Source organism: Colossoma macropomum, unplaced genomic scaffold (assembly GCF_904425465.1).
Source record: "Colossoma macropomum unplaced genomic scaffold, Colossoma_macropomum, whole genome shotgun sequence".
Taxonomy (NCBI): domain Eukaryota; kingdom Metazoa; phylum Chordata; class Actinopteri; order Characiformes; family Serrasalmidae; genus Colossoma; species Colossoma macropomum.
The window spans coordinates 30,505,654-30,794,011 of record NW_023494784.1 but is presented as its reverse complement, the minus strand read 5'-3'; the positions used below and the strand labels follow the sequence as shown (position 1 = coordinate 30,794,011).

Here is a 288,358-nt window from a genome sequence, read left to right as displayed (position 1 = left end):
ACCTGTAAACTAAACATAATGAGAGAAACAAGACTGGAGGAAGATGACCGAGGATTCAACATTGGTGGACGAAGTATTAATAACCTTCAATATGTGCATGAAATGACACTCATAAAATCAGGAAGATCTGAGGGCTCTTATAAGAAAAGTTAAAGACCAGAGTGAAAAGATGAGACTTCTGCTCAGTACAAAGAAAACAAAGGTTATGACAGTGGGAAAGACTGCTCACTTCACCAATTGATGTTGAGGTTGTAGAAGTGGTGGACAGCTTTTGCCTACTTGGATTAATTATTAACAACAAAGGATCCAGCAGTGAAGAAACATGACATAGATTGGCGAGCTTGAGAAGATTTTTAAATGTAATGATGTGTCTCTACAAACAAAGATCAGAAATGTCCAGGCTATGGTCTTTTCAAGGGTCTTATTCAATGGTTCTTTATGGATAAAAGGCCCAGATAATAAAACTGAAGCTGAGCTAGAACCAATACATTGTAAAAGACAATTACGCTTAGAATAGTTGAAGGTAAAAGAGGAAGAGGACAGCCAGCCAGATAGATGAAAACAATCAGAGGAATCATGAAAAATCCATTTAGAAGCCTGAAGGCCAAGACAGAAGACAGGATATTCAAGGCAGACTAATAATAATAAAGAGTCTTGTTAATTGTACAAATTTTATAGCGCTTCTTGATCTATCTATCTATCTATCTATCTATCTATCTATCTATCTATCTATCTATCTATCTGTCTGTCTGTCTGTCTGTCTGTCTGTCTGTCTGTTTGTCTGTCTGTCTGTCTATCTATCTATCTATATAGTAATATGAGTCAATAATGTTAACAGTCAAAATGAACCCAATAACAATAGACAATATCAAGAACAACAGCCAATATCAAGCTTATGATAAAAGTTAAAAAAACCTAATTACAGATCATACCAACCTTCTGATAACAGTTCACATCAAGTTATAAGAGTCCAATCAAGCTAATAACTGTCAGTATCAACCAATTATGATAACAGTTCAAATCAAGCTATAACATTCCGTATGAAGCTAATAACAGTCAAAATCAATATCAGTGAACCTCATCAGCCATGCATGTTGAGTATCACCTTCAGAACAACATTGGTCTGTATTTGGTTGTGTTTTCAGAGCTCTGGATAATGGTTGTTAAAGAATAGGAGGTCGGAGTCACAATGCCACCGTTTACAACATCAGGCCAATGTATGCCCACTGTCTAACATTGATTGCCAGCCAACATAGGCCCACTGGCCAAAATGTCGCTGACCCAATGTGATTTACCAACGTAAGCAGTGCTGGTGAGCCAATTTATACCTGCTGTCTGGGATTGCAGTCAATATCACAGTCCAAATTAAGCTTATAACAGTCCAAATCAAGACAATAACGGTCAATATCAACCACATGAGAACATTCTGAATCACACTAATAACAGACCAGATCAAACAACATCCTAAATCAAGCTTGTCCATATCAAGCTAATAATTTCAAGCTAATAACAGTCCATGCCAACCTAATAACAGTCAATATCATCTTTATGATGGCAATCTGAATCAAGCTAATAACAGTCATTTACAAGCTAATAACAGCCTAACAACATCCTTATGATAACAATATCACACTAATCACAGTTAATATCAACCTTATAACAGGACCCCTCTGCAGATTATTCACACTACCTTATTGACACCTCACTGTAAACCACATCTGTCAAACACTCTCTCTCTCTCTCACACACACACACACATCCCCACACACACCTGCTGCAGCTGGGTACACATTGGTGCTCTGCTTTGATGTATGGGGGCTCCGAATCGGCACACCAAAAATAAATGCATGAACAGTTGGTTGCAACTCCAGGGACATGTGCACTCATAAGCCTTGCTGTCAATCCAAAAACTCTCCTCAGAGAGAGAACTCAATATAGAGAAGATGAGACAGCCTGGGGAATCGGAGAACAACTCAGAGGAGGAGGGGATGGATCAGTGCAAACAAGATTGGTTTAGCAGGGCTGGTTGGCGGGCACATATGTCTATTCATTGACTGTGATATCCTCAGTTATTCCCAACTAAAATTCCTACAGAAGCCAGGGCTAATCCCAATTTCTAAAGTCTAATATCCAGAGAACATGGTCTTAAAGTTTGAGTTTGAAAGCCCTAGTGTGACGTAGTTTTGGGAAAATGACTCATAATCACACAGTCACTCTCTCCGTCCTGACCACTTGGCACACTCACCATAAATAGCAGCAGCAATACTGGTTCTTTTAGTACAGGGCTAAACAGAGCCTTAATAACAACATCAGTGATATCAGCAGTGACACTGCAGCATGGTTTTCATTAAGGGTTTATATCTAAGGCTTTCTGAGGACATGCAGCCGTTGCACCCTTTACGTTCAAAAACACCTCAGATGGCATTGGAAACGCACTGAGTCGCAGAATATGTTGTTTCTTGTCCCAAAACATGCAAGACTTCATTAAAAAAAATGATATTCCAATAATACCAAGTGCACCCTGTTAAAAAGGCCAAGCTCGAAAGGCTGCAATGCAAGCTAAGGATAATATTGTTGGAGGAATACTTGGCCAAAAACCTCACTAGCTAAATAAAATTGAACGAAAAAAAGAAGGTGTATCTCATTAGTCAAGCCTCTTTGACCTTCGCTGAAATTCAGACTAGATCTAGTTCTAATTTCCACTAATTATATTTTTTATTCATTAGCAATTTCTAAAGGAGCGGAAATCCTTTGACCTGCTGTTCCATTTATGTATCTTCTCAAGGGCTGGCTGCTCTGCTGTTCTCTTGTCATGGCTCCAAATCTGTGGATGACATTGAGGATGTGATGGACTGAGTTCACTGAGGCTGTCTTTCATATGCCCTTAGCTTGCTACTGCCACATTACAGTGAGCTGTCAGCATGGTACACTACTGAGACTACTGTTAGATGTTAAATGAGCACATGTGTGCAGCTGTACATACTGTTAGATGTGCTGTAGCTAAATGGCAACAGCTTGTTTCATGTGCCAGACCACATCATCTGCTATAGATAATGAAGCATAGTTAGAGAAAGAGAGAGAGAGAGAGAGAGAGAGAGAGAGAGAGCAGACAGGCAGGGAAGGAATTACATACATAAGAAAGGTAGAAAGACGGAGTAGAAGAAAAGCAGGCATGTGGAGAATTAGAGAGAATGCTGTATAACACACATGGATTCACTGGAACCATGCGCTGCATGTCTGCTGGAGAGAGGTGAGAGTAGCCTAATTATGATAATAAAGAGAGGACAGCAGGGAGATGCAGGACACTAATGAGAGCTCATTATCACAGCCCAGTGTGTGCATGTGCGTGTGTGTGTGTGTGTGTGTGTGTAGCCTGCAAATGCAGCCATCTCTTTCTCCCGCTCACAGTTCTGTTCAAGACACAAATGGGTGACAAAGGAAAAACTAACACAGGGTGGCACCACACCTCCAAAAGTGGTGGGGCAAAACATACAGTTTCTATTAAAAAAGAAACTGAGGCTGAGCCACTGACAAAAGACATCTATGCCACTGCCTGTCTAACTAAACATTCCTCATTGGCATATATACACTGTGCGATTTAATGCAACCACTCCCCCTACACGAGTGAACACACGCATGAACACTGTTAACGACAGATTTGTGTAAGAAATCACAGAACCCCAAGCCAAAGAGGACTCCGCCTACTTCAACAGGGTACTGGCAGTTCTGGGTTCAGCTTTGCAACCATAATGATCAACTTCAATCCACCTTTGCATAGATTCTACAGCCACTGGAGGGATGGAACACCTTACCTCTAAAAGATATTCCCTCAACTGGTGGTTGATGGTAAAATAAGTGTTCAGTTGTGTTGAGATCTGGTGACTGCGAGGGCCACAGTATATGATATCTTTTTGATACTCATTCAGTGACCCCTCATGCCCTGTAGATGGGGGCATTGTCATCCTGGAAACGACAGCTCCCATCAAGAAAGGGGCATTTCATCGTAGGACAAAGGTGATCAGTCAGAAACTTTGAATTGATTTGCAGTGACCTTTTCCTCTAAGGGGACAAGTGGACCCAAACGTCCCCCTACAGCATAACAGGGACATCAAAGCCCCAGGTGACTAAAAAAATCCAGAAAACATCTTATTTGAAACATGATTCATAATCATTGGCACCCCTAGGCATTCTAGGTATTCTTATGAACTAAATATAATCAATTCATATTCTCATTCATGTTTAGCATACCTGAGTGTTTAGCCAGGTCATCGATCGATATCAATAATTCTGAATAGCACTGTGTCTAACAGTTCCAGCCTTTTGTTATTCTTTCTTTATCCTTCCTTGCTTTTCTCTCGTATCCGCCAGTCTTTTAGCAGCTTTTCTTCTGCTGCAGAAACACAGGGGACACCAATATCACATTCGGAACCCTGTGATACAGCAGAGGGAATAAATAGCTTTTGAGGATGAATTCACACTTTAAAAAATAAACACAATGCGCTTTAATGTAAATGCGGCAATATTAAACCACTAAGAAAGAGAAATGCATTGATATATGCCTCTTTGTTTTTTCTTTTTCACTTGAAAAATACTGCAGTCACAAGATCATAAGCAAAAAGGGAAGATGCAATTTATTCTACCTGCCTTTGTGCGGAAAGTGAAAATGAAACAATCTGTGAAACATAACTAGGAGCTGTCCCTGAGGAATACGTTCTCTATCTCTCTCACAGGCACACACAAACACACACAAATGCACACACACATTTTCATCAGCAAAATATGCAGATAGAATGTAAGCCTCTTTGCGTATTAACAGAAAAACACAGAAATCACAAAGTGTGCACACACAGAACACATACTGAGAGCAGAAAACTGAGAAGTCATTTCATGTGGCATAAATACAGATGCTGTACACATCAGGTTTGTTGGGCACAGCCACATTACATAGTAAATGAAGTACACTGTTAGATGTAAAGCACCTCATAGAACTAACTTGTAACTCACTTAGAAACTCACTCACATTTAGCAGGCTTACTGTAAAAAATGATTAAATATTTTAATTTAAAAAGCAAGTAACTCAATTGCCTTAGTATATCATGACACTTTATTGATTCTACAAGAGAAATCTGTCATTTTACTGCCTAACCGGAAGCAGCACAGTGATGCCAAAGCTAATAGCTACACTATCTGTTAAAAAGTTTGTAGATACCTGCTTACTTTGTTTCTCCTGAAATTAAGGATATTAACATTCATAAGGATATTAAGTGTTTGTCCCCACTTTGCTTCAGTAATATCCTCTACTCACTTTGGAAGGCTTTACACTAGAAATTGAAACATTGCTTTGATTTGATTGGATTTTGATAGAAGAGGCATCTTGATACTTTTGAGCTTACAGTGTATCACCAGAGCTGACTGCACAAGATACTTTGTTAAATGTTAAATGATGTTAAATATTTTATTGTTGTCTGTTAATGCCAATTATAAGTCACAATTTATTAAAACTGAAGTAAAAGACAGCTAACATTACTGTTTGCTTATCGTAGCCTCATAGCAGAGTGGCCCACTAGTAAGATAAGTTAGCTACCTAGCATGCAAACTTCTAGGGTGACACTCTTGTTACATATGTATGACAAAAGTACCAAGTTCAGTAATGTGGAAAGTAAGTTATTGAGCAAAAGAAATGGGTTTAGGGGCCTGACTAGTCAACAGCAGCTCACAGCATCAAATAATAGACATACTGACTAGTGAATTGCCCTTACCTATAGCACAATTACACTGCAGGATGTGTGTATGTGTGAATGTGTTTTTGATGGTTCTAAGGTTCTGGAGAGCATCTAGGTTCAATGCGGTTCTGCCGGTACCGGGCCGTTTCACCGTCTTGGAATGTGTGAGTCCCGTGAGGGAGGTACAGGGATATTTAGTCCGAGCTGAAATCAGAGCCATGGCTTCGCTCTGGATGGAACCCACCCAAATGTGCGCAATCATCTAACCTCCCTCACACTCCCACAGTCTGTCTCAGCTCCTACTTTTTACTAATTAGCAGCAGCACTGTTTTCCATCAGTCCTGCCTCCGCTCACTCCAGCTCCGGGCTTTTTCCACACTGAGGTTTGGCTTGGACTCTGGAGCTTGTTGGCTATCTCATCTAGGTCCAACGGTCGCAGACAGCAATCTGTACTACTGCCGCTCACCCTCAGCAGGGTCAAAGCAAAGTTTTATACAATAATTACCACATGGGCAGAATGCAGCCACAGGGGATTTCCTAACTTAATGGAATTCTAGACAAAATGATTATAAGTAACTAAGGATGTTTGCTTGATGTTAGCTTGAGGATGTGTCCGGAATTGTTGGAGAACATCAAACACAACAATGTAGGAGTCCAAGCTGAATAAAGGATGTACATTCTTTGTGGAAGAATTCCTTCACAGCTGTTGGAGTAGGACAACGTCTACAGAGTGGTAAAACAATGCATATGTGAAAGTAACTATAACCAAAAATTAGATTAGCCATGTTAGCTGGAGATGTTGAAACAGCTTGCTAATTGTAAACTAGTTGGTCAAAAGGTAAACATGCACACATACTAGCAGGGGGGATGTGCTGCACCATCATGGTCCATAGTGCTGTAGAAATGTACTCTCTGCCAAATACTTGCTTACTTAAAAGTCAACAGTTTTTAGGGGGGGTTGATGAAAACTGTTGCACTGAAAATGGCTATGAACAGCACCAACTTTAAAGCGTATATTGCCTTCAGGGTAACCAGCAGCGGTGAAATACTCTGTAGGACACAGTTTATTCCTTCGTGCCTCTATAGTTGTGGATGGGCTGTTTTGCATTGACACTGGCTGTGTTTACATGCAAAGATTTTTGCCAATCTGATTAAATACATTCCAAGTATAGATTAAGACTGAAGTGTTTATATGCTCACTCTACTCAACAATCTGAAGGAAAATCATGCACACTACAAGTAATTCGATCCAAAATTACATGCATTTGTAGAGTACCACTTAGTGTGGAAGTTACCTTGACAATGAGTATCAGTGAGTCCAGTCAGCATGAGATGAGCGGCAGCATGTTTGCCTGAGTTTTCAATTGGCACTCTTGTGTTTTTAATTACTTTAAAATTATGTCTGGAAAACATACTTCACATGTACTTATTAAAGAAAGGGCTAGAGGAAGATGTCATGTTCAGAGACATGTAAGCTGGACGCCAGTCCCACCACCATCTTTTTAATGTTCAAAACGTAAACTTTCTCTCCTCTGCAGACCAGTTTCTGCTCCCACCATCTTGCACTTTATAAACTTTTACTATGACGCGTACGCACATGCACAGAATGTACTTTGCGCTTGGGAACGTAATCAGATACAGGTGTTTACACGGTAATCATTTATCTATTTAATGTATGATTTACAGGATTACCCACCTTGTTCATTTGGACAGAAACTGTATTCCGAATGGCTTCAGTCGGACTAGTCTAGTCTGTTTAAGGCGTATTCTATTCTGATTGAGCTATTACTTGGATTATTAATGGATTATCAGGCTGCAGGTAAACGTGGCCATTATCAGTCACTTGAAGAACAGTTGTTCTTCTGTTTTTCCTTACCTATTGCTCTAATGCACAAGCATCACAGTCACTGAATGTGTGCTTTCAACCACAACTCAATTACTGATGTCTTTTCAACGGGTCTAAATGCAGATGTCACTTCAGCCACTGTTTCTTTTGAAACATTAGCCCAAGAGTGTCCAGTCTTATCAAAGGGCCAGTGTGTCTGCAGGTGTTTATTCCAAATAAGCAGGGGCACACCTGATTCCACTTGTTTAATCAGTTGATCTCAGTCTACAACAAACAGTCATGTTCTCCTGCTTTGCTGGAATGAAAACCCGTACCCACATCGATCCTTTGAGGTCAAGATTGGACACCCCTGCACTAGCAACCTGAGCAGTCTTTTGTGACTATAGCTCCTGCCATCTGTACCCAAATAAGGAACCCTCTCTCAAAGTCTTGAGAAATTAGATGGTTTAATCTTGCCAAATTGATTCAAAATCAAAGTCAGCTGGGCCTGATCAGAATCTTTACTGCAGAGACATTATAGGATGTTAATACTAGTTTCATGCAGTACAGCTGTCTGACAGCATCTGTTATGTTCATCTACTCTTTTATTCAGGTTTTTCTACCAATTTGTGACCTATCTGTAGTTCTGTATACATACAGCAAATTGTGTGTCTTATCACTACATTAGCATCACATCATTCAGGTGGAGAAACAGTCCTTGTCATGCCTTTCTACCAATGATACTGGTCCAAATTGTATTCCAGGCCCAGTCACAGGCATCAAATTGCACAGCTGGGGCTTAAAGCTGGCTGCAAGGCACATTTTTACCATACTAAGGAAGCGTTCCAATACAATCCACTCAAACAAATGAAACGCCAAAACATCCAGTTATTAAAATGTCCACAAAACACTCCAAAAGAGATGAGGATGAATTTCAATGTGAATGTACCTTCAGAACACTTTTCAGTTTGATGTTTTTTTATTAGAATTTCCTTAGACTACAAATTAGAGCATGTCTCTCTCCCACCCTCTCTGTCTCTCTCTGTCTCCTGCTGGGCTGAGTAAAGAGTAGAAGATCAGCGTAGGGTAGAAATGGTGTGAAAAAGCCACATGCAGAACTCCTCTGTTCTGTATGTGTAGACAGGAACAGAGAATTAGACGCCAGCGAGTGCTGTTTCATCTCCCACACACTGATCTGAGAATGCTCGATGGGTTGTTTAAGTTGGATTCTCTCATGTTTGACTCAAATAGCCGTCAGTGCATGCAAAGGCACACACACTCACACACACACACACACGTACGCACATGCCACACAATCCCACAACTCATAGTTCCTGTAATTTCATTCTTCATGTTACCCACTCTGTTTATTGCTCATTTTCTGTGCCATTCTTGCTCTGTTTGTGTGAACAAGCTGCAATCCCACATCTTCAAACGACATAGCATTTTTAGAAAATTGCTCATTTTGCTTTGAGCACAGATAAGATCTTGCCAGTCAACATCCCGCCGCTCTCATTGTTTACTTCCCCCGGTGGTTAGATGGAAAATGTCCAGCAGCGTGACTTTTGGGTCTGAGGAAGGCCAAACTGTCCCGTTCTCCATTTGCGCTTTGAATAGGCCGCGCCTGCTTGGGTGGCCTAATGACTAAATTGCCGAGTCCGGTCAGCTGTGGGAGGGAACGCAAGGGTGGCTTCCTTCACAAACACCCGCTGGCCCAGGGGAAGAACACGGCTGAGCCCACAGAGCCAGCTGGGGGCCGCCATTAAATTGGCCCTCTATAACCAGGAGGGTATTACAGCTTTTAGTGGACACAAACAATTCACAAGAGTTTCAAATGCGTGAAGCCTTTAACAGTTCAAATTAGTCATTTATCCCCTTTCTAAATCATAACACAGAGGCGCCCTACAGTACCCTTATACCACATCAACGTCTCGGATGCCACATGCAGAAAAGTAACATGGCTCATGGTTTCTCTACTCAACCACAACTCTATAAGCTCCAAAGTCTTGATGAGTTTAATGTTGAATGCTTCATGAAATGGTTGTGAAAACTTCAGGTATCATTTGCATTCAGTCCTGTTATGTATGATATACAGCATTGTTGGGCTCTGAATAAGTAACATTTATCAAACAGCTTCTAAAACCTAATTGTTTATTCTATGATTAAAGGAAGCAAAACATCAAATGTACACAATTTTCCTTTTACTCTACATGTAGTCAAACAGCCAAGACATGTTTGCTGTCCAAATTTTGCTTATTTAGTTTAGCACCTCAGCTACAATGCTAACACTGCTAACCAACACTAGAAGTCAGTAGTCACCCGGATTGTTTTTCCAAATACATCCAAAAAGCTTCTCTCATCCTGCCACATCCAGGTCTTCATTAAGGCCATGCAGACTTGCCGATGTGGTATAAAAATAAACAAATTGGCACAGAATGCAATGAGCAACAATTTTAGGTGTACTAGGTGTTCTTACTGTCCCACAGAATTCAATGCCCATTTGCATCTCACAGGCATATGGAGTCTAGACTACGTTCACAATTTTTGTTGTTTCTATTTATTACATATATACTTCATTAGAACATTCAAAAGTAACACTTATTATAGAATAATAATAGAAGTTGCAAATGTAGCCTGTAATGTCCATATGAGCATGTGAGGTGCATCTCCACAAAAGTAGAATTCATAGTCTTCCTACAGTGTTTGGCTACATGGTGAAACTAAACCACATTAACAAGCCTGCATGACCTTAATGGAAAGCTAAATATGGTTTAAGTGGGTTGAATGAAGTTTTGAGGATGTATGTACAGAAAAGATTTGGGTGACTATTGACTCTGAGGTTTGTTAGTAACGTTAGCCTCATAAGTCCATCTATAAAAAAGAAGCAAAAGTTGGACACCGAAAATTGATCGTTTATTCCTTTATTGTCCTTGTTTATTTTTACTTACAAAAAGAAGCACTCACACTTTTCCCCCAGAACACACACACACACACACACGCACACACACACACACACACATACACACTTTATATAAACACAACCTATAAACACAACAAGCAATAACTAACTGATACACATTATTGATCATTATTAGACCTTCAAGCATGTCAAAGCAGAAACAAGTACTTACATTTTTCAGAAACCAGCTTAATGAAAAATGCATTTAAACCATACACGTCAAAGGCCTGTATGAAGTCATTTGCCAACAGGGAAGCTGGGAAGTTTTGTGTGTGTCTCTGTGTGTATGTGTCTTCTCCACTAACAGGATTATTAGCCAAATTGGTTCCAGTTAAAAGAGATTAGGAATGCATTCATTTAAAAGCTGGAGAGAGGAGGTAAATGAGACTTCTCTCTGTACCCTCCCCCTCCTGCTCCCTTATCATCACCTCAGTCTAAGAGCTGTCAGTGTTTGTAAATCTCATTTGCTGCTGCTTCATTAATCTTTCAGTAAAATTAATGAGTTTGACTTTTTTTTAATACTGGAGCAAATCCAATCAAAGCCTACAGTAAATAGATTTGCACTTTAATTACAAGACTGCTTGATTTTGATGAGTCTGTGCTGACACTGAAGTCACAAACATGTGCTGATCACCTTAAGAAAGTGATCATTTCAGCATTAAAAACTCACAATGAAGTCATTCCCTTAATTGAAAAAATGCCTGTCAGAGTATCAAAAAGACAGCAGGATGTAAACACTGATTAGTGCAGTAAAGCCTCAACCTTTCAGCCACTCAATCAGAGATGAGCTCAGCAGAGACACAAATTTAATCGCATAACAAGCCTCCTCATCTCAGTAAAGTTATATGAAGGGATATATACACTGATACACTGATGTTCTGCTCAAAACAATATTAAATGATTTGTGAGTAGCTAAGAAGGGCTCACATATTCACACATATTTCAGACCACTTCTACCATACCATGAACTCTATAACAGCCCTCTCTGACACCTTATCTCCTTTAAACAAATTTAGCACATAAAAGAGAGCACACTGTAGAAATGCAAATACACCATGAGAGAGAGACAGAGATAGAGAGAGAGAGAGAGAGAGAGAGAGAGAGAGAGAGAGAGAGAGAGAGAAACAGAAAAGGACAGAGACAGAAAGAGAGATATAGAGAGAAAGGAGAGAGAAAGAAAGACGGAGGGAGGGAGGGAGGGAGGGAGGGAGGGAGAGTGAGAAAGAGAGAGAGAGGAAAAAAGGAAAAGACAAAGGAGAGGGGGAATAAGAGAAAGGGGGCAGGGGAGGAGATAAAGAGGATGAGAGAGAGAAATGGGTTGGAGATAGTGAACGAGAGAGAGGGATATATATAATATATATATTTGGCTGTGCCAAACCTCAACCCCTAAATTTACACAAATAATACTTACATTTTTATGTATTTGTCTGTTTTTTCAATTTTTTGAAAAATGTGAAGTTGAAACATTAAAATTCATGATGATTTTAAAAACTGTCTCAGGTTTTCATGTTACTACTGAAACACAAAGAGTTTTAGTCTGTGGGCGGAGCCTTATTGTAGCCACACCCCTGCATTTTAGAGCAGTCAGTGAGACTGCATCCCTGTCCCTCATGGCCACATGGTGAGCAGTCAGATCCAATTGGGCATCATTTATTAATATCTAAAGTTTTTTTCTTAAAAAAGTCTACATCAGATTCATGAACTACTGAAACATATTTTCTGCACATTTTTTGTGTTTCAATGAAAAATGTTGTGAATTTGTGTGTGTACAACTGTTGTTAGTCAGGTAGTGGTAAGCAACAAAATGAAAAATGTTCAATTGTTTGTCTTTTCTATATAAACCTAATAATAATAATTAAGGTTCAGGGTCACCCAAACTAAAAGGATTTTAGTCTAAAGTCCAAGTCAGTGAAACTCTGAAATGTGTTTTAAACTCAGACTTTAAACCAATTTGGTATCTGTATAATCACACAGAAATATACAGATACTATAAAATGGAGATACAAGGTTTTGTTCCGACAGCAGCGATATACCTATGTAAATATATATATATATATATATATGTGTATATATATATATACATATATATATATATATATATATATATATATATATATATATATATATATATATATATTTACATAGGTATATCGCTGCTGTCGGAACAAAACCTTGTATCTCCATTTTTGTGATTTTTGAGTTTTTGACATAATTTGAAAATACCTGGACCAAAATAATAAACCAAAAGAAACAGCCCAAAATTACTCGGATGAAATGTCTGGTTCTATTGATCAACATTAAAAGTAAAGAATGTTTTTTTCCTTCTCCTGCAAAGTTATCATTTTGGAGATATATTTATAAACACCAAGAGAGAGAAAGAGAGAGAGAGAAAGCTCTGTTGTGGCTCAGTGAGGTATAATAAGCCACTCTCTGTGGCTGAAGAGGGAACAGGGACTAACTAAACCCTTTACACACACACACACACACACACACAGAGCTCGTCAAAGCGCTGCCAGCTACTAATCAGACTACAGCATCCCTCACATAATCACACACAGCAGGTGCAGCCCATCACACTGGGGACTCTTTCTAGCACTAAATGCATTACATTACACCATAGAGGATTCTTTCAGACAGCTCCACTGAATAGGGATAATCTCATTGTACAGCTCCAGGTAGGCCAGACTGTGTTATTCACACTGAAAGCTGTAGCAAAACCGCAGCCAACAGTGCTGATCACTACTGATGTTCCATGCAAACAAATTCAAAATAACATCAAATTTCACACCATCAGCCACTTATTTTATAAACTCTTTCTCAACCACACAGTAAAAAAGGTGTTTTGAATTTGCATGATTCAAATCAGCTGCACAAGAAAAAAACGTTGCATTGAAACTCCTGCCAAGAAGTAAACTGGAAGACAGCAACTGTGCTGAATGAATGTTTTAATCCCGTACAACTGTTGTACGCATTTGAATCACGTGAAGTCACAGCATCATATTTATAAAACCTTCACAGAATGTACATCCATAACATCACCACTGTGCATTCAAGCTATTTATCCACACTCAAAAGACTTTTCTATTCCTCTCCCATCAATCCACACACTGAAAAGTGTGAACACACTGAAAACAGTGATGCACTGAATTTGCTTGCTTGAGAAACACTATTTTGATAATATAAACGTGAACCCTGACTTTAAGGCAATCCTGACTGTTTAGACTTGTATGCCTTAAAATAGTACAATACTATTAAAATATAATGAAAAAAAAAACAAATAGAAATACTTTGTTTATCATAAAAACATGACAAATAGGCAAAAATCCCTCTACTAGAAGGTCACCCTTGGACCTTTGGAAAATAAGACAATCAAAAAAATGTTTTTCTTGGGTGTGGTCACACTCCAGCCAAAGTTGAAATGGGTGAATGATCTACCGTGATGATAATGAGAGAGAGCAACCATTGATTCTGCAACAAAAATGGCAACCTACTAGCAGGCCTATTTTATCTGTTTTTTAAATATTAAATGAATTATTTTGCTTGGCTGATATGCCATATTTTGATCGTATTGGACGTGTACACCATATTGAGGCTTACATGTCTTAACAGTCAGTGTTCCCTTTAACTTCAAGAATGAAATAAAATGCATCAGTGCAATTTTGTCTTTCAGTTTATTTACTGTTGGTAATGATTATATTGATGTCGAAGTTGCATATATGTGTGAATCCCTCTGCGTCGTTCTTTCAGTGCACATGCCCTCGCACACACACACACACACACACACACACCATGTCAGGGCCTCTGTTGAGTCTCACTTCTGTGAAATTGAGGGGAAAGGGGGTTTAACTGTGGACTCAGGAGGCCCACCTCTGTTTCCCAGCATGCTTTGCTGCTCTGAGGGTCAGTGGTGTAAAGCCTGCAGCGCTGCACACAGGAAGAACAGCAGGAAGGAGGAGAATAGAGAGAAACTAATAACCCATAAACCCTCGCCAAGAGGATGAGCTCAGCTTACTGACACGCACTACAATGAGGAATGGAATATTAAGATATGAGACAGGAGAGAAAAACGAGAGAGAGAGAAGAAAATATGTTGTCCAAAAGCAGAGCATTTAATCATTTAGTCATGATGCTTGAAAATCAAGCTATCACTGAAAAGACAATGCTACTTTGAATTACTTGACTCAAATGTTCAAATCATTCACAGTGAATCAAATGAATGAAACGTATTATATCAACACAATTATTTCCAAAAGTAAATAAACTGAAAGACAAAATTTCCTTAATGATGTTCATGTGGAGTTGATGTACACATTTAAATCAAGAAGATTCAACGCATCATTTTTTTTAGAATCTACAGATTCAAAACCAGTATAGCTTTAAGTGGTCTAGCAACCCCTGGTTAGCTGAGCTTCTCCACCCTAACTCCCCTGCCTGTAACAGCGGCATTTTAGCTGCCCAAAACTTCACACTGTTGGCTGTTATGGCCATTTAAAAAAGTCTAAAAAAAAATCTACTGTCCATGTTTCTGTGTTATTTATCTCATGTATTTATTTTATATTGTGTTTCTGTACAATGACCTAGAGTATGTTAAAGATGCTATAAACATTAAAGGAATGGTTCAGTAAATAATCAAATTTACACACTTTTCCTCTTATCATAGATGTAGTCCAATCGTCTGAGACAAGTCTGAAGTCCACATTTTGCTTCTTTAGTTTAGAACGGGAGTGGTGAGACTAACATTGCTGCACAAACACAAGAATTCAATAGTCACCCATAATAGCCCAAATTGTGAAAATTGTTTATGTAAAAATCTCCAAAACTTATTTCAACTCACTCAAATTGCATCCACATCTTTATGAAGGTCACACAAACTTTTCAGTGTGGTTTACAGCACAGTTTTGACTTACTGCAATTTTTAAAAATGGACAAAACTGTAGGTAGCCACTTTAGACAACAGAATCTATATTCACAAACCACCTCAGGGTTAAGAGTGCTGACCTAAAATCAGTATTTGTGACAATACCTGTCTTAAACATGGAGGAATCTGATCCAAGATAAGTCCTGCTTTGTAAATAGTCCTGTTGTTTGCAATGGCTGCACGTAGTGCTAAAGTTCATTTTTATAGTTATATAGTCTGAACAACATAAGCAAGTCTGTGCGGTCTTAATGAAGACCTTAATGCAGTTTGAGTGGACTGAAAGAAGTTTTGAAGATTGTATTTTTTACAGAAAGCTATTTGGGTGACTATTGAGTCCTAGTGTTTGTTAGCAATGTTGGCCTCATAGCTCAAGTTCTAAACTAAAGAAGCAAAATGTGAACTCCAAACATGTCTTGGCTGATCAACTACATCTGGAGTAAGTGGACAACTGGGTAAATTTGATTTTTCACTGAGCTATTCCTTTAAACAAACTTTACTTTTCCAGGACGACTTTGCACTAGGATTGGAACACTGCTGTGAGGATTTGATTGCATTCAGCCACAGGAGAATTAGTGAGGTCAGGCCACTAATTAGAATAGGTGTCTGGATACTTTTGGATATTATAGTGTATCAGTGTTTTCTAAAATACTATGCTTTTGCAGTTTTGTGGCAATTTCCTCGCTTTGATTCAACTAATAACAGGCTTAGCTGATGAATTAAAGTACAGAAAGCACAGGATCCTCTCGTTGCGAACACTCTGAACGTTTCATTACTATTCTGTGTGTTCAGCGGAACACTCCCCACCCACTGTAAAACTTCTCTGCAGGATTCACACTCTACTTTTGTAAAGGTTTTCAGGTGACATGAAAAAACAAACCGAAACTGTAGGGAAGAGATGATTTCTTTGTTTCTGATGTTCAGACCTGATATTTCCCCTCAGCCTGTGGTGCAGATGGAGAGGGAGTGAGGCGAGGCGTGAGGTGTAGAGAACGCTCCTTCACTGACATTTCTTTGAACTGGGTGTCGTGACTCAGCGTGGCACTGTCACTAACACCTCACTGAATCCCAGACAAGCCACCGCAATCACTAATTAACTTCCAGAAAATGAGAGCACTTACTCTCTCTCTCTCCCTCTCTCTCTCTCTCTCTCTCTCGCTCTCTCTCATTTCTTTTTTTTCTTTCTCAATCTCTCTCTTTCTCATTTTCATTCCCCCCCTCTCTCTCATTTTCTTTTCTTTCACACTCCATTCTCTCTTTCTCATTTTCATTCCCCCTCTCTCTCTCATTTTCTTTTCTTTCACACTCCATTCTCTCTTTCTCATTTTCATTTCGCCCCTCTATCTCTCTCTCTCATTTCTTTTTCTCTTTCTCACTCTCTTCCTTATTTTTATTTCCCCCCTCTCTCATTTCTTTTTCTCTTTCTCACTCCATTCTTTCTCATTTTCATTTCTCTCTCTCTCTGTCTCTCTGATTTCTTTTTCTCTTTCTCACTCTTTCTCATTTTTATTTCCCTCTTTCTCTCTCTCTTTCTCTCTCTCTCTCTCTCTCTTCTTCTTCTTCTTTCTAATTTCCCCTCTCTCATTTTTCCCCTCTCTTTCTCTCACTCTTATTTATCCTTCTCACTCTTTCATATCCTTCACTGTTCCCCTCTTTCTTTATTTTTCTTTCGCTCTGTTTCTCTAGTTCTCTTATTTATTTATTGATACAGACTAGCATTTACGTTTGTATTGGTAAAGCAAAAAGGATAGAATAAGAATAGAATAACAGAAAATAATATATACAGATATATAACTAATCAACTTTCCCTTTAAATTTGTATGTTGTGTGCGTGTGTGTTTTGTAATGTGGTCTCACACACACACACACACACACACACACACACATGCACACACACACACACACACAGATCCTGTTACTGAACAAGGTTCACGTGTCTCCCCCAAAATGAATAATGCAGCAGTAATGTGGTTTGAGTCTTGGCTCTCTGATGCAGACTCACTTCTGTTCAAGATTTAATAGAATCTATCAACAAAACTATTAAAGGCAAGTATACAATTAATTCTTCCACATAAAAACCTCAGAATGCTCTCATTGGTCACATTGTGGTCCTCCTGGCTGCACAGGGCTGAGGATTAAGTCTGTAATATGAAGTGATGGTGCTCTCAGGACTGTGCGGCAGACATTAAGAGCCACAGAGCATTGAGCTGAGTTAGCCGCTGAAACATGGCCGGGCTGGACTTGGACAGGCCTGGTGAGGTGTGTGAGGTTAATGGAAGTGCTGTTTGTTATGTGAGTGTTTAGGGTTTTAGTGAAGTGACTGTATGAAGGGTATCTAGATATGACAGCTCTGGCTCTTCATACCATCCTTGTGAGAAGTTTGGCTATTCTTTCTTGCTTAGAGGTGACCAGTGATGAAGCACAGAACAGAACATGCCTTCATCATCTTGCCCCCACCGTTTCTCCACTGGGGGAATCCCCAGTGCCATCTTACCAGCCATTACATTACTGTATTAGCTGAAGTAAAGTTAGTTAGATGACACTTATGGAGATCATTGCAATGTGATGCAATTCTCTTCTGAATTACAAAAATGGTTAGTTTTAAGCTGTTTATAAGCCACAGAAATACACTTTACAATATGTAATATTTCAAAACTATACTACTATACTACTACAATTTGTTACATTGAAACTTTATTTATTAACTACACCAGCTGTTATAGATGACTGCTGATGTAATTTTATAACTGTACTTTGCTAGCATGTGAGTTAGCAAGCTAAGGGCTGCATAGTTAGCAACAATAAAAATAACAGGAGGGCAGTGCACTGCAGTTCTCATTCAAACCCTAAAGCTAAAGCCAGACAAATTAATTATTTACAAAGTTTATGTATATTATGCTCTTGAAAATCATTTTACATTAGTTTGCTTAGCTAAGTTATATTCAGTGAGGTTAGCTTAGCCAAGGACAAGCGCCTGTCCTGAGTTACTGAAACGGAGGGCTCAGACTCAAAAGGGCTCATCCTCCTCTAGTCTGCACTACACTAGATGAATAAAGAGGAAAAATGAGTGAGATAAATCAATAACTAATGGTAAAAGTCTTTGGTATTAAAGATCTGTTGGATTTCAATGTATCAGGAATGTATTGGGAATACATTTTCAGAATACAAGAATTAAGTATCTGTATTCAGTCCAAGTTACATTTTGTAAAGTCGGTATTCAGAACACAGTTACTTTAGAATACTTTCCACTAAATTTAAAAAACACCATCTTTATAAGAAACACATCGATGCTTGTTTATTAACTACTTTAAAATTAGCACATAGTGTGTGAAGTTCCTACTAAAGCCTGAGTAGACTGATAAACCAATGTGATGATCAGTTATTAATCTCAGCAATACTAAACTTTTTTGAAAGATGTTAGAACTTCGTGAGTAATAAGGTTTGCATTAGTGTTGTACTGCAAATGTTTAGTGGCAAGTTACATACACTATTAACCGTAAATCACATAGCTACCCACTTTATTGTGACGTTTATTTAGTTCATAGAGATGACAGTGGGATTACAGGGTCAGCAGTGAACCAAAGTAGACAATGAAAGCCAAAGTAATGTTGAGAACTTTAAATAAGTGAATTTTTCATTAAACAAATATATTAACAGAAAAGTTACATGAAGAAAACTGGAACCAGTAACAGCAAGAAACAGTGTGTATCAAATAGAAATTACACACAGCAGAGTTTCCCCATCTGCCTTAGTGATATGCATTGTAAATGTATCCTGAATGCGTTGCTTTTTTATGCGTCGTAATGGAATACATTACTGAATGTATTTAGGACAGTGTATTCAGTATTCAGCCATCACTGCTTTATTCTGCCCTGATTCTTCTGTTACTGACTGCAAAGAACTTACAGAATGTGTGAACATGGTACAGAGAGAGAAGTTCCACAAACAGGAATGAAATTAAATTATATTAAATGATAATTTAATGTAGATGTGTGTGTGTGAATGTAACCTCTATCTAAGTAAAGAGACAATGCTTTTATTTTTTAATAGGTTGTAATAATAATAATAATAATAATAATAATAATAATAATAATAATTATTATTATTATTATTATTATTATTATTATTATTATTATTACTATAACTCTTATTTCCCCGATCTGATCGAGGGATTCAAGGTCAAGTTGCTATGTTCTCCTGAACTTTGAGTTTGGGCTTCAGAACAGATTAAAGGGCATTAACAGTGATTATACAGTGTAATTAGCTGATTCCCTTTCCAATTATTATTAACTTTTACAATTTTACAGCTCCTTTGTTTACAAACTCAAATGCTGTACTGTTTTTATCTCTTTTGCATTACCTCTGCATGTGAGGTGGGTCTACACAGGTGCAGCATTTGGTCAGTGAGTAAAGCCGTTGTAGCCAGGCTGTGAAACGGCTGTGGCTGTGTGAGCAGCGCTGCTCTTTATGTGCTGCCAAATCGGTCACCAAGAGTGCGACAGAACCTATCAGAGCAACACATACGACAGACTGCTGTTGGGGGGGATGTGGGGGGAGTACACAGGGTACTGCTAGGGGATAAAAGTGCTACACCAGTTGGTCACATGACACCTGTGCTTGATGGCTCTCTCTCCAGGGGGTTCTGTCTATTCCTGAACTGGCCTCCTCTCTCTCTCTCTCTCTCTCTCTCTCTCTCACACACACACACACACACACACACACAGTCCTCTGAAACCTATCATGAAGCTATTTACATTCATGTTAGCATAGAGATGGAAATACCAGTCTGGCCTTATGACAAAAAAATATAAATATATTTATATTTACTCATCAGCCTTTTGTCAGAGAGAGAGAGAGAGAGAGAGAGAGAGAGAGAGAGAGAGAGAGAGAGAGAGAGAGAGAGAGACAGAGAGACACAGATGGGAGAGAGAAGAGAGAGATAGATAGAGTAACAGAAACAGAAAGAGAAAGAAAAGGGAGTGAGAGAGAAGAGAGAAAAGTAGAGAGAGATAGAGAGAGACAGGAAGAGAGAGAGAAAAAAAAAGACAGATGAGAGGGCAAGAGAGAAATAAGAGAGAGAGCGAGAGAGAAAGAGAGAGAGAAAGACAGAGAGAGACCGAGAGAGGGAGAGAGAGAAAGAGAGAGAGAGAGAGAGGGAGAGAGAGAGGGAGAGGGAGAGGGAGAAGTATGCAGGGAGAGATAGTTGGCTCTTTTCTAAGTATAATTATTCAGCTCAGCACTCAAATGCAGATTGCTGTGGGAGTCTGGCTTGACAGGCAGCCTCACATCAAATGCTGCCAGATAATGTTGTTTAAAGAGGGAATCAGCCACACACACACACACACACACACACGCACATACATACACACACAGCAGCCATAGCAGAACGAACCACCTCATTCAGTTTAGCAGCACGTACATGTGTCCTCACAGAGTGGAGGAAACAGTGTCTTCTGAAAACACTGATCACATTCTGCGATTAAAAACGAAAAGAAGGAGAGATTGGGTAGACTTCACTGCTTAATAGGGGATGAGTACTGACCCAGTAGACTGATACTCTGAAGGCATCAGGAAACAAATGATATAAACCATACTGATAATATAAAATAGTGCTGGACAGTGTTAATTCAATTCAACATCATAGCATCTTCTGAATATATCACAGTTTCACTGAATCAGATGATAAGTTAGCAATAATATAGTTAGTTAGTTAGTTATTAAGTTACAAAGTTAATTTATCCAGTCTTCCTGACTGCTGGTGCTCTGTGCTAGAAGAATGTCTTACAAACCTGACACAGCTTTTGTTGTTCTATTTTCTTCTCTTCAAATTACACCAAAGGGGACCTTACACAGTATTCTATATGTTGACCAGACAGAACCCACAGAAAGGGAACCTATTCATTAATATGGAAACATTCACTGCAGTTAACTGTCAGGTCCTGGATACAGTGAACAATATACAATCTAAAAAACTAAAAATAAACTACTTTACAGCAAGGATAGCACTATTATATTCCTATTTAATTATAGATATAATGTTCAGAGTTTATCATATATACTGCTAAGACTGAAAAGTAATCACAGAATATGTCACACACTGCCCAGCACTATTACAAAATACTCTATATTGAATTTGTGCATATATAGTATAATATTTATCAAATATCAATGCCTTATACTGTATTCAATACAGACACAATATGAAATACAAATTGTGCTGAGATCCTGAGGGCTGAAAAAGGTGCTTTGAATTTACCTGATTTAAATATGTTCCACATGAATAAGTTGTGTTATGTCAACATAATTATTGTAGATAATTGCTATGCAAAGTATACAAAATAAGTAAAATGGAAAACAAAACTGTGTTGATGTGATGACTTTCATTAATGTGGAATCGATGCACACATTTAAGTCAAGTTCGTTCAAAGTGAGTAAACAGGATGGTAAATTTGCTTCACGGGTTTGTGGGTTTTTCACTTAAACACATGCTAAACGAATCCCACATATTTACCTCCAATTAAAGCAATTAGTTTCTCTTGTGTATTGTGTCAGTAATGGGTGTGTGGCAACAGCCAGTTCTTCCTGCTTTCATCCAGTTAAAGGAATAGACAAACACATCTCAGCCTGGTGTCGGCACCATGTGTCACCTTTCCCTGCAATACACCGTCTCTCCCCCCACCGCCAATGTGACACATTTAGCAAACCCATCTTCATCCTCGCCTCTTACGCTGCCATTTGCAGGACAACTCTGGTGGCAAGACACACACCTCACCTGCTCTAGATCTCATTCACATTCAAGGTGTTAGTTAAGAGTCAGGGAAAAGGCTATGAAAAAGGGATGATGTTCAATCTCCAGCCTGCAGGGGGCTCACTACATCACATCACATCTCAAACATGCTTCTGTATAGTGTTCAAATCAAGTGTTAGGGAGCTAGTGCTAGTAACTTGCTAATAAAGACTAAAAAAGATCTTTATGATCATTTTTTTTTCTCTTTTTCAGTGAAATCTGTCCATAATCACAATCACTTTGAAACACAATTCAAACGTTCCTATCAACTCAATAACTGAAGTGTAAGAAGTTACTGCTAACAGTTAATTTTAAAAAATACTTCATATAGAGCTTAGGCACGTCATTGTTGGCAGTCTCCTTCTCCTAATTGTCCTTCTTAGTAATCAGTGAAGTCTAGCCATAATCATTCATTTAGAACTTTAAACAGCCTCCTTACAGTGGCTGTGTCAAATCAGCACACATTCCTGAGCCCTGTGAAGAGATATGGCTGTTTACAGAGTCAGCATCTGCACTGTGTTGCCTGCAGAGCCCAAATCTAATCAGCGGAGTGATTATCAGCTCACCCGCTCTCAGAGTCTCCCTATGGGAGATGCGTATTCCTGCTCTTTGATGAAAGGGCATATGTTAAACTTCTAACAAAGGGCCAGAGCGGCCTTCTCAATGCTATTAATGCTGTGGTGGAGGTGCTAATAGCATTTGGGGTTAAAAGAGGGATTGGAATTTCACACAGAAAGACAAGTAAGGCAAGTATCCTACAGCTGATTAGAGTCTTGATGGTACATTACATAGGAGAAGATAACTACATTAGCATACAGATTTCTAGCACTGAGTGACAGCACCCTTAGGGCTATACACTGATAAAGGCATATGGATTTATAATATATGTGCAAGATGTGTCACTGAGCCACTGAGGTGGAGTTCATTGCTGACAGGATGTGTTCATACTATGCGCTAACTATGCTCACATTTGCCTTCTTTCCAAAATGTTCCTGTAGTTGTTGGTGCCTCTAATCACTTTTTGAAGTGAGCTACCATGTTAGCTGCAAAATGAAAGTCTTTTGGAACCTAGGCTTATTATGCAGTTATTAAATGGGTACTCCAGCCAAAATTAACCATTTAACCATCACTACATCTGTTGTAAACATGCCTACTCGGCCCCTACAGTGGTCCCACAATAGTCCTGTGAGTGAGATTTTTCTGTGTTAACAACTAGGAAAACACCCTTTGATGATGTATCTTGAAGGTGGGAGGAACTTTTGAAAAACTACAAGTGCTGTGGGGTTGACACATGAGGGAGGGCCGTTTGAAATTTTTTTTCCCCGTTAGCCAGATGAAGGAATGCAGAAGGAAGCCAGGTAGTTAAGGTTATTGCAAGGAAGCCGAATATTACATCTGTGTTCATTAGCATCTACATCAATGCATTTCTTTATTGCTTTGAGGGGTTTCAATGCAATGGATGCTGGGTATTGTAGTAAGAGAAAATAGAGAGATTAAAAAAGGCACAAAAACATGAATTCTGACAAAACAATGAAGACGACAATGCTGGGAAATGGATTACTATGTATTATGACAAACACATAACACTGATTTGGACTGATTTTTCAAAATTTCTACATAATTTAGTTGATGAAATATAACAAATTACTTCAGAGTGTTTTGATGTGAAATGGTTAATTTTTACCAGCTCATTTTTTATACAATGGTAAAGCCAAAATGTTTACAGTGCCATTTTTGGGGATTTTCCCGTATGACACCACTTGTGAACTCCTCTGCCATGAATAGGTTTTAAAAATACATTTTAAGTCAAAAATTTATGTCAAAACTATTGTAAAACAGTGTCTCAGGCATCAGACAACATATTTTAACCATTTTATCTAATACATTTCTGTGAGGGAGCTTTTAAAGGCATTAAACCTGGAACATGTCTGGTTCCCATCACTACCATTGTGAACGATTCGGACGGAGCATTTACCATCAAACCAGTGACTTTGTTTTCATCTTAACCATTTAATTATGCAGACATTTTGAAGAATAAGTGGAATTCCCCTTTAAACTCTAGTTTTAGGTCTTTAATCTTGAAGCCAACAGAAATAACAATGCCCTTTCCTTCCATGGTGTGATGTATTTCTAAGTGAAACATGATTTTAGGGAGGGTCTCTGAGCAAGCTTGGTGTTTCTCTCCATGAAAGGTGGGGGTGGTGGAAAGGGGAGCGTTGATAACATTAGAAGATGTTTTACAGGTGTGTTGAATCATTACATTTAAATGGAATATCACAGAAAAACAAAGGCTTTTGTCTTATAAAATTCTTATGACAGAAAAAGTGCTGTCTTATAAATAGATAGATATGACATGATGATTCATGCTTAATATAACCAGGAACATTATATACATAGTCAATTTTTTTCCAAGTTGACTTTCCACTTAGGAACTACCAACTAACTACTACAAAGCTATGATATGTAAGGTTGTTAGATAACATTCATTGGCTTAGATCTTATATTTGCTGTTGGAACAAAACCTCATATCTACAAGGTAAAAACTTTCAATTCAATGTAATTTAATGTAGCAAGACTTTATTCCAAATAACATTGGATTGCAAGCGGCAGCTTTTCATATGGCGTCAAAAATAAAAGAAAGGTTTCAGGGTTTTGATCCGACAGCGATGTTGTGAATTAATGGATGTTTTGCACGCATCCTGTGTCAAAGCCCTTCATTCTCAAAGAATGCCACAGTAGGCTAATCTCTGCGGTTGGTAGAAGAGCAGCCATGCAGAGTTCCCTCCAGACTGCCTAAGACTGATTACTGATTACTGCTGAGTGAACCTGACCTGGTGAAGTGCGGCCTGGTCAGAGTTAGTGGACGGTGAAGCAGAAGGAGAAGCCGTGCTGACCATATGGCCCGAGCCTGCTTTCTGCTCTCCCTCACTGCAGGACCCAGCTCCGCTCAGCACGGCCACACTGACCCTCGCTCCAGAGGCCTATTCCTCTCCTCTACAGTTATTAACTCACACAGACAAATGGCCTTACCCCCCTTCCCCCTCTCTCTCTCTGACACACACTCACATTTCTTTCTTCCTTTCTTCTTCTCCCCCTCTATCTCTGCCTTTCTTCTTTTTTTTTCTCTCAATGATACAGTCTATTTCACTCAAATGCAGCACATTGTGTGCCATCAGAAGAGGTATGTGCTCAAATTCACATTTACATTCAAGAAAGCGGATCTGCTTTGTGGAAAAAGAGCAGATAATAATGTGTGATGAAACTTAAGAAGGTGAAACTTTCAGCTGTTTTTTTCTTACATGATCCACAACAGCCTTAAGGGACGTTCTATCAGAGATACAGCGTGCAAGTGAAAGTTTGATGGCAACGTGAGCATCAGAGAAGAAGAAAAAAGAGTTTTCATTTCATCTAGCCGAGCAGAAATAAATCACCTTCGTTTCAATTCCATTGTAAACATTATCTTGGTGGAAACATGACTGAAGAGGTGTCTCATTGTGATGCATTCCTTCAATTACTTTTTTTCAGCAATTAGCATGTCAACTACAAGCCCTCTTTCTGATGGAGATGGCAGAGCCTTGTGAACTAAAGAGGGTAAAACCCCCTTTTGTTGTGAGAATGGCTGCCGGAATGGATTGGAGGAGGGGGGGGGCGACCACAGAAAGCAGCCGTTTCCATCTAAAAGGGAGAAAAAAAGTCTCTGACTCAGAGCAGCAAGTAAGACCCAAACACAATGGCACAGTTCCTCCAAGGCTTCCAGATTTTCTGATAGGAACTCAAGCAAGAAGGCAAGGAGGGGGAAGAAAAAAAACGGGGAGTAAAGGTAAAAAGAGGAAACAGGTTTCATTCCTGCAGTGGTTGGTGCTATGTTTGTCTTTCACACTGGGCCCTGGGCCGGAGCAGATGGGTTCCTCAGTGGGGGGAGTGCAGTCAAAGAGAGGGAAGGATTCTCCAGCACCAGACACCACACCCCTCACACACACACATTAGCATAAGCATTCTTGCTGGTGGAGGTGGTGGGAGACAGGCCTGAGGCCTAACACCTCCTCTCAACCCTCCAAAAAAAAAAAAACACCAAACCGTAGGGGAACGGAGCCACTACAGCGACAGATGTCAACCACATCTGTTTGTGAGACTGTAAATAAACATAACTAGATAAACAACGACGAGGAGAAATAACAGTGGAGAAAGGAAGAGACCACACAAGGAAACTCCTCACCGGTGTCTCCCAAAAAGTGCATGCAGAAGTGTTAGAAGTCTGTATGCAAGTCTTCGGATATTGAGACAGACATATACTTGCTGTCAAAAATTTGGAGACGCCTTGAAATGTTCCAGTGTTTCCAGTGTTTTAAGGGTTTGACTTTCTGTGTTCCTTTTGAATTAAATAAGAAAAAATACCTGCAAAGGTTTTGTTAAAATAAAATAGCTATTTACTAACACTTATGTCACACAGTACTAGCTTCATATTCATTAGTCTCTCAAGCCAGACTTCTACCATCACCAGAGGGTCTGGTGTGTTTCACAGCTTAAAAAGAGACAACATTTCATAAATGAAATCATTTTATAAATGCATTTCAGGCCAAAAATGTATCTCAAAACTATCATGAAAATAGTGTCTCAACTCTCAGGCAGCATATTCATATGTACAGTAGCTTTTAGAGGCACTACTGTTTTACTATCCGGCGTCAACCAGAGGAGGATGGGTTCCCCTTCTGAGTCTTGGTTCCTCTCAAGGTTTCTTCCTCCTGCTCTTAGGGAGTTTTTCCTTGCCACTGTCGCCACTGGCTTGCTCATGGGGGCTCGGACCCGGTTTTCTTTCTTTAATGCTGCTTTGTGATGACACCTGTTGTAAAAAGCGCTATATAAATAAATAAACTAACTAAACTTTACAAGCTTTTGATGTCTGGTTCCTATCACCACCACAGTCAACAACTCTGACTCAGAAAGTGTCTCTTTCACAGCATATTTAACATCAAACTACTCTGAATCATTAAGATGTCATCAATTATCAGTGGAATTCCACTCAACATGACCAAGGACCACTTAATTTGACAGGAAAGGGCTAACTGACTCACATACACAGTAACCAGTCACAGATTGTTGTTGTGGTGTGATATGTAGGCACAGATGATTCACAAAACAGGGCTACAACAAAAACACACCTGCAGGAAACAAATTTGTATGTGTATAAAATTAAAAATCCAGGCTTGTTACATATTAAGGCTAATTATTCAGTAACAACAGGGACTTCAATGCGAACCGGCTGCACTATTCTTAGGTTGTAGAAGTGCGTGAGAAAACTTTGGGGCTGCCAGTGGGCCCTGGCCATTTAAGGGGTTAGGACATACTGGATGTAGTGAAATTTGCACACTTCTTTCCAATCCAGTGGCTATATCCTGTTCCAAATGACTTGTTAAGATGAGTAGAGAGGGTGTTTTGCATCAAATAGATTTCAACTAGTGCACAGAAGTGCATATGCACAAATGAATAGCCATTCAGAAAGGACCTACAAATCATGATAGTTCAGCTGTGTTCATTAGACACTTTGGTGCACATGAACATGTTAATGTTCCGCCTGCACAAAAATGGAGCATCTGAGACTATAGACTGAGACTACAGGTTCATTAAAGTGTCTTCCTTATAGGAAGGTTTTGTCTAAATAATTATTTTATTTTTCAAACTATTGTTAAAAGCACATCTAGAAAGATTTTCACCCTAAAAGTGGTTTAAACACCTCAGCTGTTTCTTCAAGTTTTCCATTTTTTTTGGGAAGAAATGTTCTCAGTTGCAAAGCAACAAAGATAACACCCTCATTTATTGAAACATTTTTGGAAATCCCCAAAACTTCTGGCAGTGTAAAATAAGGTGCAGAGAACTTTTGCACTTCTGAACTCGATGGAAGATCACTTGCCAGTTCTTTGATATGCAGCTCATTTCAGAAGCATGAGCCAACATTAACTAGATTTGCTGTTGTTTGGAAAGATTAATGAACATAACCGGAGGAGTGTGAGGAGAGTGCTGATACGCCCAGCGCAGATGGGCATGCGGTTTTTAATCATTCATGTCCAAATACCACTAGATTAGGATTTGGAGACATGGATGAATTTCAATTAGTCTGTTCTGATTCATGTATCTTTCAGCAACTCATCCGTCGTGACAGTCCTGGGAGAAAAGCTCTCAAATGGCTTTTGAACCCTTCCTGACACAGCCACAGTCAACACTTTACTGTTCTGTACGTGCCATGCAGCTCCATCTCTCGGGGGAAAGGCGTCTCGCAACTGTAACCTCACACAAAGACAAGCAGTTATTTTTTGACGCAGAGGTGAGAAACTGAAAGAATCAGAACTGTTAGCGCAGGTTTTCACAAAGTGCTTCCAACACATCTACACACAGCAGGAGTGTGGCTACAGCTTGATCAACTGCGCTCCTGATTAAAACAGATGGGCAGCAGTAAATGGACACAGGTAGCAGACAGGTCTGTGAAAAGTCTTTACTTTACTGATGACTCACTCGTGAATGATAGTGGTTGGGACTCAAACCGGAGCCTCTGCACTAAATCACTCAGACACGCCGCTAAAAGTTCAGACCTTTTATAGCTGCAAAAAGGCCGAGTGTAAATAACAAAGCTGGAGTGTGTTCATATGTGTGTGTGTGTGTGTGTTGGAGGGTCAGTGACTTCACATGGGACTACATTGTCCACTCACACAGGTCATTACAGAGACCGCGGGTAAGTATTTACAGCCAGGGCTATAAAGCACTTTGTCACATTTCAGCAGGAGGCTTTCAGAGCTGAAGGAAACACTCATTAGCAGAGGGAGAGAGAGAGAGAGAGAGAGAGAGAGAGAGAGAGAGAATGAGAGTGAAAGACTAAAAGAGACACAGAGCAAGAGAAAAAAGTGAACAACTGAGAGAGAACAAGAGGCAGATAGATCGTCACTATCAGAACAAAACCATATATATCCATTTGTTTTACAGAATTTGAAAATGTCAGCTGTCCTTTACAATGTTTAAAATGTCAAGATGAGTGGAGCAACTGAAATGTTCCAAAATGACTAAAAATCTTGTTCCATTAACTTCCATTCAAAATTAAGGTTTTTTTTTCCTTTTTCTATAAAGTAACCAATTTTAAGATACACTTTATGTGGTAAGAAGTAAATTAACTACTTTTATTCAACTTAAATAAATACTTTGAATGAATGATTCTTTTAACAAATGCAATTTTTTGAGAATAAATTTTTTTAGGTTGATCTGATGAGCCATTTTCTACATTGTAAATTGAAACAAAGCATGCTGCTTACTAGCGCTAAATAACTAATGGGTCAGAGCTGAATTGTGTGTGTGTGTGTGTGTGTGTGTGTGTGTGTGGATGAGCTGGGTGAGACAGCTCACAGCTGATTAAACACAGCCCTAATGAGAAAGCTACGTACTGTATGTACATGACCAATAACATTCTGCTACAAGTCCAGATGAGACGAGATGTTACAAATCACAGTGAGGGAAAGTGGGAAGGTGGGGTCACTCCAAGCTGACAGACTATAGGAGAAGAATCTGGAATGTGGCCAAACACACAATACTAAACAATACTAAACACAACAAAGTTCTCCTTATTGGTGTTTTACTCTGACCATGATTAGTAACTGATACACACCTGATCAGCAGTGCAATATGAGCACCTACAGAGCAGCACCAGAGGCTAGTATAGCACTTACATGTCACAGTTAGTGCCAAGAAAGAAAGCATGTCATTTGACAATAACTAATTCTCACTATTAACCTGAATAAATTTTCTCAGAAGTGTAGATTCTGAAATTTTAATTGACCCCACTAAAATTTTATGCATAGAATTTGGCAGTTTTTTGTTGCTACAAGAAAGATAATTATTTGATTTTTTTTACATTTTTGTCATTTCTTGATATCAAAACAAAAGGAAAAAAAGCCAGAAGCCCATATTCAAACCTGTTGATGCAGAATGTAAATAAAAAATCCAATTCAGCATGTAACTAACTTTGTTATTAAAAGTGTATAAAAAAGTAATTACATGTGAATAGTAGAGCTAAATAAAAGTAAAATTAATCCTCTAAAGGATGAGCATGCACTTTATTACACACATTACACACACTGTAATGTACATAACCACTATATATCCCATAATATGCCATAATCCTTCTGGATGAGAACGTTTTTCACTTTTTTTAGTCAGTCCACATGTACACTTTAATTTATTGTAACATACATATTTTATTAATACTTACATTATTTATCTCACATACTGTTCATATGTACTTCAGTACTTGTTTGTAACTACTCTTATTGCACATCCTTTATATTACTCACTGACTGTGTACTGTCTATGTATGTATTTAGCATTTGTTTCTATACATTTTTTGGATTTGATTGTATGTTGACACCTGCACCAAAATAAATTCCTTGTACATCTGACACTTGGCGAATAAAGATTCTGATTCTGATTCTGATAAATGAACAGTTTACACTGAAGACTAGTTTAACCCTGTAGGTGACTGTGAGGTGACTGACTGAATCTGCTGGATCATCAGAAACTATTGTGGCATCATCTGGTCAAATTCACCTGTACTGTCAAGAGTCACATCAAATTTACTTACAGAGAACATGTGAAAAAGAGAGAAAAAAGAGTGAAGAAATGTAAAAAATAGAGCAGAACTGCCCACACAGTGATATACAATTTGGTATTAACCTTCATAACAAACACTGGTTCCCCAAACATTAGACAACATTAAGCATATGATAGATATCTATTTGGGTCACTCTTTGAACTGTCTTTTAACACCTTGGTGTATGTCTTGGCATTTCCAACCCATAATCCTCTTCCTTTTACTGTGAGGACCAGGTGTTTGATGAAGGCTGCTTTATCACTCTGAGGCTACGTTAGCTAGCACACATGACCTCTGAGTCTGCACTGCGAGCCTCTGATTGCACTTAAGTAACGAGGTCAGCCGCCGCTTTCATCTGTGCTATTGGAACCGCGGTATGATTGGTAATCTGATTAGACAGAAGGAGCTGCTAACGCGGATGGTTTTGTGAGAATTATTTGCTGGACGGATTAACTGACTTTCAGGGTAATGAAAACTTTATATTGTTCTTTTATAGTTATGCACAAAGGCATGTGTGTGCTGTGAAAATCTCTTTAATTACTTCAATGCCATTGTGCTAGGAGCTCTACCAAGTCCCTTTCTTTATGCCACTGAGAATGACTCTAATAATCTGGAAAGAACGCAAAGCTCGGTTAAAGCAATACACTATCTATCCTTTTGGGTTAGTTTGCATAAATGGGCAAAACGAAAAAGAAAAAACTAAGATTTCTTTTGACACACTGTATCTTAATATCTGCTTTATGATGGTCAGTCCAGGAACTTTCCATGAATGCTTCATAAAGTTTTATAAGCTTCCCTTAAGACAAAAGAAAATCTATCAAAGTGAATGTTTGAGCATGTACCAGTGGTCAAAAAATGTCAGGGGGGGATGGTGGGTTCATCCAACACCCTGAGGGTTGTCTTACTTGTTTGTTTGTGAGTCCACAGATCTTGTTTTTTAGCGTAGGGGCAGGGTTGCCAGGTCCAGCAAACATCTCCAGCCCAAAGCTTGCTTAAAAGCACTTCATCAGAAACTGAAACTTTATAATTTTTTACCACAACTGCATTTTCAAACTATCCATATTTGGCAAGAGAACCGTGGACCTGGAATCCCTGATGCTGGGCACACACGCTTTACTAAACACTCCACAGCATAAGCAATGAAAAGAATAAGCATGCGATATACACAGCACCTCTTCTGTAGGTGTGTGTATTCTATCCTGATTGTAACTTGTATGTTTTACATGAACAACTCCCAAAGTTTGGAAATCTCACATATGGACAGAAAGAGATCCAAAGGGGTTGGAGAGCGGGTTGTCACTTTACAAGAGGGATGGTTTTTGTTATTTTTTTTGACTGGGGGGATGGAATCCCCTTGCGCCCCCCTCAAATTGAGCCCCGATGTTTACTATGTGTCTGCTTACTAAGTAACATTATGTATTATGACAACTAAATATCAGTCACAAAGACTGGTAACACTTCACTGTAGGGCAGTTTTCATGAGTCTACACGACACCCACATAAGGCTTGTATGACAACTGACAAAGACCTGCACAAACTTATTCCAGTAGATGTCATTTGACATGAAAGTTGCATTTGCTAATCTATGTCAGGTGACAGTGATTTTTTTCTGACATTAGGCTGTGTTGTGACACTTTCTGGGGTAAAATGACAGACTAGTAGCTCAGTACACGCCGTGGTGACATAATGCCGATCATATGACATAGCTTGCCAAGTTAGGCTTGTTGAACAAAAGTGAACATTGTCATGGGCCCTTAGGTAAAGTGAGTTTCATTTTACCATTTTTAAGACTTTAGCTATGTCACATCTTTTATGACTATGCCATTGTGATCTACACTAAAATACAAAGTCAGATGTCAAATATATATATATGTGTATGTGTGTGTGTGTGTGTGTGTGTGTGTGTGTGTGTGTGTGTGTGTGTGTGTGTGTGTGTGTATGCTTCTTTAACTTGACATTAAAAATGAAAAAAGTAGCCTTTACAAAAGATGACGCCTATTGGAATAAACATCTATAAATGTTTATGTAGGTTTATCCCCTTAAAATCCCAGGCTTATTACATGCTAAGGCTTATTATTCAGTACCTACAGGGACTTTGATGCAAACTGGCTGAGCTATTCTTAGGCTATAGAAGAGTGTAATAAAACTTTGGGCCTGCCAGCAGGCCCTGGCCATTTAAGGTGATAAGTCAGTTGTAATGACAGGCTTATGTAGGTGTCATGTAGACTTATGAACACTGACCTACAGTGCTGTTACCAATACAGCCTATCAAAACAGACCATAAATTTAAATTAAGCAGTATCTGTGGGCTAAATGCATTAATTGTGTATGCTGTCCAGCAGGGTCAGGTTGCTAGGAGCATATACTGAGATAAGGCTGTAGTGAGGGATTACTACAGCATCAAGCCACTGCCCCAGTGGCTACGAAGTGGCATTCCTACCTTCTCATACACAATGCTCAGGCTTTGCGCAAACCTCCTAGGAATGTCTTTTAAGTGCTGTGTTCTGGGTCTGAGCTCACAGCTCTACAGAAGCCCTATAGCAGCCCCATTCCCAACCTCATATGGACCTATGAGCTCTCAGCCATAGCACCGACTCAAAGATACTATCTGTCAGAGTGTGGAGCCAGTCTTCCTACGTCTCCCAGAGCCTTTGGAAGAAGCATGCAGAGATCGTAATGCTGCAGGGCTGGATCATTAGCTTAATGCTGCTGTTGAGAGACAACCTCCTGTCTCTGAGATTTCGACTTTTCATGAGAGAAGAAGTCAAATTCAGAGTTCTCCAGAGGTTCTGCCCTAATTATCATGAAACTTCAATTTAAGAGTTGATTTCATAGCTCCCAGTGCTGTTAGATGTTGCAGGGGCATAGAGGGGGAGGGTCAGGCTTCAGTTTACAAAAAAAAGAAGAAAATGGTCAAAGATGGAGCTAAGAGGTTATCTTGCAACATCAGTGGTATGTATTAGTTATGGGGAGTCTCACTCTCTTAGCGGGAAATAATCAAAGGGGAAGAGCTAGCAGATATCAAAACCATCAGAAGAGCAACATTTAGATTCAAGTGAATTTATTCGCATATGCACACAGCAACATTAAAAAACTCAAGACTACAAGTCTTCTTCAAGTGATGTATCATTATTTGAAAGATCTGATCTGAGAGTTATCAGGATGTTAGAAAATGTACATGTAGTTCAGACTGAATTTTGTCTCAAAACATTTTCCTTCTTTTCTGGCAGAGGGTTGAGCTTCTACTGCAACACTCACTCTGATTTAAGCTTCGGTAAGAATATCGTATAGGTATTTCTGGTCTTTTACATACATCACATTACAAACCTCAATTTCAAAAGCATTGTGACTGTATCTGAAATGCTATTAAAAACAGAAAGTAGTGATTAGTAAATTCTGTTTGATGTATTCATTTGAAAACAGTAAAAAAACACAATGTTTCATGTTTTACTTTAGAACTAATTTTTTTTTTTATTTGTAAGTATATGCTCATTCCAAATTTTCAAACTTGATGCTTACAATACATTCTAAAAAAGTTGGGACAGGAGCATGTTTGCTAATGTATTACATCACATTTCTTTTTAACAGCAATTAATAATCACTTGGGGGCTGAAGACACAAACTGATCCAGTTTTGAAAGCCAAATTTTTTACAATCTTTCCGTTATACAAGTCTTTAGCTGGGCACCCATACAAAGCCTTCGTTGTCATATTTCGTGCTTTGTAATGAGCTACATGTTTTCAGTGGGAGACGGTCTGGACTGCAGGTAGGCCAGTCTAACACCTGCACTCTCTAATTATACAGCCTTCCTATTAGAACATGTGGCTTGGCATTGTCATGTCAAAATAATCATGGATATTCCTGAAAAAGACGTCATCTAGAAGACAGCATGTTCTGCCAAAAGAAGAACACAACATCCACTGTATCCATAAACAATCTGAAAGGTTGACTCGTCAGGGCACCGTATGTATTTACACTGTGCAACAGTCCATTTCTCGAGTCCAGGGAAATTGGCGGCATTTCTGGACATTGTTTATATATGGCTTCTGCTGTGCATAGTACAGCCTTAACTTGCATTTGTGGATGCATCGATGAACAGTGTTTAGTGACAATGGTTTGTGAAAGTATTTCAGAGCCCATGTGATTATGTTTATCACAGAAGCATGTTGGTTTTTAATGGGGTGCCGACTGAGGGACTGAACCACATTGAGTTGTAGTTTTTGGCACAGAGATTTTTTCTGGATTCCCTGAATCTTTTGATTATATTATGCACAGTAGAGGGTGAAATAACTAAAATCCTTGCAATTGCTCATTGAGGAATGTTGTTCTTAAACTGTTGGATAATTTGCTGATACAGTTTGTGGCAAAGTGCCTTGACCCATCTTTGCTCATAAAGTACTAGGCTTTCCCGAATGCTCCTTTTATATCCAAGCATGATTATATCACCTGTTTAAGAGGTTTTTTGAACATTTCTTAAGGTTCCTAGTCTTAAATTGCCCCTGTCTTGGGGGCTTTTCATGTTGCATTCATTAATTTCACAGTGTGTACATTTACAAAAACAATCATGTTGATAATGTAAAATATTAGATATCCTGTCTTTGTACTGTTTTCATTTAAATACAGGTCGAAGTGGATTCACAAATTACTGCTTTCTGTTTTATTTGCATTTCACATGCTATCCCAACTTTTTTGGAATTGAGGTTTGTCCATTAAAAGCATTGATTTGTGATCAGGAATTTGTGGAAGAAAAATCCTGAAAACTTATTAACCAAAAGCAATAACAAATCCAGTCTAGACATCAGGTGAGTCTCATAATTCTAAAAGTAAGATCAAGAACTCCAGTACTTTATGATTTTGTGAGTATGCTGATGAAGTAATTGAAGACAAAATAGATTCATATTACATATTTCTGCCTGTCTGAGAGGAGATGCTTGTTTTTGGATTGAAATACTAAAAATAAACAGGTATGTTGTAAGAATAAAATGGGAAAGAGGTGTAGTGTATTTGTAACTGGAGTCGTGATTGCACATGTACAGATAAAAATGTGTTTTTCACCATGCTAGACACATCTTACTCTGGTTTATTCCCAGACCCAGTTTCAAAGAAGGACATGTTTCAAGGGTAGACTCCTCACAAACAAGATACGACACAATCTCTGAGTCCCTGCTCTCTCCCTCTCTCACCCAACTCGCTCTCATGTCAGAATCTAATCAGGGAGGGGAAAATAAATTAATAAATATAGGGAAGCGAAGCAAGGGCCTTCAGAGCTCCATGTGATCTTTAATTAAAGGTTCAGAGGAAAAAGTAGTGGAAGCGAGCGGGCGGAAGACTGAGAGAGTGTCAGACAGGACGACTAGCGCTGGGCTGAAGAAAGCATAGAGGAATGTGGAATAAATGAGTGTGTTCATAGTTCTTGTAAGGGCTGATAATGTGTTCACATGTGAACATCTACAGCTGATTTCTCTATGGCATGTATGCGCTGCTCAAACACTCCTGACTCATTACTTAGTTACCAGATTAAGTAAGTTAGTTAAGGGTAATCACCAAACTCTGCTGAACTCTGGCCCTCAAGAACCCAAGTTGCGTAGCCGTACTCCATGGTGCTAGAACATGTGTAGTGATTCACTCTGTCTGCTAAGAACAACTCACAGGCTGTTTCGCAATGCAGATAACAGTTAGTATTGGAATCAATGCTTTGTTCCATTTTTCAGGCTATGAATTGCAAAAGACTGGTGATTTGATTAGCCAAGATGTTTGGTGTTTAGATTTTGCTTCTTTTGTTTAGTGCTGGAATATTGTTTACAAACATCAGAATTAAAAGTCACACAAATCTTTTCCATAATTACATCCCCAAAAATTCTCTCCACCCGCTCAAAGCAGGTCTTCATTAAGGCTGCACAGACTTGTGTTTTAGGATACAGTATGACTAAACTGTGAACAATAAAAATGAATAAAACTTCATTGCAGACGTCCATTTTAGACAACAGACACTGTGCCAAGTTCTGCCTCCCCCACAGAGTCTAACTCCCCATCATGTTCACACACAGGCATATGGGCACTACATTATATTCACATTTTCTACTGTTTCTATTTTTAAACATTTTCATTTAGAAAAGTCAAGACAAACAGACACGTAAAAAAAGAATCAACAGAAGTCATGAATGTAATTTGTGGCATTTATATGTCTTTGTGATGCCCACGCACACAAATGGGAGTTGGATTTCAGCACCTCTAAAGTGGTAGAAGTCCTCTGTAGTGTTCAGCTACACAGTGATGTTTTGTAATTTTTTTTTGTTCACAATAAGTTGTCCTAAACCACATTGTCAAGTCAACCTTAATGAAGACCTGGATGTGTTTAGAGTAGGTTGAGAGACAATGTATTTGTCAAAAAGATTTGGGTGACAATTGACTTCTAGTGTTAGCTTTGTAGCTCCAGTGCTAAACTAAAAAAGAAAAAATTGGAGACTAAACATGTCTTGCCTGATTTCTGGGCTTAGTGCTGTCAGAGCAGTTACTGAATAATAAGACTTAGAATATAATAAACATAGAAATTTAAGGGATTAAGCTTCAAATCTATACACTATGTGACTCATGATTTGTGGCATCATATCTCCTCTCTATATCGTTCATATTTTAGACAATGTAAGTGACAAATATCAGAATATAATAACATGTATTTTATGTTGTTTTTTGTTACTGTCAGAGGAACAAAGTTTCCACTGTTCTAGCAGTTTATACATCAGTTTGTGTTTAACAACTATAGGTGTGCACAAACAGTTGGTTAGTGCTTAGTCTAGTGCACGGGAGAAACTATTCAGGGTGACAAAATTTTCCAGGCTGAACTAGTGGTTATGAACCCAGCATTGAACTCCAACTCAAATCCAGCTAATTAAGAAGTCTGATTACAGGGGTCAGACTTCGTCACTTTGGCTTGAAATGAAGCTCTCCAGGACATCAGGCTTAATCATTAAAAATGGCATTAGAAATGTTAAAATCTGGCCAGCATCATATTAATCTCCAGCTCCCAGTACTGCAGAATGTGTATGTGTGGCATATGTCTTGGGTAACTGAAGTGCAGCTGTTGAGAGCAGGCAGTGGTCAGGACACATTTAGGGCTTACTCTCTTGAAGTGTATGGAGCATGAGGGCCTAATCGAGCTTGGTGAGGGGGTTGAGAGAGTAAAAGAAGCTGGAAGTGGGGGCAGGATGCAGCAGAGGGAGTAAGGGGCTCTTTGAGATGCAGAGGGGGTTAATTCAAGGCACAATGGGGTGAGCTGACAGGGCTGGGGACCTGCTCCAAAGAGCAGAGCCCGATGCCCAGTGAGGCAAGGCCGGGCCAGCAGAGGCCAGCAGGGTCGTGTTCAGCCTGGCGTGCCATTGAATCCCTGGCTGGAGGGGGTTACAGGGGGAGGCCCCGCTGTGAGGCCCTGGGGGGCATTTTAATCCCCTCTTACTTGGACAAGAGATTAAGAGGTTCCTGCTTTATTTCTCCACATTTCCCGCTGCTTCTTGTTTTGCCTCGACGGCCGTAGTTTGGGGGTTTTATTTTTAGCACGAAACACATGGAACAGAACAGGAGCCTGTCACAGCTTTGATATGGGGTATTTAGCCGAAAATCAGCGTCATTGTATGGGGATGTTTTTGAGGATTTTCCACAAAAGCTCAGCCAAAGTCAAAAGCTCCGGGAGCGAGGTGTCGATTTGATGAGCTGCTAAAACGTGGAGGAAAGGGCCAAATGGTGCGGAGTGACAGTGAATACATACGTGAGTGTGAGAAAGACCAAGAGGGAGGGAAAGTCGCAGAGAAAGAGAGAAAGAAAGAGAGTTAGTGCTACAAGAGGAAAGTGGTGAGAGAGAACAAAAAGAAAACAGAAATTCTGACAGGAAATTGGCTACGATGACTGAACTTTGCTCGGTCCCTACACGAGAAAAAAAAATCACTCAGCAACAAATAAACATTCCCGTCATGGCTGCCATGTCTCCTGGAGTTCAGCACACATTTCCCGAACGCCTCAGCGCCATTTCAAGCCCTTCTTTCAAAAAGCGGGCCGTCAGATAGTATCTCTCTGACAGCTAAAGCTCCAGTGTGTAGCCCTGGATTCAGCCAGGCAGGAGCCAGCTCGGGGTCAAGAGCTCTGAGCCAGGGGCCTTGTTTCTCTGTTGATCCAAAGGGCTGCTTTAGGAGGCCTCTAGAGCAACGCAAACACTCTTGTGTTTCTTCTCTCATAGATACCAGTGTTTTTTCTCTTAAAAAAACTGACTGCATTGTTGCAGTTCTCTGCCATCCCCCTGCTGACCTGTCAGACAGGTAAGCACACTGACCTGCTAAAAGCAAACACTGCAGGCTATACTGAGAACCGAGGGGGACACATGAGTGAGAGCAGCAGGCAAAGTAGTGTTACTCTCAACATACACTGCATAATCAGATTAGCTGGATCAGATAAACTGAGATCAGAATTTTCACTCCTGCCTGCTGAGGTGGGGTATCTCTTTACAAGCGATGAGAAGAAATGACCGTTTCACACTGATTTAATATGATGGTTTGGCTAAAAATTTAAGCAATTTTGCCTTTGCTCTAAATGTTGCCAGTGAGCAAATGTTTGCTGTTCAAAACTTAATTCTTTAGCTTTGGAGGTAATAATGAAGGCTAAATGTAACTAACAAGTAAAAGGAGTTTAGCATTATGGAAACTGCATGTCTAAATACTCCCACATTTGTCTACAAGCCATGTCATGCTGTAATCTCAAATAGACTTGCTTATGTGATTTCTGGCATTACAGGACATGCCATTGTCCGGTGGCGTACAAAGACTATTTGAGGTAGGCCTTTACTTCAAACCTTGGCTGAAAAACATGGAAAACACCTCTACAATAATGCTAATTTCTGCTAGCACACTTATGGGATTCTAGTAGCTTGTTAGTGCTTAGCTAATGGCGATTCACAACTTTTTTTTTACAGATCAAACATGGACATTTGAGGCTTGTAAAAAACATTATCTGCTTTATTTGAAACTTGTAACAGACATAGTAACGTATCGCTGCTGTCAGAACAAAACCTTGCATCTCCAAAATGAGAACTTTACAGGAGAAGGAAATAACACACTGTGCTTTTAATGTAAGTCAATGGAACCAAACTTTTTCCCAAGTAATTCTGGGTCATTTCTTTTGGTCCATTCATCATGAAATTTACAGACAATGCAAAGGACAATGGGTACTTTCAAATTATGTCAAAACTGAAAAACGACAAAAAATTGAGATATGAGGTTTTCTTCCAACAGCAGCGATATATTTTATCTTGTAGTTGTTTCAGTAAAGAGCCCTGGCACAGAGCTGCTGCCACTGTTTTCATTTCTGCTGCCACTGTTTTCATTTCATTTGCTTTCATCTCACTGAAATGCATCAGGCTGCCACTCGTATTTGCATTCAGTCTCTAAAAGTCCCAGAAGGCCTTGTATGAAACCCATTGAAAATCAACATGCGATTGGTTGATTCCGCTGTCAGTCCCTGTTTATGTTATGTTTATTTCAGCTCCTCAAGTTCTAATCAATGGGAGAGCTTGCTTGCTTCCAAGATACCATAGAGAAAAAAATCTGATTGGTCGTTTCAAGATTTTAATCCTTTTGTTGCCAACCAAAACTGAATTCTTGCAATAAGAAATATAATAAACACGTAAAAACACATAAAAATGGACTGAAAATTACAGACATGTATTTTTTTGTTTCATACAAATCATTAGGCTTTGTCTGAAGGCCTAGAAAAGGGTTCCCCACTGCCATTGTGCACAAAATGTGCAAAAGTAGGAACAAAATTCATGCTAAAAGTGCCAGCTACTCCTGTTTTTAGCTATGCACCATACTTTTTTCCATACAGTGTCAGAAACCACATATGCAAGTCACAAGGCCTGTGATCAATCTCTTCAGGTAGGAGAGAATAACTGAGCTGCTGGAGCATGAGGAGGTCGCTGCTACACTGTATGAGTGTAAAGGGGGTTCTCCTGGTGTGTTTGGCTCACATGTTGTGGTCAGACTGCTCTGCATTCCTGCAATAACACTCATTCCAACCTCACCATGTGCTGCAATAAGGCCCTGACAGCCCCCTCCCATCACACAAACCTGCACCCATGCAGAAGTCGATTAAAATAGCCCCTCAGTGAGCAGAACCTCATCCCATCAGTCTGCGGAGAGAAAAGCGCCTCAGGCCATGAAACAACATATCCATCACAGAAGAGACAGCTCAGAAGTATGTAAACATATACAATAGAACTGTGTCACTCAAATGTGAGGCGTTTTCTCAAAAATGCATAAGTAAGAACAGATTAAATTACAATTTGGAAAGTCGCAAGGGGAATGCATATTGTGAATTCCTTTTACAGTGAATGCATTCTTTGTCATAAGTTAGGGTTTTATTTCATGCTAAACCAGCAGTGACCACTCAGTGTTGACAATTAATATTGTTGCTGTTGTAACAAAATCTTGCAGGTTTGAAATGAATATAGGAAAAAATGGGGAAAAACCTTCCTAACTTTAATGTACAGTAATGTAATGGGATTTTATTCCAAGTAATTCTAGACCATTTCTACTGATTTATAAGTCCTGCAATATTCACACAATGTAAAGGGCAGCTGATGCTATCAAACATCATAAAAATGTAAAAAAGTCAAACAAAAGCTGTGGGATTTTGATGTGACGGAGACAATATTCCTTTGCACAGCTGAAAATCCTGCTGTAAAACTATGAATGACCTGAAGAGGCCTACCGGATCTAGCTTCCATCCGAGGTGGCCGAGCATGGAGTTTTACTATTCTCAGTCCGGATCTGGAGAGAGCGGAAGGAAAGACAAAGAAAAAGTGATTAAGAAACACAGTGAACTGAGAAGTGGTAGAGAAGGAGGTGGAGGAGGGGAAAAGGAAGGAAGAGACGGACCTTACAGTGACCCCCAGCCGAGCAGAGAGGCTGCTCAGGATTTAGTGTTGTTTATGCAGCTGTCGGAGGCACCCGAGAGATCACGGCACTGGAAAAGACACACACACACCCAAATTCCACGCCTTTTGAAGTGACATGTGGGATCTAAAGTTCTCTCGTGATAAGGCTACACCGAGAAAAGGTGTTTTTTTTTTCTCTTCGTCTCTCCGTAGGCCTGACTGAGGAAAGTGATATTCTCTTGTGATGATGGTCTCAGCTCAAGCTTTTCACACAGGATGTTCTCACGAAGCAACTTTATACACTATGTTAATTTCCAAAGGTCTCTCAAGCAAATTCACAAATCTGAGGCTGGAATTAAATGCCTCTAATCAAAAGCTGCTCGTACTAACAGACACCTTCTGTATGTAAGTCCGTAAAGCAGCAGCTCTGAGGTGCTGGAGAAGGGCCACAGGAACAGACCCTGCAAAAACAAACACCATTTGTCTGTGTGTAATAAATCTGAGAGAAACATGTCCCACATACTGAGCAGCCCACCATCAACCCCCAAAAACAACAAAGACAACACACAATCAATAACCAAGGCACATGGCAGAGACGTGCACAGCGTTCACCTTATTTGTTACATTATTCACAGATTCACAAACATGGATTCTGTGTCAAGAATAGCTGTCTGTTAACCTATGACTAATGACTCTACTGTATATGATATTCAACACAATATAAAAATACTTATCACTGCTGTCAGAACCAAACCTCGCCCCTCCAAAATGACAACTTTTCCAAGTCATATTGGGCTGTTTCTGTTTATCCATTCATCATGAAATTTACACACAGTGTAAAGGACAGCAAATATTTTTAAATTACCTCAAAAACTGAAAAACGCTTTGTTCCAACAGCAGTGATATATACATACATACAATCTGTAGTTATATTTATACGCTGTAGGGGTGGGCGATACCACTGATTCCCTTTTCCTTTTCAATCTGATATTCAGTACTACCAAAGATTAAGGCACCAATACCAGTACTGATACTTATAATTTCTACAGTGAAAATTGGTAATCTAAACATGTTTTACTACTATTATGCATTTCAGGACATCCTATCCCACATAATTATTTCTATTATATAGAGAATAAATATTCACACTGTCTGAACAAAACCTTGTAGCTCCATTTTTGTTATTTTTTTAAACGTAATTTGAAAACACCAAACTTTAATGCTGAACACAAACAGCCCAAACAAACATATCAGCACAGTTTCAGTCATTTGCCCCAAAAATATGCATTCCATTCAATAGAAAATAACTATTTCAATTATTTAAACTATTTAAATACTGCTACAAAACTCAATTCCAAAAAAGTTGGGACAGTATAAAAAATGCCATTAAAAACAGAAAGCAGTGCTACACAATATGTGTGTTTGATGCTTTACCTTATACACTCTATTTTTGTAAATACATGCTCATTCCAAATATGATGCATTGTAACACTGTTTTACATCACATTTCCTGGGACTGAAGGCACCAACCGATCCAGTTTTGAAAGTGGAATTTTTTGCAATTCTTCAGTTACACAAGTTGTCAGCTGCTCAGCTGTATGGGGCCTTCGTTGTTGTTTTTTGCACTTCAAAATACACCATACGTTTTCAATAGGAGACAGATAGGCCGGTCTAGTAAATGCACTTTCTGATTACGCAGCCATGCTTTTGTAACACATGCACAATGTTTTTAGTGTCATCATGCTAAAACAAGCATGGACATTTCTGAAAAAGACAGCACCAAGGCAATGTCTGTTGCTCCGAAACGTGCTTATATCGTTCAGTGTTAATTGTGCTTTCACAGTCAAAGTTAACTCCTAATATACCTTCATATCATGATAGACCCTGGCTTTTGAACCTTACTCTGGTAACAATATAGATCCTTTTCTTCCATAGCCCAGAGAACATGACCTTCATTATTTCCATCAACAATTTGAAAGGTTGACTTGTCAGATCACACACATACATCCCCTGTGTACCAGTCCCTTTCAGACGAGCTGGAGCCAATAGACGTTGTCAGCATTTTTGGATGTTGATGATATATGGGTTCCTCTGTGTATCACAGTCTGCATTTGTGGATGCAGCAACAAACAGTGTTTATTGACATCTGTTTGATTTTTAAAGCAGTGCCATCTGAGGGATTAAAGGTCATGGTTTTTGGTTCTGCATCTTTTAATAATATTTCCATCATACCTAGAATCCTTGCAAAATCAGCTTTGCTGATGCACTTTTGGCAAATTAATGAGCCTCGACCCATCTTTACTCATAAAGGACTAGGCCTTTGCTTAATGTTTTTGTTGTTATATCCAAGCATGACTACATCACCTCTTTTAAAATGTTTGCTAAATATTTAACAACATTCCTAGTCTTAAATTTCTCCTGTGCCAACATGTTGCAGGCAAGAGTTTCAGAATGAGCTCATATTAACAAAAACAATGAAGTTGATAAGATAAAACAATAAATATCTTGTCTTTGCACTACTCTCATTTAAATACAGTTCAAAGTGGAACTACAAATCACTGCATTCTGGTTTTATTTGCATTTCACATACTGTTCCAACTTTTTAGAGTTGGGTTTGTAAAAGAAAATCACTACTGATATTTTCATGTAAAGAAAAGTTCTCTGAAGAAAATGTTTGGATAGGATGTATTGGTGACACTTTATTTTGAGTGGTCCTTTTAGATGAATCAAACATCCAACAGACTCTCAGGAACACGTCAAAAACATATGAGGGTTAGGATTAGGTTTTGGGTTGAGGTTAAGGAAAGGGTTAGGATTAGGACCAGGGTGAGGGTTAGGTTTGGGGTAATGTTGGGTAAAGTTAGGTTTTGTGTAATGGAAGTAACATAATAACAATGCATCTATGTAGTGTAAGTAATGTATCAACAGTATATGTACAGGATATTTGTTCTGATTCTGCACTACTTCACTGATATGTTGTTAATGTGTTACTAATAATCTGTTAAGCATTTATTAATCATCTATAAAGAACCACTCCAAATGAAGTGTTATTTATGTATCAATACTAATCTGCAAGTTGACCTTCAGGGATTGTTTGGGCAGTGTGTACACTATGCTGACAGGAGGAGTGGCTAGATTGTGCCCACCGATACATCCAATACCCAAAGGCTCATGAGGTCTGATGTTAATGTTTCCACAAACTGCAGTAAGTTCTCTCCCCACTCACACAGACAGGCTTCAAACCTTACACACACACACACACACACACACACACACACAAAAGCTTGTTAAATCAGTCTGGGCACAAATATAGATTTCATACGATGCCTATTTACTCCAAACTCCCTCATAAAGTATGAAGCTGACAGTTTGACTGGGTCCTGATTTATTTTCGGGTAAATATGGTCATCTTTCCCGCAGTCTGCTGGGGGGGGTGTGATTTAGACGAGGATACGGAGACAAGGCGGCCCCATTGGCTCGGCCCTATTTTCGGGATCAGGCCGTCATGTGGCTGAGGGGTAAGAGTGCCTCCATACACTTAGCCTTTTGAGGGGTATAGGAATGCTGTATGAGGGAGAGCATGAGGGAGAGAGGGAGGAGGGAGAGGGGGAGAGTCAAAGGAAAGAGGAGTATGGGGTAGAAAAGAATGTGTAGGAGGGAAATTAAAAAGAAAAAAGGCAAAAAAGGGAAAAACAAGGGACAAAAAAGAGATTTTAAAGCACAGTTAGGTCTGACATTGGTGTTTTTCTTGTTAACTCCTTAAACTCCTTAAACCACAGGCTTGTTATTCATTCATTCAGTAATCTTAAGGCTCATTATCCCATAACTACTATGAATTATCCAGCAACTACTGTGAAATTAGTATTGTCACTGCTAAATAGGCTGGTGTGGCAGGGCAAAGCAAAACACAAAGAAACAGAAAAATTATTAAGTGTGTCTTAACATAAATGTTTTTGCATTTTGACATATGTAGTGTTGTAGAAACAGACACATCTGAGCATTACAAAGGAATGAAGTTAAAATAAAATAAAAGTTTTATTTAGTAATACTTTGGATGGAACTTCAATGTCTGTATATGTAGACAAAAAAATAAAACCTTTGTTGTTTTGTTTTTCATGCACCTTGTTAATAAAGAATGTTACATTCATATTTTAAAGCTTAAAAGACATTCATGAGCAGATTATACACTGCATCAAACGCTGTGGACTGAAATGGCACTCTTTTTATTGAATGACTGTTTCAACCATCTAAAAATGACAGCTGTTCTTTACATTGTGTGAACATTTCATGACAAATGGATCAATATTAATGGTCAAAAATGACCTGGAATAAAATCTAGTTACCATAACAAAGTTTTTTTTTGGTGGGGCCATAATGGGGCCACAGTTCCAGTTCAGGAGCCAAATAAATTTCTTCAAATTCTAAGCATAAGTATCTCACAATATCTATATTGCCTTTGTATATATTATTTACTTTGTACATTTTATGAGGCTAATAATTTCAGAACTACCAAATACAGACATGCAAACTCACAATCAGTGAAAAATGGGACAAGTTTAGAAACCAACCTTGTACAAGATCTGGATACTTGGAAAATTTAGCTTAGAAAATTTTAGTGATTTTAAATTAAACTGATACATTGTAATGCACTCATACAGAGAAGTAATAATTTCTGTAAAAGAGAGGATATCAGTCCTGGTCCTGGAGATCCACTACCCTGGACAGGTCAAATCTACCACACCTGTGTCTAATTTTCAGATGCCTCTGAAGGCATCTATCAATGAATGGATTATATGTGTTATATAAGGGCTAGACCTAAACTCTGCAGGGTGGTAGATCTCCAGGACCAGGATTAGGTGCCCTGGCTGTAGAATGAATCAGGTCATTAAGTTCAATAACTATGGCAATTCAAGTCATGTCAAGAAAAATGGTACTGTCATTTGAATTATCTGTTTAAAACAATCTATTGTTTACCATACCAAGGTCAGTGTGTATGACATTTAGCAAACATCTCCTTTTAAGATCCCTCCTTAACAATTACTATAAATAGAGGTCATTCTAAAAATAACTGTTATTTGTGTTTTATCTGCTGAAAAGCCTATACTGGCTCCATAAGTCCCTGGTGCTTGGACCCCTGAGATCACCACTTTCAATGTAATTTGCAGACGATCGCTCAGCTCTTATAGGGAGCGCAGTCCACAGAAATCATGTTCGACATCAATTTCAGACAAAAATAAAGTGGTACCAAATTGTCTTTGTGGCAAACAATAATAATTTACTCATAGTAGCCTTTTTTGCATCCACCACTCTAAAGCTAAGGTATTTATGTGAAAACGGAACCAACGGCTGAAGAAACTTATGTTGTACAGAAGAAGCTTCATTTAGCAATACAATTAAAGCACTGATTTCCAGTAACTTAAGCTAAGTTAATATTTTCCAGCAGCACTGAAACTCTTAATCTATACAATTTACGCGAGTGGCATTCAACATTCAAATCTGAATTTCACTGAAACGCGATGGGTTTGTCAATGATGTGACTGGAGGTGGCGAGTGTCTGAAGGGGGGAACTTAAGGGGCCAATCTTATTTCTTCTGGGGCCAGTGCCCCTGTGGCCCTGCCCCACTAGATCCGCCTCTTCTACAAAGATCATATGCAGTTTGTATGTAGTTGTAAGAGTGAGCAACGGAGGTCTGGACCTGCTGGTGTTTAAGGGGTTAAATGGAATTGGGCTGTAAATCACTCTCTATTAGTTGTGGCAGGACTGAAGATGGCAGAAGATGAAGAGATAAAAAATTGCAGAGAAAATTTTGGTGCAGAGAGAATTTGAGGAATGGTGCAGGATTTTTGTCAGTCACTCCAAACTCCACCGAGAGGCCTTCAAACCTCTCTCTCACTCACTCTCTCTCTCTCTCTCTCTGTCTTTCGCTCTGTCCATCAGTCCCTTGGCCATAGCCTTCACTGTCTCTTTCACTCTTTGCCTCTGTTCCCTCTTTCAAAGAACTAAAGCTCTCCCCCCTTAGCTTTTGGGATTTACACACAAACATGCACACACACCACACATACGTACACATACACACACACACGGCCTAATTCATTCGACTTCAAAGCAGCACCACATCGACCTCTCTCTCCCCACAAATCACTTCTCTTTCTCTCGCTTCTCCCGACCCCCTTTTATTCTTTTTCTCTTTCTCTTTCGCTCTCGCCCGGTCCCACATCCCGGCAGCTGGAGCAAAAGAGTGAGCGGGCAAGGAGGGAGGCAGAGAAAAGAAAGGGAGTGAAGTGCTGAAAGAAAAGACTCGCTTCCTTCAGTAAACCCATCTCCATACTGTCTGCCTATTTTTCTTGTCCTCTGTGCCAAATTCTTTCACTCTCACCACCTAGCTCATCTTCCTATAGGCTGAATCCACAGCTGCCCTTCTCTGTGTGCGCACACACACAACCCATGCGCATATACACACATACATTCCCCACAGATAGCTCAAGAAGGGCTAACATCTCATACTGTCTTCAGTGCTCTACTCACACTACACTTTCAGTGTAGGGTGGTTAGTGTGGGAATAGGTGAAATAAACCAAAGGAATCAAGCTTTTTCATTATGTCATTTTATATCATTAACCTTATATCTCCATTTTAGTTCATTTTTACTTTTTTTGCATAATTTGAAACCTGTTACTCTTTGTACTGTGTAAAGATTTTCTAAAGAATGGACCAACAGAAATAATCCAAAATAACTTGGCAATAAATCTTCCAAGTTAGGAATATTTTTGCTTCTTTTCCTTATTTTTTCCTTCTCCTTTTACGTTACCAATTTGAAGATAATGAGGTTTTGTTCTGACTGACAATATGTTATTTAAAATATACACAACTAACACCCTCTAGTTTTTTTTCTGTCTCTCATTTTTCTCAATCACTCAATAAAAAGCTGCATAACAGTTCAAAGCAATCAAACAACAATAACTCACTTAACAAACCTGAAGTTTCCACTTAATAAAATAAATAAATAAATAAATGTATTAATTACAGAAATATTGACTTAGCAACACTACATTTCAGTAGCATTTTGTAGGGAACTCCATTATAAGTTAACCTAGAAAGCTGCTGAGCAAAACCAGGCATTTAGGAGTGAGGGGGTTACCAACCTTACACTAGTAAGCGATGGTAACCCCCCCACTCCTAAACCAACGGAGTTTTGGCTGGACACATTGAAAGCTCTACACTTCAAAGATGAAGGAGAAGCATCAGGATCTGTGAGAGATTCCCATCACTCACAGAAGATGATGTCATCAAGCTAGGCCCTGTCAATAATAATACCTGGTTTTGCTCAGCAGCTTTCTAGGTTAACTAAAGGAGTTCCCTACAAAATGCTACTGAAATGTTGTGTTGCTAAGTCAGTATTTCTGTCACTATAGTTTGCATCATTAGACTAATATTTTTCAAAAAGTTGATAAGGTTCAACTTGGACAGATTACAATTTAGGCCACTACCACTTACCATTTAACATCAGTCATTTACATTTTTTGACATCCAATTGAACGGTTTCCTGCTCGTATTGGGTGCATGGCGCGATGCACATGATTAAAATATGTTTTGCTCTTGTCGAGGATTGTTTTGTCGCCTTTATTATTAAAGTATTATTGCACTTTATTAGGAACACTATACTAATACTGGGTAGGGCCTCCATTTGCTCTCAAAACAGCCTCAATTCCTCAAGGCATGGAGGCAACGATATTGTAAACATTCACGTTGTAAATATTCCTTTGAGATTCAGGTCCATATTGACATGATTGCACTATGCAGTTCTGCAGATTCTTCAGGTACGTTTGTGCTGTGAATCTCCTGTTCTACCACATCCCAAAGGAGTTCTATTGGATTCAGATTTGATGACTCAAAAGGCCACTGAAAAACACTGAAGTCATTGTAATGTTCATGAAACCAGTTTAAGATTACTTTTGTGTTATGGTGCATCATCATACTGGAAGTAGTCAATATAAGATGGGTAAATTGTGGCCATTAAGTGTTGCACATGGTCAGCAACAATACTCAAATAGGTTGTGGCATTCAAACAATGATTGATTGGTATTAACAGGCTCAAAGCATGGAGAGAAAACATTCCCCACACAACTACACCACCTCCACCAGCCTGGACTGCTGACACAAGGCAAGTTAAGTCAATGCGTTCATGCTGTTGGCACCAAATTCTGACTCTACCGTCTGTGTGCCTCAGCAGAAATTGAGATTCATCAGACCAGGCTATGTTTTTACATTTTTCAGCTATCCAGTTTTGATGAGCTTGTGCCCACTGCAGCTTCAGCTTTCTGTTCCTGGCTGACAGAAGCTGGACCTGATGTGGTCTTACAGCCCACCCGCATTGAGATTCATCGTGCTGTGCATTCTGAGGTGCTTTCTGCTCACCACAGTTGTACTGATTGGTTATATGAGTTAGCATAGCCTTTCTGTTACCTCAAACCAGTCTGGCCATTCTCCATTGACGATTCTCCTTAACACAGCGTTTCAGTCTGCAGAACTGTTTTTTCATGTTTTTTCTTTATTGCACTACTACTCTGAGTAAACTCTAGAGACTGTTGTGTGTGAAAATTTCAAGAGATCAGCAGTTATAGAAATACTCAAACCATCCTGTCTGGCACCAACAATCAAGCCATGGGCAAAATCACAAAGATCATATTTATTCTCCATTCTGATGGTTGATGTGAACATTGCCTGAAGCTGCTACCCAGTATCTACATGACTTTATGCCCAGCACTGCTGCCACACGATTAGCTGATTAGATAATTGCGTGAATGAGTAGGTGTACAGGTGTTCCTAATAAAGTGCTCAGTAAATGTGCTCATATTATGGGAAGAAAGACTTTAAGGCTTTGTGCTAAGAGACAGGTATGTGTAATCGTTTCATATTTATCTGACTTATCCCTCAAGTTTAGAAAGCACATCTAAGCAGTTCTACTCAATTCTTCTCAATTTATATACCAACACAATTTCAGCACATCACATGGTGCTAGCATGGATAAACTGCCAACACTTGTTCAGGAAAAGAAGACAAACCAGTCTAAATAAAGCACTTGAACTCTGCTGGATAGTGTAACCTAAGGGGATTTCTCATAGTGTATGTGCAGACTCTAAGTGGTGTGGGGGGCAAGGGGGGTCTTTCATCACTTGCACATCTGAACCGTTTCCTAAAGCTAGACACAGCCAATAAACCTGTAGTCTCATGCATGACTGCATTCAGACTTGGTCATTTAATCCCGGGGAGTGTGTGCGTGTCCAGGCCGGCCACAGCAGAACATGAAGCAGCACATTGTGTGATGGGACCATATTGCTGTGTCTCAGACAGGCGGTCACCACAGCAGGGTGGTCCACAGATAACGTCTTGTGTGGGGAAAGAGCTATCTATCTACTGCCACAGGGGTCATATTAACAATCTAAAGGCCAGAGAGAGCTACGAAGAGCCTGAGGGAAATGGCATGAGTTTATCTGTGAAGGCGAAACGTTTCTGAATTTGACCATCTAAAGATAACATGAAAGTTTTTCATGAGGCATGAAAATTTTTGCATTAGATTTAAGTTTAGAACTTTAAGATCTACTGTTCCCTTATAATAACATGATTTCTAAACACTGTTTTTGCATTTTTTAAATTCTGACATTTTTATTTGTTTGTGTTACAAACTACCATTTTGAGCAAGCAAACACATGAATAGGAATACATTTCACCCTTCAGTGATTGTTTATTAAAGAATTCATTAAAGAATTCAATGGTAAACCCAAAGCAATCCAAACTGCATTCTGAATGTACATTCACACAAAATGTCACAGTGCATCTGATAATGAAGACAGCATCGCTGATACATTTCACTATGCTCAATGTGGATGTACCACTCCCTTATCAGACAAATTCTCTGTGCAAATGTCACAGCATATTTTACATTTATATTATATATTTTGTCAATATACTAAATTCAGTAAATACCTAGAAATTGTGCACTAAAATTGGCAAAAAAATACCATATTCAAATGTGTTCCCCATAGAAAATGTATTGTTTTATTTTCACTTAAAAATTAACAAAACTTTCCTTTACTTGTTCAGAAACACAATATTATTACAATAAGTAGAAACAATATTAATACAATAAGTAGTGATTTTACGTATGTCAATGTTTTTATTTAACTATTTCCAAAACTACTTATGGCAGCCCAGTATTGGCAGTTATCACTAAATACCTGGTTTGGCTATTCAATACTTCATTATGTTAGATTAGGTGTGCTATTGATCAAATTTAACAAATCTATGCTGTGACTGGGGGTGTCCAGGAGATATCTGGAACCAAACTTTGCTCTTCAAACCAAACTACTTTACAAGATATCAACTACTTTTTTGAAAACAACAAATACTTTATGCTGTATTTGTGTTTATTTGCATTTGGTGCATGGTGTTTCAAAAGCACACTTGTTGGCAAGACAAATGGTTTTACATAGTGCGCCTAGGTGCCTATGACTATTGCCCCTAGTATAAGGCTTTGAACCATCCGTAGTAGTGCAGACTGAAGCCCAGCTGCTCACATGAGTATGTTGCTATGATAAAATCCACAACTGTAGCCTTCTCATTCAAATACAGCTTTTAAATCTCTATGAAATTACCCAGAATTAATGAAAATTATAAATACATTTCAATGAAGCTTTGTTCACTCATATAGCTACAACAAAATACACTTTGTAAATGAAAAAAAAAAACTTTTTTTCTTTTTTATGAAGCATGTGCAGCATACAGAGCATAATGTTCTAGATTTCTCTTAAGGACTAAATGCTTTCCAAATTGATTTCAATAAGAGAGGGGAAGAAAGAGAGAGAGAGAAACAGAAAGAGAGAAACAGAGAAACAGGAAAGAAGGGAGATTTTTTCTTCAAAGAAACATGGAACAATTGAGTTAAGATCCTTGCTCCGTGACCTCTGACCTTGCAGTCTCTCAGGGTCAGGACACTGAGCGAAGCCCGATGACAGAATCTGTATGGCCTGTTCCGAGAGAGAGAGAGGGGGAAAAACGGGGAGGGGGATGTTCAGGGGAGGGAGGGTCTGCCAGTTACCAATTTAGTAGCAGTCGCTGAGTTTTAATGGAAAAGGGGTGTTGACTGATTAATATGTATGAATTTGGGAACAGTTGTGGTTTTGTGCTGGACTGTGCTTTTCTCACGCAAGGTGGGACGGCCAAGGGATGAATGCATTAGCGCTCTGAAGGCTGGGGAAGAAAGAGGAAGACAGAGCAGTGAAAGAGAGGTGCCGGACAAAGGAGAGGAGGGGGTTGTGGTGGTGGTGGTGGTGAGTGGGGGGTTCCTCTGCTTTTCCGTCAAACAAAATAAAGAAGGGAGGCGAAAGAAAGGGGGCTGGTCCCTAAGTGGGAGTGATATCAGTTTTCTTCAGCTTTTGAGCATTTCTCAAGCTGACGAGAGTTCTGAACATGATCCAAACTCTCCAGCCTCGGTGACAATAGAAATCAGAGCCAAGCATTGAATAGTATAGGCCATTAGTCACTTCTTAGCAGAGGTGGCAACAAAAGTAAACGCAGCCAAATCTTCTAGGCTGGACATCTCATCTGAACGCCGATTTATCATAGAGAAATAAAGCAGAGCAAAAGAAGTTCTGACTGTGATAACTTTCCTTAAATATAGTCTAAAGTTTATGACTAGATGCTTAAAATGACCGGTTCTACTTTCTCATTCTCAGCCAAGAACTGTGACTGGACTTCAGAACATAAGCAAGAGTTCTCAACTCCTCTGTTTCTAGAGCTTACATTATTCCATCTCCTACCCCTCCCAAACGTTTCTTTCCACCGCTGCCTTTATCTCCACCCCCTTTCTCTCTTGACATGGAGGAGGACTATTGTTCCCTCTCTCTCAGTATAGCCTGGGGCCCTACAGCCTGGCTTGTCATGGTAATGGCTCTGAATGATGTGGTAATGGGATGTAAATACCACTATATCTTTAACATACCACCAACAGCACTCACATTCAAAACTTTGCTCCCTCTCCCACTCTCTCCCTTCATTTTTCCGTTTCTCTCTTCCTCTCCCTAGGGTTAGGCTAAAGAGAGAAGAATTGAGGGAATTCTCCAAAGCACGCACAGGTCGCTGGGCATAGTGGAGGTTGGGTAGACGGAACAAAGAATTCTGGGAAAGAGGAGGATTGCTCTCCAGCTCTGTGGTCTGGGGGACGTTGGAGGTAATGGAGGGTGAAGGTTTTAGTCAATCTCAGCACAGACAGCAGCTATTTCAGACACCGTTATAGAGCTCGTAAAGCCATTACACACCGCTGTCTCCACTGTCATTAAGAGATTAGAGACTTAGCCATACGCCTGCCAGCCTTTTATCGTAACGGAGCACATACTCTGGGACACTAAACAAAAAAAGACAGTAAGAATACGCTGCCAATTTAAGAAGCAGGTAAATGAATAGATCGAAAGGAATACTAGTTCTGCCCAACATGACTAATGACTATCACATGACACCAGGACATCACCCAATTAATGTGATTTCACCTGTCTGGTCCTATCTTATGCTGTCCATTTGAAATAATTTTCAAAGCACCTAAAAATCACACAGAGCAAATAAGCATACAGACTCTAGGCAGCGCTAAGATCAATGCATTAACTACACTTACACAGACAGGTGTGTGGCACCTCTTTGAAATGCCTACAGTCTGTGTTAAGAGCCATCATGAGTCTGACAGCCTTCTTCCCACTAATTTCCACTCATCACTGCATATGCATTGTTTTAAGCTGCTGTTAGTTGCATGGACATGGACGAGCACATATGTGACGCAACCCCATCAGCCCTTCCTTCACAAAGCAAAGATAAAGAGGGATAAGAAGGGCAGGAGAAACATTAATGCTTTTGCTAATAATATAAAAAATGCAATAATAAAATGTTGCTTGGCACACACAGATGACTATTAAACTATAATTAAACTTACTGAATGGTTTGATGACCATGAAAATGATCTAAAACATATGGCATGGCCTTCATAGCCACCAGGCCTCAACCCAGTTAAACACATATGCAAGATTTTGGAATGATGTGTTAGCACTCTTCATTCTGAATTTCTTTCAGAACAATGGTGTTCCATCTCTTTGGTACAGTTCCTGAGGCTAGTAGAATCTATGCCAAGGCACAGTGAAGCTGTTTTGGTGGTGTGTGGTGGCCCAACAGTTTAATAAGACACTTCATGTTAAGTTTTCCTTCGATTTCTCAACCATTTGTAGATGCTGCCTCTTATAATGTAAAATAAAAATAAGTCAATTGCTTTTACCATAAACTGAAAAATAAGCAAAGATTACCAATGTAGGATCCAGACGATACATATGGGCCCTACCTAGATATATAAAAGCAAATATAGACTTTGATGATGAATAATTTCTGCACCTTTTTTAATAAACAAAAACCCATCAGTGAATGTTCTGAACACGTTAATGTCTTCACATTAGCTCATATGACCACACATCCCAAACACCACTGAATTTAACAGTTTCAATAATAGTCTCTTCTGAGCTTTTGTCATGTTTGTGCACTGATGACTTTGCACTCTTTGTGTGAATATGCGGAGCACATGTAAATTCTGTTTTTCTGTTAATGTAGCATCCAAAATTACAGATTCAGCATCAATCTACTGGAAACTGTAGTCCAAAGTGCACATTCAATGACAGTGATGCTCATGGATAAGTGTAAGGAAAACAGGAATAGTGACGTTTCCTCAGGTATCTATGCACACTGGAGAGTTCTACTGAATGCATGTGTGGTGTGCACCAAAAGGCCTGAATGCTAGAAGGTGTCCGGTGGCTCTGTTATGCTGTGCAGGGCATTTTGTGGGCATGGTTTTGGGTCCACTTGTCTTGGTCTTAGAGGGAAGGACCATTACAAATCTATACAGTTATTCTAACTAATCACCTTTATGCTGTGATGAAACACTTCTATGCTGATGGTAGTGGTCTCTTCCAGGGGGACAGTATTCCCTTCCACAGGGTGCAAGGGGTCACTGAATGGTTTGATGAGTTTGAAAATAATGTAACTCATATGCTGTGGCATTTGCAGTCACCAGATCTTAACCCAGTTGAACACCTACGGGGGATTTTGGACCCATGGGTTAGTTAGCGCTCTCCACCACCACTGTCAGTTGAGAGAATATCTTTTGGAAGAATGGCTGTCCATCCTTCCAGTACAATTCCAGAGACTGTACAACCTATGTCAAGGTGCATCGAAGCTGTTCTGGCAGCTCATAAGACACTTCGTGTTGTTTTTTTCTTTGATTTGTCTATCATCTGTATAGGCACTCAAAAATTAAGTGTGAGTGAGTGTGGCAGGTCTGTAGACCACATCAACAGGCCATAATAGCTATGTGTACAGCCCATTTCATGCAGCTTCCAGTTGCATGTTTGTGGATGAACATCATTCCTTCCTTTATTAAACAAGAGCAATGAGAACAGGGGAAATGAGGGATAAGGTGGGATGAGGGTTAGAGGATGATGGAGGAAGGACATATAAGATGGAGTGATAGCGGGGAGGAATAGAGATACGGACGGATGGCAGATGAAAGGACGGAGGAAAGCGAGTCACCCTCCCGCCAGGCTCATCCCATCTGATGAGTGGCTTTATCTGTCTTTTCTTCCTTTGTTTCACCCTCTTCCTCCCTTAATTCCTTTTATCTCTTTCTCTCTGATCACCCTGTCCCTCCTCACTCCTCCAAGGCAGACCCCCTCCTTCTCTTCCTCTCCTGGAGAAGACATGAACTCATCTGTAAGTCTCTGACAATATAGAGAGACACAGGTGAAAAATGGCTTCTGTTAGCTGACTGAGCCGTAGCGTTTTTGTCTCAGAAACAAACACAATCTCTCCATCTCTCAGCTTGCAGATGGTTGCATCAGGCTTCAAGGTTAAGTAGCGCACCTCACACACTGTGGAGCTGCACGCATACAGCCAGCGAAGTTCATGATGGGCGGAACAAGATGCTGCAATTGCAATATTATGCTGGAGCTTAGTTTTTCACGAATATACAGTAGATAGTCTTTTACCAATTAACACTAAGAATAACAATTTGTATGTAATGAGACAAAATCATATGCTACTTCAAAACTGTTCAATACTTAAGGAAACGTGGCACCTGTTTTCCCCTGATTACCACAAGTCAGTTTTTACTGTGATTTTCAACACTTAATTATTGCCAGGATTTCACAATATTTAACACTTTTACAGTGAAATATTCTTTTCAATTATTCTGAAACTCATCTTAAGATGTTTTCGTAATAACAGCAAATTACTGTGAGGTTGATGTTGAGCTATGTTTTGCACTGTATATACAATGAATATATATCGCTGCTATCAGAACAAAACATTGTATCTCCATTTTTCAATTTTGGGCATAATTTGAAAATTCCTGTTGGCATTTACTTTGTGTGCAAATCTCTCCATGAATGGGCCAAAATTACTTGGAAAAAAGTCTGGTTCCATTGACTTACATTAAAAGTAAAGGATGTTTTTTCCTTCTCCTGTAAAGTTATCACTTTGGACATACAAAGTTTTGTTCCAACAGCAGCGATGTGTAGTTTTTTTTAAATAACATTTGTGGGTAAAATTAACAGTCACTTTAACAGTTACTATTCTCAGATGTAAATTTACAGTAATTTACTGAGTTGTATTAATTAAAGGACATTACAGCTAGATCCCAGCCACATTACTGTAATCTTGTGGTCCAAGTGACTGTAAAGTTGCTACTTGCTACTGTTATTTACTGTTAAGATGGTACAGTAAATTACTGTGAAAGTAGCCAGTAATCTTCTGTAATAACAGTCACTGAGACCTATAGAGTCAAACGCTGACTCTATAGGGTTGATACTTGACTTACAGTAGACATTTCAAAAATGTGAAAGAACCCCATAACCAGTGTAAATATTGAATACTTCGCTTAACTTGTATGTTCAGAAAAATCCTGATAAATCCACCTAAACTCAAAGTGGATTGGGAGAGGCAGTGCAGGGTCATAGACAAAGAGAAAAAAGAGAGAGAGAGGAAGACAGAAAAGCGAAATATCTGCTCAAATTACCCAAATAACAAATAGCTTCATTAAATTACTTTAAAACTCAATTTAGTGACAAATTTGGACACAAAAGAAAAGACATTTGCAGTCTCCGGCGTCCTTCAGCTTGTCATGTGACTCTAACTTTTGCTATGTGACTCACTGATTCTCTAAGGGGTCTTCATGCCAGCCTCCTCTCTTTCTGGCCCAATATCATCTCTCATACAGCTGGACCATCAGCCCTTGAGTTTCAGATGATAATATATTCCAGCCACAAAGCCAGCTAAACAATGCTGGCTATAGAGGGGGCTCTCCCTGCCTTCCTGAAGAGTGCCCGTTTTTCGGACCTGTTTTTCTGAGTTTCTCCCCCTTCTTTAAATGACAAAGTAAATCTTCCTGGCAGCCCCCTCTGAGAGCCCCCCGCCCGCCCCCTACCCCTAACCCCTGAGCTCCAAGGCAGACCAACAAAAGGGCCCATTTGCACGGTGTGAGGGCATAATGCAGTTATTAGTGTGAGGAGCTCCAGAAGGTCAGAGGGGGAGAGCCACCCTCCTGCCCCTGGACAATGCAGGCCAGTGGGCTGAGCTGGGGGGCTCAGGGTGCTGGTCATCCCTCCTTTCTTCCATGACTTTCTTTCATGAAAGAGTCACTTAATTCAGAGCTTCATAGTAAAACGTCTCTGTTTTTCAGAAATAAATTACTCAGGCATGAAAATGTAACGTCCTGATATTTACTGCATTAGCTCTCCAATAATTCTAACCAATCTAGATAAGTTTCCACATAAGGTTCATTACATAAAAAAACTTCTTAAACTGTAGGAGCTATGCTGTATGTGGACCTACACTTAGATTTCTCACTCTCATAACTCTATAACTTATCATCACTACTGTAACAGAATGAATGGTAACTTTATAAGAGAAGAAAGTTCACATTATTAACTTTAATGTACAGTACAGTGCAATAGCCAGAGACTGCCCCTCCATTTATTTCATTTCCAGTCAAAATGACCATTAAGCACAAGTTATTCATTTTTCAAGAGATATTTCTGAGGAGATCAGATATAAAATAATCCACTTGTACAGAAAGAGAAAACTCAAAAAGCAAATAAGTAAAATGAGTGGAGTTAAAAAATTGTTAAAGATATAGAGAAAAAGAGAACCATGCATAACACGATAGACCCCGAAAACAGTCATCATCAGATAAACAGTACTTAAAGCTTTCATCTTTGAGAGATCTGGAAAAAATCCACAGGTGTTTCTGTCCATCCTTCCACTGTGAGAAGACAACTCAACACTAAGGGTCTGAAAGGATGTGTAGCTATCAAGAAGCCCTTACTGAAACAATCAAACAAAGAAGCTCCTGGTGTTCTCAGAGTAATGGACTGACCACTCCAGTGTCCAGACTTCCACATCACTGAATGTGTTTGGGATTACTCAGATCATGAGAAGCAGAAAACTTAACCAACTTCTAAGACTGAACTTTGAAGGTATATTAGATTTAAAAATATTTTTGTAAGTAATTTTAAACTATTTACATTGGTTTATATGTCATGAAATGTTCACACAATTAAATGGGCGGCTAGCATTTGTTAAGAAAAAACAAAAGAGGTGATGAGGTGATAGTAGTAGTTTCATAATAGTTACTGAGTATTTCATATTAGTTATTGAACAATAATTCTTAAGATTAATAACTTAATTAATGCTTGCAGTGAAGGAGTTAATAACAGTCCAAATCTGAAAGTTTGCTGTTGAGTCTGTTGCTAGGTTGTGTCCCATTAATCTAAAGCCATGGCTTCATTTACTGTTGCCACATCAGAGTGGCTAAACCTAAGTTAGGCTCATTGGTTTTGTACACGTCTCCACCATCAAGGCCTAACTGAGAGTGCCTCCTCCGAAGCTTCAGTACACTGCCCTCTGCTACGCCCTGTTATTAACCCTCTCTTCATCCCTCTCCTGGGCAAAACCCATCCGCAAGGAGGTCCATCTCACTTTGATCTTCAGGCCTTCTGCTCCATTTTTAGTTTGCCTCTCTCTTAAGGTTAATGCAAACTGACCTGGAAAGAGATAAAGACCAAATCCTGCTCATCCAGCACCTCATCAGTCTGACTGCGGCTCAGGTGACAGGAGAGAAAGCTCAGACACACACGGAAATCTCATCACCAGCTCGTCTCCGCACACACTTACAAACACATGCACATTCACAGACATACACGCAGCTTGGCAAACAAATCTCCAACATCCAAATCAATATCCAGCACCTTCTTATGGCGTCCTCAGAGTGTAACAAGAAGAAATCTCATCCCAAAATACCATACAGTCCTGTGGTGTCTGGAAAAAAATGTGAAAATATGCACCCTGTGTTGTGGGTGAATGAGTTTAAGACTCTACCAAGAAATGATAGTAGCACAGATGAGTCCAAGACATTCTCATTTGCAGAAGACACCAAACAGAAATGTGCAACATGGTGGATTTTTAAACTTGTGTTTTTATCTCTCTTTGTCTCTAATTCTCTGTAGTGCCCTTACAGAACAAAATATACTGAATTATATTAGTAATTCAGGGTGTTTTGATATTTAGTACTAAACACTAAACAAAGATAACAATACAAAAATAACATAACATTTTGACTATTGTGCTACATCCAAATGACATTGACAAAAATATATTGTAACAATGTATTGTTGTCACTTTTGGGACAAAAAGGGTAACTTCAGAGGAGAAGGAACAAAACAACATTAACTGCAATGTAAGTATAATTCCATCCTAAAACTAGCATTTAATATGTTATTTGTCATGTGTAGTTAATATAAAAACTGTTAACCTTAAACTGTTTCCTCCAACTTTATCCCCTTAAACTGCAGGCTTACTATTCAATAGTCAATAACCATAAAATGTTTTATTCAGTAACTTATTTTGTAACAACTATAATAGTATTATGTAAGATATGTAGTTATCAGAGTAAAAACAATTGTAAATTGTAACAATTGTAAATCAATACAGTAATATATTTGAATGTAGGCAACATATTATATGTGTGTCACTCATACATGCCAATGCAAAATGTGATCTGCATATAAGGTTAAAAAAATATTTTGTGTATACCAAGGTAATGTTTAATAAATCACTATATCGCTGTTGTCGGAACAAAACCTCGTATCTACAAAATGATAACTTTACAGGAGAAGGAAAAAAACCTACTTTACTTTTAATGTAAGTCAGTGGAACCAGACTTTTTTCCAAGTCATTTTGGGCCGTTTCTGTTAGTCCATTCTTCATGAAATTTACAAACAACGTAAAGGCCAACAGGTATTTTCAAATTATGTCAAAAACTAAAAAACGACAAAAATGGAGATACAAGGTTTTCTTCTGACAGCAGCGATATGTTTATTAATAGTGTTTTCTATAGGTACACTAGAAACCCCTATAGGGAAACCCCTAGAAAACAGTTTCCAAAGAAGTGAATTTCCAGAAAGCAAAGTGCTGGACCATGGCCAAATGGACCTGTCAGATAACACTGAAGAAGATCTAAGAGACTAATCAATAACTGATTGAGGGAGAAATGCCAAAAGATTTCAGTATGTTCTGTGTACATTTGACCTTTCTTACTGTTGTCTTTGTCCAATCAGCAGAGAGGATTTTGTGGCAGAAATGTGGGGTTTTGACAAAAGCTGTCCTCCTGAGCTCCTGACAAGGATCACACATGACGGACAGACAGAATGTCTGCAGGATTGTTGAGCTACAGTACGCAGGGAGGAAAGAGAAGGCTACAAGAAGGGAAGCCTGGCCAGCGTCCGCCTGCTGCTGCTACACAGCAGATTTACAATATCCATCCTGCTATCTAACCCGGAATGCCTGGAATGTGCTTTGGCCATCTCAGCAGACAGACCACTATCAGGGCAGGGTTTGGGACTCTGGCAGTTTATTGATAAAACAGACTCTTTCTCTCTGCCTCTCTCTCTCTCTCTCTGTCCTTTCATCTGAGGTGCGGAAGTTGTCAGAAGTGTTCTGCCAGGCCGGAGACTTCTGGAATCGCCGGAGCAACTGAAGACAGAAGACAGAGCAAAGCACTGGGAAGAGATGTGCAGGGAGGGATTTTAAAAACGTCCTGTAATAGCTATCCTTCAACACACTCCACACACACAGCACAAACATCAAAGCATGCAACCTGCACAGCAGCAAGCAACAAGAGCAGTCATTTCTAATGCGGATCTGCAGAACACATCTGAAGGTCAAATGCCATCCAAACAAGTAAATGATGATTAATAAGCCAGAACTGCCGTTAGCGTTTGTATCTATTTCCTCAGATTAGTCAGCATAATGACTGAGGCTTTTGCATTTTTGGAATAATCTCTTTTTTTGGAAGCAAAAGGAGTGTTTGCAACTGGAGACAGTCAGGAAGAGAAACAAGAGATTAGCACTAAGTGAGCGTCGGGCCGGGACGATGGCAGAGGAGAAATCATTCCATTTCTTTTAAAAAAAGAAACAACAAATCTTTGACGGTCGTCATGGAAACTGGAGACCCATGGTGCCAGGGTGCATGTCTCTGAGTTCAGACTGTGAGAGCATACCAAAGGAGCCAAAGTGTCAACACACACACACACAGACACACAGACACACACACACACACAGTGTGGTAGATGCAACTAGTACATTAGTTCCTCTAAGTCAGGGCTGCCCACCACAAGGCCCGGGTGGCCAATGTTGGCATCTGAGGATGTTTATTAGGCCTGCCAGAAAGTTACCCTAGCCTCACCTCCTCACCCAATGAGAAAACAAACATGTTTTGTATATACATACTACTTATTAAAGCTACACTATATCAGATGTGGGGATTTGGGGACCTCTCTAGTGGAAATGTGTAATTACATGCAATGTGTGGAGCAGCATTTCGTAACATTGGTTGTGTTTTGGACCCCTTCCCTAAGCAGATGAATTGCAACTGCTTTGAAAGAGTATTCAAAGAGAACTCAGTCAAAACTTGGTGGCTATTGTCATCATATCTTCATCAGCATAATGTTGATTTTGCATGAGAGCTAAACATAGAGCCAGACACTTTTGAGCCTGTGCATGTGACTGTAATATGTACAGACGCATGACGTGGTCCTAAAAACTCCCGCGAAATCTGACATGATGCCTCTGACTTTTAAATTTCAGGCTTTACAGGGCAACATGGACACCAGACTTTTGCATGTTTTTTTTCTTCTGACTCAGAAATGATACTACGATCAATTTTAACAAAAAACTCTTACATATTGCAGCTTTAAATTAGCATTTTCTTTAAGAATCAATGTTTAAATACTTTACACTAGACGTTGGAACATTGTTATGAGGATTTGATTGCATTCAGCCACTAGAGCATTAGTGAAATCAGGTACACCCAAAACACTTGGCATGGTGAGCTCAGCTGCTCCAGAGCATCCCATTCTATTGTAATGCTTTTCTATAGTAATTATACAAGCTGTGACACAGCAATGGGTGCACTGTAAAGTAGCTGAACTAGAAGGGGCACCTTCATACTTTTGGATGGCACTAGGCACTTAAAACACTTAATATGGATAAATACTTAAGTAACCACAGGACTTGGTTTAAAAAATAATGGACATGAGTTCCTAAAAAAGAATTATAACAAGAAATAGAACGGAAAAGGATTCAACAGAAGGGAAATCCATAACGTTTAGATCTTACATTAACCTCAGTTAACAGCTATTAAAAATCTAAGTATTCATCCAACAGTTCTTATATCAAACAGTTGGCATGCTACATTCATTTAGAGTAAATATTCATTCATAGAGATTAGTAATCACTTTAAATGATGGATCCAAGTGCATCACCCCAACATTTAACTTTCACTGGGTGAAACAACACAGTCCATAACAAAAATTTGGATGTCCAGTGAGAAAAAGATACCATGAAATGGAGTGAGCTGAGAGGAAAAGGAGACGGGGCAGACAGTGGGCAAATGGAAGGAGAGATGAGCAGAGGATGAATAAATAAAAGATGAATATGAAGAGAGTGGACGTCTGTCTCTGAATGTAGATATATTTTACAAGCCTTTTATCTGTTTTGGAGACAAGAATTTATTCATTCGAGGCTGTCTCTAGGGTCTGACCTCGACTGAACTGTACCTTCACCTCCACCCTTTTCTCCTCTAACCCACAGATCTGTCTGAGATCTCCATTTATTTATCCATTTCAGTGGTCATTGGATGAGTTGTATGGGGCATATGGGTGTTAGAGGGTCATAAGGAATAATAAAAAAAAACACAGGATTAGGGATGAGGGGGTTGGTATAAAAATTCTTTCGTAACCAAAATGTTTTAGATTATTGTGGTATTGTTGAAGAAAATGCTGAATTATAATCATATTATATTACAATCATATATTATATTATAATCATTTCACCCTAATATCGAACTTCATAACTCCTTATAACACCAACATTACATTTTAAATTAGTATGAAATGATCACCAATACTACATTCACTATTCAGATTGTAAACGTACATTGTCTTTGCACGTGCTTTGCATGATGACAGTAGCAGCAGGGAATTTACCACCACCATTACTTTTTAAATGGACAGTAATAATACAAAAAAAATGGTGTTTTAACCTTAAAAATATGTATCTGGCTTCCTTAAAATGCACAGAACAATAATCTGTGTTTTACATTCTGTTTCCGTCTGCTATTTAAAGTTCAATAAAATAAGGGAGAAGAATGTTTATCATTGTTTTTATAGTGCAATATGCACTATTTGGCCAAACATTTCCAGATATCACTGCTAATAATATAAGATGCACCTATGCCTGACAAAGGCATTCGACTGCACTCACTCAATTTGTATGATCTCCAGAGTCAAGAATTGACAATAGAATAGGACTTTGTGGAGCAGGTGCACATGAGCCTCAGCTCACCATGCTCAATGACAAGCATCGGCTAGAGACCCCCCAGCACTGGGATGTAGAGCAGTGGAACTGTGTTCTTGGAAAGATGGAGATCCATCCAGTACCTTTGGTACGAGCTGAAGTGGTGTTTGTAATCCAGAACTTATCATCCAACATCATTACCTGACCTCACTAATGCTCTTGGGGCTGAATGCAATCAAATCTTCACAGCAATGTTCCAACATCTAGCATAAAGCATTCCCAGAAGAGTAGAGGCTGTTACTGCAGCAAAGAGGGGGATAGACTCCCTATTAACACCCCTGATTTCAGAATAAATGTTGGATGAGCAGACGTCTACAAACTGTCGGACACCCAGTGTATCATTAAACTGATAATTGTCCCATAGTTCTCAGCTCTCTATGCTTCTGCTACCACATTTTAGTGCTTGCTTTTATTATTGGAACCTGTTGGTAGATCAGCCTCAAGGACACGTTCAGAAAATCTCTCTCACATGTATACACACACTGCATGCATGTGTGTCTCCTGCTGTATGGTATAGCCAGAGGGGCTTTAGCAGCAGCCAAGCTCCTTGGGGACTGATTAACGCAGGCATGTCTCCAAGCAGGAGAACATATCTAACCCTCCTCCTCAAAGAGAGCAACCACACACACACACCTCTCAGTTCTTTTGGTCTCACATATCAGAAATTCACAGCTACACACACGTACACAGAGAAACACACACACACGAAGGACATATAAAAAGTTCCCCCAGCCTGCTTAAGCCGTGTTAAACAGTGCCCGTGTGGAGAGGCCTGAATGCAGCAGAGAGTGTGTATGCCCCCTGCTTTCTGCCTCCACACACACACACAGGTCTTTCATCCAGGCTCTAACCTCACTGCTGTCTTTTGTCTGGATGAGCTAATATCCCGCATGCAGTGTGCTCCAAACTCCACAGGCCTACTGCGAGAGGCAGATCAATACAGCACTGCTCTGCTGCTCAGGGTTATGTAAATGTACATGTTCTTTCCAGTACAACACACATACTTGTTTTCACACAATATCATATGCCATATATGCATTACATATGTAACTACTTATATGTAACAATAATTGTGCTGTTTATATGTATTATATATGTATATGTAACTGTGTAGCCTATATGCAATAATACATAATGTCCCATATGTATTATGCATTTTTGTTGCTTTTTGTTTTTTTTATATTTAAATATAAATAATTATAAATAATTATATATAAGTTTAAATAATTTAAATCATGAATACCATGATAAATGGCCCAAAACTACTTGGAAAACCTATTTTCACTTTAACTTTCATGAGCTGTTATAAGCCCCTATAAGAACGTTTTTCCTGTTCCAGAAAGTTACATGGTTTAGTTCTGACAGTGATAACATGTTCGTACCTATTTGTAAAATAGTGCTCCACATGCATTATGCATAGTGTTGCTGTATATGTAAAAAAAAAAAAAAAACAAAACCCACAAATCTGGGTTGATTTTAATTGTTCTACACCCTTTCGATATGGCAGCTGTCCATGACATTGTACAAATGTTTCAGGCTGAATGGACCAACAAAAATGCTCCAAATCACTCAAAAATAAAACTTCTTCACATTAACTAACATTAAAAGTTAACATTTCAGCAATGACATGTAAGTACCTATATGTAAAAATAATATGTGTAACGGTGGAGGAATATTTGAAACTTAACAACAGGGAATGCAATATCCATCATCATATTAATCATCAACAACCCCCCACTTCATATGCCTCTTCCCATTTACATCACACATATGTAAACACCTATCTGTAATAATATGCCCCATATATGTTACATATTTGTAACCAACTATATGTAATAAGGCATTTCTATGGCTAACCCAACATCTAACTCTAAACTTAATGTCAGTCATGAAAACTGAAAATGTTTTGCCCTTTCAGATTTGAAAAAAATGAAAAAAAATTGAAAAAATTATTAAAAACAAGCACACCAACACACACACACATAAGCCTCTAACCCACGGTTCTTCCAACTGCTATTCTTTCCTCTAAAAGAAAACAGTCTGACAAGGTGAGGCAGTGGAGAAGGGGTTGGGGGGGGGGCGTGAGCAGACTCCTCCATGGTTTGTGTGTTTGAGCTCATTGATTTTCCGTCAGGCTAAAGGCCTAACCTGCCAAGGAGCTGACTGCTCTTCCTCAAGCACCGAGAGCTACCCATCCCACAGCCCCGAAACAGAGGCGCCGTTACAACAGGCCGATCAATACCAACACCAACCGCTCATCACTCTGCACAGGCAGAGTCCGAGAAGCTATACATCTTTTTCTTTTTAGCAGAGCCCTTATCGCCTCGCAAAAGTTTGGATACACCTGACTGAATTTATGTTGTTCATAATCTTAATGACATTTTGAGCACATGCTTACTTGCTTAGTGTGTGTTTCCAAGCAAAAATAGAAAAAAGTACAAAGCTGTCAGTGTATGTGGAACCTCTTCAAGCCTGTGTGAGAGAATGCCAAAAGTGTATAAAGTTACATAAGAGAAAAAGGTGGCTACTTTGAAGAATCTAAAATGTAAGCAAGTTATGATTCATTTAACACGTTTTTGGTTGCTGCATGATTCCATATGTGTTATTTCATAGTTTGATGTCTACACTATTTTTATAAAATGCAGAACTTCTTCTAGAGGTCCCTCTTTGAGTAGGTGTGTCCAAACTTCTGGATGGCACTGTACATATCCAAGAGAGGAGGTCATGGCTAAAAAGATTATGAGCGGGACACTGCAGGAGCTCCACGCTGACCCTTTTCGGCCATATTTGAATAAATATTGTCTCCGTTGGATCTGCACAGCTGTTTCCCTGAGACCTTGGATTCAACCCTGACAGTCCAGCTGTCAGAGGGGAAAGAACGAAATATACCCTCATATTTCTACAGCACAGGCACTTCATTGTTTTATCCAAGGTCCCACGGTGCTTGTAGAAGAACATTTGGCTACCAGGGAGCAGATCAGGTGGAGAGAAATAAAAAGACTGCAACGTTTGCTCTTGGGCACGAGAAAGATTCCTTCATATTCCTTCATAAGAGTGTACGATCACCAACACATATATGGCACAGGGACACACATGCACACACATTCTGATACTTAACCCCCCTTAAATCCCATAAACCCATTGGTATTTGCATATTTCAATTCCTTTTACCTACATAACTTACAACTTAGCTTCATAACAGTTACCAAATAAACCACAGTGGTTGCTGAATAAGACATAAGAGTAATGGCTGAATAATAATAGCAGTGCAGAAATTTCACTATAAACTGTTCTGCTTTGGTCAATGTCTTTACCAAAAGTATAGGAAGGGTCATATGGCTCACTTTTCATCTGTTTCATCCATTTTTGGCAAATTTAACCATGTTTTGACGAAAAGTGGCTGGCTTAACTGCAAAAATTGTAAAGGTGTAACATCAGTGTGAAACAACACGTCAAATGTCAGAAATGGGGCATTCTTCAAAAACGGTGCTCTGCCACTCTGGTGTAGACAGCTTTAGTGATTACAGAGGGAGTGTTTTGGTTTTGTCATTGTTGCTTGCTTGCGTTATTTTCTTAGAATAAGATGTTATTCCTTGTTACTTGCAATGCATGTTACTATTTTTAACAGCTGGCTGTTGCTTCCATGTTACAGGCTAATAAGGTGGAGTCATAAATACAGAGATCCAGTCAGAGTACCATTATTGGGGGATATTGGTGCTCATAGAATCACAGAACTCGCTCTGGTACAATATGCTGTAAATGATTCTGTAACTTCTTTGAAACTAACATGTAGGTTTATAGTTGTGAGTGTGAGGAATTCAAGTGTCGGCCCACATACAGGCCTTCACCGTTTACTGGGTTAAAAAAAAGAAGCATAAACAGAAGAAGGTTCCTCCTCCTCAAACATATTGAGTGTGTGCGCATGTGTATTCCCCGTGGTCTGAAAGTCACAGTGTTTATTAATCCTACATCAGAATGCCACTTTCAAACAGCGTGGAGCTCCCAGGGGTGCCCCGCCGCTGCGTATTTTCTATGCAGTGATAAACACAAGATGGCCATCCCCACCTCTGTTAGTTTACACAAGCCTGTTAAACATCCCCTGCCTCTTGCCCTCTGCTCCAGCACCCCGGCCCCTCTACAGCACCGGGTCGAGCAGTCAGAACAGCCAGAACAGCCGTCCTGCTCATTTGCCAGCAGATCCAGTGTTTACGCTGCATAAATCATTCTTTCATCACCCGAACGCCCCCCACCCTCCATGGCCCGCCATGTTTTTTTCCAGGTTGGAGAAGGTAACATAGTGCCGGGCCGTACTGTAGAGCCTCTGTAAACCATTGACGGAGCAGAGCCAGCTGGCAAGGAGGATCTCTCTCTCTCACTACCTCACTCTTTCTCACTCACTTTCTCTATCTCACTACCTCACTCTTTCTCATTCACTTTCTCTCACTACCTCACTCTTTCTCACTCATTCTCTCTCTTTCACTTTATAATTCTCTGTATTCCCCTCTGATTATCTTTCTCTCCATCTCTTTCTTTCTCTATTTGTCCTCTCTTTCTGTCTCACTTTCTTCCCCCCCCCCCTCTTTCCCCCATATATCTCTCTCTCTTTCTCTCTTTCTCCCGCTCTGACGTTTCTGCCCAGCTCTGTGCCCTTCCATGCTCAATCCCTCAGCCTCCACAAACACGCACCTTATTCATTCATTCGCTCGTCTTACTCAGTTTAGTCAGCAGAAACCGTTACAGCAGGCTGGACCACAGCACTTAAGTCATAAAGCAAGACTTATGAAAACGGAGCGTTTTTATGCCTGCATGAGAGAGAGAGGAAAGTACCAATCACAGGACGTTTTTACTACCGACACCTCATAATCAGCAAGCTACTGGATTACTGACTGCTGTTTCTTTTACACGGGGACACTTTGTGTGAATGTATTTGAGAGAGCACGAGCCAGAGAGAAGGGGTGGCATAGAAAGAGAGAAAGAGAGAGAGAGAGATAGAGAGAGAGAGATAGAGAGGGTTACAGGGAGAGAGAAAGATGTAGACAGAGAGGGAAAGAGAGAGTGAAGGAGAAAGAGAAACTGAGAGAAAGAAAGAAAGAAAGAAAGAAAGAAAGAAAGAAAAAAAGAAAAAGACAGATGGAGAGAAAAAGATGTAGAGAGAAAGGGAAAGAGTGGGAGGAAGAAAAAAGAGGGAAAGAAATAAAGAAAATGAGGGAGAGGGAGGGAGAGGGAAGAGAGAGGAAAAAAGAGCGAGAAACGGAGGGAGAGGGGGAGAGAAAGAGATGGCGAGAGAGAGAAGGAGAGAGAAAAAGAAAGAATAAGAAAATGAGAGAGACAGAGAGACAGTAAGAAAGGGGACATAGAGAAAGGGAGAAAAAGACAGATCAAGAGAGAGAGAGAAAGAAAGAGCAAAGGAGAGGGAAAGAAAGAAAAAAGAAAGAGAAAGCCATGTGGAGGGAGGGAGACAGAAAGATGTTGTGAGAGAGGGAAAAAGAGAGAAAGAGAAAAAGAGAAAGAAAGTGAGAGAGAGAGAGAGAGAGAGACAGAGAGAGAGAGACAGAGAGAGAGATGGAGAGAGAGACAGAGAGAGAGATTTAGAGAGAGACAGAGAGAGATGGAGAGAGAGACACAGAGAGAGAGAGAGAGAGAGAGAGAGTATATGTGGGTATGTGTGAGTGTGTGAGAAAGGGATACAGAGGGAAAGTGTGCGTGCACATGTACTGTTTTAACTCCAGCCTTTGATGATTCCTCGTTTCTCTAAACTGTTTCACCTAAAGCTACTCTGGCAGACGGCCGTGTTTAAGTTAGCTATATAGCGTGTTTATACTGCTGGGGCTTCTTCCACTGTGGAAAAGGCCTCGGCTGAATTAGAGGATTATCAGAATGATGCATGTTCCCAGACAGCTGGCCACTTGAGTTTGACAAATGAAACAGGAACATCCTCCGTCGGTGGAACGTTTTAGAGAGAGTGAAAGCAGAACTGGAGCCGTGTGTGGTGTCAGGAACGTGAACGGGCATTAGAGCAGGAAGAAGAAAACGAATAAAAATCATACCAACCACTGATTTACAGCACGAACAAAAGCTGACTCTGGATAAACTCGTTTACACAGTCACAATTTGCTATGTGAAAAAGTTATTTGTATATTTTGAGTATATTTTATGTTTTGCATGTTTTTCCTGTATCTTAAATTCAGCACATAAATAGAATTTGTGCACTCAAATTTGCAGAAAAATGCCACATTTAAGCTTCCTCTCTGTAGAGGATGTTTTAACTTATCTTCATTTAGAAAATTAACAAAACGTGTAATTTGAACAGAGGTGCCAAAACTTTAGCATATGACTGTAAACACAAAATACTTCAGGTTGAGGCACGTGTGAAGCAGCGAGGACACTAAGAAGTAACAGAATATATGTTATGAAATTACATATTTATTTAAAAATAAATGCATTACAGTTTGCAAACCTTTGGAAATACTAAAATCCTTTGGAATGTGAAAGTAAACCAGGAGTGCTTTCAAAAAATCATCATTTTGAGGAATTCTCAGCACACAAGTAAATGTTAAAGAAGGAAAAGAACAATGAAGCATGACATAAATAACAAGGGCTCCAGTAGGATGTTTTAAAAATGTATCACATGAAAATGTAGCCAAGTCTTAATTTCACACTTCACTATGTGGCCTCTGAATAAAACAGAATTCAAAGTAATAGAAAGTCATTAGAGTACGTTACAGAGGTTGAGTAGGGGCCTAACCCTTTAGAATGCATTAGATAATTACTTTTAATGGAATCCATTATTGTTGGGGGTCATTCAAGCCAAAAACTAATTTGTGGATTAACCTAACTTGAGCCAGCAGACTTCACAAACACTTTTCCTTTCTGTGAAATAGTATCCAAAAGCACTGTGAGTAGCATGCCACACTATAACCCACTTATAAGAACTGTGTAATGGCACAGGGTGTCATGTAGGGTCATTCTTCTTAATCGCATCTCTGTTAACCCTGTGTGTAATACACTGTGGCCTGTTATCAGCAGTGAATGGGTCTCCAGTCATTTATGATTCTCAGTAATGTGTGGCCTGAAGCCTCTCCTCGGGCACTGCACAGAGGCCTGAGAAACTCACATTTCCTGTCGCTCTCCCTCTCTCAATTATCATCATTCATTCCCTCCAGCAGACTCCCTCTATTCCACTGCTGCCTGGGCAGCGGAACCCCTCCCAACTCATGAGACCTCATCGCCTGACTGGCCAGAAGTTGGAACAAAGATAAGCTATGTGGGCACTGTCCATCAAAAGTCTTTTTAAGTGTTTTTAATACAAATTAACATGTTCTTTAGTAATTTACAATAACTTGACAAGTTAAAGACTAAACCGATTTATTTTGAAACAAAAGATCACACGTAATTAATTATAAGAATATTTGTGACAGATATTTAACCCTCAGAAGTTGCAGTTACTGCCAGCACAAAACTAGTTATAAGAACAGCTCAGCCAGTTTGCACTGAAGTCCCTGTAGTTGCTGAATAATAAGCCTTAGTATGTACTAACCCTTGGATTTTAAGGGGTTAAACAGATCAGTACAAGAATGTTATTGTATTTTCATCAAAATATTTTTTTTTTTTCAAAATGCGGATGGTTGTTTCAGATCATAATCATTTGGGCACTTCCTTTGTACACTTTCACGATCCCATTAAAAGCCAAAAGCTCACCCACTGTAAGAAAAACAGCCCCTTTGACATTTCCACATTTTATGAAGTAACCTAAAGATGTCCACTAAAGAGCCCATATTACGGAAAAACTAAACTGTCCTTGTTTCCCTTAAATAAAAGAGTTTTTTCATAACACCATTAAAGTTTTAAAGCATACTGTTACCTCAGTTTGTACCGCTCATATATGAATTCACTGTTTTTGTGATGTCATGAAAAAAAAACAATTTTTATACCCTTATTCACCCTATAGCAGTTCAGCCTCACCCATTTACACTGAAGTTATAAAGACTGCTTCAGCCTAGACTGCTTTTTGAATGAAGCACAGTACAGGGCACCCAATCAGAACAAAGCACATTTACATATATCAGTCTTAAAGTCACAACTACAAAAACAGTCTGTTTAATTCTAAGGGATGAAGAAAGGTTTGAAAACAGTCATGTAAAAATGAATTAAGACTGATTTTGGTATATAAACCACAACTGTAGTAAGAGGACTTCAAGGGTAAAGAGTTAAAATGTTGAATATTGGCTCTATAAGTTAACCAGTTGGAACACCATGTTTCTGTGATTATTTGACATTAAAATAAACATAGTTAGAAGTGCAGACTCAAACCTGCCAATAGAAAATGCAAATGTAATTGCTATGTAAGTAATATGTAATTAATTTTGTAGTTACTTTTAAATAGTATAGCAAAATGACAATACCTCTAGACCTCTAATGGGCTAAACTGCCTTTAGGGCAGAATATTTTCAATATGTGCTTTAAACAATAGCTCGGAAAAGAGGCATCCGGAAATGCTGCATTCTGCAGGTCTAGACAGACAGACAAACAAACACACACTAAAAGAGAAACACCCACTCTGTCACACACACTCACTCTCACACAAACTCCTCCACTTACTCCACTCACAGAGCACACTCACACCCCTGCAATCTCTCTCGCACAAAAACCACGCACACACACTGGAGAGCAGATAAGAGACAACTTTTCTTGCCAACACAAATGTGTTGAGAGATCGGTCAATATTCCAGCACCACCCGGGCTGCATGTGGCTGGCAGGAGGTGCTGCAGGCATGTCTTTTCCTCAGGGGTAATGCTGCTGAAGCCACACAGAGCGCCGCCAGCTAGGGCTACATGCAACAGCAGCTAATTGACCACAGCAACGTCCATGTTTTTCTCTTGGGGATATGTGATCATATACAGTACATATATCATTTTGGGGGTTTAGAGCTGGGCTGTAACAGAATGCAATGGAATTCATTCAGTTGTATATATATATATATATATATATATATATGTATATATATATATATATAAAATGTTACTGTTGTCAGAACAAAACCTTCTATTTCCACAAAAACTTCACAGGAGAAGGAAAAAACACACTACTTTTAATGTAAGTCAACCAGATTTTTTCCAAGTAATTCTTGGTCATTTCTGTTAGTCCATTCATTACAAAATTTACACACAATGGCAAGGACATTGGATACTTTCAAAGTATGTCAAAAACTAAAAAATGACAAAAATGGAGTTTTGTTCCAACAGCAGCAGAAACTAAATACATGAAGGGGACGTCTCTGACTTTTGCACAGTCTTATAACTTTGCTTGTCTGAAAATGACATGCTTTAACTGAAACAAGGCTCCTGATTGGTTTTCCGGGAAAGAACAATAGAACATACCGGTGATAAGCATAAGCTCTACTACTAAGGTATAAAAATGTATCACATCACAATGTAGCCAATTCCACAAGCTAAAGCTACACACACCGGAGCAGCAGCTAATTGACCGCAGTGATATACACTTTGCCCTGGGCGACGTGACTTGAAGCACTTACAGACCATCCTTAAACATTTTCGTTTGGCTTGTTTGTGTATTCTGTGTTGAGTTATGCGCCACAAGCTCCTGGAACACCGCGCCTCTGCCAGACTATGGGAAACCGAAGGCTCGACCATAACTCTCAAGCCACAAATTTACTGAGCTGCTACTGGAAGAGCCGAGCAACTGCTGCGGGGTCTTCCTCCAGAGAGAGAGAGAGAGAGAGAGAGAGAGAAAGAGAGAGAGAGAGAGAGAGAGAGAGAGAGGGAGGGAGAGAGACTTAAAAGCATACAAAGAGCCTTCTGTTTTGACCCACAGATGGACTGGACAGCATTTTAATTGCATAAAAGTGTAATTCAAGGGGAAAGTGGCAAGAAAAAGGCTGAGCAAATAAAGAAATCATGAAAGAAAAAAATAATCATCTAAAGACAGCAGCTCCTGAGTCGCTACTGCTGCTTATCTCCATTCCCTGGTAAAAGCTTTTTCCTGTCAGCTTCAACGTCAAACCTGCCCAAAATGCACAGAGATAGGAATCGGTGCGTGAAACAAAGAGAGAGGAATGTGTATGATAAAAACATGTCTGGGAAAGTGAATGCTGAGTGGTATAATGATATTTCCTTGTGTCCAGAATGCACTAAATCACCCAAAGGGGGGGAGGCTTGGCTATGAGATGGGTCTGCTGGAGACTTTGATAGATTGGACATCAATGATTCTGTGGGATGGCCACTAAAAATGAAATACATGAGAGATCTGCAAAGTTTGTTAACCCCCACCCTCACCCCCTCTCAAATCTTAAACATGCTACCAAAAGGAAGGAAAGATTCCATAAAGCGCCCTGAAGACGTCTTCAAATTGTCTGGGGAATTTAATGCTCAAATGTTGTTAGGTAATTCTTGAATAGGATCGTCTAAGTAATTCCTAATATGTAGAGAAACGACTGGCCGTCTTTATTTCAGCAGACAGAGGTTGGTGATAGCTTTGTCCCACAGGTCCAGTCATTATTGGTAGGCATGTCTGTGTTGGTCACTGGGGAAATCAGGCAAAGCAATGAAAAAATACATAAGTTCAATTAGTATACTGACCCTAAACCAGTTGAGATGAATGACTCATTACATTATGAGGCATTATGAGCCCCAAGCTTACTATTAATCCAGCCCGTGCCTGTTTTCTTTACGGCTAAGGGTATGTGACGATGAGTGAAATATGCAAAACTAGTGCCATCTTAAAGAGGAATTCTGCCTTTTTTCAAAATATCTGCACAATTAAATGGATCATGTGAACAACATCATTCAGAATAGTTTGATTTGAAAAGTGCTGTTCCAGAGAAAGGTAAGAGTTGCTCACATTGGTTGTGAAAGGAAGTGTTTAAGCGCTCACATAGTTATTACTAGAAATAATATTGCTCAGACATTGAGAGACACTGTTTTGTCAGTTTTTGAGATACAACTTTTCAACAGACACTTTTTATTCATGCATGGTGGAGAGTAACATGTAGATACATTTTCGGCTAAATAGTACCCAAAGAAAACATATTTTGTAGTTTCTCTAAAATGCACCATTTCACATTGAAACATTCTGATTTTTTTTTAACATGTGTTTACATCATAATGACTGAATTATGCTGAAATTTTCAAAAATAGGTGGAATTTCCCTTTAAATATCCCCATAACCTCATCCACATCTGCCTAGACATTGCATACCTGTGCAATTTCATGGCTGTTTGTCATTTCCACTGAGCTCATATGTCGGTTCTTCATCCATCCATCATTATATTAGTGAAAGCAGCAACACATACAGTTGGGCCAATTGACTTAGGGGAGTAGGACAGTAAATATTGACACTGCTCATGCCAATTTTCAACCGTGCTTGATTTTTCCAAGTGATTAATAGTCAGTTTCAATTACGCAAACACAAAAAACCTCTCACAGCAAGTGAGTGATGCATGTGTGATGAAAATAAACAAATAAAAAAACAGAAGTACTGGGACTTTATGGCCAAAGGGCTTTTTCCCAACCAAACACAATAGATCTTGGTTTTCTTCTACTACACTTTTTCTCCTTTCTGTTTTCCCTCTCTCTTTGTTTCTCTTTCGCTCTCACTCCAGCAGTGGAATGGTGAAGATATGAGGTGAAGCAGAGTGTGAAAGCTAATAGGGTCCAGTGGGAGAATGCAAATATTAATGAACTCAAATACAACTCGCCTGCGCTGGCCCAACTACTCTAATCAACTACAGTGCTGTGAATCTCCCGTCTCTGAGCCGCAGCACAGAAGACGGAGTATGTATTCCTCTTCTGTCTCTTCATTCAGAACTCATATTGTGGTGAACAACAACACTACAAATGACACATTGTCACTTTATTTAGCCTCAGCACTGTCCGTTACCCAAAAAGCACTCTTTGGGGGGTTGTCGGCTTCATCTTTGTGGACAGAAATGGTAGATCTTTTGGTATTCCATTCAAGAATTGGTCATCCTTTCTCTGCCATGCATTATGCCTTGTGTAAAGATTTCTGATTCAGAGAGAACAATCCAAAAACCTATGCATGTCAATCTTTTTTCCCTTAAGATTCAGTGAAAGTATTCCTAAATTGCTGTTTTGATATAAACATGGAATATAATTGATTTTTATCCAGAGTATGTGAGAAGTAACCTACTGTAGAAAATAATGATCTATATTCACAGTGAAAAAGTCTCTGATGGAGAGATGGAGTGTGAGAGCAACACAATCATCAAACATGGGGCAGAAGTGGTACGGTGAGAGAATGGGAATGAGAATGGCATGCGGCTCCGTTCGGAGGAGAGGCAGCAGCGCTGGCTTCTCTGTGATTGATGTTGAAGTCCACGGAGCGGCTTATCTCCCTCAGCCCTCACATTTACATACTGAGGAACCTCGCGCTCCGCTCTCCAGCTCAGATCTATTTTTAAAACTCGCTCCAGAGGAGAGCAGGGGATTTTTTATTCATGATCGAGAATAACTTATTCAATAACAAGCCAATAGCTTTGGCCATAGCTGGTATCAGCACGATTACTAATTGATCCATTGATAATTATGATGAGCTGTGAAAATTCAGACTTATGGCAGCACTGAGGCCCTGTTTGGGGTGTTCATGACTTCTCCTTGGGGCTTATTTTACAATATTTTATTTAAACAGTTTACTCAGAAACCAAAGTTGGAGCTACAACACCTGATTATGAGGCACATTTTAATATGAGCCGTTCTCACCTCTGAAACACTGTGTTTAAGAATTAGCCTAAGTTGTCATCCATTTGCATTGTTATGAGACAAATTCAAATGGACTGAAAGTAAACCTTGTGTACTATTCTCATTCCAGACTGCTGCATAGTAGCTGTGAGATGTGTCAACGGGTGTGTCTTTTTTTACTCTCATGGTGAAACTAACGTTTAACATTCAAACATTAGTTCCTCTCACTCTGATTATTCTCACTGTTGACTAATATTAGAGTTATAGATGAAAGATAATTGCTATATGCTGAAAGAAGGAAAGTTAAAAGGACTTACAAATTGTTCAAGTGGCTGAGGGAGTCATTATATTTTCACAACGGAAAGCCTGAAAAGACCATAAGAGACTAAGAATTGAAAGTAGAGCTGCTCAAAGTATCGAAAGCTGCTTTTTTTAATACTGTAATGTGGCAAACAATTCAATACTTTGACTAAAGAAGATGAACTTTTATTTCCCTAAAGGACATTTTAATGAACAAGTGAGAGAAGAACCTTTTTGAAGAACTTCCACACAATTCCTTCTATACCTTTCCTGGAACCATACATCCGAGCCAGGAACCACTTATAAGTCATTTTTTTAAGAGTCCAAAAGCAAATTAAACTAAGCATTCTAATAGGCAGCGATACTTTAAGTAGCATATTGTCGCCGTCTGACAAAAAGCTTGATTCTCCAAAATAGTAACTTTACAGGAGAAGGAAAAAACATTTTTAAGGTTTCATTTTTGATCATCTTTATTCCATCCAACATGACTTTTTAACATAACATAAAGGGCAGCTGGTATTTTCAAATTGTCACAAAATGAAAAACACAAGGTTTTGTTCCAAAAGTGACGATATCTAACAGACTTTCATTCAATCAATGTAAAGTATAATCCATGTTAGGCTAGTACTGTATACTGTTAATATGCTGTTAATCTTCCATTCAGATAAAAGGCAGGAAAAAAGAATTAAAAAATCAAACATGTAAATACAATAAATATTTGGTGCTCAGACATTTTTGCCATCGTATCATTTGGTAAGGAACACTGTGATACTACACTTGGTATCAGTATCGGAGTCAAAATTCTGGTATCGTGACAACTGTAATTGAGAGAGAGAGAGAGAGAGAGAGAGAGAGAGAGAGAGAAATGTTTTCTCTTTTGTGCTTCTATCTATCCAAGATCCAACACTTTCTTCACAGCTTTTTTTCATATTCAAGGTGAACGTGAATTTGAACAATATCTTATCTAAGCCTAATTTAATTAGGTCAATTTAATCTCATTTGCAGTCAATTCGCCGTTTGATGACCATTCATCAGCATTCATCAAACGAATACGATAACAAAGGCAATTCGATAAAAGGTCTCCACTCCAGGTCCTGAAACCCAAAGCACTCAGATCTTATAAATTCTATGTTGAACAGTAGGAGGTTCCACGTCTACGAAAGATCCAACGTAGGACACGTACGTTACTTCAACAAATTCAAGGGGGGAAAGTTTCTGATAGTTGAGACCTTCAGCAATTACTTTCTGTGACCAATCATGAGCCAGGAGCGAAGAAAAACAAAACCCGTGATTGGTGAAATGAAAATCTAGGTTTCAAGGCGCCCCACGGCGAGGGCTAGGGGGATGTGAATGAGGGGCGTCTGGAAACCGGCGCCACACATTACAGTGAGAGCGCTGTGCTGGAGCTCAAACCATCCAGAGAGAGAAAGAGAGAGACAGAGAGAAAGAGAGAGAGAAAGGGGAAACTGCAGGAACACGGGCAGCAGAGCAGGACTGTACTACTGAGAGACAACCCCGTTCCTGGAAGAGCTCGGTATAAACCGTATTCTGTGTCGATTTACACTCAGCGGTTTGAAATTTACTCAAGGAGCTCATCGATGAACGCTGCGCCTCAGAGAGAAGTTCAGGTCGAGCGGATCTGAAACAGTTCGCCCCCCTGGAATGAGACCTTAGTGGACTTACACACGGAGCCTTTCTGGATTCGACGGAAAACATAAGTTCGTGAGGGCGACTGAAAGCTCTCCTCGACTTTCCAGGGACTGTAACGTGCCTCATACTTTTCTTGTTGTTCGGACTGTGAAGAGGATTTGTGTGAACTTCGTGAGATTTTTCTTTTGCTAACATGCTACTCGGAAAACACGAGTGACTTGGGTTGAACAGCTGAGGTGCAGATCTGTAAAAGGGGCTGTTTTTTTATTTTGTGTGAGAAGTGGACTGAATACATTTTTCGCTCTGACCGAACAAAAGTGAAGGTAAAGAAAAAACCCCGCGTCCCTCCTGTTCGCACCCCCCCCCTTTCCGACCCTCCGCCAGCCTCACCGCGGCTCCCTCCACCATGCCGGCCCCCTGTGCTCGGACTATCGGCCTCCTGCTCTTTGCTTCGTGCCTGCTGTGCTTCCAGCCGAGCGGCGCTCAGTATCACGGCGAGAAGGGCATCTCGGTGCCCGAGCACGGCTTCTGCCAGCCCATCTCCATCCCGCTGTGCACGGACATCGCGTATAACCAGACCATCATGCCCAACCTGCTGGGCCACACGAACCAGGAGGACGCCGGGCTGGAGGTGCACCAGTTCTACCCGCTGGTGAAGGTGCAGTGCTCGGCCGACCTCAAGTTCTTCCTGTGCTCCATGTACGCACCTGTGTGCACGGTGCTGGAGCAGGCCATCCCGCCTTGCCGCTCGCTGTGCGAACGCGCTCGCCACGGCTGCGAGGCGCTGATGAACAAGTTCGGCTTCCAGTGGCCCGAGCGCCTGCGCTGCGAGAACTTCCCCGTGCACGGCGCCGGGGAGATCTGCGTGGGCCAGAACACGTCGGAGGCGGCCGGTGGGGCAGCCGGAGCCACGTCCGAGCCCACGGGCTACGGGCGCGAGCCCCTCACGCTGCCCCCGGGCGGCGGCGGCGGCAGCGGGAGGTCGAGCCCGCACTTCACGTGCCCGCTGCAGCTGCGGGTGCCCAGCTACCTCAACTACCACTTCATGGGCGAGAAGGACTGCGGCGCGCCGTGCGAGCCCACCAAGCCCAACGGCCTCATGTACTTCAGGGAGGAGGAGGTGAAGTTCGGCCGCCTGTGGGTGGGCATCTGGTCGGTCTTGTGCTGCGCAAGCACGCTCTTCACCGTGCTCACGTACCTGGTGGACATGCGGCGCTTCCGCTACCCCGAGCGGCCCATCATCTTCCTCTCGGGCTGCTACTTCATGGTGGCCGTGGCGTACGCGGCCGGCTTCTTCCTCGAGGACCGCGTCGTGTGCATCGACCGCTTCAGCGACGACGGCTACCGCACGGTGGCGCAGGGCACGAAGAAGGAGGGCTGCACCATCCTTTTCATGATCCTTTACTTCTTCGGCATGGCCAGCTCCATCTGGTGGGTCGTGCTCTCCCTCACGTGGTTCCTCTCGGCCGGCATGAAGTGGGGCCACGAGGCCATCGAGGCCAACGCGCAGTACTTCCATCTGGCCGCGTGGGCCGTGCCCGCCGTCAAGACCATCACCATCCTCGCGCTGGGCCAGGTGGACGGCGACGTGCTGGCCGGTGTGTGCTACGTGGGCGTGCACAGCGTGGACGCGCTGCGCGGCTTCGTGCTGGCGCCGCTCTTCGTCTACCTCTTCCTGGGCACATCTTTCCTGCTGGCGGGCTTCGTCTCGCTCTTCCGCATCCGCACCATCATGAAGCACGACGGCACCAAGACGGAGAAGCTGGAGAAGCTGATGGTGCGCATCGGCGTCTTCAGCGTGCTGTACACGGTCCCGGCCACCGTGGTCATTGCCTGCTACTTTTACGAGCAGGCGTTCCGCGCGCAGTGGGAGCGCACGTGGCACATGCACACTTGCAAGCGCTTCGCCGTGCCCTGTCCCGCCGGAGACTTCGCGCCGGTCACGCCGGACTTCACCGTCTTCATGATCAAGTATCTGATGACCATGATCGTGGGCATCACCTCGGGCTTCTGGATTTGGTCCGGCAAGACGCTGCAGTCGTGGCGCAGGTTTTACAAAAGGCTCAGTAACAGTAACCAGGGCGAGACGACGGTATGAGAGGGACACAAACACACATAGAGAAATGAGGAAAGAGGTTTGAGAACCGCCTTCAGTCCTGAAGTCCACTCTGCACTGGACAGTTTCATGTTTTTTTGTTATATATCACCCGTTTCAGCTTATCAGATTCATTTCATGAGACACAAATAAGGTCATGAAAGTAATCAGGACAGTCGTTTGTAAGATCTCAGGCATGTTAGAGCTGGAAAGCGGGGATGGAGAACCTCTGGTATAGAGCAGTGTTTCTCATTTCTGGTCTCAGGGGCCACCTGAGGGGCCCTGTTTTGTATTTCCCCTGCACATCATTAGCTAATGACCAGCTGATTCAGCTGTGATAGAGCAAGAAAACGTAAAACTCTGCAGTGCAGTTGGACTACAGGGTTGGAGCTGAAAAAGAAAAACAGGGCTGGACACTTTTTTTTCCTGAGACATATTCTCTTTAGGAGCCCAAGCGTGGACTTGAACTCTTAATGCAAAGACGAGCCAAACTAACACGTGTAGAAGGCCATTTGCTCTGTCCGCTGCCTTTGGACAAACTGCATTCTGTGGACACTGATGTGCCAAAATGACCCCCGAATTATGGGCCGTCGTTTGACCTTTATTCTCACATCTGTGAAAAAGATAATTTGACTATAGCTCTATGTAACAGTATAATTCACAGATGTAATCTGTGCAGATTGTTAGGACGTATAGGCCTCCAGCTGACTGGCACAGTACGTGTAATGCTCATTACTGTGGAATCACCATTCTGTCAATGAAAGTTGAACATGTTTTGCCTTATAAATGTATCCTTTCTTGTTTTTTTTTTAATATGGACTTGTATTACTTTCACAGGCACAGACAATCCTGCATAGTTCTGTGGCACAAATGGGCTTGTGGGCTATATGCATGTGTACAGCTGTGAAATTATGCAAGCTCCTTTTCAACTCCACATCTTGTAAATAATCACCTTTTCTTAAAGAATATATGTATTTATGAAGATAATCTTGCTGTTTCTTTTCTACCTGATTTTTTTAAAAAAGAAAATTGGTACGAGGACATTTGTATATGTACAGTTTCACTGAATAAAATTAATAGATTTTTAATTACCTGCTTCATAAATATTCATTTTTGGTAGTGGGGATATAATTTCTGTAGTGAATTATAGTGCATTTACCAGTTCAGTATTATTTAGCCTAATATACACCACCTTGTTTCTTACAAATGTTAGTGCCGAAGCTAAATTAGACATACAAAAGGTTTGATTGTGAGCAACATCTGATTACCAATGAGACTTGTATGTATTTGGTTTTTCTAAATGAATATTTTGTCACATGGGTTAGATCACGTTATTAAACAGAACAGAGATCACACAGAGCACAGTGAGACGTGGTCACAAGTTCTGAGAAAGCACCTCTGTCCCTATAGACGGAAAAAGAAAATGTACCAAGCAGTGCTTTATAAAAGAGTTTTTTTTATCTTCCACTGTGAGAATTACAAAATAATTGTCCTCCCCAGAAGCCTGTTAGAGAGAATGGCACTGACTGGCTATTGTTCCAGTAGAGAAACTATCTGTAAAGCAGCAATTTGGCGCCACCTATAGGTACATGATCTTGTCTAGTAAAAGGAGGTTCCTCTTGTTGCCCTCCAAAGTGTCCAAGGTGAAATGTTAATGATTCTATTTTACAGCATTTTAAATACACAGACAACTGTGACTTGGCCTGTATGCCGTCTGTGATCCTCACACAAATATCAGGCCTGTTCAACAGGTGGCATTCCATTTTATAAATTAAGCATCAGACCTAACACCCACCCTTGGGGTCAATCCAGAACGCAATTAAGAATGTACTTCACAACAAAGAGTACATTCATGATTTCATGCACACTACATAAAATTTCAAAGCCATAATTGTCATAGTTCGTAAATGCGGTAAGACCTTCTCCAGCAGTGTAATTTCCTCCCCAGCCCTCATCTCAATACTGAATGACTATGCTTACAAATTGGTTATAAACACTCCTACATGGATACCAGCTTGGGTCTTTTATTCTGCATCTTAGCAATCATTTTGTTCAGTAAAAGAGGGCACCCACAGTAAAGGTGCGGTCATTCCAAGGTGACCGATTGCTAACCCCAAACATTTAGGTCACCACATCCCCCTTGCCATCTCAGCAGGCAGCCTGGCAGTAGTTCTGCTTTGTTTAAAAAAGCATGATCTCATATTGCCATAAAATGATTCACCGTGGTTATACACGGCAAGAGGAGATGCGGGAGTTAACAGCAGTGTTGTGGCTCGCAGGCATCCTCAGCAGGGAGCAGAGACTTTCTCTTTGCAGTAAACTGTGAGATTTTTCTTCAGTTCTCCAACATCTTGTCATGAAACCAAGGCATTAATATTCTATGACAGTGATGTAAAAGCATCACTTACTATTTATATTAGTCACTCATTGATGACAGGGTTTAAATGGATGGGAAACAATAGGTGCTAATATTTTGTATTAATGTCAGTTTAGGGCTCCTGTGAAGTAAATGTGTGTGAACAGTGATCCAGGATCAGCTCCGTGTGGTTTATATTAAATGATCCCTGATTTACACTTCCATGATTGCTAATTCAATTCAAAAGAACAGGTGAACAATACTACATTTCTAACAACTGGACTTCTCATTACAGCTGGCTGACAATGTACAGTACTCCATTCAGTTCCATCACGTTTTATTATACGCCTCTAGGAATAACAAGTCAAACATAGATCACTGCAGTAAAATGATTCAAGTTAAATACTTCTCTCTTAAATAAATGGTGCTTTGCCCCAACTCCCTAACACTTCCTCCCTGCTTTTATGGGGTTAAATTACACCATCTCTGTCAGAGGGAGGAGCGGTCTGTGGAGAAATAAACTGTTCTTAAAAAGTGACAAAACTACAACCAAAACCATAAGTAGTGGCTGTGCCATCCTCACCAGCTGAGCTGACCGGAAGGCAGGCCCCTCATTTGAGTTAGCAGGACTTCTTCTCTTTGTTTAACTTGTAGGATGAGTGCGACCAAAGTAGCCAGAATGGCTGGCTTGACCAGGAGGGGGTAATCTCTTGGTTGCATCCAAGGCAACATGAAAACAGTCCTGAGGAGCTGTGGAGAGCCTAGCAACAGTGAGGCCCAGCAAACAGAGGCACTAGGAGTCAAATGTGACTGTGCTGCACTTTAAAAGTGCCGACTGCCTTTCAGTCACACTAAACAGACCTTAGAATGCATTCCCTTAATGCTAAAGAGTCGGCTGCGCAGGAGAAGAGTTCAGAAACATAAATTCAGGTAAGACAACAAAGCAGTTATAAATCCAAAGTAGATATAACTATTATATATCGCTGTTGTCGGAACAAAATCTCTCCAAAATCTCCAAAATGGTAACTTTACAGGAGAAGGGAAAAACATACTTTACTTTTAATGTAAGTCAATGGAACCAGACATTTTTCCAAGTAATTCCAGGCTGTTTCTTTCGGTCCATTCTTCATGAAATTTACACATAATGTAAAGGGCAACAGGCATTTTCAATTTATGTCAAAAACTGAAAAATGACAAAAATGGAGATATGAGGTTTTGTTGTGACAGCAGCGATATAAAAACTTTAACATTTTCCTGTTCTTTTTTATTAGATTTTCATTTATTGTTTTTTTTTTTGTTGTTGTGAATATATGAAGAGTTTTGATTCGTGAATTTGTAATTTATGATTTTACAACAGTGCTGTGCATTTTGCAGACGTTGTACATCTAGATTGTGAGAAGGACCAACAGCATCATCATGAAAGACCTTGTTCTGTCACTCTTAAGTCGAGGATATAGTCAAGTAGTCCAGGAAAATGATGGTGGGCCATACAGAGGACTGGAAGTCTATTTTGAACCTGAGGTACATTGTGTGAGCTTTAAATAAGAGCATTTCTCAAAACTGCCTTGATCTAAGGTGTCTCCTAACATACTGCAGCACAGAAAATGTGCAAGTCATTAAATAACAGCCTACAGTCAGTGTTGGGGGTAACATGGTACAAAGTAAGTAGTGTAACACATTTACTGTACAGTTACTGACTTAATAACAATTAGGTTACTTGTTTGCTACCTGGACACCAGAATGAGTGACTCTGAATGAATGTGACCGGTGCAGCGGGAGCACAGAAAGCATCATAAACTCTGCAAACAATCAGTTTGAAGCATCTAATCACCAACAAAATTAATGGATCTCTGTAAAAAGATCTCTGCACTGAAGAACACAATCCAAACCTCACCTAAACAGGCCTCATTTCCTTTTTTACATTCAGCAACAGCTCTACACTCACAAGTCTTCTTGTATTTTCCAGTTGGACAGATGTGTGTGGGTTTTACAGAGTACTGTAGAAGTACAGCAATGAGTAATTAGATTCCTTTTTTCAGGAAGTAAAGAATCAGTAAAGAATCCCATCACAGTTTGAGGTCAGTAATTACCAATATGTAATGAATTACTATTTTTCTGAGTGTTTCACCCCAACACTGAAATCGGCCTTGAGGTGCAGAATGCCAGCATTAACTTCAGCATATTTACATCTATACTAAGTGAACCATTCATAAACGTAAGCCCTTTCTATACATAGTCCTCCTATTTCAAAAAAGCAGTTCAGCTGTTTCTTGGCCAGCTGTCACTGCATAGCTTGTTCATGTTCACGATTACTAACAAAAGTTGCCTGAAGATGTGGAGTCTGATGCCTCCCAACATAAGGATAAATGGCATTAGAGCAGGCAACAGGCTGAAAATCTAAATGAATCAGTCAGAGAGAGGCAAAATATAAGGTGTTCTGAAACCAATTGTTTTGTACACTGCTTAGAAGCTGGTGAACTTAGTCATAGAAAAAAACCTAGCAGATCACAATAGTTGATAATGGAAGAATACTTTCATTCATGGAAACTTTTCAACTGATCAAAACGCTCTGCAGGAGAAAAGAAGAATATACCAGCCTGACCTCAGATTGTTATCACAAGATGCAAACCACTGGTAAGGCTCATGAAAAGAATGTCTTATGGACAGATGAGATAAAGATCTCACCTGACCTGAACTCCACTGAGCGTGCGCTTCACTTGCTGAAGACAAGCACTGACATTAACATGTCTTCAGGACAGGGCTGCCAGATCATGACCACACCAGCAAACATACCCATTATATAGTGATATCTAGTTTGCAGACTTCAACTGCAAAGGATTTGCAACTAAGAACTAAACACAACAGTTGAAGGCTGATCATTTGCCCAATTGCTTATTGTCCTAAATAATGGGGTTGTGACATTCATAAAAAAGGAGAGTAATTCCTTTATTCCTTAATTTTACACTTAAATCAAAGCTGACAATTTGCACTTCCAAGTGAGCTGTTTTATTTAAAATCCAATGTGCTGGAGTACAGAGCCACAATTGTGTCACTGTCCAGTTAGCTACAGCATGCACTGTACATTTCAAATAGGCTTTTTCTTGAATTGGTGAACTCAGAACAAGTAACTAAGTGAAACACAATCTCATCTCCACCAGGACTACTTTAACTGGAAATCCCAGCCTCCTCTGCTTCGCCTAACCAGCAGTGGACGACTGCTTGGTGGAGTGGATCCCGCACCACCTAAAACCTTCAGCACGAGGAGAGGGCCGCTGCTTCTTTACTCCGAAGACCTTGCGCTCTCATCCTGCCAGCCTCACAAGGTTAACAGGAAGAAGAGGGCTTTTAGAACTTCCAGAGAGGATGTAGAGGTTCAGCTCCACACTCTTCAAGATCTGACTGAAGCCATTTTGGCTTATGGCAAAAAACAGGTACAGTCAGTGCCCCCTCTGAAATGGATCATGGATAAAGCAAAGAGATAGAATAGTGACTACTGTGCATGCAGGTTACTCTAGATATACTGTTTACTCTAGATATACGGAGGTATTGCAGCAAATACTGCAACAGATATACACTACTGTTCAGAAGTTTGGAATCACTTTTCAGCTCAAATGTTTTAAGTATTTTGGCAAGAACATGAAGTTGAATGCTAAATAATATACAGTAATTATGTATTTATATGACTTTTTTCTCACCTTTTCTGCCTCAAGATGTGATTGCCCCTTTTGAAATACGAGGCATTGTGGATACTAATTTTTTAATTTCATGCAGTCATTTCAGAATAATCTACAGCTCTGCTCATCATTCTGGCCACATCTAAAACTTCTTATTTTTATTTTATGAATAACTTTACAAAATATTAAACACTAGATTAGTGAAAAAGCGGATGAGTTCACTTTGCAGAGTCGGGGGTGTTAAAACAGGTTGTTCTCCAGTTAAGCAGCCCAGATCGGCTATAAATAATCCATTGTGCAGACCTGGCCGAGGTCAACTCCCGATGGCTGGCTGAAGGAGAAGTGGGACATAAACTAGCGAGTGAGCGCGAGAGAGAGAGAGAGAGAGCGAGAGAGAGCAGACCACAGTAAATCTCCCAGCCTTTTACTACCTAACCGAGTTTAAACTTAGGTTCAGGTCAGGGTGACAGCCTTCACGGCAGAATTAGTTTACCAGGTCTGGTAAGAGAACCACAGCTCTATTCTGCTCCCGAGAGTTAACCCCGTCCTGAAGGCAGAGCGATGAAGTGCTGTATATTAATTTAACGTCTCATTCCCTAATCTCGCGCCATGGCTATGCGCAGAGCTGCAGCAGCACCTGGGCTCGGCTGATAAGCCTGCAGCTTATGTGCACTGCGCACACTCACCGCTCAAGGTGTCTCCAATTTCCTCACATTCCAAGCCAATCAAACTGCCAATTTAAGTATATTATCCCGATTGACCTCTGTTGGATATGAGCTGCAAATCTTAATACAGTTGTCCTAAGGGGCTTTATAGAAGCAGACAGTCCATAATCTATCCAATTCCTCTCCAGGACAATCTGCAAATACAGCGCATGCCTTGGCTGTAGCCTCATTATACGCACATTAATCCTTCCCCTCTTGTTGAGTTGGAGAGCCGTCTGTAGAGGCAGGATTAGGCAGATACCACACACAGTCATGCGGAAAACAACAAATACATACATACATACAAATTCAGGTGGGGACTACAGAAGTTGCACTTTTGTATTCACGTGCATGTGGCTTCAAATGCCTGAAGCTTAACATTAATCAAGACATGATGAAGACTCAGTCAGGTTTGAATCTGTTTGTCATAATTAAACAAGCACATTTCATTTCAACTTTTTTGAGTAGTATCAGCTCCACTTGCCATATAGGTGCACTTTGTAGTGCTGCTGGAGTTTTTAAACACCTCTGACAACGTCCTGTGGGCAACATCCTGTGACCACTGATGAAGGACTAGAAGATGACCAGCACAAACTACTACTGTCTACTGCTACTGTCTCTGACTTTATATCTACAAGGTAGACCAACAAGGTAGGAGTGTCTTATAGAATGGACAGTGAGTGGACTAAGGTGTTTGAAAACTCCAGCAGCACTGCTGTGTCTGATCCACTCATATCAGCACAACACACTAACACGCCACCACCATGTCAGTGTCACTGCAGTGCTGAGAATGATCCACCACCCAAATAATACCTGCTCTGTGGTGGTCCTGTGGGGATCCTGATCATTGAAGAACAGAGTAAAAGGGGACTAACAAAGTATGCAGAGAAACAGATGGGCTACAGTCTGTAATTGTAGAACTACAAAGTGCACCTCTATGGTAAGTGGAGCTAAAGAAACAAGGTTATAAACTGTGTCATCATGTGACTTGTGTCCAGTTCTAAAATGTCTTTTGGGTTTTATTTACATCACTGTTCATCACACATTATCCTGTAATATTATGTTTCACCTTCCCCTTCTTGGCAGATGCTCTTACCCAGAACCACTTACAGTTTAATCATGTTATAAAGGTAGACGAATGCAGAATTAGGAGTCTTGTCTAAGGACTCTTATTGGTATGCTTGCCTGGGCAGTATGTACGTTAGTGGTGTTGCCCACTAAACCTGTAGCTCAGAGACCCACCCTGATACAGCATGTCTTATTGAAAGGAAAATGTGTTATGAAGCTTAATCCTTAAAACCTTGCAGTGACATGATCTTTCCTCTTAAAGCGGCCATATTAATGACCATCTCCTCTCAATGGGACAGCAACAGTGGATAATTAAAATACACCAAATTTCAGTCCTGAAAAGCAGTGATATGTTCAAAAAAAAAACAACAACCCACCAGTCAATAACACCCTCCCACACACAGGAGACCAGACTTAGTTTTCCCTTTCAGGAACACCACTGCTTCAAATAAAAGTGTGGCTACTCATGCCTGCTGTTTAATTGCTGGATGGGCAAGTGAGACAAAAAAACAAAAATTGTATGTGCTTGTGTGAACAGAAGACAGAATGCATTAATTTAGTTTGCGAATGTCAAGTAGGTTAGCCAATGAACTTTGTGGACTCGCTGCAGAGATGTGTGCGATTGTGCTGATCAGTATGATTTGTTTTGACAGCTTTAACATTAACAGCACTGATATTAGTTGCCAAACACTGAAGTCATTTAAATGTCATATCGAAATATAGTAAAATTTTAAGTGTTTGGTTTTCTGTCGGCTGTTGTCGCATCAGACTGTACAGCATATACAAGGCGTTTTGGTTCTCCTGGTCACGAAAATGACAAATAGATGTACACTTACATTTATAGTATGTAGCACACACTCTTATCCAAAGTGACTGTGACTTTGTGCTTTGTTGTCGGCTTGGAAATCGACGCCTAAGCTACCGCAAATTCAAAGATTTCAAAAATTTTCTTGAGCTTAGATTCTTCCATATTACTTTTAAATTTACATATTAGTTTCAGAGCAGTGGCCAACATATTCATAGCAGTTACTGAATAATGTCTTAAGATTAATAACTGAATAATAAGGGATTTAAGGGATTACTGGAGAAAGCTGCACTCAGACTAGTACCTCAGGGCAATTGCTGGAAGCAGCAATAGCAGCTGTAGTGTACGACCTGAGCAGATGCAGTCTCAGGCCAAATCAGGGAAGGATGCAGGTGATGAGAGCTGAATGTGGTAATCAGTGTGTTTAGGGACTGGGACGCGCCCCAGCATGGAGACGGGCGCTCAGTGTGGGTGGCCTGTGTGCAGAGCGCCCCATCCGTCACGTTCCCACTACAGCTGAATGTAAACAGCACAGGTGTGCCCTGGCCAGCCACAACCTCCAAATGACCGCAGCCGCAATCCTTATCGCTGCACATCTGAATTCATGTAAATCGTATGCATACTTTCACAGACAGCTGATGATACACAGACAAAGACCAAATAATCACTACATCGTCAAAGATAATCTAGGACAAATTCTGTGTGCAAGTAAAACAAAACTAAACACAAACGTTATATAAACAGAAGACTGCCTATGTAGGTCAATGCCAAAATACAACCCCCCCGCACCACTGTTCCCCCTCTCTCTTTCTCTATCTTTCTCTCCCTCTGTGGATTTCCTATGGTAAAAGCTTTCAAAACGTTGATTCCTCTGCATGCTGAACTATTTAACATGCTGACACCTGGTCTCACTTTAATGTTGTTAAATGTTCGACTCGGGGGATCAAAACATTTTAGCACTTATTCTTTTGAAAGTTCAGTATTGCCACATGAACTCCGGTACACATCACTGCTGTGGGCTGCGCTTGCTGCATTTTCTCTACAGATGTTTTAACAAAAACAGGAGAGAATCTGGAGGGAAAACAGATCACATGTACAAAGGAAGAGTAAACTGTAAATAATAGAATATAGTATTCAAGTGTCACAGCTTCAAAAGAAGTGAGATGCTTTAAGAAAACTGTTTGCAGTAGAGGGACTTGAGAAGACAGTGAAATATTAGATGTGTAAAAGTCTGCTTTTTACTTTCTCTGGTCTCAGGCCAAAGTGACATGTCATACCAGTGTTACCCAGCCCCTGCTGTCAGCTTCTAAACGTACCACTCAGCGCTTATATCCATACCACTGGCCTGCAGAGGAGGAGCACTATGTGACCCAGTCTGCAGGTGAAGGTCTGTCCACCCTAAACAAATGTGTACAGACCCAGTTATCTGTTTGTGGAACACTAAGTGTGAGCATTAATGTTTAATTAATTTCATGTTTTTCTTCAATTACATTAAGATACATTATATGTCCAAAAGATTGTACACCCTTGCTCACACAACATTTTTTTCTGAAAGGGTATTAATAGATAGTTTGAAAACTCCAACTCATCCCAAAGATTTTTAATGGTGCTGTATCACTCCAGAGAATTTCCCCAAAGCTAGCCGACGCTTGGCACTGGGCATGGTGATCTCAGACTCATGTGTTGCTGTTCCAGAGCATCCCATTCTATTGGCAACACTTTTCTAAAGCGATTATACAAGCTGTGTGCAGTTGAACACCACTGCCAGTGATGGGTGGCCAAGGGTGGCCAAATACTTTTGGACATGTAGTGTAGACTCTTAAAGAAGGGGCTTCTTCAGGGGTATTTTAACCAGGTAATGGTTATAAATAGAACCACAAACAACTTCAACAACCATTTGAATGCTGACATTATTCTATGCATGGTTAAATGGTTATTCTCCATGATGCCTTTGTATATGGTTCTTTAAAGAACCGTTAAAAAAAGTGCTATAAAGGACCCAAAAGGGTTCTGACATTGTCCTGCCAAACTTATTTCCTGTCAAAATGGCCAAGTTTTTCATTTTTCAAAAAGCTGCAGGGATATTTTTCCACACTTCCAAAGTCTTAGTCCATGGTTGAATTTTCTGCTTCTCACGATCAAAGTTATCCCAAACACATTCAGTGGTGTTGAGGTCTGGACTCTTGGGTAGTCAGCCAGTTGTTCTGAGAACAAAAGCAGCTTCTTTGTTTGCTTTACAAATTTTTTTTGTCTATTTCTTTTTCTCAGTATGGGCTTTTTGACAGCTACACATCCTTTCAGACCCAGAGTTGCAAGAGTGGAGCTTGATTTTCTCCCCTCTCTCTACCAGGTCTTACACATTTGTTAGAAGACCAATTTTCCCCCTCAGACTCATCTTTTAATATTTTTTGCAATGTTTTTTTCTAACTTTCCACTTCCTTATGCAAGTGAAGTATCTCATATCTAATCTCCTCAGAAACATCTCCTGAAAATTGAATATCTTGTACTTAATGGCCATTTTGACTGTACATTTAATAAATGAAGGGTGGTTCTCTGACTCAAGTCACTGGCATAGTACTGTGGAACTATTTGTTCTGCTCGCATAGTGTTACCATGTAAGAAATACAAAATTTTATTACAACAGGGACAATTTGCAACAGTCCCATTACACAATGAATGAAAGCCAATAATATTTCTACAGCAACGGCTCATGTTTCAAGGCTTCAGTGATTAAAATTTTTACTTTTTTTGCAGGCGGGGAACACCATGGTTCCTCCACAGGTCAGGGTAACTCTGTGTACCCCAGTTCAGGGCAGGTGAGATACCAGCCCCGTTTCCTCTGCTTGCCGCGGCCCCATAGGCCTCCGCCAGGTTCTCTGCCACTCTTAGCCCAGAGTCTGGCACCCGTGCACAGTGAGGACAGGCCTCATCTGGCACCAGGTATGATTATGCTTAGCAACCTCAGTACACAAGTACTGCTTAGCATCAGATAAAGGTTGACTGCTTTCACAGTCACTCTTTGTTTAGATAAATGACATTCACCACAGCACACTGCAACACGGCCAAATACAAAGAGCATGCCGTTCGTCAGGAATTATTTGGTTTGGGCCATCATCTTATTACAGTAGCTTCCATTCAAATGGGAGATAATTACATCTTTTAAATATGTGTACCAAACATTCGCCTATGAATGCCTTCTATTCATGGCTAGGGGGAAAGCACTGCAACCAGATTATTGCTTATTCTGTGCCCTTTTAGCAGCAGGAGTACACCTAAGGAAACAGAGAATTTTCTAGAACCATAAAGTGCTGACCAAAGTAGAATGTCTGCAAATTAACCCAATTTTATTCCTGATTTTTCAAAATTTTAACACTGCAAATAGTTTCACCACTGCCTATTATTGACTATCAGTGAGACAACATACCACTGTACCACTGAATTTACATGTAAGGTCTGTTTACAGGTGATCCTGTGACCCCTAAGACAAAAGGTCCAGAGGACTTGGCAGTTAACAAAGATGCAAAGACAAGTTTCAGGACTGCCATGGGAACGTCGAGAGTTCGGATGAGCCCAATCCCTGAAGCAGAAATCAGTGCTAAGGAAAAACTTACAGGATGGCCTGAAGATCAGACGGTCAGTGTTGTCACACTGCATCTTTAGCCAGTACTGTGCTCATTCCATTTAATTTAATCTTATTTAGACTAATTTAATATACAAGGTGACAATGCAGATTAGAATAAATTGGGTTTGAATGCATCCAGCAGAAGCGGTCCAACTGAAATGGAACTATCAGTGTCGGCATTTTTTTTTTCTACCTTAACATTTGTCTTTTGTGATTTGCTTCTATCTGGCATGCTGTAAATGTGACCTCAGATCCCTGCTTGTTTTTTCTTCTTCATGTAATTCCTATGTAATTGCTCCTCAAAGATTTTCCATTCTTTCACCGTCATCAGTTGAGATGTTTGGAAAGGTCCATTTATAACGAATCATCTGACCATTAACAGCATTAGTTTCTACTCATTTTGCATCTCCCTGTATCACACTATTATTAAAGGTGGCATTTGGCCTTTGAACGTGGACCTAATAAAATAGAAACAGCATGTATAGCATTTATTTGAGGTTGATCACCTGAAACTTTTCAAACAGTATCAGTGTCATTGACCACTGTCAATTTTTTTCTTTGTACACAATTTGACCATGACTTCAAAGAACCTAACCTTTTCCTCAATAGCTTTTATCTCTCTTACTTTGACACACACTCACCAGGTTACAGAGCATTTGACTGGCTACCCAAAGGACATAAGTGGTCAATGGAAACAAAGTACAATAGAGACAGGTGGTGCAGAAAGTGGCCACTCTCTAAGACCAGCTTATATGGACTCCTCTTTGGGATGCAGTCACCTTTCAAGAGTCAACAACTACAGAAGACACACAGAGGGGGCCTGCCAGCAAGGCCCAGGTAAGTTCTATCTACCCTACAAAATAGACAACAATAGGCACAATCTAAAATTCCCCTTCAGCAAACTCAATACAATCACTTGCAATGTGATGAAGGGCTTCCCAGCTGAAATACAAAGAATGGAAAAAGAATTCTTAAGATTTACAGAAAATGCCCACATTTCATACAGATTATCCAACCATGATGCCATTTAGCCAATATATATTCTGATTTGTCAGTTTATTAGGTACATACTAAAAATTATATCTTATACCAAAACTCAAGGGCCATTTTATCAGGTGCACCTACCATATCCGTGCACTTTTTAGGTTTACAGTTGCTGACTTTAGCTCATTGGTTGATGGCCAATTTATTAGCCTCCCTCTACCCCACAGAATGGGACCACCACGTCATTCTCAGTACCACAGTGACTCTGAAATGATACTGGCACGGTGGTGTGTTTTGCGGTTGTATGAGCGTATCAGGTGCAGCAGCATTGCTGAGGTCTTTACACACCTCAATGCCACTGCTGGGCTGAGAACAGTCCTCCAACCAAAACTATTCAGCAATCAGTGCTCTTGTGGTCAGAAACTGACCACTGATGAAGGCCTAGAGAATGACTACCACAAATTGTGCATGGAAAAAGATGAGCCATAGTCTAACTGTACACCTACAAGGTGTACTAACAAGGAAAGTGTCTACTGAAGTTTCCAGTAATTGCCACCTATAACTTGATGTGTTCTGCTCCTACTTTAGTGAAACAGAATGCCATAGACATACATGCGAAGAAAACCAATGTGCCTCCAAATCCAGGCCTCGACTTCTTCCATCTACCTCTCATTAACCAAGCTTCTCCTTCAGACTCAGACAGCAAGGACCAAAGAGTAAGTGAACACTCACAAGACAAAAAGTGTGAGACTAGTATTTCTTTTCTCCATAGCTGCCGGTTGGTGAAACAGCATTCTTTGTATAGTGCGTCGTCATTAGTGTAGTATACCCATCTAAGTGGTCACTGAGCAATGTACTTTCTAGTTGTTAAAGTGAACATGACTTACATGACCGTAAGATGTTTTTAAGGTCAAAGCCAGGAGTAACACTAGAGAAAACCACAAGGATTCAGTTCCACGGCTGCCAGATATACATCTCACTAACACCAACACAGAGATGCCTGGTCCCAAACTGCCAGAAAGAACCATACTTAGGAAAGTGCTCGTGCTGCTCCCTTCACAAAAGGAGAAAGGTGAGACTCAGAAGCCATAGGGTACACTACACTGTAGTAACCATTACTACCTTAGAAACCCAGCCCTTTGGCCCTCCTGAACAGCACTTTTGGCTGTCTCTGTTGGCACACACCTGACTCAACACATGAGCTAATTAAAAAGTAATGTGTGAGTTAAAATAAAATACATTATAATCACTTCATTTCTTCATCTTCTCCTGCCTTTCACACACGTCTCTGTATCATGTTATCACCCACTTTCCTTATAGTAAAAGCTTGCCTTAAGGATCTTGTCTCCTGCCTTTGTTTCAGATGGTCTTCAAGGCCTTTCTGAGGATGAGGATGAGAGAGAGGATGGTCTTCCTGAGAAGAAGGAAACGAGGGAGAATGTCCTGTGTGGAGGTGTGGAGCAGAAGGGAGGAGTAATCGTGAGAGGAGGAGAGAATGAGCCTGGTGAACATGGCTGCCAGCTTAAAGCCACAGAGCAATACCAACTCATTTGGTTTGAACCTGAGGAGGACAAAGGTAATGAGATTCATCAGGATGATAGATTTTCTAACCATTCATGGGTCTATATTCACTATATTATGACACTGCAGGGTCGATTGACACAAGCCCAAGTAAAAGCCACGGCACACTGACCCAACGCTCCCTAACAAAAAAACAACATTATAATGTGGCCAGTCGGCTTTGGCCTGTTCCAGTACAAGAACTGACGAGCCAAAGGAACCAGGGGGAAAAGTGTAAATGAAGGAGAACATTCTAGAATAGTGTGAATGGCAGAGAACTCCAATAATCAATCACACACAGATATGGGACACAAACCCAACAAATGCAAAATTCTAACAGGTCTTTCATTACTGTTATGTCCGTCAAGCGTTCAGCTCAGACTGCTTGAGTTCAAGAGCACAAAGGAAAAGTTAGAAACACACAGAGGAGAACATTTGAAAAATGTTTTTTTTTAAATAAACAGGCTTTACAAGACGTTCAGCACAGACACATTTGAGAATTATAAAATATGAAGGCCGGCCAATTTATAGCAGTAAAGAACATGGTTGGCTTAGGGCCATTGTTTTTTGTAATCTTAACAACTATTATTTTCTATTATGTTATTAAATATAATTATCACTGCAGTCGTGATTTTATAAGCCACTGAGTCAACTAAATGCACCTCAAGAAGTCCTATTGTGTTATATCATATTCTGGATTGAAGTTTGGAGCTGTATTATTCTCTCTCTCTCTCTTATACACATATATATATATATATATAAATAAAAGGAGTGGAGGAGTTGTCTTCACATCTCTTTCTTTGGACAGTAACTATATATATATATTATATATATATATATATATATATATATATATATATATATATATATATATATATATATATATATATATATATATATATATATATCTCGTTACTGTCCAAATAAAAAAACGTTTCTCCTTTTTTGTCGATTTTTATTTCTCTACGTCATTTGAACACGGCACTGTTCCTTTACTTTACTTTATTTTGACCAATAGAAATGCCCCAAAATCAATTAGAGTAAAATCGCTTTACATTAACTTACATTAAAAGTTAAGGGTGTTTTTGCCCTCGCCTGTAAAGTTATCATTTTGGAGATGCATGTTTTTCTTTGGACAATGACGATATGTGTACTCAGACAAAATAAATATACACTCCTAATTCATGATTGAAAGTGTAAATCTCACTTTCTCATGGCACATCTTGTTTGTAGGTAACATGCTGACAACTGCAAACTGATCAACCAAAACGTAAACGTGAGAATGCTGCCAGAGAGAGATCTGGACTTGTTCTGCAGATATTAGGATAGATTAATACAGTTCCAATCCAGAATTTCATATAACACAATAGGGCCTTTTGAGGTGCATTCAGTCGACTCAGTGGCTTATAAAATCATGACCGCGGTGGAAACCTCTTGAGAAAAGATAAATCTATGATTTTACTGGCTGGTTATGCTCAACTTAGCTTCATTTCTGAGAAGGAATGCAGAAAGCAAAGCAACAACGTACAGGCAAATACATCATGCTCGTTTTTCACAGGCTACTTAATATCGAGTCCTGTGTCTGGTCATTTTTCATCCAGATGTGATGACAACTTCTCCACTCTTATTTGTTCACATTCAAGTGTCCCCACATGGAATCAAAACAGGCTAAGCCTTACAGGTCTGAAGTGGTTCCTTCACTGTAGCTACACTATCACAACAGCAGCAATGAAGGAAAAGCACAGCCTCCCTCTGAGGAGTGATCACAGCCTCTCCATGTACGGATCAACCTGGGCCTGGCTGCAGCTAAATAGAGCCTTTAGAACAGGGTGGGCGGCGGGGCGAGCGACGGGGGAGCAGCAGGGCTAGTTGACAGCAGGGTGCTGAGGAGATCTCTGGGGGTGATATGATAAATAACAGCGCACTAGCTGAAGTTTGCACGTCCCCTGCAAGGTTCTGGGGCCAGACCACCAAGGCCAAAACACTCTCTACAAGTGCAGTGAAAACTAGACTGGCAGGGAGACCAAAGGAGGAAAGAAAAACAGACAAGTTTACAGAAAATCAGTGTCATTTTGCTCTCATACCCTCAAAAAGCAGAAGACAGAAAGGGGTGAAGATAGATGGTTTCAAGGCCTGCCACATCAGCAAACCAAACAGTAATCAGTTGTCTCATTTTGTGTAGCGAGTAAGACTTTTCCAAAACAAATCCTCTAGCATATTGAATTTCTGCAGAGGTGGGATTTCCACTACCAGTGAGATTCACACTGCTTAATTCTGCTGAGAAATAGTTCTGGAATCATTATGGAACTCAAGACTTCAGGAAAGAGAAAATGTAGTCTTAGTAACAGGGTGAATTTTTGGAACTTAACCCCTATATACCAAAAAGCACCCTGTAGTTACTGTTGTATACCTATGTGTGATTTACATTAAATAACTGTTCAAATGTACATAATGACATGGTTAAATCATTAATTCCATTTACTTTTACATACTTTTGATTGAAATTCCTCTGCTTGTTTTAGTTTTCTATGATTATTAAACATATGCACTGGGCTTCCTTCCTTGTTGGACATTTTTTCCAAGGAAGTACATGAAGTCATACAGAACAGAATTTGACAAGAGTTTATTATTGATTTGTATAATCAGAGTGACGACTGATTTGTGACTGAAATTCCTAATGATGTACGTTCTGGTCAAAATGTTAGTTTGTGACACAAACCAAATAAAAATCCTCATCAGCTTCAATCGGCTTTGTAAGAACACATTCTTAGCATATCAAATAAACACAACAGCATTCAGAAATTGTGTAATTAATGAATAAGAGTAGATAAAACACTTTGAGTTGGCATTCAAGGGTTAATATGAAATTGCAACATGCTTTTGCTATTGTTAGTGAACACTGTGACTTCTGTTTATTTCCATTTCAGAGTATCAGACTGCCCCGGGCCTACTGCCTCCCCTCGTAGGTCGCAGGGGTCCTGGCAAACAGAGCTCTATGGCACTCTACAGACAAGACCCCCTCGACCCCACAGACCAGTCCGAGTCTCAGCCTGGCATCACCCGAGGCAGCCTTCCTTTGGTGCTGAGAGGTAACACACAAGTGATTTTTCAAAACCTTGTAAAGAGTTACCTAACCAGCTGAAAGATATCCAGCAGTTATCCAAAGAAACTGGTTCTTTACTTTTCCTTTCAAATCCTTTGTGAATACTACCTGCGTTAAGGGTTAGATGAGTTGTAATTTGACTCAGTCCTTGCCTCTCCATTCAATCAAAAGATATGATGTTACCCATGAAGGCAAGCAGCCAAGGAAAGCATGCTTCTTTAGAACACTAGAACATAGTCACAGAGTCCAAATCCAGTTAAGTGATTAAACACATAGCGACTGATTCCACAACACACAGCAGAAGTAACACTGAGGGATTCGGAAAGTCATGTAATCTTTTCCTTGATTTCATAATTCCCGATTCGTCTTCTGCTCCACTCTATTGTGTGTTTTTCAGAGTGTGAAAAGGGCAGAGCACTGGGCACCTTAATAATGGGTCCTGCTGGGGAAATCATACGCTTGTCTTTCTGGGATGACTTCACGGACACTGAGGACCACACAGTTCTGGATGATGCCACTAGAGAACATGGTAATCAACTCTCTACCTGACTTTTTACTTTTTTGTCCATAGACCACATGAATAGCGCTGCTGTTCTGAAATAATAGAGAAAGAAAACTGAAATATTATAATGTGGTTTGTTTTAAAGTTGGTTTCTACAGATGTAGCACAAGGGCTGGTAACAGTCTTTTAGTGGAAAGTTTGGGTCAAGCAAAGTGTTGCGGAGAGGGTGAAGAGGTCAACTAGGCATGAGAAAAGACAAAAACGGTGGAGCCAGTCAAGAAAGAAAGGGAGGAAACAACCTGCATAATGTGCATTTGTCTATCTAAAGTTCTCAGGGTTATGACGTCCGAGGGAGTTTTGGAGCAGCCTTGGACGATCTTGCTGGAAGAGCAGACTACACATCCAGGTTAGTGTCTGCCAAAGTAAGACATCACCATCGATCAGTAGTGCTAATTTCACAATACAGCATGACTGTGTTTGTAAGGGACACCACAAAGTTGGTGGAATGGTAAATGGAGTCATTGAACTGGCTTCAAACCGCATTTTTCAAGGAGACTATTGAGTTGAGTGTGCTGGCGTTAAGTCACTGGTTCATTCCTCATTCCATGCCACTATATTTGAAGATATGATCAGCAGAATGGTTTTCCTCAAAGACTCCATAGTACCACCACTGCCCCATACCAAGTGCTAGCACACACATATGAACACATACAGGTAAAATTAATAGCATATTACACACACATACAAGACAGAGGGGGAGGGGGCTGTGTGTATGCTCCACATCTGGTAGTGTTTTGCAGGAGTGAGGTATCCCGGCCGGAGAAACTCGATCCCCCCCCAGGCCAGGGCCTAATCCCAGCCCTGGAGTCTGTGTGACTGACAGAGGCTGTGTTTTCTCAAGCCGACCTCTGGAGCTGCTCTGTTTCCTTTATCCTGTCACTGGTCAGAAACCCAAACCCCCAACCAACCTACTCTCTTACCCACCCAACCCCCTTCCCTTCCCCTATCCCCTCTATCTACCCACGCTCTATCCTTCACCACTTCGCCCCTTTCCCTCCCCAAAGCTGGGCCTCCTCAGAAACAGACACTTTCTAAATAAAAATTCTTTACGCAAATGGCCAGTATAGGCTCTATATGCTGGAGTAAAGTGGCCCAGCTCAAGAGCTTATGTGGAATACTACGATGAAATGCTGCTTAATAATCTTGTGTGGTATGTTTTGGACTGAAGCAGCATAACAACCTCATACAGTGTCAGCAATCTGCACTATTTTCACTTGAACTTTGATAGGAGAGAATAAAAAAAACTCAAAAATATAAGCCATGCTCTGGAGAAGCTTCTACATGCCAGGCAATTCCCTGCCACGAAAAAGCAGCCAAGTAAATTAAATCAAACATATTTGAGTTTCACATTTCAGCAAGTTCAGACACAAACAGATAGACATGGCTGCTAATTTAAGCATTCAAAAAGATCATTGCTGTAGACACTTCTGGGTGTTAATCTGAACTCTAAAGCCAATGCGTGTGCCCGTGGAATTAGCAGGAGATGTTTTATGCCTGGCTGTCACAACACTGACAACGTGCTAACAAGTTTGTAACCGAAAATAGTTAGTGTAGCAGAGTCAACACATTGCGATCTGGGGTGTAAGGACTCTCAGGGTTACACTCTTAAAAATAAAGGTGCCAAACAGAACCAAAATGGGTCCTTTGGAGTGAAGCCATAGAAGAACCATTTTTGGTTCCCTAAAAAACCTTTTTGGTATGAGTGAAAAAGCATTTTAAGTTAAAGGAACCACTACATAATGCAAAGGTTCCATAACAAATGTTCAAGCAATGAACCATTCAGTAGCCTTCATATTTAAGAATGTGCTTATAAAGTAAGCCTAGACAAGAAAAGAAGTTTGAAAGAATTCTGGGAATTCTGTGGCATGTTCATCTGAGGTCAAAACAAACAAGAACTACAGTTATACAGGCTGATCAAACAGTTGTTAACAGTTGGGTCAGAAACTAGAACCACTACAGGGCATTATGTCTAGTGGACCAGGCCCTAAAGCTTTTAATGGGTGCTTTGGGAAAGCGATTTTAGAGTGAGACTGTACAATTTAAGGGGAACATACTATTGCAGTCAGACATGATCAAAAGCCTGCGTTTAAAATATGACATTAAAACACACTAATACCAGGTGAGCAGGAACACGGGTGCTAATATGAGACGATCAGGTTCAACCCTTGACATAAAACACTTAAGTGTTTCATTTACACAGCAAATAACTTTGGCACTAAAGAAAACTGCATATGACCACAAATAGTTGCCTACATGAAGGAGAGCCTGAAGAATGCTTCTGATTTTTTCCCCCATTTTACAGTTCTTAAGTTATTTGAGCTTTTAAGTCACTCTGGAGAGGGAACAGTAAAGGGACCAGAATTTACACAAGCTATCTGTACCATCAGCTTGAGCCTGATTGGGGAGAAAAGGTGTGAAATAAAAGTGCCACTTCAGGTTAAAGCGATATGTAGTGGCCTACATTCCATTTCCACTGAATGCTTAAAGAGGGGTCTGGCAGGGGTGGAGGGGCTTTCATAGAGAGAGAGAGAGAGAGAGAGAGAGAGAGAGAGAGAGAGAGAGAGAGAGAGAGAGAAGGCAAAAGAGAGAGATGAGAGTGAGATGAGGCAAAAATGAGAAAAGAGAAAGTAAGACAGTAAGAAAGGGGAGAAAAAGAGACATTAAAAAAAAGAGTAAGGGTAAAAAGAGTGAGATAAAGAAGGAAAGAGAGAAAGAAAAGGTAAGAGAGGAGGAGAGAAAGACAGAGAAAGTGTTAGAGAGAAACAGGAGACAAAGATAGAAGGGGGAATAAGAAGAGAGAGTGAGACAAAAACAGAAAGCAAGAGAGAGAAAGAGGAGAAGAGAAAGAGGGGGATTAAATAAATGAGAGACAGACAGTATTAGTATGCAAGTGAGTGAGTGGAAGTAGAGCGAGACAGTAGGGGGACGGAGACTGAGAGAGAAAACGGCCGATTTTTGTTGCCATTACGTGGGATTTGAGTCATGGTGGATGAATAATAGGGGCGGCTGATTGAGTGGTGGTTCAGTTTAGGGTGTGCGCGTGTGTGTGTGTGTGAGATCAGAGAGGCTGGAGGGGTGAGTGGAGCGCGGAGAGACGATCACAGCCGGGGTTTCGCTCACTGTGAACGCATTTCCCCAAAAATGTGGAACAAAGTGCAGCCCAGCTCTCTCGAGGATGGGGTCGATGCTGCACTCAACAGGGCCTGAACAGCCAGAGAGAGGGGCTCCCCCTCACTCTCTCTCTTTCAGTCTATCTGCTTAACACACCCTTTTCCCCTTCTCCCTGACTTCAAAGCAGTCCTGGAACCCATTAAAACAGACAGACTCGTCGAAAAATAAACGCTGCCTCGCTCGTGTGGTGGTGCAGAGGGAAACGGCCCTGCGTGTGCGTGTGTGTGTGTGTGTGTGGAGGGCTGTAGGCTGCAGTCCACTGTGCTCTGCTGAGTCTGATCTACCCACAGGCGTAAAGCAAATACCACAGATCCTATAGGCAAACACTGAGCATGCTCACTGAGTCTCAGGGCTCTGGGCAAAGAGTACATAAAACAAACATGTGAACATTTGAAAGAGTGCGTCCATGCATGTGAGTGTGTGAGTGTGTGTGTGTGTGTGTGTGTGTGTGTGTGTGTGTGTGTGAGAGTGTGTGTATGTGTGTGAGAGTGAAGGAAAAAACAGTAAAAAAAAAAATAAAAAAAGAAGAAGCAGTTGATTCTGGTGCTCACTGTGCAGTATATCAACGTCAATACTTCACTCTTTAGGCCAGATTTAAGGGAACATTAAAGTTTTTGTGGAAATAAACACCTTAAAGACAGTCTATACGGTTGCTGTTCTATAGTAAGTATGGTATACATGGTTTAGTGTTCAGTGTGGAAAGGACTAATCTAAGAGCTCCCTCTATTGGAATGAAGCTGTATTACTTCGGGGAGTGATGTATAGGCTGTGTATACAATATACATTGATTTCATTATTGTTAAACCTGAAAAATAATACCTTGTTTTAGTTACTTCTAAGCACAATCCGTCATATGTTTTAAATGACAAAAATATTTTTCTTCTGTAAACTCAATATAATGAGTTTTGCCTCTAAAAAGTTTTCTGATTTTTGGCTTTGTCACTGTGCTCCAGTGGGCAGGGAAAAAATAACATTAAACCAATAATGTCATATCACCACCCCTACCTGCCAGAGACCACTATACTAGACCACCACAGACTTTTACAGATTCACGTTGACTTTAAAACCAACAGTCCTACAGATTATGAAATGTAATCTTCAGCTTAGATGTCTTGATGGCATTTTGTCTCTTTCCTACTAGTACAAAAGCAATGAAGACGTAAGGTCAAAAATAAGCGGACACCTCTTAGTGAGTTTTAGCAATATCCACCGCTAATAGACATAATGAAGCATACAACCATGCCATCTCCTCAGACACTGACTGTAGAACTGATCTTACTAAAGAGCTCAGGGACTTTCAATGTCATAGGATGCAACTTTTCCGAGTCAGTTTGCCGAATTTCTGCTCCGCTAGAGCCTCTCTGGTCAACTGTAGAAGCTGTAATTGGGAATTGGGAACATCTAGCAGGCCACAGAAAAGAACCGCCAAGCGCTAAAGCAAGTTTACCTGCCCAAAATACATAGTGTCAACTGTAAAGATTAGTGGAAGAGGAATAATGGTCTGCGGCTGTGTTCCATGGTTTGAGCTGAACCTTTAAGCTCTCTACGGCTTACAATGACATTCTAGAGAATTGTGTGCTTCCAACTTCGTGGCAATAGTTGAGGTAGGCCCTTTCCTGTTTTAGCATGACAATTCCCCCGTAAAGAAGCCAATAAAGAAATGGTTTGCCAAACCTGATGACTAAGAACCTGTCTGGTTTGCATACAGGCCTGACCTAAACCCCATCTGACACCTTGGAATGAAATGGAAAGCCAGCTGCAAGCCAGGCCTTATTGCCCAACGCTAATGCCTAATGCTCTTGTGGCTGAATGAAAGCGCATCCCCACAGCCAAGTTCCAACGTCTAGCAGAATGCCTTCTGAGAAGATTAGAGGCTGTTATTTCAGCAAAGCAGAGAACAGCTCTACATTAATGTGTCTGTGGTTTTGGAAAGGGATTTTTAACAAGCATCTATGGATACGATGTTTGGGTGTTCACGTACTTTTGACCATGCAGTGTTGGTGGTGTATTTTGTTTTCTCAAAAGCCCAGGAGCTACAAGGCTCACTTGAGTGAGTATGCATCCATCAGCAGTGCTGCAAGAATGTGCAGTGTTTTGGGTTCAGTAAAGTGTGACCTCACAGGTCAACTAGGGTCATGGAAGAGCAAGGTTTATGTTTTCACGTTTGAGACAGTTTGGAAGGAACAAAACGGGTCTCTGTTTGTATCATGTAAACATCATGGCGCTGCTACAGAAAAAAAATGCCCTTCTGTTTAGGCCTAACAAAAAAGAAATATACAGCTTACTTGAAGTGGGATATTTGGTTTAGGAAAAATGCACATTCCATGTATCATTTTTTTAAACCAATGTTTCTCTAAACTGCAGGCACAGAGCGCTCTGTGCATTCTTTCCTTTCTATGACTTATTGGTAACCTAATTCCTACTTAGTGCAGAGGATTAGTACATTAATGTTGTTTAATGCACCATCGCTAACCACGAGTACACTTTCGTTAAAAAGAAGCCATGTCTACAAATTGCATTGCTCATCAGAACTTTTGAAAACTGAATTTTCTTACTTTTCAGTAAGAAAAATACATGCAAAGGATTTGATAACAAAAACTAAGCTATTTGTTGGCTATTTGCTAATACTTTAGCAAATCCATCCTTATTCATAGAGGTTTAGGCCTTTTCTGGATATTTCTTTCGTACCCATTTTGGAACTGCCTCTGTCTCAACTTTTTTGGAACGTACTGGAAAATTTCAGAATGTGCATATATTTATAAAAAACAATGAAGCTGTTAAGATAGAACACTAAAAATCTGTTCTCTTTTAAATACAGGTTGAAGTGGATTTACAAATCACTTCTTTGTGTTCTTATTTGCATTTTGTTTATTGTCTCAATTTTTTTTTGGAATTGAGGTTTGTAAAAGAATTTTAAAATGTCTGTTCTGCTCTTCCTACAGACAGACGGAATTCCAGTGAACTGGAGGCTGAGCCAGATCACAAGGAAGAAGCTAGCTCTAACCAAGAGGTACGGGTCTAAATGACAAGCTCCAGAAGCACCTGAAGAACCAACTACCTTGCTGCAGAACATCTGCTCAAAGGATGATGTCTTATTACTTCACAGTGACTGATCAGCCCTGAGAAATAAAGACAGCTAAAACATAGTTTCTAAATACGCCAAGGATCACCCCTTAACAGAATCAACTGTACTGCTGCCAGGCAGATTTGATGATCTATAAATCTGCAAGGGCCTGAAAGAAGTACCGGCCAGCTGAACTAAGAACAATGAGTTATAATTTGTGAATGCTCTTCTGGAATTTTACACTGCTGATATGATTTTCACACTGCATGCCTGTGTGTACGCTTTCTAAGGACAGACCTGCTGCTGCTGAACATACTGAAGCAGTGAAGAACGCCGAACGTGGTGCAGATGGAAAAAGAATGGGAGAAGGACAGGTGAGTGTTCATGCCTCATCTCACTTGTATATACTGCAGCACCTGGTCTGGTGAGGTGTAATGTAATCACATCCAATCTAATCTCTCAATTTCTGCAAAGGCCTGTGCACCTGAGCAAAGATCAGGAAAGCTGAACCCCTCTATAGAAAACCAACCCTATACCAAAGGTAAGCAGTAGAATACTCACCTGTGTCATGTGTAGAGCAAGTACTGATCTAAGAAGATCCCTTTATATTCCTGCTGATTTTAATCTCCAATGATGAAAGCCTTTTCTGCACTTACTACATTAGTAATAACACACTAGCATGGCAATAGTCATCTCTGCACTGACTCCATTCTTCAAAACCTACATGAAAAATAAAATCAGTACTCTAATACGCAATAACTATGCCATATAGTAATTTTAATGCAGAGACTACTTCTGGTATTATTGTGAGCCACAACTCTGCAACCTCTCACACACTACACTAAAAATATTATATGTCCAAAAATATGCAGACCCCTAATTTATGAATTCAGCTTTAAGGTGCACCACTTGCTAACAGAGCATTCAGTTTTTTGTATAATCTCCATAGAAAAGCAATGTCAATAGAACAGGCCACTCTGGAGCATTGGAACGGTGTTCTCTGAAATGATCAGAGCACCATGCAACCATGTGATGAGCTGGAGCGATGTCAGTGATCCAGAACTTCCATCATCAGTACCTAACCTCACTAATACACTTGTGCCTGAATGCAATCAAATTCTCAAAGCAAAGTTCCAACATTCCTAGAAGAGCTAGCTTCTACTGCAACAATGGGGGGGTTGCAAACTTCTAGTTTATCCTTGATCTCAGAAGAAATGTTGGAAGAGCAGGTGTCTACAAACATATGGACATACTGTATTATAGTTGGTGTAATACGCTCAGTACCACTGTTCAGCATGTACAAATCATGCTGGACCACTGAGAACATTGAGGAAGTTCTTAGTTTTGGTCTTTAAAGTTTAACTTGATTGAACAAAGTGTAAAATGCAACACTGAGATCTTACAAATAGGCCACTTTCATATATATTAAAATAAGATGTGTGGTATGTTTAATATTCCAAATCCTAATAAGTGTAGTTACTGGAACCTGATTGTATGTCAGTAGGGTTTTTTGTACATACTGGCTCTGCTTTCTAGCATATGACAAAAAGATATGTGGTTTTGCCTTTAGGGGAAGATGTTGAGATAAAGAGAAGAGGAAGGACACATGGTCTGCAGCCTGAGGGTGGTGCGACACCTGGGTCACCAAAGCCCAAAACCACGTCTGCTAGCAGCCCTCAAAAAACAACTCTATCCACCCCCACAGCTGTGGAGGAACGTATTCATAAAGCGAAGCCTGGAAGCCAGACAAACACAAACAAAGATAATATGTAAGTAAAGCTGTTAAAGTATGGAATAATACACCACATAATACTGTTTATATCACAAATGCCCTTTCTCTCTGTATATTCAGCACTTTAAAAACAACTGAGGGGCAAATAATTCTCCTTTATATACCATCCCAAGAAAAATACAAATACAGCAGCAGCCTGGCTGCACATTATATTTTAAATATGATGACGAAATACTACTTATACTAGAGCAACAGCAGAATTTCTCCAAGATCCCTCAGAGTTCTCTCTGTATTTGGTCACATTTCTCTTTCACCTTCTACTTCACAGTCAAATAAAACTTTCTCCCATGCCTGTGCTGTGGCTTTGTTTTGGGTGTACACACACTCACACACACACACAAGGTCGCAGCATAAGGTCAGAGGTCAGGCTCGGGTCAAACAGCCCGGCTCCGCAGGGTTTGGGGTTCATTAATATCTCGTCTAATTACTGTTTGCATTCCTCTCTCGCCCGTCTCGCCTCTGCATCCGCCTCACTCTCCATCACTCTTTGACTGTGTCTCAAGTTTCGGCCGCGGCCCCTCTCAGCCCCCTGTGAGCTGTGAGAAAGCAGAGATTAGAGCGTCTCTCTCCATCATAGCGCTTTATCACTAAATCTCTCCCACTGACTCCCTCCCTCTGTCTCGCTATGCTGTATTTCAGCCCTAACACCCTGCTGAACCTTTATCACCGTCAATCATGTGACTCCAGTTAAGTGTTTTATAGGCTTTTCTTCTCGATTTTGACAGCAGGTCCCAGTTCAGGAAAGCAGGTGGAGGAGAAGAGGCAGAAAGTACCCAAATAAGGAAAGTAAAGAAGGAGGGAGAGGTTGATCAGCATGTCAGAGGAGGAAGAGAGAATAAGAATCCACAGAAGAAGACTGTACAAACAAATATGGACTCAGAAGAGTCAGAAGACGCCGTTTACACTGCAGACACATCTCCTGGCCCAATACTAGTGAGTCATACTGCAGATTACTGTACTGGCAGTGATTAATAACCTCTCATTGCCAGGGCCTGTCTTCATGCCTCTTCTTGTTATGTCTGCAGAAGAAAAAGAAAACAGCGGAAGAGGGTAAGAAGCCAAATGCATCCACAAGTCAACCAAAGGAGTCTGCAAAGCCACAAAACAATGTGAACAAGGTGAAAAAGAAAACCAAAGGGCAAGCAGCATTCGTTGTTGGTACGTTTTACTATTACTCCTCTGCTCTGTTTTTATTTATAAGTACAAAGTTGTACAAGGAGTTTCTCTTGGTGCAGGTGTATACATAAATTTCATTTAAAGGAATAGATAATGCATAATAAACAGCAAAAATATACAAATTAGATAAAAACTGTGCAAAAGTTGTTGGTTACGAATATAGCTATAAGTTACACAATATGTACTGTTAATGATGCTAGTATTTGATATATATATATATATATATATATATATATATATATATATATATATATATATATATATATATATATATATTTATACATACATACACACACACACACACACACACACACAAACAAACAATGAATTCAAAACATGCTGTTTTTGCAGTTTGTTTTCCATATATGAACTCTATGGACTGGGGAGTGATGTGAAACATTCGCAATGTTTACATCTAATTTTTTTTATTTCTAAAATGTACAAAGTGCAGCCAATCACAGTAGAATTATATGGGAGGCTCCTTATTTGTAGGATATTTGTCAGAAGATTATGGCTATGGGAAAAAAGCTGCATGCATAGTGGTTGGTCCACATTTTTAGAGATCTCACTAAGTGCTGAGTGGTGGTAAACACGATTCCAATATTCCAACCAGTCATTTTTCATCTGTCTCAGGTAAACCAAGGCAGATACAGGAAGTACAGCAGATTGCGAAGGAAGCAGATCAACCAGAGATGTCTGAGAGGGCAACGTTCAAAACAGAGGAAAAGGAAAATGAAGCTATGCATGACCACTGCTGCAGTGCTCCTGGACACAGTCTGGACACTGATCTAGTTTCTGTATATCAAGAGGACCATACAGATGCCGCTTCCCCCAGGACACATAGCTCTGCCACAGTCTCCTCCAGAACACATAGCTCTACTGAGTTCTCCTTCAGAATGCATGGCTCTGATGCGGCTTCCTCCAGAGCACACAGCTCCGCCGGGTTCTCCTTCAGAATGCATGGCTCTGATGAGCTCTCCTCCAGAACACATGGCTCTACTGCAGTCCCTACAGCCAGAGAGGGCTATCGGAGAACCAGTACAGCAGCAGAGGCTAAAGCCTGTAGTCCAGCACCACTCTCACTCACCCAGCTGCCTTCTCACTCTGCAGCCCCAACCCACCATCCTACTTCAAACCCCACCAAATCCGAGTCAGGTGTTGATGTGAGTCTTTGTTGAATTATTCTCAGGCTCTGTGCTGCCCTCTAGAGTATCACAATATAATACTCCAAAAACAAAACCCAGCTCTTCTGGAGGTGGGTTGCACTTCTCTGACCAAACATGTCCACTCTGTATCAATGACCAATTGTGATCCAGTTTCCTCAAGACATCTTAGCACATTTATAATCATATGGTACCACAACTGTTATTAGAATGTTGTAGCAGTAAGGATGACGTCCATTTGGTTTTGCGCTGAAGTTGAGGCTATTGCACCAAATAAGTAATGTTCACCAATTAGCAATGTACTAATTGCTGGACTAAATCATCACAAATCATGTTGCCCCACACAGTTGTCAAGTAATATCAAATAGACATGCTTCTGTGTTGTCTAACACTGTTTGATATACTGTTATCTATACAAATGAACAAAAGTGCAGATCAAACTAGAGAAGTGCACTTCCTGCAGAAAACAGTGACTGTACAGCCTAAGGTGTTGCTATGTAGTTGCTATAGTGTCTCTGGTGGTTGCTAGAGAATTACTATGGGATTCCAGGTAGCTGCTAAGGTGTTTATATGTCGTTATTATGGTATCTTGGGTGGTAGAATGTCGCCAAGTGGTTGTTAGGATGTTGCTAAGCAGTTGCTACAGTGTTCCAGATGGTGTCTTGAGTATCGCTTATTGATTTACATGTTGCCCAGGTGATTGCTCAGGTTTTGCTAGACAGTTACCAAGATATTCCAGGTGGTTGGTAGGGTGTTACTTCATAGTTGCTACAGCATTCTAAGTCGTTCCTTGGTTGCTGTAGTATCACAGATGGCTGATAGGGTGTTGTTAAATAATCACAAACCATGTTGCCTCACAAAGTTACTAAGTAATCTCAAATAGACCTGCTTCAGTGGTATCTGACACTGTATAACAATGTTATCTACAAAAATGGACAAAAGTGCAAACAAATGAAATGTTTGAAACAGCTGCTATTACCATTTGTAGCTATATGGCCTAGTTTTGATTTCATGATACTAACCTTTAACAAATAAGCTTGTATCACTTGTTAGCCTCATAAATGCAGTGCAAGACTTAAAAGGCAAAATTCTGAAAGCAAACATATCTTGCCGCCTGAGAACATTTGGGGGAAGTTGTAAATTTGACTGACTAAACTACAGATTTACCACTTAAAACAGTTTGAAAAACCTTACACAAACAACTATAATCAGTTAAGATGAATCCATTATGCGTATAACCCAGCCCATGAGACACAGATGGATTATATCTCCTCAGGCTAACTACAGCGAAGAGGCCATCAGCCTGAGTGACAGTAAGGCTGCAGTGCAGGCCGAGAAGGCTGAACGCCGCAGACTCGAGGTGGAGAGGAAGAGGAAGGAGAAAGAAGAGGAGTGGAGGAGGCAGCAGGAGAAAGAGGAGAGAGAAGAGAAAATGAGGCTGGAGCTGGAAGAGGAGCAGAGACAGAGAGCAGAGCAGGCCAAGTACCCTCACAGCCTAGACTAAAGACTCCCAGCAAAAACACATAACCAAAGTGGGGGAGAAAATTTGATACCAATGTTCCGATTTTACAATGTACTTTACAGGTTAAGGAAACTTGGAGAAGAAGAGGAGAGACAGAGACAGGAGCAGAAAGAAATGGAGAGACAGAGAAGGGAGAAGGCAGAGATGGAGAGAGAGAGGAGGAGGCAGGAGGAAAAGAGGAGGCTTCTGGAGCGGCTTCAGAGAGAGAGGCAAGAAGAGGAGGAGAGAAGAGCAGGTACGGCTTTCTGTACACTGGAGACTGAAATCTGAGAATATCTGGATTCAAATCTGAGAATATCTTGATTCAAATGCTGAGAGTAGGGCTACGTTCACATTACAATCCTATTGGCTCAATTCTGATTTTTTGTTCAGATTCAATCTTTCCGCCTTGATGGTTCACATTCAAGTTCATAAATGACCTAGATATGTTTTTAGCGTGTTAGGCCTCTGCCATGACATAACCCACAAGCACACCTTCTAATGTACAATATAAAGTAACATCACGCAAATGATCCACACGTGTCATGAAAACCAAGCCTTCAACAAAAATGATTTGCTTTAATCAGCTCTCAACTGTTCATGATTAGGGCAAGAAGGCAAATAAAGGCCAGATGCACAAATGTGTTTACAACTAAACTTGGGTTAGCCGCTGTTGTCACGCTGCCAGCACTGGATGATGGCCAAAATGTACGTATGTACAATGGGGGTGAATAAAACACAGATTTTGGTGGCGTACTCCTAAGGAAAAAGTGAGGATACTTTAAACTTATGCAGCAATTCAGAACAGATTGATGCAATGTATCAAATCCTTTGAAATACACATTATTAAATATTAATTTATCTTATGCGTCCAGTTTACTCTCCAACACTGGAGGTTTGCATTGCACTGAGAGAGAGAGTCAGTGGCAGCCTGATCCACAAGATCACATAAGCTCTCTCTCTGTATCAAAAATAAGGAGTGAGCTGATAATGGCACCTTTTTCCCCCAATACTCCAGAATCCATTATCAAAGTCAAAAGACCCAAGACATGCTGAGTTTAATAGATTCAAGAGACCATCCAGAGGAATAGAACAAAAGTAACGCGCAGAGATACAGTGCAAAAAACGTTTACGAGACTTGGTATGCAGGCTGTACAGACAAAATAATCACTGGTAACATGTAGATTACTGGGGTGGCAGCGATCTCTGGTGGCCAAAATCACAGCTGCCACACTTTCAGAAGTGCTGCTGTGTGCTTTACTGTCTATCTGTGTAAAGATCACCTTCTCAAAGACCTGCATGTGTGCCAGCACAAGATAGAAGATGCATGAACGTGTAACAGTAGGGTTTTTTATACACGATACTCTACAGTGAAAATAAGAATTTCATAACTATGAATTTGTGTAGCTGAGTTAAAGCGCAGGCAGCAGGAGGAGGAGGCTCAGAGGGAGCTGGAGAGGAGGAAACTGCAGGAGATGGAGGAGAGCGAGAGGCTGGAGTACTTGCGTAAAAAGCAGGAGGAAGAAGAGGAGAGGAGGAAGGCTGCGGAGGAGAGGAGGAAAGCAGAGGAGGAAGCAGCAATGCAGATGGAAGAGGAAGCCAGACTGCTAGCTCAACTGACTGCCAAGTACTTCACATTTTCAGTTCTCCTTTAACTACAGTCTGGTTCTGAAACTCTTCACAGTCTCTGTCTAAAGATAAAGATGTTAAAAATATATACATACTGCATATTTCCCTCTCACAGGCAAAGGGCAGCACTGGAACACCAACTCAGGTTTCACCGAAGTCTTTTTGTAGAAGCAGGGGGTCTGGAGCAGACACAGGATATCTCTCGGCCCTGGGTTTTCTCCTACTTCAATCTGCTGAAGTTACTGGGCTTAGCAGAACCTCCAGAGGAGCTAGTGAAAGATGTGCTGTGATTTTCAACACAACTTGTAGTATTAAATGTAGTATTACATCATCATATTAAAAGCAGGTAACTGTAGTTTTCACTGCCTGGGTTTTTTAAACACTTACTAATACTAATGATAATTTCTGCTGTTTTCTTGGGAAAATAAGCATTCAAAACAAAAAAAAAAGCATACAAAACACAAAAAAAGGAAAGCCAGTCTGGATTTCCTTAGTAAACACTTTTGTTTACAGAAGCGGTAAAAATAATTGATGAAGTAAATAATGAAACATCAGTTTATCCAAATTATTTAAATCAATAAAATTCCATGCACACACAAAGCATCTTACCTCTTTAGCAGTTGAGTTGTGGTCATAAATTTTTCTGCTGATAGGAAATCTCAAGGAATCCACATGATCACCGTAGCAAAAGAAATAGCATAATAAGCAAGGACAAGTACATTATTACATTAATATTACAGAAAAACTGTCTTACCTTGTGTGGAACAATCTCTCATTCCACTGGCAGTCATTTCATCCTCATCTTAACATGTGTAAAGAATATTTGAAATGCATGTTTCAAATACATGCCATTCACATGGAAACATATGCTCTGAATGGGCTGAATGATTAACTGTTTTTATATCAAAACTCCAATTTGAAAGCACAATTTCCAAATCGTAAGAACTCAAATTGACTTATAAATAAAATTCAACCTTGGCAGAGAAGGCACAAGTACAGCATGTGATCTAATTTTGATTTTACAAATCAAATAAGCAAAATGGAAACAAAGCACTGCAACTGATTATAATAACTGGTTTACTGATTGCGTAATCAGCTTTAGCTTGCAGAACACAAGTACTTCATTTACAGCAATTTACAAAATTTACAGCAATTTATCAAACATGAGACACAACCAAAAACAAGCAGAAAATGCCAACAAATACATTAAATATATAGTGCTTGAACAAATAAACAACATAGTTCATCAGTAGTCACAGACTGATTTGGGAGCTCTACAGATTTGGGGCTCACAGCTAAATCTGTAGAGCTTCTTCAGAGTCATCTGAGAGAGACAAAAAGCAAAGAAATGAAGGACATCACTTACGTCTTAGTTATTCATTTCTGCATTTAATACACATTTGGTTTTCAACAAACTCAAACTTAATAAATTAATACAGTATTCAAATGAGAAAAAAAAAAAAACTGGAAACATTGCATAGGTTGCCATGTCCCGTCAGTAATACAGTGCAGTTATTCAGTCCTCCTCCTTGATCAGTTTCATTGCAAAAAAACAGCAAGATCCGAGTCTTCACTGGTCTTGTGGCCGGCCTAGCCTTGGTCTCTGGATTGCTCTGTTGAAATATCTGTAGGTTTCACCTCCCTGCCCTCTTCCACCAGCGTCCGTTCCAGTGAAGCACTTAGCGCTGAACAAGACATAACAGTATTTTAAGGTTAACAAAATAATGTTCTGAAGTAATGTTTACGTTGTGGTGACATCAAGATTCACATCTTCAGTGCATTATAAATGTTATCACTATATATTGTATTTATTGTGTGTATTCTTGAAAAAAAACCCTTATAGAAATAAAATATGACTAGGCCTCAGCAGTATTGTAGCAGTACACGCTCCAGGTCTCACCTATGCTAGATGGGTCCACTATCTGCACTGGAATTGTCTGTCCGTCTTCCAGTAGTATCTGTGTGACGTCCCCCTCAGTACGCCCGGTCTCCAAGGAGGAGATGTTAACCAGCTGACCCATTTCAAGCAAAGCACCAGGCCCAGGAACAGCTGTAGCCTCTCCAGCAGAGGAGCTAGACTGCAGGAAGGATGAAGGGCTCAGGAACAGAGTGTGTGGGTTTAAGGGGTTTGAGGAGTCCATGGGCTCTGCTTCTGAAACAGGCTGCTGCCCAAAAGAGCCCTCTGCTGGACACATGGCTGGTTGCAGCTGGACACCCTAAAGAGGAATAAACACATATCAGCTACAATGATATAACATATTTCTCAATGAGAACATCTAATTAAATACAACAAGGGTATTGAACTAATATTCTGCAGAAGTCAATCATAACGGCAGAGGTATAAACTGAAGTTAAGGGAAGAGCCTAACAGTATATTACTCAAATGTTTTCCAGTTTATCAGACTCTATTACATTTTTTCCTCTCTAAGATCTAACTCCAATAAATATCTGAAATCAAGACTAATGAAGCTACTTACTGACTATGTTTAGCAAAGGCAATGTCTGTTGCTCCTGTAAGCATTACAGAGAATATGCACAAACTACAGATGAACACTAACGCTGCAGCTGTGAATATGTGTGAAATCCCGGGTGTACAGTCAGTATTTGTACAGTCAGAAAGCATTTACCTGCAGCTGTGCAAAGATCTTGGGCTGGACGGAGGTGAGAGAGCTAAAGAGCTGAACAGCTTCAGGAGAAAGAGTGTCACCGCCTTCTAAAACTCCTTCCTCCTGTGAGTTCACTGAGAAAGGTAACCAATGACGCTTCCCTTAACTTTTTAATGTAGTTAAACGGCATATGTATAGCAACAATTGATGGATGGACATTAAGGGAGAATTTCGCCAATTTTTCATGATTTCTGCATAATTAAATGGCTAAAATGTAAACAAAGTCATTCAGAGTGGTCTGGAGTGAAATGCTCTGTTCTAGAGAAACATACCCTACCGAAGAGTTTAATACCTATAAAAAAGCTCCCTCACAGAAAGATATTACATGAAATGGTAACGAATACACTCCATGATGTCCGAGACACTGTTTTATGATGGTTTTATTACAATGTTTTTGCCCAAAACATATTTTCTAACACATTCACTGCAAAGAGAAACTTGCTTTTTAATTTAATTTTTTTATGAATTTATCACCGTTTTACCATTATCAACATTACATATAAAACTTTCAGAGTTTTCAAAAGTTTCAGAAGGTTCACTGGTGGTTTTGGATAGTTTGGATGGCTATATTTGTGTTGTAGACACAGCAATCCCTGGTTTCTGTCACCACCACTGTAAAGAAATACAGTATGTTTCTCTGAAATTAATCACTTCAGATTAGACCACTCTGAATTATGTTGTTTAAATCTTAATAATTTGCAATTAATAATGCAAAGCTGGAATAATTCCCCTTTAATAAACATATTAATCTAGTATTATTCAAATGTTTTCCTGCTGCCTAGAACCAATCAGATTCTAATGACTTCATGAAGCATCTGTAATTAAGAGACACAGACTTATTTGATCATTTACCATTAACAGGGGCAGGGGTCAGTGTCAGGGTCACAGTCTCTGTAAAGAGGTTCTCATTCTCTGCCTTCCACTGTATGGAAGAGATTGACAAGAGAAATCATTATTAGCCTTTATAAAAATCCTTCAATGCCTTTCCTGGACTAGTCATTCATAAGCATTGCAGAAAGTATGTAAAGTCCACACCTCTGATCCCGGGGAGGCCAGTGTTCCCTCTGGCAGCTGCAAGCTCTTCTGAGCCTCGTGCATGTGGTTCTTGATGTCATTTACAGTGGGAAAGTAACACAGGTTGTGTCTCTCTGGTACTGCGTCTGACTTGAACATCTCACGTTCTACAAACCTCCTGATGTAGTGCAAGAAAAAAATGTATTGCTAGTGGCTGTAAAACAGGTAGATGTCAAATTCTAATCTTGTAGGGCCAGAGTTTAGTGGCTTTCTTGAGCTACACAGCATATTAGGTACAACATCTGCCTTAATGCAAACTGCAACAAATCATGTCATGTGACTGTGGGGCATGGTACAGATCAGAAGCATTTTGAGCACTAGAATGGCCAAAGCAAGTGACCTTAAAATAGGGGCAAGTGATATGGCAAAAATATATCAACATTTTTAGGCATTTCCCCAATATACAATATGAATTAAAATATTTAGGTTTGATAAGTAGAGACACTTATGATATTTCATATACTGCACTCAAAAAAATCCAAACAGGTCTAATTATTAGGGATGCACTCTGTAATAATAAAAAAAGCAGTTGATAAGCATATAGTGACGTAATGTGATGCAATGTATCACGATAATGATAAATATTGTCATATGGCCAACCCCATCTCATAAGAAAGTATGTCCGTAGACGGGACAGGAATATTGAAGACAAGTGGAAAACAGATTTTTCTGTTTTCCATAAAACAAGCTGCAGGGTTCCACAGAGCCATTCTTTTTGGTAAGAACAGTACAGGCTGATGACAGTGCGATGAATGTCCTGGCATTAGGGCCACGATACCTAATAAATAGCTAATAAACACTTGAACAGCATTATATATCTGAACATTGTTGCTGACCAAGTTTATCCCTTCAAGACTACAGTTCATCTACACTTAGGTAGACACTTCAAGCATGAAAATCCACCATGTCATAGGGCACATTTTGTCACTGGATGGTTTCAAGTGGCCCGAAGTAATACCTGGATCTCAACTATATCGGCCATCTTTGAAAGGAGGTGGAAAGGGCTGTTAGTGCCAAGATTGCAGCCCTCCACTTTGTACCAACTGTGCAATTCTACTTATTTCTGCATGGTAACACATTTAGCATCTTATAAAATCCTTTCCCAGGTGAACTGAATGCAGAAGTGGGCCAACACACTACACAATAGGTGCAACTAAGAAACTGCCAACTGAGTTCAGCAAGTGTTCTGTCTCCTTCCAAGATGAAAGTATGACACAAGTGCTTTAACCGGCCTCTAACATTCAGTCCTGGCCACTGAATGGTGTTTCCAGTCATACCTGAGATGTTTTCGGATAGCATAGACCTGGTTGCACCCCTGCGCCACCAGCTCACGGATCTTCTCAGCCACTAGAGGGTGCAGTCGAGACGGACAGACATCCTCCTCTTCCCCATCTTCCTCTACTTCTCTCTGCGCTTCCTCATCTTCCTCATCCTCATTGTCCTCCTCTGGAAAGCCAGGCTGCTCAGGGGGTGGCGGTAGGACTGCTATGTCTATATCATGATAGAGGTGAGCTTTCTGAGTAGGGAGCTGAATATAATACCTGTTTAGTGAGAAATAACTATTGTGAGTGTGGAATGCAATAACACAGTACATGTTAACAGTGGTGTGTGATTTAGAAATTATCCTTATACCGTATGACACCCCCAGTATCCCACAGTTTCTTCTTTAGGTTGAAGAAGGCCTTCTCTTGCTCTTGCCGTACTACCTTCTTGTCCACTTTGGGGTCTACTGGAACCTTATACTCAGGGAATTTTTGTACTTTCTTGATATATATTCTGCAGGAAGAAAAGCTTAGCATGAAGCACCTTGCACTGTATGTATATGTATTCACCACATCAAAAACATAACAATAATAAAGCAATTTGACTGAATTTACTTTATGTACCTGGCAGGACAGGTAGCTTTGTAAGAGGAATTTTGATTGGCTTCTTGCACAGTGCCTTTTTTGGGCTGGACACCTTTTCTCCGTGGTCCAAATTGACACTCCATCACAATAGCTCTACTTCCTACAAAAAAAAAAGATGTTTAAAAAAAGACACAATATAAGATCACTTTTTGTGCTTAGTGGTTATACAATGACTAAGAAAACACACACATACAAACATATATATATATATATATATATGTGTGTGTGTGTGTGTGTGTGTGTATGCAAAATGTTTATTAATATATATGCAAAAAGGTCATTAACTGAATGTTCAAAATTAGCGATGCACTCACCTGCATTTACAAAGGGAATGCCATCATAGGGCACATACTGAGACTTCCACATAAGGCGAGTGGCAGGCTTGGCTGGCGAGGGTGACTGACGGGTGCCAAACACGGAGTGAGTGTGCTGCTTATGCAGAAGCAAGACAGCTTCCAGCTCCGCCTCTGTGTTACAGTAACCGCGGTACGAGTCACCAATCTTCTGCTCCGCACAAAACAAATTTTGAAATCAAGCACTTACAGCATTAATCAATGTATTTACACAGTAAGCACTTGTAACACACAATCTCATGTGAACTACTAACAGCTTAAGTATGTAAAAAGGCAAATCCAGCATATAGTTTTAATTTTTTCCTGAGAACCCTTTTTGTTCTGATGTACCTCACAGCTGCGAAGTCTCTTTGCCCAATTTGGTGCACCTGCTGGCAGAGGCTTCACTGGAGGCACAAAAACATCTGGAGAACTGATCACAAGTAAATATTATACATTAGAAGACACAAGGAAGTCCTTTTAGTGCCAGCACAAGAACAAACACAATAAATAGAGATATTTTTTGTCTCCTATCATAAGAATGTCAAAAGTAGAGAAACTTGATTTAATTGCATGAATACTGGTGTAGAGTTTCAGTTAGATGCTTAGGATTAGGGCTGCCACCCATCCAAGTTTCTTGACTGTCCTGTATTTTGGTTGTTTATTCAGGAAAAAAAAATTATTACATTCCCAGACACAAAATGTATTTTTTATATAGTAGCATTCTTTCTCTTGAAGTTTAAACTTCTATTTTTGCTTCTTTTTACCTAAAAAAACATAGGCACAAGTGTTTCGTAAAGGTGCAGGACATGTTTAGGGGCTAGGCAGCACTGCAACACAGCTGAGAACATTAGGTCAAGACCAAGCCTACCTTATTGTCTGAGTCTTGATGGCTGTGAAGCTTGGAGGTGCTACTGTGGTTAAAGTGCTAGGGCTACTGTCACCAGTAGTTACAGCAGGGCTTGGCTTGTCTTCTTGACTGGGTTTAGCTATACAAGTTCCTATAATAGAGCACAATTCCACAGAAATATGTCATTTTATATTTAAGCTTTAAAATATGTCCTCAGAGGCACACAGCAAACAGCACAGCATGTGATACTGCAGCAATCAAACTGATCAAATCAATATTATTAACACTTCAACACTCATCGGTTTACCTCTCGAGTCCGCTGTATTTAACACTTGACCATTGGGCAGCAACAGTCGTGTTGCTCCAAGATGGCTGGATGGAATAACATACAACTGCCCATTCTGTGACTGCCCAATCACCTGAGGACAACATAACTAAATTAAGAAAAAGATGCTGATGATAATCTACAGTTACTTGGTAACGAATTCTTAAATAATTCTTTAAATAAAGTATCAATATCTTTACTACAGCATGGTTTTAGACTACTCTTCTCACCTCTGTAAAACCTCTCAAACATTTTTGTGTTATGTTCTCACCATACGTTCACACTGAAGTGGCTGTCCATTTGGATCAAAAATGACAACACTGCTAGTTTCGAGTGGACCTGCAGATGAATTCTGAAAGGCTGCAGGACTCTCTGGGACTGGAATTATGGATGTCTCCTCTTTAAGGCGTGTATCTGTGCTTTTACGCAGCTCCTGTAACACAACACAAAATGACTGAACACAGACACACTCAGCTGCTGCTGCTACCTGGCAATTCCTTCAGGGCTCCAATTACTGTAAAATCATGTGACACTAACAATTTACTTTAGTCAAAGCCTGTAGAGACATAACAGCTGGTATACCTAGCTGGGCTGTATATTTTGCAAAAAAATACACTATATGAACAAAAGTACTGAGACACCAACACATTATTCAGGAGCTTTTATGTCATCCCATTCTAAATCCACAGGCCAAAATACGGAGTTGGTCCCCCTTTTGCAGATATAACAGCGTCCACACTTCCGGGGAGCTTTCTACAAGATTTTGTAGTGTGTCTGTGGGAAATTTTGCCCATTCATCTAGAAGAGCATTTGTGAGGTCAGACACTGATGTTGAATAAGAGGGCCTGGCTCGCAATCTCTGTACAGTCAGGTTCTTCCACACCAAACTCACCCAGCCATGCCTTTATGGACCTTGCTTTGTGCACTGGGGCTCAGTCATGCTAGAACAGAAAAGGACATTCCCCAAACTGTTCCCACAAAGTTGGAAGCGTACAGTTGTCCAAAATGTCTTGGTCTGCTGAAGCATTAAGATTTCCCTTCACTGGAACTAAGGGGGCTAGAACAACCCCTGAAAAACAACCCCATATCATTATCCCTCCTCCATCAAACTTTACAGTTGGCACAGTGCAGTCAAGCAGGTCACATTCTCCTAGCATTTGCCAAACCCATACTTGTCAATCAGACTGCCAGATAGAAAGGCGTGATTCATCACTCCAACATATGTTTCCACTGCTCCAGAGTCCAGTGGCAGCGTGCTTTACACCACTCCCCCACTTTGTTTGCCATTGTATATTTTGATCCTAGGCTTGTGTAAAGCTGCTTGGCCAAATTGGAAAGCCATTTTGTGAAGCTACTAACACGCAGTTCTTTTGCTGATGCTGCTTCCAGAGGCAATTTTGAACTCTTTAGTGAGTGGTTCTACTGAGAATAGGCACAGGGCGCTTTAGCACTTGCCAGCCCCACTCTGTGTTTGCATGGTCTACCGCTTTGTGGCTAAGCTGTTGCTGCTCCTAGGTGCTTCCGTTTCACATTAATAGCACTTACCGTTGAACAAGACAGATCTAGCTGCACAGAAATTTCACAAACTGTCTTGTGACAGAGCTGGCATCCTATAACAGTGCCATGTTTAAAGTCACTATGCTCATCAGTATGACCCATTCCACTGCCAGTGTTTGTCTATCTAGACTCCAAGGCTATGTGCTTAATCTGATCCACCTGTTAGCAATGAGTGTGGCTGAAAAACCTGAACTCATTCATTTGGAGGTGTGTCCCAATACTTTTGTCTAAATAGTGTCTTTGCACTTGTCTTTAAAATACTGAATGATATCATGATAGTACTGATCGACTGGCCTCACCAATTCCGTTACACTCTCAGAGGGTTTTGTGCTTTTTTGCACATTGCTGTTCTCTGCAGCACTGAAGTCAGCTTGCTGAAATTCACAGGCTTTTCCCACAATTCTCTCTTGCTCCTCCATATTTTATGTATATATCAGACATAAACCCCCAGCCTAAATCAAAGAAGAATTAGAAATGTTAGTACTTGTACACAAAACTGCATGCTGGATAGGATTACAGTACCAAAGAAAAGTTAAGTTGAATTAACTAGGTGTGCAGAGAAGACAAGACTATATTCATTCTTAGGTTTTTGAGAGATGAACTATGTTGTATCGAAATGTTTGTGAGTTAACATTAATTAATTACCGATTATGGGCGACATTATACAGGCAACCGAGCTATTAAGAAGGGGGTGCATCTTATGAGCCCTTCCAGCAAACTGCTGTAGTTAATTATCCATTATGTAGATTCTGCTGGACGGTTACGTTACATGGGAAAGTAAGGCAGACCCATCAGCTGTTACTGAACGTGTCAATACGTTAGCTAACTTAGCTAGCTGCTGGTGAAGTAAATGTGATGTGGGTGAGTTCATGTTAACGAAAGGTGGGCGCTGATGACGAGGCTGAAGTCAGCTTCTTATTCGCCAGCTCCTAGTTCGAATTTTCCCGTCCCACCTTAAATACTGCAGTAGTAACTGCTGCACCATTTAAGGTGGAACAGGAGAATTGGAACAAGAAGCGGCTTCAGCTTCGTGGCGCTGACTTTTGTCTAGCTGGTGTTTCATCGGAAAGTCTGCAGCGGAGCACAGCTAAAGACCAAGGTTTAGTTAGGTTAGTTATTCCACTGATAAAAAGAATTCATTTATTAATAGAGCCAACAACACCTTCATTTCTCTGTCTTAACGCCATGTTGTCCTGCTGAAAGCTAGCTAGCTAGCTGGGGCGGTTTAAAAAATGACTTCAAATGCCATAAAAATACCCCCACGCGAGTGTCCCGCCGCAGAGCTGAAGCCCGCCTGCAGTCCATTTAAACGGAGCTGAAATCCAGAACGAGTCTGCTCAACCTCGACTTCGTCCAGCTCCCCTTCACTCCGACACACGACGAAACGCGGAATCACGTGAGCTTTATGGCGCTCTCCGGCCGCCGTACCTCGGATGGCTGAGTGGCTTTGCTTTGGACTGACGTGCCAGTGTTTTTGTTTTTGGCGATTTGCACAATTATGTGAATAAAACATGCATTGAATATGTTTTGTCCGGTTTGGGGCATCTACAGGCAGAGGCTTCAGTGGAAGCACATGAGAATTGAAAGCAAAAATTAAAGATTTACCAACATATGAGCTACAAGTACTCTATGATCATAAATATTACAATTTAGAGGAAGAAATGGAAACCTTTTAGTGTCAGCACAAAAGCACAGTATGTACAAGTGTAGTACAGTCGAAGTGCTGTTTTTGTCTACTATCATGATATTAATATCACAAATTAGAATTAATAGAAAAACTTTGTGTGTAACTGCATATTGCGTTGTCATTTAGATCCTTAAGCTCAGCATTAGAGCAGAAAAATATGTATTACAGATTTTTCTTCAACAGCATTGTTGAGTAATATTACACGTATCCTCAAAGGAACATCTATGGACTTCATTTTGTAGCAAAAGTAAGGCCAACCACTGATGGAAAATGGAAATGTCTGATGGCCTGTATGCTTTTTCACCACTATGGGGAGACATGTTCAAAGGAGCTGTCTTAAATGTTTGTTAGCTGTGTTTAAAATCTGAAAGATATTAAAAGAGTTTTGAACTATTGGGTTACACTTGGTTATCACACTGCTCGAGAGGTGTAGCTGGTGGTCAGTATGGGGGGGTTTCTCTTTACAGTTACTGAGAATGATTCCTTTGCATACACCCTGTTTATTCTTTGGGCAGGAAACCTCTGTCTCAGCATTCTACCAGCAAAAACAGGAAAAGATTGGTGGAAGCGCTGGACCTGGAGAAGTGGTTCTGTGGATGACTGTGTTGAACCAGCTGATCCTTTGTCAGGTCTAAACTAACAGCACAGTGTCTGGGCTGAGCCTGTAACAATGAGGGTTGCACGCTCAGGGCGAAGGGAAAAAGTGAGGAATCTGGGCCTGTAATCCCAGGCTGGGAGTGAGGCCTGTCCCAGACTGACCCACAGGCTGAGAGATTAGAGAAAGAATAGCTCCAAGGCTGAGAGGGGAGCTTTCAGAGAGGGAGACAGGCAATCTCCCACAGCCTCATACATACAGCACCTTTGATGTAAAATGGCATTGGGTCATGGAGAGAGAGGAAGAGGGGTGAACAAAGAGATACAGTGTGTGAGAGTGTGTGTCTGTGAATCCCTCAGCAGAGATATGAACTATCTGTCCAGGGCTGTTTCTGAATATTTGGAGAACCTAAGAAGCAATCTACTGTAGGCCTCCCATCCATACGAGCCATATTATTTTGCATGTAAGAATAACAGAATTTATATTTCATTGATTTTGACCTGGACAAAAGTTTAATAAATGTTAAGGTTAGCATCATAAAACAGTAAATAACTAGGCTATATATAGGGCCCTTATATTAAACTAAATAAATTTAAATGGCATAAATACAAATTCTAATGTGTGCATCATTCAAACTTTGTTGAGTTTTTGGAAACTGTCTTCACTACTCACTGGGCCCTTTATGGGGCACTAAAAAACTGCTTATCTCTTTATAATAAGCAAGAAACAGCCTTGGAGTTAGTGTAGGGGAACTAGGACGGACATAGTTACAAAAGCAGTTTTAACAATGTATATCAAAAAATGAGAGGCATTTTGGTCCATTCAGTCGAACCCCTTGCTGTGCTAAACACATGCCAGCTCCAATTACGTGACCTGGCCTTAAACTGCCTACCCTCCAACCCCCTCCCTGCACATTTCTTATAGGCAGACCAAACAGTCTGGGCTGGAGATGTATGCATGAATAGAGTCTGGTCAACATGTGCCCACGAGTTCAGTCCATCTGCCTGAAGCACTTCCCCCATCTCACTTAGCCATAGTTCAGTTAAAAGTTCTGTTGTTTTATGGGTTTATGTTATGATATATTTCTTAAATCTTTCATTTGTGTTGTAATGTAGGATGCTTACTGTTACGCAGCTATTAGGTCAGTGGTGACACCTTGTGTCTGTGTTGAATGACTGGGTGCAAACTGATATGGCCTGCTGGGTGATGCCTGCACAAGTGAGCTGTGGGCCATCCTGAACAGGGCTGCTGTAGGTGGGGGCATGGGGTTAGGTGGTGACTGCGGAAAAAGCCCCTGTTTGGACAAGGCCTCTACACTGTCCTCCGTGTGAACATTTTTGTCCCTACATTCACAAAAGCTCCCACAAAAGGGGGGGTCAGGTCGACTACTGGACACTGGCTGGAAAGCTTGCATGACTGCACCGTTTCAAACATCTTTCAGCCATACCCACACTCTAACCCGTCTAACACCCTCACGCATGCACAAGAGCTCGCTTCAACAACAGCTTCAACCCGCAGACTGTCACTGTAGCCCAGTGCACTCGCTGATCTGAACTCTGTAACACTGTAGACAAAGCGTTACACTACTGAGGTCAGCACGCAAGGCAAAAGAGATCACTTTAATTATGTTAAAATCTCGATTGTCTCAGCATGTCTTACCATGGCAGTTATCACAGTATCACAACTGAAGGGCTGGACAGGAAAAGGACATCATTTTAAATTTATATTTTTAAAAAATATTAATAATTTTATTTATTGTATTTGTGATCTATTTTTTCTTTTCATAAATTAATTGATTTCAATTTTAGATGTAAATTTAATGTAATGTATAATGTTATTATTAACAATTATGATGAACTTTTATGTACACACACACATCATCTAAACCGCTTATCCTTCTGGGTCACGGTGAGGTGCTGGAGCCTATCCCAGCTGTCATTGGGCGGAAGGCAGGATACACCCTGGACAGCTGGCCAGTCCATCGCAGCGCAGACAGACATACACATTCACACACACACTCACTACTTTTATGTAAATAAATATAAATCTATTACTGTTATTAATGCAAGTTTGATTGAGAATTTGATTCCTCCTACACAGCAGTACATCAGACACTGCCATTCCACTTTACCACAAAAGGTATAAAGCAGAATGATTTTATGCTGAAGATGTATCAGTGAACATGTTAAAATGGATTTTGGCTTGCAGTTGTACAAAATCATTTTAGGCTTATGTGAGGGTGTTTTGGTATCATATCTTACTTTTAGACAAAAACTAAAAAAGTACCAACATCATTTTAAAACACTGTGAAAGCTGGAAAAACCTTTTAGAAAAAACGCTGGACTTTTCCTTTAAACCAGTATCACAGAAAACAGAATTGTTGTTTTCAGTATAAGAGTTTGGTATAATATGTAAACATTACTTAAGTATCAGAATGTGCCATTCTAGTTCATTAAGCCCAAATATGCAAATTAAGCTGCAAATCAGCCTGCGTTAAAATTTGCTTTTGTCATTGCATGAAAACAAAACATTTACATAAATCCACCAACCTGGCCTACAGCAGTTTAGCCTGCTCATTCACAATGAAGAAACAAGAAGTGTCAGTTGATTGTTGAATGAGGTGCAATAAAGGGCAGCCAATAAGAACAGAGCTCATTTGCATATATCACTCTTAAAGGCACAGTCACAAATCAGCCTGTTTAATTCTAAGGGACAAAGAGAGGTTGGAAAATGGTCAAGTAAAAATGGGTTTTGACTGTTTTTGGAACCTAAGCGGATCTCGGACAAAATCTAAATACAAGAAAATGTAGGATGGCTCTTCAAACTGAGCCCTGTGATATGGAGATGTTTTCTCTAGAGCGAGGTCCTCCACTGGGTGGCAGGAGTGAGTTCTTCTTGGAAGCGCTCTGGGAGTTCTGTGTTTGTCTTTATGAACCCGAGTGCCAAGAGAAAAATGTTTTCATTACTTCAGATTTCTGATCTCAGCAGGGGAAGAACTACATCTCTAATGATCCTTAGGGTTAAAAGGTTCTTCTCAGCATTCTTGGACTTTCTGTGGACTTTCATATTAGCGCTTTTGACATGCAATGATATAAAGAAAACCGGACTCATTTTCTGGTAATTGCAAAAAAACACAGCTCCAGCCAGCAGTGCACAAAATAACCACTACCTCTGAGATCTTGCTTGTTGCAACTGTGACTTTATTTTTTCAGTTACATACAGTCATAGGAACACTGGAGAGTATATGAACTGTATGAAAAAAAAAAACAACAGAGAAGACATATCTTATAAAGAGTAAAAGATCGAAGGCCTACAACAGTGTTTAAGCTGTGTTCGAGCAGATCTAAATGTGCAATGTATGGGTGACTCTGAAAGACATGTCTAAACTGCGCTTTTAAGCTGGCTTCGTAAAACACATTATTGCATCCAGTATCTCCAAGTGTTCACTGACGAGTATGTCAATGTGGCCCAACTTTATATGACAGCTTAAGAAGCTGCTTCTTAGACTGAGCTCAGTCTCTTTCATACAAACTAAGCAGCACACTAATTAGAAAGAGAAAATTAAGACCACCATCCTTATCAAAATGTATTAAAATTGGCCCTACACTGAAAGTACTCTACTTAAATATAGGTACATATACTAAGGAGATACAAAATGCACTTGAAAGCACAAAGTCTATTTGTTTTCAAAAGAGAAATGTTAAGATCCATATGGTGGGGAGAACTTAAGTTTTCTATTCCTGAGTATAGACCTACAGCGGTAATCGTTAGCTGTGTGAGAACGTAGATTTCAGATGTTTAAGAGCTTGTTTCAGTTAGGGATGGTTGCTGTTAAAAGCTGAAAGCCCTACAGGGCCTAACTGATCCGCAACACTGGCAAAAAGTGCGACAATTTTTTTCAAGTTCATGATTTATGTTTTCTTAAAGCACAAAGTAATACCTTAAAAACAAACAATGAGCAAAAACAGGACCAGCAGAACGCTTCCAAGTAAACTAGAGCTGTGAGGAAGGAGCTCAGGCTGAAACTCTGGAGCCTAAACGCACACCCCGCTCAGCAAACCAAGCCACTAATGTGATGGAAGCACAATTAAGCAGGCACTCCACGGCTTTGGTCTTCATGTCACTTCTTAACACAGGTTTGAGCCTGAAGACTGGTTTTTATTGATCCCGCACTTAGGCGAACTGACGAACAGCCAACTAGTTTCTGTTTTGCATTACGTCTCCTGATCGTTTTGTTATGTCTTTTCTATCCCTCTCTCAGTCTCTCCTCCTGGCTTCAAAGCACCACTGACTGTAAGTGTGCACAATAGCAGCCATTTTCTTTGGACAGGTCTGTAGAGTGATCACAACACAATGGCCTCTCCTAATTGCCTTTGAGCCAATAGTCAAATATTACAACAGTTAACAAAAGGAAAAACAAAAACAAAAAACAACACCACATACAATACAAAAATAAACTACAGCATACAACAGAACATTAATGAAAGACTTCAACCACTTGGCAAGAAGTGTTTATTATTACAGCTCTGTGACACTGAGGAAAAGAGATTTGGAATGAAAAGAATCCAGTTACGCTGAATCCAGTTATGTCTCTTCGCCCCACCGTGTTTTTGTGTTTCTTCTGTTTTTCATCATTTTATTAGAGAGACAAAGTAAAACAAACACCACTGAAATTTCCTAGAATGCATGCATTGTAACAGAGGACTGTACTATTGTTAGCTTTCTAAACACAATGAATGACGATGATGCACTCGAGTCTCAAGATTTATTTCAAATATAAATGCTAGTTTAACCACAGATTAAGCTCAGTCTTTAAACAAATGACTGTTAATAATGGTTTTTCAGTGAAAATCCAATGTGGTCCATGACTAAGCTCCATATTATTAGGACTGTTAACTAAAGTACAGTTTTAAATTGAGAACTCACGTTTCATGAATTATTCACTTTCAGAATTCAACCTTTTCTCTCTCAGTGTCACAGTGCCCTCCATTCAACAGTCTAAGCCTTATCAGTCAGTGAGAAATGAGAGAAAACATGCACACGCACTCAATTCATTCTGGCTGTCAGCATCTCTTCATTCATGTCTCTCTCTCTCTCTCTCTCTCTTTCTGTCTCACACACTCTTTGTTCCCTGATGTGTTTGAAGTTCAGCATTTGGAACCAAATGCATTTCAAACGCATTTTACGGCCAAGCAAACAAAGGCATCTCGTTTGCAGAGTACTCGTCCTCTCTCTCTCTCTCTCGTGCTTTTTTTCTTTCTCCTCACTTTCCATTCCTCTCACTGGCCATGGAGAGAGAGGGGGCGTGTAGGCCAGTGGAGGTCAGCCAGTCTGAAAAATCAGTCTCTCTCCTCCTCCAGACTAGGCCACAGGCACACACAGAGAGGGGAGCAGTCCAGGAAAATGGTCACTATGACAGAGGCCTTCATCAACCCAGGGTCTACGTACCAGGTCTCTCGGTCTTGTCAGATAATCCTAAATATTCAGGAGACACCATTTATATCCAATGATGCATTGCTCCAATTCTAAGAAAAAAAAATCCAGTTCTCCAAAAGAGATACACTGCAAACTATTAGAAAACAATAAAGTCTCTCAGTCTCTCAAGCTTTGCGCTTGGAGCCAATAAGGAAGAATGCTAAGCATGAGCAGATGCTCTCTCTGTGTATGTGTTTGTGTATGGATGGATCTGCGAGTCCATGCTCAACTACAGAATTCAAGATTCATCCACACATCTCCACTGTCAATCATGTATATCTATCAAAGGTAGAAGGAACAATAAAAAATATATCTATGCTTCTCTTATCACAAAACCCTCAGAAAAGATGGCCTCCTGGTCTGGAAGTATTACAAGTACAAACCTAAAAAGCTGCATAGCAAAGAACAATTTCGGTATCGCATCAAATATAAGCTGACATCACCAAAATAAAGCCCTAATTTCTTCTTTTTTTCTTTTTTTTGTGTGTCTACCTACTTACTGATTTTCTTTCTGGTTTGATTTGTAACATGTGCTGTGCTTCGTTTGCGTGCCATGGACACGGTTGCTGGGAGGCTTGTTTGTGTTTGCATATCTAGCTCTCTGGGTCCTCTAGGTGTGGTGAGAGGCAGGAGGAGGAGGAAGGTTGCTGAGACAGGGTACTGGTACCCCGTGATACTCTCTGTTCAGGCTCGGTGGGGATGGTCCCCAGAGTGCTCTGGCTCTTCAGACTGAGCTCCGGAGCGGGCAGAAGGGGCTTGAGGATGCTGACCAGGCAGAAGGCCGAGCCGCTCTTGGGGACGAAGTTGACCTTGTTCCTGTCCGGGCAGAGGAACTGTGGGATCTCTCGCAGAGGCCTGGCCCTGACAGAGGGGTGAGAGAGAGAAAAACAAAAAATGAGAGAGAGAGAAAGAGAGAGAACACAGTGAGAAACAGCCAAAACACTATGTTTGCTCTGAGGTCAGTGTCAAAGCTATGCTCTCATCACTTCAAGGCCCAACACAGCCCAAAAGAACCAAAACAACTGTGTGGGAGAGAGAGAGAAACAGACAGAGAGAGCGACAGAGAGAGAGGAGAGAAAGAGTGAGAGAGTGTAGATAAAGGAGGCAGAAGCAGCAGTACTCACTGTGTTTCCTCAGTGAAGACCTTGACTCTCTCGCAGCCCTCAGGTGGCTCGCGTTTGAACATGTAGCTGTTGTTGGGTTTGGGTGAGGAGGCGTACTTGGGCAGAGGAGAGCCAGGAGCCAAGTCTGTTACCAGAATACATTACAGTTAGTATTACTGTGAATGACTACAAGATGTTCAGCTTAAACTAATGATGCAGACCAGGGGTACCAATTCCAGTCCTGGAGGGCCAAAGTCCTATACAAAAACTACTCGTGAGTCCAGAGGAGGATAGAGTAGCCTAAACCCATATTCAAGTAAAAGTATTGATACTTCAGTAAAATGATGACTCAAGTAAAAGAAAAAGTGCCTTCCCAAAGAACGAGTTGAGTAGAAGTACAAAAGTACTTAAGTAGTCAAAAAACTACTTAAGTACTGAGTAACATCTAGAACAGCAATTGAACCTCTTAGTAAATTCAGCATCTCTCAGCGTAAGAAATTAAGTTTGTAACACTTTTCTTCTCTTTTGGGATTTTTAAAAATAAAATGCTCAAGCTCCAAAGCCAGAGCTGTGCCCAATGTCAAAGCTGTACAGATGTTATTTCCAAAAAAAAGTCTTTAATGAAATTAAACAGAAAAAAAATATGAACTAAATTAGTAACTAAATATGAAAGGCAAAAATGTGAAAAGTAAATTCCTTTACTCATTAATATACTTGAGTAGAAGTAAAAGGAAGATGATTTGAAAATACTCAGGAGAGTAAAAACCTAACAGCATTCTACATACGTACACGTACTTCAGTAAGGCTACGTTCACATTACCAGGTTGAAGTGGCAGAAATCAGATTTTTTGCCCTAATGTGACTCAGATCTAATGTTTTCACTCAAATCTGATCTTTTCAAATCCGACCTGACTCACTTTCATACGTGGTCCTAGATCGGATACGTATCCGATTCATGGCCATGCGACCTTAATGTAAACACTCAAATCGGAATTCATGTGCTTTTTTCCCACTGCGCATGCACCATTACCCAGCGCCGAACAGAAGTTAAAGCCTGTAAACGATGGAAAAGCAACACATCTCACCTATTTCACCTTCGTCTCGCTCTAATAAAGAAGCTAAAAGCTGATCAGAGTTAATTATATTTGCAGTGAAGGCTCGTTCTGACCATTAGTCTGTTTGCTTATGAAGCACGTGACGTACGCGATTGATTCACATGACGTTACTGAGTAGGATGTGCGCATGCAGGTCATTTCAGGACGCCGGTTCGTTCACATTAAAGACAGATTTGAATCACTTACCTAAACGAGTGTGAATCATCGTGTCAGAGAGATCGGATTTGAGCAAAAAATCGGATTTGAGCAATGAGGCTTGTAATGTGAACGTAGCTTAAATGTAACTAGTTAGTATCTACCTCTGCTTCAGACACATTTAGTTGTCACTGATTAGACCACTTGCTTATATCTCTAACTGCTGCTCGCCTTATAGATATTTTTACAATGGGAGGAAATGAAGACAATACCAAAATAAACCAGGCTAGCTGGCTAGCTAACTAGCAGATCTTGGCAGTGTGTTTAGAAAACTCTTCATGTTTCTGATTACAAAGCATTTAAAACATAGAAACTTCATAATTATGAGTTTCCAAGTGGAAAACGAGCACATGTAGGCATCAGAAGAGCAAGAATCTGTAACTGCAAACTCCCAGGACTGGAGCTGAGCACACTCATGTAGACATAAGTAAACACTATAATCAGAGAAGGGATGATACCACTTGGCTGTGAGTGACTGTGTGCGAGTGTGTATGTATACCTTTATCCCGGCTGTCACTGAGCGGTTCCTCGTTGGGCGAGGGGCTCTCACTGCAAGGCTCACTGGGAACGCTCAGGAAGGCTGGTGAGACTGACTGGGATCGGCTGCTGCTGTTGCTATGGCTACTGCCAGCCATGATGCCCGAAGGCGTCTGTGTGTCAATGCTGCGGGAGCTAGCGCTGCGCTGGCACAGCGGAGGAGGTGCCCGGTGCCCATCAGGGGCATCCTGAGGCTGCACAGAAAACAAGAGTCACCAAGGGTGTATCATGAGATGGCAATTCAATTGCATCCCTTTTGGAACATTATAATCAATTCTAATCAATTACCATAATATTCAATAAGTAATGCGCTCATTTTTTGGATTCTGAAAACATCTGGAAAATAATGTATTGTGCAAAAAGGTGTTTTCCTGTTACTGTCTATATAATCAAATCAAACTGTGATGAACTTTGTTGATGCATTACTACAATTAAATTGTAACTGAATCCAGTGAAATCACTATGAGACCAGAGATTTACACTGCTATAAGTCACACATCATATTTTTGACATTAGCAAGAACAAAAATTTACTTGTAACAGTTTGTGATGTAGGGATAGACAGATGAAAATTTGCACTGGCCCCTCACGCCACCAAGTAAATGAATCTTATGGCCAAAATAAATAATTTGTGGCCAGAATAACAGAATATGTTTATTGTATTTACGTGTCATTTACAATTAACTAGCATGCTTCAGTATCAAAAACCAGCCAGCTGTTACTTTGAAAAAGGAAATATTAATTAAAATCTTAACCTTCATAAGAATTGCTCTTGCGGTGACTGTGGTGGTCTGCCCTGATGTCATTCAACCCAAGTTATTTCACCAAGTACTGTTTAGCTACTGCAGTGATAGCTTTTTGGGGTAACACCAGCTTATTTAACACCTTATTTATAGTGTGATAATAGCAAACTTTAGCCAGTGGAATAGCATTTATGACGTCAGGCAAAGGAGCTCAGCAAGGGGACCATCACAGTCACCATGCCACCACGTTGGCTATCATGGTGGTTACAGGTAACGAATTGCGACATAATCTAATTAGTCTGATTAGTTCAGTGTCCAACGAAACCAGTCAGTTTAAATGGAAAAAGGAACAAAAAAAACCTCCAGGGCAAGTGGCCATTCGGGCCAGATACCCTGCATTTTTAGTGGTCTAAAATGTGAATGTTTGTGGCCAGGGACACCAGGCAGATTACCCCTGATGTGATGTATCATGTACATGAACCAACAATGGAAGTGGATGCACACAAGTCTGTTCATATTTCACATTCAAAGCCAAAGAGCTCATGAGAATTTTGAATCTTGCAGCTTTGTGCTTTTCCCCCACACAGCAGTGAGTGCTACTTACAATGAGATGTTCTTCTTTCTCTCCTGAGTCTCGGATGATGATGCGCTCGATCTCCTGGTTCAGGCCCTCGACACTGTTGCGGAAGCGTGAGACAGAGGATTTGGAGATGGGGATAGGGATCAGGACGCTCTTTGGAATCGGAGCCTGGAGTAAACAGAGAGCAAGACCATAATGCAGTGCTGGAGAAGAGAGAAGCAAAAAACCCCAGAAAACGTGTGTCTGTGAAAGTGAGCGGGTGAGTGTTCTGAGCATCTGTGTACTCGCGGGATGTGGGTGGGTGTGCATGTGTGTGTACAGTCTGGATGATAACAAGTCAGGAAATATAGCCATGTCCTCTAAAGAAAAAGTGATAAGAACATGATCAGAAGATAAAGAGACAGTTACATACATAGAAGCATGTACAACAGAAGAATGTATATAAGCATAAAGAACAGGCTTAATCCAGCTGACACAGCCATAACAAGCATATGCTAACAGTGGCATATGCATTAGCCCACTAATTACACACATACACAGCACTGTCACACTAGCCTGCAGTCAGTGTGTGTGTGTGCTGTGTTCTCTGCAGATCCGCGAGTTATGTAACGCAGTCTCCCTGGCAGATTTCTGATTCTGGCTTCTGATTCGCTGAGCCACAGGACCGCCTGACTATACTGAGACACATATAGAGATAAGGGCACAACCCAGAATCACAAACAAAATAAAAACAAATAAAAACACCAACAGCGATGCACACAAGCAGAGACGCACGCGCACTAACTGGACATCTGAGCACCTCCGGCTAAAACATGTACATGGGACATTAACACAGTTGGGCTTAAGTGATCAGATCTGAATCTGAATGAAGAGAAAAGTGGCAGAAAAGGAAGAGCAGCTTCACCTTTCCTGATAGCCCACTTCCAGTCATCTTTCTTCCTCCAGTCTCTGTTCTTCCTCTCCCTCTCTCTCCTCCAGCTCTTCTCTGTGTAATACTCAGCTCGTGCTCGGCGGCAGCCTTGCTGTCTCCCTGCCTCACTCTCTCAGCCCCCTCCCTCCCTCTCCCTCTCTCTATCACTCTCTTTATACTCTCTCACTTCTCTATCATTCTCTTTATACTCTCTCATTCTATTTCTATCTCTTATCCGTTTGTCACCCACTTTCTGTTGAGCTCCCCTCTTCTTGTCTCCTTTCTATCTCTCTTATTCCCTTCATCATTGATCGATCCAGCCTGCTTTTATTTTCCTTTTTTGTTGACGCTTTTCCTAAATTATGTTAAACAACCTCTCTCTATTTCTATCTCTTATCTGTTTGTCACCCTCTATCTGTCGAGCTCCACTCCTCTATCCTTCTTTCTTTATCACTTTCTCTCCTTCCCGCCATCGTTGATTGACTAAGCCAGATTTTCTTCTTTTTTTGTTAATTCTTTTCATAAAAGCCGTTTAAATAAAGGGCCCAAAATCTCTCTTTCTCTCAACCATTTCTGTCACCCTCTATCTGTCAAACTCCCCTCTTCTGTCTCTCTTTCTCTATCAGTCTCTTTCTTTTTCCCTCCATCATTGATTGGTCCTGCTTTTCTTTTTTTTTTGTCGATGCTTTTTCTAAATTATGTTTAAATAAAGGGTCCAAAACATTCTCTCTCTCTCTCTCTCTCTCTCTCTGAGTGGGGAAGGGAACAATGTGGGGGCACTAGGAGGATGTGACTGTTCTGTGTGGCCCCGCCATGACAGTCTCTTTAAGCATGCCACATCAGCCTGCTCCCGGCACCCTCATTAACATCTCTATACAGCCAGCAGCCCCTCTCTCTTTTAACACGGTGCACCGCACCACGCCAAGCCCGCCACAGCCACACCCCTCCAGGATCTCTGAGTGAGCAAAGTTGTGAGTCTGAGTGTGTGTGTGCACATATATGTGTGATCGTAATTATACATTATCTATCATTAGAGCCTAACCTCTTTCCTTACTTCACCTCTTTGAACTGCAAGGATCTGTATGTGGGCCCACACTTCAGTTCCTCACTCCACATATTACTTTCACTAATTTCCAAATAATAATAAATCTAAAGATAATAATAATAAAGCTTGAGATAATAACTAAATAACTGAATAACAATTCTGCAGTTTAAGGGGTTAAACTTTATTTCAAGAACATGCCAAAAACAACAGGCCAATAAACCCTGACCTCTGAGGTTACTTGAAAACAATAAACTGGTTAAGTGATGCTATTCACTTCCTAGCAACTGGTTGCTAGGAGACAAATATTTGTTTACGTGTCCAATTTCCAGTGACTTGCTGGGACATCCAACGCTGGTGGGCGCCTCTACCGGTGCATGATGAGAGTCAAAGTGAACATGGGCCGTCAGGTCATTCCCACACTATCAGTGCCATTGATCTGATCTGTCCGGCCTGCAGCCAAGGGACAGAAAGGTCAGCACTTCAGTGATGACTATAGAAAAGCGCCCGGGACACCCAATAGCTTCTCCCTGCAGACGCCGCACTGTCAGCTCCCGTCCCGTCTGAGGTGCGCAGCCGAACCACATGGGGGAAGAGTCCAGGCTCCTCTGAAGGCAGGAGACAATGGAAAACGAGGCTTCTGTCTCGTGTTTGTATATTGCGAGAGGTTAGAGGCTGAGGGGACCAAGCACTCAGGGATAATACCCCTTTTGCTGATGTAAATAGCCATTCTTCCTCTGGGGCTCCTGCTTTCTGGAGTTTCAGAAGGTTAAGCTGGAGAAGTAGGCTATACAAATGAGCACTCAGAAATAAAGGTTTCTAAATGGTTCTTGGTTTAGATTTACAGTTCTAATAAAGAAATTGTAAAAAAAATTGGCAGAGATCCTTTACATTAGAATACTGTGCAAAAGTTTTAAGCCATCTGAGAAGTGACATTTAAAGTTATTCATCTGGGCTGAAAGAATCATTATTTTAATAAACTGTGATTTTTATGTCTGTCAGTGTGTTAGCTTAATGATTTCCAAACCTCTCCTGGATCAGCCCAATATTTGTCCTTCCTGCCCAATACCTGGCTAAGCTATTCAATACATCATAAAGTTATAATTAATTAAGTAATCAGGTGTTCTAGTGGTGGAATTCATCAAATCCATTTAATGTCCGGACAACCTCAAGGAGAAACCAAACCGGTGTTCTTCTAACCGGCTCACAAGTATCAGTAATGATTTTTTATTCTTGTTACTATTCATAGTAGTTATGTTTATTAGTATAAGTTTTGCAAGCCATAATACAATTGTTTTCTCAGGCGGAATAGACCTGCACAGTACAGTATGATACAGATTCTTTAAACTTTAAAAAGGTTACACTCCTGCATCTCATTTATAAAAATAGTTCTTTTTGGTGTTGGTTCCCTTTATGGAACCAAAAGTAACATCACTCCAAAGAACTCTTTTTTGTTCTGTTTTTATTCTGTTTTTGTTCTGTTTGGGTCCTTTATTTTTAAGAGTGTAAAGTACAAGTGGATGAAATTGTGCCCTTAACTGCAATCACATGCTAACAGTAAGAAGAACAAACATCAGAGTAACTATAATTGGTCTAAGTCAACATAAGGTTGGGGCAATATGTAACTGCACTAACTGGTAAACACTTGCCTGTCTCTGGGTTTACTCATGTCTTTGTGGGACGTTTGCTGGCAGTAAGTAAGTGGCTTTTGTTTTCAGGGTTCATGCTGGTTACTACAACTTGCCTTTAAAGGAGGAGGTCAGACAGAGGAATCCCTTTCAACCATCCACAGCCTCCGATAGCTGCCATGGCCACATTCACACCCAGCCTTATTTGACCACTGTGGCATTTATAAAAGCCGAAGATTCACGAGGCCATGGCTATTGACCAGTGCAGAACTAAAAGGTCTGCAGGCTGCCTCAAAAAACACAAAGGCATGACCACACACACTCTCACGCACATGCTCTTCCTCTCTTTTTCTCAAGAGACCAAGAAGACGTTCACAAGATCGACTACACAACCACCCCTGCATTCCCAGCACTGTTTTTATATCATAGTTTAAACTAAATTCAAGACCATTTCCTCTATTGTGGTCTGCCATCTGAATAAAATGCTGAAACAAATCAGCACCCATCAAATGACCGGTGCTCCCCTGTGAATGAGGCAATCCAAGAAAAGCACATGTGAAACCACAAGCTGACCACAGAAGGGGGCACCACTCTGAAATCTGATCAAACTGGAGCGGAACAGAGCAGAATGCTTCATCATTTCCCCTTGGCAGGCCAAGAACAGCACGAGGAGAGCCCGGTGGTGCATTCTCATTTCATACACTAGTGGGTGCTGGGGAGACAGAGTTCATGCCGGAAATGATTCAAGTTACTCTGCAAGCTTTGAGACACACTTTATACACACATCCACATACACACACTTTATGTGGCAGCAAAGTATAAGCCTGGGCCGCCGAGGTCAATCATTGATTTTCTGACAGCAGCTGACAGGCAGAAAATAATAAAGCTGGCTGGAGAGTGAAAGCATAGGAGCATGAGAGTGAGAGAGAGTGCATGTGTAAAAGCCTGTGGCCTGCTTTGCAGACACAATGCAGCTCAGGGCCTCAAACAAAAAAAAGAGAATGTGTGTGGACTTTTAACAAGCCTGAAACGAATAATTCACAGACAAACACCTTTAGCTCAAACAACTTTAGCTCAGTGTGTCAAGCTCAGCCTATAGGAACACACTGATGGAGGTGCTTTTATGTCAAAGGGCTCATATCATGGATAATTTTCCTCACTGTTTTTAAAGTAAACAGTGATGCATTATATTAACACTGTTCCAAACATTAACACTGTTCACTCCTCAGTCCATATATGGAAACTAAACTGCAAAAAACAACCCTTTTGAATTCAGCATTTTTGTGATGTCAAGAAAAATAATAAATTTACATATATTCACCTATTCAGGTAGATATATGTAAATGTTTACAGATTAGCCACGCCCACTGAGACTGAAGCTATAAGGAGTGTTTAAACCTGGATTGCCTTCTGAAAGAGGAACAGTATATGACCTGGGTTTTCCCTGTTCTTGTACCCTCACTTTAACAAAGGATCAGCGTGTTAATGAGCTGGTTATTTGGATCAGGTGTGTTGGGAGCAGGGAAAAACTACAATGTGCAGGCAGGGAATTCTCCAGGCCCAGGGTTGGGATAAAACAGACTGGAAAACTGTAATGTAAAAATGAAATATGACTGTTTTAGTATCTGAAACCACACAGAGAGCATATCAGTGGATCACAAATATAAGAAAAATGTAGATGGGGGCAATTTACTACACATAAACCTACCACAGGCCAAGCTGGCTGGTGAGCAGCGCGGTCTGAGACCGACAGATCCTGACAAACACGCACACCAGGGCCATTAACACAACCACATGTTCTCTTCACTCCCCCCGAGTTCAAGGAGAGGCTGCTGGATCACCAATAAAGCACTAGCCATGCAACTTCTATACTTTCATTCTTTTCTCTCCCTCTTTCGCTCTGCAGTCCTTTCAGGTCCTGAAAGAATGCCATTTTCTTGACTGACACTTCATCTTTAGCAGCTCTCAGCGGATATAATGGGACAAGAACCACCTCCTACAACCAACCCTCCCCCCACCACCAGGAAAAACAGCCCCCCCAAACACACACACACACACACTGTGTATTCTTTTAGGCTGTGTCTCTACATCAGTTTGTCCAACAACTCTTCCCACAGGAAGCAGAGGGAAGAGAGAGAAAGAGAGAGAGAGAGAGACAGAAGATATAGTGAGAGAGATACACTGAGAAGAGAGGGAAAGAGAGAGTCAGAGAGTGAGACAGTTGGTGTGAGTGAGAGAGTGAGAAAAAAAGAGATTGACAGATGGAGAGAAAGAAGGAGAGAGAGACAGAGAGAGTGCAGGCGCCCCTCTGACTGGTACAGGTGTGATGGTCTGTGCCAGTGGCTGAGTAGAATACCTCTCTAAACACACTCAATTAAAACAGGCCAATCTACTTATGTACTGCCAAAATGAAGCAGAAAGAACACCCCCATCACCCCTGACTATAAAGACAAACACACACACACACACACACATACATACATACACATACACACACATACACACATATATACACCCCTGACAGCTATGATCTAGAATCATGCCCCCTCTGCTCCAAATAAACTGAAGCCTGTTATGATTAGCAGGCCTGGTTATACAGGCATGCCTGTGGCCTTCTCTTTCTCGGTTTCTCTCTCTCTCTCTCCCTCTCTCTCTCTCTCTCTCTTTCTCTCACCTGCTTCCCATTAGGCCTAATGTGAAGCAGAGAGCAGCCTCAGATAGGGAAAACTCCCCAAGCAAATAAACATCAACGAGAGAAATAAAAATGCCAAGCAGGAAACTCCCACTACTCTTGCTATGATCCAGAGGCTGGGTGCAATGAAAATAAAAAACATAAATTATTCAAATCAATAAAGGTTACATCTGCAGGGGAGGTTGATAATTAAGGCAATAAATGTGTCTGTGTCGCATCAAGAGACTAAACTACCCCACTTTACAGATGGTTCTTGAAACTGCAGGCCACCATCTCCGTGTTTGCTCACTCACAAGCAACACTGTGAAAACCTCAGCCTTGAAAGACTAAACCAAAAACAACTCGGAGAGGAGTGCTTTCTTCAGAACAGCTCGGCATTTATGTTAAGATAATTAAAATATTTGTCTGAACCTGATGCGATCTGACAATTTATTGGTTTGCCTGGGTTGGATTTGGGCATAATTTCTCAAATGGTTCAGGTTCACAAGGTTCATGCTTGTGTTTCTCTCACAATCCTTTAATGGATTTTGTCCTGGATTTACCCTGCCTTAGTTTTTCTCCCTACTTTATTCTTCCACCCCACTTTTATTACCTTGAAAAATTCAATCTGGCACACTGGAGTCACTAGTGTTGTCTAGCGAGGTCCACTAAGGTCTGCAAAGCAACATGAGAACAACACATGCAGTTTATCAGGGCTAAAAGTGGAATTTAAGCATAGTTTTGGATAACTAATAATTATGCTAATCATTTTTTAATGCTGCATATCAATGATGTGATGATGGCTGCACTGTCACCACACTACATGTTAACTTAGCAGCAAAGGTGGCTAGATTAGTCCAGAGTAACCCAGACACTTGAAATAAGGACTCAGGTGAAAGGAGAAATATCCTTCCAAAGAACAAATTGAGTAAAAGTACAAAAGTACTAGGTCAAAAAGTACTGTATAATTTACAGGACTGCAGCAGAATTTCTCATTGCAACTAGCTTCTATCAGCATAGGAACTGAAGTTTGTTAGGTGCTCGCTTTCTGATGCATTCATTGTCTACAGTAAATGACAGACCTCTGATGTAGGCAGATGCTCTTAACAACGTAACATAATAATAGTTAATAGTTAAATTAACTAGTAACTAAATGTTAATGACTAAAAAGTTACTGAAAAAAAGTAAATTACTTTCCTCACAAATATACTTGAGTAGTAGTATTACAAATTGAAAGTACAAAATTATCAAAGCGCCAGGGGGCCCAAAGTTTTATTACACACTTCTATAACCTAAGAATAGCCCCAATAGTTTGCACTGAAGTTCCTGTAGTTACTGAATAATAAGCCTTTGTATTAAATAATCCTGGAATGTTAAATGGGTTAAAAAGTGTTCTTCAAGCGTTCTTTGGTAAGACAATGGTTCTAGTGGTTGCATGCTTAACTGGTTCTCTGCATCATAAAATCGTTATTCAGATTGATGGCAAATATGTTGTGTATGGTTCTATATAGAACCCTTTTTTGGAAATGGTTCTATATAGCACCAAAAAGGTTCTTCTATTGTTATGATGTCTAGCTTTTTAAAGAGTGTAGTACTAACTACGCTCGCTTTTTAATCAGACATGCACTTGGTCAATGTTTTTTAAAGTACTGATGTCATCCATGATATGCTCAGAAAAGTATATTATGACACAATTTCTCCTGATAATAATGATAAATATTGTCATAATGCCCAGCTCTAGCAGATGCACTAATTACGACCCACTTCTGCTTAGCAGGCATAATTTGGAATGTGGATTTTTATTCAGCCTCTCGTTAGTTTAATTTGGTCGGGCTATATCTGGGTTCAGATCAAAATTTTAGGTCAGATTAAAGCTTTACCGCAGGTTCAGTGAGCCACAGGACTACTGATGCAGTAGTATTTGTCCAAAGTCTGTAGAGACCTGCTCATCCAATGTTTCTTTTAAAATCAAGAGGAATTAATAGGGTTGTTCATTGTTTAGTTTGTCCTCCCTTTGCTACAGTAACAGCTTCTACTCTTCTGGGAAGGCTTTACACTAGATTATACACTAGAATGTTGCTGTGAGAATTTGATTGCATTCAGCCACAAGAGCATTAGTGAGGTACAAAGGTACTGGATGGCACTCCATTACTCCAGATAGTGTCTGTGTTCCACAGCCCAATGCTTGGGGGGGCTTTATACCCCTCTAGCTGACATTTGGCTTTAGGTACTGTGACCATAGGCTCGTGTGCGGCTGCCCCAGAATGCTCCATTCTATTGGCCATGCTTTGCTATGGAGATTAGGCAACCTGTATTCGTGGAACTGAAAGCCTGTGTCAGCAATGGGTGCACCTTGGAAGGGGTATCTGGACACATTTGGACATCTAGTGTACACTTCTGTTCTGTGCTCAAGCAGAAGGACTTCAATGCATCAGACCTAGAAAACGTTGGTAACGAGGCTAAGCTGTGTATTCATGTCTGTGGGGGCAATTCAGAGTGTTTTAGATCAGTGGGCCCTGCTGTGGGTACAGTAAAGACTATTCAACACCATTCAACTCCCTCAATACAGTACAGCGACAGATGGTGCTCGAGTCTGCCACAGGCACTTGGACAAAAAAGCAGCCACACAACAAACCCCTCTCTCTCACACACACACACACACACCCACAGAGGGGCGGCTGGACGGAGTGTGGCCTTTAATTGACTGGCTGGCAGATCGGGTACAGTACAGAGCAGACGGACAGGACATTCGCCACATGCAGGATTATTTCATGAGCAAACACAATGCAGACAGAGAGAAAAGAAAGAGAGCAAGCGAGAGAGAGAGAGTGAGAGAGGGAGAGAGCGAGAGAAACAAATGCGGTCGCAGTAATTTATTCACTAATTCTCTCCTCATGAAGAGAGGCCTTTCACAGTCAAAGAGCCTTCATGCTTGCACCTGGCCTTGCCGATTAAGCTCCAACACACATACACCCACATACACGCTTTCAGACCAAACCTCGAGCACTGCTGTCACATGCTCACATTCACTCTCTCACCATTACTTCTGAGACTCTTTGTGTCTGCATGTGGGGTGTCTGTTACAATAAGCGGTGCGCTAATTAACATGGCCATTATGTATTCTGGCAGTTAATTAAGGATACAGCTTTTATAAATGATCCTGCCAGGGATGGAACCCCAGCCTTATCTAAGCTCTAGTTTATCAACAGTGTCACCATATCCCATAGTGCAACATCCATCAAGGCCTTTGCATAGCCATGCTGAGGCCTACTTGTGCTTATGAGGTACTTTCAGAAACTTTTATAACATTGGAGTGATTTATGATTCATCTTCTAAACAAAAGGGGGTTTACAGCTGCTTTGCCTCAGTGCTATGAAGGAGGAGTGGGACAGGAGCATGTGGACAGAGGGAGAGTGCAAGAAAGTGAGAGAGATACAAACAGAGACAATAAGGGACAGAGAGAGAAGAAGAAAAAAAGAAAGAGCAATGGAGGAAAACAGACAAAGAAAGAAAGACTGAACATAATATATACATGTACATATCATTGCTGTCCAAAAAAGGTATATTTTTTTTCTACAGCATTCATACAGAAGTTGTTCTTTACATTGTGTGAAAAATTTATGATGAACGGATGAACAGAAATACTCCAAAAATTGCTTCGAATAACATTTCTCTAAATTGACTTGCATTAAAAGTAAAGAACAGTTTTGCTTTCTTCTGTAAAGTTTCTATTTTGAGTTACTATTTGGAATTTGATTATTTTTTTGGACAGTGAAGATATGCATAACATATATACTGTATACATATGCAAAAGTTTAAACACTCTTTTCTTTTTTAAATTAAATGTTTTGTTGATTTTCTAAGTGACAGTAAGTTAACACATCCTTAAATATGCCATTTTTCTGCTAATTTTAATATAATAGATAAAATAAAACGTACCATACCTTTTGCACAGGTCATATGTTTTATTTTCCAATATGTTAAATTCAGCAAATAAACAGTGATGAAGTGTGCTCTCTGTAGAGGATGTTTTTTGTTTTCATTTATAAAATCAACAAACTATTTGCATTTGTACAACACATGCTATATACTTTTGACTGTTAATATAATTGGGGCACAGCATCTGTCTAATTCACTATGTAGTTTACTATTCAAGGCATTTTGCATTCTTACAGTCCTGCAGTGTGCTGAAATTAGGGGTAAGCGATGTAGGGAAAAATATAACATCACATCACAAGTTTTACTCTACATTTGACATACTGCAGCACTAAATCCAATCCTGTTTAGGCTCTCTTTAAAATGATACATGCATTTGTTCAGTGTTCTTTAAGTATGAAAATTTTCCATGACATACTCAGATAAGTTTATTGTTAGGTAATGTGATGTAACTGATCACTATATTGATACATATTGTTAAGTTGCCCACCCTTTACTGCAGTAGGTATTATTCAAACAATGCAACCTAGTTGACACTAAATACCCTTAATGTAGCAGACTAGTGTTGCAGAGTGATGAGCAAACCCATGTAAAAGAAAGAAAGAAAGACAAACAATGGTGTTTGCTGGGTCTCTGTAGCAACTGCCAATACAGCAACACAGTAATGCCCCTCCCAACTCTAAACTCCTGCATGAGCAAACAAGGTGAGAGAGATAGAGAGAGAGAGAGAGAGATGGAGAGCTCACCTGTGATTGGTTGATGGAGACATGGTTACCGTTGAAGGGGGATTTGCGGTCCTTATCACGATGGTGCCGACTGATGTGCTTACTGCGCTGGAGCTGTTGTCTCAACTTAGCGATCTGATGGGGAGAGAGAGAGAGAGAGAGAGAGAGAGAGAGAGACTCTGTGAGTATGCTATTTGGCTTAAGGTTCAAAAAGGCTTCAGGAGGCTTCAGCAGTGTTTCTATGTTTCCCATCACTCACACAGACATACATGGAGGCACAGACAGTCGCAGTGTGCTGCCTAAACACAAGCTAGACTTCTGCTCTCACACAAACACACACCTATATTAGCAGCCTGAAGTAAAGAGAGTAGAGAGGGAGGAATGAGACCCCACACAGCAGCACGGGGTTCCGACATTCTTCTGTGATTACCCCCCTGCACTGTCGCCATGCTAGACTTCACACACACACCATCATATAATCTCAGTTTCTCACCCTGTAACAAAAACAAACACACATGAATCTCTCCTGCTCACGCTCTCTCTTCACATCTCTTGCTATCTCTCTCTCTCACACAAACTCCCAGTGGCCCGGTATTTCGTAGGACAGTATGCGGGTGGAAGGATCGGATGTCCAGCTGAAAATGAAGCGGCCTGGCTCGTTTAATCAATAAATGAGTAATGGCAGGGAGTGGAGGAGCTAATAACACGTTAGCGTAATCTCTCTTTCAGCTGCAGCACAAAGGCCTGCAGCCTGCAGAATCGCTAACGCTCAGAGACACATTCCCAGGCCAGCAGGCCTCAATAGGGCTGCGTGGGCTTTGTGTGTGTGTGTGTGTATGTGTGTGTATGCGTGTTTGTATTTGTACTTTTTCAGGACAACAATATCTGGATTTTAAATAAAAAGAAACAACAGCCAAAAACAGAGCTAACCTACAATGTGTGCAGGGTCAGGAACACTGCTGGCCTGCTAGCTGCCTGAGAGAGATGTGCAATGTAGTTTAGCCTTCATCTAATTTCACTACAGCGTGTGAGAGAATACATCTCAGCCGGTGACAAGGAGGAGAATGATTAACTCATTAAGAGAAACTGGAACGCACACAAGCCACACACACACACACGCCACTGTGAAAGAGCACACATTCACATATAGTGGTCAAGGAAACACAGTGTGGAAAAGATAATGATGATAATGATGAAGTGTAAAACCATAAGTCAGGTCAGATATTCCACTGGTCAAACCAGAGTAAAATTAATCAACACTGGGACAAAGAAATGGAGGGAGGAACAGAGTAGCAGACAGAGGAATGAACCTCTGGCTATGTCTAAAACTTATGCTGTGTCCCAGTCATATGAACTGTATCAATCATACAGTCAGGTTAGCAAATGAAAATACTAACGTACGTCAAAACATTCCGGCTGTAAGTAGCTCCTCCCTTTCCACATTGTTGGACGACTAAAAAAAATTCAAAAATCAAAAAATTGGAATTTTTTCGTATGCTCAACTTTGGCTCAAATCTTGGCCAAAAGAGAAACCAAAATTCAGAACACACTGGGCTGAAAAGTATTTGCTACAGTATGTACCATGACATCCAACACCACTGACAACGGAGGGTAGTGGTCATTCAAGGCCATGAATTCCTTTGTTTTTGTGTTTTTGCACTGTTGTTGGTAGATTTTTTTTAGCATTTCAAAACATTAGGCTACAGACGATGGTGTGCTAGCAGGCGGACGTTTCTTTCTGTCGCTACAGTTTTTATGTATTCTGTTCATCAGTAGAAGATTGTGTTTTCAAGTGGCATCAAACCCGTTATAGAGAGGTTCCTGGGCATTGTACCCCCTCTTGATACTTACCATGGCCAGCATTTTCATTGTTTATCTGCTGCCGCTCAAACTGTTTTAACATGTCTGCACTGACTGGCACAAGAGAGCAAAGAAACAAACAGCATTACTAATCACTATTTTTTGCATTAACATTATTATTTGTAATGTCTGAGATTTGGACACTTTGCTGTAGGCCTATTTAATCTTTGTTTTTCTCTGTCACGACGTTTGGCCTTTTTTCTCTTTCAGTCAAAAAACCAAAAGTGACACTTTTGACCCTTTTTGGCCCAATTTTTTTGGTTCCCATTATTTCTGTGCATCACTAGAGTTTTGTATACAACTGAGACACAACATATATCCTATTCACTATGCATTTCACTATTTTGTGAGTGTGTTATTTTGTAGTGTTGTCTGAGAACACAAAGGAGAATATACCAGTGCACTGTTATAATCCCACAATGCTGCAGTATTGTACTCTACCAGACACTGAATACCTGTAATGCAGCAGACTACAGTCACAGAGTGATGAGCAAATTCATTTAATGTTAGTGTAGGAAACTGTTTACTTAAATGACAAACTCTGCTCCCTACAATAATGTTTCTATACTGTGCTCCTGAGTAACGGACAATACAGTGATTAACAGACAGTTCTGACTACAACATCTGTATCAAAGCTGAAGAGGACCGAGAAGTGAAAGACTGAATGAACAGCGCAGTTTATAAAGCTGCTAAAGGGTGTGACAGGGGAAGAGTAGAGAGCACACATCCACACACACACACACACACACACACACACACACACACACACACACACACATGAGTGAAGACTGGGGGGGTTATAATATGAGGTGACACGGGCTGGTTGCAGTTCACTGAAGACCCCCAACATCCTAATAGTGAAACACAGCCTCCCCCCCAGCACGTTGCCCTGTGTGTGCACCCCAAAGGCTGAGAGTTTGGCCTTATCCTAGAGAAAAGAGAGACAGAGAGAGAGTGGGGGAAGGAGAGCAGCATCCTGACCTCTTTAAGCTGGTCAGTGCTGCCCCAGGACGCTGAGCGCTGGTGACAGCTCCGCCTCTTCTCGTCGCTTTCATCCAGCCACGCACTGGGGGTCTGAGAGAAAGAGAGAGAGAGAAACACAGAGAATGAGCGAGTGAGTTAGAGAGTGAGTGACAGTGAGAGATAGTGAATGAGTGAATGAATGGATAAGAGAAAGAGACAGAGGGAGAGAGACAGTGAGAGGGAGAGAGAGTGAGCAAGTGAGTTAAATGAGTGAGAGAGTAAACGATGAGAAGGGTGATCAGTTAAAATGTGTAAAACTTAAATAATAACTTCAATTTAAGAGGAAACAGTCATCATATTCAAAATCTCTCCTTGAGGACGCCCAGTATTTACAGTTACCATCCAATGCCTAGTTCAACTAATCAATCCTTCAATAAATTACAGCAGGTGTGCTGCTGATGGAATTGGACAAATCCATGCAGTGGCTGGAGTACAACATTTCTTTATTTATATTTAATCTGAAGTTATATAGTATAGTTTTAAACAATTTTCTTGGCTGCCTTAGACTTTTGGACAGGGCTGTACATCCTGATAGCTCGGCTAACTCAAAGCACACTGCCATAAAACTGCACAACTCCCACTGCTTAATCAATGAAGACAGGTTCAAATAGAGCAAGTTCTTACACACACACACACACTCTCCCTTCTCTCACGCCTCTTTACACTATTCAGTTTTATGTCTGTGAAGACTTTTTAAACACCCGACACCATGTTGCAGCTTTAACATCAAATGAATGGGCTGCCTGGCTCGTCCTCTCCGCTCATTCAAACAGGAGCCTCACAAAGACACATCCTCAACAGAGTCTCAGAGACAGAAAGAGAGAGAGAGAGAGAGAGAGAGAGAGAGAGAGAGAGAGAGAGAGAGAGAGAGATGGACAGAGACCCCCACCTCATACAAAGTTTCAGCGATAAACTGATGGCCTTTGGGGGGATGGGGCATCTACACAAACGCCTATGAATTCATTCTGCAGCTTAGCTTAGCTAATTTGGTTGTAGGAGTAGACGATATGGAAAAAATAGTGTATCACGATACTTAAATGCATTTTCACAATACGCAATATGTATCACAATCAGTAATGTCACATTTAAAATCTGCAATCAAAAACTAGTACCATGATTATTATTTAACATTTCACACGCTATTCTACACCAAATCCAATTAAACAGGACTAATTCTGCTCTTGGTAAGGAAGCATGCCCTCCTCTACTTGGTTGCTATCACTATTGTGTATCACCTGGTCGTGACCCAATATATTTATTTATTTAACATGAGCTAAAGTACTTTCACTTAGCCTATCACTGTATAAACCCATATCGGTTCATACCAATTCTATTGATTTTTCAAATTTCCTGCATAATTCAGTTGTTGATATGTAAATGAAGTCATTCAGAGTGTTTTGGTGTGAGTGGTCATCTATAGTGCCATAAAATTATATTGATTTAAAAAACAAACAAAAAAGAAAATCCAGTAGCTGAGAGGGGTGGCATTGTGCAGTGCTGCTGGGAGGTTCCCTTCAAGGCTTGGCTCCACACACAACAGTGGTCCATCTAAGACCTCTGAGGTCTTCAAACTGGTCTTCACAATCCCTCAGATAGTCCACATGTTTGCTTCATCCTTACACAGTATGAATTAGCTTGGAGCAAAAAACATGGACTGCCTGGGGGACCCTGAGGATCTAAAGCCATTAACAAACATGAAATTTTGTCTAACAATTAAATGTTATATAAATAATTCAACATACATTTTTTGTTTGTTTTTTTTTGTATATTGTATGCTACTCCATGCTATTTTATACTATTATTGTTAACTATTAAAGTACAAGTCTAAAGTGGACAAACTGGCTGATTAGCTATTTTGCTTCCTCGCTTTAGATGATTATTAGCTCTCAACAACCGACAGACACAGGTTGAGCTTAAATAAACAAACATTGCTAACTGCTGCCCTTAAAGATGTTACAGCAGCAGTCAGAAGACTTTTGTTGTTTTTGTAAGGGCCATGACACACTAAGCTGACTGTTGCCCATCTACATTTATTTGTCTCAACTTAAGAGACGAAAAACACTTCCAATTCACATTTCGTTTGTTGCGAAGTAAACATATGACTGACTGTTAACAACTGTGGAAAATAATTATGATCTGCTCAAATAACTGGGATCAAGTAATTATGCGATAATTTTGGCAGGACTACTCCCCCTGATACTCTTTACAGAGGCAGAGCACAGGTTCAGCAGTACTCACACACACACAAACACACACACACCTCAAGCCAGCTTGTTGCTCAGTTTATCATCTGAAATCTTAGGGCAGAGCACAACTGTGGGAGGAAGGTGTGATTTATTCACCCCAAACAATAAAACAAGAGGAACACTGACAACCAGTCTGAGCCTGTAGAACCAGCAACAACCAAAATACACATATAATAGATCAGTTTAACACCCTGTATACCCTGATCTTACACTGTGAAACCACATTCCTCCAAAAGATAATGACTAGGGCCGCAAATGCTGAGGCACACTCACACATGGAACCTGAGAGCTCGTCACCAACCACGTGAAGATAAGAAGGCCAAAGAGTGAAACACATCACATACTGCCTGGAGCTTTTACTGTCTTACAGGAGCCACACTCGACAGAGTTATGAGAACTACGCAGCTGCGTTTAAGCCACACAGAAACATGCAATCATAAAGACATGTGCACACAGAAATATGCACAAATACATGTCCAGAAGTATCCAGACATCCTTTGTAATTAGTCATTTCTGCTCCTTTATAGAAGTTACTCATGCATTTTCACACAATTATCCCACATATAATCAAGACTATAAAACTTAGATGCTGGCTGCGTCCAAGTTATTTGGAAACGTGTTATTTGATTTTGTGCCGAATCATTCCTTTAAGGTGCACCCACTGAAAAGCACTGCTAACAGAATGGGATGCTCTGGGGCAACTGCACATGAGCCTAAGGTCAACATGATCAATGTGATTCTCTGGCTAGAGGGGTATAAATCCCCCCAGCACTGGGCTGTGGAGCAGTGGAACTGTGTTCTCTGGAGTGATGGAGCGCCATCCATTACCTCTGAGATGAAACGGAGTGGCGTTTGAGATGCAGAACTAATCACCCAACATGAGTATCTAACCTCACTAACACTCTTGTGGCTAAATAAAATCAAATAACAGCAATGCTCCAAAATCTAGCATAAAGCCTTTCCAGAAGAGTAGAGGCAGTTACTGCTGCGGGACGGTGGGCAAATTCCCCATAAATACCCTTGAGAAGAAACACTGAATGAGCAGGTGTGAGGTTGTGGGCGTGTCTAAACTGTTTCAGTTCATGTGAATAAAAAAGTTGAGTTCTCATGATACCTTGTACTGAAAGTCATCGCAGCAGCAGCAGAATGCAGTCACAAAGATGCACAGACGCACAAGCACATGCACACAGAGAGACAGCTGTGGAGGGGCCGTAGCTCATCCTGTAACAGTAAACTGTGAAGGCCTTGCTCAAGTTAGGAATCTGTATTTATGTAGGCCGTATCCCAACATCTTGAATCAGACTCTTGCGTCACTGCAAAGAAATTGCCACAAATGCTTTTTTTCCCTCCCAATAAGAAATAATTGTTGCTACTCTCAATCTCTCACACTCATATGCCTCTATCTTGGAAAGTTTATGTGCTCTGCTCTCACCCCTCTTCAAACCACAGCTGTGAGTCTGGCAGAAACCCCAGTGGATCAGTTAACGGTAGAGATCACCTGAGCTGCAGCCCCATGGGTTTACACAGCAAAGCACTCACAATCCATCCCGGATCACACACACCCCACTGAACCTGGTGCACCCAGCGGCGGCACATGCAATCTGATAAGTGCCAGGCCAGACATGCCCATACAGCCGTCCCTACAGGACATTCCACTCATATCTGAGCCAAAATATGGAGAGTATTAAAGGATCCAGAGAGGGCAACTGCTCGAGGCAGCCAGCTGTTGCTCCATACTGTAATGTAGAAACTAGAGAAGCATCAATACAATAATATATGACACTGAAAATAAAGGGTGGGTCATTCATTTTGGCAGATGTTAGCAGAAGCTAACTGTAACTCAACTGCCAAACAAGTATAGTGCTCTCTTGAAAGCTTTGCCATCAAAACATAGCTGTAAGCTGCTACCTAGGCTACAATGGCTGAATGCTGTTAGATCTGGATTCCAGATTGGATCCGGCACCTTTTTTAATGGATCCAGCATTTTATTTGTATATTAAATACATTCAGGCCATGATTTGTAGAGACAAGTCAAGAAAAATCATAATAACATACGTGCTTTCACTTTCAAACATAGCACTGTCACTGTTTATCATTCGCAAATACGCCCACTACTGCTGTGATTGTTCATCTCTAAAACGAGCTCAGTAATTCTGGAGCCATTCTCTTGTGACACTGATTTAATAATTACTCATGCATGTTTGCTCTGAGAAATTCATATATGACAGAATGTTCAATGCTAGCCCCAGTAACGCATTCGTGATCTTCTGGATATGTCGCAGCTCAATGTTCTGGGACCTTATCATTTACAAATTCAGCCCTGGTTGTAACTGACGCCATGAGAGGACAGTAAAACAGCTAATTAGCTAGCTAATGTTAGCTGACACAAGAGCTAGTTAGGCCAGTCCAGAGCCCAAATCTCTTAGTTTCAGATGTGCTATGCCAAATGAGTACCTGTCTAGCAGACACAGAGCACATTCTATCTCATGTCCTATAACTTTCTCAGCTCTATTCAGCATTGGCCAAGGTTCACTCTTTGAGCAAATCAAAATTTGCTGTAGATCATTAGCTTTCTTTTCAGTTTCTGGTCTGGTGGAATTAGAAATTTTGATCATGTTTTCTCTGCTATTATTTTTGGAGGAAGTAATTAGATCTTATCAGAACTCAGGTTTGTAGTCCATACAGTTGTATGCAAAAGGTTGAGCGCTCTGGTCAAATAAGGTTTTGCTGATTTTCTTAGTGAAAATAAGTCAACACATCCCCCACAGAGAACACGCTTTTGCACATTTTAATGCACAAATACTGTTCATTTGCTGAATTTAACATATTAAGGTGAAAAAATGCAAAAGTTAAGGCACATTTTATATTTTGTTTTAATATCTTAAACTCAGCAAATACATAAAAATTGATTAACAAAATTGGAGAAAAATGGCAAAATTGACCAGGGGTGTTTAGTTTTTTGCATTTGACTATTTATTTAGTGTAGTGGGCATAAGACAGTTGAAAACAGTAATAGATAATTAATTTATTTTTTACAGAGCCTTAACAACTAAATCAGATGTGATTTTGCTTACTACCCCCACCCCCTGCTTTCTCGGAGGCGAAAATGAGGGCTTGCAGTGCAGTAGAAAGCAGAATGAGAGCAGCAGGCCCAGGCCCAGCAGCAGTCTGGAACAGCTGTAACAGCTGGAAGAAGGCTAGAAGCAGAACACGGCTCCATTGGAGAAACACACCCAGTCAAAGGCCCTTTTACTAGAAGAACAGACAGCACTCCAAGAGCTGCCACTAAAAGACTCACACACCTACCCATTTTCCAGCGCATATGAGATACATTATTAGCCTTTCTCAACGATCTATGCAAAGCCTGTACTAAGTCAATGTGAGCTGCGAAGTTTTTTCCCACAGATTGTGTATTGAACACATTGTCCACGTCTCTCACACACCCACACCTATGCAACTCTAACCCATCAGCGAACCCATTCATCAACAAGGCATGTTGACACACTTTTCCTTTGGCCTTGGCTGTTACAAACCATGACAAACATTCAGCGAGGCTTGTCCTGTCCTCAGAGCCTTCAGCTCTGTTTCTCAACACCGTGCCTTGAGACAAGCCCAGATGTGTCTTTCCTACTCGAGTACATTCACAACATCAGCTGGCTACAACACCATGGAGATACACATGTTTATCATTGACTTTTTCCCTATTTCCCTATGGCATGTTACAAAGCACAGTTAACTGACTTTTTGTTTTATTATTAGGGCCTTACTGACAGTAGCTCCCCACCTATAGATCAAATCGGCTGGTATTAAGGTGGAAATCCCACCAATATGGTTATATAAGAAAAGCACATTCAACAATGTGATGCCAACCAAACACCCCAACTTGTTAGAGAGTCCCATACTGTTAGAGTTTAGGCTATAAATTAAGTTTTAAATTTAAAGGAAAGGTTCTTGCGACCCTCTGGAACCAAGTCAGGACCCCCAGGTGGGTCAAGAACTCCTGCTTAGGTTATAAGGTTATTTATAAGTGACTTGTTTTATATTTATACTATTTCAGACTATTTCAGAGTTTCTGCTGTTTATATGAATAAGAAATATGACAAACTGCAATAGATAACTGATAGTCTTCAGTCAATAAAGCACTGGTACTGGAGCGCGTTTTCTTTTTGACCTTATAAAATTACAAAAGCCAATATTGACAATTACTGCAATGTTTAGGTCTTTAAAATTGGCATCAGCAAAAAAATGATAACCCATCAGGCCCTATATACTATTACTCTTACTGGATTCATTATGTGGGCACATTTTCTCTTCTCTTTTTCATTCAGCAACATCTACACACATCTACATACATACATCAACATACATCTGTCTCTCTATGTGTGTTTCCTGACTCTCCGTCTTTCATACATCTTTGCCCTATTGACCTTGTCCGATACGTACCTCCTTCACACTTGAGCCCCAGTCTCAGTTCTCCATTTCTTTCTTTTTTCTCACCCCAAGTCTGGAGATCTGTTTTTCCATGTTCCCCTCCCCACCACCCCGTCTTACTCCCTGTGGACTTCCTCTGACTGCAAGAGCTATTTCACCCTCTTCCTGTGCGTGCGCCTGTGTGTACTCCCTGGTTCTCCTTTTGGGACAAACGTCTGCACTATGACAGGAAAGCATGAAAGATCTTATGTTGTAGGAGCATTTTACTAGCATCTATGAAAGAAAAAAAAAGAAACACTTTTTAAAGCTTTCATTTGAACAAATGCAAGGGTTGCAAGGATTCTCTTTGAGGAGTTGAGGTATACTTTTAGCTGCAGTGATACAGAAGTCAATGGAAAATCCCCATTAAGGTAGTAATGAGTGTGAGTATGTGTGTGACTGCATATGTGTCCTGGGAGGGTTGTGACCAAGTGCGATGACCTGTACATGTTGGCCTAGTTCCAATCCAAAGAAACTGAAGCCCTTACTCGCTTCCCTTATTTGCCCACTACACAAATTCATGTTGCACAGCTAAACAAACTTCGGTTTCAGACTGCAGAGGTTTTAAGGGTCGGACTGTTTCCTTGTACAAGTGGTACTTGTTAAGATTTATGGATGAACCTCAGTGTAATCAGCTGACAACAACGGCTCAATTGCATGCACAATGCTTAGGTGAAATGCCTACATTAAATGAAAGAGCACTTCATTTTTCTGAATTTGAAAGAGACTTGTTGTTATTCGAGGTCTGCACAGGCATGAAGCCTGAACCTGACCCCAGCTGGCCCGACTGGTACTGATAAATCTGAAACCCTAACAAGATCCAAACCTGCTCTCACATATTAACGGATGGATTATCGCAGATGCTGTTTTCTTTGTTACTAAGCACTTGAGTTGATTCACAAAATGTGCCATGCTGGGAATAACTGGGATTTTACATATCTGTAATGCACTATATATTTTGTGAAATTTATGATTGTAACTGGCAGTGAACGGCATCCACTCTCTTCTGATCAACTGTTGGCCCTCTCACTACTGCTACTGCTACTTACAGAAACACATTTCTAGCGAGCTAAACAAACGAGGGGACAGATCTGCTGTAACCTTTGCACCAACCCAACACATCCCTCTCATTATTCATAGTGTGACTGATGCACTGTTGAACTTCATCTTCAGTTTCATTCACAGGCATGGTCACCCACTCCTCAATCTCGAGCTATTCTGAATGGAGCTACAAATTATAACATAACTAGAGAGAGAAAGTTCAAATGTGTGTGAGTGCACAAAATTAAATTAATTAAAACAAATTCTTCAAATAAAAACAAATCTACAAAAAATAATATCTTGATGAAAAACAAATCAAAGCCTTAAGTTGAACGTGGAAAAATCATCCTGAATCACCTGAAACCTGATACTTTGTTGGACCCCTTTTGTGGTAATGGCTTAATCTTGCAAGCCAGACTTCTGACTACCATCACTGAGTCTAGTAGGTTTAATCGCTCAACATAGGCAGGAGGTGCCTTTTTTGACAGGAGGAGCCATTTGAGTGACATGCAACACGACCAAGCACATACTGTTGTTTTTGCTTGACATCATGTAGAGACAGGTAACCATCAAAGTGGTAGCACAACAAAACTAGACCCATGTGAAATTGAGTAGTACGTATTAACGAACATGCAAGGAGATTTATTTACTAGCTAGTGAATACTTCAAAGAAAGCCCATGAACAAACTTCAGTGCAGCCCCAAAAGGCTCAAGGGCTCATAAATGTCAAGTGTGGAACTGGCTAGCTAGCATTTAGCTTGATAAAGAAAAGTTTGTTTCCTGTTGGACTGATAAAAACGGATGTGTGGAAGTGCGGATAGCCAGTGAGAATGTAACTGAAAAATTCCAATTGTTTTTAGCCTTTGTGCGCAATAATCAGACGGTCCTCTCTGGGCGTAGCATCTGGGGCTGAGGCCACTAAAGCTCATTCTGCTCCATTCCTCTTTCTAACTTCAATTTACACCTAGCGAGAGTTCAAACACTGTCCGGCGCGTTCCTGTCTGCCCACACAGAGGACTGCTGATGATACATAATGAACGCGCTCTCTCTTTTTCTCTATGACTGCTGCTGTGCTTTTTGCATGTGTGTGCATGTGTGTCAGTGGGCTCCTCTTTCAGCAGTGCTGCTCTGCAGCAGTGAGGGTCTATGACTGGCTCTGTTGTGTGGGGGTGTAGTGCTGGTCCAGTGCGCTTCTGTCCCGCTCTCAGAGCTTTCTGAGCTCAGGCCTGGTGCCAGCACTCACTTCCTTCTTCCCACCAGTTTAAGGTTTCCAGCGCGGCTGCCCAGGCGAGCGCACAACGCCGCTCTGTTCAGCAGCTGTGGAGACTGCACAGTGACACACACTGCACAGAGCAGGGGGCAGCATCTGGCTTCTAGGATCGCCAGAAGCACGACTGACAGGAGACAGGACGACATACATGCTCTCATACCTCTCACACATGCACACTGAAATCGCTGTCACTTGCTTTTTGCAGCTGTGCAATGCTTTGTGGAGTAACCCTCTGTCTATGCTCTGTGCACTCAGTGGGCATTCCTCCAATGCTAATCTACTGCTAAGCTACTGACCAAATTGCATGCATTCAGCCACTGCAGGAACACGTGCACTCATGTGGACATCAAAACGGCTTAAAATACTCCATATTCCTATGAAATACCATATTTCTTCTCAAGCTTCTTGCTGAAAGAACACTCGCATGCACAGATGTATGTGCATGGCACAAAATGTGCCTTGATACAACCACAACATGCTGTCATATTGCAGCTGAATTCAACATCCAATTTACTAAGACTGAAGCTCATCATGCAAACTACTTGTGAGGTGCAAGGTTTAAAAGGCAAAGCAAAATAATGGAGGCCAAAGTACTTTATGGAGGCAGTTTGATTCTACAAAAACTTTGCACTGCTATTCAAATTATTTCTCTGCTAATGATAAAGCAAAGCAAAATGTATTAGTTTGTGTGGTCAGTAACATCATATAATCAAACCTGATATTAACGAGCATACAAGCAGTCTGGTCATCACCCATGACACGTACCATCCTAAAGCACCACCACATATGAAACAGCAATAATCATGTGCGCAGTGTCAGCATTTTCGAAAACTTGCATCCACATGAAAACAAAACAAAACAGAGTTTTTAAAGTCTTTGCCTTGAAGAGCATCTTCTATAAACTTAGCTTTCAGTAACCTAAAACACAGTTTTCATGGGGCTAGACTGCCAAAACACAGAGAAAAAAGAATGTTTTTGAATAATATCCTTATATGTGTAGACAAGCAAGTCAGTGTGCATTAGCACACAAACAACTCTGATAATGGAGAATTATAGTTTAGCCATGCAATTCAGACAAAAATGCAGCCCATCCCTTTAGCCACTGGTGTTTATTTTGCTAAAAGCTCACTTATCCAGCTTTAAAGCAGACAGTGACAGGCCTACAGTTTTACTACGGTTTCAGCAGCTACTATGCTGAGCTTTTGCCATTTTATGCTGTAAATTTGTTTTCTTTAGGTGATCAACCATGGCGATCACGCTGTCATGCCAGATTGAGCTCGGTTTTGCGTATCTTACAGGAAACTGCATTTTAAGGTGATATTAAAATGAACTATAACTCTGTGCTGTAGTCTTCGCCAACTGTATTTTTCCTCTTTCGTTCATGTGATCTAAATGGAGAGCGCAAACATCATCGAGCCAACTAGTGGACAAGATTCGATGCCACTTCCTTTTTTATTATCAATGTTTTCGATAACTTTGATTTGTTGCAGCTCTAGTTTGTACAGTGTTCGAGGCTTGTGTCTCCGTCTAACCGCTCTGTCTGCTGCCGTTGGTAAAGGAGGTCTCTCAACAACACGTCTTTTGGCAGTCTAATGCAAATTTACACCTGCTTTAAAAAGGCAAGAAAAACCTATGCAAAACTGGCTGCCACAAGTTGCTTAAACATTACTAACTTGAGGGGAATATGTATGTAATCAGCTGCAGGTGTAATGTCTCCACCCACATTTTGTGTGATCTTTCCACATTTTGTGTGGCCCTTCCTCACATGCATATGCAGAAAGAGAGGTGCATTTTGCATTTTTTAAGTATACTAAAAGTTCTATAAGCTGGCACAAAAGGCTTAGTATACCAGGCCCTCAGTTGGCTTTGCCTCAGTGCTAATCTAAATCTCACACATTCAGCCACAGTAAGAAAGTGGCACATATTCCTATAGTATTCTATATTTCTGATCAGGCTCCATGTAGAAAGAAGAAAAAAAGAAACTGTGTGTGTGTGTGTGTGTGTACTCAGTGGGCACTCCTTCAAAGCTAATCTACTGTCACTGACCACATTACATGCAGTAAGAAAATCTAGAAATATGTGCACACCAAAACGCTGCCTATAGTACTCCATGTGTCTGACCAGCCTTTATGCAGAAAGAGGAAAGTAAGTGTGTATGTGTGAACAGGGTGAAGTTACAGTTGGGCTACGCTGGGAGTAGATTAATGGAGAGACAAAGGACTCTTTATGTGCAGGGGCTGCTGGGTTTAGGCCTGCTTTGAAGCCCAGGTCATGGGGAGAGGCCTAGGCTCTGTGATGATGTAACGCCTGTCTGCAAGTGGAAACTCAGGAGGAAAGTCATGAAAATTTGGTCGATAATAAAAAACATGCCAGGCCTTGAGGAGAGAGAGAGAGAGAGAGAGAGAGAGAGAGAGAGAGAGAGAGAGAGAGAGAGAGAGAGAGAAAGAGAGAAAGAAAACACCTCAACTGAAAATTAACACATCCATGACCATCATGCAAAAGAGGGAATAACAGAACCATCATGAGCTTGAGCTCAGTGTACACATTGAGACAGAGAGGAAACGTATGCAAATGTAACTATTTGCCTTTCCTGTCATCTGATTGATACTCTATATATTGCCCAAGGGTGGCCAGGCGGTTAAGAAAGCACAAAAGAACATCCGTTAAGGCAGACCTGGCAAACTCCAAACACACATCTGCAACCCAAAGAACAGACAGCAGAATGTTCTAGGGCAGCTGAAGCACAGCAGAACATCCTAGAACAATTGAAGCATGGCAGAACTTATGCTTGAATACATCTGAGCGGAGTTTCCATGCTCTCGGCAGAGCAAGAGCCCAACCTGAGCGGCAGCTGCCGTGTGGAAACGAGACTAAAGGCCGAGATGAAAGCCAGCAGCGGAGAACGAAGAGCTCCATGCATAATTCCACCATTAAAAGCCTCTCCAACACTGCCATGGCCATCACTGCACCTATGGATGAATATCCCCTTAGCATAGCCATAATTCACATGCAGCTCACTTTCTGCAGACAGCAGAGAGTCTGTTAGGGCTGAAATTCACCGCAGGCCACAGAGTAGTGTTAGAAAATAGCTGTGATTTTCAGGCAGTCAGTGAAGAGAGGGGGGATTAGCATGACAAAAAGCTCTTTCTTGTTAAAAAGCAACAAAGCTGGCAGGGTGACAAACGGGTACAGGGAGCAGACAGTGTGCAGGACATGGTCTTGTCAAAGGATGCATTCTTTTCATTCCCTTCAGGTACACTGTAGTTAAACAGTACTAGAAATCTGACTGAGGCAGCCAACATGAGAGGAACAGAATGCCTTATTTTTGGTGTGTTGACAGAATGGAGGGAATTCCAGGCTTAGCTAGCTTTAAATCAGGATACTGTGAACATATTCACCCTCAAAACGTCTCTGCAATCTAGCCGACAGACCATTCTGAACAGTGTACTCCTGTTCCACAAAGTAGAGGCCATACAAAGTCACGAAGCCAGCTAACTTTAAGCTTAGTTCAGTCTAACCTTGGATTTTCTGTCTCACGACGGTGGATCACTACCATTGCAACTTATACTCATGCCTAGATCACTCCAGAGAAGGTAAAGTCCTGGATTTTGGATCATAAACAGCTTTTGGACCAATCAGGGACTGTTGGAGGAGAACCCCTTTTTCTTTGCAATGTTCATGACATCAATCAAATGAAGAACATTTCAGCAGAGGAAGCTATGTGGATATAAAGAATATAAAGCAATTATTACTCCAATAAGCACTAACTCGCTGCTTTTTATTGTTACAAATACTTTACTTTCTACATATTTACATAGATATCTTTTTTGTTCTTTTGGAAAAAAAACCCTGCTTGACTCCTTCTCATGTTTCACGATCATCATAAACATCATGCTTTCATATGCAGGCGCATAAAAATTAATCATAGCTTGAGCATCTAAACCTAGGTAACAGAGAAAGTTGTTAACTTCGTAAAGTGAGTTAACCGTTGTTCCACTTGTCCCTGTCTCTGTTGAAAAAGCCTCATTAGACAGGCCCCGGGACGTTTCAGTCAGCCAGATAACTTAAACCCAAAGTTCAGTAAGAGGAAAACAGGTAAACCGCATTCCTGTTGGACAGCACTTACTTTTGGCTTCCATGACCCAGCTAATGCACTGGAATACCTGTATAATACAGCTCAATCAAACTCTCAACAACTATTCCCAAAGTACATGGCCTTGGTGTGCACCAAGCATAACATCTGTGATGGTTTTGTGGCTCACCGTGAAGAGGCTGTAGCATCACAATCCCCCTCTGCGCTAGTAAATGAATTACAGAATCGCTCCGTATCCATCATGCACACAGGACCAGTGTGCCACTCAGACAGAGCCACGTGAATGATCCCCAATGAAAACATCCACCAAAATCTCGTTTCCAGGGAACTGGGCTTTTCCCTCAAGGCGAAAGCTGATGTAATTTCAGCACGCTCATTTCTCCTAAACGAGTAAGTTCTGCGCTTTTTCTGAGGCCTATTCTTAACGGTCCTCAGTGCGCAAGTCTGATCAGGTTTCTGCATTGGCGTAATTATGGCTCTCTGTAGCAAAGAGGCTCGTGTAAAACTCATCTCAGCTTCCCTTCGCTACACTTTCTCAGGGTTTGCAGACAAAGACTGGGACAAAGCATGAAACATAAGCAACGAGTCAGGATACTATAACAAAGTCATGTGCTTCACAGACTTTAACAGAATAAGCTGCACTGCTGCATTATGCCAAGACATGTATCCTGAAACCAGTCATGTGGCAGTCACGGGTGGGTATATTTGCTTTATATAAATCAAGTCGTACTGGACATATTGTGAGTGGCTGCCCAGAACATAGCATGTCTGTGGCTGCATATTTCTCTCCTCAGCGTAGGAGGCAGGGGGGAGAAGCAAAGGCTCCATTCTGTGTTGTTGTTTGGTCACTAGGTGTGAGCTCAGCTCCATGGCAACTCACACCACCATACCGATCCAAGATCTGGTTATTTTGGCAAGATGCTGCAGAGAAAAAGAGAGCGAAAGAGAGGGAGAGAAATAGAGAGAGAGACGGAGCACTGCAAATTCCATCCAAATTCCACATTTGTCTCTAGCTCGCTCACCCAGTTCCTGTGTTCTTTTGCACTCATTGTGAGACTGGCTGCTGACACAGAGAAAGAGAGAGAGAGAGAGAGCTGGGTGGAGGCCTAGGATCTCCAGAGGAAGCAAAGTGTGTACACACACACACACACACTCAAACAAACACTTTGGACAATAACAGAGGGCCCTTGAGACTCAGATCCCATAATCAGTAGTGCTGTGACAAGCGTGCTACGCTTTGTGGTTAAAGTGATTAGGCCTATTTGATCAAAAACACAGCTCTAATATCACATCCTGTCCAAGTCACTGAGCCTTGTTTTTGACAACCAACAATGTGCTATGTGGTACGAGGAAGCCATTCATGCACACAAATATTCTTGCTTTGAAATCAGTACCTAACCCCAGGCTAAATGCAGGCTTATTACACAGTTATTAAAGCTTATGGTTAGGCAAGTATGAATTCTTTAGTAACTGCTATAGTGGTACGTTATGTGCCAGTTATAGAATACAATAAAACTAACATGCTAACAAGTTACAGTATACAGTACAACCAGAATGCGAGTTATAGTATGAAGTCAATCTAATAAGCACATTAAAGTATACAAATAAACTGATATCTTAAGGTAAAGTATATAGTAAAACTATTATGTAAGTAACTATAAAAGTGAGGCTTTTAAAGACTAACAAACCTAATCTAATGGACAGTATAGTGTGAGCTCAGGTGTAGTCTAGAGCTGTGAAGCTGCTGGAAAATAAACGAGGCTTTAGGAAAGAATGAGGCCGTGATGGCGGCCAGTGTCTGCCTGCACCAGAAATATGCTTCAGTTTCCGTTCATCTCTCAGTAAGCCAGGGAGAGGCTTCCTCCCTTCTTTCTCCAAACTCACACACATGCACACACACTCCATGTTTATCTGTCCAGCTGGTCAATGCTCTTCGTATTTACTACACAATTTATAATTCAATAGAGGTTTCCTAAATATTGAAAACAGCTGCTAAATAATTCTTGTAAAGACATAAGAGCTTACAAACTTTATAAAATTAGAGAAACTATGTAAAACCTATCAAACTTATCTGGCAAGATCTTGTCTCATGTATAAACACATGTGTTCTTTTCACATCACTATCATCTCTGTCCTGAATACTGGGTAATGCTGTGCACCACACAGAGACTGAAACATGCAGGAAAACCACATTAAAAGCCCACAGTAATCACTGGTAGGAGCTTTTCAGAGAGGAAACCAGCACGTGTTTATATCTGCTCACCTGTGTGGTCCAGTGGAGAGGTCTGTGAGTAGTCTGAGGCATGAGCTTTGTATTAACAGTTATATGGGGTAGTGGCTTGATTATTGGACGAGGATTGTGGGTCAGTGGAATCAAAGGTAATTAAAGGCCACTTTAGTGTAGACAGAGTTCGTTCGTTTGGCATTGACAAATGTTTCATGTTTTTTTTCCCCTCAGAATCTCCCTTCAGCTATAATGAGGATGAGGGCGTTTGGGCTTAGTGTTTGAACAATGAGGGTACACAAGATGTTTCTGAGATGAGTTTTTAAATTTGACTTGCATATGAACACTGGCCTGAATTTTCATATATATAACATTTAAAATCATTTATCTTGGAAATAAGGTGTGTGCTTGTATACATTATACATTTATATTAGCATATATTATACATGCAGTGAGGATTTTATTAGGTACACCTACCTTGTATCTACATTTGTGTCACTTTTCCTCTGTTCTTCAATGGTCAGGGCCCCCACAGGACCACCACAGAGCAGGCACTATTTGGGTGGTGGATCATTCTCAGCACTGCAGTGACACTGATATGCTGGTGTGTTGGTGTGTGTTGCTCTGGTACGAGTGGATCAGACACAGCAGTGCTGCTGGAGTTTTTAAACACTGTATACACTCACTGTCCACTCTAGTCACACCGACTTTGTTTGTCTACCTTGTAGATGTAATAGCTCATCTGTTGCTGCACAGTTTGTACGGGTCATTGCCTAGTCCTTCATCAGCGATCACAGGATGCTGCCTACAGGATGCTGTCTGCTGTATAGTTTTTGCTGATGGACTATTCTCAGTCCAGCAGTGACACTTAGGTGTTTAAAAACTCCAACAGCACTGCTGTGCCTGAGCCACTTGTACCAGCGCGACAGTGCTGCGAATGATACACCAACCAAAAAATACCTGCTCTGTGGATGACAACTTACGACTACACATTAACATACATAAAATCAGAACTTACTATAATGTTATTATTGGCATGTACTGCAATATTCGTGTTTCTTCTGAACAAAACTAAAAAGGTAGCTTTTAAATTCAGATTTTCTCAGGTGCCTCATATACAATGTATATGTGTGTGTGTTTGTGTATTACTGTATTACTATCTCACTAAATCTGTGTATACTTGCATTATATTTTGCAACATTTAGCTTCATATTCATCATTTTCAGGTGTCTTCCTTGATATAAACAGGATTTGCCTAAATAACAATTACTGTCAAAACTTCTGTTTTGAAATATGTTCATCTTTTGGCCCAAAGGTGGTTTAAACAAAGTGCTGATGGGTGCTGACATCACAAGAAGAGGTTAAAATGTGTAAAGTATGATATTATTATTCCCAAGGTAGAACTTTTGTCCATACAGCATATAGGCTTTTCAGAGTGGCTTTAAAGCACAACTGCACAACCTTTTCACAAAGTCTTCATCACTTAAACTTTTACAACACAGATCCACAGATCCTTCAGTTTTTCATAGAAAAATCATGAAATCTAAGCAGCTTTCTTTTTCATTTGGTAAGTTATTGTAAAGCGACAAAGAAAAAGTGTTTGTTTATTTTTAAAATGTTTGGAAAGTCACAGTGGACTGCTGCTTCTGCAACACTGAGTGAACGCTGAAACTCAAGTGGTTTGTTGACAGAGGCATGAATGTTGGGCTGGCAGGTAGAGAGAGAGAGAGAGAGGTCAAGAGAGAAACAGAAAGAGAAAGAGAGATTGACATAGGGCTCACCTGGGTGGCTTTGTCTCTCATGTAAGGCGCACAGGGGGCATGGGTGGCATCTCGGGGCCATTGGCCCAAAAGGTAGGGACCGGTCAGGGCGTCCAGTGAGGAGGTGCGGCGGATACTTCCACTGCTACTACTGCTACTGCTGCTGCTGCACACTGGGCCAGCCAGCGGAAGCCTGGGCCTCTCTGTGGAGAAGACAGCCAGAGAGAAGGGAAGAGATAGAGACAGCAGGAAAGATGGGGGGAGGAAGCGATTGAGGGTGAAAGACGGGTGAAGTGCAATGGTGACAAACAGTATGAGAGGAAAAAAGGAACAGATGGAAAGGAGAAGAGCGAAAAAAAGGACAAAAAAGCAAAAAAAGAAAATCAAGCAAGTATTTGGAGCTTAACATGTGAAATGAGGCCAGTTCATTAAAGTTGACTGCGATCAGTGTTATTTGCTTAGTAAGAATACACTGCAGGAGCGTGCGACCGTACGCCTACGTGTGTGTGTGTGTGTGTGTGTGCACACGGGTCCGTTCAGGAGAAGCAGGCTGGAGTGTAAATAGCTGGCAGCGTTGCTGGTGATAAGCAGTAAAGCTCAGCAGATTGAGACAGCATTAGTCTAGTGGCCAACAGCCTTTTTAATGAAGGTAAAGCTGATTAAGCACTGATTGGCTGTGGCAGACTGGCTTGGAGGAAGCAGCCCTCATATCTTGACCTACATTCACTCAGACTCCACAAGTAATTGCCCCCCTCTACACCTCCCCTCACTTCTCTCCCTCTCTCTCTCATTCTTTCCACCACACAATCAACAGGCTCTCTCTCTCTCTTTCTGTCTTTCACACACAGACACACAATCTCCCTCCATCCCTCTCTTTCTCAAGCCCTCTTTCATATAAATCTGCTCCGCTGAATTACACTCGAGAAGGGCAAGGTGTACAGTAAGAAAGAAGCGCCAGCACCTGCTGTTTTTGTGCCGGTCTGCGGCCGAGCTTTTGCAAGGAATGCAGCATATGGGCTTTTCAGAGCGGCTTTAAAGCACAACTGCACAATCTTTTCACAAAGTCTTCATTGCCTAAACTTTTACTAGACAGATTACATCAGCGCTGGGTGTTTGTGTGTATGCATGTGCGTCTTATCCTCTTTGGATTTTCTACGCCACTCCCAAGAAAACAAATCAGAGGGGAATCATTAAACTTGTTTGCGTCCATGATTCTAATGAGCACACACACGCACCTTACAGGCAAAACAAGCTGGTTGACAGCAGACACTCAATGGTCAAAGTGGCTTCTATGCTTATAGGACTGCACTGTTAAAACAGATAGGATGCAGTGTTTTTTGGCCTGTATTTGTGTTGTTAAGCTAACATCAACATGGTGGCAAATGAATATCAACAACATTGTCCTCAACAAACTCACGGCCTGCGCTGAGCTAAAAGTTTGACTAACATAGCAACAAAGACTGACGGAGGCGGGACTTAATAATGTTGGCAAACAGTGCACAAACCATCCCGTTCTGGGTTGAAACAAGTGCACTAGAGCTGGGAAAATGAATGTCCTGGGCAGTGGTGCAAAAGACAAAACAAGCAGTTCAACAAGTTTTCGCTGTCTGCAGGGATTCTTACTTCATTCTAAGGTGACATCAGACACTTGTTGAAAAAAAAGGAGAAAGGCAGAAGTGGATGTTTGCTGTGCATTTCGAAACAGAGAGCAAAGTGGGGTGGGGGGGTTGAGACTAGCAGAAAGCTTTTGAAGAGGAGGAACCTGTTAGGAATTCAGAGGAAGTCATGCCAGCTGTGTATGTGTGAGAGAGAGAGAGAAGGCAGAAGCCATCAGCTCATGCTGCAGCCTCAGCTGTGTGTGTGTGTGTGTGTGTGTGTGTGTGCACATTTGTGTTTGTTAATGTGCTAACATGGGAACTGAAGTATGCCTGCAAGGTCTTCAGTGTGTTGCAATAATAAATTAGGCTATTTAACAAGAGCAGTGATAATGTTTGGGTGTGTGTGCATGTACCAGCCTATATACAGTCCATTTTTAGCATAAATTCTCTCACAATCTCTCACAATGCTCAAAATCAAAATCTCGTGTCTTTCACACCCACATGCGTATAGATAAGACTACAATTTCACCATCCAAAAGGATGGGTGCTCTTTTGAGTCTTGCCTTCTTGAATTTACATCATACACCATTTATAAAAAGTGTTATAAGTAGATGTGCACAGATATACTGGGTTGGTATTGTAATCAATACTAACATTATCAAATGGATTTTTCATAGTCATTATAAATTAAATAAAAGGAGAATTACACTGCATTTGTCTGAAGGCTGAAAAAACGTGGGACGCACAGTCTTTTCTTCTTGGGGATTCATGCTGCCTCCATCTTTCCTCCATCACCAAAGGTGCACCTTTCCTTTGATCTTACTGGTCAGCACAGAAAAAAAAAAACACTTTTGAAGTAGGCAACTTGACTGCTAGGAGTTTTTTCAATTCAGGGTGCCTGGAGTTCCTCTCACAAAAGGCACATAAAAAGCGCAAAACAGCACACAAAATGTGTCTCTCCCATTGGAAACAATAAGAAAAAGGCGCCTCTGTTCTCAAAAGACAAATACTCCCCAAAATGGCAATTTTAGAAATCTTCTAGAACAGTATTAATGACAAATTCACATAATTCTAAAAAGAAATGTTGGTCTTTGCTATGGAACATAAGCCTGTACAGCACATCTGTGCTTCTGTTTGCTTATTTATGACTGCCTTAACAGAGCACTGGTACTGAACCAGTACTCGGTTTCAGCAGATACCGAGAGTCAGATTATCGGTATTCTTGGAAGGAAAAGGTTGGACTGGTGCATTCTCTGGAACTGCAATGAGAGCAATGCCATTATTTTCTCAAACCTGCACATTTTAGTGTTTTATGTGCTTTAACACACTTGATCAGCTGACTGATCTTTCCATGCTTTGCCCACAAAGGAGTTCTTTCATGGACATTGTTGCTAGGTTGGACAAGCTTTACAGAATGTTGGCAAAAATCTCATTCAACCTAATAAGCAGTTGTACTGCAAAAGCTAAATGTTTGATTGACGTAGAAACAGTAACTATGGGAAGTGGGAGTCGTCAGAATGTTCCTTCCTAGATTGAAATGAGTGTGCTAGAGCAGGGAACATGCTAAATATGTGGGGACATGGTGCCAGTTGGGAACCACTGAGGGTTGCTGTGTTGAGACAGGTTGGCTGCTTGGTAGCGTGAGAGATGTGTAGATGCTCTTATAAGTGCTAAAATCTCTTATCTGCAGCAGTGTACATTCAAAACCTGTTCATGTTGCGTCTATCCTACATTCCATCCATTAAATTCTCTTCAGTCATTTACAGATAAGAACAAACCAAAAGCTGGGCACAGAGAGTATCTAGAAAAGTCCTGAATATGAGACTCATTCTTCTTAACTAATCCTGAATTAATCCAAAACTGAGCATATAGTCTGACTAATGCTAAAAGAAAGGTGACAGTGCTCTATACACATTGTTTCTATTTTACATTAGGCTCAATGCAACTCTTTATTCTAGTACACAATGTAACTCACATACATCTTATCCTAGCAGAAAACTAATTTAGGTAATAAAGACAGGCAGAGGCTACTTTATATAGATCAATTCACACTTAATAAACATAAAATTGTCTTGTAAATACGTGCAGAACGTACAGAGAAGAAACAGAAAGATGAAAGATCTCTCGGGAATTACGACATTCTATGTAGCATTATAACATGATTACCTCACCAGGTAATAAAATATTAACCTCACTACTGTCGGATGAATGCCAGTGCCTGTTTGGTCTAGAAAACGAAGATTAATCTTCGACCAGGCTCAACACATTCTATTCCCAGGATCAAATAAACTGAAGCTGGCAGAGACTTTAACAGGGGAGAGTGAAGTAGTTGTAGTGGCTTGATTTCCAATCGGGTTCTTTTGTTAGGGATCCAGTGTGATCTCGTCCTGGCCTGCCCTTACCATCCCACTGTGCAGCCTGAGAGCAGGGAGTGCCATGCTTTGCTTTGCCTCATCTAAGCCTCTTTGCTTTCTCTAAGCACTAGTGGATCAACGCATTGTGTGGGTTGAGTGGCTTAGTTCGAAAATGTATTACATGAATGTAGAGCTGTTTGGAGCATCATCCACAACAGCATGTTGGTACTGGGGCCATACATCAATATGGATGCTTAGTTTTAGCTGTAGTAATAAATTAGAAGCATTATAACATTATAATATAGTTATGGGAAGAAATAAGGAATAAATAAGATTGTCTTTGGTATAACTTTGAGAGGAAAACAGAAAAAAAAAACAGACCCGACCAAAAAGCGCTGTCAGGTTCATTTTGCAGCATTCAAGGCATTTTACAGCACAGCATACCAGAACTCAGGGAGCATCCCTGAGTTCTAGTATTCTATGAATGCAAACTTAAATATCTTCACATACTGTGATATGATGATATATTTAGAAAATATGATACTGAATTTTCCCCACACTGCCTACTACTCCATGATTGACATGGAGTAGTAGTGGAAATAAGGTATATAACGCCTGCTGCAAACTAGTTAACAAATGTCCTTCAAGAGTTTTCTCCAATTACTGTTAACTTTTTTGTGGGACACGTTCAGTGAAAACAGATTTCATGCTTGGAAGCCCTTATGTAGCTGTGTTCCTCCATTTCTCAGGCCTGGCTTGTTTGTCTTCATCCCCTTTCTCCATCCTTCACTCATTCTCCCTCTCCCTCAAATACTAGTGCCTTCAAAGGGTCTTGAGCAAGCCTGTTGATCTGGAAAATTACTAGACTTTCCAAGCACAAGAGCAGATTGTTCGGAGGAGTACAATGGAAAAGGTGAGATGAGGGGGAAAGCAGCCGGAGGGACTGAAAACAGAAATCAGCAGGCCTTTCAATGGGTGCAGGCTATGTGCTCTAAAACTGCATCAAAGGCATGAGGAGCTTCTGTTGATTAGCTACGATGAAAAATAAGAGAGATATTCTTCCCTCTTTCTAGTTGTGGCCTGAAAGAGCGAGGAGCCAGTATTGCTTCTGCAGCTGGAACAATCTCATGATCAACCATGTCTGCTTCCATTACAGGCCCCAATTACCTGAATCTCTGAACGCTGGTTTAACAATAATCTCCTGCATGTTCTGCTCCCATGTTTACAGCCAGGCCTGCAGATGTTGAATCCTTAGGACTTCTACATGCTGAGCCTTATTTTCTTCAGACCGTTTGGGAAAAAAGTAACGGCTGCTTCATTGGCGTTGAAACATTTGGCACTGTATGGATAACCTCCCAGAGAAAATGTTCTAAATGATGCGTGATAATGTTGGGAAAGGGATCACTAAAAGTTAGACTCCTTGACCTACACTCTTTAAATAAAGGTTCCTGAACAGTTCTTGGTTTGTACATATCTTTCATGGGCATAGAACATTTGCATTATGTGGAGTTTCTTCAGACTCGCACAGCTCATTTACAAAAATGAATGTTTTAATATCCATCTATTCAACGGTTCTTCTACTGTATTGTCCAAAGAACCCCTTTTAGAATCTTTCTGAAAAAAATGTTTAAGCACAGTCTTGAAACAAGCACATTAGACACATGAGGAACCTTTAAGAGAAACTTTCACATTACTCACTAATAGAGGCCTCCTCTCTACACCACACCACTACAGTATAATCAAAACTGAGCAAGGCCATTCTGTTCTCTTGCCATGTGGGGAGCCTAGCTATCCTAATGGCTTCTCACTATCTGCCCCAGTGCCCACACAGCATTTGTATGAAAAAGCAGCCTGTCTGAGAAACCGCCAGCTGAACGTTAAGTATCATTTGCAGACAAAATATGGCACTGCCGAGTGCACTATCAGCAGGTTCATGCTTTTCTCAAGTTTCTCTGCCCCCCTCCCCCTATAGCAGACCATGAGACCAGATGGAGTTTTCAGGCCTAATCGCTTTGTGCCCGCCGCAGCCCCAGTAAAGAGAATATGAGTTATAAACGTGACATGGGGCACAGTGGCAGGACAGCAGGGGAGGATGATAATCCACGGAGCCCTAGGAGGGGGGTTGTGGAGCATCTCCAGACAGAATGAATGGGAAATGACAATGGCACTGTCCGTTAAACTGATGCCCTGATGACCGTGTTAATGCCTTCTCCTTCAGTTGTCATGCATGATAATAAAGAGGCCCGATTTCACTTGTCAAGTAGCTTGAATGGTTGAAGATTGAGGCTAGGCAATATCAAGAAATTATTACAGCAGACTCTAGCCTGGTTTGGTCTTTTCCTTGCACCTCAGTCACATTATCAGCTAATGATAAAGTCCCTTTGAGCTGAATGAGCTGCGTAAGCACAGAAAACACAAAACCGCAGGGCAGGTGGATACAAGACTGGAGGGTCGGAAAATTTGCTGTGTAGAATTTGCATGCAAAATCCAAAGTGAAAGTGATCACAGCATCAGCTACTGCAGCACTTACAAGCATACATTAGTTAATATATATCACTGCAGTCGGAAGAAAACCTCGTATCTCCATTTTTGTAGTTTTTTCAGTTTTTGGCATAATTTGAAAACGCCTGTTGCCCTTTACATTGTGTGTAAACTTCATAATGCACGGACCAAAAGAAATGGCCCAGAATGACTTGGAAAGAAGTCTGGTTTCATTGACTTACAGTGAAAGTAAAGTAAGTTTTTTCCTTCTCCAGTAAAGCTACTATTTTGGAGATACAAGGTTTTGTTCTGACAGCAGCGATATTAATTAGGCGCGCGCGCGCGCACACACACACACACACACACTCTTTCTAAGCCACTTATTCTTCTGGGTCACGGGTGGGGGTATAAATTAGGTATATTAATTAATATATACATTAAACAGGTACTGCAGATTTCCATCTGATGCATCTATAACATATGGTTGATTACCATGGACAACAATTTGCTTGTGGTTGAAAAAGAACTGAAAATCCTGCTGACTCAAAAAACATATAATAGAAGCCAACAGGTCGGCACCTGCCCATAGGCCTCTATTATACATGTATTTCGAGTCAACAAGTGTTCCTTGAAATCAGTTACCTGAATTCACGTCTAGCTGCAATTTTCTATTTTGCTCTCTCTGCAACAACTCATGCAAAGAAAACTGGACGAATGAATGAATGAATGAATGAATGAATGAATTTCCACTTTAAACTAATGTTAACAGTCTGTAAGCAGACAGGTGCAGGTTACCTTTGCAGACAGGCGAGCTGGGGCTTATTCTCTCTGGGGACAGTCTGTCATTATCCGGGCAGCAGTGATGTGGGGACGCTTGAGCTTTACCCCTGTGACCACAAGACGAAGAGGAGGAAGACGAAGAAGAGGATGATGATGAAGAGGCCGGTGGGTGCGGAGTCAGCACTGCAGTGTCCGTGAAGCAGCTGGACTGCTGCTGGGAGAAAGAGTGGGAGCCGCTGGCCAAAGGGCAAGAAGATCCGTGAGGAGGGCTGATGACGCTGGCCAGCGGTGAAGCTAGGCTAACCTGTGCACACGCAGACTGGGACTGGGAGGATCTAACCTGGGAAGTGGATGCAGCCACGTAGGGAGCGAGAGTGGGGCTACTTCTGAGGGTTGATGAAGAAGAGGAAGAGGAGGAAGAAGAAGAGGAGGACGGGCTCAAAGCTGCGCCCCTTGTGGGGCTCCGGCTTCGGTTAGCAGTTGAGCGGGATCCAGCAGAGTCACAGCCGCCGCTGAGGCACTTCAAGCCGGCGCCGCCTCCTGCAGCAGCCGCCGCCGACAGCACCGTCCTCGCCGCCAGGGGGAGCTGCTGGGGCTGTAACGGCTGCTGCGACTGAGGCTTGAGCTGGAACGGGACGGTGGCTTTCATGGGCAGCAGGCGAGTTAGTAAACTGACCCCAGCGCTTATTCCCGAGGCTCCAGCCGCGGATCCCCCGCTTACAGCGCAGCTCGACGTCGGAGAACCGTTTTTCCGAAGCCGTTGGGACATGACGACGACGGTGGCTGGCCCCAAAGCTTGGTCAAACTACCAAAATGGGAGCCAAAAAGAGAAACCAGAGGGTATAAACATACGCTGAGGTATGTTGTGTGAGGTTTTTTGTGTAGGGGGAAAGGGGTCCTCGTCTGGTCACTCCATACGGCCCGGTTAAGTCTCCGTGGCCGCTCCGCTCCGCCGCCCGAGCCGTTTTTACAAGCTGAAAAGTAAACGGGACAAAAATTCAGAGCCACGCACTGAGAAGTGCTGCCAGAGCTCCGCCCCCTGTCTCTGATTGGCCAGTGTGTGAGCCACGGCAACTTCTTATTGGCTGTGAAGTGGATCCTTTTAATTCCTTAAAATTACTAGATCTTTTCCAAAAACATTTAAAATAACAGCGTTAACGCTGCGTGTCGGCTGTAAGACTGTGTTTCATTATCAGTGTAGAAAATGTCGCTTGTTGATATTTTCTAAATGTGAACAGAAAAAAGGAAACAGAAAAACGTTCATCCCAAACGTGCGACTGTGAGACCGGAGCAGGTTCTGATGTGTTTTTGGCGTGTCCCCTTTGCGACTCCTCGGTGGGCGCTCATTTTAAACACGATGGTTTCACCTCCATTGGAAATTTGGAAATGGGGAAATCGCTTTGTTGTGGTCAACACGTGCTTCTGGCATCGACAATGTTGCTTTAACACCCTCGTGTGGCCAGTTAATGAAAACTGCACCTCTTGCATTTAAATGAAGTTCATATACATGCAGCACTGTGGAAAAGTACTAAGACAGTAATGAGAATTGTTTAAAAGTAATAATCTCGGCAGTACTTGTTTTGTTTTTTTTTTTTGTTGTTTTTTTTTTGCCAGTAAATCCACTGTATAACATTCGAATAAATACATGTAAACAAAATACAGTAAAAAGTAACAAGATTTTTTTTTGTTTGTTTTTAGGAAAGATACTGATATCTTGGCTGGAAGAATACACAGTTAGAAAAACACAAGTTTTGTTCCTGACTTCTCCAGCCACTGCATGGGTTTGTTAAATTGAGAGATTTGGAAATCACTGCTGAAAAAGACCATTAGGGTCAATTAAATTAAAATACAACTAAAACCTGACGATTTTGCTATCTAATGGGAATTGACTTAATGATTATTATTAGATTGTATTACATTAGAGATTACTACTTTTCTGTAGAACACCTTTAGATCCCATTATGAAACCATCAAATGTATCTAGAATCAGTCTCAAAACACTTATTAAACAAATAGAACTCTGTGATATCAACCCATCATAATACCATTACTGATCTTATATATATATATATATATATATATATATATATATATATATATATATATATATATATATATATCGTGTAGCTGCTCCATTTTATTGTCAGTGCTCTTCTACGGAGATTATTCAACTGGTGTGTGCAGCTAAACACCTTTATCAGCAAGGGGTGCACCTTAAAGTATCTTAATGCACCGATTAGAGGGGCTGTCTGGATACTTTTGGACATCCAGTGTATATGGTACATTTTATTTTATTTTATTTACTTCTCAGTGCAAAAGAATCAACAAGAGCCATCACTTCATTAATATAATCTTTAATCAACTGAGTAATGCAGGGTTGTACAGCAAGCTTTATTTCTAAATGGCATTTAAACATATATCTTTCTGAGTAGACTAAACTGAGTAGAGTTATCATTTGTTCTTTTTCTCAAAGCGCTTACTTTACAAGCTGTAATAGAAAACATTTCAGTGGCTTTTTTGAGCAACACTCTATGCAGGGGCCACAGATCTGAATGGAGCCTTCAGCGTCAGTATGAATTTAACAGATTGAAAGAAAAAAAAAAGAAAAAACAGCAGCCCATCATGAACAAATACCTTTCATTCACATTCACACATAGACATACAAAAGAAAATCAACTACTCTTCTAGCTTCTTGAGGATTTTAAGATGACATACCGCTCGCCCAGTTAAACTTGGACATTTATGTGCATGCCTGGATTTGAAAAGAGGTGCAGTGGTTTTGGGATTTATGAATCAACTTGCATTCCTTTTGCGTTTAGTGGAACTGGCAGTTTCGGGGCCGTTTGAAATGCATATTTAGATTTATATTACTGAATTGCATATTAAGCTTTATATTTATATGATATGAGTGGGTGTAGTTCAACAGACATGATTTTGTTAGAAAACTAGCAACGTGGCCTACTTTCACCTCAATCAGTCTTTACAAGCAAGGTTGAGTTCAAGCCATGTGACAGCCTCATAACCAAAAGCTGCCATGTTTACTCTAGAGTACAGCCCAGAGCTCGATGGCTGGCATTAAAGGGATAGAAGGAAAGTGTTCCACACACAGATTAGCCTAGTCCTGAACTGAATCAGTCTGGCAATGCTGAATTTCCATTTAAAATCCAATAAAGCACTAAACATAATAAACTTAATCTGAGTCCAGGACATCTGCCCATAGAGCTTCAGTCTATTCAGTACTGTAGAGGGGTTTATAGAAAATGTAGAGGTGGTCACTAGTGTAAAGATTGACAAAATTATTATGTAGCCCAGAGGATTGATTCACCGAGCAAACTTAAATTCTGTGCCAATATTCCTCTCCAATATTCATCTTCATTTTGAAATCAAACATCTAGTCAATGGGAAAACACAGAGAGCTGGGAACACTGAGAATTCTTAAACATGTGGAGGTACTACTTTATCTTGTATAGGGGTAATAAGCATCATATTTCTTTACATTTTTCACTCGTTTGGCTCCAGAGATGAACAACATGTACATAACATGTAATTCCGATCTGGCTTGCATTACTGTGCTATTTTATCTAGAGATAAATAATCACAGTGTTGTAGCATTATCTCTTGGTCCCACAGCAACAGTTGAGTCTTCTGTATATGCGCAGGCAACTGCACTATATACAGATATATTTACACCACATCGGTGAGCCTATATTACACACACACAAAGAAAAGGACGATTTTCACATCAACAATTTAGATACGAGGAAATGCAAAAGATTTCTCATTTTCAGTCGTTAGCTAGAACAGTTTTCTCACCACTTCCATAGAGAGCCTAGTCCAAAGCGGACTTGGCACATTGTAAGTGGTTTACTGTTTCCTCATTACTAAGAACTTTACTGTAATTTACGATGGATACAGTATGCTTGGAGAGAGAATTTTACATTAGTCTCTATTTGGGAAAGCTTTGCCTTGCAGCATCACACGGTTTTCCAGAACGGAGCATCAATATGTAATTATTTGAATGGCTCAAGTCTGAAGCTCACAGCAGTTCTGCAGCTTTCAAACCGTCTGCAGAATGCATCCGACTCCAGAGGCAGTAATTGTGGCAAGGGAAGAAATTTAGCTGGTAGACGCATCAACTGCCCTCAAAAGTCAGTTTAGAATGAGGGTGATTAAAACAATGGGATGCAACGTTTAAAACACAATAATTATGTCTGATTATGATTCTAGTGGCACTGATAAATTTTGTTTGGTTTTGCAGGCATGACAGCAACCTTTGTTCAAACTGCTCTTACACATGAAGGACTGAATTGCATCAAGATGAGGGAAAACCCAACGTGATGGATGACAGCGCAACCCTTAAACTGCCAATAAACTTAAAAGGGACATTACAGAGAAAAATAAAATGCAAGTATGACAGTTATACATGGTTATAAACATCTCACAGATTTCATTAGAATAATAATAAAAATAACAGCCTTGCTTCAGACACAATCTTAACATACAGATTTGAGGTTTGGCCCTTGGCACTACGTAAAAAAAAAGGAAAATAAAAATAGCTAAAACAAAAACTAGCAACTGAGGAGTAACAGCTAAAAAAGACCTCAGGACGCATATGTATCAGCCTACGAGGCTAAGAGCGCTGATCTAGAGTCAGTTTCCCTTTGTCAATATGATTGTACTCATAAGAAAATGAAAGGTAAGTACTAACGCTCAGTACTCTTACTCTGAAGTCTGATACATATGAGCATAATCACAATTTCTCATTATACAAGACTGTCATTTCATTACAGTTTTCATAAACAGAGGTTGGAAAAAGAAAGAACTGAAGTAGCTGTAATAATGCACAGTAATGTATACATTAACTTCCAGCTGTATGTAGTGTAACAATACATATAAATTACATTTGAACTATGTACGTCGTGTTGACTGTGCTAACTGTGACAGTGGAATGCAGAGAGCAACTTGACCTAAGCCACTTGACTTGTCCACTCTCTTGCATACCTGTGCTCCGGGGAGCTGAGTAAAGCAGAGAGCTTTCAGCAGAAGTGCGAAATCGAATGCCACAACTGCTCAGGCACTCTTACACATACCTTTACGCAGATACAGACAGAGAGAGCGATGCGTTAGACTGTTGCCGTAGACACATACTCGCTCCCCACACAGACACCAGTCGTTCCACGGCGCACGTGCGGAGGACCAGTCCGCCCCTCCGCAAAACGGACCATGTGAACGAGTGGGGTACATGTATATACTTTAGTGTCTGCTGAGAAGGGAGAACTTTATTCCAGAGACCAGACTGAGCTGGAGCTTGACTCAGACTGTAACAGAACTGAAAATCTTCTGTCCTTCGAGCTTGCAAGCTTTCAACCATCTCCTGTGCACTTCCAACATTTGAAGTAAAGATAAAAACAAAGAACACAAACAGACACCCCATTTTTTTGATTGTTTGCTTCTCCTTCTCAGGTTTGATGGGATTGATAAGAAGGTAAAGGATTGTCATCCATAAGATGCAAACTGGGGTGCATGTATAAACACAAGGTTGCTGGTAAGTGCACCATATAGTTAACAATATTATTAAAAAAATGCTGCAAAAATATAGAACGTAAGTCTTAAAGAGCACCTCAAAGCTAAAGCCTATTGCACATTTCAAAATGTAATACAAAAATGGGGGATACACAGATATTACATACAACAAAAACATAACGTATGAATGTACTATGTATAAAAACCTCTAAACAGATTTGACTGCAGTCAACTGTGTCTTAGAGACCACTGCTTTTACTATTGACTTTTTTATATGGACTAGATTTCGTTCGTGTCCATAAACGCAGTCTAGCATGATTGTTAAATCAACACATTGTCATATTCTTTCTTTTTTTTAGTTTTAAGACCAGCCTTACACATGGTCAGAGGAAACAGATTTAACTGTGTGATTAAGATTACTTATAAAAAAAGTGCAACAAATAAAAGAAAGTAATTATCCAACGACCATACATACAATCATACTTTGATTTAAAATGGAACAACAAAAATAATGGAAGCATTTTAAGCCAATGTTGCTGCATAGCTGGGTACGGTTTAAAGCAATTTCTTCAAAGAAAGTCGGAGAAGTTCCATATTACGATGTTAAGTGCTTGCAAATTACGTCTGAGAGTCTGCGTTCCCAAAACGGTTTCTTTTCTCTCTCTCTTTCTCTCCCCTTAAACTTTCTCTTACTGGATGTCAAATAGGATCTTGGGAAACAAATAACATGCTGCCAAACCCTCCAGTATCAACAAGCTGATCTTGGCCCTTTCTCAGCAGGGTTCAATGGGCAGAGTTCACAGGCAGGTCATGCCAGGTGGGTCAGAGGAGAGGGTGGCGGTGGCAGTTCCTCCTCCCACCAGGAACACAGCAGTGCTGGATTTGGAGCGGGTGGCACCCGATGCACCCTGTCTTCCACCTGCCCCATTGTTGTTCACCTCTCCATCCAGCGTATCCGTGGAGATGACCCATGTAGAGGGGCGCCACCGCTTCAAAGAGTAAGGCGTTTTCACACGTTTCTTTATCTTCTCACCTGATCCGGCTTTTCCCTCCTGAGACGAGCCCTCACCTGTATGGCAGCGGAGAGAGAAAGAGAGTAAGATTAACATCTAAAGTACAGATCCATCCATTACCACCTGGTAAAACTGCAAAATTATCAATATGTTGATAAATTACACCCCCACCTGGTTCAAGAATGTAACTGCATATTATTCAGCAGAGGGTGAGTACCTGGAGGGTATACCCAGCTAACTTAAGGCCAAACCTGAGAATTTCCCAATAGAAATGCTCCTCAGCTCATCGTCTATTGGACAGGCTTGACTTTGGGTTTAAGTTATCTAAACTGAGAAATTTATTTCTGTATATTTGCACTTTTTGCAGGACTCTTGACAGATACTTGTATATTTTGCAGATCTTGCACAACACTTTGCACATTTGTGCCTGATAGTCATATCCAACCTGATCCATCTTGTAAATACCCTGACTGTATAGTTAGTCAATATAGATACTTTACATAATGTGGATATGTATATTGTAATACCCAACTACAGACATAGCACATCACATCTATATTGCTGTAAAATTCACTTTGTTTTCATACATGTAAAGATGTGATGTGCCTTTGTGTTTATTTGCTGATTTTGGCTGTGTCTTGGTGTTTATTTGTATAATTTGTATTCTGTATTTTTTGTGTATGCACAAAAGACATGGTCCTTGCACAGAAATTTTGATTCTGACAGCAGTATTGGGGAGAATGCATGTTTGTACTGGGGCTGTACAATACTGACACAAAATATGATGTTCGATAAAGCTGTCGGATATGAAGACATGAGAAGCAATAAATTATTATTAAAATATTGCACCTCCGACTGGATGTGATGCAAGTACATTACATATATTTATATGTATTTTACACATATTTTATTACACATTTGTACATATATTTATATTGGCACAAAAGAACAAATTAATATTATAATTATAATAATATATAATAATAATTCATAATTATCAATAATTGATTATTTATTTATTTTTGTTTAGTTATTAAAAATGTTTGTTATGACACTAATCATTACTGCCTTGCACACTTGAAACACAATAGTGGGTGTGAAAGCAATTGTAATGTTTGTAGTTGAAGATGGAGTAGTTTTTGAGCTATGCACATGGGAGTTCTGTAATTGCCCGTTTAGCCGGTTAAGTTTTTCGTCCCCCACATGGGACAGTAGGGTCCAATTCAAGCACAGAGATGCCTTCATTAAGATTTTCTGGTGCTGCATGTATGAGGTAATTTGATCTGTTCTGTCATTGCAGCTCTTAAAGATGTGTTTATTGGGGAAACTCATAATGTGATGATAATAATAATCCAATTTATCGTGCAGCCCTAGATTGTACATGGTTAAAGTACTACATATGAAACATAAACAGTGTTGCAACTCCACTGTGGGAATACTGATTTCACAATGGCGAAGCTAAAATCAACACAGCTTCCCTCCCTTTGGAGCACCCAAATTGTAGTATTACAACAGCCTGAGGTTTGTGTGTGACCTTTCCCCACAGAAGTCCACACCAGCCTAAATCCCTAGTTCTTACTGTTCTGATCTTTGGCACAAGGCTGGGAGCACCACTATAACTAATGCTATCAAATGTAACGTGTCATTTTCTCATTTTCCTGTGTTGTTTTCGTTCCTTAACCAAAGTTGGCCCATCAAGGCACTCCCATCTCCTTACATGCATCATCCCTTATCACTGTCTCCAACTGAGGCCGAACGTTCTGTGGATCCTTATCAGCTCGGAGGAATTTCCTTCCCTCTCCACAACCAAATGCGCAAAGCAATCGAGGGAAAGACCAGCAGCCCAGCCTGTCTCCCTCATTTCATGAAGTGGTAGTGTTAATTGGCTGGAGAGAGCAGGACACGCAGTGCACAAACACACAGTCTGCCATCCATTTGGAGAGGTTTTTGTTTGTGGGGATGCTGACACGCATTCTAGGCTCCCGCCCTGCTCCAGGGGATTGGAATAGCCAGGGTGCGTCTGAGCCTGTCTCCACACAGATAAAGGTCCAAGCGTGATTCAGCCATAGGGGAACGCTCAGAGACCATTATCAGCCAAAAGGAATGCACAAATGCACCAGGGTGAGAGACAGAGAGGCGAGAAGAGAGGAGAAAGAAAGCGAGAGAGTGAGAACAGAGGATAAAGGCAGGGGGAAAAGATACAGAGGGAAGAGAAAGTGAGAGAAATGGAGATAAGCGTGAGGCATGCTTCCATGTTTCTAAAGGATTTGGCTTGGGGTTTGAGCATCAATTTTTTTTAAGCATATACTGTTTTAAATAAAGAATTTGTTTATTATTTTCAAACTGGATTTATCTATCTGGCTGCAGTGGAAAGATACGCTATTTTAGTGACTTCAAACAACATAAAATTAGGAATTTTCAGTGATTCAATATGAAAATCCATTTTAAACACATTTTAGAAAATGAATTTACACACACAGGCCACACAATCTACACTGAACATTTTTAGGAATCTACACTGAACTTGTAGATGTTAACATTCACAAGTAATAAGAAATAAGTACAGATTTGTGATTACAACAGTTTTAGTGTTTTATTAAGCCTATTTTAGTATGATGGAGACATACCTTTAAATATTCAAACCACTTTTACATTCTGAAATCATATGCAAGGCAGCAGAGGTTGAGAATGCAAAGTAGGGACTGACAAGATACAATATGACGACAGAAAGACATATGAGAAGAGCTTACCGGACAGAGAGGAGTCCTGCGAAGTGGATGACAGGTCCAGTGAGTTGGGTCGCTCAGGTCTCCTGGGCTTGGGCTGTCTCAAAGGAACTTCTTCCTTTACCTGTGGCACTGAGGGCTGGGCTGGTGGCTCTGTGGGTAGAACAGCAGCAGCAGGACGAGTAGGCGCAATAGGAGCAGAAGTGCGGATGTTACTGTTGTTGTTGTTGGAGTTTGTGCGGCCCGTGTGGTCGCGAGCAGCAGGTTGCTCTCTCCTCAGCAGCGGCTCATGCTCGTCAGGGCTAGAGTTGATGTTGATGTTGAGGCGGCTGTCCTCTCCGCTAAGCTGGCTCTGAAGAAGTGGTGCCCCTCCCTCACCCTGTGGCCCGGCTGGGTTTGTGGTCCCAAATGGGCCAGAGGAGCTGTTAACGTAGCCGTTAACTACCACAACTCCCACTCCGCTCCGTACCGCGGGGCCGTTGTTGGTAAGAGTGACCAGATGAGGCTCCACAGCTGCTACTGTGTTCATCTTGGCCACACCTGTCTCCACCTGCTTCAGATTAGACTTGTGCTTACCGAACTTCAGTCGAGAGGAGGAGGACTCCTTGCTGGGGTTTTTCGTGTTGAGAGGCAGACTGGTGGGGCGCTTAGGGAGGTTCTGCTGCTTAGGAAGAGGGAACATGGCTGGCGGGGCATCGCCCATTCCGCTGCTGCCTGCTCCGAACTCTGCCTGTGTCCCACCTCCAGCCCCTCCAGTCACCTCTGCTGCCAGCTTTATGAAGGGGTAGAGCAGACTGGAGCTGCCTGAACTGAGTGGGTCAGGAGCGCTGAACTGTTTCTGTGAATGCTCCATCAGATTCTCATCAGAACTCTCCTTCAGGTTCTTGTCCACCTCCTTAGGGTCCAGTTTTGTGGTCTCCAGGTCTTCCTCAGTCAGCTGCAGGCACACAGGAACACTGCCCCCAGCACCAGCCTCCTCAGAGTGGCCCAGCTCAGAGATGGTGGTCATGACTGTGCTGGGGGTGAGGCCTGCGGTGGTGGTGGTTGTGGAGAGACTGGCTCCACTGGTCTCTGGGCTTGGGAGCCTGGCCTGGGCTTGGGCCTGTTGTCTCTCATAGTTTATCGAGTTCCTGTTCTTCTCTCCAGCGCCCCCTGTGCCTGTGCTGATGCCGCTCACACCCATGCCACTCACTGAGGACGTGCCTGAGGTGGACACATCTCCAGGAAGGTTCTTCACCATGCCCTCGTGATCCTCGATATAAGACGAGGAGGAGTAGTCAGGGTAAGGCCCCATCTTTGGAACCCTGCGACTGTGGGTGAGATTCCTACAATGGGAAAAAGAAAGCCAGTTAAAATGAAAGAGAGAATAAAAGTAATGTACAATACATTCAACGTATTCAGATTACGACATTTAATTCACTGATATTCACAGCTATAGCAACGGATACAACAAAAGAAAAACAATTAAACCATTTATCAGCTAAATATATCATTTAAATTAACTATAGGATAGCAATAAGCTAAAAAGTACACATTATACTAATTAGTACAGATACAGTGCCTGAATATCACTTCAGCTTTCGCACTGTGAAATGGCACTAGCATGCAGTGTTCTCAGAAACCTGTCCCAAGAACTGTGCAGCTTGACTAGACTAAACTAGGGTTTGTGGTGTTTGTGTGAGGTCAAACAGAAAGCTCTAATGACCGAGTGTGCATTTTGTAAGCAGACCTCTCATTCTGAAGTGCTGTGCTCATAGGGTTGACTGTAGGGCTGACAGATTTGTTCCTGTCCCATATAAGGAGCAGTTCTGCCATGCGCTCCTCTGCACACTGAGCTGTCAGACGAGCCTCTGCATCCTGATCCCAACAGTCCTCCATCGTCTCCTTCAAAGAACGCACAGCCTAAGACAAAGACAGAGTAAGACAGTTTAAAAAAATAAATAAAATAAAAAAAATCATCCAACTGCTCCCCAGCACCACCTCCCACACCATAAAATGTATATATGTATGCAAACCCACGTATACAGAAAAATCATGCTAATTTCAAAGAACACATACAGGAAGTATAATTCCTATAGGTCTCATACCTCAGCCGCAAAAGCTTTTAAATGTTCAGCTATGGGCATTCTTAACTTTGCTGCTGAAAGGAATCAATTAGTAATCAATTCACACACTGAAATGCTGCAAATACCTGCAACACAGCAGGGCGCCAGAAATTAGGTTGCCCATCCCTGTTACAGGAGCACCTCTTACCAGGCTGTTCTCCTTCCAGGCCTCGGGGAACTTTGGTCTCTGTTTTTCTCGGGACACCAGCACCTGCATATCCTCGAAGGATGGGTGGTTCCCTGCCTCTGCTTGGAAAGCCATCTGGTACTCTGGTACGGTCTCCCCTGCAGACAAACACAACTGGTTACAACACTGTACACAAATACAAATAGTTCACTGAAAGGCTGCATTGTCTCCCTAATTAGTGGAACAAACTAATAGACCAAATGCATGAGCGTATCATGAAGCTGAGTATATAAGACAGTAGGTTTGGGCTAGCTCCACTGCACTGTCCTGCACCATTTTAAATCCAGTTCACAGACACAGCTGATTAAATAGTAAGTGTTGACAGGAGATTGCCAAGGCTGTTGTTGTAAACCACTGGCATAGAGTAGTACTGTCATAATCCTCACTCACTAATGAAGGTAAGGAATAGAACGTAGTGCATTACACAAGTGCACAGAAATTGGGTCATACAATGTGCTGCAGCCATTCTGCTTAGCCAGCAGATTTCTCTCAGGCCCTGGATGTATGTATGCAATACAAAGAGTCCTAGATCTCACCTGGGAAGAGGTCTGTACAGCGCATGAAGGTTTCCCAGTAGATCAGGCCGATGGCGTACATATCCACCTGCTTTAGGGCAGACTCACAGTCCCTTAGGTTCACTGCCCCCTCCAGTACCTCTGGGGCCATGTAGCGAATGGTCCCAACCTGGACAGGACAGGAGCACAAACCATGTGTAAGGTGCCAGACCAGGCACCCACAAACCATGTTTAAGGTGCCAGACTAGGCACCCACAAACCATGTTTAAGGTGCCAGACTAGAAGCCCTAGGTCAGCAGACAATGAGCTTGAACTGAGAAAGCATCTAAAGACAACAAACATGTTATGAACAAGATTAGTAAAAATATATAGGGGAAAGTAGGAATGCCCCCTTTTTTTTTCGTTTCTGATCTTAATTCAGGTCCTTTAATATTACAGTGATACAGAGCGCCGAGCCAACATTTGTACTTGCACATAATACAGCCGCACAGCGCACACAATAAACAACCCAACCCAAAAGTACAATCCAATCCAATTTAGGTAATGTGAAACACTCTTCTTTTTTTTTTACATTTTTAATTTTAAATTGTCTAAAGATTTTTGGTATGTTAGTATGCAGATAGCATGGTGTCTTGAATACACTACTGTCATATTTGAAGCTTCTCTAAGAAGAGCAAAGAAGTGTACTCCTTTTCTTGCCTTTGAAGATACTGTTACTGCTAAGTGCAGCTAGCTTAACCACAGTCGAGACACTAGCATTTCAGATATTACAAGCAGTTGTTGAGCTATTTTAATTTTCCACTTCAAACAGTTCCACACTGCAGGCATTTAAACCACTTGTTAACATCTGAAAACATAAAATACTGTTAAGTTGTGGCTAATGTCTGTTTATCCACTTCTAAGCACAGTGGGGTAAACAGCCTTTAAAAAAATGGAATTTGATCAGGCTTAACACAGCCAATACAGATTCATTAAAACATGCCTTGATTGGCTCCAGACATCCCTAGTTTTCAAATTACCATAAAAAAATGATTTTCACTATGAATGGTGTATAAGAGTGTGTGGCATGCTTGTGAACGATGAACTGCACCTGTAAGTTTTTAATTGGTATACCTCACTGATGGCAGCATTCTCCTCCTCTCCAGGGCGGACAAGGCGGTTTCCTGTCAGTTTCATAGACAGGCCGAAATCACTGATCACACATGTGCCATCATTCTTGACCAGGACATTTCTGCTGTTTAAGTCCCGGTGTGACACCGCAGGTTTGTATGAATCTGAGATAGGGAGGACAGAGAACTTTATTAGTGTGATGTTATAAGATATAGAGGCAACATGCCACTGTATGTCCAAAGGAGTTGATGCAATAAAGAGAAATACATTTCATACGTTGCTTTCAAGGAAATGGTATCACTACAGTTGCAAGAAAAGCTTGTGAGCTAAGTATCAGCAGGCATCTCTTGCACTTTGTAACATTCATATTTATAAGTCTACACTGAACAAGAGTGCTTTGCTTTGCCTGTTTCAATTTTGCTTAACACCTTTCGGATCTGCCACAACTACTGGAGCAAAGTACCTTCATTAAACCTTCTACTTACACAAACCGAAATAGTTTTGTGTAGGACAATAGGCAAAACTACCTTAACCACTGCACAGAACTGATTAGCAGATCTACTGAAAGGGTTTGCTTGATGGTATTTGCAATAAAGGGAATTTCATTAGTTAATTAACATAATAAATAATACATACTCAATTAAATATTTTCCATCAATGACCTTTAGCCCTTGTTTAACATAGATATGGCACTGTAAAATACTGTGCATGGTAGCTTATTTAACACTGTGTTATTTTTTATTATTGCTCAGGTAATATTTTAGTAAGCTTTCATACTGAAATCTGTATCATTTGAAAATGTTCACTATATTTTTCTCACAGCTGTGAGACAGTATAGTGAGACTGTAGCTCTACCCAGAAAACTGAATAAGGTGTTTTTATATCCGAGGGGAGAAGGTTTTATTGAACAAAACAAGGCGGCTGAAAATTGTGTGAAACACTATTATTTGCCAGTAGCTCTACACAGAATGGCTGGCAGGCATTTTCACAAATTAGGTTTGCTCTACATAACACTGCAATGTACCAAAACAAAGTGTTTAAGTGCCAGGAGATACACACTACACAGACAGCCACCAGGTGGCAGTACAGCAGCCCGATAGCAAGAGTGTAGTGGTTACGGGATAAATGCCATCTCTGCCACTCCTCCCCCACCAGCTCTCAGCTCTGTGTGTCTGGCTCTGAACTTCAGGCTCTAATGAAGCTGAGACAGAGGAAGACAGAGAGAGGGAGACAGAGAGGGCCAGGCAGAGGCCTGATCCTGCCGCAGCTCTCTGGCACTGTGCCAGAGCCAGAGAAACAAGAGGAGCGCACACAAACACACAAATTAGACCTATCTTATCTGCACTGCTCCTGCTGCAGGCTCTTTAAAGATCGGGCGACTGAGGAGTCCAGCTCTGACAAATTAACATTACCGGCTGTGTTGGAAGAATTAAAAAAACAAAAAAAAACAAAAACCAAGAAAACAGATGTTACCTTGCAGACACACTACTATTCTTTTACTGCTTTTCTTCCTCTCTTTCTCGCTCACATACAGTGAGCAAATTCCTGGTGATCAGTATGCTTTATGTACATCGGCTGCCTGGATAAAATTTTCACTAGTTTTAAATCTTGGCTAATCATCCTGTTTCCTCAGTCCCGCTGCATACACATGCTACGTGCTCTACGCTGCTCTGTGCTGCTACTGGGACCCGGCGGCAACAAGCCACTGTTCAGTCTAACACAACGACACAGCATGAAAAATGAATCAGACGCTGATTCATATTTCAGAAAACGTGCTGTCTGACCCAGATGTGCACATCAGAGTGAGCCCTGGAGGTGGCTGGGGCGGTTTGCCGCTGCACCACCGCAAACAGTCTGCCCAGCGACGGCCGGCCCATGGGTGGATTCACGCCGCTTTTTTTATCCCGTGCGGTTAGGAGAGAATAGCAGCTGGGCTACAGACGCAGCCTTACAGCTGGGTGGACTTTTGCCCTTTGCAAATGAGACCTGGTTCGATACTCCTTAGAGGGCCTTAAAGCTTACTACACTTACAGGCAATGGAATTAAATAAACCCATGGATAATTCAGTCTTTATTCAAAGAAAGTCAGTATTTGTCAATTAAATCTTTATTTGTCCATCTGTAGTATATGACTGATTGCTATGGACTAATGTCCATACAGTAATGCTATGGTGATTCCCCTGAAGCAACTGGCTTCTATTTCAAGTGTGTTTCAAGTAATGGATTTTCTGTTCAGGAAAATGTATCAGAATGTGTGTCTGTGGTAACCAACTGTTCTCTTCAAAAGCAGAGAGATTAGGTTGATAAATGCTACAGACACAAGCTTTTCTGAGCATATTTTAGATATTGTCAGTATTCCTAGAAAGTTGATCAACTGCATGTGAAAAACTAAATACTGAGATACATTATGATTATTGAGAAAATTTCCACATCATTTTGCCATATTCTCACACATAATAATAATAACACATAATACTGTCTTTGTCAGTCTTTCCAAATGAAATGTGTCTGCTTTGCCTGAAAAGTGTGACTATATGGGCTAAAAGTGTTTTTTTTTTCCCCCTCAGTGTGTGTTTGTGTGTGGGTATATGTCTGTACAGCACATGAAGGTGACCCTCACCTCCTCTAAGGAGCTCCGTGTGCAGGTAGGCCAGTCCTCTGGTGACTGAGTGGGCGAGACGGCAGCAGCTGACCCAGTCCAGCGCATGCAGACTGAGGTACCGACAAAGAGAGCCCTGAACACACATGTTTTACAGTTACGCTGAGACAGAACGCCCTACTCACCAACACTGTAACCTACACTGCTAAAACACCTGACTGCATCTTAAAGGACTGTTACCTTCACTTCAACAATCTTAAGAAGAAACTTGAAGCACCATTTGTTGTAGAGATATTTCTTCTGAGAGCTCTTACCTAAAGGGCCTAATCAAATTATGAGCACACTAGAATTATCAATGTAGTCATACTGTGAAGCTACTCACACTACTGCATAACATAATACTGTACATACTGCTGGGTTAATCACCCCTGGGAAGCTAACAATCTTTTAAATTGATGGTAGTTTAGAGCAATCACAGAAAGGAATTTCACTTCAGTGCATAATTTATGACCTATATGATGAAAATGGTGCTGCAACATGCAAACAGTCTTTGGTCTTCTTCATATTGCTATTAACACTGTAAAGCATTTTACAAAACCTCAGTTTACAAATGCTGAAAAAATTTGTAAAAGAAAGAAACAAGGTCAGCTCTACTGTTACTGTGATAACAGCCATTTCTGGCATATCCCTGATACTGTTTTTCATTATCATCATCGAGAACACCATCATATTTACAGACCACTCTAAATATTGGGCAAAACCGATTTCCACTCATGCCATAAAGGAGGCATTAGGGCTGTACCATGTGTCTGTCATACATTTAAATACAGACACTGAGCACTCACAAAATCTAATCTTATGACATTAACGCATTGCAGTGTTAAAGAAAAAACAACAATAAACAAACTAAAAAACAACAGTCTTAGATAATGAGATGATAAGATCATAATAAAGATAATAACATCATAATCGGACATTAATTCATACACACAGAACAGCCCAGCTTGGAGGAGGGTAAATTGCTGGATCTCACTAAAGTACATAAAGTTTACAGACAGAAATTGGTCATTATTAGTGTACACATAACAAAAGGCCCGAAACCACAGTAAACACTGCTATTAATGACATAATGACAAATACGCCAGAGACAAGAAAAATCTTAACACATGAAGATCAGGAATCATTTTATAAATAGCACCTTGATGCCCTGAATCAAAATTGAAATGAATTGTGATGTGACCAGGCATCTCCACCCTAAAATATATAAAATATCCATATATATTTGTATGTTTATAAATGGAAAAATAAAACCTCAGGCTCTAGGGCAGTAAAGTGTTATTAACCTGAATATGTACCAAAAAAGTTTGAATCCCAGCCCTGCCACAACCTCCCTGTTGCCATAGTGACTGGCATGAAAGTTACCCCAGCAGCCGATTCTGAACTAGCAGAATGGTATTTCATGGAGAGAACACAAAACCTGAGCCCATTAGGGAGTCTTTAGAATCATCTCAATCAGCCTAAGGGTAGTTGTTATTGTGTCTAAGAGGAAATGCAAACATTTGCCTTTAAGTCACCCCTCCCCCCGCTAAGTCCCCAAGCTTACAGCAGCTAATGTATTTCCATCCAGGGTAAATAATTAGCAGTGGAGTGGAACAAGAACAAACAAGACAGTGTGTGAGCAGAGTAATGTCTGTCTGTTTAGAGACACAACAGAAGAGGCGTTCATTCCTCCGAGTCACATGCACATGCTAGACAGGTGTGCCTGTTGTAACATGTTACACAGGCATGTGAAAGAATGTGGTGCTTCCTACATAGGAGTTGAGCCACAGCTATTTCTTGTTGTTGTCTGTGTGCAGGTGTGCAAGTACATTCATCTAACACTAACCTGTTGTGGCAAGGTAACGATATATATGTGTGTATGTGGGTGTGGGTGTGTGTATGTATATATATATATATATATATATATACACATAGTAATGATATATGGGTGATAATGTGAGTTGGGTAGACTGAAAACAAAGAGAAAGAGAGGCTGTAGTGTGTGAGAGGAAGAAAGAAAAAGAGTGAGAGAGAGAGACAGAGAGAGAGAGACAGTAAGAGAGGGAGAGAGACAATAAGCTGACATTCAACACAACCTTCTCATAGTGGCTGCATCTGAATCATCGATAAAAATATCTACCCAGATAGTTTTGTAACCGGCAAGACATTTGACTCCTCACTCGTCTTTGACTAAAATAGTACGAGAGGCCGATAAAAAGGATAGCAGAGATATAAGGGCAGTTGAAGGTAAGCAAGGGAATTCTACACTGGTCTACAGAGACCAGTAAGAACATAGCAAGTATCTGCAATAATGGGTTGCAGGTACCCCTGAACACTGACAGGAGACCAGTCCCCTCTAGATAAAACCAGTATTAGAGTAAATGAAGCTGTTGCTGGATCAGTACTCACATGTGGGTAGTACTCCATCACCAGCAGGTACTCCATCCGCCCGTCTGTTGTCAGTCGCTCGTCTCCCACGATAAAGTGTGCTATGTTGTCGTGCTCCAGCAGGGGGATTCGGTAAATTGCACGTTCGTTGATAAAGTTCTGTCGGTTTGCATAACTGAAGACTTTTACTGCCACTGGACGTTCATCCAGTGAGCCCTTGTACACAGAGCCATAGCGTCCTCGGCCAATCAGCTGCAAAGAAAGGAAAAAATTAGGCAGTCAGGTCTCGCTAGTGAAGGTTTTCAAGCCCTTTGAAAGTTAGCAACATTTTTTTGGATTACAAAATCATACTTTGACATTTTACTGAACAGCATTTATATGCTCTGACAATTCCTTTTCAAAGGCAGTAAATTAAAAATAAGTTATTCGTCTGCAAATTTCATTTTCAGTCCAAAAACTGTTGACAACACTCAAGGATGGGTTGCTCCAATAGGGCAATTGTTTGCTGATGCCAATATCCAGTATTTTTGAAATAATATTGAATAATGTATTAATTCAAGTTATGCCACAATAAAAGAGGAGTTTTTGCTACATACGCTCTGGCACAGTGGAGAGTAGGTGGAAAGCTAAGAGGAGATCAGCCATTAAAGTGGAGAAAAACTCACCTCCAACAGTTTCAGGCTATCCAGATCGAGAGAGGGCTCAGACGCTGCTGCCTCCATCATGTCCATATTGTGCAGGCCCTGCTTACGGTCTCCTACGGTAACACACAAAGAGGTCAGATCACCATTTCAATAGCATTAGGGTAAACTTCCATCTAGCTGCTACTGTATCTCACCTGTCAGCATGCGGTAGCCGAAAAAGAGTGCCACGATGAGAACAGCTACTATGGAAACAGACGCCAGGGCGATGAAGATGGCCTCCTCACGGTAGAGAGGCCGAGGGTCCACTGAAAGAACAGACAAGGTGTAAGACAGAAAGAGGTCAGCATGTTTATTCTCATGTTTCTGTAGCCCTTTATAAGCACTGGGGACAACGTGGTTAATAATAACGTGCATTGTTGATGTCTTTGACTTTTAGTAGCTTATGCCCATGCAGTAATTTCTGAATTGCATAAATCTCAGCATGGCTCAAAGATAAAATACATCCCAATAGATGTTTTTTCATGTCTCTGTGCCTTCAGTGCCACCAACGTTTAAAGCACTCATCTCTTTCTTTAGTCTTTGTTGGTTTACTGATAGTAAAATGAAAGAACAAATAAAAGATGACATTCATTCTTGAAGATGACATTCTTGCTACATAGTGGAAATCTGAATCATGGATGTCCAGATCCCTACACTCTTTGCAACTCATCAGTAAAAAGGTCACACCACCTTCCAAAATGGCACAATACAAGCAGCATGAGATGTCAGTGGAATGTGATGAGATTACAAAGAACCATAGGCTTGGCTGAACTGAGAAGAAGCTGGCCAAAGCAGCCAACTGGCAACTTAACAAATCTGCTAGGACAAAGAATACAGATGCAGGAGGAACAATCTATGCTCTACGTCCAAAAGTTTGTAGACACCTGCTTATCCAACACTTCTTCTGAAGTCAAGGGCATTTATTGCAGGAACAGCCTTTACTCTTCTGGGAAGGGTGTATGCTAGTTGTAACTCTGCTGTGCCGATTTGATTGCAGTCAGCAACAAGAGCATCAGTGAGGATCAGGGTAACAAAAATAGGTGACACTGTCAAAAGTTGACACAAGATTCTTGCAGGGACGGCGTCTTGCACGTTGATCAGCAATGGATGCACCCTAAAGCTGGTTTGCTAATCAAAACCACAACTTACTGGCGGTCTGGAACACTGTATTCACGGTTCAAGCCTCAAGCCAGAAAAAGCGCACACTGTGGTCCTGAACACTGATTTATAGAACATAATGTAGAAAATCTTTGATGTTGCCATGGAAGATGCAATACTAGTAAAAAACAAAAAAAAAAACGCAATTAGATATTTTCCCCAAATCATTCAGCCCTAGTATCTGGATTCTTTTGGATGCAGTGTATATTTGTCTGAGGTCAAAGTAACACACTTAAGCACACAACTACAGAACACTCCCGTTCCATCTCTCTTTAAAAAAAAAAAGCACACACAGGCTTTTTCAGTCTGGACTGTATCATAATACATGTATAGATTTCAATTTTCCCATTAAAGATCAATAAATGAGTAATTTCAAGCACTGCATAAAGAATGCATACCAGCATCCAGGAACCGATACTGAAGATGCAATTGAGCATTCTAATTCTCCACTCTCTCTTTCTTTCTCTTACTCACACACACACACACACACACACACACACATACACACACACATACACGCACAGATTAACGTATTTTTTGCAAATTTGTTATATACACATATTCCACTATCATATATAGCCATCTATCTTTTATATGTAGTTTCTCTTTCACACACACTTACAATACACACACACACACACACACACATACACACACACACACACACACACACACTGTTTATATGTCCTGGAGTCAGTAGTGTTTGGCCTGGAGGCTAAATGTCTGCCTGCCCTTCCTTGTCTCCCGCCTATACGTTCACTCCCCTTCCACTTCCTGCACTTCTCCCTTCATCACTCCATCCATTATGTGCTCTCTCCTCTCTTCCTCCTCTCTGCTTACTTAATCTCACTCCATCAGTGCTTCCCACCCCTCTCATCTCATGTGCCTCTTTCAATCACTGCCCAAGATCCCTGCTCTATTTCTCCTCGTCTGCACTGCTACCTTTTACACAGTGTAATCATTTAACTGATTTAATTAAACTCTGAGAAACACTGTGATCAAAACAATTTGAAGAAAATTTTTAGTTTAGTTTTAGTTACTACACTTACTAGCTACAAAGTAATTTCAAGAGAAAATCATACATGCTACTCATATCATAAATGTCTTATTATGTTGAAATGATCTTTATTATTCAGACTGATAAGAGTATTTTGCTACCAGCAGTTTATAATACTTGAAAATCAATTGATAATGAGTATTAGAGTTTGTCTAATACGTTGTACTCTAAGCAGCTGAAGCAGAAGGTAACACTGATTATGTATATAACCGTGGATCTGTGACTGTGTAGAACCACCAGTGACAGTGCAAGCAAAGTGAATAATTGTCTTACAAGATATTACACCATCACTGTCAAAGACATATGATGTGTGATGTCTGACTACTATATCAGCCTCTATCCACATCACATCTTCCTCACAACCCAAATTCTCGCGAGTTCTGAGCAACATGCAAACATGGCCATCTTCCACAGTCACAGAACCATGGTTACATAAGAAACCAGCACTCCGTTCTACCAGCGGTACAAGCACTGTGGAAGCCTTGTTTGGGCAAACCAGAGAGTTTTTTAAACGAGCATCTGTGAACAAGCCCACCTCGAGCCCATACGTGTCTCATATCATCTAAACTACCTAAGGATTTGATCTCCCTGAGAAATCTGATGGTGGGAAAGTGCATCCGCCAGTTTGACTGTAGGTGAACCCCACGGAGCAAAGCTAACCTGGAATACGCCAAAGTTAACAGCTGGTGGGCCAGCCAGAAAGATGCTATCGATTTTCTGCTCCCTAAACTGTTGATGTGGAACGCTGTTGATATATTGTCAAGTTGAACAAGAACATGTCTGCCCTGTAGGGGCAACACAAAGCATTTCATGGTCAAGAGAACAGCTCTTAAATCGAGCTCATTGATGTGATCCTACTGGCAAGCACTGGCCCATCTCCTGCTTATGCTGTGCTTGTTCCAGACCCCACCCCAACCTATGCAGGAAGCACCTGTGGTGATCACCTCTCTGCATGATGGAATCATACCCAGATGTACAGCACTGGTGAGAAAGTCCAGACTTCTCTATGGTTTTAGGGCACATATACACTGATGGGTAATTCTGATCAAAGTGTGTCTACATCAGACTGGATGGAGTCGAAGCTGTCTTTTTTTGGAACCAGAAAACAGATAAAAACAGAATAAAAGCCCCCTTTAGGAACGAGGGGATCTATTTCCTCCATCGCATCTCTGCTTAGAAGGGAACTTGCTTCCAAGGACAGAGCTGCTGCTTTCTGAGGGTCTGAGACATTTGTCCATCTCATGCCCATATCCCCTGGGGGCCAGTGGCAAAATTGCAGTCTGTACCCTTGGGTTATTGTAGAGACAGCCTTCGGGTCAGAAATCAACGTGGCCCAAAAGCTTGCCTGCTGTGAGGTTAACTGTCCCTATAGAGGGTTAACAGCACCTATGAGGTAACAGCTGCTGAATACATGCAGAGGAAACAAACATGGCAAAAAACACCTAAACACTCAGCAAACAACTAGTATTAGTGTGTAGCTGTAGCCTATGCAGTAGCAGCCAGCTAGCAGCTCACTATGGGAGAGAAAACAAAAGGGTAATACTCGCAGTCTCTCGTCAACCCATGGAGGACAGCCATGCTCTGACCAAAGTTCAGATAGTTTTTTTCCCCGATTTTCAGACCCCGTTTGGATGTATCCAATTCCATCCACTAGGTAGGACTCCCCCACTCCAGCGCTATGAAGGCGAAAGCTAGCACAGTCTTCCTCTGAGACCTGTCAAGTGAGCCACCACGTCTTTTTCGACTTGTCGCCAATGCAACGTCATTGGACAGGTCAACACACGGAGGAAAATGCCAACCACCAGTTCTGTTACATCAGCTAACAGACACATGCGCTGTGTGATGGGAGATCTCCAATGCTCAGACAGTTGCACCACTCGGGAGCCCAATACTTTAGGTTTATTATACATTTGGCTTAGTTATGCCTATACCAAAAAAAAAAAAAAACATGACTCAGTCAGAACAGGGTCTAATTCATGTACTGCATCAGCACTAAAATACTGATCCCGTACATCCCGATCCTAATACTGAGCCCGTACATTTGCTGTAGATGGACTGCTGATCGCCTACAATCAGCAATCTGCCTATGCTGACATGATATCACCCTGCATCCGTATCCCTTCTTTGTTTTCTGTCTAATATGCTTTCCTCCGTTCTGCAGTATGTAGCAACGGAGGGGCAGCAGCAGTCTTGGTCGCCCTGGGTTACCATCACTCCTCTCAGATATAGCACACACTCGCACTCAGCCTGCATAGCAACCGCAGGTGTGCCCCACAGCCTGACTGCAATGCTGTCAATCATGCTCCTCTCTCGCTCTGCCCAAAAAGAAATCGCTTCAGGTTTGATTGTAAACTCTCTTTAAATGAACTGCCTCACCAAAACCTCTTGAAGCCCCTCCCCTAAGGGGCAGGTATCTGAGAGAGCCCCAGACAGGCAAATATGTCCCAGCATCTGCTCTTGAAAAACAGTTAGGCATCATGTGCTTCTTTTAAAGTGCCCATAACATAAAAAATCCCCTTTTTTTTAGTCTAATAATTTTTTTATTGCACAAGTTATAAAATTTGCCATTCACTGTATGTGATTCATACATAGAAACTGTTTTGTGATGTCACAAAATCCAAAGCATTCATAGCCACCTATTTAGCCTACAGCAAGTTGTAGAAGTTATAAGAAGTGCTTCTGCCTTTTTGAATGAAGTATAATACAGAATCAGCAGAAGAGGATGGAAAACCCATAAAATTCCTAAACAGACTTCAGGGAAAACATAGGATACAGGCCACTCCTTTAGCAAGTGACATTACTACAGTGTTGCTACTTGCTCAGCAAGTTGCTCAGGAATTGGAAAATGGAACATCTCACCTGAGAAGGTCTGGGTGGGGAGGGGGGCTGTTCCCGGCACAGACAGCAGAAAACCACTAACAGGGGCAATTCAGTTGGCTGCTCCAGCCCTTTTATTCAGCCAACAGTGCTGCATTAACCTCAAACTCAAAAGCAATACTACCTGCATGTGGCTCCCCAATGATGAACAAAACAAAATCCCACTCAGTGGGAATTCCTTGGCCTACATTCTGCTTCTTTTGAGTCAGATGCAGTGGGGGTGGAGTAGAAAAATCGTTAGCTACTGTAGTCTCTCAAAAGGCACAAAAACATGTCTAGTTTAAGAGCTTTACCACAGCTGATCTTAAGCATGCTCTCTCCTTTTGTCATATCACACATTCACAAAGCTCTCTCTGGATGGTATTTACAACATATGGAAAGAAACACACACTTAAATTTTCAAATTGATCTGTCCATAATCATGTGGTAAAGCTTTTTCTTCAAGCAAATTCACTCTTCTAGTTATTAATCACAAGCTGCCTCTCTCTCTCTCTCTCTCCATCTGTGTATATGAATGTAAGGGCTGAGAGGGTGATGCTAATGAATAAATTGTGTTGCAAGTTCGTCCTTTTTCCTTTGGAGCCAGGCTAGCAGCACAGCAGCACAATCACGTAATAAAGTCATAACAGCACAAACACCCTGACAGTCTTTGACCCAGATTACAGTGCCATCTCATTCTCTCTCCCTTACTCCCTCTCACTCTTTACATGCAAACACTCACTCAGATACACACTCACTGGCCACTTTACTAGATACAGCTACTTGCACCTACACTCACTGTCCATTTAATCAGCATTTTTATTTTTTTTAACACTTGCAACAGTTGATATCTGTAGTTTAACAATTACAGACTGTAGCCCATTTGTTTCTCTGCACAATGTTAGCCACCTCTTTATCCCGTTCATCAACCTGCAGGACCACCACTGAGCAGGCATTACTTTGGTGGTAGATCATCCTCAGCACTGCAGTTACAGCAGGTTCTAAACACTGTGTCCACTTACTGTCCACTCCATTAAACACACATGCATTGTTGGTCCACATTGTAGATGTAAAGTCAGAGATGACAGCTCATCTTGCTGCACAGTTTGTTAGGCCTCACACATACCATCCCTGCGTAGCGTGAGTGACACAGACCATGTTGCTTTTTATTTTGACGTTCATGTCAACAGATAAGAGCATCCACACAGCCTGCATGAGCAGCACAGCAGAGCATCCCAGAAGCAATGCTGCATTTAGGGGAAAGGTGCTGAGCCCATTTTTTTCCTGTGTGCTGCAAACACCATGAAGAGAAACACAGCTTTGCAAAATGAGAATTCTACAGTTCTTGACCGTTAACAAATAGTAGTTTTCTACATTTTCTGGTAGGTCTGGTAAGTCAGAAACCTGCCAAGGGTGAACAAATATACTGTGCAAACCAATTGTCACACCAACTGACAACTAACAAATGTGTGTAATCAGGTGTGTTTGAGCAGGAATATCACCAAACTGTGCTGGATGCCAGCCCTCCAGGACCGGAGTTGTGCACTCCTGCTATAGTCCATCAGTGGTCAGTTTCTAGCCACACGATGCAGTTTGCTAGATATTTTGGGTTGATGGACTGTTTTCAGTGATATGTGTTTATTGGGTGGCAATTGGAGGGTAACCGAATGAAAAGCAGGAAACAGAAAAGAGGGCGTCTATCAGCAGCAGCACACATAGAGCAGAACAGTGTAAGACACAAAGGTCTGTGAAGAAATAGCAAACACAGACACAAAGGTTAGAGATGGAAAGCAAAGGCAAACACACACACACACACACACACACACACACACATATATATGTATGTGTATATATATATATATATATATATATATATATATATATATATATATATATTACACACACATATATGGTAACGCACCACAGGCCTATAAAGTCAAGTCACACTTGTGACTTCCACCTACACCTACCCACCCACACAGATTAATTAAACAGTCAAACAGTGGTAGTCAGTCACATCCTTCACAAATCTCCAAACCTAACATTCACTATCAGAGCCAGGCATTTAAATATGCAGTGGTGCTTCCTATCAGTATTGTGGTTTAGCAAACAAGATTGGCCTAATTGCTCCAGGAGAACAACGTGCTTGTTTGCCTCACTGCTCAACAATCAAATGAGAAATTGAGGTTATTACCGGTGTATCAATAATTCTCATAAAGCACTTTTATTCCATTATCAGGCCATCTCTGCAAGCTGACTCCAGAGCCCATGAATTAACCTTCATGTCCACCACATAAAAGCAAAAACAAAGGTGGACAATATTTGTCAGCCTAGTGGAGCCTGGTGCTGGGGAAGCTGAGGACCGGGCCACAGAATTAGATTTCAAGCTTGTGTCACTTGTGTAATGAGAATACTGGGAGTCAGCATGAAATTCTGGGCTCATAAAACTGCCACTGACTGTGAATGTGCTGACGAATTACCGATAGAAGAAAGTTATCGGGTCTGATAACATGGGGTGACACTGGTTCCTTCCTCTGTAGTTCGTTGACACACAGTCTTTTCCTCCTCCAGTTTGTGTGACTGTCGCAGTAGATAATTAAGCTCTTTGATAGAGTCGGACTGGTCCTATCAGAGAGCTTCCAGTTAGCAGCCCTGCAGCCACAAAGCCAAAGAGGCACTTCCTCAGCGGATGACACACCTCCCTCCCTCTCGCTCTCTCTCTCCCTCTCTGTCTCTGTCTCTGGTTGCTGCTGTTACAGTGCTCACTACATCACGATCACCAACTCATTCCAGACCGGCTGCTATCTTTTTCTTCAATTCAGCTTGACAGCTAAGCAATTTCGACTAGGCTGTTTGGGCCCTTGGCGAATTGTATCACTCTTGACAGCAGAATTACAGCAAATGCGGATTGCTTTAACGCTGACCAGAGGACAGTTTTGTACTTTCTCTTATTATCCCTACAATTAAGGCATGGTCAGTAAGAACCTTTGTCACCGATACCAATCGCTTGTTCTAAGCTGTTTCTGATAAACAATAATTAAAAAAAACATTTTTATGTGGTTAAAATTCATCAAACGCCAAAAGTTACGCAGTGGTTCAGTGACTGATATAATTGCGACTGTCAGTCCTCAACAGTCAAATTTCTGAAACTCAAGTAAGTGGCAGAAACTCAAAGTCTTAAAGGGCCATATCCTACACATTTCATGTATATTATTTTTTTCCCTTAGATCAAATTACTATGTTTGTAAACAGTCATGATACATTTTTACCTGACTATTTCTAAACCTCTCTTACAATTAATCAGGTTGTTTTTGTTACTGTGCCTTTAAGACTAATACATGAAACTAAGCTCTATTCTGATTGGCTGCTATTTCTGTTCTGTATTGTGCCCTGAATCTTAAAGCAGTCTGGGCTGAAGCGCTTCTTATAACTTCAGGGTAAAAGGGCAGAGTTAAACTGCTGAAGGCTGAGTAGGAAGATGCATGACATCACAAAAACAATAAATTAAAATTGAGCTGTATGAACAGTACAGACAGGGGAGTAAACAGTATGTATGTTTAAACTTTAACAAATCTTTACATACTACTACATCTACTACTGTTTTTTCCATGATATGGGCTCTTTAAATAATATAAATATAAACCAAACAACTTACAAATAACCTCCTCCTTAAAACAGGTTCAACAAATTCTCACAGTGATGAACTGTTGAACCAGAACAAACTTCAAATATGTATAACAAACGAACCGTGTTTTTTTTATTGGTGCTTTATTAGCATCATTTCTGCTGATGATGATAAATCTGAAGAATCTTAATATCGGTCCATATTATCCTTTAAACAATATATCGGTCAGGCTGCACCTACAATTAGGATTTGTAGGGGCAAAGCTGCTCTCAAGTCTAAGATGTAAAATGGCTTCCTCTATCTGGAAAAAGAAAGAGGGAGGAGACCCACACCGTATGTATCTGACTAAAGCGGTGTCTGCTTTCAGACGAACAAGCTTGCCTACCTACACTGTAAAGAGACAAAGGAAGGGCGAGAGACAAAGAAAAAAAAAGACAGGGAGAGAGAGAACGCATGACAGAAAGAAAGAAAGAGAGTGAATAGAGAAAGAGAGTGAGCGATTGAAGAGGAACAAGCGAAAAGACACAAGAAGAAAGAACACTGGTTTTTCAAGGAGTGGGGAAAGCACATGCAAGGAAAGAAAGTTCCACATTTCAATTTCACAGCCCTGAGCTGTCTAGGCTATGAGATGAGATGAGATGAGATAAGAGGGTTGATGACAAAAGGCAGGACACAAAATAGATTGGCCTATCAGGGCACACTCCGATTACCCTCCACCCTAAATATCACTGAACTGCAAACAGCCCTTCAAACAGGAGCCTTTACTCAGCCTTCAAAACAAACAGAAAAAACTGCTCCTGAATCAGCCTCGGTCGCTGCAGAGTGTCTAGACGTCTACTGGCAGGCGGACGAGCTGGATATGCGAGTTCAGGTTTCACACACCGGGATGGGTGTCTGTGACCGTGACCTGTGTGACCCTGAAGCAGTTGACCTGTTTGACCCCCGCTGGAGAGAGTGATGACACGGCCATGAATCAGAGTCATGGCCGGACTGGTTACAACCCAGTGCCTCGGCAACTGCCCCATCAATCAACAGCAGTCGCTGTGTTCCATGCTCAATATGAAACAACCACATATGTCGTAGGAGATATGAACAAAGAGCCATACTCATTTAATGAGTTCACATAAATTCATTTTTTAAAAATTAATAATGTAAGGATTTGGGTGCGGCAGAGCAGTCAAGGTTCAGGATAATTCCAAACGTAAATGTAGATGTTTTGACTGAAAGTTATTCTTCCGTGTTGCCAAGCCGTACCTGCGTGCCCTGCCTCCATGCTGTCTGCAGGCCACCCACACGTCTGCACACGCTCACACTTCAAACGACATTTTTAAACACACACCGGAATGTCTGTGTCGTAAACCCACACTACTTCCTCATGCACACTACACATTACTACAACATAAGCATTAATGATCTCCAGGCAAAAATATAATATCAAGATACTTGAAGACTTTATGATACATCATATAAATCATGATGTGTTAGCCGGAAAGTCACAAAATAGACAACAGAAAACATGAGGAACATTGTGTTAATTCAATAATTACAAAACCATCTAATAAGAAACAGAGAAAATCGAAACTACTGACAATAAATGAAAATAATAAAAGAAAAAACAATAAAACAAAATAACAGCAGTCAATCAGCAGTTTGTTACTACAGAGTTTTAACTGGACAGTGCAATAGGCAAAAAAATAACATCACAATAATCAAAGACGTCTTTTACAATACAAGATATTTCATTGTGTACTGTGACAATTTATCATGATTATAAAATATCATAATATTAGCCACCCTTCAGCGTTAAACCGCTGCTTTATTTAAGAAACACTGGTCAGTGTTCATGAAGTCTGAGAAAAGTGTACTTGGCAGTTTCTCGTGATGACGATGACAGCACATTGTCATATCACACAACCCTAATTACCTCCGTTTTTAATTTCAGGAAGGAGGGAAGTTCTATCCTGCCCTAGGGCTTTAAATGGAAAATCGATGGAGGGAAAAAGGATGATCATCATGAATTATAGCGGCAGGCCTGTGTGAAAGTGGTCACCTCTGTCTATATTTATGACCCTATCAGAGGGAGAGGGAGAGGGAGAGGGAGAGGTGAGTAAAAGGAGAGGGAAAGGCTAGGTGAGGAGAGTAAAAGAAGAGGTGAGAAGAGGGAGAGAGGGGAGAGTTTAAGGGATAGAGAGAAGGAGGAGAGATTAGTGAAGACGTAGTGTCATGAGGGAGCTCATATTTCCAACTCCTCCTCAGCAATTAAATCAGCTGCCAAGGCTAATCTATGCCTGATCGATCAGCTTCTTGTGGCCTTCACGCCTGCTTTCACAGTCAGAGCCTGTATAACAGTATACCTCAACACCTCAACACACAACACAGTCCCCATAGAACATAAAACATGCACTTTCCAATAAGAACTCAAATAAATGAGTTTCTGTTTAAAATATTTAGATAATACTTTTAAATTATTAAAAATATTAACCTGCAAGCAGGGCTGTGTTCAAAATATCAATATGGTAATATATTATGGATCAGCTCGTAGTAATTATTTTTAAAATAATCAATTTTACATGTGAAACAGAAACTTCAAGTCTGAGAGAAAGAGACAGTTACAATATCTAACAAGAAGGATACACATACATCACATAATTATGGCTGCACCAATACCAGAACCGTATCAGTATTGGCACTGACACGGACACTTAAAAGCAGTACTGATATTGGCAGGAGAGAAAACCATGAAGCAATTTCTGACGTATACAAACGCTGCTCAGAGATGCATACATGAGCACCAGTAGTTGAACCTTAACTAAAGCAGCAACACGTTAGCAAAGTGGGTTGACAAACAGTTGTAAAAATGCCCATTTCAAAATCTGTAATGCCAGTATTACAAGAGAAGGCCATAGTAGTGGGTGATACACAGGTTGGAATTCTTCCTAAGGTATTAGTTTCACCGGCATGCAACAAATACTCCAGATAACACAACATACATACACTGCAAAATACGCTAAGAGGAGCTGTTTTCCTGAACTGTCTTTGGTAACTGGTCAGCTGCAATAACTGTAATTAGCTACAGTAACTGGTTCTCCCATCAAGCCAAGAAATTCACAACTTAACAGCTGCTACAGGTGACGTGAATAATGATCATAATTATCTATATAAACTACAATTCCAGCAGCGTCTGATGCTCGTAGATTTAAGCATGGATGTATAGGGATGCATGTATTAGACAAATGACCTGAGAAATTTAGATGTGAAACAGTCAGCACCATTTTTACCAAGCCAGAGAAGCTGATGCGTATGTGTACACACCACAGGCCTATTTATACACTGTTCAGAAAACCATTTGAAATTTACTTCAGTTGTTAATTACGGTTCCTATTGTTGATTTTAACATTCTAAATATATACAGTAAAGAAACAAAAACAGGTTTACTTAAGCAAATATATATTTATATTTAAATGGTTTACACACACAACAAACACACATACGTAAGGACAAGTTATCGTACCAGAAGGGAAAAGTGGTCTCAAGGCATCCCAAGTTCCAATAGTTGGGGGGTTTTGCTTTTTATCATGATTTGTTTATTTATTATTTACATAGCAGATTTTGAAAAAAAATGGAGCCCAGAGTGAAGTTCACTCTTTAGGTAATCGCTGACTGTTGTGCACATGAATAAAGTGAATATCTTTTAGTAACTGGTGTTATTAGTTGTGCATGCAGGTTAATCTCAGTTTCACAGATGTAGTTTAGTCTACAGCTGTAATAAGTTATAAGTTTGCAGCCTTCTGCGATCAGCAGAACTAAAATTAGCATTTTAGTTCTATGTTTGTAGAGCTGCTTCATGTCGTAGTGCTGTTAAATACTAAACTGACTATGTAACTGTGCTGTGTGCGATATGCGTATTAGTGAACATTTTACTGAGTACTGACTATTGTGCTGTTGCCTTTGTGATTCAAAGTTCACTTCTCTGCTTCTCGGTGCTCTGAGCAACACCTCAGGAGTTTTTGTATTTTTCAAATTAAAATTTAAGGTAAACATTAATAAAATAATGATACAGTTGTGAAAAAGAATCATAATTTATTTTTTAAGTTTGAAGTGAACACTGACGAAAATTTGACACTGGTTTGTTTTGCCATTGTATCATCTCGTGATGCTTTTATTGTGATATGAACCATATTGTGAAGTTGCTGACAATACTAAGCTCTACTAGCAAGGGAGTGGCTAAACAATCACAAACACGCATGCACACAGACAGACGCACACGCGCATGCACACAGACTCACACATACAAATTACAGTTAGGAGGCATTGCCTCCAAAACAATTTATATGTACATTGTATTTAAATGTATTTGTAAGATTAATGCTTTCACAAGATACTGTTCATGCAACTGTAAAAGCAAAATTAATGTGACGTTTCTTTTTTCCCTTCTGTATTGAATCATGGTTTAAAATCCACAGAATGTACTGCTCTGTTTGTGCACTGCTAAACCACTAGGCAATATACACTACACAGGTCAAATATATGCGGACATCCACTTGAATATCTGAACATCTCATTCCAAAATGATGGCCATTAATACGCAGCTGTTCTCTGTTCAACAGCCTTGTCTTTCCACTAGATTTTGGAACATAGCTGAGGGGATTCGCCTCCATTCAGCCACAAGAGCATTAGTGAGGTCAGGCACTGATTTTGGCTGATAAGGCCTGCCCTGCAATCGCTGTTCCAATCCATTTTTTTGGACATCACTTTGTGCACAGATGCAGTATAATGCTGAAATAGGAAAGGGCCTTCCCCCAAACTGATGGGAGTATACAACTCTAGAATCTCACTGTATGCTGTAGCTATAAGATTTCTCTTCACTGGAGCTAAATGGCTGCAGCCTACCTAGGTTTGTCTGTCGGACTGCAGTGAAGAGCGATTCATAACTGCATAACTGAATGTGTTTTTACTGCCCAAAAATGCTATGGCAATATGCTCTACACTACTCCAGCTGACTTTTGGAGTTGCATATGGTGATCCTGGGCTTGTGTGGTTGCCCAGCAATTCAACAAGCTCTCTACGAACACTTCTTGTGCTGATGTTGCTTCCAAAGGCAGTATGGAATGGGCAGTGAGTGATGCAGCCAAGGACTAGTGGTTTTCACGTATTAACAGTCCTGTTCTGTGAGCTTGTGTTTAAGTCTTCACAGCTGAGCTGTAGCTGCTTCTAGATGTCCACAATTCACAATAACAGCACTTACAGTTGCCCAAAGCAGCTCTAGTAGGGCAAGAATTTGAGAAGTTGACTAGATGGAAAGGTGGTATCCTATGACAAAAGCTACAGTGAAAGTCACTGAGCTCTTGAGTACAACCCATTCTACTGCTAATGTTTAAGACTGCAAGGCTTTTTTGCTTGATTTTATATATGTATTAGCAAAGAGTGTGGCTGAAATAGCTAAACTCATTATAAGGGGTGTCTACACACTTTTGGTCATGTAGTGTATGGGGTTTTGTGCTTATATAATGAAGATGAAACTGAACAGAACTGAAATTGAATGGGGTTGAGGGAGGTGACGAGTAAGATGATAAAGATAGAAGATGAGAAAGATCGAGGGAGAGGATGGTGAGTGGAGCAGCAGGGTTGAGGACAGGTTAAGAGGCAGACACTTCTAATCTGGAGCATCTTTAGCCAGAGCTCCTCCTCTCAAGCTGACTCTCCTAATGCTACAACAGCTGGCCGTCACAGCGACCTTGTTCCAGCATTGACAGGCAGGACTAGAGAATGCATACACACTTACTCTGGATAATGCAGACAAACCAGCGATGCAGATACAAACCTCAAAACAGTTCTGCAGGACCACAGCCAAGACAAGCTGAGCATGAGTGGGTGGAAAGGCATGTCTTGTTTACAGATTGAATGTTTTTATTGTACTGTCTGTTTATTTTGCCAAAAACTCAAAAACATACCAGTTAACCCCTTAAACAGCAAGGGCTTTTATGCTGGCCTACATTTCAATTCCTCACTCTCATAAGTACATAATTTGCATATTATTCTCTACTATTCTTCTTCTTCTTCTTCCTATTATTATTATTAATGTTATTATTATTATTAGTAGTAGTAGTAGAAGTAGTAGTAGTAGTATATTGCATATTCTTGTAGTTACTGAATCAATCATTTATAGTAGTTACTGATTAATAAATCTTAAGATTAATAACTGAATTATAAGTCTACTTTATGAATTACACAGTGTTTACCAAACGCCTTTACACAACAAGCATAATTTATCCATATGTCAATAAATTAATTCAAACAAGGGCACAACTGATCATATCCTGCACACTAAACACAATTTTTTGGACGAACAAAATGCATTAATTTTATTTGCTCTCTGTCATTTAGCAAACTTTTGCAGGCTACATTAACTCACTCAACCAATCACGGTTGGCATCTCTGGCGTTGGCATGGCTACAAACAAGCTGATGGATCAGTCATGTTCCAGCAACCAGAACTTATAACAAATGTCAAAAGGATTAGTTTGTCCTCTGCTTCATCACATGTGGGGCTGCATTGCCAAAAGCAGCTCAAAGTTTAAAGTTACAGACATCTGAGCTCCTGGATGAAGACTCCCCATGCTCGTTGATTGCTCAATTTCCCTGTTTAGTGAAGAGCAAAGGATATTGTTTTGTACTTGAAGACCTTTTGCCCACTTGTTATTATTGTTTTTTTTTCTTGCACAAGCTCAGTGGGAAAAATAATAAATAAATGAAGAAAATAGCATTTTTAAAGTGCAAACTCTGGTGTGTATAGTTTCGGAAAAAAACAGTACATAGTATATAAAATAGAATATTTTGCATTTTCATGTCGTTTGTTTGCGTCATGTTAGATGTGTACGGCCTCAACGGTGTAACAATTTTAATACTAGGGATCCATAATGATATCGAAATCACATCTTTTATCTGCAGATAATTGCTTAAAAAAATTATCAGCATTGCACAGATAAGTAGATCTGAGTGATATTTCAAACTGATATTTTAGGAGGCATTTATTGTATCATCTTTGTGGATACACATACTGTGCTATACAAATGACTGGGCTAGAAAATCCAAGGGGCTGCGCTTGTTTTTTTTTGTATTAAATTCAATCATAACTTCAGAATCAAAAATCATATCAAACCTGAAAACATGTATCATTACAGCTCTACTGAATAACATTACTGTGATTGTTTCACTGTTTTTCCTCAAGTGAACCACTGCATCTCTCCAGTTCTCCTTTGACCTTTTACTTAAACGGTATGTGACATCTGCTAAGTTTCATAGTTGAATTACTGCCTGACCTTCGGGGGAAAAAGCTGCGCTCCCACCCGCCACCCCACCCCGATGAGAGGCACTTAGCACCTCTCCTTGCCACTGTATAGGGGAAGCCCTGCTGCGGCTGCCGCTTGTCATATTGTTAACCATCACATTGCGTTCAGTGGTGCCGGTGTTCACGTTTGCTGAGCACTTCTTTGTGCCTGAGTTGTTCACGGGAGAGGTTTTTTGAGCACATCAGCACAATAAATCTGCTGCAAATTGAAGCAGAAAAACAAATGAGTCATGGTTCTACTCTCAGGGTAAATGGAAATGTACGCTAAGCAAGCGAGGGCCAAGCATAGATTCACAAACTGGATTTCATTCACTAAATAAATGAACAGGCTAAAATTACCTGCACATGTAGAAAAAATACCTGATACAGTTCTCTTCTGTCTCTCACACAAATACATGCTCACATCCGGTGATATCTTCACGTTAATGGGTTATACAGTGTGATACAGCTTACAGCGACAAGCTCTAATTGGACAGCTTATCAGGTATTCAGGCCTTGTGCAGGCGAGAACATCATTCACTGCGGGTGTGTATAGGAGACATGGGGCAGAGGCTGCACTCTCACTTCAGCACCAATGTCTTCATGAAACTCAGGCTCTAGACTTAAAAATGGATGTGCTGTAGACTGCTGATATTGAGTCCTGTGCTCTGGCCAAGCCATATGAGAGAGAGCAGGGACAGGTGCAAGCTGCTGATGGTTGTGGGTATGACTGCAACACTTTCCCTTCATCTGCCACCACTATCTGCACTATGAAGGATCTATAGGCTGTGGAGAGCAGACCATAGTGTTGGACAACAGTGCCATAAACACATTTTTTATGTATTTATTTTTGCAACATACCATTAAAGTACCATTGCATAAAATAACAGCTGTGTAAAGAGAACTTGTTGCATTTTCATCACAAACTAGCGTAACAAGTTTGTGTGTCCAGATCAGGCCAGGCACAGCCTGCAATGTTATATTTTGCCACAATATTACAATTATTATACAGCAATTAATCATCAGCTAAAATAAATTTTAGCTGATGATTAATTGCCATGTAATAATTGTTATAACACTTGTCTTTTTTTCTGGTCATTGTATGTAACTATTAAAGTACAAGCCTACAAGTGGCCGAGTACTTAATCTTCCCAACACTGATTTGAGCCTGTAGTTCGCTGACCATCACATGGTGAAGTTGTCCTCTCATTTGCCTAAATGGTTGTAGCAGTATCATATATCATGGCAGTAAGGCATCTAAACCTAACCATCACAACAGCCCTAAGTGTTAACAGTGGGGCAATTAGCAGGGTAGCTTATGAGGACAAAGGCCACTTTTGAGGATGAAGGCCACTGTATTCTGCCTGGCAACACCAACAACAATGGCCAATGGACAAAAGTTGTTTTTTCCCCTGATTAATCTGCTGTCCTCTATCCCAGCTCACCTTCCTTAGGCCCCTAAGCTTGGTACAAGGCCAAAACAGAGGCAACATTTGCCCTATGGTGTGTGCAGCCACACAAACATTATGACTTTGATGTATTATAATAATGTACAATACATTATTGCCCAGTGTCAACTATCTTAACAGATTTGCTTACTTCCAAGTCCCAGTGCATTTAATATGGGCTGTTTAGTCCAAATCAAGGTCTAAACCAAATTTCAAAAAGAACACGTAAGATCAAGATGTATAAGATGAACATCAACATGTATATTTTTTTAATCACCAAAAGACTAAAAACCATCAACATATACACCGAAGCCCGACTTCAGCTGAAGCATTCTTTCATCATAATTTCATAATCAATACACAGATAAAAGCTTTTCACCATCAAATTAGAAAGTGCGGTGCTGTTGTTTAAGTCGTGTAAAAAGAAAGGAACAAGGAGTCATCAAACTTCTCAACTGCTGCACAAACCAAACTGCAAACGAATAACTCACGGCTACAGAATCTGAGAGCCATTGATTTTTTTCTTCCTTCACTGCATTGTTCAGCTGCATTTGGGCAATAACTCAATCCTATTCCTTCACCAGGGCCACGGCTTCTATAGAGCTGCTCTGAAAGCCAAAAGACAAAAAGAGAAAAGCAAGCAAGAGAGAGAGGACGAGCAAGAGAAAGAGAGAAACGAGCACATGTAGAGAGAGTGAAACAGAGGGAGAGCATAGGATGAAGGAGGGAGGGAGGGAGAGAGAGAGAGAGAGAGAGAGAGAGAGAGAGAGAGAGAGAGAGAGAGAGAGAGAGAGAAATATGATAGATTTGATGGAGGGAGTGGAGAAAGGGAAGGCAGAGAGGGGTTTTATTTCCTGAGGCGCACACAGATCCAGGATCGAGGAGAGAGAAAGCTGAATGGGGGAACACAGCACTTCTTCATCTATGGAGAAACTTCTTACTGTGCAGCAGCAGTACTGAGTCCACCTGTGTTCTATATGGGGCAGCTCCTTATATTTTCAGGGGATTTTTTATCTCCCACTGAGTTCTAGATTAGCAAGCAAGCAGGAAGTATGTTGGATATGCTGATCTCTAGAAACTCTTTCTGGAAGTTACGCATCCAAATTTCATCACATTTAGAGAAAATATTAATCTAATCACAACACGCCTTTATAAAGTCAATCCCGCTATTAATGTTACCAGAGCAATGGATTGAAAGGCTAACTATAGTTCTCTCGCCCTGTGCATGACAATGACGAGTAACAGCAGAGGTAAGCTAAAAGTTCGTCTTTCTGACCATCTGACTGTTTACATGCACAAAAACCCCATGATACAAAGATGAACAATGGCTGTCTGAAAAGCCAGAGAGACCACCGGAGCACAGCGTTCATAAACTTCTTAACCAATGAAATTCTGTGACTTTTCTGTGACATAAAATTAAATTTCCATTCCGAACATTTAGCATAATGCTGGGCGATATATCATCTATACCAATATACCGTCATACTGACATACCAACTCCTAGTGATATTTTAGCGATATATTTGATAGATAAGGACCATTTAATTTCATGTACTTTACTCATGGTATGCTCATTTGCTTTAAATCCATAAAAATAAGGAAACTCGGGAAGCATGAGTTCATTAAAGTTTAACATTAACAAAGTTAATATCACCTGACAGCATCATACTGTGCTATGTTTGAAAATACCATGATATTGAATTTTCAGTAACCACACAGCACTAATTTAACATACAGACAGCTGTAATGAGAGGAAAAAAAGACCTACATTATCTAAACGTTAATTTAACATATAAATATTATTAACTAGTACGTCAAAATACAGTTTAAATGGAATGACAGCAAGCGAAACTGAAATCTGACCCACGTACGGATCTCTGTACCAGGTTTAAGACTCCAACCTTAGAGAACGCATCTGTCATTTTGCTCACTACATTAAAGAGTGCTTTTTGTGATCTAGACTCTTCAGTGCTTCAAATGTGATGAGATTACAAACCACACACGAAACACCCAGGATATTCCATGATTTTTCCAGCGCCTATTATTTTCCATGACTTCTCCAGGCCTGGAAAACTGAATTTCTATATTTCATGACTTTTCCAGGATTTTCATGACTACAAGAACCCCTTGAGCATCTTGGTGACTTACATGCAGTTGGTGCTGCCCAATCAACAACAACAACAATGCTGGAACCAGCATACACATTTCTGATTTCTGGGTCTGTATATGCTGAAGCAGACACACAATCCACCTTAGCCAAGTAATTCCATTAAAATACTTCTTGGCACAATAAGAGTCTGTATGTGCTGCACATTTTTCTTTAGGAGGGGATTTTTGGAGTTAAATCTAAAACCAGCCAGTCTTTCATCACTAATCTTGTGCGGTGGCGAGAGGCCTGACTTAGCATTCTTCTGTTCAGCACCTCAACCGATGAGGCAGCTTGTAATGCATGCACACATTAAATAACCACCTTGTGCTTCCAGAAGGAGAAACAGAATGAAGACAAAATGTGAAGGAATAACTGAGCAGCAGTAAAGCTATACAATATATCAACTGCATTTTTTTTTAACACAAATTGTAAAAGGCTGCAATATGAGTCCTCTAGAAATTTGCAAAAGCTTTTGTTGTGGGTTGTGAACATTCTGGTGAAATTTCAGATACTACTGTTTTATGTGTTTTGATGTTTTTGTGTGATTCAACAAAAGTAAATCAATAAATTAAAATGGAGTAATGATTAAAGATCAAATAAGAAGATCCAAGTGAGACTTGTTAAGATCAACCAAGCGTATCTGAGAGACCCATTCCAGTTGGACATGTTTGAGGAGTTTGTGAGAGATTATTTAAATACTAGATGTTAAAGATGAAGCATTCTGTGGCTGTGAGTGATAAGTCAGCAGTGTTAATGTTAACTGTAATGACTCACATATGGTCGCGCTAGTAGGGCTGGGAACCCAGTTCTCTGTGAAGTTGACATTGCACATGTTTGTACTGCAGCAGCAGAAACGGTAGGTGCCATTCTGGATCTGTGACGGTGTGGTGGTCACCACGCAACGGTCGTCATGGCAATCCTGTTGGTCTCCAATGTAGGTCCAGCAGCCTGCAATCAAACGTGGAAACAAGGATGGTTAGTAAGGCTTTGTGTATGGAGTCATGGAAAAAATTAGGAATGAAAACCTTTTCTTTTTTAACGTATTTAAACATTAAATCTTCATCTTCATTTAACAATATTGAGAGTTGGAGGTAAACATTCCAGTAAATCCACCAACGAACGGGTCAAAAGAAAGAAATGGAGAGTTCTGGAATGGCCAAGTCAAAGCCTGGATCTTAACCCTATTGAGATGCTGTGGGCTGATTTGAAACAGGTTGTGTGTGCAAGAAACCCCTCAAACATCACACAGCTGAAAAAATTCTGCATGAAGGAGTGGGAAAAACTTTCTCCCAGTCGATGTCAGAGAGTGGTAGATGGTTATAGGAAGCGTCTAACTGAGGTTATTTCAGTCAAAGGGGAAAATATCAGCTATTAGGGCATATGATGTCCTAACTTTTCCCCCCAGTAGAAATGGACATCTTTTACTATTTTTCGTAAATGATGACAAAGTCAAATTTTCATTGTTTTTGCAAAGGTGATGCAATTACATCCCCTGTATCTACAGGTACTGTTTAAATATTGATACATCCACATTTCTTAATAAAGAACTAAATATTTAATGGTGTGTCCTAATTTTTTCACATTAGTGTATATATGCACATAGCTAACACTGTCAGTTCTTGAATAAAAACAAACAGCGTGTGCATGTATATGCTGACCTTGTTTAACCAGGCGGATGTCCCCGTCGTGGGTTTTCTCCCAGAGGCCATAGCAGCGGCTGCTTTTGCTGCACAGGATTGTGTTGTTTTCCCGCGTCACACGCCAATCACCAGCCACGCTCTGCTCGTCAAACTGCTGGTGCTGGTCATTAAATGCACACTCTCTCTCCTCACTCTGAGCAGCTGCAGAGAAAGACAGAGAGATGAGCATGCTAAAAGAAAAACATCCTGAACACCCTGTGGAGAGAAAACTGCATTAACAAGCTATGGCTTTACAAACACTAAAACGCCCGAAATCATTTGTTTGAGCTCACTCCTTTATTAAAGAGAAGGCTGGTTAGAGGCAGCTAAGCACCAGTGGTTCATTATGTGCAGGATAATCCTACTAAAACAGCAGAGTTCACTGGAGAACGGTCCAGATCAACAGTATTAAATCTTAATTAATCAGATGCAAAAACATGAGCCGAGTCTGTAGGTGGTCTGAACACACTCACCGGTACCCAAACAACAGAACACCTGGGTCCTGCTCTGCACCTGCTGGTCTCCAATATAAGCAGTGCACGCACACAAAGTGGACTTTTACACAAAAACTCCACTACAATGCTTTCTGAAAGTGCTATAACAACAGGAGATGGGGAGGAAACAGCTAACAAAAACAAACTGGTCATCTAAGCTGTGTATGTTTTACAAAGCAAATCTATAGATGTGCAGAATCAGCAAGGATCATATTACTTAAGATTTCAATCAAATGGTTCAATGCACTTGATTAAGGCCAAGGTGTGCATTAATATACATAGCCCTCAACAACCCTTTTGTAACCAGGGAAATGAAAAAAGGGGGCTTTTCGAACACAGTCATGTATTTAATGTCCTCAGAATCGTGCTGAGTGATGAAGGCACAATGAAAAGGGCTTCCCTTATTTCCATAAACAGAGCCAACGAAGCTGGGGTTGGCTGTCTCTCCGCCGATAGCAATCTCTGCTGCAGCTGGCCTGCTCTCACCCCAACTGTACCCTGCAAATTAATCCTGCCGCTTGCTTTCTTTTGCCCTCTTTCTCTGCTTCTCTCTTTCTCTCTCTCTCTCTCTCTCTCTGTCTCTCTCTCACCCACCCCTTTTCTCCCTGACGCCCTTCTCTCCCTGTCATGCAAATAACCAGGCCGAGTCTGCGTGTTAGCGAGAGGGAAAAATTGTAATGGCAGTCGTTTATCAGCCTGAGTGAAGTCATGGAGCTGTGCTATTGTATTGCCAGCATTCAGACAGTGAGTGGGAAAGGTGGGGAGACCCCTGAAAGACCATCAGTACTACTCTCCCTGCTTCCCCCACACTGCCTGAGAGGAGACATGAGGAGGCTAGATGCTCAGAAAAGAGAAAAGAGAGGGAGTGTAATAAGTATATATATATATATATATATATATATATATATATATATATATATATATATATATATATATATATATATATATGTGTGTGTGTGTGTGTGTGTGTGTGTACATACATTATATGTACAAATAATATGCATACATATGCAAAGCATATTCAAAGCCACTCTTTATCAGTTTCCATTTTTTCATGATATAAGTTGCTGCGAGTGGGCTTTACACATACAAGAAACATTAATGCTATGATTAATAGGACCTTTATTTAAAAATAAACATTTTAATAAACAGTGCATTATACACTGGCTGTTATTTTTCCTTTCAATGGAGAATCACCTTTCTGAATGATGAGCAGTCCAGGACTAGGCTTAATCCCTGTCTAGGAAACTGGTCCTAAAAGAGAGAAAATGTGACTCCTACCACCCTGTAAAACCAGAGAGACCACGAAAATGGTCACTACCAAGCTCCACTCTTGCTTTAGATCTGAAAAAACTAAACCAATCCAAAAAAACATGCTCCCCACTGTCAGAAAACAACACGACCCTATGGGTCTGAAAGGACGTGTAGTTGTCAAGAAGTCATTACTGAGAAAAAGAAATAGACTAAAAGAAGAACATTTGCAAATCAAATAAAGAAGCCGGCGGTGTTTTCAGAACAATGGACTGGCCACCCCAGAGCTCAGACTTCAACATCACTGAATCTGTTTGGGATTACTTGGATTGTGAGAGGCAAAAAATTGCAAACAATGTCTAAGACTGAACTTTGAAGAAATCTGCCGGGCTATTTTTTCACACCTTCAAAAAAAAATGAACACAGGTCTTCCAAAAAGAACAGAAGCAAAGGGTGGACATACTAAATAGTAAAAAAAATTGAGGCTTGCTTTTTCCTGACGCTGAAAAATTATTAACCTGTTGTTAATGGCCATTTAGATACAGTACTGTGTGTATACACATAGACAGACAGAGAGATAATGAGATAGAGAGAGAGAAAGACAGAGAGAGAGAGAGAGAGACAAAGAGATTAGCTGCTGCATGGCCCCGAGGGAGGGCTTTGTCTGCCTCTCGTCAGGAGAAAAGCCTGTAACGGCTGCACCAAGTGCTCCTTGCCAGTAGGACTGCCTCTGCATCACCATAACACGCACACTCAAGAAGTCATAGCCAAATGAACGTGTCCTCTGCATGGTGGTGGCTGCCCCTTATCACGGCTCCTCATTATACACACTGAGCTCTATTCACAGACACCACTGAACTTAAAAAGCTGTATCCAAATTCTTCAAGCTAAAAGTGGCCATAGTTTTGCCTCCCCACTGCCCTCCGCTAAAGCAGAGCTCAAGCGAGAGGCTAGCAGGAATGTTCATGGTGGAGAGATGTGCCCAGTTAGAGGAGTAAGAGCAAAAGAGCAAGAGCACAAATCACTGTGCTCTGGTGGGTGATAATGAGGGAGACAAACAGAGGGATGAAGATAAAGCCATCTTCTTCGCCTCTCGGGCTTGGACAGGACAGCTGCCTGAGGACTTTGTTTTGCACAGTGCTGAGATAAAAACAAAACCACATAAGCTGCGTACACACGGCTCCTTGTTTTGCTGTACTATGTTGCTGCTAATTCTACACCACAGCTGGCTCAGTCATAAATAATCAACTTTTAACTTTTTTCATTACTTATGCATTATATTTGTGCATACTATAACCATACTGTTCATTTTAATTCATTTGTGTAGGTTAGTCTATGCATTACAGCATATCTGTCCTCTTTAAAAGACGCAATTAACCTTTTTAGAAATATGTATGTTATCCAGAGAACTAGAATCCACACCATCTAATCCTGCTGTCAGCAAGTAATATTAAAGCCAAAACAATAAGTGAAAAATGTCCTGTACATCCTAGCGTATATATTTGCGTGCATGTGTTGACAGTGAGCTCTGGGCCGTGTCTTTGTTGTGGAAGCAGAGAGGGAGGTCATTAGACGCGACAATTTCCTGTAATTTGGGTGAAAAGCCGTCTGCCTGCTCTGGAGCTGAGGGGTGGAGAGGAACAGGCCGGCCTACGCACAGACCCTGCTCTACACAAACACACACACACACACACAGCAATGAAAAACTGCACAGTGCCTCTGCTATGGCTCCAGGAAAACATGCTCTGAGCAGCTGAGTGAAACAGGAGAGAGAGAGAGAGAGAGAGAGAGAGAGAGAGAGAGAGAGAGAGAGAGAGAGAGTAAAGAAAAAGTGACAGAAAGAAGACAAACATCGAGAGAGAGAAAAAAACGGAGAGAAAAAAAAAGGACAAAGAAAAAAATGACAGGAGAGAGAAATATATAGCGAGAGAAAGAGAGGGAGAGAGAGCGAGAAAGTAAGAAAGAAAAAGTAGGTAAAAAAAGAGCGAGAGAAAGACAGAACACGAAAAAGACAAGAGAGAGGTAAAGAAATAAGAGAGCAAGAGAAAGACAAAGAAAAATGAAAGAAAAATAAAAAAAAAGAAAGAATGAACAAGTACAAGTGCACAGAACACACAAGACACATTAAAAACTCAGAGAAATCCACTCTCCACACTCAGATCGTATTGCTCTGTTTTCTCCTACATCAGGCTAAAGATCCTTTCAGCTGTCGTTTTCTAAAGCTCTGTTCGAACAGCCATTATGTTACAACCAGCATTTCTGAGCCAGAGCCCAAAATGGAATTCTATACATTTTCTACCTAGTTCTTAAAAAGGCACATAATCATTATGGCAATACAAAAAGATTACAAAAACATAGGCTATGCTTGGGCCACCCTGAGTATACGGTACAGTATATTTTGTAATATTCAAGAATATACTATATATATACACACACACACACACACACACACACACACATATTAGGGGTGGGAATCTCTAGGCACCTCACGATTCGATTACGATTCAGAGGGCTGCGATGCAATTATAAAACGATTATCGATGCATCTTGATGCATCTTTTTTTCTATACAGGATTTCTATTTTCTCACTGTGTGAGGACTTGGTACTTTTAAAGCAAAGTATTTGTAATGATCTATAATGAATTTACTTCCAATATCTGTTATTAATAAATCAAATGGAAGTGATGTGGCAAGTGAACTGGAAGGCTCATATTCACTGCTTGTTCGGAGCACATGAGACGCTGATGCCACTCCTCTGCGATAAAATGCGCTGTTAGGGTGACATAAGATCCAGTCGCAATAGATGTCCACGCAGCACTTGTTACAGCCGTCCTACCGTTTAATTCAGTGATTTTATAACTTTTTTGGTTTTGGTCTCGTTCGTTGTAGAGACGAGAGGGGGGTCCGCTGTGTCAGTAAAATATCTTCGAAACGGGACGTGTGCAGCATAGCACGAAAGCCCTGTTTCGCAATGACTGAGAACTGGCAGACTGCAGGTCACCTAGTAACAATGCGTTAATCGCATTTATAAGCAGCGCAGTTGATTCCTGGTAAGTTAAATCTGCAATGAGACTGTCAAACACAAAAGTTGTGAAGATGAAGTCAGCTTCTCTTTCGAATTGTCCCATTCCACCTTAAATGGTGCCACATTTACATTCGGCGTCTCAGTCAGAATTTAAGGTGGAACAGGAAAATTTGAACAAGAAGCTGGAGAATGAGAAGCGACTTCAGCCTCGGAAAACAGTTGAACGCTGAAAAAGTCATTTTACGAGAAACTGATCTACTTCTGAAGAAAAGTTTTATGGCGGAGATGGGAGGAAAGCGGCTAAAGCTAAAGCTTAAAGCAGAACAGAGTACGTCCACGTTTTCGTTTATATTTTTAACCTAACTTATACTAGGACATTCGCACATACTGAGACATACTGGACATAAATGTTGTGGCTGCCAAGGTGGTTTGATTTTTGTTGAAAGAACAAAATGGCTCGTCTTATCATTTGTGTTGTGACTCCTGATCTAACCTGGCTTTAATGCAGAGGGGGCCGGTCGGATTTCTCACTCATCCGTGTGTGTTTCTGTCATGTGCCGCCACAGACTGTCCTGGCACTGCACTTCCAAGTTCCACCTTTTGCGTTCCGCCAACATTACATTATGTATGTGTATATATATATATATATATATGTGTATGTTATATTGTATCAGCTGCTTGTGTTTCAGCATTTCTGTGGTTCAATTCTGCATGCTCAGTAAAAAAAAAATACATTACAAAATTACAAGATTATACACTTCTTTTTTATTCCAAGCCACATATATATTCATTCATTCAAATACCCAGCGATGTAAAAAGAACGCTGTTACGTTATTTACATTGTCAAAACTGAAAGTCCATGGAACCTCAAATACAATATACAAAAATAAATAGAAATTAAATAAATAAATAAATAAACAAATAATTTGGAGGGTGCTATTTTCTTCTCCGCACCTGTAGAGGGCACAGTGCTCCTATAACACTTATAGGGATGGGAGAGTGGGAGAGTGGGAGAGTGAGGGAGAAGGGCAGTGGATGAGCTGAGGCCAGGGTTATGGAGGGAGGAGGAGGGGTGCTTATTGTTTTTGGGACAGTGGAGGCAGGCTGTACCAGTTCAGCACTGCCCTGCTACTGTTTATGCTCCCGCTCAAGGTTAGCTCTGCTGCTGCTCGGAGGCACGTCAGCCTTTTTCAGAGATAACGTTCAACTCTGCCTTACTGAGGACCTTCAGCTCGGACTGTACCCCCCTCCTCCTCCTTATCCTCCATTCTCTCTCTGTGCTTCGGAGAAAAATCACAGCGAAACAGCCCACACTGCGCTGACACGCTGTGTGAGTCATTTGCTATCGCTTCTGCACAAAAAACCCTGTGCTTTCCTACAAAGAATGAAAGGGAATAAAGGAGCGCTTTAACCTAAGCCGAGTACAAATCGTGATTAATTTATTGTGTGTCGGGTCCAGGCCAAAAGCTGAGGCGGCGCTTGCCAAAAGGCCAGAGGGCCTGTGGCTCTTTGCTTTAGTGGATCTTGTCTGGGGTTGCTGGCACAAGCCCCATCTCCTGCCACTCTCTCTTTCCTCTCTCTCTCTTTCTCTCTCTCTCGCTCTCTTGGCCGAGGGCAGGAGGGAACACTGCTGTGGGGGACGGAGCACAACCCTCTCCCCCTGAGAAGAGAGAGCTGGAGGAAATATAGGAAAGAGAATCGTTCTGCGGCTCCACAACCATCTGCTGCAGCACCAGCATGAGAGCACATCTCAGCAGTCAGGCACAGGGTTGGGTAAAGTCTACTGCTGATCTGGGAACGGCTCTGCAATTCTGCAAATAATGGCTACATTATATGAATATTCAGTTTAGGACTGAGGGGTAGGTTGAGGTGAATTTAAAAACTTGCTACAGTTAATTATTTATTGTGAAGGGTGTATTGGTAGATGTATTTTCAGGTTTGATCTAATTTTTTTAATACTGAGCTCAGGATTAATTTTTTTCTTAATATTTAATATTAAGAAATGTTTTCACTCTACAGAACTATGATTATATACTACACATTATACTACACAAAACACTAACTCTATTCTAAATAGAGCTGTTAAATGACAAATCATTAATCGTGATAAATTGTTTTCAGTTTTGTAGTTAATCACGTGTCTTGCTTAACCCTAAAGAGAGACTTTTCCCTGTAAAAAGCTTACAATTTTGTTACAGCCATTTGAGTGTTCAAAATAAGCTTCATCAGAATGTATTTATTACTTTTAATAACTCATTTACATTATTTTAATAATGTGAACACAGTTCACAAGAATCAAAACATGAAAATCTTTTGACGTCCAGGTCCTCAGAGACCCCCAGATGGTCCACAATTTTGCTCCAACCCAACTCACAACAGGGATGGTGTAATAGACTGATTTGAAAACCACTGATGTGTCAAATATACAACATTCAGTGGTTCTAACTCCTCCGCGATTGTGGCCTTTTCGCTCTCGTTCATCCAGCTTGTGGATTTATGTTACAGTGGAGGCTCTCAGGGGGAACTGAAGCTTTCCACTTTGCTGTTGCTTTTGTTAACTTTGCTGCTCGTTGATTTATCCATAGTTGTCCCATGAGCCCTGTCCAGTATAGTCTGCAAAATTACTGATATTGCAGCATCAGCAGTGTTTTGCTTGTAAATGATACTTCAGACTCAATGTCCTTCAGTGATAAACAAACGAGAGGGTTACAGTCACGGAGTCATAGCAACGTACAGTGCATGAGCAGCTAGGCTTCAAGGTGGAACTACAGGTAGTTCATAAGGTCAAGCTAGGAAAATGAGCTGGCGTTAAAAAAAAATTGTGGCGTTACTCATTTATCATGCTGAATTAGCGTGTTAACTCTGACACCACTAATTTTGCAAAGCAACATATCCCTGTGCAAAATAGTGATCTTACAAAACAACGCAGTGCAATGGATCTATAAATAATACGAAAATTAACAGGATGCACCAAATGCTTGGTTTTCATAATCAATTCAAATTTCAATGCACTGTTCCAAACATTCATTTTTTTCGATTTGTACATCCTTATTTGCTTTCTATAACACTAACATCTTTTTCACATTTTATAGTCTACCAAATACCTACCAAATTATTTTATTTGTTTTTTGTATGTTGTATGTCTTTATTTATTTTGGTACATGATTTGTTTGTTCTGTCCCTCCTCCCCCATCTTAAATGTTGTTTGTTCATCTACCCCATTAAAACATGCTTGCTCACCTGTCAAGAAATGTAATGGCAAATTAAGTGTTTTCTGATTCTTATTTCTTATTTTATCAACTCCACTTTTCATTTAGCCAATGAGCGGAAACTCCAAGCTTTGTAAATATTTTACTGCCACATTTTATGCTGATTTTCCAGGAAATTAAATCTGAACTGACCCTGAACTGATAGCAGAAACTCCTACATGTGGTGATGAATAAAATGTTACAAGCTAGTACAGAGTGTACTGGTCTCTAATGTGCAGTAGCGCTTGTGAAGGTTTCAAAACTATCCACCGTACCGTGGTCTAAAATCAGAAGTGTTCAGGGGTCGTTCAGGAGCAAAGCCCAGAGAATATCCCTCAGAGACCAAGGACTGCCATTTTGCACAAATCGTAATGTTATTGAAAACCATCTGCCAGTTCAAAAAAAGTGGCTACACAGCCAGTCCTTTGCAAAATGCTTGCAGCTGGTGCAAAGCAATGTACATGAGGAAAGGAGACACTTCTTCTGCGATATAGATTTGTTGTGTCCATTCACCTGAGGGCACCTCCATTTACAGTAGCCTATGCATTTTCATTTATTCAAGGCTATGGCAAAAAATGCAATTAAGACACCTGAATGAACAACTAAGCCAAAGCTACACAAACACATTGAATTTAGCTTTTTAGACTTTAAAGCTTTCTAGAAAAAAAATATAACTAATAAGTCTAATTAACAACCTACCAGAAGGACAGCGAGACTGACTAAAAGAATGTTCCTCTGCTTTGACAATCACATTGCAGAGACCAGTACTTTTATCATAATTACTCCCTACTCAGTAGTACCCACCTCCAGATCTTCACCTTATCTGCCTCTGCACCAGAACACTGCCATTAACATCTGTGTGGTATTCTATTCATCTTAGTAAGACTAACTCTTCATATCATAAAATAGAAGGGGAATGGATGACCACCTCAATCTGTGGTCATTGCAGTACTGTGTCAAGAGCAAATGAGAAACGCATAAACAAAATAATGAAAAGCCATTGTTCAATTTTGTTACACAGTTCAGCACAGCTTAGGCCACCATATGTTTCCACAGGCGTTTACAAGCACTTATGTAAGCATAGCGGTGTGGTGGCCAGGCTGAGCTGGGCAATTCAAGCAGCAGTATGACTCTAGCTGCCATGCCTGAGAAGTAAGCAGAAACTGTTTGGACTCTCTCACTCCTGCCTTCCAGGAAGCAGAATGCTAGTCCTGGGTAGTGCTGGAGGGAACTGATAAAATTCAATATCACAATGTTTTTTCAATTATAACACAGTCGCAGAGTATTAGATAATGTTTAAGTCTGCATTAGTAAAGTTAATGAACTCATGCTTCCTGAAAACTGGTTCTCTAAAAGAATGTCTAATAAACCTGACATCCTCTCCCAAAAATCACATCAAATTGAACCTTACACAGTATTAAATCAGACATAAACCACATTTTCTCCAAAGGGAAATTACCATTTGTTTTGCTTTTATATATTTCAAACCAGTCTTAAGTACTTGGCAAACTACTAGGGGTGCAACAATTCACAAAATTTTGTGCCATACAATACAGTGGTGTCTGGATTTGAAGCATTTTTCAACACAGTAAAAATAAGGAGAGGCTGAAAATACACCTTATATTAGTATGTTAACAATTTTTATTTTATTATAGTCTTATTAAAATATAGCATTTGAAACAAAAACTATGCTTTATAATGTCCCGATTGAAAGTTATTATGCTAGCCTCAAGCTAACACACCAAACACAAGCTAACATGCTAGCCACGATATAGCGGTACAATTAGATACAACTCAATACAACTGTCCCAGAGAGGGGAGTGAGTGTGTGTTCTTCCCAGAAAGCTGCTTCCCCAGAACTAATCTAACCCCTGTTCTTAGTTGAAGGCCAAAGCTGAAGCACGGTTCATTCAGGTTTCCTGACCTGAGCCACTGTGCAGTAGTAAGAGAGATAAAGTAGCAGGTTTTGCTGGCGTTTGTAGAGAGAAGCTCATAGAGGAACACACGGGTGTTTACACACAGGTTCCAAAGTCAGTCATTAATCATCCTAAAATGTTACAAAATCCTGTAAGCTTTCCTGCCAAAAGGCTGCCGTTGTCTGGCAGGCCTGTGCCATGAGAGAGAACATGGAAAAACAGATCCAACTACTATAGCCTAGGTATGTAAAATTTACACACGTGTTGATGACCTGGACAATACACTGAAATAGGCTGTTCAATGCATAACTAACTCCAAAACAAACACTGAATCTGGAAAAAAACACCAGAGAAATGTATATAAATAATAATAATAATAATAATAATAATAATAATATTAATTAATTAATAGTATAGCTAATAACAGTTAATTATATATTTTATATATTTATATATTGTGAACAAATACATATTTTTATACTTCAGATGAGGATAAGCATTACAGTACACCCTGACCTGTAACACGGAGACAATGTTCTCCACAACAAACATAATCACTGCCTTTGACCCAATCCTCTTCGCTAAATGCCAGACAGCTGGACTGTGTGTATGTGCGTATGTGTTCAGTTGGAGTTGGGGTTGTGAGAGGCTTATAGAGGGGAGCAGCTCGGCCTGTCTGGACCCCTCCCTCTGATCTGACACTCAGCTCCCCTCAATCCCTGGGGGGTCTTAAAGCTGCTTTGCCTGAAGACCACCAGGCTCTCTCTGTGTAAAAGCAAGTTACTTGCTCATGAGGTGCTCTGGTGGGGTGTTTGGGTGCAAGATACAGATAGAGAGAACTGGGCAGGGCAGCAGCTGACCCACTGACCAACAAAATTAGGAGAGCTACCTCCAAAATGCATTTACTATTAAAATAAGGGGAAAGCAGCTATCATAATCGGGGCATTAATATGTGAATAATAAATGGATCTTTTGGCACTGCTACATAAATTCATAATCTGATTATCCAAGCTGACATATTTAATCTGATTCTGACTGAACAAACATAAAAAAACACACTAGCTCAATCATAAGCAGCCTATGTGATATGAGTCGAATCAAACTGAATCAAATCATCATCATGTTTGTGAACATATATCAGTAATTTTCTTTTGCTGGAAGCAGAGAGCTTTAAAATTGCTGTTTCTGCTTCTACGCACAGCAGGTGGCAGAGAATAAAAGCCTGTGTCCGAAGTGCTTAACTATCCCATCATTCAGTGTGTCACCTAGGCAACAGACATCACCAGCTTGGTTCTCTGTGTCTAGGTGGAAGTGGACATCCATCACAGCCTCATAGACACAAACAAGTACCACGTGAGCCTCAGTGCACGCAATCAAGCACGCAGCTATGGCTACAGGCATGAAAAATACACAAAAACTTTAAATGAGATTACTGAACGCATGAGAGGAAGCGAAACAGCAGGAAGCAGATCATAGGAAGCAGCCAGATAAGGACAAGAAAGAAAACAGCCAGAGATATGAGCCACCATCAAATATACTGCATATAACCAGGGTTGATTTTTTTTTTAGGAATCAGGAAAAACTGTCATTTCTAATTGTAATTGTACAACTTTTATTTATACAAGAAGTGGCATAACGTGGCCTGTGAGGCAGTGATTTGCATGAAGCTTTTGTTTTCACATCAGTCACAAGTGAAAAGTGAACACGCTTGGAGTAGAAGGCTAATTGCTAATTCTGTTACATCAGCTAACAAACACCTGCACTGGCTAGAATGATGGAGGAGAGCAAAGGCCAACCAACTCACCCAGAGAGAGCAAGGCCAATTATCTTTCCTTGGAATCTCGGCTATGGATGGCTGTGGCATTGCAAGGGATTGAACTCCCAACGATAGGGCACATGCTTGGACGGTTGCACCACTCAGAGCTGCAATAATGTAGTTTTGCAGATTTTGCTTATGCACTGTTGTTGTTAGATCACAAGCCTGAATCCTGACAATGCCAAGAGTTCAAAAGAGTACATTTGGTGTAACTTATATTTGGATGTAGTGATACTCAGCCTGGGAAACACTGTACTGTAGTGTTTTTTTAACATAGTACTGCTGTTTCTCTACTTTTAGGAATGAACTTATTAAACCTCAGAAAAATGAAATATAATATATACTGTGTATTGTGAAAATGTCTCGTATTATGATATTTCTGCCATATAGCCCACCCTTATTTACAGTTGCCTTAATGTTTGCCAGCAAGTTCAAAAGGCAATAATTTAAATTATGATCAGTTTCTCATTAGCATGTCTACAATCAGACTAAACACTCCAAGATTTAGCTAGCTAGGTCACTTAGGCTACTTGGTCACTTTAGCTACTTAGTCACTTAACTAAATGAATATAATATCTCATTTTTTTATTATTATTAAAGTAGTGGCTTTGGAATCATTTAGGAATTGGAACCATTTCCAGGAATTGTCAGTGGTATCAGAATAGTCACACTGCAAATGATACTGAGCCCTACACAACACACACCACTGTCCTGCTCCTACTGTTCTAAACAGGCCTCAAACAATGCTCAACTTCTTTCTCAGGCTTTCTAGTCTCAAACATGTCCTCTACCCACAAAAGCACGCACTTAATTGGTGATAAACCTCCAAGGTATTGATTTAAACTGCCCTTTGTAGCATTTCTTCCCCCTTCCTGCAACTGGCGCTGGTCCAATGTGGTTGCTGAGAGACGATGAATCAGACAGGCAGACAGGATTAGAGCTATCTGTCTGCGACATGTCTGTGACATCAGTGAGAGTATCAGGAAGTATTTCTTCCTTCAACTCACCTGTTGACTCATCGGAAGGTGCCGTAACAGGCATGGACCTGCCTTGTAATACCACTAGCTTGGTTTCCCTTCAACTATAAACTTCTCAGCCGATCTGGGCTTTGCCTCTGAAAACTATAACGCCGTCTGACCGGAGATAATAAATGATACCACTCTAAGGAACTGCTAATTCCTCACTGAGACTAGAACGTTAAATGGCAATGATGCAAATTTACGAGAAATCCACACACACTTCGTATAATGACAATAAATTACTATTACTATGTAACAGATCTAGAAAAATAAACAGCCCAGTCTACACATCGAGAGAAATTAATAGGCATATCCAATGCTGGCTATAAGATAATAAGCTGCAAAGTGGGAAAAAGAGGTCTTAATATGGAATATTCATCAACCACATATCAGGGAGGGAGAAAATTGATGATAATTATTACTCTTGCTGAGGGATGATGAGCTTCCGAAGAGCAAGGGAGAAAAAAAAGAAACTTAATTGAGTTTCTTGCTGCCTCATGTGGGCACTGTTCCTCATTAAAAACGATGATTTGAGAAATTGGACATGCTTGGGCATGACAATTTCACAATATCTGCTTCTTAAAAATTGTATGCCTGTGATCACAAATTTTTTGGGCCTAAAGTGAATTTCCCTTTGACTAGAGGTCTACAATCAAACACTAGCTTGGTGACTGCAGCTGTCAATCACGCAGAGATGCCACCTTCCACGATGAGCAGCCAGCGCTCTGTGTGTGGCTCTCAGGTCTGCCAGAGACGGACAGAGATGGTCTGGAGAGAACAACACCAGGAGACATGGACGGCAGCACCTGCTCTCTCAGTCGGCCATATTATTCCATCTGGAGATGGCCTACCATCCCTACATCTCTCCATACGTTCATCCGTCTGTCTATTACGCTCCTCGGAGAAGGCAGACCTCGTACCTGACTTAACATAGTCTGACCTACTGTGCATTTCTCATCAGCTACCTCACGGCTGAATCCACTGAATGTGTAATTCTAAATTATTCAGCTGTGAAAACTGAGAATGCTTCCAAAGGTGCCTGGTTACGAATGACTAAATTTGAAACACTGCCAAACACCTTGGTATGCCACATGAGAGCTCTTTGTTCCAGAGAATTTACTGAAAAGCTCTTGCTAATTCTAAAGTTGATTACACCAAATTTCTGAAAGCCGTAAGGTGACCTAGTTTTCTAACTAGAAGGGGTAGAAGAAGAATATCAGAGGAATACAGATACTGCAAACAGATATGAAGTAAGCGTTACTCCACTTGATCAGGTCAGGCGCAATCATGCTATCTCATTCTCTCCTCAGAGGCCTAATTTATCTTTCACCAAAGCTGTAAGTATAGCTCCAGCTGTACTGGTGAAATATTTTATTTACCACCCCATCCAAACATTCAAACTGGAGGCTAACACTGCGTTATGACATATGAAGTCTGCTAGATACTACATAACAAAGGTGTGTGATATGAGCTAAAATCTGTATCAAATCTTCCACTGTTCTGATGATATTGATTTTTGTGATTTGTCACAATATTCAAAAAAATAATTTTTGACAAAAATATTAATAATTACTTGATACTAGTAATACCAACAATATTGTAATATATCAAAGGTAAACAATACAGCCTAAGCTACTTCTTAAATTTACAAAATTAAGTACCAAGACAGTCTGAAAATAAAAAGCTTTCTTTAATTTATTGTGTAAATATTATAAGACTATACTGTGTAAATACTAATAAGTTTGCTCCTACAACCTCTCTTCCTGTTTGTTTTTACCTCCTCGCGCATCCTCAATTCCTTTTTGCACTTTGCATATGCCCAATATTAAAGGCTACACCCTAACACTGAAGAATTATACAAATGGCAGTCAGCAGTGGAGTTACTGTCTCCAGGCTAAAATGCTCCTTTGTTGAGCTTATAAGTTATTTCAGCTGATCAAGTTTATGTTTAATATGTCTCTGGGACGGGGCTGTTTGTGGTTCCTTGTTTTTACGCTTATCATGGTATCACTGCTATGGTAAAACTCTTATCATGAGAGAATGTGATATTGATATTCACTTTTAAACCGGTAAACCTCTCATCTTTACTAGACACGCTTACTGGTTATTAATGTGCCATAAAGACACTCAGATGCAGGGATTTAATATTAATATCATCACGCATTATGTTTTTCTGCTCAGGGGCAGGTTTTTTTAGGTTACAAGGAGCTAACAATAAAGACTAACAGCAAAGATTTCTTAGTAAAGTCGCTTGCTAACATTTATCCCAGGTTATCTATGTTGCTGGTCAGACTGTCCGAAGTGGCCCCCAGCCTGCCTATAACTTCCTGTGTTTTACTGATGGCTCATCAGGGTGTCTCAAGGCCACTCGAAGTGTACTAAAACAACTGCTTGTGATGCAAAGCTGAAGGTCAGCAGAGCTCTTATTTGACAGCACACTTTTACAGTTCAGCCATGAATGTGAACTCTGAGAGCCCCTCAGAGCCACTTTACAACTGCACCTATAAAATGTTCACTCGTGATATGAGAAAACTCCTGGTCTGGAACTTAGTATGAGTAGCATCAGAGATAGCACTGCTATGCAACTCCATAACCCCTGCTCAGAAAAACATGAAGACCGTTGCAGACGGGGAACCTCTGCTTGACAGCAAATTAAAGAGGCAGAGAGCAGATGTAAAGATCTTAGGCAGAGCCATAAATGAGAGCGGCATGAATGAGATCGTCTTTGATCCACCAGGTTGCTGGTAGACTATGGGCATTAGCAAGACATAACTGTGACGAAATACATCATCAAGTTACAATGAAACCAGACAGAATTAGGGCTGGGTATCGAAATTCAATCCTTTAATAGTACTGCCCAAATTACTTCAATATCACAGAGTACCAAACGATTTAATGTCATTTCAATATGTAAGTAATCAGTATTAGCTTCCGGAAGCCAATAAGCAATAAGCTTGTTCCAAAATCTAGCTCGGGGCTTCTTGATTAGTCTTCAATCCACTGAAGTCAGTAAATACACCCACTTCCAGCATCTCACTCTCATTTGTGGTTTAAGCCACACCCACTCTCAGTTTGCAGTTTAAAAGTAGATAAAAGTATTGTTTGGGAATCTTGATCAAAGTCAAGTCATCAGTATTTGTATTGAAAATTTTGTACAATACCCAGTCCTAGACAGGACACACCTCAAAACAAAATGACAACTGTATGATTTATGAGGAAGTGGTTAGTTTCCAAAGAGCCTTTTATCACAAATTACTGCTGGGATGACGAGCCTCAACATTCCTCTCTAAATGGAAGTCTGTTAAATTATAGACGTACCCAGTCTGACTGTCGTATTAAACAAGTGAATGTTTTCGTTTTAGACAGTTAAAGAAACTGCTGCCTCTTCTTGATTGATTGTGTTTATTTAATGACCACTACTTAATTCAATGCTTGATTCAAAAGTAAACAAGAATAGTCAAAGATAAAAATACACCAGAAAAGAAACCCTCCCATCTCATAAAAAAGGGGAAGAAAAAAGAAGAAACAAAAGGACTATCAGCTTCCAACTAAACTAAGGAAACAATCAAAAGTGTTTTTCACAACAGCCGCAATAATATGAATGAAAGGCAGGAAAATAAGTGTGCAGTAGAAGGGAGAGGGAGCTGCTGAACACTGGTCTCTTCCTGTTGGGCTGCACAGTAAGAGCCCACCCTCTGGCTTTAGGGACTGAAATGTGAGCTCCATGGCAAGCGGTTGCCCTTCTTCTCCTGATTGACGTTGCTGAATCCGATTACGTGCCAGGGCCCTCGCCGCAGTGGCAAACACACTGCCTTCCCAATGTACACACACACACACACACACACACACACACACACACAAGCTCCCCAGTCAAACTACATTTATCATCCTCTCAATACACAGGACAGGGTCTGTATCAAGTACTAAATCTATTAACAATGTGAAAACACGCAAGGTCTAAGCAAAAATATCAGAACTCTTGATCTGTAAAAAAACATGCTTTAAGCAGACAGTCACTGAGGAGTATTTGGATCTACAGCATGTTTGATTCCAAATTTCAGCAAAGAAGTGGGAAAAAAAAAAAGTTATTTTTTTTGCCTCTCTCCTCCCTTTCTCAGTGTCCCCACCTCTTTCCTCCCACCCTTCTCCTTCCCTCACTCTCTCTCTTTAAGTTCCCAAGGAAAGCTGCATGGACTTGCTGGCAGGGTTCCAGACTTCAGTAATGCACTAATGAGTATTTGGAGACTCCCCTCAGCACTGTCGACGCCATTTGGGACATGAAAAAGGACAAAAAGGAGAGGGGGAAAAAGGGAAAAAAGGCAGAGAGGAGGGGAAAAAAACCCAATTGGCTCGCTCGCCTGTTCACCAGACAGGAACTACAGTCTCTTACCGTCATCCAGCTCACTAAAGGCTGTAAATAACATGCACAACACTCACACAGACACAAAAAAACAAACCACACAGACAGAACAAAGGCCCAAAGACACGCAAACAGACTCCAGACAATGTATAGAAATACGCTGCATGACGGCTACACCGCTTACGTGCACACATTCGCCTGAATAACGCAGTTGTGGCAAAGCACTTTACAGTGATGGTGGGCCAACTTATCAAAAGAACCAGAGAAAGTGATCAAAACAGATAGAAATGCAGGGAGATGGAGGAAAAACAGAATGAATCACGCTGAGCTGGCATAAGGGAGTTTTCCCCCCTCCCGTTCTCCTGCGTCACCACTCTGATCCAGCCGTTAAGTTCTTCCATCGTTAGACCTCTTTAGTCGGCTTTCTGGTCTATGAGTATTCAGCTCAGCTGGGAGTAAATTTACCCGTTTCATGCTATACCCAACCAAAACAACATGATCTTTTCTGAGAAACAGGCTACTGCTTTAAGATACGCTAAGGATAAACAACATTCAAACCTGTCACAGAGCACAATAAAAAGAAAAAATATCAAGGAAGAGACACGTCACTGGTTGGAAAACAAAAGCTCGTAATGCTCAACATCCCATCCTTCAACAAAAAGAGCCAATCAGCTTGTTGGTTGTGCTACGAGCGGGAAAAGACCTTCTTTTTGTGGAGATCTGCACAAGCAGAGTAGCCAGAACAAGCTGAAAACGCATGTTTTTTGCGTCATTTGAGCCAAACGGCACAAACTATTCATGAGGTTTTTGTCAGTTATTTTAAAATACATTTTGAAACAGTAATTTGGCCTTCAGTTTTTGTTTTATAGGTGACTCCACATACAAAAAGATAGGAGTCTGGTCTTGTATTACTGGAAATAACTGCCTGGTGGTGTTGCCAAGATGGCCGCCACATGGACAGACTTTCCTATAAGGACTTTGTAATAATACAGAGAGGAAATACCTTCACATCACTAAACACGCTGTTTTGAAGTATTTTGCACACATCATAACACCATAATGTCCGCGTTTAAGTGCTCATGATATACAATTAATGCATCACAAATTGGAGGTTTTTTGTCCCCTACTGAGACTAGAAAGGTCTCTAATGAGGTAATGCCAAATCCCTCAAGGCAGAATGTGATTATACTGCACAAACAAACGTGGTTGGTTTTACTAGGTCAAGGGGCAGATCAAAAAGTGCCTAACCAGCAGAGAGTCAGTAGGGACATAAGGGACAAGCAGCACTGATGGGACCTGATGACTAATGGAAACGTGCCTAAGACACAGGGCAAAAGGGTCATTTCTTGCAAATATCTCTATAAAACCACACACACTAACCTCTGACTCGCTAAGCACTGTCGCACAGTCATAACCCCAAACAAAGTGCTACAGAGTAGTGCTTGGTGGCGATTAAAGCAATCTCAGCCCATACTGCAACTAAGTTTTTAGTTAACAATGATAACCTTTCATCTTACTTTCTCTAATTTACACACAAATACAAAATACAAAGTTTGCAAACATACCTACCTTTGCTCAGTTTAAATTTGAATAAACAGAAAAATAAACTGTTTTGGCTGAAAGGACGAGGTGTATCTTGAAACTGCGTAGCTCTTCCTTTACGAGTGTTGAAAACACTGTTTTTTCCTCTATATTTTGGCTTCCTGTCCACATAAAAACAATTAAGGTCACTGAAAACTGAGCTTCTTCTGTACTGAAGATTTTAAAACAGTTTTTTGCATTGAGTCAAGATGTAAAACACAGCTTATCTTTCTGAAAATGCTGGCCTCATGACCAGGTCAGTGCTATTTTGCTGTGTTGAGCTACAGGACACGTGTGTTTAACAAGGCTGATAACCAGGCTATTTCTGTGACAGGTCTGCTTTGGTGTTACTGACCAAACACAATTAATTTAGTTTTGCTGTACCTTTAGAGGAAACAAAATATTGGAGTAAAGGGTTTAAGTAGGAAAGTTGATGGATTCACTTTAGAAAGTACAAGCAACAAAGGAGGAAGAGGAAAGAATATAGTTAAAAATGTGAGATTGGGGAGGGTGGTGCAGACCGGTGAAGCGCAGGGTCTCAAGTCCAGCCAAAAGCAGACTGTTCTGGATGAGAAGGCTGAGCTGAAGCTGTCACTTTTGCAGAAGAGGCTGAGAACAGAGCAGATTCTGGGAGAAAAGAAAAGGGCAACAGAGAGTCTCTATAACATTTCACCCAAACAAAGCCCTCAAAAAAGCCTTTATCTTTCAGTTTAGGACCCACACAAGAGCACAATATAACCATATAGGGAGTTATTACTTCCGTAAGAAGAAGAACCACCACATTCATTCTTCATTCTGAGTGAAAAGGCTTCTTAAAAACAAGTTAAAACCCCTTAAATCCCCAAGACCCGGTGGGTCCAGACTTCCACTGCTTTCTCTTGTAACATAAGAGTAATACAGCCAGTTTGCATTGTTTTCCATGCAATTACTGAATAATAACCTCTAGGATGTAATAGGCCTGGGATTGGAGGGGTCAATGTATTTTCCCAGCTCAATCAAGAACAAAGAGAACTACAACAGAACTTTAATTCATCAGTATCACCTCTCCAAGAGCCAATTAAGGGGACGGGACTGAGACTAATCAACATTTATAACTTCACATCCCTAAGCTGCCAGCCAGCTTCTGGCTCTGTCTGTTCACGTTAAGCTATGGCCATCTCGCCCCACCAAATCCCCATGTGATCCATTACAAAAGAAACTATATAATTGATCTCAGACTGGAGTGTGAAGTACCAGACCTGCTCTGGAGGGAAAAATGGTCTCAATGACTTCCTGCACTTTCTGATACTACTGCCAGAATTCTGACTGAAATTAACCGTATGCATTGAAGCTTGGTTGGGCCAGATGGCGTCTCTGTCTCTGACTCCATCCATTAGAGCAAGTTACGCCGCTCAGATTAGCAATCTCCAGACTTGTTTACCTACTGCCAGCTAGGAGGAAGTCTGAGATTATCCCCACAAAGGGTCAAGAGGCTTGTAAACGTGTATCAGAGTGTTAAAAAAACTTGCTGAACGTGCACCAACAGATTTCCCGAGCCTATGTGTAAACATTTCTCCATGCAAAGTGTTTTGTACAGAGAAGAAGAAAAAGATCACACTAAGACTATCATCCTCTTCCATCCTGTGGAAAGCAGCTCCACCCTTCTGCAGCTACTATGTTGTCACTATGGGAACCTGCTCACAGAAGCTTCCATTACATAAAATAGCCATGGCTGGCAGGACTGTAACTAGGCGACTGGCTCTCTTTCCAACAGTTTCAGAGAGATACAACCCGCCAATACTTCTGCAAACCCTCCTGCTAATTAATACATCGATATGCCTTGATATAGTGAAGACAGAAATGCATAGGGGACAAGCAAGAACATCACTGTATATTGGTATGTGAGTAAAGAGCCTAAAAATCTTCTTTAGGACCAAAGACAAGTTTTTTTTAGACATGGGGGCTCCCAAGTGGTGCAACCGTCTAAGATCAAGACAGAACAGTTGGCCTCGCTCTCTCTGGGTGGGTAGGATGGCCCTACCTCTCCCCCCATCACTCAGCATCTGTTAGGTGACATAACAGAAATGATGGTTAGTGTTTTCCTCCAAGCACTTTCAGCTGTCCATTGACAATGCATTAGCAGCAGTTTAAAAAAATGAGGACGCTTGTGCTAGCCTTCACCCTCCTAGCACTGGTGGATATCGTGTGATTTGGGGAGACTTAACTAGTGGGTGGAATTGGACACAGCCAAATAGGTTGTTTGCAGTCACACGAATCTGATGATGCACAAAATCCAGATGGAAGGCAGGAAGCGAAAAGCAGAGTGAATGAGATGAAGGCTAGTTTAAACAATACTATGACAGAAAGGTATAAACAGAAAATCACAACATATGTTGGAGGTGTAAACAGAAAATGTTGGGTGTGATCTTTATGTTATGAGGAGGAGCGATATGTCAACTAAACTGAAAGACTTGCCTGCTATTGAGGCGGTAGATACATGCAACTACCTTGTCCTCCAGACATCCTTGTACTCAAGGAAACAAACGAAAGCATACAAACGTATGGAGGCATACAAGTTTACGAGGCTCAAGCTGTCTTCCTATTCTCATTTTTTCATTCCGCCTTAAGTGGTGCAGCAGTTATTATTAGAATGCCTGCCGCCAGACTGTAACTCCAGCACTATTCAAGGTGGAATGGGAAAATTAGAACAAAAACCTGGCTTAACAAGTTATTAACGTTCGCCTCTCTTTCGTTTAACTGTTAACCCTGATTTAAGTGTTAGTGGTATTGCTTGCAGTTACTGTTTTAAATCTATCACCAGCACACATCCACAGATGAACTGTGCAAAATACAATACTCTGCTCCACCTGCCCGCAGATAAAGGTTCGCAAGCTATTTTGCCAGCGTTTTTCAGTATTTCCTGCATTAGTCTCCCTCATGAACATTAACTCTGATACTCGATAAAAGCTCCTTGTGGTTTCCTGGTTAGATCGACTTGAGCAACTGTAAATAATATTAAAGTTGATTTTATGCTAATATTTTTTAATTTAGGCTAGGTTCATACTACACAAGCTGTAGCTGGTAAATGATACCGGTAGCAGCATAGCACAGTTTTGCTCCACATTATATGTTGTAGTAATAATAATGTATTTAAAAATGTCAAGTTATTGTGCAACAGGCAAAATAGTGGCTATACTTTCAAAAAAAATGAAAAAAGGTGTAAGTAAGGCAGAGGTACAAACACTTCTTGATGTACTGTTACTGAAAAATCAACAGGTTTATAAACAGTGCTTTTACTAAAGCTACATGGATGTTCTGCCTGAATGGGATTGTGCTCTGGCAGTCTTGTCAGGGAGGTAGCTATTTCATGAAAAACAAACACAACGTCAATCAATGAGCAGCACATCGATTATGACAATACTTACCAATAAATGGTTTACATCACTAACGCTGAGTAGTCACAAAGAAATTTATTCACCATATCCTGACCGGGCCTCACGTAAGCCCAATGTATATTATAACTGATTCTTCAGCAGAGCACTTTGTGTAGAAGGTCAGTGAGTGGACATCATGTCAACAGAGTTGATGTCATTAATTATGTCAGAAAGAAATGACTGTTCCTGACTTAAGCTGAGCTAGCGCTACAATACTTACAGAATGACCACACAAACACAGACAGATGGCCCTGTAGCTATTTCTCAAATGCTACATTGGAGTCATTTTCACCAGTGTAAGTTTTTCCCAACAAACCTCAAACCCACATTAGTACAAAACACCCTTCAAGACAGACCTTCAAGTGTTCTTTAAGAGAAGCACAGGCCAAAAAAATGTTAGTCTACATGTGGTGCTTTTTCCCTACACTAAAACAAGATCAGGAGTATTTTAGGAAAGCCTACAGGTTTGGCCATTAGTCAGTTGTTCCACTGGTTTTGGTCATTTAGGCCGGTGTGCGATTGCAACTGGCAAACCAAAGAGCAGCTTGAAAAGCTTCAGTGCTGAGCCTCTGACCACAGAGAGCAGTGCCAGGGTTTTGAAATACCCTTTTACAAATACGCCCCCTTCCAGCTCTCTTCTCTGCACTTGCCTCTCTCGTACCACCCAGACATGTAGGCGCTGCTGGCAGAAGAATGGCTCACCTCCCCCTGCATGATCTGTGTGGGTCTTGGAGCCTCTGCCAAGCTTTCCTAATGCAACTTCAGCTCAAGACCATGTGTCCAGCTCTCCTCTGTGGGGCTAAAGGCAGCATAATCTCTATTTCTGGTCTACAGGACAGCTATTTTGAAATGTCAACTTCCCCCACAATATCTCAGAGACAGAGAGGCTCGAGTGTCTACTTCCGCAGATTAGGAAACAGACTAATCGAAATAATCTCAAAAGCCTGCGTTAAGGTTGTTGCATTTCTTTGGAAAGGAGAAAACACAGCAACATAGCCTTGAGCAGAGCAAAATCAGTTTATCATATATTTTAAATGTCAGTCTTTGGAACACAGAATCCGAGCGTTTCCTTCCTCGAGTGACGAGCCTTTAAAGTAACTCAATGGATGAACCTGGCATTTTCAAGATTTTTTTTCATTATGTGGCAGGGAATGTAAAGTGAGCCGAGCCTCTGAAACACAGCACAAAAGCTGACAGGGCAGCTGGGAAAGAGGAGAGGAGCAATGGCGTTATTGTGGCTAACAGCCAAAAACCAGACAGACACCATTTCGTAGTGGGCAGCATGTGAATGACTGACAGTATGACAGAATGAAAGTGTGTGTACACAGTTTTGTGCGTGACAAGTTTATAAGTCACCTTACAGGAGCAATCTCTACAGCTTTATTACATTCACACACAACAAGAGGTAACTGTGCACAATAATGACTCTGTAAAACGAGGATTAGGGATGGGCCAATACGGAACGTCTGGGCCAGTAATGACCGATACCAATATTTATAAATAATAAAGGGAAATACAGGTAAGACAGGTTAAAGATGTATGATGGATAAATTTTAACAATCAGAGAGGGGGGGAGCAGAAAAAGAAAGAAAAAAAGAGATCGAGAAAAGAGAAAGAGAAAGAGAGCGCAGACAATAGAGATAGGAGAAAGAAAATAAAAAAAAGAGAATCAATGAAAGAGAAAGAGAAAAAAGAGAATCAAAGAAAAAGAGAGCGGCAAAAGAGAAAGAGAGAAAAAAACAACTGAAACAAGAAAAAAGAAAAAAACAGAATGAATGAGAAGGAAAGAGAAAAAGAGAGAGATGAGAGACAGAAAAGAGTAGAGAGAAAGAAACAGAAGATAAAGGATAAAGAAAAGGAAAAATGAGATATAAACAGAGAGTAAGACTGTGTGGGAAAGAATTCTACTGAGACAAAGAGAGAAAATGAGTGAAAGAGAGAAGAGAGAGCGAGAGAGAAGTAAACCAAGAAAGAAAAAGAAAAAGGTTGACAGAGGAAAAAAAGAAAGAGAAAGAGAGAAAATGACATAAAAAAGAAAAGAGACAAAAAAGGAAAGAGAGAGGAACAAACAAGAAAAAAACAGAATTGAGAGAGAAAAAGAGAGAGAGCGAGGTGAGGGTAACCCTTCAGAGCAGAGTGCAGCGCTGTAAGAGGGGCTACGCTCTATTCCCCTGGTGAAATAATTTTTCAATTAGTGTGTGAAATGTGTGAGTGTGTGTGTGTGGGGGGGGGTGAGGGGTGTCTATCATTCGATAAATGAAAAAAGAGGGGAGTCAGTCTGTTCAGCTGCTGCTGAAATAGTGTTGTGTGCGTGCGCGTGCATGTGCATGCGTGTGTGTGTGTGTGGGTCGGCGTCACCACAAGGGAATGTGTCTCCCCTCCCCCTTTCAAACACACATACACAGACACACATAGACAACCCCCCCTCCACGCTCCCCCGCCTGCCCATGGAGCCATGGAGAGACTCATTGTTTAGTCTAAATCCTGCTGCTACAGAGCACCACACTGTATGCTGCAGACCCCCACCCGCACAAAGACACACACACACACACACACACACACACACACACACACACACACACACACACACACACACACACTGCTGATTATAGTATCTGTTGAGCTCCAACTCACACCCGCTCCTCAGAGCAGAGCTGCCCAGCAGGCATAAAATAACATCAGAGAGCGCAATTGCAATTTTAGAATGTCTCACAATACTCGCAACAAGTGTTTACTTCTGTGTACATGCGCTACAGCAACGCCACAAACGCTCCACGTCAGCCTCACAGCGGCAGCAGACCCCAACACATGCCAACAACAGCGACACAAAATGTGTTGACTTCTCAACACTCCCTTTAAGCTAATACAGACACGCTGAGCTCAAAATGAGCAGGACTGTGAGTTCAGTGAACCGGCGACCCACACATTCTTCTGCACAATCAGAGTACAAATCAAAAACATGGCATAACTTGACGCAGTGAGAGTCTGCAGCCAATGCTCAGCTTCCACTTCCTGCCCTGCCCCACAGACGGGCAAATTCCTTCAGGCTGTCTGAACACAAACACAGAGACAAAGTCAGGGCCGGGGAGGAATGCAGGAGACAACAACAAACAGCAGCTCTGGGACCTTTCTTTTAAATTCACACAACATCTCACGCAAAATAAAAAAAAAAAGATCTTATTTCACAACCAATTTGTCTAATTTAAATCTGCATTAATATTCTGCTGAGTTAAATATCTTTTCTGCCATCAAACAAGTTTGAGAGACAGAAGAAGTCCAAAGGAAATAATAAGAATTCATCCCGGATGAAATTATGTAGCCCATTATGGTAATTACAAAGCAGGAGAAGAATCCAAGGAAGAATTCCTAATGTGTAATTTTCATTTAACTATTTGCATCCTACATGTGGAAAAAGGACAAGCCACAACCCTGTTTCAGACAGCAGCGGCTAGACGTGCTGACATTCAATAGTACGGTATACTGCAATATTCAACACACCTTGGTCACTGCATTTTAGTCAAACAAGCTGCAGTTTCAGCAGAGATGTTTTAGTTACGCAGAGTAGCTCTGGTTTCACAAGGTTCCACTATGCTGTCACATTGTAATCTCATTGATATCTAATGTCTGTATAGCTGTTTTAGCTGTTTTGTACAGATGTTTAATCCCTTAGAATTAAACAAGCTCTGTTACTGTGCCTTTAAATAAGTTATGTTCTTATTTGCTGCCCTGTATAGTGTCTGATTCAAAAAGAAGTCCAGGCTTGAACACTCCTTATAACGTCAGTGAGAATAGCCAAGGTTAAACTGCTGGAGGCTGATACGTAAATATGTTGGTTTCCATGACATCACGAAGACAGTGAATTCAATATGGGCTGTTGTTGCAGTTTAGTTTCTACGATATGGACTGTAAGAACTTTTCAAAACCGTAAAAAGCTGAACTATGCACAAATTTTGCTAAAACTGTAAAGTAGCATTGCTGCGTCAGGAAGAAAAAAAAAAAAGCCAAAATATGGTTTCCATGCGAGTCGCCCTGTAAAGCCTAAAACAGTAATTTAAAAGTCAGAGTTGTCGGGTCAGATTTCGTGGGAGTTTTTTTTAGACCCAGTCATACGTCTTTACGTACTAACATCACAGGCACAGGCTCAAAATAAAGGTCTGGCTGGATGTTGGTCTCAAAAGCAAACTCACTACTGTACTGGTAAAGATTTGATGACAACAGTAAATAATTAGCTTATAGCATATTTCAATGCGCTTGAAATCATCAGATGTATCCACCTCCCCAAAACTTACATTTTACTTACATTTTAACAATATTTAGATAATACATCAACCTCTTATTTTTTAAAAGGTGAGGTTTTCTATCATACAGGCCCTTTAATGAAGAGCCATCAGGGAATCTTTTTTCAAAGACAGAAATTTCCAAAATGTATAACCACCATTACCGTACTTAAACATTCAGAACACCACTGAAATGCAAATTTCATGAAAAAATATGTATCGCCATTTCTGCATCTTGCTATGATACATTTTCGATACAGCAATTGAACAGAAATGCTAACAAAACTGTATATTTTGGTGATTCTCAAAACGTCATTTTTTGTAATTCCCACTGATCTCTCTAAAAGACAAAAGTGCTTTTTGAAGGGATAACTGGCACAAGTCATTTTCTCAGATGACATAAAGAAAAAATATAAACCAAGTACAATCTCTATTTTACAGTACAACAAACAACAAACTATATGGTTACATCTCGATATTAAATTACCTGAGCACTGCAAGTTCATTTACCATCTGATCTTGCGTTTCTATATAAAGGGTGGCTCTTACCTTTTGGCTGAAATGAGTTAGAGGGGTTTACTAATGTTTGTTTTACCAGTTCAAAATTGGCACTTAGTGGGCATTTGAACTCTGTTAGCTCAGTAGCTGTGGAGACTCTTTTTTCCTCTGAAAGGCAGAAGGTGGCTTCCTACTTGCCAGTGTTTTTGTAAAAAAAAATTGAGTCCATCTTACATGATGCAGCAGTAATATGTAACTGCAGTTCCATTTAAAGTGGAACAGAAAATCTGAATAGGAAGCTGGCTTACTTTAGCTTCATGTTTTCTCTGGTAACTGAGACACTTGAGTTGTTGAGTCTTCACAAATGAGTTAGTGTTCGGCCTGCATTAACCAACACTGGCACTCTATCAACATGCAGTCTACCAATCCTTGTCGATCATTACTGTACTTGACCGAAACACCTTGCCATTTCAAACAGCCTGACTAATCAACCATCCAAACCATTTTTTTCCAGTTCTGAGAGCTGTGCATGTATCACATTTGGGAATTTTATGGATTGTGTTAAACAGAACGTCAGAAACCATTCCCATTATAATGCATTTTATAACATGAAATATAACTGGATTTGATTCAGAATGCACATCATCTTGCGACCTCCATATAAAAAAAATTAATAACATGAGTATAGTGAGAGCCCTTGTAATTATCATGGTATTACATTCTTATATCAGGACATGCCCAGCAGCAGCAAAATGTGACTGTGAACTTGAAGGCCCTGAGTTTTAACACTGATGAATTATAATAGCCTAGAGGGTAACGGGTATAATGAGCATTCTTAACCAATATTGATGAAGCTACATGAGGTCTTTCACCCTGAGAGTTATTATAGTGCTCAAGACTCAGGACAGAACCAAAGTATGACATTTCCTATTCATTTTAATTACACAGTACATACCCACATAACCAGGTGTACTGAAATTCCAACACTTGATAAAGACCTAACTGTGTCCATATGAACTCATAGGAACGCTCCACACCAAGGAGATTCGGGCATTTAGAGCACTCGATTTCCAAATACTGATTGTCCACTTGATTGGCCATATTAATTCACAACACATTCATTTTACAATATGTGTACTGTGTTTTTGCACCGTAATATAGTACATTTGTGATACAGATAAAAATTGCCAACATTCATTATGTTTTTAGTCAAAGACCTAAACAAGGCCTCATCATTTGGTAAAATCACAGTAAATCTAATTAAAAATTCTTATAAAATCAATAAATTCAAATACACACAAAGTGAAAATGGCTCTATTTGCAGTGGTTTTCTAACTTTCGTGGTTGCCTCTTTTAAGAATGTCAGAGTGCTTTTAATGTTTTAAGAGGAAACACTTCTACCTTATGTCAGAACATCTGAAAAAATACTTTTAGACCAAAAACATTTTTACTTTTTTCACAAACAGGTTTACAGTATAAATATTAACAGCATTTCATTCATATTATAACACCCCTAATACATGTACACAAAACATTCACTGAAAAAAAATTTTAATTGAATATCTCACAGCTTTCATGTGCGTCACCCTCTTCACTCAATGCAGAGAGTAATGAGGGCTGCTGGGCTCAGCAGAGTGTGAACAGGAGCCATGGCTTCATGCTCAGTCGACAGCCACAGAGTAATGGCACATTCTCCCTCTCTCTCTCTCTCTCTCTCTCTCTCTCTCAGTCAACAGTCATAGACAAGGTAATGGTTCGCTTACACATACACACCTTCTTCATTTTCATCTGTGCCAAGCATAACAAACTGTCTACTTCACACACTCCCACACTGCAGGCCCCCGACTCTCTCTTTATCCCCCTCTGTCTGTCTCTGTCCCCCCCTCTCTCTGTCTCCAGACAGTGGTCTCTGAGTGTTGGAGAATAATCACAGCAGTGGCACATCAGTGCGGGCTTTCCTAATGCGCCATCAACGAGCAGTAAAGGAGGAAACCGGCTAAGCTACTAAGTAAGGCACTGTGGCAGCACATGACTGGCAGTTTTAAAGCAAACTCTACTTAACCAAGAAGTGGTCTACCAGAAAAAAAATCTTAATTTATTTCTATATGCAAGGGTTCTTTTCCTAATCAAGACCATTCAGCTTAATATCTGGACTAGGGCTGTCAGTCAAATAAACCTGATGAAAAAATAATCGATTAAAATGAACTTCTTACTAAATCAGCTATGATAAACTGGCAATTTGCTTGAAAATAATGTGCTTCTAAAATTCTCTTACAGGTCTTATACACAGTCGTTTTTCCATAAGCATTTTTATATATGCGATTTTAGTATTTTATAATCTTTAAAAGGGTATGCACATTATGTTAAGTATTAAAAAAAAAATCATTACTCGATTAATGACCAAAATAATCTGTAGATTACTGAACGATTAGTATAACCGACAGTGACCATCACATTCTGAATTGAATGTCTTGATCTTTTTCTAAAGCGACAAAAACAGCTATTACAAAAACAAGACAGGATCGTGTCAGGAGATACAATTTGAAGCCAATAAAGAAAAAGTCTTGACTGTTTATTTGAAAAAGTCCAAAATACACCCCATACTCCTTTTACATTTTCATGGGCACTACTCCCTGCCTTGCAACCCTGGTTCTTCGCTTCTGTTCATCTAATGGAACTGAGTGAACTGACTATCAAGATGCCCTTCTTCATCGTCTTCCAAGATCCTATTGAACCGCTGGAGAGAGAGACAGTTATCTTCAAGCCAAGGCTGAACACCAACTGCATTACATGTCCTAGCGCTGAAGGCCCAAGCAAGCCTGTGTGAGGATTCTGCAGACGTCTGTCTCTGGTGACAGTCCGATTGGGAAATAAAATGGCAAAAAATAAAACTAAAAACAACTGCGATCACAGATTTAAAGTGAAACTATTCAACTACGTATTCGTAATCAAAGGAGCAAAAACAAATCCGCATCACACACAGATTACCTTCTCATAGCTTCATAATCTCGTCACATTATCACATGACTCCCGGGGCCAATTTTCCAACTTAAAGCCAGTATCTAATGTTCAGGATAAAGCTTAAGGTGTTACTCTGGAAAGATTAAGAGTGGAAATGGCTTTGTATCAGCAGTGAAAGGTAACTTCATCCAGTATATACCACATAATGAGGATCTCCCTCTGACAGCTGTACAATTAAGTATAATCAATTCGTGTATTAAGGTGAGACCAATACATTGACGACAGTGTGTGTTATTTATGCTTTGCTGAATGCCATTGACGCCCCTTAAGGCACCAAGGTAAAAAAACTTTCTAAAATCATCAAAACAAGATTTAAAGGGAAAGAAAAACAGAGAAATCTTTTTCCAACAACCAAGTAAAAACCCTGTTTTAAACACTGTAGGTTGATTAATCTGGAGACTCAGGCAATTTGCACCTAAATTTACCTGACAGAACTAGAGTACAGGCCTAATACTAGTGCTGAGATGAAGTAAAGACAGGGAGGCAGCTGGGAGCTGGTCTCAGTGCATCGTTTGGACAAGGTATGTAGAGCTAGTATGAAAAAATAACTGCATTTCATGCTGTACTCAGTAGACGACATTGCGTTCATATGGAAAGAAGACAGAGAGAAAGAGAGAAAAGCACTTACCAGCCACGGGGCTCAGCAGCAGCACGGCGCAAAGCCCCAACGCCAGAACAGACACCCGGCCCAAGACTGCCATCCCGTCCATGGTTTTTCCTCCCTTCTGAAGTGTTAGAGCACTGCTCCGAGTCAGGGCTGTATTTTTCCTCCTTTTCTTCTTTCCAGTCGAGTATCCGAGCTCATTCGCTCGGAGGGAAGAGTACAACAGCAGAGTGAACGAGTGCGACTGTGAACGGGCGACACATGATTTTATTCCCTGCTTCAGGAACAGCTTCGCCCCGAGTGCCGTGTCTGGGTTAACGGTTAGCTTCAATCGATCCGTCTGCTTTCCAGCAAGCCAGCTTAGCTAGCTAACCAAGCACTGAGAGTTTGCGGCAGGATTAGCAAGATCGCTATGTGACTTCCTTACATTTCATCTGGCTGTATTTCGCCGTTAACGTTAACGTTACTTGGCTAAAGCTAGCGAAATCTCCGCCGTCCCGACATCAGCGAGTCACCAAAATAAAACTGACAAACCGAAGAGTCTCTCTCTCTCGGCTAACTCGGTACCTAGTGCTGAATCTAAACAGCTGACAGGGGTTTGCTAATTTTAATTTCACCGCAAGCAGCTCCCTCGATGTGGCTGAATTCTCCGACGGCTGTCCTGACAGTCCATTTCGGTTAGTTAGCTACCGAGCTAGCTCCGTCAGCTAGTAACAAACATTTGGCAGCTTCTTACCACCTGGCTCCCCCTTTTTCTTCACTCACAGTCGAGCAGTTTTTTGGGACTCAGACGGTGTCTATGAAAAATGCGACGAGATTATCTGCCAGAAATCCAAACTGCGGCGTCGAGCCCGTCGGGTAAAATCTTCCTGAACAAGCTGAACAAGACCGACATGAGGGGGTAAAATCGGTCTGAATAGCTTTGCGTTTGAGTCCAAGCCAAAAAAGGGGCCTTTAACGACGAGATAAGACTCTTAAATACACATGACCGCGAAAAAAACAAAAAACGAGGCACTGTTTTGCAGTTCAGATCGAAAGCCCTTGTATTTTAGCTAGCTGTAACGCATTTCCAGGGACGAGTCGTTTTCCCCCGTCGACTCCTCCAGCCAGCCGTGCTCTGTAAGTTCGCCTGTTCCCGCAGACAGACGCTGCAGGGCGGCCGGCCTCCCCCTCCCTCTCCCCTTCTCTCTCCCTCCCTCCTGTCTCTCTGCTCTGCCTCTTAAACAGCCCCCAGCAGCAGCCAGGGAGCTGAGCAGTCTGGTCTTCACACAGTATTAGCTTCTCATTCAGAAATACATGAAGTTAGATTCATATTCCGATTTTCCGCTCCACCTTAAATGGTGCCGCAGTTACATTCTGGCGCCACAGTGTGCACAGTCAGCGATTAACAGACAAAATCACTTTATACGCCTTTTCACATTTACCGACTTTATAAATATTTGTGTACAGATCGTTTATGGTCATATGAATATTTATCCTTTTGGAAAAGGATTGGTTATTTATGACCCTTGTGCTGAAGATACCTTCTATTTCAGGTTGTCAATTACGACTTAAAATTATACATTATCTTACAACTGATGTAAGAGTAGAAAGAGTACTAGTTTACTCCTACAGTCGGACTTTACTGTAGTACAGATTTACTGAAGTGGTCGGAGCGCCCTCTAGTGTTATCACTGAGAAACACACAGGTGTCTGCTGCGTCAAAAACACACGTTCTTCGATGGGTTAAAATAAACCTGTTTGACACCAGGGCAAGCTGGTTAGTTAGTTTAAAGACAAATTAAAAGTTAAACAGCAGAAAATGAACGATAAGGACGTTAAACTGCCTGTAATCTTTTTAACACTACAGCAACATGTTCTGTGTCTAACTTGACGGCTACACTGAATGGTTATTATTCAAATATAGATATATCACTAGTTTAAACCACATTTTTTTTCTAAGAGAAAATTGTGTGCACAGCTTTTAAGGTGATTCAGGTGGTTTGTTAACAGCATTGCAAAATACTACTACTACTACTACTACTACTACTACTACTAATAATAATAATAATAATAATAATAATAAAGCAAATTCATTTCTGAATGTCAGTTTGTTTTGTGTGTGAGATGAGATCTATAATCTGACTTTCAAAATTCAAAATATAGTTTTACATACTGTAACAGTAAACATACTCTGAGTGTATACATGATCTCCCAATCCTACCTCACATCTGCTAGGAAGACATTCTTAAATATATCCACGACATAATAAAATATGTCTTAGCCACAAGACACTAAAATGTCTCCAAGTGTTTTGGAGAGTATATTTACAGCATAAAAATTTGTGGATGCTAATGTTCTCATAGCCAGATCATATTCATTAATAATGACCTATTAAAAAATAATTACAATCATAATCTACAATGGCTGCCTAATTGTATTTACATGATGACAGTCTGTGATCAGTTGCAGAATCCCCAAAACTGCAAAACTAAACATTTTCTTTTTAAATAATAACAATTAAAGCCTCAATATCATGACTGACACTATTTCCCATTAATTACCATGCATTTATAAATATCACTGTAATGGCCTGGTAATCCAGTATGTAGGCAAAAAGGCAAGTCCAGATTCCAGGCTTTGAATATACTTCATTAGTACATTTACTGAAACATGGAGTAGATGTCTCTGCCATGCCCTCCATTATTCAGGCAAATAATGAAACAGATATGATTTACTAGTGCTTTAATTGGAAGAGGAAACAATTAAAAAGTTAAAAGGTGAAAAAAAAATGAAAAAAAGAAAACAGAAAGATTCAAACATGGTGCAAGGAAGAAATAATTCCTTCCCATTAGAATTCATACTGTAAATGCAACTGGAATCTTAAAATGGATGCTGCAACCACACTTTGGCAACCTTAGCAAAAGGCTACCAAATAGCTGAATGTACAATGTACAGTGAGGTGCCACTTTGTTGAGAGAGTCAGTGTCCCTGCTGTTGTCCGGTATGTTACACCGCAGGGATTTGTGCAGCAGGGGTCGCAGTAGGTGGAGGCGTTTGAGACTATACTGCTTTCCAGTGTCCTCTTATTGACATGCTGAATGTACAATATACAGCGAGATGCCACTTTGTTATGAACACTCCAAAAGTTTGTAGACACCTGCTCATCCAATATTTCTTCTGAAATCAAGGTTATTAATATAGAGTTTGTCCCACTTTGCTGCAGTAACAGCCTCAACTCTTTTGGGAAGGCTTTACACTAGATGGTAGAGCATTGATGTGAAAGCTGGCCATCCTCTACCCATCTATCAGTGCAAAGGGCCACCATAGGACCACTGTTAACCAGACATAGTGGACCATTCTCAGCACAGCTGTGACACTGACAGGGTAGTGGGCATTGGTATACAAGTGAATAACTATGCGCATCTATATGGTAGGTGTTCCTGATAAAATAGCCAGTGCATATAAACACAAAAAAAGTTGAATTTATTTAGTACTGTATGTTTTAGCAGCTATTTATAATTTATAAGAATGGTCTGAAGGTACTTCTTTCTCAGCAGGTGAAGGGGGTGGGTTCAGTAATGCATGATGGTTAGTTAGAATCTTCTGTGTGGAAGGGGAAAGCTTACATGTTTAATGGTACTGCATTACTGGGACAAGTCGGGTGAGAGATTAACCCTCCAGAATGTTGTTTGACTGAACTAATTTTTTCGAGGAAACAAAGGGCTAATGGGCTGACTCTGCTCTATTTGACTGTATAGAAAATGGGTGCTATAATTCAATAAAGCTCATATAATTTGTTTCGTTTGTTGTGTTCGAGTTTGAGCTATGACCACTGACCATGTCCTTCACGTTTCTGTTTCTGATGTAGTTATGGTTAGGCTTTGGACTGCAGGACTGCTCTGCCCGCTTGGTATTGGGGAGTCAGTGTCCCTGCTGCTGTCTGGTGTGTTACGGCGCAGGGATTTGCGCAGCAGGGGTCGCAGTAAGTGAGTGGAAGCGTTTGAGACTTTACTGCTTTCCAGTGTCCTCTTGTTGACGTGCTGAATGGACAGGCGGCAGCGCAGCGTCTGCAGGAAGGCCGTGCGGAATTGGTGTGAGGACAGGTTGTACAGCAGCGGGTTCAGCACAGAGCTCAGGTAGAAGAAGATGTCTGCCACTAGCTGCAGCACTGCATAGGCCTCCAAATAACTCTTAGTCCACGCTGACTTGGGTAACGCTGCTGTCATTAGACGCCGGACCTGGTTTGGCATCCAGCACACCAAGAGTGCACACACAATCAGCACTACATGCAAAAACACATAAGACACATAAATGAATGCAGGTAAATTCACACAAACACATTAATACACATGTAAATATACATATTAACATAGACATACACTGATCAGCTGTAACACTAAAACCTCATCCTTGTTTCTACACTCTTTGTCCATTTGTTCAGCTCCATTTACCAGATAGGTGCACTTTGTAGTTCTGCAATTACAGTTTGTAGTCCACCTGTTTCTCTGCATACTTTGTTAGCCCCCTTTTACCCTGTTCTTCAGTGGTTAGGGCCCCCACAGGACCACTAAGCAGCAAGTATTCTTTGGGTGGTGGATCATTCTCAGCACTGCAGTGACCCCGACGTGGTTGTGGTGGGTTAGTGTGTGTTGTGCTGGTACGACACTCCTACTTTGTTGGTCTACCTTGTAGATGTAAAATCAGGAACAATAGCTCATCTGTTGCTGCACAGTTTGTGTTGGTCATCCGCTAGTGCTTCTTCAGTGGTCACAGGACACTGCTGACAGGATACTGCAGGCTGGATATTTTTGGTTGGTAGATATCAGTCCAGCAATGACACTGAGGTGTTTAGCACTACTGTGTCTGATCCACTTGTACTGCAGTGCTGAGAATGATCCACCACTCAGATAATACCTGCTCTATGGTGGTCCTGTGGGGGTCCTGACTGTTGATGAACAGGGTAAAAGGGGGCTAACAAAGTATGCAGAGAAACAGATGGACTACAATCTGTAATTGTAGAACTACAAAGGGCAGCTACATGGTAAGCGGAACTGATAAAACGGACACCGAGTGTTGTTGTAATGTTATGGCAGATCGGTGTGCAGTATTATGTAAAAGTCAGAGACCATCCTTTCATTGAATTTCCAGACATAATGACCATTAAGTATAGTCATTTTTCAGCATCAGGAAAAATCAGAAAACATATAAAAAAAAAATACAGAAAAGCCTCCAATACCAAGTATATCATCAAATGTGTTTAATTTGTCAGCTCTTTACTTTTACGCACTCTAGAGACCCTTTAAATCTTCCATCTTTCCTTAAAATCAACATGTTATAGAAAGAAAATTTGCGTTTTATAAAGAAAATAGACAAAAAAGAAAATTTGGACTACAACTCCAAAACTTGACATTTGAGATGTGGAGTAAGTTTTTTTGGACTGAGGAGTTGAAATTTGAAATTGTAGTTATTTAGATTGTGAGGAGGAGATAATGCAACCAATTTCTAAGACTGAACTTTAGAGGCTCTACATTATTCTGTGAATAAAGGAAACAAGTCTAAAGTGAATAGTTTCATCTGCTGTGATCACAGCTTTTAGCTATATCTGTGACAGCACTCCTTTAGAAATGCACAAGTGAAAACACATCATCAGCAACATCACAGGAGCCTCACTTTATCTCAAACAACCAACGTCATGATATGCTCTGAGTGTACATCTGTATACAGGACACATTCCTCACTCTGCTGTAGCCTGAGATAGTGAGCACAGGCATATTTAAGATACAGTGCAGGCCTGTACACAGTGGAGACATGTTAAAGATACAGTGAGTTTTGCAAACTTGTTTAATATTTTTTTAGTTAAAAATGTAGCAAAGATTATGTGAATAATGTGAAGTTAGGTTGTAAAAAGTAACCTGTTTACCAGATGGTTTGTCAACATGGACACACCGTCACTGATGTGGTGCACCATTCTTAGGAAGCACAAAAAGAAACTTGAGTGCTAATAGTTCCTTTGTGGAGAATCTTCAGCCTGCTAAATGTGAGTGAGTGTGAAACAAAGTTTCAGAATATACCAGTCACTGTCTAGTCCATACAGAAAGTATGTGGGAACTAAGATGCAGAAAAGTCCTGTTTTGAATGGTTTTTGTTTTAGACAGAAATAAGCTCTCTAGCCTCTCTGTTTCCCATTCCCCATATTAAACAGAAAAATGTGTTACAAACCACCCCATCCTGGTGAAACTTTATATATGTAAAAAAATGATTTTAGGTGAGAAAGTAAAAAAATGTTTTATTAGCTTGGTTAGTACTCATATTAATGGAGGTTAAATATTGTAATTGATATGGTCACTAACCAAGCTAATAAAACATTTTTTTACTTTCTCACCTAAAATCATTTTTTACATATATTTCACATAAAGTCTTCCATCTTTTCTTGTGACGTTTGTAAGCCTCTACTGTTAGGGTCTAAGGTCTAAAATAAAGTGCTAAAGTTTAGACAAGAGACATCAACAGCAAAGCTGCCCAGATACGGTCACTGATAGAACAAAATGAAACTAGCCTGGATGCTCCTCTCATTTTTGGTGAGTGCGAAAATGTCAAAAAGCAAAGCAATTCAGTTTTACACAGCCTTCTAGCATTTGCCCATATGTGGTGTTATTACCTAGGAATATGATGGTCTGCTTGCGGGACGTTTTGAGCCTGGCACTCTCGTGTTTGGGCACTCTGAGTTCAGCTCTGGGGCCTGAAGTAGCCACAGTGGTCATGGGGGCCTTGAGCACGACGATCATACTCTTGCACATGAAGGCCACCGCACCCAGCACCAACAGGTAGACTATGAAGGCAGTGAAGATGCTGGCACGGTACATACCCCAGTGCTGCCTCAGGCTGGTGCAGAAGGTTAGGTTCTGAGCTGGGGCTCCTCCAGCCTCCAGCACGTGACCCTCTGTTCCCGTGGCAACCAGCAGGGGCACAGCCACGAGGACGGAAGTGAGCCATGCAGCGATAATTAGGTGTACAGTCCTGGCCCTTGCCAGAGATTTGTAGCGAAATGGGTGGCAGATGGCCATGTAGCGCTCAAAGCTCAGCGTGACCACGTTCAGGATGGTGGCATAACTGCATGCCTCGAATAGGAAGTTATAGATCTTGCAGGAAATATTCCCTGAAGCAGAACTGAAGGGGAACCAGATTGCACTATAGAGCTCCACAGGCATACCAATCAACAGCACCAACAGGTCAGAGCAGGCCAGGCTCACCATGTGATCTGTCACGTTCTTTTGCAAGTACCCATTTCTCTGCAGCACCTGTGTCACATGGATGGTGATGCTGTTTCCCACGATGCCCAGGATCAGGATGAGGCTGTAGAGCACTGTGAGGATAACCTTCACCTCAAAGTGTGACTCCAGTTTCCGCCAGTCTTTCTCTCCCTCCTGCTCACCCATGCCTTCTTGCTCTCAGCCTCTCTGCTCCAATCCACCCTGTTGACTTTAGTCGAGATAGCCAGCCTTATCTTTCCAGGAACTCTACAATATCAGCACCATGAATCATGAAACCCATGTACGATTATTTCAAAGAATAAAAAGCAAAGCCTTTAGCTAAGGCGTGTTTTTATATGAGTTTCTCCCTTGTTAAATTCAAAATGGCCTTCCCCTACCTGTCCAGTCCAAAAGCTCCCACTCAGCCACTCCAGCTCACAAAGACTCCATAAGCACCAGTCTACTGGATCTTCTGCCTGGTCATCTGTCTACAGTTTCGCTGTAGATTTGGTTTGATCAAAGACACCAGCGCCTCTCTTTCTCCCTCCAAAAGCGTCCGAGTTAATGATTACAGCTGGACTCGGAGGGTGAGGTTGTGCGTGTGCAGATGTACTTGTGTGAATCGGTGTGAGCTGAGTGGACTGAGTGGACTTCACAATCACAGCACCTCTGGAGGTGGAGCCATTAGTCACATGCCCTATTTCTAACACAGAGGTGTGTCATGACCCTTGTGTCCACATACACAAATGTGCACGTTTGTGAACTTTCATAGTTCACATCTTTCAGAACAGACATAGTAGCATTTTCAGCTGGGGCACATGATAAAGCTCTCATTAATTGCTTAATGTAATCCAGACATGTCTAACGGGGTTGGTTAATCAAAGTTTGAGCCAAACCGCCCACCTCTGGACAGAGCCAGCCACGTTCAACTCTGCACTGACTCAAATAGTCTAAAGTAAACAGGATAAGAGCAGCAATCTGAAAGTATCCGACCCAAAGGAAAAGATCAGCTGGACTGGAGCAAAGATTCACTCTGCTGTTTATGCTCTTCAGTGATCTTTGCTTACATTTTTCATTCCTGAATTATGACAATGGCCAAAATCCACCATGAAAGCACAGCATTATGTTCTCTTCAAGTTTTAGCCTCATTTTCCAAAGGACACGTGACTCAAATCATCTACCTAAAGCATCTTCTCTGTAGCTTTTCCGTAGTCAGCCTTCAAAACCCCTTTCAGACTTTTAACTGGCTCTTAACTGGATTGAAATTCTTTTGCTTGAGTGAGCCTATAGCTTTTTTATGTTTATTTTATTAAAACAAATGATTGAACATTCCATTTTGTCACTAGCAAAACCAAATGTTTCGGTAGTGGTATTTTAGCTAATCTTGAGCACAACTCAAAAACGCTTGCCAGTACATGACTAGCGAACACAGCTTTGAACAGTTGTGCATAAAATCCACATTTTCTTCATTAAAACACAAGTGTAGAAAACGTATTTCGTAGTGACAGTTCTAAATGTTACATACTGATTTTTTAAAATTATTTTTAAAATAAATTAAAGTTTTTATGATCTAAAAAATAATCCCATAATACATCTAAATCTTTTGACGTCACTTTAAAAAAAATGAAAAAGACCTTAAAAACACAAAAAAGGTGTCAGAAGATTTTCACAGGTTGAAATTTAGGAGTTAAGGAGCATTTGGGACAGACATCTCCCAGTAGAAAATACCCTACAAATGATGATTTTGTAAATATTTAGCTTATTACTAACTCAGTGAATACCTTGGGTTTGAATAGACAATAACATCCATCCATCCATCATTTAAACCGCTTATCCTCCTGGGTCGCGGTGGGGTGCTGGAGCCTATCCCAGCTGTCATTGGGCAGAAGGCAGGATACACCCTGGACAGGTCGCCAGTCCATCGCAGGGCAGACAGACGGACATACAATAACATAATTCTTGTAAATATCTAAAGTCTGTACTGAGCAAAAATGACTTGACTTGAAAGGTACAGACATGTATTGTATTGGCCACATGGTCATCCACATGTTGGAGATTTAGTCTAAAACAATGTTAGATTTTGCATCCGTCTTGATTAGGCTGTTCATATTCTATAAGCATTTGACTTCAGTGTATTTCATTATTTATTCTTCAGCTAAAAACAGCTCACATGTGGCCATCACTGAGCACCACAATAAGGGTCTGTCATACACAAGCAACAGAGGTTTTACTTCATTTATGTTCCTCATTTTACCTCCTGGTTTCTTCTCTGTAGCTACAAAGGTTCATTGGGAATCTTTTGAAGCACATGATTTAACTTTTTTTTAAACGGAAGGCTTTACTGAGCAGAGGAATATGTGTTAGTGTTGGGATAATAACTGAACAGTAATATTTGCCGTGCTGTAATAAACATCAACTCCTTGAGTAAACGGCTCGTAAAACTGTCTGCATTGTCTGCTATTGTAAGAGCTCTGTGTTGAACACTAACACACATAAACAATGTAAAGTGCTATAAAAACAGAGATAAGCTTCTGTGCGGTTTGTACTGGCAGTATTGAGGATTTAAATGTGTGAGACAGAGATTGTCTGAGGGGGTCATTCTGTAATGAGCAATGTTCCTAGAAGCTGTAACAGTGGACGCAAAGGACCAAATCAGGATTAGCTTGCTCCATTGTATTTAAAGGGCCCATATCCTTCATTTTTTCATATTTTATTTTTCTCCTTAAAGTCTACTTATAACTTTTGTGTGAGTCCCCAAACCGTTCATAATTCATTTTTACATGGCTTTTACATTACATTTTCTAACTGTTTCATACTTTTTAAGCCTGATATGTGTAAATGACTGATATATATGTTCTCTGTTGTTATTGGCTGCCCTGTATTGTGCATTCAAAAAGCAGGAGGGTCACTCATAACTTCAGCGTTAGTGGATGGGGCTAAACTACTGAAGGGTGAATAGGCAGATATAAATGCATCAGCTTCTATAACATGATTTAAACAGATTTAATGCACAGGCACACCTGGGCTGAAGCCCAGGGGGCCCAAGTGCTTTAGGGCCTCTGATTGACCTTTTTTTAATGAGATTTATTTATCTTCCCTCTAATCATTTACACACATACACTGTTGATGGGTTGTGTTCATTCAAAACATCAGAACAGATGCAGATTGGTGACTGTTTTGGATACATTTAACTGGAAAGTTAAAACCAAATACCAGTCTGGTTCTGGGTTTAAGTCAATGCAGTAATGGAGAAATGATGAATGGCTATGCTGAAAGTTGCTGACTGGTGGCGATGGTGTGTACACCTTCATTAAAACAAAGGACGCTCTGTTTCATTCAGTTATATGAGGCATTGGTTCTGCTGACCGTCAGCCAAGTGACTCTGTCCATGCTTACTAAATCTGCTGTAATTTGTACACATCGGTCAGGCAGGAACTCGGTTGTGTCATGTTGAGTTATACTGATTTTATGGATTCTAACTAGACCCTTAGGGCCCCAGATCAGATTAAAGCACCCCTGTTTGTTTTATGGACTGTATGGACTGAAGAGTGAAGAGTAACTTTTGAAATGTTTGACAAATGACATAAAACTCCTTTATTTCAGAAAAGTGAGGTAAATTTGTTTTCCCAAGATACAGGCACTTAAAGAAATAGCTCAGCAAAACTATTGCTGCTACAACTGTTTGTAGATATGCAGCATACTTTTCCTCTACGAGAAGAGTGTGCCAGTCGAGGACTGAAAAAACTTCAAATGGCTGACATGATTCTACGTAAGGGTGTACGATTGATTTGGAAAATAGCTAAATTTCTCATACGTAAGATATAATCTGTAAACATAGTATGTGCAATTGAAGCGGCTTTATTTTGCAACCTTTGTTTTGATAACTGAAACTTTTGCATCTTGCCTGTTAGCTGTAAATCTATAACTCACATGTATCTGAATATATGCTAGATGTTTGCCGGTTGTCGACACACTGGCTGGTTATGTTTCTGCTGCATGGAGCTAAATGAGCCATGTAAAAAACAAAACATATCCTCATCCACATTACGCACAGCGGTGTTACATGCTGGGAAAAGCAGCCAGTTTCCAAGCTGTACTGATCCCAGTTTTTAAGTGCGTCTGCAGTAAAATGCTCATTACAAACTCTTGTACTGGGTGACACTTCACCCCCAGAAATTTTGCTTTCATCTCCTTATTTGGAACTGAATACTGAGTTTTTTTAATTGAATGCACAAATGTGCTAAATCATAAGTATGACGATACAGACTTTTTGATAATGAATTTTTAGTACGATGGAAAAATGCTGTGCTGGGCCTTTAATGCTAGGGGGTTCTGGGGTTTACTCGAAAAATAAAAAGTGTCTTTCTCATACAATGGTCCCTACGCCTATGCTGTTTAAATAATTTAAGAGGCATGTTGTTTGTTTATTTATTTATTATTAATAATTCAATTCGAGTGTACATTGCTCAAGTGCACATATACTTTTCAGCCTCTTTTTTCAGCTGTTTATGGTTTTTGGTCAGAACATCTGACCCCTGAGCTACACCTCATTGGAAGTTCTTGCTACATCAAGTTTCAGCATCAACAACAGATACAGTCCCATGCCAATCAATCAGTGTGGCAATCTTATTGAATAATGCTGAATTCCTCTGAATCTACTGAGAATACAAAGCTGCAAGTCATTCTGTTTACTGTAGCTAAAGTGGTCTAAAAACAGGATTTCAGTTCGTACTGAAGAAAACAGGCAAGGGTAAAAGAAACAATAAAGAAAAACAGACACATATGCTGAATAGTGTTTTACTGGAATTTGAGTCGTATTTGGTAATTCAGCACAGCATACCGAATACAGGCTGCAGCTTAATGTAAAATGTGCTCATTTCGTTAGAGTTTCTAGTGTCCCATTTTAACAGCATATTTTATACATCATTAAAATGGTATTTTATGACACTTTCATTTTGACAAATGTCAATTAAATCATAAATGCACAGTCATCACAGGTTGTGTTCGTCATGCAGGCTTTGCCAATACTCTAAGGTCTACACACTATGTACAGTACAAAGATTTTCAAGATTACAGGCTATATGCAACTGATTGTAGAAATGATTATTTAAAGACCAGCAAATCTTACCAGCCAATAATCTGCTTAACAAAAACATATTCTTAACTCTCAAGTGCATAAAGCCCATATTCATTTAATGACAATCAGAAATCTGACATTCAACACTGTATTTCTATCTTTTTGTGATATGCTGGAGAATACAGACAGCATGTGTTAGTTCAAGAGCTTAGTCTGCAAATCACAATCCCCTCTCACTTGCGCACCTGAATGGACTTTCTTTTTAGATACTATTATTGGATGATTAGCCATTGTGGTACAGTCTGATTGGACCATTCAGGCTGGGTGGTTGGTGTGGCTGGAGAACGCTGGTTCCTAGGCTTGGTTTCTTGCCCTGAGAGATCACAGCCAACAACATGAGGACCAAATTGGCAAGGTCACTCATGAGGCGATTCACAGGGTCATCGGCATACAAGAGGAAGAGGAAGTGATGAGATGATATGAGGCACAGTGGCTCTGGGCAGCATTTGGCAGGTTTCAGATTGTCACTTGCTGCTTCTCTGTCCCTGTGAAGAGATTTTACTTTAGTGAGAATGACAGTATAATACACATTACATGTTGTTGTAGTAAAAGGTGGCATTAGAAATTTGGAAATGCAGGTTAGACTACTTCTGGTTGTGCATAGCACTGTACGAAAGACTAAGACCACCGTGCCGTTTTTATTTCCAGTTATAACAGCTATTAAGTACAAGTTACTCATTTTTCAGCATCAAGAAAAAAACAGAAAAAACATATCGTCACTATTTAAAGAAAAACAAGTATCACCAAAAAAGTAACTTCACAGGAGAGGGCAAAAATATTATTTCCTTTTAATGTAAGTGAATGGAAAGAGATTTTATTCTAAGCAATTTTGGAGCATTTATATTGGTCCAATCATCATAAAAAAAAGAGATACACGTTTTTAATTGGACAGTGATGATATATTTTATAATATATATATATATATATATATATATATATATATATATATATATATATATATATATATATATATATATAGATAGATAGATAGATAGATATAATAGAAGCCTCTAATAAAAATTTTTTCAGTACTGAATGTGTTCACTCTTTGCCTTATTACAGCTTCCATTCTTTTCAGAAGACTCCCTTTCAGTTTTTTAAAGAAATCTGTAGACATATTTTTCAACACCTCCAAAGTTCAGTAGTAAAAGTTGGTTGCATTTTCTGGTTCTCAAAATCCAAGGAACAGCAAACACATTCAATAATGTTAAAGTCTGTGCTATGATGGGTATGATTTACAAGGTATAGAATTATCTTTTAATAATTTTTGTTTTAATAATCTTTTTTTCAACTCCAGTTGCTTCCAGTGTCCTGTGACTTTTCCCTTCTTTATGCAAGTGGATTACCTTATATGTAATCTCTTCAACGATATCTCCTGAAAAATTAAAAAACTGGGCTTCTCTTAATGTCTGTTTTGAGTGGAAAGTAAAGAAATGAAAGGTGGTCTGATTTTTGTACAGTACTATATATTCAGAACTGCAGACAGATGTCTGTGTGTGTGCGCGTGTGTGGATGAGTAGGTGGTGTTTCAAGCTGAGGCATGCACTTCATATCTTTCTGACATTTCAACATTAACAAACACTCATCCAATTAAAAATCTGTCAGCTTGCATGGAAAGAGCAGGAGTGTGTCTCAGTGTGTATTCATAGGGCTATCCAAAGTGACTCATGTTTAAAAAGAAATCAGTGTTCATTCAGTTTACTCAGGAATGCTGTTTCTCCAAGGCCACGTGACGGCCCTGGCTTGTAATTAGATAAAGCCAAACTAAATAACGACCACACCACCACCATCTGTGTTCAAAGAAGACTTCCGGAGCTCTTGTTTACGTCTCCGTCTTGAGATATACAGCAGATGGCAACATGGCAACAAAACTCTACTCAGACTAATGTCTGACTTTGCTAATAGTGGCTTGCCGGACACCACAGGCCCAGCAGGCCCCCAGACTTACAGTACTGTAAAGTATATCCATTTTATAAAATCTGTTCCAGACATAACAGCGCACATTAATCCTGGATATATTTATGTAAATCACATTTACATCCAGTTGTGATTTACTTCATTAAATGTGCTAATGTCAGAGACCACCCTTCATTTATTTAATTTCCAGTCAAGCTTTATTATTTTTTGGTGTCAGGAAAAAAAGACATATATTTAAAACATATAACTAAATATTTTTTTTCAGTAAGAAGTGTGTCCACGCTTTGCTTTATCACAGCTTCCAGAAAATGGAGTCTTGCTTTCAGTTTTTCTAAGAAATCTGTAGGGATATTTTTCCCCATCTCCAAAGTTCAGTCTTAGAAGTTGGTTGTATTTTCTGCTTTTCACAATCCAAGTAATCCCAAACACATTCACTGATTCTGAGGTTTTCTCAGTGAGGGCTTCTTGACAGCTATACACCCTTTCAGACTCATAGTGTTGAATTGTCTTATCACAGTGGAAGGATGGACAGAAACACCTGTGGATTTATTCAGATCTGAAGCAAGAGTGGAGCTTGATTTTCTTCTCTCTCCCAGTGATGAAAGCTTTGAGTACTGTGTTGGTGGTCTACCAGATCTTGCACGGTTGCAAGGAGTCCCATTTTCTCTATATATTTTCTCTTTATCTTTTCCCTTTTGTACGTGTATTATCTTATATCTAAGTTGATTATCTTATATCTAATTAACCCCGAAATATCTCCTGAAAAAACTTGTACTCGATGGCTGATTTGGCTGGAAATTAAATGAACGAAGGCTGGTGTTTGACTTTTGCACAGTACTGTATATACTGGTACCAAATGTCAATCTAATTTATTTTTTTATTTATTTCTTTTTTACTTTATATACATTATAATATACATGCTACTAACTTTGATATTTTAAAAAATGCAATTAAAATATAGGAGCAACACAATCTAGTTTAGGGTAAACATGTTCCCTAAATGTACAATGATCAAATGTTTACAGTTTACCTATTCAAGTGTTGATCAGGAGCAGAAAGCTCTGTTGTCGATGGCAGAACTCTGCAGAGGGATGAGACTCTCACACTGCTCGCTGTCCTCCGCTAGTCTACAAAACACACACAAACATACAATATTACAGACACATACATTTACTAAAGTAATAATTCAGAGATAAACAAAAACTAATAATAGAATATTGATCTAAAAGCAGTAAAATCAGCCTCTTTACTTTTCATTCTAAAAATCTTGGATGCAATAAGTGGTCTCAGTGGTATAGAGATACCATTTCAATGATTTTCCTCCCCGGGCTTATCTAGCTGCTTTCCAAGACACTGTGTGTGGTGCTCTAACATGAAAAACTATTTTAAACATATTTTATTTGGCATAAACATTACAGAGACACATTTATCTTTTCATTAATATCTATAAACTCAGATAAGCAAACACCAGTTAGGCATATTGGAACAAACTGATTGGGGGTCAAGCACTATTCAAAGTTACAATGAACACAAGACTTTCTAGGTTTGTAAGCCTCTTTTAGTTTCATTAATTACTTCTTTAAATCATATTTACAACACCTGGGGACCTTTACTGGGGCCAAACAGATCCCATAACTCTATGTAAATACTAAGATCATACAAGCCTTACTCACTAACAGCTGTTCCAAAGCAACTTCTACCAGCAGAGGGAAGACATTAAACATGATCACAGTGCCAATATCACAGCAACATGGGCAATTAATTACTGCAGCTTTAAAAAATTAAAAAATGAGATGAGCAAGCAGCGTTTCTGGTTTCTTGGAATGCTAAGTTTGTATTTCTTACAGCTTTTCCATATTTGAGGAAGGTCAGTAGGTTTGTATTACTAACTCTGGTGACACATCTAGCTTTTAATAGAATTCTGACTCTATGTAGAGCACTATATTTAGTTTCAGTGATGACTATCTCTGTAAAATAGGGTGCAAAAGACTAACATAAGTCTGAGTCTAATATGCACCACAATTGCAATAATAATCTGATAGAATTACTGTATAATTCTAGAAACAAAGCTGTCAAATCTTGAATACAGCAAAACAATGCAATTTGAAAAATCTCTGAAGCAAAATGAGAGGAAAAAAAAAACTTATTCAGAGATCCTGTGTATCAGAACATGCAATATTTGGGAAAACTTTATTTTAAATGTGCTCAATTTGAACAGGCTGATCCCTCTAACAAGAAAAACAAGGTTGACTACTTACAAAATAAGAGGGTATACTACAGACTCCCAGGCCTACACTGTTCTAAAAGGACTATACATAATATTCTGAAATATTAACACCTTATATTAACACTACAGTCCAAATATGAGATGTTCAGTTTTCTGGATTCTGTACCTGTGATTCCTGTGCTTGCGACAGAAGAACGAGAAGACTCTACGGAGCACTACCATTGCTGGGTCCCAGTTATTGTAGTGGCACAGGAGTGCAGCCAGGAAGAAGGAGAGGAAGACTGGAACTGCTCCTGCAAAGAACAGCCACGAGAAACTCGCCTGCATACACACACACACAAACACACACGCACATATACAATTATGACCATGCCAGTGTTTAGGCTGCACCATCTGAAGAACTGTAAATATACAGTGCAGCCCATAAATAAATAGAAAGTGATCATTTTGCTGGATTGGCTTTGTACAGCACAAAAGATTTGAAATAAAACAGTGAGGTTAAAGCATGAAATGTCAGCTTTAATTTTAGTATAGTTTGGGTGAGCCATATCTACATAGTCTCCCATTTCAGGAGAGATGTAGCCGTGGTGTAGCTGTGGTCCAAATAACTGCCAGAGGTGGTGTAAAGCACACTAGATTCTGCTCATGTGCCTGCACACAGATCAAGATCTAACACCAACAAGGTCACGCAGTGACACATTGTGTGCCGCAGACATTACAAATATTCTGCTCACATGGGAGATGTCCTCCAGTAATCTTCACACAAATCGCATGTCCTAGTGACTAACATTTAAGAATCTGATCATGTGCCTGAAAGAAAGGCCTCAGGGGCAATAGTAAGCTCCTTCACATAATCCTTTAAGGCTGGTATAGTATGCTCATGAAACCCAGTGAAAAAGCATGTGAGAATAATGCTAAGGCCTGAACAAGGCCAGATTTAACAGTGGCCAGTAAGGTGGTCACACCACTATCCATAACTCATGGTGGTATCTTTCAAGCCTGAGGTGCAATGTGATGACACGTGGGTGAGAGGATGATTGTTTTTTGTAAGCATCTATCCAAGAAGAGTACTATAGATCAGGCATGTGTCACAGCCAATGCCAATGATAACTGGCCTGCAATTAATGCATGGAATAAATTTGTATCATCAAATAAAAACTTAACTTCTTGTTAAAACTAAAACTAATTTCATATAAAAAACTGAAAACAACAGAGAAATAAAAAACACATTAAAAAACACACATTTTAAAATCTTTTTGTCCAAATATAACCAGTGCTGGTGGATAATCAGTGCATCATTAGCACAAGAAAGCTAACAAAAACAAAAAGGCCTAGAGCTGATTCTAGATGTGGCATTTAAATACTGGTGACCTTAGCTTTAGATAAGGCCACAGAAGCCCATCTTAGTGAACAACAAGGGTTAAGTGAGCCAGCAACTATAATGTTGAGGTTTCAAATCCCAGAGCTGACTGGATATTTCTGGTTGTGCCCTTGGGCAAGGTCCTTAACCCCTACCTGCCCCAGGTGGTGATGCTCTGCAGCTCTCAGACTGGGCATTTAGGCAGCGAAATGACAAATTTCCCTTGTAGAATCAATAAAAGTACAATAATCACTCTCCAGGACTTAAGCATGGATGTGTTGAGGTCTACCACACAGAGAAGAATACTGCAGCATAACCCAGGATTCAGCGCTAGATAAAAACCACTTTGTAACCTTAAAGAACAGAAAGGCCAGGTTACAGTTTGTTAAAAGTGCATAAAAAGACTATAGAGTCCTGGGACAGACTCATGGACAGACGGAACGAAGATTAACCTGTATCAGAGTGATGGAATGAGGAAAGCATGGGAAAATATTCTGCTGGTCCAAACACACCACCTTATCTGAAAAACATGGTGGCAAAGGTATGCAAGGCTGCTCACTGCCTTTTTATTGATGGTGGGTGTCAGTGTGCCCAACTGCATCTTTTCTTCGAGTGGTGATGTAACAGCTGATGGGTCTGTGATTGCAGTGGGCAGCAGCAGAGTGAATTCTGAAGTGTACAGCAGCATCTTAATTACTCCAATCCAATCAATCACCCTACTTCAACCTCACTGAGCATAGATTTCACTTACTAAAGGCAAAAGCTCTGTGAAACAAGCAGGAGCTAAAAATGGCGTAATTGCAGAGCTGTGAGAGCATCATCAGAGAAGATAGGGTTTGATGATGTGTACAATGATGTGTAATTCAAGTATACACTTCCAGCATCTCACGTTCTTTTCTGGTTTAAGACATGCTTTAAGACACACTTTGGTTTGTAATTTAAAAGAAAGTATTATAAAATGTATCATTGCAGAATCGGTATCAAAGTCAAGGCATCTGTATTAGTATAAAAAAAAAAATGACACTCAGCTCTAATTGCAATATTGTTCACCTAGTATAGATGCAAATTCCCTTCCGAAATACTGCACTTTAACTGACCATACAGTTATTGTTTCATTTCAGATCCAATGTGATGAAGTACAGAGCCAAAAGAATACAAACTGTACAAAAAGATACACACTGCGATGTGTCTGGAAACACAGTCCATCACCCAACAGACTAACACTAATCCAATAATGCAAAATGTAAAGCACATTAAATATAAACAATTCTAAAAGCACATTTTAGATTTTTTACATTAGTTTTTACATCATTTATGCACACCACTCACCTTCTGCATGCATATATCGGTCATGATGGACAGTGGAATGGTCAGACTTAGAGCTAATGTCCCAATTAGAGATGAGGTGAGAAAACATCCCCTGTGAAAACACAGAGAGACAATCAAACTCTATCTTCTATCCTTGTGGAAGCCTAATTTAGTGTGTAAAATGTAGGGTGCTAATTTACAAGTCTAAGCTAACCATAACCATTACCTTCATCCTAAGCCTAACTCCAAGCTGAATATCACCAACATAAAGGAAATCATTTGGCTTTTACTCCTGCCCAAAAAAATTGTTTTTGAAAAACTTTTCCCCTTGTGCTGCCTGCACACTGTGCCCACAAGTTCAATGCTCTGAAGTTTTTCTATGCATGTGAAAACACACTAAATGATCATAAGAAGTAAAACGTGCATGTACACAAACACAAAGCTAAAGAAAATGAACCCTTAGAAGTCAAGAGCTGTTACTACTGTTCAGCTATGCTATCTATTATTACATAATTACAATTATCAATTGTTGTAGAGTTAATTTATTCCTTTTATTTATAATTACATTGTTATCTTTTATTAAATTATTTGGATTTTCTACTTTCAGTACCCTTTTTTATTATGCTACAAAGCACTCTCCATGTTCCTCGAGTGTTACTCCTATACTGCTCCAGTAGTGTGTGATTATATTAATTCTTGCTAAGTCTCATAATACATATTCATTTTTACATGTGTTCTCTATCCACTTGTTAATCCATGGCTTGTCAGCATATTTTTGCCTTCTTGTAAGTTTTCTTAACGGACATTTTATTTTTCATGTGTCACAATTAATGTGGACAAAAAAGCCTCATAGGCTTTGTTAGGAACATCATTTGCATAAACTTCTCAGCAGTTTTATTTCCTTCAGTCCGCTTTGAGGGCAGTGATGGCTTCTGGTGTTCTGTGTCAAATCAATTTACAAGTGTTTGACCTACTTTCATTTTTTATATTTAAAAAAATCCTGAAAAATTGCAAAAACAGGAAGGCGCTCACTTATATTATTTAGTCCACCTACTATTTTGCTCTCAATTTTGTTTGTGAATATGTTGTCTATCAATGTAGCAGTGTCTGTTGTTATTCTACTTGGTACTATAATCACAGGAAATAGGCTGTTGCTGTACATTGTATTAATAAAGTCTGTTTTCCCTTTATGTTCTTTTGCATTTAACAAACCAATATTAAAAATCACCACATACAATTTGCACCTTTTTGTTTTTCAATTTGTCAAATACACCAGCTGATAATTATGTTTTTAGGTTTTTCAACATTAATTTCTATAGTTAAACATTCCAAAATATTTTCTATAGTATTTGACATACATTTAACTATGCTGCAGCTTCAGCTGTATCAACATACAGAGCAACTCCTTCTCCTTTTTATTGATCCTATTAATTGTAAACAGCTCATATCTTTCCAGTCCCACATCATAAACTTTCTCCTTATCAAGTCACAGAAACAGCAATGACATTAAACTTGTTGAATTTACTCAAATAATCCTTGATTTTAGGGAAGTTTCTATAGAGGCCTCTACTGTTGAAGTGTATTATTGATAAAGCTCCTTTCATTTTCAACATTACTGTTGAACAGTTTGTCTGTGTAATACTCACTATTGTTGTTGATGTTATTGTAGAAGTGGATTTCTGGGTCAATATAATTTTTAATCTCATACATTTTATGCTCCGTGTAGTTTTAAAGTTCAAATTTTTATACCTACTCTACTTACTACTGTATAAATGATCGCCCACGCAATCCTTGTTAGTGAATTATATTAATATAAATCATGACAGCGTATGACATCTGCCATAACATGCTTAAAGCATGATTACATCACTGTTCAAGTGTTACAAACGTTTGACAGACTTTCTCTGACTATAGTAAGCTAGAAGTAAGAAATAAGTCATAAAATCACAACATGACTTTTATTTTTGACCAGCAACAAGTGCAACTTCTAAGGGTTAACCACACCCTACACATCACTGTTCAATACACTTACACACTTGTGTACACATTTGCACACACAGCGGAAGTAAATGTTAACCTACTGCGAACGGTTTGCTGCTATTAAACACACTAACATGCCCTCTCACCTACCATAGCCAGAGGAACTCAGACAGCACAGTCCCGATCAGGCCATTGATAAGAATGCAGCTGATCACCAGCTGGCTCGGCATCTCGAACGACTCCAACCCAGAGTAATGCAGCAACAAAAAGCCAGGCCATAACAGCAGGAGGTTAAACAAGCCCACAAACCCTACACACACGCAGACACACAAACACATACAACAAACAATATGACAGGAGTCAAGGATCTGTATGAGCACGTTTGTATAGTCTACTCACCAAAGAACATCGGGATATCCAGCTTCTCTTCTCGGTCAACTTTCCTTTTTAGCATAACAATGTAGACAGCATAAAGCACAGCCCCCAGCAGTGACCAGAGAGAGCCTGGACAAAGGCAGAAGGTCACTTTACTGGAACATTTAAAAGAAATATGTGGCTTTCAGTTATTCAGCGTGCTAGTGTACAGCTCTCGAATTAGCTTCAATGTGTACAAACAATTACTATCAAAAACCAATAGGAATATACATTATATCCAAAAGTATTCAGACACCCCTTCTAATTCTGAATTCTGAATTCAGTTATTTTAAAGTGCACTTTAAAGTGCTGATACAGGCATTCAACTGCATGCACACAGCTTGTATAATCGCCATAGAAAAGTTCTCCCTTTAGAATGGGATGCTCAGGAGGAGCCACACAAGTCCAAGGCCAGCATTCCCAATGCTAAGTCTTAGCTAGAGGGCTATAAAGCTCGCCAGCATTGGGCTGTGGAGCACTGACTGTGTTCCATGGAATAAAGGAGCACCACCCAATACGAAATCCTCACAGAAATGTTCCAACATTTAGTGTAAAGCCTTCCCAGCAGAGTAGAGGCTGTTACTGCAGCAAAGGGCAGCTACTACTGCCCTTGATTCTAGAAGTAACATTGAATGAGCAAGTGCCTACAAACTTCTGTGTCCCTGTGTACGGTGTCCCTGCTCTGGCACTGAGCTTTCTTCAGTAAGTAATCAGAGAGTTTCCATGCTTACCTATAGTGCCTTTTCCATCAGGACTGTCCATCGCAGAGACACTGACCACAGTCACACCCACCATGCTACAAAAAAAAAGAAAGAAAAAAGGGAACAAAATAATGTTGATCTCTATTGAAAGTAGTGTTTGCTTATTAACTTCATGTATATGTACATAAATAATAGGAATGCTTAAATGCAAACATTAATAACTGAATTGAATGTTGATCTCACCTCAGAATAACAGCCAGCAGTTTGGAGAGTGTGAAGCGATCACTACTGTTACTTGGAAAGATGGCAGCCAAGATCAAAGTGAAAAGACCTGAGAATCCAAGCACTCTTTTTTTAATGGGCAAATATTTATTCTTATTGATGAAGGTATGCACATGCTCTCATACAACTGCTTGAATGTTTTAGAAGTTCAGCTTCTTGCTAACTGGTGAAATGCTTGATGAAAGCCTTCTTTCTCATGTATAACAATACAGTGCAACTAATTATGAAGATCAATTGGAAACACTTATAAACACTGTACAAGGAGGTTAGAAAATATGTTTCTGGGAAAAGAAAATGAGGGAATGTCCCAGACTTCACTGTGTGCACACAAAAACAGTTCCTGTTTAAACTGCAGGCATGTAGTCTCACCCAATATGTTGATATGGTTCACCACATCAACAAATAAAAGAAAGGACAACATGTGGGGAACGCACCTGAGGTGGAAGACAGAATATTTACAATAGCCACCTGTGTGTCTGTCAGAGCCTCCTGATAGGCTAGATTTGCAAGGAACCACTGAGGCAAAGAGAGGGAAAAGAGAGAGAGAGGGAGAGACAGAGAGAAATTTAACATTCTGCACACAGTATGTGGTTCTTTGTATGTGTGTAGGTTTTATTTAACTCTCACCACAAAGCAGAAGAAGAAGCTGATTCTGGCCACAGCACTGATGCTGAGTTTTCCTATTATTCTGAAGGAGGTGGGATTATGCGACATGCGGGACAGTTTGGCTTCTACAGCCTGAGAGTAAGGCAGCTCACGCACTTCCATCACATTGCTGAATCGCACACGTTGCTTCCTCACAGCTACACACACACACACACACACACACACACACACACACACACAGGTACAAACATCCCACAAAAAAGGGACCATGAGAGAAAACAAGTCAGATTTTAGTGTCAGTTTCAAGAGGGGATGGAACGCTACGCTTCATCTTCACACATACACCGACCGGCAACTTCATTATATGCACATCCTTGTTTCTATACTTACTGTGCATTTTATCAGCTGTTTTTACCACATAAGTGCACTTCGTAGTTCTACAATTGCAGATAGTAGTCCATGTTTCTCTGTGTTCTTGTTAGCATTCTTACACCCTGTTCTTTAATGGTTAGGACCTCCACAGGGGTGCTCTTATATGGTAAGTGTACGGTAAGTGTAGATACAAGGTTAAAAGAGTGTAAATACAAGGTAGGTATACTTAAGAAAGTTACCAGTCAGTGTATTTAAATTTAAATAAAATTTATTAATATTAATATTGAAAATAGGCCTGAATATAACACATAATGACAAATTTAATTTCCATGTATAAAACAACATTACCGTGCAGTACTGTACAAAAGACTTAAGCAGGCAAGAAAACAGTTTGAAACAATTCATCTTAAAAAGCGAACTGACAAACATAACACTAACACATAAAACACTGACAGAGTCAGTGTTACTGACAAAGTCAGAATGTATTGATCATTTGTTTATTTGTATTTATTCCAATATTAGAATAAATGCTTACTGCTTTTTTTTTGCAGGAATACTTACGGGTCTTAGACTCTCTACTGGCATTGCCCTCAGGAACATCCGGAAACTTTACCGGCACATACAGAGGCTCACTCTGCCGAACGAAATCACACTGTCATTACAAAAGCGCACACAGAGACAAAGCGTACAGCTGACAACTACTCACATATTCAGACTGAACCCTTGGGCATTGAAACCCAATCAAATTCCAGTCTAGATACAGAACTGATTCAATACCCAGTCTCAGCATCAGACACACATCAGTAGAAAATGCAGAAGACAAAAAATAATAAATCTGTAACAAATCTGGTCTAAAATAGCACAGAACTGCTTATAGTATAACAAAATGCACAGAGAGGTAAAGTAGGTCCATGTGATGACATCAGGAGCCACATTTACCCTAACAATAATGATCTATCAATGAGTAGCAAGCCAAGTATTTTACTACAATTATAACCTGTTTATTTTAAACAATCCACTTTTGTACATATTCACAATGTAGGTTTTGTCCGTCATGTTGTTGACTATGTGTTTGTACCAATAGGGTAGTACAGTGTTTGAGCTGTTTAAGTGTATTACTTTTGGATGAACCCCTTCAATTACAAATAGTTTCATTTGAAAGATTAGTAGACTTTTAAGAAAAAATTCATTGGTGTTGGTATCAGCTGTTACTCAAGGTTTCAGTATTTATAAGAAGAGAAAAAGTGATACCACGCACACAGAGCACATGAAGGCTTGGGTACATGTAGATTAGAAAATAACAAAGTCCTATTATTGCCCCCATAAACACACCGCTTATACACAGACAACAGCTATCTCAGTCAGTATGCTTAACTGGCTTTCCTAGTTTCCCAGAATCTCACAATGTAATTGGGGTTAACATTTATGGGGCTTGTTATCGTAAACCATGTAAAAAGCCCATATGTCACATTGTGTTATTGGTGCATATAAGGCCACATGTGGCATGTTTGTGGACTTTTTTTATTTCCGTAGTATGAATAGAGTGATCCTGTGGTAGATATTAGTTTTTTTGACCCCATTCAAGTTTGTCGTTTATCTCTTTGAAGTTGGGGCTCTTCCACAACTGGGTTTCTGCAATCATGTGTACTAACAAGTAAATTACAGACAACAACATATTACAGTCCACTTTAGAAGGTAAGAGCTGTGGTTGAACTGTGTTCCTGTCTACAAAGCACACAGTATGCATTTCATTCTGAGAGTGTATACTCACTAAGGAGTTGTTAAAGCTGCTTGCAGTTCCACCACTAGTTAAATATGAATCAGTATCAGGAGTCTGAAAAAAAACAAATCAAACAGCAGTGCTATCATTCAGATGTTGCTATACCATCCCATTTATTTTATATAACAACGCTGTGACACCATGCCACATGAACAGTACAAAAGACTAGGAGATGGTTGCACTAACATGGCATAAAGCAGGTCACTAACATAGTTGCAGTGAAATAAGTGAACACCAATTAGACTAATGAGATATATTTAAAAATAACTATGAGAATAAACTGGTGAATATCTAAATACAGAACAAGTTAAATACAAGTAAATGTCTTAGGCACTTAAGCAAAATGTTTAAAACCATTTATTTGGGCAGTAAGTGTCTTTCTGCTTGTAAAACACCATATAACATTAGAATAAATACAAATAGTAATGCAGTAAAAACTAACAAGAATTTCTTGCTTTCAAAAGAAGTTGATATCTTGTAAGCTAGTAATACTGAGCTCCCTCGAGGAGCAAACAGGAAATGGTTAAACAAACACTGACATACATAATTTTATATGATACTTAATATTTATTCTAATTGTAGTGCTTTTCTGAACAAATGCACTCCTACTGCCCTGATAAACAGCTTGTAAAATATCATTTTTTCATGTGACTAGGGCACCCAGTATTATCCATAACTCTTCATTTTGTTGTGAACAAGCTGTTTTTGTACAGATGTTTCTTTGGCTGGCCAGTGCGGATCCAGAAACGCACACATGGCAGAACTGTTTTAGACATTAGAGAAATGTAAAAATCTTATTAGGTGAAACCACCCCATTAGGTGTGAATGCATGTTAAACTTACAAGTTTTAAACAACAAAACCAAGACAGCAGCAGGACTTACAAGGTTGCTGTTCTGTTGCTGGTAACGTGCTGCACACTGTTGTCTCCATGGTCTCCAGAAGAGAAAGCCAAGTAAATACAACACGAACATGGAGGTCTTCACAAACGTGCTGAAAAAAGGCTTACTGTACTGCTGCTGAACAAAGATATACTGACACACACACACACACAACCACAGAGAGATATACATATACTTCCAACAATGCATTCACAAACAATAAGTTAAAAATCTCCTTTTCATTTTTCTTTTTCTCCTCTTAAATCCAATTATTGCAGTTGTTGTTTTATGTATACATTTATGTAAATATTCTTACATGACTATTTTTCAACATTTTTCATCCCTTACAATTAAACAAGTTGTTACTCTGCCTTTGAGACTGACATATATAAATAAAACCTATCCTGATTGGCTGACGCTCAAAACGTAAAATAAGACACATTACATTCAAAAGTTCTAGCTGAAATCTACAGAACAAATTGTTAAGTTCAGACCAAATTCCACATAGACTTCCGAATAAAAATAATTCAGCCATTCTTTGTATATCTGAACACTTTGGAAAGTTGCAGTGATACAGGAGAGGCATAGTGTTTAACTGTTTTTCCTATATTTTCTGCACCAATAACTCTTATATAGATTTTCTGCAGTAACAACACTTCTTTTCACTTCAACAGGAATTGATGGGCTAATGCAGAATGCTGAATGCAGTCAATGTGACTTCAGCTGGTCTTGCAGCCCATTTTCCTTATATGGACTGTATGGATTGGGTACATTTTGAAACTCCGTAACATTTACATACTACATAAAACTCATATTTCAACAAAACAAGAAAAACATATACTATAATCCAAATGTGTAAGTGTGTGTGACAGAAAAATTTAATAAAAATGGCATGTTTATCTATGTGTGCATAGATCTTACTGCAGTTAGCTCAGATGAAGCGACCCAGATTACGTCCACAAGCAGCAGGATGACCACACCCAGCACCAGCCTCCCCTTCTGGGCACCACATACCCCCCAACTCATCCTAAACACATGTGCATAGGAGGTAAGGCATTACTCACATGTGGTTTAGTTGTATGTGTTGTAGTGTGCAGTAAACCAACACTAGTGACCAAGTAAATGACCTCACCGTGCTGGGCGCATTAGAAATGGAAAACACTGCCTCGGCCAGCCTCTCTCTCTACGCTGTAGCAGAAAGCATGCATCACTACAGAGAAGACATAAGGCAAAATTTTGCACTTGACAGACTGGATTGTTCAGAAAGAAGAAACAAAATACAAAAAGAAATGTCAAAGAATGATTTTTATAAATCAAACATGTTTAAACATAAAGAGATTTTAACCATATTAAACTACAGCATATAATACTAGAAGAACACCAGGTGCTGAACACAAGTAGATATGAGAGAGATATATGAGCGAGTAGTTTAAGTCACACTTTTTCATCTTGTTTTTTTCTAGTGATTTCTCTGGGTCTCCTATACTCAATGAGAATAGGTATTATTTTTGATAGCCTATAAAACAATGCAATAAAGAAACATTTTCTGATATGTAAACAGTCCTTTTCAAAAGGGGACTTAAGTGGGCCTTCGTGTAATTAGAGCTATTATAGCTCTAAGCCAGTAGGTCAGTGCTGAGTATATTTATATTTCTCCCCAAGAACAAAACTCACACTACCATACTATACACACTACACTACTGAAAGGCAAGGCAAGGCACTACTGTTGATGTGTACTGTTCTGTATGGCAGCTAACGTTATGCGATTTTGGACGCAGCCTCAGTGTGGAGATGGATTGTATGTCGTTTCATATACCGAGATTATGACATCCTGTCATATTGTGAAGTTATTATTGTTTATTATATAGCCATTAACTGAGAGGGACATTTCTCACATCCCTACTCACCGCCAAAATATCGCTCTATTTGACGAGGCTGAGGTCAACTTCCTATTCGCCAGCTTCTTGTGAGAATTTACCCGTTCCACCTTAAATGGTGCAGCATATTCTTAGGCTCCACTCAGGCGTCCGAATGTAGCTAACTTAACAGCGGCACCATTTAAGGAGGAACGTGAAAATTCAAACTAGACGCTGAAGAATAACAAGCTGACTTGAGCTTCGCCTTTATTCAGTTAATTCGCCAACATATGACCGTGGTTTGAACACATTTCGTTAAAATCAAATGTGCTTTAAAAATCAGGACCAGCAGTGCTCACAGAAGGCTGGGTCACCGACTGAAAGCCAGCTTATTTAGATAGTGATAGCAAGCCAAAGATACAGTATGTATCCCAAAATAGCTACATTACCTGCTTCGGTTGTCGAGGTCTTGAAATCCTTAGGCTTCATACAGTCTGTGGTTTTCATGCATTAGAAAGCCTACTTAACAGCGGCCCTTCTCTTAAAAACGGATGACAACTTGACCGTGCTGTAAATATTTACATGACTTTTACGTGCTCCGTCTCCTGCTCATGACTTCATTTATATTTTATGTATTCTGGTACTTGTAGTTTCAGTGCTTGAACGTGTCGTTTGAGTTATATGCTGAATCTTACGTAGAAACACTCATTCTCCCAGAATGCAATAGACAACGTCAGACTCAATTAAAGTTTGGCGTGACACAAATTTTCAGTCGATTTCACGTTTTCCAGACAGACTGCTGCTGTGGAGGAGGAAAAAACGAAGTTTTATAATATTTCTGTTTAGTTAAAATGTTTGCTGCACTTCATGTAAAATTAATTATTTACACTTCAGTGTTCCAGATGTTCTGCATGTTTACGAAGTAGAAAAACTTGTAGGTCCTGCCTATAAGATAATAGATAATATAAAATAGAACAAAATATTTCAAATTTGTATTACATGAAGTAGTCAACTTATTAATTATATACATTTTACTACACAAAAAATGTGTTTTGTATAAAACAATGTTTTGTAGTGTTCATGGTAAGATTTCTAGCATTTTATCTACTGTATTTATAGTAAAACGTACAGTAGAAAATACTAATTCTACAATTGAAAGGTTAAATGAAGTCGGTATTAAAGACGTGTTGGCTGAATAAGAATGCAACTCCAATTTCAGCTTGTTAAAGTAAGAAAGTGAAAGTAAATCAGAATGTAGTACATGTATATACTTTGCATTGTATGTGTGCTGTGTTGTACTATTTTCTTATATACAATGACAGAATAAGAGTAGGATACATTAAAGCTCTACATTCACATATCAAACTAAATTCTTTTGTAAAACATCAACAGAGGAAAAAAGAACAAAAACAAAAAAGAAAACTATTTAGGATTTTATTAAAACTGAAAAGCTTTTAAAAAGCAATGGATTTATACTGCGTTACATTTCAGTAACCGCTCTCTTGTAAGCCTCAGTGCGCATGCGTAGCTCGTCCCCCCAACCCCTCCTCACCGGCGGCGGCCATTTTCTCTCTGCTGTGTGCCGACCGAGTGCGGAAGTGGCTGAAAACTTAAGGGTTCCGCCTTTAGATTCGCCACTTACCTCACACTCCTGCTTTCTGTCCTCAGAAAGAGTCAGTATCAGTAACAAAACCAGCGCAGAGAGCAGAAATGGCTGGGCGGTTGCCGGCGTGCGTTGTGGACTGCGGTACAGGGTGAGTGTTTTCCACCCGTCTCTACACTGGCAGCAGCAGCTGTGGGGTGTGTGTGTGTATGTGTGTGCTCCATCAGCTATTTCAGCACAGAAATCCGCTAAATATGCCTGTTTAAGTCTGCTTTTCTTCGTCTCCCTCTTCTGACTTTGATTTGACTTTAAAATTATGCGCAGAATTCGGCTGATTGTTGAAAAATGAGGGATCTTGAGGTTGGGTGGTGGCTGTGTGTGCTTTGCTGTGAAGCCCAGATTTTGCTTTCATTGGCTAGCTGTCTGCATTTCAGAAAATGCCCCACTCCCTCTGACTCCGACCATGCACACAGGATTAAATACTGTGACTGTAGACACATGGTGCACATTGCTGTGTTAATATTACGCCAAGCTGGTCTTAAAAGTGTTAATGGATGCTAAATTCTGCAAAACTCATTCTGGTGAGCCCCGATCTGAGCATGCGCATTTCAACTTCCTAATTTTACTGACAGTCCGAGCCGCTTCCTGCTTCTCGCTTTTTGCTCCATATATGGTCGTGTTCGACGATTGAACGGGCATTTAGTAATGTTAGCTGTGTTTTATTCTGCCCTGTGGCATCGCGGTGTATTTGATTCGTGATTTTCGCATCGATTCTGTGGCTGTGTTCATAACTATCTTTGTAATGTTTCTGAAGCGGCAGCTGGGCGTCAGAACTTGGCGCTTCGTTGTGGCTGTCCAGCTCCTCACAGGAGGAACAAGGACTGTATTATACAAACCCTAAATCATATCCTCACCCCCCAGAGCACGAATAAACACGGTGTTACACAAACCAGACAATAACTTTATATGCTCAGCCTTGTAGACTCGGCACGAATTAACACTGTACTATAAAACCTTAAAGTAACCTTAATATGCTCAGCCTTATTACAGCATGAATAAACACGGTATTGCACAAACCTTAAAGCAGCCTTATATATTTAGCCTTACACATTCAGCCTCCTCACAACATGAATACATGAATACACACTATAATTTAGAAACCTGAAAGCAGCCTTATCACAGCATAAATAGACTCTGTATTATAAAAACCTTAAGCTTATATACTCCGCCTTATGTTCTCATTGACAGCATGGAGACATTTAACTTCTAGTGCTATCTTTTAACAGTAGCTGTTCAGAAAAGAAGTGTTTACCGTCACTGAGGTGACAGTTTGAGTGGTACTGTATACATCTCCTTTGAAAAGACCTGTATTTTCCCTCCCTTTTTTCCTTTTCCTCTATGCTCTTTCTCTCTGACGCACACACACACACACACACACACACACACACACACACACACACACACACACACACACACATCCCCATATGCATTTGCACAACATTAATCTTTATCTATTCTCCAGGCTCTTCGAATGGAAGCCCTCCCCACATACACTTTTTGCACATCTCAATTAGGTTTCTGAATGAAAACACCTCTTTCATTGTGTTACATCGCTTGCTGTTAAACATGGCACTGTATGCTGGACATATACTTGGTTTGGTTGAGGCTGGTGTCTCTGAAGTGTTAGCGTGTAGAGACTTGAACATTCCACACTGCATACCTTTCCCTCCGCCCTCTTGCTTTGAGCCATTACAAGCATCTGTTCTAAGCATGGATGAGGAAGAGTGGGCTGTTCTTTGGTGCAGATGTGTGTGTGTGTGTGTGTGTGTGTGTGTGTGTGTGCACGCATGCATAAGTCAAAATGAGATGTGTGAAAGCCTCACATCCTCTCTTTGACCTGCACTTCTCTGCTTAGTCTGCAGCACTGCTTTTTATAACTCATAACGCAATGGAGACATCGAACCCACATTATGTTAAGACAGCTTCTACTTCCCTCAGCAGCTCCTGTTCTCAGAGCTACAGTATGCTTCTGTTTTATTTTTCTTTTGTTATCTGGCAATACAGTTTGTAGGTGGAGCTTGGTTGTGTGTGTGACAGCCACTGGACTTGATTGTTATGGTGTGGATCTTATCTGAAGCATAGACGTTTGCCATAAAAGTATTTAGTACAGTGTCCCAAACGTACCTACACAATGCAGATGTATTTTGTATGAACATGAACATGAGCCCATATGATAGTTCTTCAGTTCTATCCTTTTTTACATGATTCAAGAGAATTGTTGTCTGACAGGTCAAGTTGTGATAACTTGAACATACCTCCCAGACCTTTTGAATGCAAATGCATTTTGATAACAGGAGAAATGTACTTCTCATATCACTTGTTTGAGATCAGCTTTTCCACATGTTCTCTTAAACTGGACTGGGAAATCAGCCAGACTGCCTTTCTGTAAGGTGTGTTTGCAGCTTGTCAGGTGTGGTTGGCTGTTTTATGCTCAGACGATTCTGTAATCACAGCTAAAATATGCCTACACACAAAAAAACTTAGTCACACTTTCAAACATGCAGAAGTCTTGAGGTTTGTTTTATAACAAACTGTTATTACCACAGCTGAGTTTGAGCTTGAGCTTGGTAATAAATCAACAAATGATCAATTGTGTCATTGGTTGTTGAATGAAATGCATTGATTTCAGTTGTCATTGCTCACTGATTAACTCAGCCTCATCACTGTCTTTAGGCCTGTGGGCAATGTGTCAATATTTTATCATTATTTTGATCATTTTTGTTATTGTGATATATAGTATGCTTTTATAAGCATATTTTATATCATAATTAGTCCTCTTTAATTGAATTTAGTGCAGCAAAGTATGTGAAATGTTGAATAATAGTTGTTGTATTTATAGTTTTTCATGGCAGTTTTTAAATGAGTCTGTTCTGTCTGTGTGTCTCAAAATCTCATGATGTCGTATTTTGTGAAAATGTCTAAGTATTGTGCTATACTACTTTCCCCACCTCTAACTGTAACCTTTCAAACTGAGCATCACATGAAGAATTTACTACCATATTCCTGTGCTTTAGGATATAGGAATTGTGGCCTGATGCCCTTTTTTCCCTATGTCCAATATTTCCCTTTCCAATATGTCAGTATTATGATAAACTACATAGTATGTCACTATATGCTATTCTGAGTGTATCTTGGATATTGTTAGTTTGTTAGTTTTATTAAGTTGGGAAGGTTTTTTTTGGTTACTAACAATATGCATGATACCCTCAGAATAGCATATATATTGGATTTAGTGTAGCGCAGTATGTGAAATGTTGAGTCCAAATCTTTGTTTCATAGATTAGTTTTTCAATGTGGCATTACTTTTTCTGTTCCAACTTATCAGATATCAGAAAAAAACAAATATTGTGACATTATCTATTTGGGGAAAACTTCTCAAAGTGTCATGACATTTTTGCTATACTGCCCACCTTTACTAGAGTCCACAATGCTGCTATCAGCATCTCATCGACAATGTGGCCAACAGCTACTCGTGGTAAATGTTAAATTGCCCAAAACAGTTTGTAGTTAATATCATTCATCCATATTAAATGGACATTAATAGAAAATAAATGGCATGGACAAGATCATGTAGGGTAATGATTTTTAATGGAGTTACATTTAATGAAGTTACACCAAAAGTTCTATACAAAGACATTTAATGATTAAATGGTTCTTCAGATTGATGGAGAATGTGTTGTATACAGTTCAATTTGGAACCTTTTTGGTAATGAATGGATGTAGCACCAAATAGGGTTCTTCTGTTGTTACAGGCTTGACAACGTAACAACGCTTTTTGGTGCTATATAGAGCCATTTTCAAATAGGTTCTATATAGAACCATACACCACACATTCTCCATCAATCTGAAGAAACATTTCATCATGCAAAGAACCATTTGAGCATAAAATGAACCCTTGAAGAATGATCTTACTTATTGAAATATTTTGAGAGTAAACACTCTCAAAATGATTCTGAACAAGAAATCTTAGGCTAAGAACACAGAAGAGTAAAAATGGAAAAGCAATTTGTTAATTATGCAGTTTGTCACATTTATAGTACAACAATAAAAAAAAAAACTTTTGTGTAGACAATATGGAGGTTATTTTTGTTTCTGTGAAAATCGGTGTTTTCCTTCACCAGATATTGAGAGCATTTTGGGTGGTTCTGGTTTATTGTTTCAAAGCTGAAATTAAAGACCCTCTGGAGTTCTGTGTTTAGTTTCATGGCTGGTAAACTGAATGAAAGTACTGGACAGTTAAATGAAAAGTGGCTCTGACAAAATTTAAGCGAACAGTATTCAAATCCTCCTCACTCCTCCAACCTCATACCAATAGCTGGTATAGAGCTGTTTTAGTATAAATTGTGAGCAGTATAATGTTATGCAGTGTAACAGTGTTAGTGTGCATTTTTGGAAAAGCTGTGTTCTGCATATGTTTGTAATCTGGTGAATGTGGCACGGAAGTTATTCTGTATTTGTGTGGGTGTGGTTGTCTGAACTGTTTAGCTCAAAGTTTTGTCTTGTCTTTCTGTGTTTCAGGTATACTAAACTTGGATATGCAGGAAACACAGAGCCTCAGTTCATCATTCCATCATGTAAGTACATCCATCTGAAACTCTGAGTCTGAATTGATTTAAAGTTTTTAATCAAAACTCTGAAATGTGCAGGGCAGTGGTTCTCCAGGATATAGAGGTGGGCAGCATGATAACTCATGATGATCGCAACATAATATGTCAGTGCTTTTTTCTGAACGTATAATGGACATCATCTGTACTAAAAGAGCATGGGTCAAATGCATATTTCAATCAAAAGACCATAACATTTATGATAGCATTTTTTAAATTAGTTAATTAATACTGTTTTGCCAGTGCATTGTGTGTCTTATTAAACTTACAAACAAACAAAAAAAGCTTTTTTACCAGTAGCAAAATGTGGACATATTGTGATACATAGCATTTATTGTGAAAGCCTCTTTGAATATCATGATAATATATGTTTACCATATTGCCCACCAGGGATGCACCAATCATAATTTTTTGGCCGATTCTGATTTCTTTACAGCCAGATTGGTCTATGGCAGATTTTTTTGGCCAGTTTTGATCTGTCTTTTTTAAAATCTGAAGCTCACGCTGTGTGGGCTAAATGAACACATGAAACATACCAGCACATTTCCAGTACTTTCATCAGCCAAGCTGGCAGTTTAATTTTTAAAATTTTAATTTGGTTCCATATTTAAATAACATGAATGAAAAACTAACTGCTAAATCAAAAGTAAGAGGCAGCTGGCTATTAAGCCCAATCGTGCATAATTATGTTACAAAGTTTTGGTACAGGTGTAACAACAACATTCAAATACAGCACAGGTGATTTGTGTTTTGGGCAAAATGTGTCAATTCTGATGCTGGCTGATTCCAATTGTGCATCCTTATTGCCCACCCCTACTCCAAGACCAGGATTAAGAGGCTCTTTGTGTTGAAGGAAATATTTCCCTTCATAAAGCTATGGACTGAACCTTTTCACATTTTCAGTCACTGCATGGAATTGTTATACTAATTAGTTTCTGAATGTATTGCAATATCTTGAGGTCTGAAAGCAACAGGGTTGAGTCTGTCTCAACCTGAGGTGAAAGAGAATTTCTGAAGTCACACTTGTTCTGGGGCTTTGTTAGTTTTGGTTTGCTAGTTTAATTCACACTGAAGTATAGTGGGCGTAAGTGCCCTCATTTCTAATCATCCTTTGCTGTTGTTCAGGCATTGCCATCAAAGAATCAGCCAAGGTGGGTGATCAAGCCCAAAGGAGGATGATGAAGGGCGTGGACGACCTTGACTTCTTCATCGGAGATGAAGCAATTGACAAGCCCACTTATGCCACCAAGGTGATTATTCAGCACACATCCACATTTCTACTGTGTGTGGAATAGTGCAGTATAACTGCACGCAGAACAACAGCATGCAGTGCTGAGCTCTGAACATAAGCACTCATTGGAATATAAATGTGACATACTTAACTCAAAGCTAAGTCATAACCTGTCTCTGTTTCTACATGAAGTGGCCGATTAGGCATGGTATCGTAGAGGACTGGGATCTAATGGAGAGGTTCATGGAGCAGGTCATCTTTAAGTATCTGAGGGCAGAGCCTGAGGACCATTACTTCCTACTGGTGAGTGATGCAGTTCTCAATTCGCACCTGTATTTATATATCTGAGTGCATACATGATGATGATGATGATGATGATGATTCTGCTACAGACCGAGCCACCTCTGAACACACCAGAGAATCGTGAATACACAGCAGAGATTATGTTTGAGTCCTTCAACGTGCCAGGATTGTACATCGCCGTGCAGGTATACACACAAAAAAGTTTCTGTTGTGGTCCAGTCATGTATGCCAGTTATTTACTGTAGTTCTGGTTTTCTTATTAGTGTGATGTGTTTCTTGTGCTTGTTTGCAGGCAGTCTTGGCTCTAGCAGCATCCTGGACCTCTCGGCAGGTTGGAGAGAGGACCCTAACTGGTACGGTCATTGACAGCGGAGATGGAGTCACCCACGTCATCCCTGTGGTGAGTCCCAAACAAATAGACTAAAATGTATGAAGGGTCAAAAAAAAAAAAAAGTACAGAATTTTATGTGGACGAACCTAATAAATGTGGGCAGTGAAACACTGAAACTATTGGTTTAGGTGAGGATTCTTGTAATTATGCATGTAATTGGTTGAGTAAGCTGTTTTGCTTTTTTTATGTTTTTTTGATGATGTCTGTTAGGCGGAAGGCTATGTGATTGGCAGCTGTATAAAGCACATCCCCATTGCAGGGAGAGACATCACCTACTTCACACAGCAGTTGTTGAGGGAGAGAGAGGTGGGCATTCCACCTGAGCAGTCCCTAGAGACTGCTAAAGCTGTCAAGGTACGTGCATGTGTGTGTGAGCATGTGTGTGTGTGTGTGTGTGTGTGTGTGTATATATATATATATATATATATAATGTATGTGTATGTGTGAGTGAGAGAGAGAGAGAGATAAAGAGAGAGTTTATTTGTGTGAACAGAGTTCAAGGTCTTGTTGAGTCTTGTTAGTTCTGGTTGGAGGCCCACTGGGAGGTAGTACGAAATGTCACTCTTGCCTTTGTCAAAATAATGATTTAATATTTATCTATGCTATGTATATCCTTGTCTCTAACATATAGCAGCTGTTGTGGCATTGTGTAAACTAGTGAAGAAATCTTGAATGAGAATGCAGAAGAAGGTTATTCATTGGCACTTATTCATTAAAGCTGCATTTTTGAATATGATCATGTAAAAATTGCGTACATCATTTTCAATTTTGTAATTCCTCAGTTTGATTTTTGGCATGTATGTATGATCAAACGTACGTCTTGTAGCAATGCGTGTACATATAAGTGTAACATTCTTTTTTTACATTGAATTTAATTAACTAGCGTAAAAATTAATTTTGTTTTTTACATTGCTAATAACAAAAATTAAAAATTGACACTAACAATTATCCACAGGTCAGTCCTTGTACTACAATGTTGGTACTTTTTTTGTTTGCTTGTTTTTTTGCACTCTATAAATAAATATTGCAACTATTTACTCTCTAGTTAAAGACATTGCTTTGTACTGCTTGTACAGTTGAACCATCTCTGAAACATCTGAATTAGGGAATATTTTATAAAAATGTACATGTGAGGGCAATTTAGGGCGTGTCCTTCACAAACGCGATATGTGAATTAACTTCACACATTGAAGCTGATTGATCAGTTGCACTCAAATCACCACTTGTTTTGACACTGTACTACAGCTTCATGAATCCGACACAAAGTAGGTCATATGTCATTCAGGGTGCTCAAACCAGCACCTGTTTTTTTTTTTTATTTTTTTTATGCAACTAAAACACAGTAATAGGGCCTTTCTTCAGATATAGAATAAAGTCTAAGTGCTTGATGAACTCTGAAGTCTGATGGTAAGGAGTGGGATGTGTGTCTTTCCTATATCCTACAGTTTTGTGTGTAATTTCTTTCCTTCTTTGCATGCAGTCGGGAGACGGTCTGAGCCTAACTTGGCTGAGCTTAGTCTCGCTCAGTTTCACATAATGAAGCTGTTTAGCATAAAGAACCTGAGTAATATTCTGGCTTCGTTGCTCAGAGATAAGCTATTTGTTCTGACATAGTCTTTCAGTGATGTGCAGGAGGGAAAATGTAGAGGATAGTCTTGAAAGTAATTCTTAAAATGCACTCAAATAATGTGTCGATGCATGCGCATTCTGTCTGCAGGAGCGTTTCAGTTACGTGTGTCCTGACCTGGTGAAGGAGTTTAATAAGTACGACACAGATGGCTCAAAATGGATAAAGCAGTACACTGGCATCAACGCCATCAGCAAGAAAGAGTTCACCATTGATGTTGGATACGAGCGCTTCCTTGGCCCAGAGATATTCTTTCACCCTGAGGTCTGTTTCTGCTGTCACACATAAACAGCATGCACAGGAAAGCAAATTCATATGTTGCAGCATCAACACAACACACGTTCTTTATGAAGCATTTCACTGTTTCTGTCTCACAGTTTGCCAATCCAGACTTCACCCAGCCAATCTCAGAAGTGGTGGATGAGGTTATCCAGAACTGTCCCATTGATGTGCGTCGTCCTCTCTATAAGGTAACACACAGAGTATTACTTTCTTTGTGCATGTTAGCACTGTGTTAACAAAGGATGTGCATTCTACTAATTTTGTATTCAAGTATCTGTAAGAGTTGATGAGTGGTTATTTGGATTTGGCCAAAATGAATGTGGGTGTTGGTTTTTTAGGTGAGCACTGGAGTTGTGCAAAAAATATCTACATGCAGAGGAATACATTTGACAGCATGCTGTATTTATTCAGCAGTAGCCAAGGGAGATGGTGTTTTTTTGTGTGTCTGATAATTAATGGCGACTGCATCTGATGAGCTGATTAGCTGCTAGAGCTAACAGCACAACGCTGGGTGCTTATGAGGACTTGTCTTCTACTACTTCTACTGTTTTCTTCTCAGTGGACGATGTGTAAACATGTTTGTCAGAGAAATATCTTTTCAACCATAACCTTGAATAAAACAAAGAAATAAATAATGCTGTTTTAATAATGTTAATTACATAATTGTTGATAAGATTTCAGCACTGGATTTCAGCAGTTATGCTACTAACTCCCCCAGCTCACTGCTGCGTTTTTTCGATCAAATGATCCACATCCCAGTGCTGGTCTGCAGCTCAGTGGTTGGAAGCCTCTGCTCTAGAGCAATTGGAAAAATGTAATATCTGTTTATTTCAGAATATTCTGTTGTGGACACAGTGCTCTTGGATTTTGTACATGATTTTGGACATTTGCCAAAGTATATAGAGCAGAGGCATGGATTTGGGTCACAAATTTGATGACTTTAGGCTTTACGTAGTAAAATCAATAAACACTAGCACTTTCACTTTAATTTCAACTCCAGTGATTTGATTTTTGGAATTGGATTGGCCTTATGACTCAAAGAATCTAGATCGGGGGTGCACAACTGGCAATTAACAGGTAAGTGTAAGCAGGTGTGTTTGAGCAGGTAAATCACCAAACTATGTTGGACTCCAGCTGTCTAGGACTGGAGCTGTGCACACTTGCTCTAAATCTTTTATAAGCCCAAAGCAGTTAGTCTCAGGCATTCTGCCCACATACCTTCTGATATATGCTATGCAGTGGCACAGCTATCCAAATCTTGCCAGGTACACTCTTGCTGACTATCTACACTTATGTGTGTAAACATGTATACACACTATTTTTTAGTGGTATAATTATGCCTGTTACAGTTGTTACATCTTAATAGTTTATTTAGAGGAGTAATTGACACAATTTTTAAACATTATGTTGGTAAATTTAATATACAATTACTTTGTTGGTGTTAAATGTTAAAGACTTGTCTTAGCACTTGCCTGTAATGACTTGGGTCTCAAGACTTGAGACTCATCTCTGATGTAGAGAGGTGGTGAATTAAAAACTGGGCTGCAATAGATTGTGCTATGCACTGAGTTATGTTTACGTGTGTGTCTCTGTGTCTCCTCTGCAGAACATTGTTCTGTCAGGAGGGTCTACCATGTTCCGCGATTTTGGCCGGCGTCTGCAGAGAGATCTGAAGAGAACTGTTGATGCTCGTTTGAAACTCAGCGAGGAGCTCAGCGGGGGAAAATTAAAGGTTTGAAAGAGGGTTCAAACATCATCTAGCCAAAGAGGAGATGAAGAGTACTCTAGCATAAATTCACGTGTGTACATTTGATTCTTCTGCAGCCGAAGCCCATTGATGTGCAGGTCATCACTCACCACATGCAGCGCTATGCCGTGTGGTTCGGAGGATCCATGCTGGCCTCAACAGTGAGTTACACGCATTACATAACCAAACAAGGCTACACTCACATTGTTTTTCTCGAGTAACGTGTCAACTTATCTTTTTATCTCCCCCGCTCTTCCCCACCATCCTAGCCTGAGTTCTACCAGGTGTGTCACACCAAGAAGGATTATGAGGAGATCGGCCCCAGCATCTGTCGCCACAACCCTGTATTTGGTGTCATGTCTTAAGAGTCCTCTGATCTGCATACACACGTTTTCACACACACATTAACACAGGATTTGCGGGGTGGGCTTGTGGTAGGGGCTGGGGAAATGGAGCGGGCAAATGGAGAGAGAGAGCTCATTTCGGTTAACACCAAACCTGTCTGCTGGATCCAGATGATGAATGGTTTGTTTATTTGTTTTTTTGTTTGTTTGTTTTTTGTTATTCCCGGTACAAGGGAAATGTGGTTACTAGACCAAAATGACTCCAGCTCTTCTCTGCCTCTCTGCTCAGTAATACATGGGAGTCTAAAAAACAAACAAAAGTGAATGAGTTTGGAAACAATAATATTGACATTCATGTTGGTGATGATGCAAAAGACTCTGCTGGCATTACTTACGTTTAAAGCAAATGGGGGATAGATGAGCAAAGTGACTCAAGTGACCAGATTCTAAAAGACGTTAACCATGCCAGTCCTCTCCCCCTGTTCCTTCCTGATGCCTCATGCATAATGGGTCAAGCAGGGGGGGGATTCAAACCAGATAAAGCAAAATAACTTTATTCTACATCTTTAATTCTTTTTGCGCTCTCAAGTTTAAAAAAGAAAATCTCTATTACCTTATGTATTTCATTTTTCTTGCCTTTGCCATCAAATTAGTTTTAAATATGTGACTGCTTTTACCTCCAATCATATCATATATTTCCACGTTCCTCAATATTAAAAAGGAAAAGCGTCTATCAATAATAGGACTATGATGAGCTTGAATGGGAATGACTATCAGACCAGTATTGCTAACTTAGTGGTCTTTTTTTTTATTTTATTGAACATCAAACTACAGCAGGTTTGGATTTGTAAATGCAATGCCTAAAACATTCCAATAAAGGCTTAAAGTGGTTTCTACAAAATTGCCTTTGTTCTTTCTTACTTAATTCTTTGTCTTTGCTCCTGCATTACGTTAGGGTTGAACGTCTATCCCAAATCTCAGGAGCTCATTGTAATTAACTCTCAATTTGGTGCGTAGTTGTAGCCCATTTGCCCATTTAAGTGTTGCAGAATGCTTTTTGTGGGTGGTTCTGACATATTTATTATCAAACGTTTTTGTCCTTCTCATTAGTCCATATGAGCTGGATCATATTTCAGCTGACCCATCGTTAGAAATGAAATCATAGTAGTCATTGTTGTTACTACTACTATCAGCCTACCAGCCTGCCTTACTTCCTGCCTTCCTTACTTACTTATTTGCTTACAGATAACCTCAGAGCCATGTTCAGTGCTGACAACAGAACCTTCTTCCTGGAAGCTCTCAGAGGCAATGTGTCTCAACAAGACAATCCTGGTACTTCCTTTACTGACCACAAGAGGTCACTCTTTCATTCCAAATGAAATTTCAGAGTTTATTCAGGAAAGTTCCATCTTAAAAGTGTAGTGGCTCCAAAATGAAAGCATTATTCACTGCAGTATGTCCATCTTGTTCCTTAACACACACAAAACCTATTAAAAGCAGTTGCTTCTATCTCAGCCTTAGTTCTATATATTTTTAAGTAATGACTGCACAGCACAATCTATTGCAATAACACTGAGATAGTAACTGTAAAAGCTTTGTGATTGTTTAGAGGAAAGTACATTTCCTAAATTGCCATTACTGTGTCTCACAGAGGCATGGCTATTGTTCAGGTTATTGCTGTCATCTTTATTTCTTTCTATTTTTTTTTTTATTTATTTCTGTTATTTACTTTAAAACCCTGGAAGGCATTTCCAAAAGCAAGATTTTCTTAGCTCAATAGCGACTGTTGCATGCGTTTTGTGCAATGTCTCATCAATCTTTTAGCACCAGCAATCCTAACTGGCTAATTGAGTCCATCATTCAGCAAGCTGCTGCACTTGTTCAGGTGTCAGACAGTCCAAGGTTTCGAACGATGCAGTTTTACGGCAAGTGATCTTGTGAATATTAATATTGCAAAGAGAAAGTTGAAGAATTGTGGTCTGCACAAAAATGGCTATTGAACATGTAGTGTCACACGTAAGTAATTGGACAGCGGCACATTTCTTCTTGGTTTGACTCCAGCAGATCAGATTTAAATCAAGCAGTTCAGCTGAAGTGCAGAACATCAACTTTAACTTAAAAGTATTTACATATAGCCATGTTGGAATCACATTCCTTTTTATACATAGTGCCCACATTCCTGGAGATCATGAGGAACTGGATAAATAGTCCCAACTGAAACTGACATATTTAGTACTTATTGGTAACTTCTGGTAGTCTGCAACCCACACATCAGCGAATGCTGAGACATTGCCCTCCCTCTGCTAAGCCTGTAATGTAACCCTGATAATTTCCTAATTGTTCTAGGGCTTTTCATTCAGTCTTGTCTTCAGGAAGAGAAATGTTTGCCCACTGGGGTTCAGGCTAGTTGACTGACTTGGTTAATCAAGACACTTCTTGGTCCAGGAAACTGTGTGTTTCTCAACGTTGAGAACCCCTTGTTCTGCACATTTTAGTATTGTCCCTGTTTCCAACACACCTGATCCAACTAATCAGCTAATTAACAAGCTTTTGCACTGTGTTTTTTAGAACTGGCATAAACACCAAAATGTGCCAGGACCAGAGGTGGGAACCTGTAGTTGTGTAGTATGTTTGCAGTCATTTGCCTGAGGCAAGTTGAATCCCAGTCCAGATTTGAGGCATTTGGTTGAATCTGAGAAGTTATGATTCCTTTGTACATGTCAGATTTCACCAGCAGTTACAAGATCAGTAAAGACAATTGAACCATTTCCGCTGGCAGCAAACTCACTGACCTCAACCACACTGAGCATACATTTCACTTACTGTTTAGCAGATGATGGGGATACTGTCATCTTTTCATCCTTGTCTGGCACTCTACGGGCTTTTTGTGTACTTTTTAGCAAACTTTAATCTGACCTTTCAGTTCTCTTTTGTGGGGAGTACTCTGAGGTCATTCAGTTGTGTTCTTCTCTTGTCTTTGATGCACCCTTGGATGCGTTTTTGAGAGTGCTCTTGATCAGGTGAAAAGTTCTTTCTTTGAAAGTCTGTTGCTGTGTTCTGTGGTCTGTTGGATCTTCTGCTGTTGATAAAACCCACCAGTGCATTCTTACTTCTTAACAGTGTACTAAATAGATGATTTTGAGATGCCTAGTATTTTGCTATGATCGATTTATTTAGATTTTCTGGCCTCACTGTGGTGTGCTTTATTGATACTGACACTCCTTTGGACCTCATGTTGAGAGACAGCTGCAACAGACTCCAGATGCAAATGCTACATCTGGAATCAGCTCCAACTAATGGTACAATAACACACAGCTGGCCAAGAAACAACATAGTCCTATGAGGGACTACGTATCAAATCGTAAACTGTCCTATGGGAGATGGGAGTATTGCAGTTCTAGAATCTTCTCTTTTGTTCTCTCAACTACTGGAGAAATCCTGCTTTAGGAAAAAGCAAGAAACAGAGACCATGTTTAACATACACTGTATGTCTAAATGTATCCAACCCCCACCTCCAATTAGTGAATTTAGCTGCTTTAAGGTGCTAACACAGCCATTCTCTGGAGTGACAGAGCTCCATCCAGAGCTCCTTTAGGATGAGTTGGAGTGGAGGTGTTGATCCAGAACTAATCATCCAACATCAGCACCTGACCTCACCAATGCTCTAGGGGCTGAATGCAATCAAATCCTCACAGCAATGTTCCAACATCCAGTGCAAGAGTCTCCAAATCCAGTTTTCAATCACTGTAAATCAAACTGTTGGCCAACTAGTGTCAAACCTACCAGTGATCACAAAATCCACAACCAGAAACTGAATTCAAGGTCTGGATTCTTAGATGATCGAGTGTAGTGGCTGTTACTACAGCAGCAAACTCCCTATTTATACCTTTGATTTCAGAAAAAAATGGGATAAGCAAAACTTCTGGACATAGTGCACATATAGATAGTTCTACCTCAGTTAGTCTAATAGATGTTACTTTCACTTTGAGTTTAAGTCTTTCTTTGATTGAGGTACCATAAAATACACTGCTGGGTGCAGCAAGTCCTGATCGAAGTTTTAACCTCCTTCTGTCGTTTAGCCCAGACTCTCTGATGGCTGCATGCTGACAGCTGTCTCGAGATGTGATGGAGCGAGTGACTCTGCACTTTTCATGACGTTTGTGCTGACCCGACCCTTTCACAGCAGCTGAGCTGTGCGTCCGGCAGGCCACAGATGGAGTTGACCTGTGCACCAGCCGGACAAACGGTTGCGTGAAGGTCCTTTGAAAGGTATCTGCAGGTTGCTTGAGAGACAGGATGGGATGAGAGCGAGATATAGAGCGAGGGATAAAGGTATGGTATAATGGAAGGAGACAGTCTCCCATCTCGGAGGAGTTATCAGACAAACAGACAGAGATAAAGGGGAGAACAGGAGGAAGATGGAAAGAGAGAAAGAGAGACAGAGGAGCGATAGGGAGACTGATAAAGAAGGTGAGCAGATTGTGAAGTGCCTCTATCTGCTCCAGGGTTATTTTTATTTTTTCGTTATAATAATTTTATTTTTTTTTAATGCAGTCTTGACTTTTCTTTCCTTGAGGACTCTTGGTTCCAAATCTCTGCTCACTTTCGTTGTCTGGGAGAGACGGCGCTTGAGACAAAAAATTCTTTTATCCATTTTTTACATTTCTATTTCACTGTACTTGGAAATGCGGTTACACAAGCGCACCTCCGCCCACTCACTCACTCACTCTCTCAGACACATCTCTAAACTCTATTCAATCGTTCTCCTCATCTATCTCAATGACTGTCTCACACACACACACACACACACACACACACACACACACACACACACACACACACACACACACACACACTTTCCTTTACAGTTTTCCTCCTCCATACACACGTATAGAATGAGCCTGTCTCTCTCTCTTTCTCCGCACTATCTCTCCTGCAGTGAGCAGGAAAGGAGGACAAAGAGGCTATTATCAAAGCGCCGGTGGTGGTCAGCTCTGCCGTGGAGGCCGAGAAGAGTGCGACAGAGAGTTATATTGGAGGAGCTCCTCTCTAGACTGACTCAAAGCCACACAGACAGTTTTTATCTTACTGCTTCCTATCAGTGAGCGCTCATGGGA

General features: G+C 40.4%; 9 protein-coding genes across 15 annotated transcripts; 4 read left to right on the top strand and 5 right to left on the bottom strand.

Moving 5' to 3' along the window:
- Window positions 1-79,151: 79,151 nt before the first annotated feature.
- On the top strand, window positions 79,152-82,590 carry fzd7a (frizzled class receptor 7a). The gene has a single exon (XM_036568230.1). It carries the CDS (start codon window positions 79,816-79,818, stop codon window positions 81,505-81,507), a length of 1,692 nt encoding a protein of 563 aa, XP_036424123.1. The 5' UTR covers window positions 79,152-79,815; the 3' UTR covers window positions 81,508-82,590.
- An 11,828-nt stretch (window positions 82,591-94,418) lies between these two features.
- LOC118810670 lies at window positions 94,419-112,006 on the top strand. The gene is made up of 15 exons (XM_036574627.1): window positions 94,419-94,570; window positions 95,306-95,433; window positions 95,627-95,789; window positions 96,081-96,293; window positions 99,205-99,366; window positions 99,778-99,909; window positions 100,211-100,288; window positions 106,056-106,123; window positions 106,468-106,551; window positions 106,652-106,718; window positions 107,748-107,946; window positions 108,695-108,902; window positions 108,995-109,127; window positions 109,779-110,308; window positions 111,585-112,006. Exons 1-15 carry the CDS (start codon window positions 94,486-94,488, stop codon window positions 111,810-111,812), a joined length of 2,478 nt encoding a protein of 825 aa, XP_036430520.1. The 5' UTR covers window positions 94,419-94,485; the 3' UTR covers window positions 111,813-112,006.
- A 1,051-nt stretch (window positions 112,007-113,057) lies between these two features.
- On the top strand, window positions 113,058-113,793 carry LOC118810285 (uncharacterized protein KIAA2012 homolog). The gene is made up of 2 exons (XM_036573922.1): window positions 113,058-113,436; window positions 113,554-113,793. Exons 1-2 carry the CDS (start codon window positions 113,285-113,287, stop codon window positions 113,726-113,728), a joined length of 327 nt encoding a protein of 108 aa, XP_036429815.1. The 5' UTR covers window positions 113,058-113,284; the 3' UTR covers window positions 113,729-113,793.
- A 708-nt stretch (window positions 113,794-114,501) lies between these two features.
- On the bottom strand, window positions 114,502-123,566 carry carf (calcium responsive transcription factor). 3 transcript variants are annotated; one of them, XM_036568204.1, is made up of 15 exons: window positions 123,312-123,544; window positions 122,449-122,601; window positions 120,864-121,025; window positions 120,575-120,686; window positions 120,289-120,418; window positions 119,769-119,850; window positions 119,400-119,589; window positions 119,065-119,185; window positions 118,811-118,954; window positions 118,456-118,719; window positions 117,140-117,296; window positions 116,957-117,026; window positions 116,066-116,178; window positions 115,339-115,654; window positions 114,502-115,123 (listed from the first exon to the last, which is right to left on the bottom strand). In XM_036568204.1, exons 2-15 carry the CDS (start codon window positions 122,566-122,568, stop codon window positions 115,029-115,031), a joined length of 2,076 nt encoding a protein of 691 aa, XP_036424097.1. In that variant the 5' UTR covers window positions 122,569-122,601; window positions 123,312-123,544; the 3' UTR covers window positions 114,502-115,028. The 3 variants fall into 3 exon arrangements, with proteins under 3 accessions (XP_036424097.1, XP_036424105.1, XP_036424112.1); XM_036568212.1 differs by having other exon boundaries at window positions 123,407-123,538; XM_036568219.1 differs by lacking the exon at window positions 122,449-122,601 and having other exon boundaries at window positions 123,407-123,566.
- Window positions 123,567-127,613: 4,047 nt separating this feature from the next.
- Window positions 127,614-173,619, bottom strand: fam117bb (family with sequence similarity 117 member Bb). Its single transcript, XM_036568194.1, has 8 exons — window positions 172,306-173,619; window positions 165,099-165,280; window positions 147,932-148,024; window positions 145,112-145,225; window positions 134,203-134,346; window positions 132,819-133,050; window positions 131,031-131,154; window positions 127,614-130,767 (listed from the first exon to the last, which is right to left on the bottom strand). The coding sequence occupies exons 1-8, from the start codon at window positions 173,057-173,059 to the stop codon at window positions 130,500-130,502; spliced, it is 1,911 nt and encodes a 636-aa protein (XP_036424087.1). The 5' UTR covers window positions 173,060-173,619; the 3' UTR covers window positions 127,614-130,499.
- Window positions 173,620-174,628: 1,009 nt separating this feature from the next.
- bmpr2b (bone morphogenetic protein receptor, type II b (serine/threonine kinase)) lies at window positions 174,629-244,313 on the bottom strand. 2 transcript variants are annotated; one of them, XM_036568174.1, is made up of 13 exons: window positions 243,023-244,313; window positions 212,455-212,637; window positions 211,571-211,744; window positions 191,333-191,443; window positions 191,160-191,251; window positions 190,516-190,746; window positions 188,089-188,203; window positions 185,473-185,633; window positions 184,381-184,528; window positions 183,806-183,942; window positions 183,282-183,454; window positions 181,577-182,877; window positions 174,629-178,882 (listed from the first exon to the last, which is right to left on the bottom strand). In XM_036568174.1, the coding sequence occupies exons 1-13, from the start codon at window positions 243,102-243,104 to the stop codon at window positions 178,611-178,613; spliced, it is 3,180 nt and encodes a 1,059-aa protein (XP_036424067.1). In that variant the 5' UTR covers window positions 243,105-244,313; the 3' UTR covers window positions 174,629-178,610. The 2 variants fall into 2 exon arrangements, with proteins under 2 accessions (XP_036424067.1, XP_036424073.1); XM_036568180.1 differs by lacking the exon at window positions 243,023-244,313 and having other exon boundaries at window positions 212,455-212,680.
- A 1,394-nt stretch (window positions 244,314-245,707) lies between these two features.
- On the bottom strand, window positions 245,708-250,864 carry gpr39 (G protein-coupled receptor 39). Of its 3 annotated transcripts, none has more exons than XM_036568155.1 (3): window positions 250,629-250,864; window positions 249,639-250,497; window positions 245,708-247,262 (listed from the first exon to the last, which is right to left on the bottom strand). In XM_036568155.1, the coding sequence occupies exons 2-3, from the start codon at window positions 250,414-250,416 to the stop codon at window positions 246,826-246,828; spliced, it is 1,215 nt and encodes a 404-aa protein (XP_036424048.1). In that variant the 5' UTR covers window positions 250,417-250,497; window positions 250,629-250,864; the 3' UTR covers window positions 245,708-246,825. The 3 variants fall into 3 exon arrangements, with proteins under 3 accessions (XP_036424048.1, XP_036424061.1, XP_036424054.1); XM_036568168.1 differs by having other exon boundaries at window positions 249,639-250,459; XM_036568161.1 differs by lacking the exon at window positions 250,629-250,864 and having other exon boundaries at window positions 249,639-250,622.
- A 4,147-nt stretch (window positions 250,865-255,011) lies between these two features.
- LOC118806638 (solute carrier family 35 member F5-like) lies at window positions 255,012-271,669 on the bottom strand. Of its 2 annotated transcripts, none has more exons than XM_036568137.1 (16): window positions 271,499-271,669; window positions 270,326-270,403; window positions 270,115-270,220; window positions 269,197-269,346; window positions 268,306-268,368; window positions 267,096-267,168; window positions 266,184-266,359; window positions 265,991-266,072; window positions 265,518-265,605; window positions 265,305-265,369; window positions 264,559-264,663; window positions 264,310-264,469; window positions 262,201-262,291; window positions 259,678-259,832; window positions 258,315-258,411; window positions 255,012-255,852 (listed from the first exon to the last, which is right to left on the bottom strand). In XM_036568137.1, the coding sequence occupies exons 2-15, from the start codon at window positions 270,337-270,339 to the stop codon at window positions 258,330-258,332; spliced, it is 1,410 nt and encodes a 469-aa protein (XP_036424030.1). In that variant the 5' UTR covers window positions 270,340-270,403; window positions 271,499-271,669; the 3' UTR covers window positions 255,012-255,852; window positions 258,315-258,329. The 2 variants fall into 2 exon arrangements, with proteins under 2 accessions (XP_036424030.1, XP_036424038.1); XM_036568145.1 differs by having other exon boundaries at window positions 270,326-270,381.
- Window positions 271,670-272,592: 923 nt separating this feature from the next.
- actr3 (actin related protein 3) lies at window positions 272,593-284,142 on the top strand. The gene is made up of 12 exons (XM_036568125.1): window positions 272,593-272,803; window positions 277,231-277,286; window positions 278,442-278,566; window positions 278,740-278,850; window positions 278,940-279,035; window positions 279,143-279,250; window positions 279,452-279,595; window positions 280,959-281,132; window positions 281,246-281,338; window positions 282,757-282,882; window positions 282,975-283,058; window positions 283,167-284,142. The coding sequence occupies exons 1-12, from the start codon at window positions 272,760-272,762 to the stop codon at window positions 283,260-283,262; spliced, it is 1,257 nt and encodes a 418-aa protein (XP_036424018.1). The 5' UTR covers window positions 272,593-272,759; the 3' UTR covers window positions 283,263-284,142.
- Window positions 284,143-288,358: the final 4,216 nt, after the last annotated feature.

What these genes read in the sequence shown, in the direction of transcription:
- fam117bb (XM_036568194.1), bottom strand. Translation starts at nt 173,059, where the DNA reads ATGTCCCAACGGCTTCGGAAAAACGGTTCTCCGACGTCGAGCTGCGCT. An exon ending in CAGCTCGCCTGTCTGCAAAG is followed by an intron (nt 165,281 to 172,305) that starts GTAACCTGCACC and finishes TCTTCTCCACAG; the next exon opens with AGAGGCCCAGGCTTCCGCTG. An exon ending in AGAAAGAAGAACATCTCATT is followed by an intron (nt 133,051 to 134,202) that starts GTAAGTAGCACT and finishes TTTTCTGTGCAG; the next exon opens with CCTCAGGATGCCCCTGATGG.
- bmpr2b (XM_036568174.1), bottom strand. Translation starts at nt 243,104, where the DNA reads ATGGACGGGATGGCAGTCTTGGGCCGGGTGTCTGTTCTGGCGTTGGGG. An exon ending in AGAATGCTGCCATCAGTGAG is followed by an intron (nt 184,529 to 185,472) that starts GTATACCAATTA and finishes TGTCCTGTCCAG; the next exon opens with GTTGGGACCATTCGCTACAT. An exon ending in CCTGGAAGGAGAACAGCCTG is followed by an intron (nt 183,455 to 183,805) that starts GTAAGAGGTGCT and finishes TCTTTGTCTTAG; the next exon opens with GCTGTGCGTTCTTTGAAGGA.
- LOC118810285 (XM_036573922.1), top strand. Translation starts at nt 113,285, where the DNA reads ATGGAGGAGAGCGAGAGGCTGGAGTACTTGCGTAAAAAGCAGGAGGAA. An exon ending in CTAGCTCAACTGACTGCCAA is followed by an intron (nt 113,437 to 113,553) that starts GTACTTCACATT and finishes TCCCTCTCACAG; the next exon opens with GCAAAGGGCAGCACTGGAAC.
- actr3 (XM_036568125.1), top strand. Translation starts at nt 272,760, where the DNA reads ATGGCTGGGCGGTTGCCGGCGTGCGTTGTGGACTGCGGTACAGG. An exon ending in GTTGTGGACTGCGGTACAGG is followed by an intron (nt 272,804 to 277,230) that starts GTGAGTGTTTTC and finishes TCTGTGTTTCAG; the next exon opens with GTATACTAAACTTGGATATG. An exon ending in TCAGTTCATCATTCCATCAT is followed by an intron (nt 277,287 to 278,441) that starts GTAAGTACATCC and finishes GCTGTTGTTCAG; the next exon opens with GCATTGCCATCAAAGAATCA.
- gpr39 (XM_036568155.1), bottom strand. Translation starts at nt 250,416, where the DNA reads ATGGGTGAGCAGGAGGGAGAGAAAGACTGGCGGAAACTGGAGTCACAC. An exon ending in GCAGACCATCATATTCCTAG is followed by an intron (nt 247,263 to 249,638) that starts GTAATAACACCA and finishes TTTTGCATGTAG; the next exon opens with TGCTGATTGTGTGTGCACTC.
- LOC118806638 (XM_036568137.1), bottom strand. An exon ending in TATTCTGTCTTCCACCTCAG is followed by an intron (nt 265,606 to 265,990) that starts GTGCGTTCCCCA and finishes TTGGATTCTCAG; the next exon opens with GTCTTTTCACTTTGATCTTG. An exon ending in TGATGGAAAAGGCACTATAG is followed by an intron (nt 264,664 to 265,304) that starts GTAAGCATGGAA and finishes GCCTTTGTCCAG; the next exon opens with GCTCTCTCTGGTCACTGCTG.
- LOC118810670 (XM_036574627.1), top strand. Translation starts at nt 94,486, where the DNA reads ATGGACTCCTCTTTGGGATGCAGTCACCTTTCAAGAGTCAACAACTAC. An exon ending in CAGACAGCAAGGACCAAAGA is followed by an intron (nt 95,434 to 95,626) that starts GTAAGTGAACAC and finishes GATGTTTTTAAG; the next exon opens with GTCAAAGCCAGGAGTAACAC. An exon ending in TGAACCTGAGGAGGACAAAG is followed by an intron (nt 96,294 to 99,204) that starts GTAATGAGATTC and finishes TTTCCATTTCAG; the next exon opens with AGTATCAGACTGCCCCGGGC.
- carf (XM_036568204.1), bottom strand. Translation starts at nt 122,568, where the DNA reads ATGGAGGAGCAAGAGAGAATTGTGGGAAAAGCCTGTGAATTTCAGCAA. An exon ending in AAAGCTACCTGTCCTGCCAG is followed by an intron (nt 118,955 to 119,064) that starts GTACATAAAGTA and finishes TTCTTCCTGCAG; the next exon opens with AATATATATCAAGAAAGTAC. An exon ending in AGATCTTTGCACAGCTGCAG is followed by an intron (nt 115,655 to 116,065) that starts GTAAATGCTTTC and finishes ATTCCTCTTTAG; the next exon opens with GGTGTCCAGCTGCAACCAGC.
- fzd7a (XM_036568230.1), top strand. Translation starts at nt 79,816, where the DNA reads ATGCCGGCCCCCTGTGCTCGGACTATCGGCCTCCTGCTCTTTGCTTCG.